The sequence below is a fragment of the Apodemus sylvaticus genome, chromosome 5 (genome assembly GCF_947179515.1).
Source record: "Apodemus sylvaticus chromosome 5, mApoSyl1.1, whole genome shotgun sequence".
NCBI classification, from domain to species: domain Eukaryota; kingdom Metazoa; phylum Chordata; class Mammalia; order Rodentia; family Muridae; genus Apodemus; species Apodemus sylvaticus.
Genome location: NC_067476.1, coordinates 113,895,454 through 114,180,232, shown reverse-complemented (window position 1 = coordinate 114,180,232; position 284,779 = coordinate 113,895,454). Strand labels below are relative to the sequence as shown.

General features: G+C 45.9%; 9 protein-coding genes across 21 annotated transcripts; 4 read left to right on the top strand and 5 right to left on the bottom strand.

Annotated features, from left to right (window-relative positions):
* The first annotated feature begins 58,279 nt into the window (after positions 1-58,279).
* Positions 58,280-110,213, top strand: Rnf24 (ring finger protein 24). The gene is made up of 6 exons (XM_052183678.1): positions 58,280-58,429; positions 99,147-99,296; positions 100,515-100,557; positions 103,599-103,640; positions 104,409-104,488; positions 105,168-110,213. Exons 2-6 carry the CDS (start codon positions 99,154-99,156, stop codon positions 105,304-105,306), a joined length of 447 nt encoding a protein of 148 aa, XP_052039638.1. The 5' UTR covers positions 58,280-58,429; positions 99,147-99,153; the 3' UTR covers positions 105,307-110,213.
* On the bottom strand, positions 109,548-145,650 carry Pank2 (pantothenate kinase 2). Of its 7 annotated transcripts, none has more exons than XM_052183672.1 (7): positions 145,327-145,650; positions 134,122-134,474; positions 128,199-128,452; positions 124,578-124,754; positions 120,633-120,756; positions 114,924-115,049; positions 109,548-112,461 (listed from the first exon to the last, which is right to left on the bottom strand). In XM_052183672.1, exons 1-7 carry the CDS (start codon positions 145,571-145,573, stop codon positions 112,411-112,413), a joined length of 1,332 nt encoding a protein of 443 aa, XP_052039632.1. In that variant the 5' UTR covers positions 145,574-145,650; the 3' UTR covers positions 109,548-112,410. The 7 variants fall into 7 exon arrangements, with proteins under 7 accessions (XP_052039632.1, XP_052039634.1, XP_052039631.1 ...); XM_052183674.1 differs by lacking the exon at positions 145,327-145,650 and adding an exon at positions 137,390-137,483; XM_052183671.1 differs by lacking the exon at positions 124,578-124,754 and having other exon boundaries at positions 145,327-145,645.
* Positions 145,651-155,018: 9,368 nt separating this feature from the next.
* On the bottom strand, positions 155,019-173,948 carry Mavs (mitochondrial antiviral signaling protein). 2 transcript variants are annotated; one of them, XM_052183669.1, is made up of 7 exons: positions 173,875-173,948; positions 169,064-169,242; positions 167,424-167,601; positions 166,275-166,444; positions 165,086-165,239; positions 162,512-162,975; positions 155,019-161,766 (listed from the first exon to the last, which is right to left on the bottom strand). In XM_052183669.1, the coding sequence occupies exons 2-7, from the start codon at positions 169,178-169,180 to the stop codon at positions 161,338-161,340; spliced, it is 1,512 nt and encodes a 503-aa protein (XP_052039629.1). In that variant the 5' UTR covers positions 169,181-169,242; positions 173,875-173,948; the 3' UTR covers positions 155,019-161,337. The 2 variants fall into 2 exon arrangements, with proteins under 2 accessions (XP_052039629.1, XP_052039628.1); XM_052183668.1 differs by lacking the exon at positions 173,875-173,948 and adding an exon at positions 173,641-173,868.
* Positions 173,949-194,719: 20,771 nt separating this feature from the next.
* Ap5s1 (adaptor related protein complex 5 subunit sigma 1) lies at positions 194,720-197,719 on the bottom strand. 3 transcript variants are annotated; one of them, XM_052183666.1, is made up of 3 exons: positions 197,411-197,719; positions 196,617-196,827; positions 194,720-195,776 (listed from the first exon to the last, which is right to left on the bottom strand). In XM_052183666.1, the coding sequence occupies exons 2-3, from the start codon at positions 196,790-196,792 to the stop codon at positions 195,350-195,352; spliced, it is 603 nt and encodes a 200-aa protein (XP_052039626.1). In that variant the 5' UTR covers positions 196,793-196,827; positions 197,411-197,719; the 3' UTR covers positions 194,720-195,349. The 3 variants fall into 3 exon arrangements, with proteins under 3 accessions (XP_052039626.1, XP_052039625.1, XP_052039627.1); XM_052183665.1 differs by having other exon boundaries at positions 197,645-197,717; XM_052183667.1 differs by having other exon boundaries at positions 195,504-195,772; positions 197,645-197,717.
* A 12,880-nt stretch (positions 197,720-210,599) lies between these two features.
* On the bottom strand, positions 210,600-222,391 carry Cdc25b (cell division cycle 25B). Of its 3 annotated transcripts, XM_052183662.1 has the most exons (16): positions 221,974-222,390; positions 221,118-221,239; positions 220,380-220,431; positions 218,188-218,229; positions 218,008-218,044; positions 217,655-217,777; positions 217,441-217,563; positions 216,472-216,609; positions 216,023-216,103; positions 215,761-215,934; positions 215,458-215,550; positions 214,948-215,010; positions 214,688-214,786; positions 214,366-214,499; positions 212,041-212,152; positions 210,600-211,889 (listed from the first exon to the last, which is right to left on the bottom strand). In XM_052183662.1, exons 1-16 carry the CDS (start codon positions 222,171-222,173, stop codon positions 211,749-211,751), a joined length of 1,734 nt encoding a protein of 577 aa, XP_052039622.1. In that variant the 5' UTR covers positions 222,174-222,390; the 3' UTR covers positions 210,600-211,748. The 3 variants fall into 3 exon arrangements, with proteins under 3 accessions (XP_052039622.1, XP_052039623.1, XP_052039624.1); XM_052183663.1 differs by lacking the exon at positions 217,441-217,563 and having other exon boundaries at positions 217,601-217,777; positions 221,974-222,391; XM_052183664.1 differs by lacking the exon at positions 217,441-217,563 and having other exon boundaries at positions 217,610-217,777; positions 221,974-222,391.
* A 7,551-nt stretch (positions 222,392-229,942) lies between these two features.
* Positions 229,943-232,772, top strand: Cenpb (centromere protein B). The gene has a single exon (XM_052183660.1). It carries the CDS (start codon positions 230,177-230,179, stop codon positions 231,983-231,985), a length of 1,809 nt encoding a protein of 602 aa, XP_052039620.1. The 5' UTR covers positions 229,943-230,176; the 3' UTR covers positions 231,986-232,772.
* Positions 232,773-232,862: 90 nt separating this feature from the next.
* Positions 232,863-238,720, top strand: Spef1 (sperm flagellar 1). Its single transcript, XM_052183661.1, has 7 exons — positions 232,863-235,487; positions 236,734-236,845; positions 236,956-237,112; positions 237,315-237,354; positions 237,467-237,521; positions 237,699-237,822; positions 237,947-238,720. Exons 1-7 carry the CDS (start codon positions 235,379-235,381, stop codon positions 238,052-238,054), a joined length of 705 nt encoding a protein of 234 aa, XP_052039621.1. The 5' UTR covers positions 232,863-235,378; the 3' UTR covers positions 238,055-238,720.
* Positions 238,721-247,413: 8,693 nt separating this feature from the next.
* On the top strand, positions 247,414-261,147 carry Adissp (adipose secreted signaling protein). 2 transcript variants are annotated; one of them, XM_052183659.1, is made up of 6 exons: positions 247,414-247,530; positions 253,620-253,736; positions 255,420-255,562; positions 259,117-259,255; positions 260,186-260,308; positions 260,484-261,147. In XM_052183659.1, the coding sequence occupies exons 2-6, from the start codon at positions 253,718-253,720 to the stop codon at positions 260,582-260,584; spliced, it is 525 nt and encodes a 174-aa protein (XP_052039619.1). In that variant the 5' UTR covers positions 247,414-247,530; positions 253,620-253,717; the 3' UTR covers positions 260,585-261,147. The 2 variants fall into 2 exon arrangements, with proteins under 2 accessions (XP_052039619.1, XP_052039618.1); XM_052183658.1 differs by having other exon boundaries at positions 260,183-260,308.
* A 48-nt stretch (positions 261,148-261,195) lies between these two features.
* Positions 261,196-279,159, bottom strand: Hspa12b (heat shock protein family A (Hsp70) member 12B). Its single transcript, XM_052183657.1, has 13 exons — positions 279,029-279,159; positions 272,814-272,873; positions 271,096-271,193; positions 269,952-270,076; positions 268,618-268,804; positions 268,208-268,312; positions 267,813-267,929; positions 266,247-266,421; positions 265,441-265,527; positions 264,586-264,690; positions 264,235-264,493; positions 263,720-263,823; positions 261,196-262,839 (listed from the first exon to the last, which is right to left on the bottom strand). Exons 2-13 carry the CDS (start codon positions 272,854-272,856, stop codon positions 262,196-262,198), a joined length of 2,049 nt encoding a protein of 682 aa, XP_052039617.1. The 5' UTR covers positions 272,857-272,873; positions 279,029-279,159; the 3' UTR covers positions 261,196-262,195.
* Between the last annotated feature and the right edge of the window lie 5,620 nt (positions 279,160-284,779).

Genomic DNA, 284,779 nt, shown 5'->3' with positions numbered 1-284,779 from the left:
ATGTGCTCACTTGTGCCCTCCTGCATACTGGGGCAGTGGTGCTCCCAATTAGTCTGGGAACCTTGAAGAGCCTGGCCATGCACATGTAGCCGTTAAATATGCCTCAGTGTTGGCTACCACCGCTCTCATTGTGCTGTTATCTAATGAGCCTGGAGAGGCCCTGAACATGGGACCAGGAAGGGAGGCGCCTCAGGAAGAGGTGTCTATAACACCCAAGCTGTGGGACACCAAGCACCACCCTGAAGATGTGGATGATGTGGAGGTGGCCCTCCAGGGGACATGGAGTGACCTCCAGCTAGAGCATCTAGATCTGCTCCATATATCTTCAAGAAGGAAGACAATTCCTTCCCCCAATAATGCCAATAGAACCATCTGAAATGGTCCTTCTCACTATAAGACTGAAAAATCTCTAGAGGCACTAGTAGCAAAGGTTCTGGGATGAGCACTAGGCTAGCCCAACTTCAGCAGCTGGTAAACCGCTGATATACTCTGGTCTCTGTGTACCTGGATAGGGAGAACGGCACCTAGGCCTAGATCAAGATGAACTCATCAACCACTGTCAAGCACATGGCCTTTGCCTTCCTCTGATGTGCCCGACACCATCATGATGTGCCCGATCTGCTAGAGGAACCAGTGGTCCTGGCACTAACTGAAAGTGTGGTCAATCTCCAGCAAAGATCTTGCTTGGGCAGCGAGTTCAGCAGAGAGTAATTACTGCATTCCCAAAGAAAGACCCACCCCGAATGTGGGTTGCATCATCCTGTGGGCTGGAGTTACAGACAGATATCACGAGCTGAGCCCCAACATTCACCTCTCGCTCTGCTTCCTGGATGAGACTACAACGTGAGCACGCCGCTCAGCTTCTCACCATCATGCCTTCCCCACCATGATGGACCACACCCCTCTGAACTAAATCCCAAATCTAGTGTTCCTGCTCGACATTGGCTTTTGTCTGGTATCTGGGCATATCCACGATAAAACTGACACGGAGATAGAGAATGTGATACATTGGTGGTTGCCAGAGCTTATGGGTGGTAGAGTAAGAGGAGTGGGCAGGGGGGGGTGGTTTCTTGACAGGTCTAGTGACTGCACAAATGTGAACCGGTGACAAGAAGCACATACTGTATCAATGTCCTGATTTTGAGACTGTACTAAATAATTACCTGAGATGTCACCATTGAAAGACACTGGCAGAGGTTTTGTGGGACCCCTCCTTACCATCCTTGCAACTCTCTGTGAACCTATAATCATTTTAAAATGAACAGCTCTTTAATTCATACAATGGGGGAGGGAAGCTTGTTAGCAGGCCCTGCAGAATGCTTACCTCTCCCAATCCCTGGGAAGGTCTGAGACAGGGCCTTGAGCGGCCCTTCCAGGGGCACTTTAAGAGCAGGGAGCTAAGCTTCCAGAGAGCGAGGCTTCAAGAAGGGGTGGGTAGACTGGGCAGGAGGTGCCATGGGCACAGGGAATGTAGCCTGCACTGGAGCTTAGTGCTCACTCACTGCCACCAGCAAGTTCAATGGCTGAGGTGAGGCACCTGGAAGGCCTCATGACCCAGTTCAGAATACTCTTCTGAGTACTCTTAAATCTTTTATTTTAAGAAAACAAAACAAAAAACGAAGCCCGGCACAGCAACACACACCTATAACCCGAGGACCGTGAGCAGATGAAAAGGAAGGTCATCATTTGTAAATTTTGATTTAGTTTAGATAGGCAGTGGTATCTCTTACCTTTAATCTCAGCACTCTGGAGGCAGAGACATGCAGATCTCTGTGAGTTCAAGGCCAGTCTGGTCTACAAAGCAACTTCTAGGACATCTAAAGCTACTCAGAGAAACACTGTCTTGATACCCCCCCCACCATAATTTATTTTTATTTTATATATATGAGTGTTTTAACTGCATGTATCTCTATATACCATGTACATGCAATACCTACAGAGACCAGAATAGGGCGTCAGATCCACTGGAACTGGAGTTACAGACCGTCATTAGCTGCCCTGTTGAGAATCAAATGAAAAACAAGTGCTCTTAACCAATGGAACTAAAGCTCCAGCTCCAAAGGAAGACCATGATCTTAAAGGTCAGCCTGACCTATGTAGCAAGTTCAAAGCCCATCTTGGCTACACAATAAAACTCCGCCTTTTAAAAGAATAAAACAAGTTGGGCAGTAGTAATACATGCCTTTAGTCCCAGTACTAGGGAGGCAGAGGCAGGTGGATCTCTGTGTTTGAGGCCAGCCAGAAGTACAGAGTAAGTTCTAGAACAACCAGAGCTGTACAGGGAAACCCCATCTTCAAAACAAGCAAAAAGAATACAATTAAATAAGCTATTATATGTGATCTCTGCTGGTGAGAGTGAGGGGACTTAGTTGGTTTTGCGGCTCTGGAATGGAAAAGGAATGAGCATTTGCTTTGGTATGAGGCAAAGAGGGACCAGCACCATGTATAACACACGCTTTAGAGTTGGCAGGAAGTGGCATATAAGCTACAGAGCTTGGGGGGACTGCTTGGGGGAACCCTATGTATATTCCTTCTAGAGACTCAAGAAGCCAGCCTATGTCAGCCCTTGACAAGTCTCTCAACAAACTACTCTGTTGACCCTGAAACTTAGAGGCAACAGCATCCCAAGTGCCACACAGCTATGATACTACATTAAAGTAGGGACATGAATAGCCCTGGCTTCTGAGCGAGAGCTGGAAGATGGAGCACGCAGGGTGTGGGAGAGCATCCCAGAAGGAACAGTGTGGGAGAGCATCTCAGAGCATGCAGGGTGTGGGAGCACGCCCTGGGTTACTGAAATAGACAAAACATCAAATACATTCACGTTATCCAAGAGAGCCTCAGCCTTCTGATTTCTTCGAGCTGGATGGGGTCGTCCGTTTACTCTGATGGGGAGAGGGGCGAGAACTGGGTTTGAGGTGTGCTGGCTAGTCTTGACACATGAACTAGAGCTATCTGAAAAGAGGAAGCCTTAATTTAGAAAATGCGTCCATAAGATCCAGGCATTTTCTTAATTAGTGATTGATGGGGGATGGCCCAGCCCATGGTGGGTGGTGCCATCGCTGGGCTGGTGGTCCTGGGTTCTATAAGAAAACAGGCTGAGTGTGATGATTTGTATATGCTTGGCCCAGGGAGTGGCACTATTAGGAGGTGTGGCCTTGTTGGAGTAGGTATGGTCTTGAAGTAGGTGTGTCACTGTGGGTATGGCCTTTAAGACCCTCAACCTAGCTCCCTGGAAGCCAGTCTACTCCTTCAGATAAAGAGGTAGAACTTCAGCTCCTCCTGGACCACACTTTCCTGGACACTGTCATGCTCCCACCTTGATGATAATGGATTAAACCTCTGAACCTCTAAGCCAGTCCCAATTAAATGTTCTCCTTATAAGAGTTGCCTTGGTCATGGTGTCTGTTCACAGCAGTAAAACCCTAAGACACTGAAGCAAGCCAGTAAGCACCACCCCACCATGGCCTCGACATCACCTCCTGCCTCCAGATTCTTGCCCTACTTGAGTTCCTGTCCTGACTTCCTTTGACAACCCTTTCCTCCCCCAACTTGCGTTTTGGTCATGGTGGTTTTGTCACAGCAACAGAAACCCTAAAACAGGAGGAGCATGTGTTCTGTGTCAGATCTGCTCAGCCCTGAAAAGCAGGGGACTTGTTTTGCAGGTTATGCACTGCACAGATCTGTAACTTTCCAGAATGAGGTCTGCATTAGGCTTTGGAATAACCTTTAGGCAAGGCAGGTCCATGGGAAAGAATCAAGATCCCCAGACACCAAAAGAACAGCTGGGCCTGCTTAAAGGGGACAGAGTCAGAAGACACAGTCAAACAACTGGGCAGCAGGGGTTAAAGTGACAGTTCCTGCAGCCACACTAATAATTACTCAGGAAACTGTTGAGGCCATCTTTCAGTGACCACACAGTGTGCAGCTCCACAGTTTCATGCCTTCCCTGTTTCTTCTTCATAGAAACTCCAGAGTACCTGTCTCCTTACTTCCTACAGGAGCCAAGATCCAGGGCTGGGCACACTGGCACAAAACCACTTTGGTTTGTCCAAATCCACTGGCCCTAAGTCTTACGTTCACTTTTTTGTTGTGGTTTGTTTGTTTGTTTGTTTGTTTGTTTGCTTGCTTGCTTGCTTGCTTGGTTGGTTGGTTTTTTCGAGACAGGGTTTTTCTGTATGGCCCTGGCTGTCCTGGAACTCACTCTGTAGACCAGGCTGGCCTTGAATTCAGAAATCTCCCTGCCTCCTCTGCCTCCCAAGTGCTGGGATTAAAGGCATGTGCCACCACTGCCTAGCCAAAGTTTGCTTTTATAGATTCATTTGTATTGCTCAGCAAGCCCTGGATTCCCTTTTAAAGTTCTTCCTTCCTTCATGTCCCTAGGAAATATGGGCTTTGGTGGTGAGCAAAAGGGCTAAGTGTTAACATTCATTCAGAACCCATTTACTAAGGGGCCCAAACCCCTTTACTGAATCACAGGCTGCTTTCAGGGCTGAAGGATGTGCCTTGCTTCCCTACTCTGTGGGGAAGGAGGGAGACAACACTCCCATTCCATAAAACTCCCAGACTAGAAAGGAGTTGATGTTGTAGGGGAATCCCTAAGGATGTAAATGTTAATCCCAAAGATGGGAGGAGAAAGACCCGTATCATCATGGCCAAATTAATTAAAGCAAACACTTAACTGAAGCAAGTATTTTTATTCACATACATGGGTTGCCTCCCTGTGAGGTGGGGTTCAAGTCAGCATTGACTGTGAAGAAGATAAGGCTTTTATACTTCAGGGGTAGGGTGTTCCAGTTGGGGGTTTAATGGGCAAAATAGGTACGCTTACAGAAGCAGAACACAAATGTGACAAGTTATTCCTAATGGCCTCCTAAAACAAGGTCATTATAACAACAGGCAGTCATAGGTGGTCAAATAACCTTTTGAAACAAAGGTAGAGTTGCAAGATGGCTATAAATAACTTTTGAAACAAAGGCATGATTGTTGTTTCCTGAAACAGGCAGTACAGAACCATTTGTAGGTAAGGTTAGAGGTGGGGCATGGCCCAATCCTTGAGGAACAGAGATTTAATTATAAATATAAATGAACCTAGTTTGTCTTTACTATAAGATAACTTTTAAGCCTAAGATGGAGACAGGCTGGTTCTTCATAGTTAGATCACACTCCTTTGGTAAGTCACTTACTCCAGAAGCCTCGACACTCACTGGAAGAAGACATACCTTCCAGTTTTGCTCCCAAAGCCTGTATCAACCTTGTTTTAGCCCCAGAAGATCATAAAGACGCCCCCCTCCATAATATCAACTTAATTTAGTAAGTTCTACACAATATAAAGCTGCCAAAAAGCTTGCCAAAGCAGTTGTTCCATTTTCTATTTCTATCTACCATATGTAAATGTGATTGCTGTTTTTCTAACTGTAGTCTCACGAAAGACAAATAGCATTTCCTTGACTATCTGGCGTTGGGTATAAGATGCAGGACCCAGGCTGCGAGAAACTTTCATTCTTTCCTGGCTGACTTCTCTCTCCTCTCCCACTCCTCTCATTTTGAAACAGTCTGGCTATGCATCTCAAGATGGCCTTGAACTTCCTCAGTCTCCTAAGTGCTAGGACTGAACTACAGGTATGTGGTATAAATGGCTGACCTCCTCTTCTTTATGCACCACAGCCCTAGCTGGGATAGGCGCGGCTGTTTCTCAGCTGATCTCGTGCAGAGCTGTTTTTGAAAGTCATCCAGAGCTGATGAAGCTCTTTCCTTTCCTGTGCCTGTCTATGTCTTCTCAAGGCACCATCAACACATGTTCATAAATTTGTATTACCAGGGCAACACACACACACACACACACACAATTCATAGGCATCTGCTCCGTCTGCAGATTGCAGGCGATCTTGTGCCACTTAGTATGTCCCAGTTATTTTCATAAGTCCCCAGGTTGTCTCGCTTTAGCTCAGCATAGGTTCTCTCCTAGAAAACCACGGTCTTACAAGACACACAGGGGCAGCACCACACCATGGACCCTGGCAGCCTAGCCTGAACCTCCAATTTACAACCACTTATCCTCCTGAACTTGCCAACCTCAGACCACAGTAAATCCATTTGTCGTACATAAATGGGGATGGGGCTGTGACAGTCTGTAAAGTTGCTGCAAATGCCTTCTCTTTCTCCTGAGACTTACCTGGATTGACAGATGATCCTGGGAGGTTATCCTTCCCCTCTTGTCCCTAACAACTGGTTGATCCAAGGATATACTAAGGACAACAGATCAGTGCTCCTGTCCCACTGCATCAGTGCTCCTGTCCCATTGCATCAGTGCTCCTGTCCTACTGCATCAGTGCTCCTGTCCCATTGCATCAGTGCTCCTGTCCTACTGCATCAGTGCTCCTGTTCCACTGCATCAGTGTTCCTGTCCCATTGTATCAGTGCTACTGTCCCACTGCATCAGTGCTCCTGTTCCACTGCATCAGTGCTCCTGTCCCATTGCATCAGTGCTCCTGTCCTACTGCATCAGTGTTCCTGTCCCACTGCATCAGTGCTCCTGTCCTACTGCATCAGTGTTCCTGTCCCACTGCATCAGTGCTCCTGTCCCACTGCATCAGTGCTCCTGTCCTACTGCATCAGTGCTCCTGTCCCACTGCATCAGTGTTCCTGTCCCACTGCATCAGTGCTCCTGTCCTACTGCATCAGTGCTCCTGTCCCACTGCATCAGTGCTCCTGTCCCACTGCATCAGTGCTCCTGTCCCACTGCATCAGTGCTCCTGTCCCACTGCATTAGTGCTCCTGTCCCACTGCATCAGTGCTCTTGTCCCACTGCATCAGTGCTCCTGTCCCATTGCATCAGTGCTCCTGTCCCACTGCATCAGTGCTCCTGTCCTACTGCATCAGTGCTCCTGTCCCACTGCATCAGTGCTCCTGTCCTACTGCATCAGTGCTCCTGTCCCACTGCATCAGTGCTCCTGTCCCACTGCATCAGTGCTCCTGTCCCACTGCATCAGTGCTCCTGTCCCACTGCATCAGTGCTCCTGTCCCACTGCATCAGTGCTCCTGTCCCACTGCATCAGTGCTCCTGTCCCACTGCATCAGTGCTCCTGTCCCACTGCATCAGTGCTCCTGTCCCACTGCATCAGTGCTCCTGTCCCACTGCATCAGTGTTCCTGTCCCACTGCATCAGTGTTCCTGTCCCACTGTATCAGTGCTACTGTCCCATTGCATCAGTGCTCCTGTCCCACTGCATCAGTGTTCCTGTCCCACTGCATCAGTGTTCCTGCTCTAGTGAGAAAGCCAGAAACAATTTACCCAAGCTACTGAAGCTTAAGCTACTTGCAGGACCCCTTGCATATCCTTGCAATTTCGAAACCACAGGTTGTTTCTTTCTGTTTGTTAGTTTGTTCGAAACAGAATCTTAACTTTGTAGCCTTAGCTAACCTGGAAATCACTTTATAAAACGAGGTGCTCTCCTAGAAAACCACGGTCTTACAAGACACACAGGGGCAGCACCACACCATGGACCCTGGCAGCCTAGCCTGAACCTCCAATTTACAACCACTTATCCTCCTGAACTTGCCAACCTCAGACCACAGTAAATCCATTTGTCGTACATAAATGGGGATGGGGCTGTGATAGAGTCTAAAGTTGCTGCAAATGCCTTCTCTTTCTCCTGAGACTTACCTGGATTGACAGATGATCCTGGGAGGTTATCCTTCCCCTCTTGTCCCTAACAACTGGTTGATCCAAGGATATACTAAGGACAACAGATCAGTGCTCCTGTCCCACTGCATCAGTGTTCCTGTCCCACTGCATCAGTGCTCCTCTCCCAGGAGAGTTCCACCTGCCTCTGCCTCCCAGGTAACTGAGATTAAGGTGTTCACCACATCCACCAGCCTCAGTCACAGTTTTTATTCTGCAGAGAGTTCCCAATCCATATCAACTCAGGCCTCACAGAACCTAACTCTGCCCTTGGAAAACCTGTGGCTCTCTGCATGGGAAGACAGTTTTCCCAGGACACAGGCCTAGTGGCAACAGAAACAGGATGTTGCCTGCATTTGCTGTTTCCCAAGTTCTTTGCCAAGCCTGCATCCTATGACTCTCCCCAAAACTCTGCTAGGTCCACAGGGGTAGGCTCCAGGACCCACCCTTTTGTCTTCAAACCTGCAGCATGCAGCGTTCCTGGCGTCCAACCATCAGCTCCTCCCTTTGCTCTGGCACGTGATTGTGGGATCTTGCCAGGTCAGATGTGCTTGGACAGAGCTATATTTAAATCTGAGAGGTACCTACATGCATGTCATCAGTGGATATTCACACAGAGTCTTAGTAGGACCTGTTTGCCTGTGTCTTCTTTGTTGTCATTTTGGTTTTCGATACAGGGTCTTTCTGTGCAGCGCTGTCTGTCTTGAAACTTGCTCTGTAGACCAGGCTGGCCTTGAACTCAAGAGATCTACCTGCCTCTGCCTCCCAAGTGCTGGGATTAAAGTCTTGCACCACTACTGCCTGACTTCCCGTGTCCTCTTAAATAGCTAACATGGCAGGGCACCATGGGTATAACAGGGCATCTTGTAAGTTGAACTTGTATCAGTTAGCAGAAGTCTATTTAGCGCCCCAGTTATGCAGGCCCGCAGTCAGGGCTGGGAGGTTTGTTTCAGTTGGATCTTCTCATACATATGCAATCAGATGCCAGGGTGGCTGGGACCTGAACCAACTGGCATATCTTATATCTGTCCCAGGCAGGCATTCAGCCTCCAATGAAGCCTGACTATATATACGATGACTGGAAGAATTCCGTGACAGCAAGTAGCACTGACCACAGTCTCTAAGGATCTCAGCACTTACACAACATTGCTTTTACCACATTCAGTGGTGCAAAACAAACAAGTGACAGCCCAAAGATGATGATTAATTGTATATGTCACTGTGGCTGGGTACAGTATACAGGCATTGGGCAAACATTACTTTGTACATTTCCATGATAGCTTTGTTTTAATGAGGTTAGCATTTAAACTAGAAGACTTCAACTAAAGTGTTAGGATTAGCTTCCATGGTGTGCTTGGGCCTTGTCTAATCAATTAGTAACTTAAATAGAACAAAGACTCACCTCTCCCCTAGCAACAGGGAATTCTCCAGGACAATGAAGGCCTTCAGTCAGAACCTGATGCTCTTTCTTAGTCTCCAACCTGCAAATTTTTAGTTTAGTTTGCAAATTTTTGCAATTTTGTGAGTTACTTAAAATAGTTCTCTCATTCACCTTCATATCCTATTGATTCTGTTTCTCCAGAGAACCCTGACTAATGCCCTAGTCCAGATTCAAGGAGTGGAAATAGATTCTATAGCCTCGATGAGATGGATGGCCAAGTTACACTGCAAAAGGCACAGGCATGGGAGGGGCCTAGTCCAAACACCTTTGCTCTTGAGTGAGCCAACACAATCTGGAGAATGGGGTGGGTGTGAGCAGAGTTTGGAACTTGCAACCTTTGGTATCTGACTTTGAGCACTGACACTTCACTGTCCAATCAAGCCCCATTCTCTACTGTGTTCCTAAGCTTCTATGAAAAGGAAAGGACTCTACTCCTGGATTTGGGACTACGGGTCCCTCCTATACCTACCCCCAACCTCCTTAGATTCCTGAGACCTCCAGCATCTTTCACCACTCATCTCAAAACCCCCTGGAGAATTTTAAAAGCTGCACTAATCTGCTGAAAAATATTGCGCATTCTGAAAGGGCTTTAGTTTGATCCCCCATGAATCCCCAAAATAGTTGGAAAATTGGCTGGGACATACTGAGCCTTCCAGAAGTGAGCGGCTCGTGCCTGATTTAGAACACACAGAATCTTCAATGCTGAGTCCTGAAATACCTGCATCCTACTGTACAGTTTGGTCCTGGTCCCAAATAAGCAAGACAGGGGGCACCACTCAGCTCTGCATAGCCCCTGTGTGTCCTCCATGCTTCCTCTGTTCTATTAGCTCTACTTCTGCCAAACACACCCTCCTACAATTGCCTGACCAGTTGGCTTACCTCCAAGATCCCAGCTCTACTTGGGTTCCTGTTTATCCTTCTGCTTGGGTCTGACAGAACCAGTAGACCTTGCACTGGTTCCTTCCCCTTCCCTTCCTGTTGGCCTCTGAGGACCTGCAGTCAATGGATGGTGGTTAGTAGTACAGCAATGACCTGGGGCAAGAGTAGAGTCAACCTATGAGACAGCAAAAGCAGATTCCAGAAAATTCAAGGCAGCAGCCTAAAACATAGTGGGGGACCTGAGACCCACAGACTCCAAGTTTCAGCTCTCTATCTGTCACAAACCCATCCCACATGATTTAGGTCAATTTTGCTTCTCAGTGTGTTGCTGTTAGGTACCTATGAGAAAAATCTAGAAGAGATTCCATAAAAGCCTCCCTATCTTTTTAGTGCCAGATAACTTCCGTGAGCCCCAGCTGCATGAAACTCCAGTTTCTCAAGTCAGCTTGGCAAGGCACTGTCTTCCTCATCTCACCAAACCAGCACTTAGAACCCTATTTGTCTCCTTTGTGTGGACCATAAAGATGCTACCCAGCCCTGTCAGACACAAGCAGCCTATGATCGGGATGCTGCAAGGGCTAGCAGCAGGCGTCTCTCCGAGCCCAGAGCTAGGTGAGAGGCTTGCCTGTCTCTCATTTGTACTCTGGACCCAGATCCCATAAGGAAGCACGAGAGGGCGCTGACAGGGCTTCCCCTCTTGCCCCAGAACAGCAGCCAAGGCCTGAAAAGGACAAGAGATAAGAGGTCCCTGGATTCTAGAATGAGCAGTGAGTGAGTCACTGGCAGCCTGACTCTTCACTTCCTAAAAGTGTGGAGACCTGCTCTTCCACCCGTTCTGCCCGAACAAAGGTCAGAGGTGGGGTGAGGAAGACTGTAATGAAGATGTCACTCGGAATGGCAGGGCTTCCCTTTGGCTTTCTGAAGCTAGGGAAGTCCAAGTTAACTGGGGGACTATTTAATGTGTTTGTTTGGAAATCCCTTGACACCTACCTTAGGCGTCACGTCTGACGTGGTGGTTATCTTTGTCCTGCCCATTCTGTATCTCTGACTCACCCCTTACTCTCCAGAGGATCAGCAGTCTCCATCCCGCCTTCGTGTCTCCTCCCTCGGGCCCCTGTCCACTCCAGGTCTTTCTGCCTGGGAGGATGGTTTTGTGGCAGAGGGCTTGCCTGGCCTGGGCAAAGCACTGGGCTTCATCCCTAGCACCATCTCAAACACTGAGACAGAGTGGTATCCAACTGTAGTCCCAGATAATGTGGGAAGCTGAGGCAGGGGGATTGCTTAGCTGGGTAGTTCAAGACCAGTCTGGGCAACATAGTGAGACTCTGTCTCAAATAACTAAGTCTTTCAAAATCATCTTGGCAAACTAGAGCTCACGGATCAGCTGTGGCTGCCTGTGCTTTTGTGTCATTTGTGAGCTAAAAATGGTTTTTACATTTTATTTTTAGACAAAACAAGACTATGTGACACATATTTGCCAATGCCTGCTATAAAGTCTGTATCACATCTGGCTTAAGGGAATATCCTCCTATACTTCTCAGATACCTTAAGCCTGCACCCAGTATACCACCCTCCCTCCTTATGCCAGTCAGTGACCTAACATTCCAGACCTTACTCCAGATGATGTCCCATCAGCTGAGCCTAAGCCTGTTACCTTTCCCTGCTCAGCCTACACAGCGTACACCAGATCACAGCTTGGTGACCAGTGAGTGACAGAGGGAAGGGCAAAGGAGAGAGACAGCATGGGCCACAGTAGCTATATGTTCCCTGCTTCTAGTAGTTTTCTTTTCCCTTCCCTGCTTCAAAGGATCGGTAACAACAACGTCTACACCATTGCTAACTTCCTTGGCTGCCTTGACTAACTTCAGGCTCTTCATCACCCCTGTGACTGATTTCTTGCGTTTAATTGCCTCTGTTTAAAAGGTTTTTGTTTTCCAGCTAGAACTCTGACTGACACACCATCCTCTCAAGCATCCACACACTCAGAGTTTGCTTAGTACTCTGCTTTTGACATTTTTACTCAAATTACATGTTTTCATGACTTCAGAAGATGATTGGATATCTATGGTGTTCATCAAGGCCAAGGGTTAACAAACTACAATAAACCCAGCTCACTGCCTATTTTGTTTATTTTATTTTATTTTATTTTTTGCCTTTGGAACACAGCCACACCCATTCATTTATATACTCTCTGGCTGCTTTCTGTTTTATTTTCCCAGCAATGACTAGTAGCCATTTTTATTTCCTTGATTGTGTGCGTGTGTGTGTGTGTGTGTGTGTGAATGTGTGTGTGAGTGTGTGTGAGTGTGTGTGTGTAAATGTGTGTGAGTGTGTGAGTATGTGTGAGAGTGTGTGTATGAGTATGCATGTGTGTGTATATGTGAGTGTGTGTGTGTGTGTGTTGCAGATCAAACCCAGGGCATCCACACGCTATCCCTCTCCAGCTGTTTTCAAACTCAAACATGGTGGAAGGAGAGAACCGGTTCGCACAAATTGACCTCTGACCTTCACATATTCACTGTAGCATGCACTTATACGAGTCATGCACACAAGCAACTTTTTAATGTAAATAAAAGATCATTTTTTAAAATGCAGAATCCAAGGCCCCACCCCAGATGTACCCAGTCAGTGTCTACATTTTAACAAGAGCACTAGAAAAATGAGGTGTAGGTCTCTTGAGCCGCGCTGGCTCAGGCTCCAGAGAGCTGCCACCCAGCAGCCCCACCTGCTTTGTTCGTACTGGGGTATCATCCCTTTAAGACAACAGGGCCCAGGCTGTTAGCAGCTGTCCACTTGCCCAGAACCCTGGCAGGTCCTCAACCCAGGAGACAGCTCACTTCCTCCTCCTGGAGCTCCTGGGACTGACTACTCACAACAGAAACATCCGACGTCTCTCTGCTGCCCCCGAAGTAGATTCTTTCCAACACAAGGAAAGATGTGTCTGTCCAGCTCAAGTTTCTTTGGAATTGGTATTTACCTACCCATCCCCAGGGCTTGTGGGTACCTGACACACTGGCCTAAAGACAGAAGTCAGGGAGGGGGAGCTTAACTCCCTTGGAGAAAGAGTTGGGGAAAGCCAGGAGCTTAGCTGTTGCTGCCTCTGTATCCTTGGTCCTTCTGGAAATGTTCCAGGTCACATCTGGAAATCACATCTGGAAGCCATGATGTTGCTGGACTTTTCAGAGCAGCAAAGAGGAAGGGGGTGGGGGCTGTGCTGACGTCAGTACAGACCACCCAGGAGCCTTAGCCAGAGCATTAAGCAGGAAGGCGAATTTTTCCACCATAATCCTGTCCCCACTCCAACTCTGACAGAGCCAGCTACAGCCCAGTACCTGACACTGATGCCATATTGAGCCTTCTTCTACCCTCAGCTATAGGGACTCTGTTGAAGCGGACACATCCTCCCCTGTGGATCCTTCTCTCCCTGACATCAGCCCTGTCCCCAAAGGATCCCTGCTCCTTCCCCATTCTCTCCTAGGTTCCTCCTCTGTGTAGCTAATGTCTCTCAAATTAAAAACCAAACCATAAACTCTTGAATAAATGTGCAGTCCGAAAGATTTACAAGAAGCCTCCCCCATGTGAGCCTCCTCTGCAAGCTCAGAATTCCTACTGTTGTTCTGCAGCAATCAACAAGCTGAAGAAAGAAAGAGCTGAACAAGGAGAGGCTTCCAGCCTGGAGCACCAGGGGCCTCAGGCTCCAAAATCTCACCTGTTTGCCGTTTATCAGAGCCTCACATCTTCCCAGTACTGGCTTCCAAATCACTGAGCCCATCAGACAGGTCTTTTGTCCAGCAGTCACCTGCTGGCATCCCTAGCTCTGTTAATTGTTATAGGCCTTCACCTGACCCAGAGGCTTCAAATTCAGGGGCCTGTTTCCTCCTATCCCTTAAAGCATCCCCCTTCCTCAGCTTCCCCCCCCCCCCACATACACACCTATCAATCTTGGAGTGCAGGCAAATCCCATCCCTCTCTTTCTAGTCACTACTGATCGATCAACTCACAATCAGTCCTCCAATCTCTTGGACTCTTCTAGTCTCCCTTCCACCGACTTCCCTTGAACTTTCGTGATAGATTAATTGCAAAAGTGACCAGTTATTCCCCTCCCTGTGTGTCCCCTCCCTGCATATCCCCTTTGCAATATGACTTTGTATTATCATCTCTCATTAAGGAACATCCTTGATCTGGACTCTTCCTAAGAGTTGCTTTGGCTACTACAACTTGACAGAAATCTGTATGTGATTTTTCTACTTCCCTGAGAAATCTGTGCAGTCACTCCAAAAGTAAGCCCTCAATAGCTTTCTAAAGGATGAAAAATCATGTTACACAAGGACCTCAGTGACCCAGGCAAGGATCAGCCAGATGCCAACCATCTGAACCAGCCCCCAGCCAGTTGCCCATAGAGGTGTGGAGAGCTTACTAAGATTGGATTACCAATATAGATGGAAGAAGCACACAGAAGAGCCATACATCCATGAGAAATAATAGGTAATTAAGGTTTTAAGCCAATAAGTTCCTTAAGGCTGGGGAGGTAGACCAGTTGGTTGTGTGCTTACTGCATGGGGACCTGAATGCCTAAAACTGTACAAATAGCTGGGTGTGGAGGCATATGCTTGTGAGCACAGTGCTGGGAGCTGGAGATAGACAGCAAGTCAGTGGAAGGGAAACTAGAAGAGTCCAAGATAGTCTTGCAAGATAGTCTTGCAAGCCAGCCAGTCTAGGCTAATCAGTGAGTCTGGGGTTCCAGATCCTAGATCAAAAATCAAAGTAAGGCCTGGAGTGGCACAGGCCTTTCATCTCAGCACTCAGAAGGAAGAGGGGGGTTAGATCTCCATGAGTTAAAGCCAACCTGGTCTACATAGCAAGTTCCAAGTCAGTCAAGGCTACACACAGTAAAACTGTCTCAAATAAGCAAATAAAGTAGGTGCAGATACGATGGCTTAACCACTGTAAGAAACATAAAATATGATATTTTCTATCATATACTATGAAATTTGTGTTTAGGACAAGGAATTCAAATATTTTTATACCCCCACTTTGTAAGATTGATGCAAATGTTTTAATCAACACCCAGTAAAACCTTTGTTTACAGAATGGTCTTCTGATGTATTCCTGGAATTTGATGGCCAAGAGCAATGACTTCTTTCTCCTTGGTGGAGTGATTCTTTCCTCCTTCCTTCACTTCCGGTGTGCCAACATATTTTGGACTTGCCAATTAAATTAAGACTATGAGATCAGAGATCCCAGCCAGTGGGGAAAAGACACAGTCACTGCCTGAGTTAGAATAAAATCCGAGTGCACTTCCTGTGTCCATATGTTCGCTTTTCTGACCATACCCTCCTGATCAAGAGTAAAGTTTGCCTGCCTAGACACTTCAGCTGGAATGGTGGTCTCCTTCTTTGTGACCAAAAACTTATCTCTAACACTGTCAAGCCTAAGGATCTAAATTCAATCCCCAGGACCCACATGATAAGAGGAGAGATGGTCCTTTATGTCCACACATGTATATCATAGTGTGTGTGCATCTACAAACACACACACATACACACACACACACACACACACACACAGAGAGAGAGAGAGAGAGAGAGAGAGAGAGAGAGAGAATAAAAAAGGAGGGGGAATCTGTTCCTCCAACATAATACCTGAGATGAACCTCTGGCCCCCACAGGTATGTACACACATGTACCTGTTTATGCAACACACACACACACACATACATTCTCAGATGGTTTGTTTCACAGCAAAAACAAATTAACAAGCCCCTTGCCCCCTCACTGACTGTAAAAGACTTCCCAGAGAAAACCCTGCACTGCAGGTAACAGGTTTTCCTAATGAAAATCATCCCCTCACAGTTTTCTACCAAAACTAGTTTCCACAGCATCCCTTGAATAACTCTGGTGGGAACAAATCCCACCCTTTGTTCATTCAAGTGTCCACAGGCCTGGCCCCTAGCCCTACCCCAACCCCACCCCCCAGTCCCACCCTAAATACAATTTTACTTTCCTTTTCCCATCTCTTAAAACATCCTCCAATTCCAGATCTGTATCACTCTACAGTGGCCTGGGGTGGTGGTTGTGGTTGTTGTGTTTGTTGTTATTGTTGTGTTTGTTGTTACTGTTGTTATTTCAGTTCCTTGGCTGGAAAGCCTCACCCTTATCATCCAGGTACAGAACTCATCCCAGCTCAGGCAGCAGCCCTGCGAGGTGGAGGCTTACTTCTTCCTGGAGGAAGACAAACACAGCGTACACTCTTTGGACACCACCTTAAAAATCTCTGGGTCACAGTGACCCTCCACCTAGAGCTAAGGTGAACTTTTCTGGGCAGGCTCCAACCTGGCTGGGCACTTGCTATCTTAGTCAAGTTTCTATTGCTGTGATTAAACACCATGACCAAAAGCAACTTGAAGAAGAAAGGGTTTATTTCATCTTATAGATTGTCATCGTCCAGGGAAATCAGGAACTCAAGCAGGGCAGGGGTGTAGAGACAGGCGCTGATGCAGAGATCATGGAGGGATGCTGTCTACTACTTGCTCTCAGTGCTTTGTTCAGCCTGCTTTCTTATACTATCCAGGACCTGCTCAGGAAGGCACTGCCCACAGTGGACTGGGCTCTCCCACATTAACCACTAATCAAGAAAATGTCCCACAGGCCAATTATATGGAGGCATTTTCTCAACTGTGGTTCCTTCTTCACTGGTGACTCTAGATTGTGTTAAGTTGACAAAAACCTAGCAAACACATTTCCCAAATGCAAATAGGTAGGATAATCAAGGGGGCATCTGTATCTCTTAAGTATGGGGAACTCAGAGTCTGTGGGTCTCTTTTCATCAATGGGAGCCAGTAGGTAAATGCTTGTTATTCAGAAGAAATTTCTGAACTATTTCAGAAGGCTTCATGGGGAAGGCCATGATGGCATGGAGCCCTGGACACCACAGCGTTATCCAGCTGGGTGACCCATCTTATAGGGGCTTTCTTCTCAGTCCTCTGTCCATCTTTCCTGCTTCCTGGCATCACATTCACAAACAAACTACTTCTTCACAAATCTTTTTCTCAAGCTCTTCTTCAAGAGACCTGGGCCAAGATAACAGTCAAATGTCAGAGAGGTAAAGTCAGTTTGCTCAAGATCACACAGCTTGGACATATTCTGATTATACTAACAGAAAAGGTAAGAACCCATACAGAGTGGTGATCACTTAGGATATGACAGTCATCATTGGTCATTGTGCAGTCATATGACTAAAATGGAGAAAATGATGACACCATTTGTAAGTGGCCAAAGCAGAGAAGTCTGATTAAGTCGCATATGCATAGCCAATGTTTGCTCGGTCAGTTGACCGATGCCTTTCCCATTATGGCTCTGAGAACATAAACAGAATATGCATAAATGAATCAGATTAAACTTTTTAGATTTCTTTATTTTATTTTATGTATAGGAGTGTTATACTTACATGTGTGTATGTGTACCTGGTGCGTGTGCCTGGTACCCACAGAAGTCAGGCATTGGATCCCCTGGAGCTGGAGTTATAGATAGTTGTGCAGGGCCATGTGGGAGCTGGGGACTGGACCTGGGACCACTGGGAGAACAGCCAGTGCTCTTAATCACTGAGTCATCTCTCCAGCCCCATCATATTTTATTTTTTTATGATCCAAGTTATGTACCCAGGCATGGTTGCACACACCTTTAATTACAACACTTGGGTGGCAGAGGCAGCTAGGTCTCTGAGTTCAAGGCCAGCTTGGTCTACGAATTGAATTCCAGGACAACCACATCTATATAAAGAGATCCTGTCTCAAGTAAGAAGGAGGAGGAAAAAAAGAAGAAGGAGGAGGAAGAAAAAAGGAGGAAGAGGAGGAAGAAAAGGAGAAGGAGGAAGGAAGAGGAGAAGAAGAGGAAGAAGTTAGAATATTACAGCCAGGGCTTCAATCCCTTTGCATGTGTTTCTATTTCCTCTGAGGCAACGACCTTTTCTATGGAGTCACACCAGGGATTGTCCTGTATATATGAGCCCGTACTCTAGAAGTGTCTTCTACAACATGTATTTTCCTTTATCATCTTGTCTGGGAGCTTTCTTTTATACCACACGTGGTATCCTAGAATGTGAACAGACCATACGTTACTCACTTTTCCTTTGGTAGACACGTAGGCTGCTGCTAATCTAGTTTCTGCAGTTCTTAACACTGACGCAATCCTGAGTTGACTTTCCAAAGCTCCAAATGACTGACACGGACTTATCTGCACACTTCATCCTCTGCCTGACACAGTTAACTTTGAACTCTAAGTCAAGAGTCAGAACCCAGCCATGGAAGAAGAAGGAGCAAGAGCCATCCCAGCCAGTGGGGAGGAGAGGTCGGGCTCCATGGTGGAACCCTGTCCTGCTCAGTTATTATCAACTCGACACAAGTTAGAGTCACCTGGGAAGAGGAAGCCTCAAGGGAGAAAATGCCTCCATTGGATTGGCCCTTAGGCAAGTCTGTGGGACATTTTCTCAATTAATGATTGATGTAAGAGGATCCAGGTCTCTGTGAGTGTTTCCACTCCTGAGCAGGTGGTCCTGGGTTCTATAAGAAAGCAGTCTGAGCAAGCGATGAGGAGCAAGCCAGCAAGCAGCACCCCTTCATGGCCTCTGCTTCAGCAATGACCATGGAGGAGCCTGCTTTCCTGGTGTTTCATTCTCCTTGTGTGAACTTTAGGCAAAAACAAAGCGAAACTGGCTAGGTAGTAGCATATGCCTTTAATCTTAGCACCCAGGAAGCAGAGGGTATCAGTGAGTTCGAGGCCAGCCTGATTTACACAGCAAGTTCCAGGACAGCCATGACTTTATTGAGTCTGTCAAAAAATACATAAATAAAAAATAAATTTAAAAAAGAGGCGATGATCAGAGGAAGCATTTCCTTTGAAGGGAGAGCTGAAACTAGCAAGGAGGGCAGAAGAGACTCTCTGGGGACGCTGGCATCTGTACGCTGTATATCGGTCTGAATGGAAGCTATGCAAATGCATACATGGGCAAGGGAAAGAAAAATCACTAACCCTACTCATTCACTCATTCAGATGTGAATGTTCTACAATACATAGACTAAGATACAACTTTTTTTTTTTTTTTGGATTTGGTTTTTTCGAGACAGGGTTTCTCTGTATAGCTCTGGCTGTCCTGGAGCTCACTCTGTAGACCAGGCTGGCCTCGAATTCAGAAATCCACCTGCCTCTGCCTCCCAGAGTGCTGGGATTACAGGCGTGCACCACCACTGCCCGGCAAAATACAACCTTTTAAAAAGGTACAATGTGAACAGCTGTCGGGACAAAACAGAGTCAGTGGCTTGCAAAGTTTTCTCTCATTTTCCTTGGAGCATTTTTTTGTCTTGTTGGTCTTCTGCTTTTTAATTGTAATTTGTGTTTTTGGTGTTGTTTTAGCATGTCTTGTCTTTGTTTGTTTTAGTTTTTTTAAAAGAGTGATTTATGTTTTTGGTGTCGCTTTTACATGTCTTGTTTTTGTTAGTTTTAGTTTTTTTTTTTTAGAGAAAGAGAAAGAATGTAAAGGGTAGGGAGGGAGGTGGGAGGCTCTGGAAGGAATTGGAGGAAAAGAAGACATGATCAAAATATACTCTGTAGGGAAATTTTTTTAATTTTTTCAATTAAAAAGAAAAAGATAGCTGTTGGGGTGGATTCTACTGGGGCCACCAAGCAGCTCATAACAGATTCTAAATGCGTAATACTGTGGCGGGTGGGCAGGAGGGAGAGGGACTGTCATCCTTTCTTTTTCTGAACACCTCAAACCCTTCCCATCATTTGGAGGAAGCCAGCAGCACACTGATTTGTCTTCTCTGGTGATGAGGGCTAGGCCCAGAGCCGAGCTCAGCCCTGTCTCAGTCACGCTTCGCAGAGCTCAGAATCTGGCTTCACAGAAAGGCAGGGACAACGAGAACACAACCACAAGGACAGTGGCGCCCATGGCAGCTCACAGGTACTCTCACGCACCCCAGAAGGCACCCTGTAATCAATTAATAAACTCCTCTCCACCTAGGCTAGAGTCAGTGTCTGATCAAGACCAAATGTCCTGTCAGCAAATGCTGTGTTGAAGAGACCAGAGATCTGGGTGGTGTCCTAAGCCATTCCGGTTCATCAGGTTCGAGATAGTGAAGGGAAGTGGTCCCATGACCAGCTCAAGTCACAAGAGAGAGCTATTGAGTAGGGAAGGGCCCTAAAATGGCAGGAAAACTAACCCAGCCAGGGATACTAATTTTAGCTCTGAATGTGGGGGGCTGGGCCTCACCAATTTTGCTATATTGAGAGGTAAGGCAGGGCTAGTCCATGATATGTTTAGCCAAACACACAGAGCTGGATTCTCATAACCTAGAAAGAACATTAGGAAAGAACTGCTTTCAAAGGAGAGGGGGCAGGCAGTGTAGTGCAATCTGGGCTTCAGGCTGTCCTTGACAGGAACAGACTGACCTTCCGACATGAGATACAAGCTGCAGACAGGGCTCAGCAGAACAGCACCGGTCTAGCATGAGCAAGGCCTGGGGATTCGATCCCAGCACTGTGCAAAACACCAAGAAAAAGACAGGAAAGAGTGCGTGTCGCAACACTTTAGAAGTCATGGGTGTATGAGTAAACGTACGGACAGACAGACAGACATCTCCTTATAGAAGAATACCACACGGAAATGGGAGAATTCCCAGCAAGCCTCATCAATAAGGAAAAAGCCAAAATGAAGCTGGCAAAGGTCACAGAATGTCTTTTGTAGAAGCCTTGAGAAAGCTGGAAGATGCTTTCGGTTTTGGGCCAGACTGAGTATCCAGCTAGTGTAAAATAAGAAGGAATGCATTGATTATCTACTACAGTAAAAAAGAAAAGAAAAAGAAAAAAATCGTTTCAAAATAAAGATGCTTGAAATGTCATGAATTTATGATCAGCTAAGCAACCTTTTATTGTCTGTGGTCATTCACGTGTCTATCCGTGGTCAGCTATAAAATGAAGAGGCATCTGCTAAGAGTGCCTGGGCTCTCCAGCATTTTCAGCACCTGCTAGTGCCTGGGCTAATCATGGCCTGAGCTAGGAAACCTGTCTCCAGCTCGCTGAGGTCTCTTAACCTCCCACAGGCTCGTTTGTTCCTATGGCAATGTCTAAGAGACCACGCAAAAGCAGGCGGGGCTCTGAGGACTAACCTAAAAAAGGACCCAACATTACTTCCAGCATTTTCCTCTGGCCAGAGCAAGCTACAGACCAGATCCCACCTCTCATTGGAAACCGGTATAAAAGCTCCCAGGTACAGGGTGTCAGTTCAGACCGGTCAGCGAGTGGGGACCACTTTATATCATCCGACTACATGACACTGATGAACTTGGCATGCCAGACTGTGCCATGCTCTGGGACTTCAAGAACATCATTAAACCACCCACTTGTTTCTTGGAAAACAGCCTATGGCCCAAATCACCAACGAAAACTCCCTCCTTCCCCTGAGACCATGTGAATAGCAAATACTGCTTTGGCTCTTACTACTTCCAACTACCAGCACCCATGAGCCTTTGCCCACACGCGTCCTGTAGACTTGACCTCATTCTGTCCCTCTTAGCCAGGCGTTAACATCCTACCCCAGTAGCCTATTCAGCCTGATAATTGTCACAATACATAAAATGGCCTCAATGACCCATGTGTGAAAGGTTTGCTCCTCACAAGGGTTCCATGATACCAAAACATAACCTTTAAGCACAAAGGCTTAATAATATTTCGGAGTCACGGAGCCCTTGAGGGGGGACTGTGAGACACAGTCTCTTTCTCTTTTCTAACTCCCAGCCACCATGAAGTGAACCTGTAGCCCCTACCACACACTTCTGCCATGATTTTCACCCCCTACCCAAACCCAAGGAAATGGGGACAAGTGACTATCGACTGAAACCCCAAAAAGCCTTTTATCTTTTGAAGCTGATTTAGCCATATTATTTATGAATTTATTTATAAATAAATATTCATTCATTTATTCAGTTTGTTACAGTAACACAGTAAGCCAGCACGCTTGGCTGCTGGTCCTACTGAAGGTCCTAAAGGCTCTTTAAACTTAAGCCACTTACTCTGTAATCTCTCTCTCCAGCCTGCTCCCACCCACAGTGAACCCAGCCCACCGAGCTAATGGTCATCTCCTAAGGGCACTTCCAAGCCAAACCTGTTCTCTGTTCAGTGTTTCAAGTGACCACACCACCACAGAGCCTTTGGGCTGCTCACTTGGAAAAGACCCCCATCCCCAGATCCCCGGCCACCTAAGCTAGAAACACATCTGAAAAGCAGTTTCTTTCTTGGAAATCCTCCTCGCGTCGTACAATGCCTGTCAAGACCCTTTGGTCGGCATGTCTTACATGATCTCTGATCACTTGGTGAGAGCTAGCTGGACTTAGGGCGTGGGGGTGTAAAGCGTGGAGATTGAGTGGCGACAGACCCAGGTCTGTCACCGAGGCTCCAGCAGCAAACCTGCCCAATGTTGGTGAAGCTGGTTTTCCCTCAGCACCCATGGCCTACCGAGCCTTTTCCTGCCCCTGGTTTCCCCCTTGCTCTGTTCTAAAAAGCAAACCTGTACAGTGGGCATGACAATCCACAGGTGGAGAAATGGGTTCTAAGCTGGGAGTGGCTTCCCCGGCATCATTACAGACGGTATAAGAATAGAAATAGGTTTTCAGTCAGGCCCTCTGGACACCAAAACCCCATTCTAAGTCTGAAGAGAAGTCATAAGCAGTTCTCCTATGGGAACAACTCAACTCCCTGTCAGCACTGCCTCACTGTTAAGAAACCTTTGTTGGCTAGGTGGTGGTGCACACTTTTAATCCTAGCACTCAGGAAGCAGAGGCAAGCGGATTTCTGAGTTCGAGGCTAGCCTGGTCTACAGACTGAGTTCCAGGATAGCCAGGGCTACACAGAGAAACCCTGTCACAAAAAAAAAAAAAAAAAAAAAAAAAAAGAAACAAACAAACAAACAAACAAAAAAAAAAAAACAAGAAAGGAAGGAGGAAATTTTGTTAACCAATGCTCTACAGAATTGGTTATCTTCTCCAGTCAGGTGACAGAGAAAACTCTTTTAAGAGTAGCTATTCTCCATTCCACAGTTCCTCTGCTAGGCCTTCTCCCTAACCCCAGCTGTGTCTCAGAGAGGGTTGAAAGCCTCTGGGAAAGCAAAAGATGAAACTCCAACTAGAGCAAGAGAGACTGGGGCACTTCCAAACCTCAAAGTTATGGAAAAACCCCACTGTGGGCTTCCAGGGCAGTGACTCAGCATTCCGCAGGCCTGGCTGCACTGGGGACGCCAGACCACAGCCCTGAGCAGGCAGCCTGCTTGCTGTCAGTTTGGATCTTGCACTCTCCCAGGGGACAGCCCAGGACTTACAGTGCCTTCTCACCTGGCTTCAGAAAGTGGCAATTTCCTATTCCGATGAGTCTTGGGGTGTGTCTTAGTTAGGATTTTACCTCTACGAACAGACACCGTGACCAAGGAAACTCTTATAAAGACATCATTTTATTGAGGTTGGCTTCCAGGCTCAGAGGTTCAAACGATTATCTTCAAGGCAGGAGCATGGCAGCATCCAGGAAGGCATGGTGCAGGAAGAGCTGAGAGTTCTACAACTTCATCTGAAGGCTACTAGGAGAAGACTGGCCTCCAGGTAGCTAGGACGAGGATATTAAAGCCCATGCCCACAGTGACACACCTGCTCCAACAAGGCCACACTTCCTAATAGTGCCACTCCCTAGGCCAAGCATATAAATAATCACAGGGTGGGACTCATAGACCGCTCTGCAGTCTCTCTTTCCAGTAAGTGTAGCCCTCAACTTCCCCCTTCAGAACCAGATAGAGCTGGTAATGTCACTCTTTGTGGGGGAAATGAAGCAGGAGTGAGGGGGTGAGAATCCATAAGAGGCCATGACAGACCCACAAAAGCTTTCCTGAAGATGAGGAGCCCTCCCCTCAGCCAAGAACTCCCTCCTCCAAAAAGGTGCTCATCTTGGCCACCCAGTTATGAGCAGGCTACCTTCCAGGCCAGACAGGGAATCTGTACAGTTGTGCTAGTCAGTCGTGTTGGTCTCAGGAGAATGGGGAGGTGAGGATGGAAGGAGATATAAGGAGAGGATGAAGACTCTCTACCGCTAGAGGAAACCTCCATGGATGGGCTCAACAATCTGCAACCACAGCCCTGGCAGCAACCAAGAAAGGCATGATGGTCAGGAAACGGTGTGAGGCACTGCAGTTACCAATTACACAGGACAAGATCCAGTCACCCTTTCTGCCAAATGAGCAAGAAACTTAGCGTGCAGGTATGCTGGGGTGGTAACTGGGACATCCTGGATTAGGTCACTGTAGTAAGTAAGAACAATGCTCAGACACAGAGGGTCTCTTTGACTGTGTCTGCCATCACTCCTGAATCAAGAAGTCCTTTCAGTTAGGTTAACTTAATGTGTCAACTTGGCGATGTCACATTTCCCAGATATTCGATCAAACAGTGTTCTGGATGGTTCTGTGAGAATTTTTTTTTTAACGATTAATGTTTAATTCGGTAGGGTTTGAGTAAAGTTGACTGCCTTCCTTTATAGTTTGGATATAAAATGCCTTGCCTCCACCCAATGATCATATGTTAAAATCTTGGTTTCCAACTCTTAGATCTAATCACGGAGAAGTACTTCGATCATTAGGGCACAATTAGGAAGTAGTGGGAGCACCTGGAGGTAGGACGTATCTGGAAAAAGTCGGTCATTTTGGACTTGCCTGTCTCTTGTCCCTAACCTTTCCTCTCCATTATTTTTGTTTCCTGTCTGTGGTGAAGAGATAGCAGTTTGCCCCATCACATCCTCTGTGCCATGAGATCTGCTGAGGAGCAAGGGGCCAAGACGACCACAAACTGAGTGTCAGAAACCATGAGCCAAACGGTATCTTCCCTCCTCTCAAGTTGTCTATGTTAAGTATTTTATAAAAAAACAAACAAACCCCTTAAACTTATTAATACACATCCATTGGATGCCATCCTATCAGCTAAAGGTTTAAACAGAACAAGACTGATCTTAGGCAGGAGAAGAGACAGAGACAGACATATGCTGACAGAGACAGAGAGATCTGTGTCCTTTCAAAACTAGTGTTTCAATATATCGGCTGTCTTGCTCCTGCTTCTCTGGAGAACTCTGGTCAATATTGAAGGAAAGCGAGGGTGTAACCTAGGGCTCAACCAGACCAAGGGCTTGTTCCTGTGTACCCCAAAATTATGCTTAAAGGACATGTTAGACCTCCCACTAGGGCTGAGATCTTAAGAATTAGCCTGGCTTCCTTCGAGTCAGCTCCATTGGTCCTGGAGTTGCTTCACTCCAGTGCCTGCTGCCATTTCCACAGCATCAGATCCACCCTCTCCTCACCTTTCTACCCAAAGGGTAGGAACATGGGCTGAGGATGTAAGTTTGCAAAACAAAGAGACCCCCAAAATGGACAGTGATTGTCAGAGCACACAGTTCCTGCACAGTTAGAGTGATTCTGTGGAGATGCTGAGAGCCGGGGCCATCTCAACAGAGATATACAGACCCCAGCAATCTCCCATCAGTTATTATCTGTTATTTACTTTCTTCTGACTCTGAGGGCTCCCAGCCTTCCATCCACCATCAGGACACGATGCATCATCTGCTGCTTTTCACACTAATCTTTTCTTCTTCTTCTTCTTCTTCTTCTTCTTCTTCTTCTTCTTCTTCTTCTTCTTCTTCTTCTTCTTCTTCTTCTTCTTCTTCTTCTTCTTCTTCCTCTTCTCCTCCTCCTCCTCCTCTTCCTCTTCCTTCTTCTTCGACAGGGTTTCTTTACATAGCCCTGGCTGTTGTGGAATTAGCTCTGTCTCTCCAGGCTGGTCTCAGATTCACAGAGATCCACCTGGCTCTGTCTCCTGAGTGCTTGGATTAAAGTCATGCACCACCACACTGCCAGCTTTCACACCACTCTTGAGTTGGCACATCCATGTTAGAGATGACAAAATAAGAGCATAGAGCACTCGGGCATTTCTACAGCACATAGAGCACTGGAGTGAAGTTAGAATCACTTGATTATGTGAAACCCTGTCCAAGGAGAGCACTGTAGAGGAGTGTCCTAAGGAACTCATGGGACCATTTATTTCTAGCCCTATCCATGTCATTCAGGCGCTGGGCCTCCAACTCAGTAGAATCCTTATGAAAGCTTACCTATTCTTACACATCAAGATCCAATGATTGGCAAAAGGAAAGCAAGCTGTAGAAATCTGTTGATTTGTGTGTGTGTGTGTGTGTGTGTGTGTGTGTGTGTGTGTGTGTAGTATGTTGGTAAGTATGTTGGTATATGGTATGTATGTGTGTTGTCTCTTCCCCCACAACATTAAGCTGGCTGGCAACCCCCAACTCTTCGATGGGCTACCTCCGGCCTTTGTTCCTGGGACAATAAGGCGCCTCACCTCGACTACCAACACTGCCCCAAGGCGGTTTCACCTGACACCCAACAGAGACCTCGCCAGTCTGAGGGCAGGCGACCCGCTGAGATCTGGAGCCAAAGAAGACTCAGCCCTGCCTTTGATGTGACCGGCTTCTGGGAGGGGTGGCTGATTCCCCCAAGACTATATAACATGTCATGAAAATATAAAAGTCAGTCTTGACCGGATTATCGCCTTGACTCACATCTCTCTCGCCTTAACCTCAAAATTCTCTTTCAGGCAACCCAGTTCACATGTAGCCGCAGGCGGTTACAGTGTGTGTACTGGCTAGTTTTGTGTGTCAACTTGACACAGGCTGGAGTTATCACAGAGAAAGGAGCTTCAGTTGGGGAAGTGCCTCCATGAGATCCAGCTGTGGGGCATTTTCTCAATTAGTGATCAAGTGGTGAGGGCCCCTTGTGGGTGGTTCCACCTTTGGGCTGGTGTTCTTGGGTTCTATAAGAGAGCAGGCTGAGCAAGCCAGGGGAAGCAAGCCAGTAAGGAACATCCCTCCATGGCCTCTGCATCAGCTCCTGCTTCCTGATCTGCTTGAGTTCCAGTCCTGACTTCCTTTAGTGATGAACTGCAACGTGGAAGTGTAAGCTCAATAAACCCTTTCCTCCCCAACTTGCCTCTTGGTCATGATGTTTGTGCAGGAATAGAAACCCTGACTAAGACAGTGTGTGTATTATGGGGTATGTGTGTATAGTATATATGTGTGTGTGTTATGTAGTGTGTGTGTGTGTTAGGTAGAATGTGAGTGACATGTATATGTGGTATATGGTGTGTGTATATGTTATGTGATTGCTGTGTGTGTATATATGTGTGTGTGTGTGGTATATGGTGTGTGTGTATGTTATGTGATTACTCTGTGTGTGTGGTTTATGATGTGTTGTGTATGTTATGTGATTGTGTGTGTGTATTTGGTATATAGTGTGTGTGTAGTACATGGTATATGTAGTACATGGTGGTGTGTGTGTGTGTGTGTGTGTGTATGTGTGTGTGTTATGTGGTGTGTGTGGGTAAGTACAGTTTTGTGCATGTTTGTGGCCAGGTCCTTAGATGCCTTCCACAACAGCTTTCCTCCTTCCTTGAGAAAAGGCCTTGAGACAAAACCACTCAATGAACCACAAGCTCGCAGTGTTGGCCAGTCTGGCCAGCGAGCTCTCTGGATCTGGCTTTTTCCTCATCCCAGCACTGGGGTTACAGGCACGTCCAGCTGTGACTAACTTTTTATATGAGGATCTGAACTCAGCTCCTTGAGTTTGGCAGAATCTTACCTACCAGGTCACCTCCTGGCTCCAAACACTTCCGCTTGCCCCTTTTACTGCCTTCCTTGGACTATTAGCCTAGTTCATCTTCTTTTGAATGTCGTGCAAATAGATTTACAGGTGTAGCCATTCATGTTTTGGCTCATATCAACAATTGTCTTTTTATTGCTGAGTGCTAGTCTATGTGTGAATAAAAATCCAGCTGAAAATGGACTTGTTGATGGACCTTTGACTTGTGTTCAGTTCGGGACTGTAAAAAATGAAGCTACTAAGAAAGTTCTGTTGCATACTTTTGTGGGGACCAAAAATGTTGTTGTTGTTGTTGCGGTTGTTATAATCCTAATAGTGGAATTACTGAGTCATGGACAAAACATCATGGTGTAACTTGTGTTCCCAAAAGAAATCCTACAGTCTCAATCCCATCAAATTAAGAGTAGCCATTGTGGTGGGTCTTAATCCAATATGACCCCCTTCCTTCTCAAAGGGAAATTTGGGCATGTCTACACACAAAGATCCACAGGAAGAGAGTCACCCAGGCAAATGCTACATGATGGCACAGGAAGAGGCTGGAGTGACACAGCTGCCAGCTGACCAGTGCTGAGGATTGCCGGTGGCATGAGCCGCTCAGGAAGGGGCCTGCGATGGACTCCCTCTCAGAGCCCGGGAGAGAGCAGCAGCCACCAATACTGCAGTATTGGACTTTGAGGCTCCAGGGTGGACAAAGGTGAATATCTGTGACTGACAATCACTATTCTTCACAGCCCTACGAAACCAAAATGCTGTGATATCTGCAGCTTGCCTCGATGCCAAGTAAGATATTCCTGAGGGAAGTCGAAGGATTTGACTCTGGAAGTTGGTGACCACATCCCCACACTGTTCTTCTCAGGACAACTGTTGGTCAGGTCATTTCCCGGCATATCCCCCTAAACCATCACTTCTGGCCTAAGATGGTAATGAAGGCTTAGGGAGGACTAGCAGCCAGTCCAAGGTCACACAGCTGGCAAGGGGTGAGGCAGACTGAACACAGACACTGACATTCTAAACAAATGAACCCCAAAGAGCATCCCCACCTGACAGCACTTAGTCAGACTGCTCCAGACACCTCTTTGGAGCTCCTTCCGTAGTGACTCACCTTGTTTCTGTTCCTGCTATGAGTCAGAAGCCAGACTTTAAGCTTTCTAAAGGACCATATACCCAATAACCTGATGACACCCAAATGACACATGGGGAATTCCTGTCTATCCTTTCATAACATTTTTAAATCCATGTGTTTACACTTGTGCACTCGTGCCTGCGTGTATGTGTGCATATGAGGATGGAGGCAAAGATCAACCTCGAGGACTGATCCTAAGGACTCACCCACCTTGGTTCTTTAAAAGGGTCTCTCACTGGGCCCTGGAGCTCACCTGCTGGACAAGAGTGGCTGGCTAGCTAGTTACAGGGATCCCTGTACCTTCCTCCCAGTGCTCGAATTATGAGCACACCACACACCTAGCTTTTCACATGGGTAATGGGGCCAAAATTTAGGTCATTTGTTTTTGAGATAGGATCTTACTGCATAGCTCTGGATGTTCTAAAACTAGTTATGTAGAACAGACCAGCCTCAAACCCATAGAGATCTGCTTGCTTCTGTTTTCCCTGTGCTGGAACTAAAGACTTCCCCAGTTGTCTGAGCTATCTCCTCGCCCTAATCACATCATTCATAAGGAAGTGAGCCCATCTTCTTCCAGGCCTTTGGCTCAGGCCAAAGAGAGGCTCCACCATCTCTCCTAATCCAAGAGAGCCCTGGCCACCTGTTTTGGCCTCTGCACATTTTCAAATAAAAGGGAAAGCAACAGTAAGGGGTGGGATAGAGACAAACCAGAAGGACAGCAATAGTCACCTCACTGTCAATAAATTGGGTTTAAACAAAACTCACAGAAAACAGGAAATTTGTCTCCTCTGCCCTGGGACACCTGACCCAGACAGCAAGGCTGTCACCCTATCGATGGTGAGATTGTATCCCTCCGAAACTAGCACACCGCTTTAACAATCTCACTGGCTTTTAGGGTAAGCATTTCTCGTTTTTCTCTAATTCTGTCAGACTGACCCTGTTCCCATCGATGTTTTTTTCTTTCCTCCCTACATCCTATAGAAATGTTTCTAATGTGGCAGCCCTGGGGCTGGGAGACAGAGTGAGGGATGCCTCACGCCTGCCTCTTGGGGTTCTCAAGACTCTTCCAGTGCACTTGGCACCCTGGGCCAAGGGCACAGTCTCTCTCTCTCTCTCTCTCTCTCTCTCTCTCTCTCTCTCTCTCTCTCTCTCTCTGTCTCCTTTCCATCCCCTTCCTTCCTTCTCCTCTTTGTTGTTCTCAACCACAGGCCTTCCTGCACACTGTGCTGACATGAAGCTTCTCCCAGAGTCGTTCCATCTGCTTCCAAGATGCTGTGTTTGTTTCTCCCCCAGCAACTCACTCTGATAACCCACTTCTTACCTATTGCAAACGACATCTCCTGAAAACAAATATATATCTTCCCCCTTTTTCTTTTTATGACTTTTAAAGGGGAAAGGGTGAGCTTAACACATAAGATAAATCCTCTGTCTTCCTGTCACAGTTCATTGTGCTCCTGAACAACAACACAGCGCCTGCTGTATGCCAGGATCTGCCCTAGCACCTGCTGAATGCCATGATCTGCTCTAAGTCCAGATGATACACATTCATTCATCGAATCTCTCCATCAGCCCTAGGAGGTTGGCATTATCACACTGACGTCTTCTCATGGGTTTTCTTCCCCTCCCCCCCTGCCCCCCTGCTCTTACCCTGCTTCACTGTTGGTGGGGACCCTTCCCCAGCCCCACTGACTTGCTCTGCCCATGGAATCTGTGTGGGAGCAATGTGCCCAATGTGCTACTTCTAAGCTTGAGTATTTTGTTATTGTGTTGGTTTTGAGTTGAGGTTTTTTTGTTTGGTTGGTTGGTTGGTTGGTTGGTTGGTTGGGTTGGGTTGGGTTGGGTTGGGTTGGGTTGGGTTGGGTTGCATTTTTTTATATACAGGGTTCTCTGTGTAGCCCTGGCTGCCCTGGAATTCACTCTATAGGGAGTGGCAAGCCAGTAAGTATCATTCTTCCATGGCCTCTGCTTCAGTGCCTGCCTCCAGGGTCCTGCCCTGACTTGTACTTCATGAATTACAAGCTGTAAGCTAAAATCCTTTCCTTCCCAAGTTGCTTATGGTCACAGTGTTTATCACAGCAATAGATGCCAAACCAAGACAGATGTGTCTGATAAATCAACCTTGATTTTTTTTTTTAACCTGGTAAGTGTGTCCACATTCTAACAGGATGAACACTTCAGCTTTTTCCAGTGTTCACCATCACACATGGCTACAATGAGCGTTCTTGTGCTTCCCTCTTCTTGGATATCAAGTTTCTCTAGGGGATATTTTTGAAAGTAGACTTGCTGGATAATAGTACATGCATACCTTCCATTGTGTATTATGACATTGCTTTCTTTTAGGTGCTGGGAATCCAACCCGGACATGATAAACAGGCTTTCTACCATCGAGTTTCTTCACAGAGTTTTATACAAACTTGCATCTGGGTATCAGATTTTTTTATAGTTGTTTTCAAGACAGGGCTTCCCTGTGTAACAGAGCCCTGGCTGTCATGGAACTTGCTTTGTAGACCAGTCTGGCCTCAAATTCACAAACATCCAACGATCCACCTTCCTCTGCCTCCCGAATGCTGGGATTAAAAGCGTGTGCTAACATGCCTAGTTTGGGTATGAGACTTGAAGACAGGTTGTGTGATTAACCAGCAAGGGGTAGAAAATTACCATCAGGGTGTGAGATTATCTGCTAGTTGGTGTCCTTGCTATAGTGAATGATGTCAATGCCTCATAGAAACCCTCCAAGCTGGTGCAGCCCTGGCCCAGGTGCTGGGTGTATTGGTTGCTAATGTTCCCAAACCCTCTCTTTCAGTCCTGCTCCACCCATGAGTCCAGGCTTACAATAAGTCTCTGTTCCTCTTTTTATTTTGTCTTGGGTCCGAAGGGTAGAAAGAAAAAAAATGAAGGCAAAGTCAAGAAGCCACAGTCTCCACCTTGATCCTATTAAACTTATGTGTAAAAGAGAAATTTAGAGGAAGGAAGAAGAGGAAGGAAGGAAAGAAAGATGGACTCTAAGGAAAATTCACCTCAAAGCTTCTCTTTAGGGAAGAAGCGAGAGGGTAGGAGCCAGGCCAGTGTCTCTAAGTGAGAAGAATATTGAATGGCTTGAATGCTCCCCAGCTGGGCAAACTCGCTCTGCTTCCAGCATCCACCTACCCACTTGTTTTTTCATAGCTTTGCCTATTTTTCTCTTGTCTAATTCCCAATTGCTGTCGTACACTTAAACACATGTGGTTAATGTGTCTCTGTGTAAAAGACACTGCCCAATATATAATATCAACTCATCATTTATGGAGTAAGTTAACCCTTAAATCTCATTTATATACACAGCATGTTTGTTAAATAAGACACAAAAGGGAACCAATGAAAATGGCTCAGTGGGAAAAAAGCTTGCCAAACAAGTCTGGTGACCTGAGTTTGGTCCCCAGAACCTACAGGGCAAAGAGAAATGAACTTTAAAAGTTGTCCTCTGCTGCCACATTAATGCCCAAATACATAACCAACCCCCCCCCACGCACACACATACTACTACTACTACTACTACAACTAACAACAACAACAAATTTAATTGTATTAAAATTTAAAAGACGCAAAAGACTTTAAGAGGACTGTTTTCCGATTCGTTCCCAGCCTATCACACACCATACTTGATGCCAAGCGTAAAACCAGATTCACATTTCCTAGGACAAATCTCCTTCCTCTTTCCTCTCTCTTTCCCTCCTGGCTCGGAGCCCTGGCTGGTCCTGTCTCTGCATTGATCACACTGCAGGTCAGCAATGCCCACTCCCTGGTCCGTGCTGAATTCCTTTCTCGCCTTACTTGTGAACACATTCTTGACGACCTTTGAGACCCTTTTCTATGGGGTCTGGGGATGTACCTTAGATGGCAGAGTGCTTGTTTAGCATTCAGAAAGCCCTTTGTTCGATTTCCATTGCCACATAAACTGGGGTGCTAGCATATCCCTGATATCTAGCAATGAATGAGGTGTTGAAGACAGGAGGATCAGAAGTCCAAGGCCAACCGAGGATCCATGAAACCTGGTCTGAAAACAAAAGCCTCATGGATTACATCTGTGCCTTCTTCTGTCCATCTGGGGCTGCTTCTTCAGAAGTAGGGCTACTCTTTCAGGACTTATGTTCTCCCTCATATGGTTTGAATGAGAATATGAGGTTCCTATAGGCTCATATATTTGAATACTTAGTCCCCAGTTGATGGAACTGTTTGAGAAGAATCAGGAGGTGTGGCTTTGGAGGGGTGCGTTACTGGGGCTGGGTCTTGTGGTTTCAAAAGCCCATGCCTTTCCCAAGTTAGCTCTCTTTCCTCTCTGCCTCATACTTGTGAATCAGATACAGGCCCTCATCTACTTCTCTAGGACCAGGCCTGCCTGCCTACTGCCCTGCTTCCTGTCATGGTCACGACTCCCCCTCTGAACGGTAAACAACCCTCTCCAATAGACTCTTTCTTTTCTAGGTTGCCTTGATCATGGTGTCTCTTTACAGCAACAAAAAGTAAGACATCTCACTTCTTGCACCTCCTTCCAAACATATGGTCTCCTCACCCACATGCCTACACTGGATAACCAATGAATTATGTATGTTTCTTCTTCTGTGTATTTCTCTGTTTTGTGTTCTACCTCTGCTATGCCATCATTTCCCTTTTCTCTGGGGGAAAAAGAATGGCCCCTCCAGATGTCCTCATCCAAATCCCTAGAACCTGTAGATCTACTGCCTCTCGTGGCACCATTGTAGAGCTTGGTAACATGACGAGGTTAAGGATCTGGAGAAGAAGTTTATCTTGTAGTATAGGGGTTTATCCCCTGTGTTTGTGGGATTTCCATTAGTGTGATGAAATATAAAAGATAATCAATTTATATTGGAAAATGCTTGTTTTGGTTTATTAGTTTGTTGACTTCAGGCACTGATGACTTGGCCTTGTTTTTTGGAAGGGGGTGTGAATGACACAGTATGCCATTGTGTGGCTTGTGTAATGACACAGTGCACCATCATGTGGCATGTGATTGAGGAAGGCTACTTACTTCATGGCACCAGAAAAGAGAGAGAGACCGGAAAGTCCTAATATCCCCTTTAAGGGGATTTTCCCACATGTTCTAGCCTGGAACTTGTTATGTAGACCAGACTGACTGGCCTTGAACTTAAAGCGATCTGCCTGGCTCTACCTATGATCAAAGTTGTGCACCACAGGCCCACCTTTTAAAGGTTCCACAGGCTGGCAAACAAACCTTTGGAGAAAACGTCACACTGTAGCAAGTCCACACACACACACACACATGCACACACACACACACACACACACACACAGAGAGAGAGACAGAGACAGAGACAGGGAGAGAGAGGGAGAGAGGCAAAAGAATCATGATGACAAATGTGTTTGTATATTTAGGAGAGAGAGGGAAAGAGGAAAGAAAGGAGAGGGAGGTAAGGGAGGACAGATGTGCAGTATTCATGAGATTATAACGAAGAAAGAAAGGAAAGGGGAAAACTATACAATTATATTTTAATTTAAGAGAAAAAAGTAATGACTAAACTTCTGAAATTTGGCGCACATAATAAAAACCCCATAAACCTTCACATTCAAGAGGCTGAACAACTTTCAAAATTACTAAATCCAAAGTAATGGACATCAAGATGTCACAGACAAGGACCAGAACACTGAACATGTAAACATTGTTTTAAAGTAGACACAGAGAAATGATACACCATCCATATGGGAGAAACCACTGGGATTATGGCAAACTCCCCATCATATACTCCAGTCACTGGAGGGAAGTCACATGATATTTTTAAGAAATGAGAGAATTTCAGCCTAGAATTCTATATTCATTGAAACGACTATGGGAATGACAAGGAAATGAGAGCACTCAGATGCGGGCAAGTGTTTCCAGAAATCGCACTCTGAAAGAGCATGTAGGGGCCTCGACCAGCAGTCGGCTCTCTCTTCTCTCTGCCTCACGTCGGGATATAAGCTCTGCTACTACTCCAGCGTCCTGCCTGCCTTTCTGCTGCCATGTTCCTCACCATGATGTCCATGGATTCACCCTCTGGAACTGTGAGCCACCATTGAAGGCATTCACCTCCTCGTTGCCTTGATCATGGCGTGTTGTTACAGAAATCTAATAAAGACATATCCTAAGAACATAAACTGAGGAGTTGGAAAAACTGGATCACTCATACGTCACCTGTGGCAGTGGTACAGCTATTCGAGAAAACAATTGGCAATTTCTTATGAAACTAAACATGCAAATTTTCATGCCAATCAACAATTGAACTCCTGGGCATTTACCCAAGAGAAATTATAAACACATAAAAATCCTATATATAGCTGTTTCTCTTAGAGTACACAGATTATTCTGTTCAAATTGGAAACAAGCCAGATGTCCTTCAGCTGGTAAGTAAATGCTTAAGGAAACAAGGTAACATCCACACAATGGCACCCAACTCAGCAATAAAAAGAAACAAGTCATTGGCTCATGCCATAGTACAGATAAAGCTTCAGAGACATACACTGAGTAAATAAAGCTAGTCAAAGGTTACATACTGGGCGGTTTAATTCATAGGACCCCTTTGAAATGATACAATTATACTCACTAAGAGCCGGTTAGGTGGTTGCCAAGACATTGGGACAGGGAGCTGGGAAGGAAGGAAAAAAGAGTCAAGACAATGGGCAGCGCGTGCACCCCGTGTTCTGTGACTCCACTGGGATGGGATTACATAGACCTGCACCACTCAGAAGCTACAGAGAACTAAGTGCGTGCCCAGGGGATCGTGGAATCAATAACACGTGCTCTGTAGTAGCAGTGCCAGTTTCCCAGCTGTAATGTCATGCTCTATGTTACCATAACTGGGAGAAATTAGATGAAGAATACACAGAATTGCTTTATCTCTTACGACTTCGTGTGAATCTTTCTCACAATTAAAACATTAGTTCAGAGGAACTTCATTAGAAAGAAAGCTAAAGAGTGTAGGTGTGAACGAATGGTTGGAGGGAAAGCTTCTCAGATCAAACATCCATCCATGCCTTTGCATGACTTCCTGGGGGAGACACGGATAAATATTATTCACCCCAGATTGGGTATCAAGGGAAGACCAAAGAAAGTATTGCCTCCACATGCAGCCTGGTGAACCCACCAGTTTACTAGGCTCACTTACGGGGGGACTGTGGGTGAGGATGTATGGGTAATCCCCTTACAGCTGCACACTGAAAAGTCCCACCCATCCTGAATGAGAGCTTCTCAAGGCTGAGTGGATGACATCTTCCCTCCAGGGCAGTTCACCTTTGACCCCACTATACTGTAGCATCCCCTGAGACCATGTGTAACTATGAGAGGGCGGGATGCCTGGAGAGATTGTAATCCTTTACTAAGGCATGGCTGGTCTTCTAAAGGTCTCATGCAGGTTACCCAAACTGTGCTGACTTCAAGATGGTAAGGTGCATGCCATGCCTGAGAGATTTAGTTCCCTGCTTTGCACCACTTCCTCTGCCTCTTCCATGCCCCTCCCCCTATTTTCTGCAATTTTATTGAGCCTTGGAAGGGGCAATATATGGTGTTTTTCTCCCATTTAGGCCATTATATCTCTCATTGGGCCACTATATCATAACGACACCACTTACTGTCAGTATTGTGACCAGTTATGAACCTCTCTTGGTAGTAAACACCATCTATAGCAAAAAGAATTTTCCAAGGCTAGCGAAAGCAACAAGGCTAGCAAAAGCAATAATATATGGTGGATATAAACAAACGTTTAGGAGTCGGTTAGACAAAAACATCACCTCAAAACTCAGAACTGAATACTATAACGAGTAAATTTTAAAGAGGAACAGATAGTCTTAAAGACACGTGCATTCACTAAGCCCATCTGAACATTTACGGAGAAGATCCTGAAAGCAAGTGACCTAGCCAAGCCTGACATCTACTTCAAGATAGTCAAAAATGGAAGCCAAGCCTTACTTGTACTATAGCATTCTTTCCAACAGTACCTAGGACCACTTTCTCTTAGACAAAGTAGTACTTGAAGTCCTGTGCCTCTAAGAATGCCTGATGATGGGGCTAGAAAGGTGAGGGATTACATAGATCCGTTTAGAGCTCTTGTTCCTTTTCCAGAGGATCCAGGTTCAGTTACCAGCATTCACATGGCAGCCCATCATCCATAATTGCCTGTAACTCCAACCCCATCGAACCTGATGCTCTCTTCTGACATCTATGGGCACCTACACTCGCTCACATGCACATATCCACACACAGACATATCCACAAGATTTTAAAATAATAAAAATAAATGTTTTTAAAAGTCTGTTTATGATAATGGTTCAAAAAGAGTAGTCCTCTTGGTAATGAAAATCTTTAGTCTCTGAAGTCTTCCTGGGTCGACCCTCTGTTAGCCTCATGGAAGCTCCCTGTACCTTTCCCCCATGCTGGACACCCCAATTCCTATGTCCTCGGTCTTTCTCTGTTTTTTTGTTTTTGTTTTGTTTTGTTTTTGCTTTGGCAAGTACAACTCTGTTACTTCTAGAAAAGGAAACTGAGTTTGTTTATATTAGAAATCTCCTTTATGCTATTCAATACTTGCTAGTAGTTTTACTAGGTATAGAATTCCAAATTAAAACAATTTCCCTTCAGAACTCTGCAGATATTCTCTAATATTCTTCCAGTGTTGCTAAAAATAGTTCTGAGGCACAATAGCTAGTTAGGAAATAGAACAGCCATGGGAAAGCACCTCCACCCCTAATTCTCCTGGTTCCAATTTTTCCCTTTTCCTCTCTCACTGGCTAATAGCCAGAATTTCTTTTTTGATATTACTTTGAATCCTTTGTACTATAATTCTGTTTTTAAAAGATTTTTCAAAAGTGTATGTGTGTGTGTGAGAGAGAGAGAGAGAGAGAGAGAGAGAGAGAAAGAGAATGTCTATGACAGATGTCTATGACCAGAAGAGGATGTCAGATCTCTTGGAACACATCCCTTGGATCTAGACTGGATCTAGACTCTAGTCTGTGACAGAATAGCAATCAGTTGTCACCAGAGCAATTGTCACCACAGATCCATCACTACCCCAGGAGGGCTTCTTGTTATCTTTTTGTTTGTTTGTTTTTATGTATGACTGGCCAGACCACTTGCAGAGAGCAATGCACTGCCCTCTGTGAGAAACACCGTAAATGAAATGGCTACAGATGCTAACGATCGGGGCCCTAAGTGCGACTTTTGGGGACCTGGACATGTGTTAACGTCTACTTGGTGTTCCACCTTCTAGCCCTTCTCTCTCAGGCTGCAGGCCACCCAACTGTGTGCTGAACACACTCTTCTTGAAGGTCAAAATCCATGAATAAGAAAGCGAAGCACACTACTTTCCCTAACAAATTTAAAATTAGTTGCAAATTAAGACGTTTCAAAGTAGCCAGGCAGTGGTGGCACATGTCTGTAATCCCAGCACTCTGGGTGGCAGAGGCAGGCGGATTTCTGAGTTCGAGGCCAGCCTGGTCTACAGAGTGAGTTCCAGGACAGCCAGGGCTATACAGAGAAACCCTGTCTCAAAACAAACAAACAAACAAATAAAAAAATCAAACAAACAAACAAACAAAAAAGAAGTTTCAAAGTTCCAAAGTAACAAATGTAGTGTCTACTGAGGCACTTCTGTGTTTCTCAATGTTCATATGCGTCTTATCTTCTTGCTTAATTGGTAGATTTGCCCACTTTGCTTTGCTCTGACTTGTCCTGAAAATCTCTCCTGTGGTGGATATCAGGGGTCGAGATGCATCTAAGTCAAGGTCCCCTAAGAGCTTGGATGGGACTCCTCAATACACTGAGAAATGCCACGAGTTTCCAGCTTTTGCCAGATGTCTGGTGGGGAGAAGTCTAGAGCTATTCTGATTCTTGAGAATTGCTATATGACTTAATTTTCTCCATTAAAATCTATGGAATCTTTTTGTGCCAAGGTCTGAAATTTCACAATTTCTATGTCTTAGTTGAGCCTGTTTTATCCATTGACACCTCACCACCTGGTAACTTATATTTCCCACTTTGAGAAAGTTTTCTTGAATTATCTCACTCATCATTACCTTCTCACTCCTTCTGGAAGACTTACTATTTTGGACTATTCCTCCCACACGTGTTTTGCATTTGAGGCCTATGAAGTATCTCCAACTTTGCCTACACATCTTCTATTGACTTTTTCATTTCTGGTACTATGAGCATGAGTGTATGGTTATTATAAAGCTGCTTTTTATTTCCTGTCTTAAAATAGTGTCCAGTTCTTGTTTCATGGTTACAGTTGAACTAAGTTCTTGAAATAAGTCTTGATGTTTTCTAAGTTGCTTCTTTTCTATTTGTTTTAATTTGTTTTCTTGTTACTTGTTCTCTATCTTCTGTGCTACCAGATTTCCTTAGATATCTAGTAATCTAGTAATCTATATTAGATATTATTGATGCCTCCCCATGCCCACCAGCTGTGTGTATCTGGATGCAATCAATGAGATGTTCTCCTTTCTCTAGGAAGTTATCCTTGACCAGAAACTGTTTTCCTTACTTTGTGACCTCTTTCTTGGAAGTCAATGGCCAATGATCTATTAATATCTGTAGGTAAGAAATCAGTTCTCGTACTCCAAGATGAGATCAACTTTGATATAATTTCCATTTCAGAATTCCCTGAGGATCAGACTGAGTCCAAATTTTGGCCAAGGCCGCCTCCTCAGTCTGTTTTCCTTAGGGCTTCTGACAGTGAGGACAGGGAGCTTCTGCTGAGCCCCTGCCCTCTGTGAATCACATGTACAGGGCATCTCATGTGATTCATCTTCACTGTTGCCTTGATTGGCTTTGGAATTATGAGGCTCACTCTCACATGTTTTGGAGGACGCTTCCAAGAAAAATTCAATGAAGAAGGGAAGATTCGCCCTGAAAGTGGACAGCACCATTCCATGGCTGAGTCTTGGGCTGAATAAAAAGTAAAAGGGAAAAAGTCCACTGAGCACTGCCATTCATTTTTTTTGCTACTCCCTGACTGTGGACACAGAGTAACAAGTTAGTTGCCTTCCGCTCCCACCTCATGCCTTCCCTATGTGATAGACTGTATCCTTTCGATTGTGAGCCAAAATGAATTGTTCACCTATTATATTAGTTCTCATTAGGTATTTTCTCACAGAAACAATAATAGCAAGTAATAAAGAAAACTGATTCCAAACACTGTTGTGATTAGTCAGCATATAGTTTATAGGCCTTTTTGACTGATTTGCAGAAGAAAGTTGTAAGAATTTGGAAATAGGAATTGTGGTGATTTAGTAAAGTTGTGGTAATGGGTTCTCTTTTAAGTTCCAGAACCTCATTAGCCCCAGTGAGGTTTCTGGTACCTGACATCCCCCTTATTGAGAGGGCCTTAGGTCCTATTAGACAACTGTTAGTTACCTCCAAGATATGAGTGCCACCACTGCACCTTTAGGGAAGTGTGTGCTGTCTTCAGCAAAAGGGACTTATTTTCAACCTCTGAGAGACAAGAGAGAACCAATGGCAATAGTAATAGCCTATACTGTTTGTGAAGTCAGTTGGGCTACCCTGACAAACAACTTGAACAGAGCCTGCTTGGTATTGGGGTTTTCCGTTGATGGCTCTTTTCTTGCAGTGAACATTGTCAGTCCAAGTGACTTCATGTAGTGTGGGTACATAAAATTTATGTATAGTATTATACTAAGTAAATTAATACACAATAATATAATTTCTTGAAGCTATCGAGCATCATTGGTGTTGTGTGTCCCTCCTCCTTTCCTCTCCCACTTTATTCTTCTCCTCTGGCTCCCCTCCCTGTTTTTCTGTTTCACAATTCACATTACCTGTATCCTGCTATTACCTTCTCCTCTAAACACTATGGCCCTATCTTACCTTCCTGTTTTGTAGTTACTCCATGTCGTATATTTGCATCTCAAAATCTCCAGGAACCACAGATGAGAGAGAGAGAGAGAGAGAGAGAGAGAGAGAGAGATAATGTGGCATGTGGCATTATTTGTCCTTTTGGGTTATGTCAGTTAATATAACCTTTTTACCTGGACGTTTTGTGATTTCATTTTTCTTTAGAGGTGGATAGTATTCAATTGTGTGTGTACCCCATTTTCATTGTCCATTCAGAGGCTGAAGGACATTCAGGTTTTTTTCCATTTCCTCACTATTGTGAAGAGAGCAGTAATGAACACGGCTGAGCGAGTATCTGTGGAGTGTGATGTCAAGTTCCTTGGGCATTTGCCAAGGAGAATAACTAGGTCATACGGTAGATTTGTTTTTTAACTTTTTGTGCATTCTCCATATTGGTTTCCAGAGTCACTGTACCGGTTTGAAATTCTACCATCGGTGAACCAGGGCTCACTTTCTCCAAGCCCCGCCCCTCGGGCATTTGTTGTCAGCTGTTTTGTTTATCTTGGTCTCTCTGACTGGAGTGTGATAAAAACCTCAAATTTGTTTTACTTTGCATATCCCTAATTGCTAAGGATAATGAACACTTTCTGATGTCTTTCTTAGCCATTTTTATTCTTCTATTAAGAATTCTGTGTTTAGATTCACAACCCCTCCCTTTTAATTGGATCACTTGTTTTCTTGTTTTTTTAATTCTTTATATATTCTGGATAGCAATCTTCTGTCATATATAGATGATATATACATACATATAGAGAGATATAGATATGGATATATAGATGTAGACGTATATAGATAGAATCTGGCAAAGATTCTTATGGGTATCTTATTCATTCAACTGATTGTCTCCTTAGCTGTTCAGAAGCCTTTTAGTTTTATGAGGTTCTGTGTAGTTTGAATGAGAAGGATCCTTAAAGGTTCATATATTTGAGTACTTGTTTTCCACTTGGTAAAAGAATTTGGAACGGGGTATGCCCTTGTTGGAGGAGGAGTGGACTCTAAAGCTTCAGAAGCCCATGCTCTTTCCAGCTAAAGTTTGGTAGGAAAGTGCTTTTTACAATATCAATTCTACTCAACCATGGTGTTTTTTGTTTTTTGTTTTACATTTTGGTTTCTTCAATGTCTTTCTTCAGAGATTTGAACTAACTGCATTCTAAAACTTATCCTTGTACTTATAGATAAATGTAGCTCTTATTCCTCATTAAAGAAGCTCTTCGCTTTACCACAAACAGAGACCATTACAGAAAACCACAAGAGGTCATAATGCCGAGATTAATAAATACTGTGGAGCCCAAACCCAATGGATAGTCCTACAGTGAGTACAACTCTGGCATCTAAGGTTCAGAGAACATCATGGAAGAGAGGACAGAAAGATTTTAAGAGTCAGAGGACGAGGCAGTCTTCTGGGAGATTGTATTTTCTATAACTGACAGGATTTTCCTTTGAGATACCTTAACAATACAGTGGCCTAAAGAAGACATGAACTATGATGATATCTATAGACATGCTAATGTTGAAGGGGGAAGCATCTTGGAATCCCATCCCTAGGTAAAGACTATAGTCAACCAATGAATGCTGAGAGAGGGAGAAGCAACCTCTCTATGGGATGAGGCTCCTAACTGGTAATCACAAAGTGGTCAGACCTGAAGTCATATACACACAAACAACACTAAACTGATTAATTTATGTATTTATGTCTCTGTGTGTGTGTTAACAATAATCAAAAAGAGACCATTAATTTGGGAGGGAGTGAGGGATCAGACAAAGTGAAGGAAGAGGGAAGTAGTGTAATTGTATTTTAATTTGAAATTTTAATTAAAAATGAGTTTAGACTTATTAACTAGAAAAGCTGCAGCATACTCTGAGGCAGGAGAGCAGAGGGCAGAGAGAAAGACACAGTGAGGCCTTGGCTCAGGAGGTTACAGAAGGAACTTGAGATCCTATTGGGATCTGGACTAGAGACCATTCATGCTACATTGTGGCGAAAAATCTGGTTGCATTCTGCCCTGTCCTGAAAACAGGAGTAAGCGTGAGTTAAAAAGTAATGGACTAAGCTATTTTTAAAAAATGGATGTATGTTTTGTCTGCATGTATGTCTGTGCAGCCCATGTGTGCCTGGTGTCCTCAGAAGTCCTGGAACTGGAATTATAAATGGTTGTGAGCTGCCATGTGGGTGCTGGGAATTGAACCCTGGTCCTTTGAGAGATATCCCTGTGCTCTTAACCACTAAGCTATCTAATTCCAGCCCCTGAATTAAGTTATTCGGCAGGGGAAATCTTAAGAGAACAAACATTCAGGCTATTTGAGAAGCCAAATGCATGGTTATTGGTCCATGCACTTATTCACAGTACACAGTGAAGACTGAAAGCAGAAAGATGGAGGCAAGGAGAAGACGTGCAGTTTAGAAGGGAAAGGAGTGTGAGCCAGTCTGAAGTTGATGGCAAGGTGGGTAAATGACAGGGGGACAACATGCACACAACCCCCCAACACCCAATGACTGGGCTTGGACGTGCCAAGTGGGTAAACATGCCCTTTCACTCCCACATAGGACCACTCCTGGAAACCTAATGGGGGCAAACATACATTTAAATGACTGGGTTCAGAAATGCCAAGGGGGCCAATATGCCCATTTATCCCTGCCCCCATACCAGGTTTGGAAATGGCATGGGACCTCCCTATGTACCTCCCTATGTCTTTGCTTGGAAATAGCATGGAGGCAAGCATTCCACCACCACACACACATGACCAATTTTAAAATGGCGTGGGGGACAAAATGCCCAAACTGTCCCCCACATGGCAAGTGTTCCAACATGCCTACACCTCCCTGCCCCATATGATCATGTTTGGAATTGGCACAGGGGACAAAATGCCCACACACTCTGTCTCCACAAAACTGAGTTCACAAATAGCATAGGAGCCAACAGAACCATAACCTTCCCCAATATGACCATGCTCAAAAATGGCATGTGGGCCAACATGCATATCCACCCCTAATATGACTAAGCTCAGAAATGGGGTCTACCTGAGCATATACTTTCTGTGATAGTCTTATGTCAACTTGACTCAGGCTAGAGTCATCAGAAAGGAGGGAACCTTGAGAAAATGTGGGTGGGTGCTGTCTCTGGGTTTGTGGTCCTAGGTGGTACAAGAAAGCAGGCTGAGCAAGCCATGATGAGAAGACCAGTAAGTGGCACTTCTCCTCTTCACTCCTGCCCTCTTTGACCTCCTGTCCTGACTCCCTTCAGTGATGGACTACAGTGTAGAACTGTGAGCCAAACAAGCCCTTTCCTTTCAAAGTTGCTTTTGATCATGGTGTTTCATCATCAACAGGAACTCTAAGGCACTTCTTTATGTGATCAGGCTTGGGAATGGTCTGGGGAACAGCATCCTCATATACCTCTGCAAAAATGAGCTCAGAAATGGCATACAGGCCAATGTGTGTATATTAGTTAAGATTCTCCGGAGGAACTGAACTTAGAGTGGCTTACAGGCTATGATACGGCTACTCCAGCAATGGCTATCGACCAACAGAAGGTGCAAGAATCTAGTAGTTGTTCAGCCTATGAGGCTAGATGTCTCAGCTGGTCTTCAGTGTACACTGGAATCTCAAAGAGGTAATGTCAATGAAGGAATGAACTTGCCAGCAAGAATAAGGGCAAATAGGCAAAGAGAAGAATCTTCTGTCTTCCATGTCCTTTTTATATAGGTTGCCAGCAGAAGGTGTGGTCTAGATTACAGATGGGTCTTCCCTCCCCCCAAAAATCTGGATTAAAGATGGATCTACCTGCTTTAACTGGTTTAATTTAATGAAATTGACAACCAAGACTAGCCATCTCATGTAACGTTCCTCATGTCTAGGCTCATAAATGACATGTGGACTAATACCCTTCAACATGAAAAGGCCTGGGAATGCTCTAGGGTCAACATGTCCATATACCCTCCCAAACGACTAGGTTCAGATATGACATAGGAGCCAATGTGCCCATACAACCCTCCCATATGACCATACTTGGAAATGGCATGGGGTGATGGACAGAAGGGCTCAGAAATAGCATGGTGACTAACATGTCCATATACTCCTGATGTGATCAGGCTCTGATGGGGCCAAAATGTCCATAACTGTCCTTCTCCCATATGATTGGGCTCAGAATTCAAATGGGCCACCATTCACTTAAAATCCCCAATATAACTAGGCTTGGAAATGCCCATTTACTCTCATAGGACTGGGTTTGGAAATGGACTGTATTTCATTTAACTGAGTCAAAATAAGTCCTTCCATTAACGTGGCACTTGGAAAGCATTTTATTACATCAATCAGAAAAGTAATATAACCATCTTTGGCAGACTCCTCTTGATTAAGAACATAAGTCTGACTGGGCATGTTCTACACACCCACAATCATAGCACTTGGGAGACTGAGACACAATCATAAACTTGAGGCCAGTCGGTCGGGGCTACCTAGTAAGATCCTGCTTAAAAATAAACAGACAGGGCTGGAGTGATGGCTCAGTGGATAAGAGCACTGACTGCTCTTCATAAGGTGCTGAGTTTGGATCCCAGGAACAACATGGTGTCTCACAACCATCCATAACAAGATCTCACTTCCTCTTATGGAGTGTCTGAAGATAGCTACAATATACTTACATATAATAAATAAATAGATCTTTAAAAAATAAAAAAAATTAAAGGAACAGACCAAGACTAGGGATGTAGATCAATGATAGAGTTTGACCCCATGACCCCAGCTCCACTAAAAAAGTAAAAGTGAAGAAAGGAAGGAGAGAGGAATGGAAGGAAAGAAGACAGGACAGGGGTGGGTAAAATCTTGAAAAGTTTTTTAAAAGTCTTGAAAAACAAGAGTTAAGTTCCTCAGTTTTGAACATCAAGGAGAAGACAGTGGTTACTTTGGGGGGGGGAGGGGAGTGGTTATTTATTGAGATCTCTATTATTTATATCATTAGTCCTTTAAAAATCTTTTATTCATTCTTTGATAATTCTATACATATATACAGTGCATTTTGATCATATCATTAGTTTTTAATTAGCTGATCAGAATTCCTAGAGAGGAGAGGTGGAGGGTCTATGCTGGTGACTTGGGAAGCAATGAGGAACTATTCCCTATTTCATATCTCTGTTCTCAACAGAGTACCTTCCTCCTAAACTGTGCTTGGTGCACAGGAAACTTCATCCTTTCCAGGGACTAAACATCCAGCTTTCTGCTCTGGGCTGGAAGGTAGAACAGCAGGAGTGGGGAAGGGTCTGCAGAGTTAGGTGGAGGACATGTCAACTGTATTAGTGTCTGTTCTACTGCTGTGATAAAACACCATGATCAAGGCAACTGAAAGGAAATTTCATTTTGGCTCATGATTTCAGAGGGACAAGAGTCCATCCTAGCAGGGACGTGTGCTTAACAAGCAGCAGGCATTGAAGCTGGAGCAAGGTGCTGAAAGCGCACTCCTTTCATGGTCAGCACAACGCAGAGACTGGGCTGTAACTCTTGTAACTCTCAAAATCCACCTCTAGTGACCTACTTCCGTCAACAAAGCCACATCTTTTAAGCCTCCCAAATAGTGCCACCAATCAGGGACCAAATGTTCAAATGCTAGAGACTAAGGCAGAGGGGTGGGGCATCTCATTCAAACTACCACGGTAAGTAATACTTCAACTGTTTCACAAAAACCTCTTTTGGGGGGTGGGGGATTTGTTTGTTTGTTTGTTTGTTTCCGAAACAGGGTTTCTCTGTGTAGCCCTGGCTGTAATTCACTCTGTAGACTAGGCAGGCCTCGAACTCAGAAATCTGCCTGCCTCTCCCTCCAGAGTGCTGGGATTACAGGCATGCGCCACCACTGCCTGGCCACAAACACCCAGTTCTCCTGATTTCAGTTTGCTCAATTCCAAAGGCATCTAAAACTTAATTCAAATCGTCTCTCCCCATCTCACCCCTTTTTCCATGCAAATGAGGCTGTTCTTAATTTTCCTTGGGTCTCGGCTTTCTTCCAGTCCCTAAATCAGTCATCATCCATTCCTGTGTCCTAGCCTCTAAAATGCTTTGCAACTGTCCCTTCTGTTTTCTCTGTCCTCTTGAACTCATGTTCCCCTCCACTTCCAATCCCAACCCCATTCTAGTAGTCTATGTGAGACCAAGGAGGGAGCAAAAAGTAGATGCCTGGACTAATTTTATCACCTTAATCTGGGATATGGGGGAGGGGACAAAACTCTAGTGCTATTTCAAAGATGTATATGCTCAGGATTTCCCTTCCTGTGAGCTCTTGGGATGACAAGCAGGCAAGTAAGAAATACCTAGTACAAAAACCTAAGACCTGAGATGAGACCTGTGTCTTCCTAGAGATCTTGTTCCCTTACAGTCTTCTCTTGAGCATTGTATAAGCCAACTCCTGAAAAGAGAGAGCTACCTTTCAATTTTGATCATGTACAGTGGAAGAGCTAACACCCAGGGATGATGGACACCTGCCTAGAGGAATGTTGCAAAGGCTGGAGCATGGTCAGATAGCTATCTGCTCTCTTCCTGTTTCCCCTTTCCCTTGCTTTGGAATGAGCTGTTGGTGACTGGGAGCTATGTCAGTAGGTTAGACAGACTGAATTGGAGGAAGAAGAAACCTACCTTAGTTCCTTTTCCTTAAGTAAGCTTTAGGTTGATAGGTGGTTATCTCAAGGGAGAGATGGAAGTCAATTGAGGCTAGAGTCAGCCTCATCATCATCCAGGAAAAGGATGCTGAGGGCTGAGCCACAAAGTTGCCTAGTAAGTTCCCAGAAGGATTGAGCCCCAGTTGGGCTCAGCTGTAACTGGACCACGAACGTATTCTTTCTTTACTGTCTTCATTTCCTTCTCTCCTGGTTTCTTCATGCCTATATCCTGAGATCATTTCCCAAACAAATCTTCTGCATCTATGTCCCCATTTCAGGGTCAGTTCTTTGGAGAATCCACAAGAAGACAAGTATTTGTTTCAAAGTTGAATCTAAACAGTTTGTGTCACTCCTGGAAGATTGTCTCATTGGTTTTCTGCATCTGTAGCTGGTTTGGACTAGGAAGCTCCCAAATATGACCATGACCATATTATGCTTCAGGAATTCTGAGTTCTTTTTATATGATTGGGCCTGTTCGTATACCAAGAAAGCAAGGCAGCTTGTTGATGGTTGGAAAAACAGACTCCTTGTCTCTTTTCTCCTCTATTGCTCTGAAGGTCTTCCATTTGAACTCAACCCAAGAACCAAGTAGGAAGAAAAGGCCATGAAAGTTGGGTGGAAAAATCAGGGAAGAATAAATTGGTAGTGGTGGTGGTGGTGGTGGTGGTAGTGGTGGTGCACAACCTTGCCCAAAAATATCATGCGCATGTGTGCCTAGGATTCCTCCCCATTGTAAATGCTTCCGTCATATACACATACCTTACTCTGAGAGAAGCAATTACTTTCTAGATACAAGAGTCATAACCAGCAAGAGGTCCACATGGCCTTCAAGGGGAAAAGTACCCTCAGGAGGGATTTTTTTTTTTTCTGAATTCTTAGAATGCAAAGACTTGGGGAATCCAGAAAGATACTACCTGGCTCTCACTGAAATGATGGGCTTATTCAGCTGTTCCAGCCTAAGAGGTTAAAGCATTGCATAACTGACCCTTAAAGGGATCATTAAGATCTCCGAATAATTAAGTAGTCAAGTGACTGTAAGAAAGACATTTTTCTAGTGATTATATTAGTTATTTTTCTGTTGCTCTAGTAAAACACCATGACTAGGCAATTGATAGAAGGAAGTGTGTATTCAGGTGTACAGCTCCAGAGGGCTGAGAGTCCACTGACTGGGAGGTGTAACAGTGGGAGAAGGGAGCTGAGAGATCATCTCGTTTACTGCAAGCACAAAGCAGAGAGTGCAAACTGGAAACGAGGTGAGACTTTACACTCTAAACACATACCAGTGACCTACTACCTCTATCAATAACCTCTCCAAACTGCTGTATTAGCTACTAAGACTCCATCTAGCTTGGGAACTTCAGGAGACATAGTCAAACCAGAACAAGGCAATAGAAATCACCGCAGACCTACACAGTGAAGTCTTCTCTATCTCTCCCCTGTTCATCACGTAGACCAAGAAATCCAGATAGCCTAGATAAGTGGGGACACTTGGGAATGGTAGGTAAAGTAAATAGGTCCTACATATCAGTAAGCAAATAGTTACTTACAAATGGGTAAGTAACTCTCTAATTAGACATTCCAGAAGACCAAAATCTTGAATTCTCTTCCAAGATAAAAGACAGTTCTTTTCTTCAGACAAAAAAGTACAATCCTAACCTATGTTGTGGAAACTGTGAGGTTGCCCTGTCTCAGAGAGACTTTCTCTCTAACCTCATGTGGTGGTTGGAATATGCTTGGCCCAGGGGGTGGCACTATTAGGAGGTGTGGCCTTGTTGGAATAAGAATACCACTGAGGGGGTGGGCTTTGAGACTCTCCTCCTAGCTGCCTAGAGGACAGTCTCCTTCTGCCTGCCTCGGGATCAAGATGTAGAACTCTTAGCTCTTTCTCTAACACTATGTCTGCCTGAAAGCTGCCAGGTTTCCCACCATGATGATACTGGGCTGAACCTCTGAAACTGTTAAACGATGTTCTTTATAAAAGTTGCCTTGGTCATGTGTCTCTTCACAGCAACAGAAATCCTAATTAAGGACGAAGTTGGTACCAGGGAATAGGACATTGCAGTGATAGGCCTGACCATGTTTTTGTTTGGAGGAATGTGGATTTGGAGACTTTGGGTTTGGATTTAGGAAGCAGTAGAAGGTTTTAACTGGGGCTTAATGGACCATCCTACTAGGAATATGAAAGACATCAGTGCTGAGGGCAATTTGAACTGTGTAGCCCTTGCTCTAGAGGTTCCAGGGGAGAGGAATTTTAGTATGTTGCTTGGAGATCATTCTTATGATGTTTTGGTGAAGAATGTGGCTGCTCTTTTGCCTTTTTCTGAAGAGTCTGCCTGAGGTTAAGGTGAAGAGATTCACATTAATTGCATTAACAAAGGAAGTCTCAAAAAATTCCAGCATAGACTTTGTCCTCTGGTTTACTCTCACAAAGAACGTTTTGATCAAGTATAGCAAGCTTAGAAAAGAAAAATGCAAAACGTATAGTTCAGGAGACAGGGTCATGAAGATCTCTGAGTTCCAGGTCTGTCTATAAAGCAAGTTCCAGGTCAGCCAAGCTTAGGCAGTGAAGGAGTTGGAAAACAGAAAGCTGGTGATAATGTAAGAGAACAAGGGGGCCATGGTCCAGCCCCAGCAAGCAGCAGTACTCAGCAGCTTTAGCCATGTGGCTCTGGCTTTCGAGTCAAGAATAGAAGGGGTTACTGGGACAATTGATGCTGGTTTAGTGAAGCTAGAATATTACCGGTGATTAAGATGAGACCAGCATCACTGAAGTGAAATCTTCTGAGAAGTATTTGCTGAGATAAAAGCCAGACTTGGTAATGTATGAGTCACCTAGGTGGGTACTGGTTTTGAAGGTATGAAAGGGTCACAGAGAGAAACTGAGGCTTGGCACTGTGAGAGGCCAAGAAAGGCCATTGGTGAAGGTGCAGCCTCAGTTGCAGTTGATAGCCCAAGATTGAAGGGGCCATGCAAAGAATTTGAGGCATGGCACCATGAAGGGGGCCTATGAGAGGCTATTGGTGAAGCCTAGCTGCAGCAAAAGACCTTAGCATATTGGAGATGCCAGTACCATGAGATGACCACCAAGAACAGCAGCAGCAGTGAAGTAGAGTCAAACAGTACCTAGAGTGCTATAGAGGGCAGAGCTGGAGAAGTGATTCAAGCCCTTTGGAGGAACCCAAAAAATCATGTATGTATCCTAGACAGTGGAAAAAGAAGCTATACAGTTGAAGTTGCCTTGGATACCTCAATATATTAGCGATGCCAGAGCCATGGGATACCTGCTGTGAAAAGCTGCTTAACAGGAAGTGGAAACAGCCCAAGAGGAAGAAGTTTTTGCAGTCAACAAAGATGGAGGAAGTTGTAGATATGAAGAGTGCTTTGACATCAGACATGGAGGTACAGCATTTGGAGTTTGCCCAACTGGTTTCCTGTCTTGGTTTGGTTCAGTGTTTCCTCACTATGACATTTTGGAATGGTAATGTATATCCTGTGATATTGGAGGTATTTGGTCTGCTTTTTGATTTTGATTTCACAGTTAAGAGATTGCATGAATCCCAGAGAAGACTTAGAACTTTTGGACTTTTGAAACTGTTATAGACTATGGGGAGTTCTGAAATTGGACTAAATGTATTTTGTATTATGCTATAGCTAGGTATAGCCCCCATAGACTCATGCATTTGAACAAGCCTATGGGGTCTAAGAGAAAAATAACTCAGTCTTCCTCTTTATGGAACCTTTCTGAGCTACCATCAATCATCACCTCTCCAGACAACCACCATATGTCTATTGTAAACCAGTCTAAGGGCTAAGTGTCCTAAGAAAACACTCCTGCTTCTGCAACTGAAACATTCACAGTCCAGTGGGAGAAACAATATGCAACTGAGTAGAGACTTCAAGGTGCTCAATGCCAAAACAGAAATGAGCACAAGTGGAGAGTCTCAAAAAAAAGGGGGGGAAGGGGTGGTTGGTGGTGGTGGTAGTGGTCTTCATCAATGGGTGGAGGCAAAGAGACATCATTTAAAACTAACATGCTATGCCCAGAATGGTGGCACACAGCTGTAATCTCAGCACTGGGGAGCCAGAGGGAGGCAGATCTCTGTGAATTCTAGGCCATCCTAGTCTACATAGCAAATTCTAGGCCAGCTATAGCTGCACAGAAAGACCCAGACTAAAATAGCAACAACAACAACAATAGCAACAATAAAATGTGTTGTTTTAAAATACTTAATTTGAGGAGCAAAAGAGATGTCTCAGTGGTTAAGAGCACTTACTGCTCTAGCAGAAAACTTGGATTTAGTTTCCAGCACCCATATGGTGGCTTACAATCATCTCTAATTCAAGTTCCTGGTAATCTGGAACCCTCTTTATCCCATGGACTCCTGCATGTAAGTAATATACATATGTATACCAAGGCATACATACATCCTTGTAAATTAATCTTTTAAAAATGTTTAAAATAAAAGAATAATTTTAGGGGGCTGGAGAGATGGCCCAGTGATTCACAGCACATACTACTCCTCACAGAATCCAAGTTCGGTTTGCAGTACTCAGATCCCTGTGACTACAGCTCCAGGGATCAAGTGACCTCTTCTGACCTCTGAGGGCATCTGTACTCACAAGCATGCACACACAGATGTTATAGAAAATAGTTACCTGACCAATACTCATGCAAACAAGCCTAATTAAACTCAGTAGGTCCACTGGGCAGTGGTGGTGCATGCCTTTAATCCCAGCACGTGGGAGGCAGAGGCAGGAGGATCTCTGAGTTTGAGGCCAGCTTGGTCTACAGAGTGAGTTCCAGGTCAGCCAGGGCTATACAGAGAAACCCTGTCTTGAAAAAAAAACCAAAAAAACAAAAAACAAAAAAACTCAGTAGGTCCAGAAGGAGAGAAGAAAATGGAAGGGAGACTACTCAGGAAGAAGAATGGGGTCAACAGGAGTACATACAAGACTTAAGTGAGGGATTGGTCATAATACACTGTGTATATGCATACAATTGCTACAGAATACATTAAAAACTAAGGAAAAGATACACACAATCTGGAGAGAGGACTCAGCAGTTAAAAAGTGCTTGCTGCTTTTTCAGAGGACTCCAATTTAATTCCCAATATCCATGTTAGATGACTCAAAACTGCCTATAACTCTGGCTCCAAAGGACCTGATGACGTCTTCTGGCCTCCACAGGCATTTGCCAATACACTTGTACCTTCAAATAAATAAATAATATAATGAAATCTTTGTATTTATTCATAAAGAAGAAGAAGAAAGAAGAAGAGGAGGAGGAGGGGGAGGGGGAAGAGGAGGAGGAGAGGAGGAGGGGGGAGGAGGAAGGAGGAGGAGGGAGGAGGAGGAAAGAGGAGGAGGAAGAAAGAGGAGGAAGGAGGAGGAGGAGGAGGAGGAGGAGGAGGAGGAGGAGGAGGAGGAGGAGGAGAAAATAGTTAATCTTAATCCAGGGTTTCTGCCCTACCTTTCACCATTCAGTTCCTGGGTAAAAGACGCATAAGCTTCATATTTATAATAAGTCTTAATCAGCACTAGAGCTGGGCTATTAGAATCTATTTTTCCATTAATAACCCCAAATTATAACTTGCCATATAGCTCTGTCTGGGCTGCTCTTAACTTCCACTGGCCAGCCCTCAGGGCTATGCTCTCATGACTCACCTAACCCATGGCTGCTTCCTTCTCTCCCACCTTCTCTCTCTCTCCTTGTGGTTCTTCCCAGAGAACCCTAAGCCTGGGAGTCTAAGCCACGCCTAAAACAATTCTTCCCAGCTACAGGCTGTAGGCATTTTTATTTACTAATCAGGGATGACTTGGAGGCAAAGCCACATACAGTCACCTGGGTCTACATGTCGATGATTTTCTCATCTTGTGGGCAACCAGGCCTTGGGAACCAGTGTTTCATGTTACAACACGTAGCTAAGGACCAAACCTCAACACACAGATATACTTTATAATAAAATAAACTATTTTTTAAAAGATTAATTTTGGGTTCACAGCAAAAATGAGAGAGGAAAGTACAAAGATTTTCCTTATACCAAGATTTCTTAAACTTTTCTCATAATCCCTTCTTGCCTAAGATTTTTTTATGCAATCCCATGGAACAGGTACATAATTTGTGCAGATATATAAATGCAACACTTCAACACTATTGATAATAAATCACAACAATTATTTTAAAACAATTCTTTGGCACACATGGAATCTTACCATTTATTAAGGACAAAAGTAAGTTTGCATACTACAGTGATGTGTGTTCTATAAGGAACTGACCTTAAGGGGGCCTTGGAGAAGGCTCAGTGGGTAAAAGTGCATACAAACCTGATCATTTTGACTTGATACCTAGAACCTGTGATTCCTAAAGAGAGACTGATTCCCCAAAGTGCCCCTGACACGCATTCACACACCGCGGTGTATGAATACCCCTCCCCCAACACCACAGACACTGTTAAGAAATAGGAATAAAGTCTGGCCTAATACTTGACTTTACAAGACACAGAACTTCTTCAACATAATCACTGATTCTTCATTTTTTTTTAAATGTATCATTCTTGTGTGCATATGTATTATGGTGTAAGTGTGAGAATGAGAGCGTGCACGTGTCACTGCATTATGTGGTGATAAGAAGACCACATTCATTTGGGAGTCCGTTTTCTTCCTCTGTGGGGTCCCAGGTCAAACCCAGGTCATCAGGCTTGTGCATCAAGCACCTACTGAGCCAATTTGAAGCCTGACGGCTATTTCCATCTTATGATCACCAGTGCTGATGCTGTCCTATTGCATAAATACATAGGACCAAATGATACACGGCACTGTTAATAGCTATAGTTTATGTATGCTTACGGCCATTTCAGGAATTGTTGGATGTTCTGTGTTCAGAAGTAAGACTGCAGTGAAGCTGCATGGGGCCACACCGGTTAGGGATGCCAGAAATAGCCCAGATTCATTATGTGCCAGCTTTTGAGTGGACTTTCGGCTATTGCATATTCAGAAACCTTTGACTGTGGCCAATTTTTTCATGACCCCTCCATTCAGTGTGGATCGCTACCCAGAGTTTGGGAAGTTGTGACTTAAATAGCTTTCCCCCCCTCCCCCACTGCAGTGGGATATTCATCATAGCTGATGACTGGTCCTTGGTATATCATTACCATCTAGAACTTCACTCTTGTTGCCTTCTATTCTACAGGTCTGCACAAATGTGTGACTTGTGCTTGCCCTCACAACAGTGTCTGGCATTCAGGGCATTTCCGGTGCACTAAAAAAAATTCTCTGTGGATTTTTAAAAGGAAACAGGGTTTTTTGGGTTTTGGTGTTTTTTGTTGTTGTTGTTTTGTTTTGGGTTTTGTTTTTTTTTTTTTTTTTGATGTTGTTGTTTTCCTGTGTTATTGAGAAATGTTGCTTTTCTAGTAGAGGGACCATCAGCATCAGTTGTGGAGTGAAACACTACAGTGCTGCTCTAGAGACAGCTGCAAAATAAGGGAGTGCCAGCCTGGGAAGAGCAAATGAAAAAGCCAGACAGCAGAGTGGCTCATCAAGAGAAGGCATTTAAGCATTTAGAGGGGGGCGGGGTAGATTTGCATGAAAATGGATTGCAAAGGCTGCAGCCGCCCAGGGTAAAGGTGAGGAGGTCTGGTTTATACCAAAGTGAAAGGTACCATCAGCCAACCTGGGTCCAAAAGGCCTTCCTTGCTAATAGCTGGGATTAAGAGCGAGGAGGGAGGGGATCACCCCCCAGCATCCTGGTTTAAGGGACAAGGAAGGAAGTGGTCTCATCAGGTTGGTTCAGAATAAGCTTTATTAGCAGAGAAGGCCTCAAGACCATGGAGGGCCATTCTCAGGCTTAAAGCAAGAGAGCATTAGCAGGGACAGGTCGTTATCTCAGAGACTGTACGACCAGACCTAGAAGAGAGAGGGAGAATCTGCCATGGTAAATGCTTGGAAAGGAGCCGCATCGGTAGAGGCAGCTCAACTGGGAAAACCAGAAAACAGAGCTGCCACATCCAACATGACAGGCATCCAGGAAAGAGAGTCTTCAGATCACCCCAAGCAATCGAGAATTTTTTTTACAGTGTATTTTACTTATTCTTCGATGATTTCATACATGTATATAATGTATATTGATCATATCTACCCCTTAATTTCTCCCACCTCCCTTAAACTCCCCAATACATCTCCTTCCCACCTACATGCACCCTCTCCCTCTCCCCCTCCCTTTCTCCCCCTTCTCTCTCCCCCCACTGAGCCTAATTAAGTACTATCCACAAGGGTGTAGGTGTGGTGCCACCCACTGGATCATAGGCGACATACTAGCAGACATATCTCTAAAGAAAATTGAGTTACCCTTCTCCAGCAGCCATCAACTGCCAACAACTACTCAGCTGTGTGTGTGTGTGTGTGTGTGTGAACTTCCCCTCCACCCATGCTGGAAAGGAATGTTCACTGGCCAAATCTCATGCAGGTAAGCACAATTGTAAGCGCATGGTTACAAGTGCCACGATCATATCATATTCAGAAGAAAGCATAGCATTGCACGGCATTCCTTCCCACCACTGGCCTCTGCATTCTTCTTGCCCCTCTTACACGATATTCCCTGAGCCTTGGGGTAATAATAGATGTCCTGTTTAGGACTAAGTGTCCAATAGTCACTTATTCTTAGCTCTTTGACCACGTACGGCTCTCTGCTCACTGCAAACAGAAGGTTCTCTGTCTGATCTTGGGATCAGCACTAATCTGTGGTTACACACATAAATATTTAGGATGCAGCTTGACAACATGGATATTTAGCAGAACAACAGTACTCAGATGCCCCTAGGGCCTGTGACCTCCCAAGCCACTGGCTTTTGACCAGGTTTACCATATCAAGTATGAATTCCTTCCTGTGAGGCAGGCCCCGAGTCCGATCAGAAAGTATTCAGCTAAACCACAACAGTCATATTGCTATATAATGGCACCAGTGGGCAGGTCTCCACTGAGACCTTCAAGCAAGACCATTGTTTCAGTTTGCTTTCTACTGCTGTGATAAAACACCATGACCAGAACAACTTAGGCAGGAAAGGGTTGATTTGGCTGACATTTACAGGAAATAAATAGTCCATTGTTGAGGGAAGTCAGAAAAGAACTCACAGCAGGGATCAGAAGAAGGAAGGAGCTGATACAGAGGCCATGGAGGGGTGCTGCTTACTGGCCTGCTCCCTACAGCTTGCTCAGACTGCTTGCTTAGAGCACGCAGGATCACCTGGCCAGGCGTGATACCACCACAGTGGTTCATGCCCTCTCATGTCAATCAGTCATCAAGAAACTGTCCTACAGACTCACCTACAAGCAATCTAATGGAAGCATCTGCTCATTTGAGGTGTTTCTTGCTAGATAAGCACTAGCTGTGTGGAGATGACATAAAATTCTAGCCAGTAGCCATTGACATCTTTTCCAAGGGACATTCCTGGTGTGTACAGGTTTACGTAGGTGACAGGTGATATGCCCACAGACGGTGGGTCCTCCCAAGCAATCAGTAATCAAGAATATGCCCCACAGATGTGCCCTCAGTGCAGCCTGGTGGAGGTAATTCTTCAATTGGGGTACCTTCTCCACAGACAACTCCAGTTTGTGCCACATTTCATCTCTTGAATGCAGTAAAAGAAAAGCTCACACAATAATCCAAGCCCTCGAGTATCTTCTTCACCCATGTGGCCTGCTGCTCTGTTGCTGTGTGTCCTGAATATTTCCTTCTATTTTTTTATTTTGCTGGTTTTTCCCCCCTCTCTGCTCTGTTTTACTTCAACTAAATTTTCTTGCTAGTTTTACACATTTGTGTGTTCTTTTATTTCAATTCCTTGACCAAGAATATGAAAGCATTGTACCCTCTAACTTCCGGTACTGATCTGCCTTAGCCTATGTGCCAAGGTGACAGAATCAGGTAGGACTTTAAGCTGGCAACACCACAGCAGGGATCCCGAGAGCAAAGGGAGAAGGTGTAGGGAGAGAAGGGGACTGGAAGGGAAGGAGAGGGAGAGGGGAAAGGAGGGGAGAGGAGAAGAGAAGGGAAATAGCTCACAGGTGGCCTGATTTGGGGTAGAGAGGAAGTTGGGTAGACGGTCTGTGATGAAACCTTCACTGAGTCCTTCTTTCTTCCCCTTTCCTAGGAGATGTATGGTTTGCTAAAGCAGGAGGAATGGACAGGTAGGCATTTTCCACAACGAATTAAGCTACGAACTAGTTATAGTTTATGAGGATCTAAGAGTGAGGAGGAGGGGATACCTCCCAGGGAAATGGGACGGTAAGGGAGGCCTGAGGTACAGTACTCACACCCTTTGCTAATAAGTTTTAGCGGTGGCAGCTATGAGAACTCTTGCATGCTTTCACTGATCTGCTAGAACTTAGGTCTTTCGCTTACAAGAAGGGCTCAGTGCTCCCAAATCCTGAGTCAGTTTGTCTGTAGTGTAGAATAGGAGCTGGGGGTCGAGAGTAATGAGTAGATGTAGTTAAATAAAGGACACACTGTTTCTTGAATATATTTCCTTCCACTGTCTGTACAGGCACTGGGTCTGCAGCAGGTAGAATATCTAACTAGGGGTACCTCAGCTTTGAGGACTCTTGGGCCGGATGCTACGAGAAGCGAAGCTTTACTCTTTTAGCTCTTAAGGATGTCCACATACTCGGAAAACACTATACAGCTGAGAAGATAAGAACCTTATAGCTCGACATCAAGAATCAATCCTAGAGAGCAGCCAGTAGCCTAGGCTGAGGAACGCCGCGCCTGCGCACTGCCGACAATGAAGCCGTGTGCCCTCAGCGAGGAGGCGGGACTTGCCCGGGCATCCGGGTCCCACACCCCGCCCCCGCGGCATGAATGAGAGGCGCGGCACCGCCCCTCCCCCGCCGGGCCCGCCCCTCGCCGGGGCCGCATCTAAGTAGTCGCTACCGCCAGCTCAGCGGCTCGGACTCACGGACGCGGCTCGCTATCAGTTAGCCGCACGAAAGCCGACTCCGGGCGTCGCCATCCGCACGCCCGCTGCCCGCCGCCCGGGTGAGTGAGGGGAGGGCCGGGCCTGAGGGCCGCGCGGCGGAGGCTGAAGCGCAGGCTCCGCAGGTCCGTCTCGGGGATGCTGAGGGCAGCGCGCCGGCCTCGCACCCCCTCCGAGACCGGGGGGCCGCGGGGCAGTCCCCACACACTGGCACAAAGGGCGGCGCGGGCTGTCACCCGGAGGTCACCTCGGGCTGGGCCCGGGCGGGGGAGGCGGGATGGAGGAGCCGCTGCCTCTGCGTCGGTGGCAGGGACCGACGCGCTTCTCGGGGGTGCGTTGTGGCAGTGGATTTCTGGTCCCGAGCCACTCCTTCTTTTGTGGTTGTCTCGTGCCTGGTTGTCACACTGTGCAAGGCACACTGAGACCTCTCTGGTTGGCTTATTTATTAATGAAAGTCATCTGGCGGACTCATCATTTGTGGGTGGGGGGCGTGCGTGCACCCACAGGCCAGAGAATTAATGACCCTGCTTTGTTTCCGGAGACCCAAGGAGTGTGTGTCCTGTGAAATGAGACTGTCAGAGATCGTCTTAAAGGGCAGAAAGAAAAGAGGTGTAAAGATAACTTCATCTTTCCCCTTCATCTCTGGTGTTATTTCAGATAACAGGTTTTTTGGTGTTTCGTTGTTTCTGGTTGCAAAACCAGTGGGTCTGTTCATTGAAAGTGTGAGTCTGCATTCTTATGTCTCTGTATATTTAGAACACTTTGCTTTTAGGATTCATGGTGATATATTTACGTATCGGGGGTACGCCAACATCCTGAACATTGTTTTCTGGGCTTGTTCATTGATAATAGGTCTTTGTGCTTGTATACCTATCTATAGGAATACTCCCAATATATCTAGGGCACTGCTTTCCCCCACTCAGGCAGATTATGTTTCTTGCCTTTCTGCTCTAATAAGAGGTGGTCTAGCAGGTTCTTTCCACCTTCTTGTCTCTCCGGTTGTCGCCCTCCCCGCCTCCGCCCCGCACCCCTTAATGCTTTGGCAAAGGATATTACCTAAATATTACCCTGGTATGCACCCTAGCTTTGATGTGAATTTTCGTGTGTTTGGTTGTGCAGCCTAGCCGAACAGATCATCTTACATGACTTATCAGAAAACACCCCTTTTTTTCCTCCATTGTTTGTCTTCATTCCTTCTCGCCCCGCTCCCGGTTCCCCCCTTCTCTGCCTCCAAAGAGGGTAGGAAGCTGGGTTCCACAGGCTTTAACTTGATAGGATGGCCGTCTGTTGTTCACTTAGCCAGTTAAAAAGAGGTAGTTAAGATAGGCAGGTGTGGCCGCAAATGCCGTCACAGTGCTTCGAGGAAGAGGCAGTAGGGTCTCCATGGTTTCAAGGCCAGTCTGATTTACATAGGAATGTCCAGGCCATAACACAGAATGAGACCTTGTCTCAATAAACAACAAACTTTTCCTTGTTATCTTCTTTTAAGCAAGATTATTTGAATTTTAGAAGTTAGTTATTACTCTAATTGGATAATGATATTTTCTTTTCTTTTTTACCCTTCTAATTTTGTAGAGTGAAAAGGCACATTTCTGAAATAGTTTTGTTATGATCTTTTGATTTAAAATAGTGGTGGTAAAAAAAAATCAAGTTTATATATGAATAATTGAGTGGGTTCAGTTTTCTTTAAGATTCTCTTCAAGATTACTTATTTTTTAGTCACATATATTTTCATTCCTAGTAAAATTTCAGAACAAAATGGCATGTGAACCTCCACAGCATCTGTTTATGTATAGACGCTCTGCCAGAAACATTTGCTTTTAATTTGACGGAAAGTTTCCACTGGTTGGATGACAATTCATTATTCTTCATTACGTGTGAGTACACTGTAGCTGTCTTCAGACACTCCAGAAGAGGGAGTCAGATCTCATTACAGATGGTTGCGAGCCACCATGAGGTTGCTGGGATTTGAACTCAGTACCTTTGGAAGATCAGTTATTGCTCGTCACTGCTGAGCATTCTCTGAGCCATCAACAATACATTATTCTTAATGAAACTCTTGTTTATACATCTTTCTTGATGTGGGTCACAACCCAGTATGGGATAGCATAACTGTGGAGTCACAAACATTAGCAATCAAACGTTTGTGAATGTTCAATGATCAGAAATTAAGAGACCAGACACAAAGTACTTGCTTAGTAGCATGCATAGCATCCTGAGTTTGATCCATTGGACGGAATTAACTAGATTTGGTGGCCCATACCTGTAATCCATCTCCCTTTGGGAGGTTGGCTGTATAGTGAGTTTGAGGGCCAGTCTGGGATACAAGAGACCCTGCTGAAATAATACCAATTCACGATCAAACACGTAGTAGACCTGTGATGTGCTGGCATCACTACTGGTGTGGAAACATGGGACTTCCCTGCAGCCTTGCTTCGGTAGGCCTGATACCTCACATGCTGCCATACTACACTCTGCAGGGGAAGGCTGGCTGCCGGAAGAGCCTCAACTCCATTCTAGGCCATGTCTGTTACAATCACAGTGGTTTTGGTTTTGGTTTTTTTCTGAACATAGAAAGTTTTATGATCTTATAGGAACATTAAAAGCTGGCTGTATGGTGGACATCTTTAATCTCTGCACTCAGGAGGCAGAAGCAAGGTGGACCTCTTTGAGTTCCAGGGCAGCTAGAACTACATAATACAGACCTGTCTCAAGCAAACAAAAGTCATAATGGTTTAACAAAGAAAAAACAAGCTTAATATTTTCCCACTGTCATTCCTCTCAGTATGTAAGTGTAGAATTACTGTATCTGGTGCTGAAGAGGCTGCTCAGAGACCATGAGTACATCTGCTCTGGCAAGTACGTTTACATACCAACACAGGCTGCTGGTCCACGCCTTTAATCCCAGCAAAGGCCAGCCTGGTCAACAGATTGAGTTCCAGGACATACAAGGCTACACAGAGAAACCCTGTCTCAAAAAACTAAGCGAAACCTAAACAACAACAACAAAAAAACTTCAAAGAAAGAGAAAAATATGGATCGTTTTGTTTAAATATTTGTCTTTTTCTTTTTTTTTTGAAACCCATCGTACTCACACCTGCCTTTACCAACCAAGTGGTGGGATTAAAGGCATCCACAACCATACCTAGTTTCAAATTTAAAAAAAAAAATCAAATATTCTGGAAGCAGTGGCAGGCAGATAGATTTCTGTGAGTTCAAGGCCATCCTGGAATATATAGTGAATTTCAGGCCAGCCAGGGTTACATACATACTCTAAAAATAAAAGCTGTTTGAGTTGCTAACTTGAATTTCATCCACTGTAGCGGTCTCCAGATACACAAGAAGAGGGCATCAGACCCCATTAAAGATGGTTGTGAGCTACCATGTGGTTGCTGAGATACGAACTCACAACTTCTGGAAGAGCAGTTGGTGCTCTTAACCGCTGAGCCATCTCTCTAACCCTTGAATTTCATCCAAAAAGAAATGTATTATTTGAATTTTGGCTTGGGATTGGGTTTCCAATAACTTCAGACTGTGTCAGTTGTTTTTCTCATTGATCTGATAGAATACCTGACAAAAACAACTTCAGGGAAAGTCTGTTTGGCTGACCACTTGAGGTAACATGGTAGGGAAGTCCGAGGCCGTCTGTAAGGCTGCTGGCTGCACTGTGTCTAGCTGAGAAGCAGAGAGGGACCTGTGCTGATACTCAGTTTTCTTCCCGCTTGTGGGGATACTGCCATTCACATTCAGGCTTTTAAATTATTTTTCAGAATTAATGTTTTCCTGTCTTAGGTGTTTTGGTTGTTTTCTTTGCAAGTTTGTGCATCAAGTGCTTGTCAGAGCCTCAGATCTTCTGGAACTGATGCAGCAGACAGTTGTCAGCTGCCCTGTGGGTGCTGGGAATCGAACCCCAGTGCTTTTAACTGCTGGGCTGTTTTTTCATCCCAGTCCTTCCTCTTCAGTCCAACCTTTATGGGCAGGGAACACCTTTAAAGACATATCCAGAAAGTGTGTTTTCATGATGATTCTACTTCCTATTAAGTTGAAAGTCAACATGAACCATCACAGATCTTAAACATACTTCTTCCGCTGTACTGTGTAAAGCAGCATGTCAGCACTGATGTTATAAAGTCCAAAGGTCAGTCACCTGAAAAGGATGGCGCTCTCCGCAGTGTCACAGCATATCGGTGTCAATATGCAGATCTGCCTTTGTCTTTAGTTAGTGGTAAAAATCGTGTATATGTACCAGAGTTGTTTTAAAATAAAATTCTTCTAAATTTATTATCAGTAAATGTTTGATTTGATTTTAAACTAGTTTTATGTCTATACTCCTGAGGTCACATAAAACATTTCTCAGGTGAAAGGGGATGCAAATGGAAAAATGGCCCTGCCTTGGATGACTAAGATTTTTTTTTAAAGACCTTAAGTTATAAAGGCTGACTTTTATAATTTGATAAGTTTGGGTTTCACAATGTAGAATAAATTATTTTTTTTCCTGAGATAGGGTTTCTCTGTCTAGCCTTGGCTCCTGGAACTCTCTCTCTAGACCAGGCTGGCCTCCAATTTAGAGATCCCACCTGCTTTGCCTCCTGAGTTCTGGGATTAAAGTTGTGTGCTACTACATCTGGCTGAACTTTAATTTTCTTTTGTTTGTTCTTGTTCTTGTTCTTGTTTTTGTTTTTTGTTGTTTTGTTTTGTTTTGTTTTGTTTTTGACAGGACTTCTCAGTATAGCTTTGACTGTCCTGGAAGTAGCTCTGTAGATCAGGCTAGCCTCTGCTTCCTGAGTGTTGGGACTAAAGGCACTTTTAAGTTTTAGATCTGTCTCTGTCTCTCTTCTCTTTCTCCTCTCTCCCTCTCCCCATCCCCTCTTCTCTCTCTCTCTCTCTCTCTCTCTCTCTCTCTCTCTCTCTCTCTCTCTCTCTCTCTCTTTCTCTCTGACAGAAGCCCCTTCCCTGTCTCTCAGCAGTTCTAGAGGCCTGTCCTTAGGTCTCCTGCTTGTGTCTTTCTCACATCGAAGAGCACCCTCCTCCTCCTTTGTCTTGAGTCCTTCACCACTCACAGTTCCTGAATCTGTGCCCTCTCTCCTGCATCATTAGCTTTACACAGGTCTCTCTATGTCAGAATGTAGGCATGCTCTCTCTTTCATCTTTGCATACAGAATGCCAAACTTAATAAACTTGTTTTCCTACCATCAATCCTTCCAGTGTCCCTGAGAGTTAACCTTCTCAAGTGAAAAGCACACACTTCCCGCATGTCTCCTCAAGTAGTGCCTGCCATCCCTGATTGTGGTTGTTGACTCTAGCCCCAATAGAATGACAGAGACAAGAACCTTATCTGCTCTGAAATTCAAGAGCCTACAGGATATACACAGGATATATGCAGAAGGCACAGCCTGCATTTTTAGCCTAGCCAGGTAGCTCTTGCCTTCTAATTTTTCTAAGAAGAAAATCATTTCACTGTTGTTTTATTCTTTATTTTCTTACACTTAAGAGTTAAAAAGTTAAGCCTGATGTGAGAGTACATGCCTTTAAGCCCAGAACTCAGCTGAATATACAAAACAGCTAGGGCTGTTACATAGAGAAATCTGGTCTCATTAAAAAAAAAAAGTTAAAATGTTATGATAATTATATTGATATTTTCCCCTATGACACACTCCATTTCTCGTATGTTAATACTAGCATTCTTGGATGTGGATTCTGGCATCAGAATGGTTAGAACTGAATTCTGTCTCTCTACTTTTTGACATGTGACATGTCAAAGTTTTAGTTTAGTTTTTTTTTTTTTTTTTTTTTTTTGAGATGAGGGGGTCTCACTATGTAACTTCAAGCTTGAGATTCCCCTACCTCATCCCCTAAGGGCCAGGATGACCAGTGTGTTACACCACACCCAGATTGGGGAGTTTCTTCATTTGTGTGATGAAAAGAGCAGCACACACACACACACACATTCTCTCTGTTTGTTGTCCCATGGCCCAAATGGGATGATGGAAAATACTCATTTTGGTACTTGGAATGGAAGTGAGCTCAGTGAAAAATTGTTATACCCTTCTTTAATTTTTACTTCATTTTAACATAATAGTTTAATACTTGAAAATTACACTTCTTTTTGTGTGGGTGGTATACCTATGCCATGGGACATGTGTGGAGGTCAACAGAAATCTATTCTCTATTATCATGTGGGCCCAAGGGATTGAACTTAGGTCATCAGGCTTGGAGGAAAACACCTTTTCCTTCTGAACCATCTCTTTAATATTTTTGTTTAAAATACTTATATCCTTCTCAGATATATTGTTCATAAATATAACCTTTTTTTTTTCCTTTCTCCCCTTTTCCCAGCAACCCTTCAATTTCTTGCCTGTCTGTTCCCTGGATTGCATCATGTGATAGGTTGATAAAATGATCTACAGTTGACAAATGGGTAGCTTATAGCACTTCGTAGCAGTTTGGCCAGTTGACAAATCATTTTGGTCATTTGATAAGATAGTTTAATTTTGACGGCTGGACTGAGATACCCAGCACCCACATGGCAGTTCCAGAAGATCTGGCACCTCACAGATATACTTGCAGGAAAAACACCAGTGCAAGTGTGGGGCTGGAGAGATGGCTCAGCAGTTAAGAGCACTGACTGCTCTTCCAGAGGTCCTGAGTTCAATTCCCAACACCCACATAGTGGCTCACAACCATCTGTAATGGGATCTGATGCCCTCTTCTGGTATGTCTGAAAACAGCTACAATATACTCATATACATTAAATAAATAAATCTTTTAAAAAAAAAGTTTAATGTTGAGCCAGGTAATGTTTATTTGACTTGCTCCCAGATTCCTTTTTCATGTTACTTCATTGTTACTACTTTTGTATTCCTTCTTTTTTTTTTTTTTTTTTTTTTTTGATTTGTTTTTTCGAGACAGGGTTTCTCTGTGTAGCCCTGGCTGTCCTGGAACTCACTCTGTAGACCAGGCTGGCCTCGAACTCAGAAATCCGCCTGCCTCTGCCTCCCAAGTGCTGGGATTACAGGCGTGCGCCACCACCACCCGGCTGTATTCCTTCTTAAAACAGTTTCCCTGTTGTGTCGCCCTGGCTGGCCTGATCTCCCCTTGTGGCCTCCAGCTTGAAAGATCCTATCTCTGCCACCTGTGTGAAAAGACTATAATAACGTGCTAAAACTTTCAGATGTTCAGTGTATCATCAAGCAAATTTACTTATTTCTTTTAGTTACTTGAGACAGTATATTTAATATAACCCTGGCAGGCATTGAACTTGGGAAGGCGACCTTGAACTCGGAATTCTCAGTCTCTACCTTCCCAGGTGCTAGAATTATAAAAAAGTGCCATCATACCTGGCTAATAGCTTCCCCTCCCCCCAAGTAGCTGCAAGATGTTCTCTTTACCTGCTAGCAACCCAGGCAGAATGATAGCAGTTCAACAAACTTTGAGAGCCACATGAAGGATATGGACAGGCTGTAAATGTCCTGCTAGAAAGGACTAGGTCTTAGTAGGCCTAAAGAATTTGTTTTTAATGTGTTAAGTTGTTTTGTTTGTTTTTTAGTTTTTATCATTGTTTGTCTTAATTTTTTACTTTGAAAGTTTACTTAACAACCATGGACCTTTTTAAGCTAAAAGATTTTTTAGTTTTAGAAATGATTTCTTGAATTAATTTGATAGTTACTCTACTTCTTTCTTATCTGGATGCATGATGGGAACTCTTATAATCTTATAATCTGAGTGTCTCAGACCTCAGAATGTAGTGCCGTGTAAATTGTGGGTTTTTAAAAAATGCCAGATGGTTGAAAGGGAATTGTGAGCACACCAGCTAGTGCCATCCTTTGAGAGCCAGCTGGATAGACCCTCTCTGCTTTGGAGCTAAGAACTAGACACTTCGTTCCGTGCCAGCTGGACCATGACTAGCTGGCCAGTGGCCTTATTTTGGGTTGGCCACTCTTGGAAAGCCAGCCTGGGCTTTCCTTCTACCCTAAGGATAGTCACGCCAGAGTTAGTCACTTGCCAGGCCTCCCTCTGTGGTATCTGCTTAGGGACTGAAGCAGGCCTGCAGTATCAAGAAGAAGCCCCTGGGTATTGGAAGCGAACCCTGTGTTATGAACTGCTTTCGGAAAGCTCTGTGCAACCTGCATTTTTATGAATTTAATGCTAAGGATAGAAGAATTGCTTGTCAATAAAAGGGAACACATTTACTTTAGAACTTCCTCTAATTTACTTGTTTTCATTTATTAACATCTCGTAAAATGAAGTTTGCTTGTTATTTCTATCTTTAACTTCTAAATTTGCATCATTAGGATTAGTTTTACATTAATATAAACCAATGGCTTCAATAGAGGGCTAACTATTTATGTCATCTTAAAGTTTGTCTCATTTATTTACTAATGTTGTTCTTTATATCCTTTAACCAATTTGCTGTATTAGTTTGAGGGCAAAGAAGTGTAAGTGTGGCACTACCAGTGCAGCACACATCTTACCAGATGATGCCTACCTTTTGGATCCTAAATATTAATATTCTCATTCAGATTTCACATTCTTTAATGATTGGCTAGTTTTAAAAGAATTGGTGCAAAGTAAATGATGGGAAGGAAGAAGGAGTCAACACTTCAAGCCATTGAGGTCTGGGACTTAAAGGGTGTGGGATGCAGTGGCAGACAGTGTCTAAAACAAGTTTTATCTTGTGGAGGTTTATGGAATGTTGGTGGGGAAACTCCCTTTAACAGAAAAAGAAACCTTTTTCTCACAATAGTCAGTACTGTGTTTTTTTCCCCCCAATTTGGAGGTTAAATGGTTCTGTATTACCCGTTAAATTCATCTAAACAAACCAAAACTCATTATGAACTAACCTACCTTTCTTTTTATTCTTTCTGAAATATGAGCATGTGAAATTATACTTGTGCTTTAAACTTAAAATAGGATTTAGCATTTACAACTTGAACTGAATTATGTACAATGGCTATAATTAGTTTCTTCAATCTTTTTGTTTTTCAATTTTCTCTCTGAAAACAAGCTAAAAAACTTTATTTATTTATTTATCTATTTATCTATTTATTTATTTATTTATGTAGGGTCTCACTATGCAGCCCTGGATTTCCTAGAACTTTCTTTGTAGATGTAGACCAGGCTGACCTTGAACTCAGTGCCTCCCAAGTGCTGGGAAGAAAGGTCTACAAATCTGGTCCAGAAGGAAATTTTTAAGTTTTTTTCTTTAAATCACAAAATACTATCAGTAGCTCCAGATAACTCTATATGGATTACCTAAAATCTTTTACCTGGATTAGGCTGCACTGAAAACATGGTATGTCTGTGGTAGTATAGATACCTCTTACTTCCTCCTTACAGCTGTGCTGGAATCATTCATTGTCTGTGGATGATAAAATCAAAGATCAAAGAAGCAACCTCTTGAGGTTGAGTAGTCAGGCAGGGCTCAGCATCTCCATAGCCCGCTCCTATCAGAGTTCATACAGCCAGCTCCCAGGAGAGGAGGGAGCGGAAGTGCTGAGCACAGGAGGAGGTCAGAGCCCTTTGCAAAGACAAGCTGAAGAGCCTCTGTAGCAGCTAAAGGGACGGAATAGAGAGCAACAACATAGGGAAGGGACCAGAGCATGGTGGTATTCCCTGGATTCACCATAACAAGTGACCAAACAGCTGATGCCTGTGGCAACAGAACTTTACTCCTCACAGTCGTGAAGTCCAGAGAGTAAGAACCAAGGTGACAGTCAGGCTGCTGAGTTCCCCAGGGACTCCAGGAAAAGTCCTCCCTAACTTTTTTAGATTTTTCTCAAAAAAAACAAAAAAACAAACAAAAAAAAAAAACAAAAAAAACCAAAAAAAACACTTGTAAATACATATATAATCTACATAATCTTCAGATTTGATCTCTAAATCTTTAGCTCTTTTTGAAACAGAATTTCGGTGCAGCGCCAGCTGGCCTAGAAATGCTATGTAGACCAGGCACACTGAGGTTCCTTCGTCTGCTTCCCAGTTTCTGGGATTTAAACTACCACAGCCAGCTTCAAATCCTTAATTACATCTGCAAAGACCCTTTGTTTTAAGGTCAGTTTCTGGGACAGGTTGTTTGTTTGTTAGTTTGTTTTTGCCACATTTAACCAGTCTTCCCATGAATGGTTAAATGTGGTATATATACACAATGGAGTACTATTCAGCCATTAGAAACATTGAATTCATGAAATTCTTAGACAAATGGATGGAGCTGGAGAACATCATACTAAGTGAGGTTACCCAGACTCAAAAGATCAATCATGGTATGCACTCACTAATAAGTGGATATTAACCTAGAAAACTGGAATACCCAAAACATAATCCACACATCAAATGAGGTACAAGAAGAATGGAGGAGTGGCCCCTGGTTCTGGAAAGACTCAGTGTAGCAATATAGGGCAAAACCAGAACAGGGAAGTGGGAAGGGGTAGATGGGAGAAAAATGGGGAGGGAAGAGGGCTTATGGGACTTTCAGGGAGTGGGGGGCCAGAAAAGGGGAAATCATTTGAAATGTAAATAAAAATATATCGAATAAAAAAAGAAAAAACAGGAAAAAAAATGCTATCTCAGAAAAGCTACGAAGTGATCAAATATCGACAAAGGATAACCAGCATTCCCTTCTGGAATGCAGCTCTGACCTCTATTTTGTGTGTCTGTTTACAGCTCCAGAATTCTGTTAGAGCAGCGTAATTCTGAGGAGTGTGTGGCACATCCGTAAACAAATGTTTGTATTTTTTTTTAAAGATTTATTTATTTTATGCATGAGTACACTGTAGCTGTCTTTGGACACACCAGAAGAGGGCGTCAGATCTCTTTACAGATGGTTGTGAGCCACCATGTGGTTGCTGGGATTTGAACTCAGGACCTCTGGAAGAGCAGTCAGTGCTCTTAACTGCTGACCCATTTCTCCAGCCCACAAATGTTTGTATTTTGAGCCTCTTCCTCTCTCTCTCTCTCTCTCTCTCTCTCTCTCTCTCTCTCTCTCTCTCTCTCTCTCTCTCTCTCTCTCTCTGTGTGTGTGTGTGTGTGTGTGTGTGTGTAAAACTCCTTGTTCTGTGTTACAAATTTTCAGTAAAAGAATGCATTTCAAGTCCAGGCAGTGGTGGCGCACGCCTTTGATCTCAGCACTTGGGAGGCAGAGGCAGGCGGATTTCTGAGTTCAAGGCCAGCCTGGTCTACAGAGTGAGTTCCAGCACAGCCAGGCTACACAGAGAAACCCTGTCTCGAAAAAAAAAAAAAACAAAACAAAAAACAAAAAACAAAAAAATTAAAAAATAATAAAAAATGAATTTCAAGTATAAAACAATATTTCTGTTCTATAGATGTGTGACTGTTTTATTCAAGAAGAAGTGGATATTTTCCATATAGCAACTTATCCCACTTTAATACACTGAAAAACTAGTAAAATGGGTTTTGCCCATGTGTTCCGTTTATTTTCTTCTGCCTGAGATTAGTATTACTTGATAGATTTAACTGTCTTAACTTTGCTTTTGTTGTTGCTTCTTTTGAGATAGGGCCTGGAACTCACTACATATACCAGACTGGCCTCAAGGCCTGAGCCACCACACCAGCTCAACTATGGTTGCTTCTCTGATTTCTGTTTGCAGCCGGTTTAGATTTTGTTAGGAAGAACTTTAAACATACACAGAAGTAGTCTTTGAGTGCCACCTTAGATTCAGCAGTTACAGCAGTGTTTCAACCACCCTTTCACAGGGATAGCCTTAGGACATTGGAAAACACAGATATTTATTTTATGATTCATAACAGTAGCAAAATTACAGTTTTGAAGTAGCAAAAAGATAATTTTATGGCTGGGGTCAGCACACATGAGGAACTGTTACAGGTCTGAGCATTAGGAAGGCTGAGCATTGCCTCACAGGGCTTGTTTATCACACTTGTTTCTCTTAGCCTTTTCTTCCCCCTTCCTTTGCTGAGATGTTTTAAAGATAAGCCCACATCATTTTGTCACTGCCTGTTTTTCGGCCAGTTCCTCCTCTTTTAGTTTTGTGTTGTGAACTCATCATAAGAACTGGGTCCTGGTCCTGTGACTCCCACCCCCATTTGGGCTTTGTCTGCTTCTTCATCACATGATGCAGTTTTTGCTATTCCCTGTATCATGTTCAACATTGTATCACATCTAGAGGCCTTATGCATCTGTCTAGCCCACTTCTGCAAAAGAGACCAGGGTGATAGTCATAGTATAAGGCATTTCATCTAGGCTGTAATGATGACTTTTCTTAATTTGTTAGCAAGAATTCTTTTTTAAGACTTTTTCTCATCAAAGGACTCCTTAGGATGACCATAAGATACACTCTATATGAGAGGTTGCCACTGTAACTTTATACTGTTGTATTCTTTGGTAAAAACAAGTTTAATTAGAAGGGAAATTGAATTGTTTGAATTGAGGATTTAATCTTTTGTCAGTGATACTACCTTTGTTTTTGAGTATCATATCAAGATATGAATTATTTTAAAATTGACACATATTCTAATATTTCTGGAAGCTAAATGTAGAAATGTATAAAAGTCCTTTTTAATTAATCAATGGAAGGAAAGCATATCAGGTTCAGATAAAAAAGTCCAGACTCCTAAAGTTGATTTGACCCAATCCTTCCTCAGATGGAACTGAATGTCTGTCCATTCCACTCATTCTTCATGGGCTAGTCTTTGGTAAATGATACTAAGCTCCCAAGAAATAATGAATTTAGAATAAAATACAAGATAGATAGATAGATAGATAGATAGATAGATAGATAGATAGATAGATACCACAGATGACATTGGTTTAAAATTTATTTCCTCAGTCATATGAAAAACAGATACTTGCATCTTTTTTTGTAGATGTGCTTATTTCTTAAGCAAGACTTTATTTTTAGAGAATTAAACCTTTGATCTAAAGCTAGTTGGATGACAAAAAGCTCTGCTTCCCTCATATTTTAAAGTATAAAGTTGAAAAGAACTTCACTTGTTGAGTTTTAAGATTTCTCAGAAGTGCTACGAAATAGCCAAATCCTTGAATATTCTTAAAGACTTGGACTCTTGGAGGCCTGCTAGCTTGAGCATAATCTAGTTAATAGTGTTTACCCATTTCAATTTGGTTTAAATTTATTATGTAGAAAGTACTTGAGTAGTCAGAACTGTGAAGCATATATCTTCTCTAAGGATAGAAATAAAAGCTCTAGGATATGCTTTGCATTTTTAATGTTTTATGTTCTTTCTCTCCAAAAACTATTGGGCTTTTTATGTATGTGTCCCTAAAATACTATATTTTCATGAAATTATGAATAGGTTAAAGAAAGTAAAGGTTGCACACTTAAAATAATCTTAAGGCAGAGATTCGTCATTGGCTAATATTTTTATTTAAATGTTTACTTTATCAGTGGTAGCAGAGGCAGGAGGATCTCTAAGTTCTAGGACAGCCAGGGCTACACGGGGAAACCCTGTCTGGAAAAAAAAAATTATACTAAAGAGTTCTTTGATCATTTCTCCTGGTTTTTCTTAACTTTCACATTCCTTTACTAAATGCATTTACTGCTGAGGAAAGCCCCACTAATTTTGTCTTTCTCCGATTTATCTTACTTAATATTTCTTATTTTTATTTATTCCTTGAATAATTTCCTTGTTCTCAGGGAGGTAGCCTTGACTTCAGAGGAACATTATATAGGTTAGGGTTCTTAGCTTAGTAACCATCTCCAGACAGTCTCTAATCACATTGCTTGAGAAGGTCATCACAAGTAATGTGCTAGGACCTTTCCTATGGAGATGCTGTTTGCTTACAAAGGAATAATGCTGTGTGATGTCTCCTGAAACTGGAGCATGCCAGTAAGACTGCAAACAGATGGAGACCTTTACAGAAACCCACACCTGGTCAAAATCCAGAGGACTGATAGTGGGGTGCCTAGCCCCGGGTGGTAAATCTGCAACATTTCTGTGCTCAAGGAAGCTCAGAGGGGCAGAGGGGCAGCAAGCTGGACGGACAGCGTGTGTCCTAGGAATTACAGGGAAGATACACTGCTCATACCTCAACAACATGGCTGCCTAAACAAGAACTGAACAGTGACATCAGTGGTCACGCTCGCTGTCGTGGAAGGGGCCAGTCTCCAATCACTCCCGAGGGAGGGAGTTACTATTGGGATAACACCCCCATCCCAATTGGTTATCCAATACCAAGTGGTCAGCCCTGAAATCGGAAACATTAGAGCAACTCACTAAGTCATACATGTGAGTTTTGTTGTTGTTTTGGTGTGTGTGTGTGTGTGTGTGTGTGTGTGTGTGTGTGTGTGTGTGTGTGAAAGAAAAAGAGGCCATCAGTTTGAAAGGTAGCAAGAGGGGACATGGGAGGGTTGGGTGTAGGCTGAAGAAGGAGGGAGAAATGATGGAATTATATTTTAACTTTTAAAATTGAAAATAGAAAAGACTGTATACAAGAAGAGCTGGAGACTGTCAGCCGTAGAGTGCGTGTTTAGCGTGGAGGAGGCCCTGTTCCATCCCTAGCACAGTAAACAAAACCAGAACCGATTCCCTTGCTTAAGCTCATAAATAAACTCAACATAATGGGCTTTAATCAGGTGAGCTGAGTTTTACAGGTAATCACCATTCTGCACCGTAGTCATAGTGATTTGGAAATTTCATTTTCAGAAAATGAAATTTTTACTTGCCAAGCTCAACAGTTGCTTTAGAATAGCCACTATGTGCAAGTCATTGTATCTAGGCGCTGAGCAGAGGTTCATTGCACAGGTTCAGATAAGACACACTTCCTTTCTGTAGAGTCCCTCTAGGAAATTGTGTCACCACTTCATTGCCTCATGTCCTTGCCCTCTTTTAATACAACCAGATCCCACAAGGTGTGGTCTACCCTCCAGTCACTGTCCTACTATTGTTGCAGTGAGGAGGCCTGTAAAGCCGAGGACCACAACACTTCCCAGTCTTAAACTCTCTGCAGTCCACAAAGCTTGGGCCAGTAAGATGACTTAGCAAGTAAGGGCCACCATACCCCATAACTTTGAATTCAGTCCCCAGAACCTACATAGTAAAAAAGAGACCAAAAAGCTTCCAGTTGTTCTTTGACCAAGATATATACTCTAGTGAGCATGTGCACCCCCCCCCCCCCAGTAAAAAGCTTTTTACATTTTAACTGGGATTAAGACAAAAGCACATTCCTATTTCTGTGTTTTTAAAGAAGCCACAATTCTCACTAATTCCATTTAACATTTTACTTGGGTTTACTATCTTTATTCATGTCTTATTTATCATCTCTTATATGCTAAGTATCATCTAATCTGAATTTATAAATGGATAACTCCTTTATCTGATTCACTAAGCTACAGTTCAAATCAAAATGTATTAGATTTGCAATTGTCACTTTAATATTCTTTTCCTGACAATTTTCATATGATTTGACTGAAAAGTTCCTGTAAAACTTAAAACAGGAACTTCTGTGCCATTCTAATGCTTCCCGTGGGCTACTTCCTATAATGCACTGAGATGAAGCAGAGCTTGCATTTGACTTTTATTAGGCTAACTCCCAACTCTTCAAAATCAAACTATTTTTTTTCATAATAAATTGCAGTGGTATTTTTTGAAAAGTGTAATATAGGGATAGCATATGGCAGTTGAGCACGTTTTGGCCTCAGTTATTAACTGTGGTCTTAGCCTCAGATGGAAGTAATTACAATTAAATCTTCAGACTTACTGAGAATGTAATTTAATTCCTTTAACAAAGTACTGTCCTAATAATTGTTGTTGCTATGCAAGGGCTAGAACATTGGAAGGAGTGAATGCAGAACAGATAGCCTTTGTAGTTACACAGCCAGCCTTGCCTTCCTGGCTGCTGAAATGTGCCTGGTCAGAGGATCTGTTCTAGTGAGTATTAGTGGATGTAAAAAATTGTTCCTACTTCATTTCATACTTTTCCATCTTTTTTGGAGGCTCTATATGTATCATTACTGATAGTTGTTTTAAAGTGTGTTCTTCACCTCTCTTTTGAATAGCTTTATTGATAAATTTACATCTTCATAATTTATTTAAAGTTTCAATTCTAGGCTGGAAAGATGGCCTACCCATTAAGAGCACTTGTTGCTCTTGTTTAGGACCCAGGTTCAGTTTCCAGTACCCACATAGTGACTCACAACCATCTATAACATCAGTTCCAGGGGCTCTGGTGCCTTCTCACTTCTGCAGGCACTGGGTATACATGTGGTACATGAAGGATTTTGAGGTTAGGTGAGGACTTTAGGCAGCAGGATGATGAAGGGGCTTAATAGGGGGAGTATAGGGGGTTAGGTGAGTGTGGCTAGGCGGCGTGGGGGAAGGTGTCCAGGCAGGCCCTTGCCTGGGCACCTCTGTCCCTGAGGGACCACATACACACAGACATGGTATAGAATAGAGTTTATTCAGAGTAGGGGATGGGAGTTAGTGGTTGTTGGGGTTTTGTCTAAGCTCCACCCCACACCTACCTGGCAATGGCCAGGTATGCCCCGCCCCAGAGATCTGGCCCACTATAAGAGGGGCTACTTGCCCCTCCTCTCTCTCTTTGCTCACTGCTCTCCCACATACTCTCACCTCTCTGCCCCTGGGGCTCTTCCCCCCCCCCCTCCACGTGGTCATGGCCGGCCTCCACTCTCTCTCTCTCTCCTCTCTCTCTCTCTCTCTCTACCTCTCTCTCTCTACCACTAACTCCCATCCCCTATTCTGAATAAACTCTATTCTATACCATGTCTGTGTGTGTGTGGTCCCTCAGGGGCAGAGGTGCCCAGGCAAGGGCCCGCCTGGACACCTTCCCCCACGCCGCCTAGCCACACTCACCTAACCCCTATACCCCCCACCTTTAAGCCTCATCATCCTAGTAACCCTGACTCCTTCATTGACTCCTTCAACCCTGACTCCTTCAGTGGTAGAGAGAGAGAGGTAGAGAGAGAGAGAGAGAGAGAGAGAGAGAGAGAGAGAGAGAGAGAGAGTGGAGGCTGGCCATGACCACGTGGAAGGGGGGGGAAGAGCCCCAGGGGCAGAGAGGTGAGAGTATGTGGGAGAGTGGAGAGCAAAGAAAGAGAGGGAGGAGGAGCAAGTAGCCCCTCTTATAGTGGGCCAGATCTCTGGGGCGGGGCATACCTGGCTATTGCCAGGTAGGTGTGGGGTGGAGCTTAGACAAAACCCCAACAGTACACATACATACATATCAGCAAAACACTTGTACATAAAATAAAATCAATAATAAAAATTTAAAACCAAACAAGTTTTTACTGTTTTACACAGCTTCCACATCAGGCAGCTCACAGAAATATGCAGTTCCAGTTCTAGGGCATTAAATCCCTCCTCCTGGCCTCTGTAGGCACCTGCACATATGTGATAGACAAACTCACATAGGCACACACAATCAAATAAATCCTTAAATCTTCATTGGACTTTAGTTTGTTCCTAGAGTTGAATACTTATCATCATATGCTGCGGCGTCAGGGGATTGTCCCAGCCAGGGGTGGGGTGGGGTGGGGTGGGGTGGTGGAGGTGGGGGGGGGGGATTCACATCCTAGGGAAGGGCTTTGGTTTTCAGGAAAGGCACAGGTTTGGCTAGTGACAAACAGAAACAACCACAGAGGCGGCTTGAATCTGAATGTATTTAGGAGCTCTCAAGTAAGATTTTTATACACGAAAAGTCAGTATTACTATTTCAAAAGATGTATCCAATGAAGCAGACACAATTATCATAACCATTTGGCACAAGGAAATGCAAAATCAATCAGGTATAATGTTTCCCATGTAACAGATTTAGAAGATCAATTTACAGATAACATCAATCTTTCTGATTAGAATACCGAGTGACTTGTAGTTAACAGCAAACCTTCAAAGAGAGTTTAAAGTTTCTTATACCCTCTGGGTCTTAATGAGTTTCCGTGAGTAATCCTTATCTAACATTTAGCTTTTACCTTGTAAAAACTTCTTGACTTAATCAATGCTTTCTGTACCATAGTGTCAGAGCCACCCTCATCTACACACGCATAGCCATATAAATTTGCATGTTGTTGGGGGTTGTAATTATGTAAATGACTATGAGGCAAAGTGTTGCGGTCCCTAGAAAAGATTTTGCAGCCAGTGACTCTACTTCAAAGAGCAGATTATCCCCCACCCAGGGCTATTAGGATCACCTTGTGAAAGGAGGAAAAGAGGAAATTGAGAGTAAAACAAACTGCTTTGAGAACTACCGCTCGGAATTATCCTCTAGCTAGAGAGTTCCACAGCCTTTCCCAGGAGACTTCCTACCTTTGGAGTTAAAATGCCTCAGCCTGTGGAACTTTTGTCACACGGAATCTACTGGGGTTGGTGTGGCAATCATAATTTGGGAACATTTTCACTGTCATTGTCCTAAGAGGGCATCTCTTCTGGCCATCACTGTTCCTTACACTCTACACTTCACCAGTCTTCTGTTTCCATTCTCAGTCTTTCGTATAAACAAACGCTGTATGCCCATTTGGGACTAGTTTGCTTGACCTAATGATGATGTCTTCAAGGTTCATTTTGGTTATCTTTTTGAAATATTGAAGTTCTAAGAAGCACAAGACCTATAGGAGGGACAAATAACTTTTGTTAATAGAGAAAACTGACTGGCTCACTCTCAGTCACAACTAATGAGACTTGCTCTCTAGTTCTGTAGGTATAGAGTGAACAGTGGTGTTCTGGTAGAGAATGGGAACAGTTCTTTTGTGCACCTTTGTGTGCATGGACAATGTGTGATTGTATTTTCCATATACTGTAACCAAAACTGTTAATGCCACTGTCATTTTTATTTCATGTTTTTCTCCTCATAACTTTTTTCTGTTCTGCATAATTCAGACGTTATTATATAATTTCTACACTTACAGACTACAGTTGTAGTTATCAAGTAAGTTTTATGAGATGAAAACTTAGATGTTTTAGTTTGAACAACCAACTAGTGTGTATTACAGGTTGAATATCCCTAATCTGAAAATCTAAAATGCTCCAAAAGTTGAGACTTTTGATACAAGTCCTCATGTCACAAAGTAGACTGTAAAAAAAAAAAAATTGTGTGAAATTGGCTTTAGCCACATGTATTCAATACATAAAAACACAAATGACTTTGTTTAGACTTCTATCCCACCCCCAATATTTCACATTACACTACACAGAGGGGGTGGAAAGATTATTCCAGAATATTCCAGAATCTGAAAAAACAAATACAAAGTTTGATACAGTTCTGGTCCTAATCGTTTCATATAAGTGATATTCAACCTGTAGCATAATGAAGTTTTGGAATCTGGATGTAAAGTCAGATAGAAGTAGTTAACTGATCCTTAGTGCTGTGTTTCAATGGAGGTAATTAGTAATTGCATTGCTGATGGCTCCAGACTACTTCAGCTATCACATTAATATCACACGCACACACACACACACACACACACTGTAGCCAGCTATGGAGGTGGTGCAAAGGCAGGTGGATCTCTGTGGGTTTGAGGCTAGCCTGGACTACAGAGCAAGTTCCAGGACAGCTAAGGCTACACAGAGAAACCACTGTAATGTTAAATTTTCTGTGCTCTAATTAGTTATATAATATGGTATCAGAACATATAGCCAGGAGTTATATATGGTCTTAGCAAAAGTGTATTTTCCTGAACTAGAATTGGGATCTGTGATCTGGTTTCTCGAATGTTTGAGAATACAAAATAATTTAAAAATAGTACTGACCTAGATGATAAGTGTATGAGATGGGATCAGCTATCTGTACAGAAAACCTCCTAAAAAATGTTAGGAAAAGATTAAAAATTATTTCTTCATGAATGTAAAGGTTGTCACAGGTCTAGCATGAAGAATCATGGAGTAAGGGACCTTGTACTAAACACCCCTATTTCTTTCTTGCCAGTCCACCTTCAAGTTGTGGGTAACTCCATCCTCTTCCTCTATGTGTTATGCGATGAATAGAACCCAGAACTTGTGCATGCTGGGCAAAGGCTGTGCCAGCAAGCTATATTTCCAGCCCTTGAGTAGACTGGTCATGTCAGGGTACAGAAAGGGATGAAGCAGGAAGTAGAAAACAGTTGTCAGTGTTTCAATTCCCATGATTTCCAGACACCTTCCCGTATATCCATTGCATGTGTCTTAATTAAGATGTGGTCAAGTGCAACTGCAAGGAGAGTTAGGAAGTGTAGACACTTGCCCACCTAGAAATGCTAATTACATGGAAGAAAGGAAGACAGACATGGCAGGAGATGAGGGCAAGCCATCATCCTCCACAGTCTTTTTATTTACATATTTTATGTGTATAGGTGTATTGTGTGTTTTGCCTACATATATATATCGGTGTGCCACATACGTCTTGGTGCCTACAGAGGCCAGAACAAGGGTATTTGGTCCCTTGGAGCTGGAGTTAGAGATGCTTGTGAGCTGCATGTAGGCGCTAGGACTTGAACTTAGGTCTTCTGGAAGGGAAGCCAGTGCTCTTAACTGCTAAGCCATCTCCCCAGCTCAGTGCCACTATCTTATTAATCATAAAAGAGAAAACCAAGGACATTCTTTATTATGCTATCTCTTCCTCTAAAGAATGATTCTATTTCCTCTACTTGATAATGTTTTTCTAAATAGATTGTTCTTTTAGAGGAAAAAAACAAGGCTTAATAAATATTTCTTAAGAATATATCATTACCAGGGCTGGAGAGAGGGCTCAGTGATTAGGAATAAGTACTGTGCTCTTGCAGAGCATTGGAATTCAATTCCCAGCATATGTCATTCAGCTTACAACTGTCTAAAACTCCAGCGCTGGGGATAGGGCCTCCATGGACCCCAGTACTTATATATATGTGTTTGCATACATAGACACAGACAGACAGACACACACACACAATTACAAATAATGAAAGCCGGGCGGTGGTGGCGCACGCCTGTAATCCCAGCACTCTGGGAGGCAGAGGCAGGTGAATTTCTGAGTTTGAGGCCATCCTGGTCTACAGAGTGAGTTCCAGGACAGCCAGGGCTATACAGAGAAACCCTGTCTGGGGGGGGGGAACCCCCCAAAAAAACCCCAAAATAATGAAAATAAATCTTAAAACAAAAAGAATATGTCATTTCCAGATGTGGTGTCTAGCCCCTAGAGTCCCAGCACTTGTGAGACTGAGGAAGAGTAGCAAGTTTGAGGACAATTTGGTCTATATTCTAAATTCCAGGTTAGTCAGAGCTACATGGCAAGACCTGGTCTCAAAGCACAAAAAGAATAAATTGTTCCTTTTTCTGTAATTCAATTATTGTAAAGGGGTAATCTGAAAGACACTTGCTAGAACTGATAGGACTTGTGAGCCAGCCTGTTATAAAGTAAGTTGTGTGAATTTTCCACAGAGCTCAGTAATTCCTAGGGTAAGTAGGGATTAGACCCAACCTAGATACAGTGACCTTACTGAAGACATTTACCTTTAAGGCTGTCAGTCCTAATCTTGTAGTAGGAGGAACTCAGAGTTTTCTAATATAGCCATCTGTAAAACCCAAATAATCATGCTTTATGTGATGGTTATAATACTGATCATGTAAATGTTTTTATTATATAAAGAGAGGAAAATGTTGAGGATTAATGACATTGCAACACTTGTCTCTTTAAAAAGCTATTTAGAGAGATTGTTCATCATTCTGGAATGATTATGACCTCTTCAGGATGCTTTAAAACCTAAACGCAGAATCAGGCTTGCTTAGAAGAAACAAATTTCATCCTTCCCCATTATCCCAGTAACCCGGGCTTTGCCTGAAAATGTCTTAAGCAAACGGTTAGGCTGGGTTTGTGGCTCAGTACAGTGCCTACCCAGCTTATAAGAGACCCAGGGTTCAGTCCTCAGTACCACATACACATATAAAAGCTCAGTACATCTTTTGTAAAAGAACAAAGTGATCCAAGAAGTCAAAATGGAGATATTTGGGTGTAAGAGCCTAGGATTTAATATCTAGAAACTCGCTGTAATTACCACCAAGTGTTAAAGTTCATAAAAAGCAGCCTCATACCTTGGATTTATAGCCATTTAAGGTTTGCTGAGTTAATCAGGAGCCTCTTAGATCGCTGTTTTAGTCCATAGATTTTTTTTTCAACACATTAAGGTTTAAAAACAAGGTTTTAAATTTGTAGCCATCTAGAACTTGTTGGGGGAAAAAGTTCAATAAATGCCTGTTTCTCAAAATTCTATACTCTAAGCCAATCACTTTAGAAGTAAGTCTACTTATGAACCAGAGTGGGCCAGGAAGATGATGTGACTTAATCCAAAATGATTGCTAACTCAGGAAAGTTTACATTTATTTAACCACACTCCCACTCCCACAAAAAAATGATCTTGCATTTGAGACCCAACACTAACTTGATAGCATCATTGGATGCTTGCTGTTTGCCAGACACATCCCCTGGCAGATGGTATAGCTATCATTGTTCTGGGAGTAGGAAGTGGGACTTCCTGTGGCTACTATCCTCCGAGAAGGAGCAGTGAGTTGAAGCATGACCTATGGTGGACCCTTGCTTGAATTCTAAGTACTGCCGAGATGCTTATTCTTACCCTCATTCTGCTGGCCAGTTCCCAAAACATTGGTTTCATACTATTCTTTTTTTGTTTTTGTTTTTGTTTTTGTTTTTGTTTGTTTTTTCGAGACAGGGTTTCTCTGTATAGCCCTGGCTGTCCTGGAACTCACTCTGTAGACCAGGCTGGCCTCGAACTCAGAAATCCGCCTGCCTCTGCCTCTCAGAGTGCTGGGATTACAGGTGTGCACCACCACTGCCCAACTTATACTATTCTTTTCTTTCTTTCTTTTTTTCTTTTTCTTTCTTTCTTTTTTCTTTTCTTTATTTTATTTTTTTGGAGACAGGCTTTCTCTCTGTAGCCCTGGCTGTCCTGGAACTCACTTTGTAGACCAGGCTGGCCTAGAACTCAGAAATCCGCCTGCCTCTGCCTCCCAAGTGCTGGGATTAAAGGCGTGCTCCATCACTGCCTGGCCCATTCTATTCTTAATATGGTTATGATACTATTCTAAATGTAGTTATGGTTTATTAGACTTTATGTTGCTTAGTATGTGCTTTATGTCTTTAGTATTTTTTCTCTTTAATGATTCTTATGCCCTTCATAGATTCTGAAAAACTAGTACCTTTTCTAGGAATTGAGAGCCCACCAGTGGGGCTGGGATTGTAAATCAGTGGCAGAATGAATGCTTAGCATGTTCAAAACCTGGCTTTAATCATCAGAAAGAAGATTTATCAAGAAAGGCCTGAACTTACTGTGGTAGACCCTGGGCCTCAAAAATAAGAGAACCTATTGAGCATCAAAGAGGATCTTACCACTTCTTCTAAAGTAGCTTGAATATGTATGTATTATACATCATAATGGGATATTATATAAAGACTAAACTTTATATAATATAGGGTTCAGAGTTTGAATTAGAATCAACTTAGCTAGGCAGCTTTAATGCTACCAGTAAGAAAAGGAGTCCATATGGAGAGAAAACATAATGCTTTTTAATAACATTTGTATACTTATTTAGTTATTAATAAAATTATCAATTTACTTTGTCAAGAGCCTGAACAAAGTCAAGTCCTTTAATTTAAAAACAAATTAAACCTTTCATGACTGTTCCAATAAACAAAGTTGTATTGATTTCTATCTGGTGACCTGTGGTTTTCCAGGAACTTATGACTAACTGTTGATTTGTTTTATTTTACTGACAGGTATCTTAAGTGCAGTTGACTTATTCAGGTTGTCAAAGTCAGTTCTCTTTACTAGAGAAAGGCTCTCAGGGACCTGTGAGATGGCTCACATGGTAGCAGCTCTTGCTGTGTAAGCTGGCAAAATGACTTCAATTCCTGGAACCCAAGGAAATGTGGAGAGAGCTAACTCCACAGACTTGTCCTCTGAGCTCCACGTGTGCACCGTGGCACCCGCACATCCACCTCCATGTGGATCATTTCCTATAACACACACACTAATATTAAAAGTTAAGTGGTTCTTTCTGTCCTTAGAGTCACTCACTCTGATTTCTCAACCTTTTCTTAGTTATCACATAAGCCTAGCAACTCCCAAGGCTAGTGGTTAGTATTCAGGGCTCTGTTCTGAAATACCATGGTATTTTCAGAATAAGAAGAACCTTAATTAATTTTAATTTAAAAGACATAGTTCTTTGTCATATTTTGAAAGAGATTAAAGAGTTACAACTAAATACAAGGTATGATCCTGGATTAGATCCTAAAGTGGAAAACAGTAATGGAAGAATCAGTAAAGTTTGAATAAAGTCTATCGTTTATTTAATAGGATTGAACCATTCTTGCTTTCCTTTTGTGATGTAAGATTTTATTTAATAGGGGCTAAAGGAAGAGTATGGGAAATCTGTGGAGCTTTCCTGTAAATATAAGATTATAGGAAATCGTGTTTTGGATTTTTTTGTTTTTGTTATTGTTTTGTTTTTTTTCCCCCTCTGAGTCAGGGTGTCTAAATAGCCAAAGATGTTTTGGAACTCACTATGTTGACCAGGCTAGCCTCCAACTCACAAACTCTTCCTCCTGAGTGCTCGGATTTAAAGTATATATCACCATTCCTGGCCTTAGAAAAAAATTAAATCTATATACCTCATTCAAAATTATTAGAAAGTTGTAGTATGGGCCCTTGTTGAGGCCGTTTGAGTGCGATGAGCTGAGGGCATGAGCCTGCCCTGTGCCCACAGGGACCGCTACCCGCTGCTTACCCGCTGCTTCATGTGCGCGTTCGTTGGCTCAGCACTGGCAGTTTCAGGCAAGCTTGCAAAGTCCACAGTGGCAGTAGGATCTTGGGGAAGTGTAAGAGGTTTGTAATCTGGTTGCTGTTTTATTTTGTTTTTCATCTATATATTAGAAAGTATAATAATATTCAAGCTATGGCGAGTATAAAGACTTAAAAGCTTACATATACAAATACTACTCATAAACTGTAAAGCACTATGCAAAGTACTCACAGTGATGATTACAATCTTAAAGAATTGATAAAGATTTGCCAGTTTTATATACATAAAGGATTGCATATGGTTACATAGGCTGGCTCTTTCTGTGTAACCTTTCCAGTCTCAGCTATCACTGGACCTTGTATACTACAATACCCATTTGCCCAGGAAGCTGTACTTACTGGTACAATAGTAGCACAATGGTTATAAGGGCAACCAGCAGCTTTCTGGTTGGTCAGAAGGTCACCTTCCCAGAAGGTATTTCAGGCCTGGTACTATAAACCTGGTGAAAAGTCCATACCTGGTGTGCTAGCTAGTTTTTATGTCAGCTTGACACAGGTTAGAGTCATGTAGAAAGAGAAAACTATCTCAATTGAGAAAATGCCCCCACCTGATTAGCCACTGGGCAGGCCTGTGGATCATTTTCTTGATTAATGATTGGATGTGGATGGGCCTAATCCCAAAGAGGGTGGGGCCACCCCTGGTCAGGTGGTCCTGGATGATATAAGAAAGCAGTTTGAACACTCCATGAGGAGCAAGTCAGTAAGCAGCACCCCTCCATGGCCTGTGCTTGAGTTGCTGCCCTGACTTCCCTTAGTGATGGACTTTTATCTAGAAGTATAAAGTGAAAAAAAAAAAATCCTTTCCTTTCCAAGTTGATTTTGGCCATGGTATTTTATCCTAGAAATAGAAATAGAAATCTTAAGACAGATGGTGAGAAAATAGGCCCTGGGGAGACCCTGTAGTTTTGTTAAGTAGTCATGCTTGTTAGACTTCCTTCTAAATATTTATGTTTACACCCATAGATTTGTGGTGCTTTCACCTTTGGTCAGAGAAGGTTGGTTTGTTTGTTTTGTTTTGGTGTTTGTTTGTTTTTTGGAGTGGGTAGTGGTTAATGCAGAGACTGCCTCAAGTGCTCAGTATAAATAACTGAGTCCTCAGCTGTGTATGAATCAGGGTATAACATAATAAGCACATGCTAACTCCCAGCAACTGTTGTTACCCACACCTCATCAAGCCAAACAAACTCATACTAAAGATTTTCTCTAGAACTGTGTTTATATTCTTTTAACAATGTAGATATATTAAATCAACTAAAAGTACCTTTTGTACTATAGTGTAACAGTCCTACAGATTTTTTTGAAAGTACATTTATTTTGTGCCCTGCCCCTGTATAAGAGCTGATGAACTATCAGTGTAGACTAAGGTCCAGCTCTAGAAAGATATCCACTGGTCTCATTGAATTTGAGAGATGCTAAAAGACATGCACAGGTAATAAGAGTGGGTATTATTGATGTCATTGTTATTTGACTTCCTTTGTTGAGAAAGACATACTGTTTCCTTGAGAACAAAATAGCTTTTTTTTTTTTTTTTTTTTTTTTCTAGACAGGGTTTCTCTGTGTGGTCCTGGCTGTCCTGGAACTCACTCTGAAGACCAGGCTGGCTTCAAACTCAGAAATCTGCCTGCCTCTGCCTCCCAAGTGCTGGGATTACAGGCAATGCGCCACCACGCTGGGCCAAAATAGCTTTTCTAAAATTAAGCAGATAATATACCTAGAATTTATTGTATATCAAGAAAGGGGCTGGCCACTCTCTTTGGACTGCTTATTTTCAGTGCCCTTTTGTAACTGACTGTTAAGTTCACCATGAGAGTCTTTCCCTCCTCTACAATTTGTGTTCTGTGGTGCCTGAGCATTGAAGTGTGGTAGTGGTTGTGGTTGTTGTTGTTAACTATTAACAATTTAAAGAATTCTGTACTTATATGTGGTAGCACTTGCATTTAATCTAAGTACTCAGTAGGCAGAGGAAATCAGATCTCTGTGACTTTGAGATTAGCCTCATCTACATATCTGAGTTCAGACTAGCCAGGTTTACATAAGGAGAACCTGTCTCAAAATTGATGGATGGATGGATGCATGGATGCATGGATGCATGGATGCATGGATGGATAGATAAGAGTTTTACAAATTCTGCACTTAAAGCCATGTGTAAAAGTGTGCACCTCAGCACTTGGGAAGCTGAGGTAGGAAGATTGTGATTTTAAGGCCAGGGATTATGTAGGGCGTCCTGTCTCAAAGAATAAACTAAGCAAACAAAAAAAGAACTTTCACCAAACTAATTGTAAAACCATGAATTAAATAGAATCCAATAATTAACAACTGATAGATTTGTAATATTATAGTATATGCTCTATGTGCCTGAAACAGATCAGAAAATAGGATATTACAAGTTTAAATCCCTCAGCATGACCACAGTGAGGTTTCATAAAGGTATGATGACATTTTTAAAATATTTTAAATAAAAACTGAATTATATAAAAAGATGGGGAGGTGTCTCTATGAAAATGACACAGAACATCTGACACCTTGTCTGGACCGTGGTGGCACCTGCCTTTAATCCCAGCACTCAGGAGCCAGCCCGGAGAATCTGAGTTCAAAGCCAGCCAGGTTGACAGAGCAGTGCCATGACAGCCAGCACTTCACAGAGAAACCCTGTCTTGATAACAAAACAATAACAAAAGAATTAACCTGTGGAATATAGCAGAGTAATAGAAGCATTAGAATAGCAAACATTCAGGCTTCCAATTATGGCACACAAATTAAAGACAGCCACTCAGGCTTGATTACTTGGGCAGGACCAGCTAAGAAGAGAACTGTTCATACACCCAGAGGGATCATGGGACAGAAACAGCGCAACTGCAGAGGGATCCACACCACCATTTACAGAGCGGGAGGGGCTGGCAGTGGTGGCTCACCTTTAATCCCAGCACTTGGGAGGCAGAGTAGTTGGAGGAGGAGGAGGAAGAGGTGAAGTTTGAGGCCAGCCTGGTCTACAGAGTGAGTTCTAGGACAGCCAGGGCTATACAGAGAAATCGTGTCTCGAAAAACAAAAACAGAGCGGGGAGGCTCAAGACTATTAAATCAGTGGCTTAGGTTCTTTAAATTGATTTGTTTTTATTGCATTGATGTTCTCCTTACACATATGTCTCTGTGAGGGTATCAGGTACCCTGGAACTGAAGTTACAGACAGTCGAGTGCCATGTGGGTACTGGAAATTAAACCCAGGTCCTCTGGAAGAGCTCTTAACAGTTGAGCCCTCTCTCCAACCCCATATATATATAAAAGCAGGTTCTTACTGAATATCCCAGGCTGCCTGAAGTCATAGTGAACCACCTGTCTCTGACTACTAAGTACTAGGACAAAACCTTATGTCACTACAGCCAGCTATTTAGAATTTGTGTCTTTAAAAATCAAAGTACAAATAAAGTAATAAAGCCTTACAGCATTCTGCTTTACATTGTTACTGCTATCTTGTGTATGTGGAAGTCAGAGGACAACTTACAGGAGTCTGTTTTCTTTTCTCCCGTGTGGGGGTTCTGAGGATCAAGCTCAGGTCACCAGGCTTGGCAGCAAGCACCCTCACCCACGGAACCATCTTGCCAGCCCTCTGTAACATTCTTTAATAAAAATCATTAGAGTCAAAATAATAAGGTAGTAAATAATAATGAAGTAAAATGGGAAGATCTACATTGAAATAGAGATGAGACGGATAACTAGCATATGGTGTTGCCCTAGGGTTTTGTCCTCCAGTTCTCTAAACAGTGCTGATGGCTAGGAATACGGGGGTGGGCTGAGAGTTACACAAGTGGATGCAGAGAAGGCTCTGCCAGGTGAGGGAGAGTTTGTGGCCAGGCTTTTTTTCCTTTCTTTTCCAGATTTGACACTTGAAGACAGATCACTGAGATAACCATTATCCGTTGGGTGGTCGGTTGACTTTAAATACTAGAGATTGACCCTAGGGCCTTGCCCAGCATTCTACCAGTAAACCATGTTCCCTGGTTCGTTTCTTCCTTTTTGTTTTTGAGACCCAGTCTTACTGCACTGCCTGGGCCCACCTGGGTCTCACAGTGCCCTGCCCCAGACTCTAAGGTGCTGGGTGGCAGGCCTGCATGACCAAGGTAGGCAGCCAGCTTTTTCAGCAGAAAGAATAAATGATAAGAATGCCCTCAAACCAACTCAAACAATATAGATACGGTTCACTAGAGAAATGTTTATAAAATACTAGGCAGTTGTCTTGCTTAGCAGTTTGCACTTGGGGCATAAAAGATTTTTTAACTGAGATCGTATTCCCTGATAGAATAGATATCTGTTTACAGCAAGGAAGTAACACAGAAGATTGTAAAAGCCTGGAGTGCAAAGGGAGATCTGTGAACTCTAAATGGTAGAGACTGGCACATCTGGAAAGAAGTGTGGCTTCAGTGCCACCAGGGACACCAGCTAAGGCTCTGACTCAGCTCCCAGTGCATGTCACCTCTGAAGGCGCCACATTCACAGACAGGGCCTCAGATTTTCACATTTATTTCTTTAGGTAACTCTCATGGGAGAAACAGAAGTATTAGCATATAATCTGAGTGAATTTGGGGTTAGAATAAAGGAAATATTTCTTCTCTACGATAGAGGTGCTTTTTGGAGAGCTTGGTTTTTTAACATTCATTGGTAACGTGGCAGAAAAACATGTTTAGTCATACACATGGAGCCTCTGCTTCATACAGAGCAGGTCCCAACACTGTCTTCCTCAAGCCTTTTACTTGTCTCTAACATGTAAAGATGTAAACAAATTCTGCTCATCGATGATTTTTTTACCTTAAAATACTGTATTTGAAACATACAGTATACTAATTTCAAGATACAAAATAATATATACATTTCCCTGTTGTCTTGGTTAGAGTTTCTATTGCTGTGATAAATATCATGACCAAAAGCAATGTGAGTAGGAAATTATTAGTTCTTACAGCTTACCGTCCATCAGGGCAGGGACCCAAAGGAAGAGCCTACAGGCAGGATGCTGGTGCAGAGGCCTGGGTGGGTGCTGCTTACCGTTTGTTCATGGCTCACTCAGCCTGCTTGCTTGCTTGCTTTTTAAAGATTTATTTATTTATATTGTGCATATGAGTACGCTATAGCTGTCTTCAGAAGAGGACATCAGATTCCATTATAGATGGTTGTGAGCCATCATGTGGTTGCTGGGAATTGAATTCAGGACCTTTGGAAAAGCAGTCAGTGTCCTTATCCACTGAGCCATCTCTCCAGCCTTCTACCTGCTTTCTTATACAACCCAGAACCACCTCCCCAGGGGTGTCCCTGCCCACAATGGCCTGGGCCCTCCTGTTTCAATCATTACTCAAGAAAATGCCCCACAGACTTGTCTGCAGGCTGATATTATAGAAGCATTTTCTTAATTAAGGTTCTCTTCCCAGATATGTCTGCGTTTGTGTCAAGTTGACAAAAACAGCCAGCACATCTGTATTCTGTTTTCTCACAGCAGTTTCGCACTATCAGTTCCTTCCGTCTCTGTGTACCCTCCCGACGTTGTATTCCTTGTATTCTAAGCCATGTCCAGCTGTTCATAGCATGATCTACTCAGGCTAGCATGATCTACTCAGGCCTGTAATTCCAGTACTCAGGTACCTGAAGCAGCAGGACAGCCTGGGTAGGACCCTGTTGCAAAAAATAAAAATAAAACATAAAGCTAGCTTGGTTTACATAGCAAGTTCCAGGTCAGCCAGGGCTATATAGTGGGACCTACCTGGTCTTAAAAACAAAAAGCTAAAACAAAACAAAAAACCCTAAAACCCAAATCTCTCTAAAGGAATAGATTAAGTCTAGTATAACTAAAAAGAACATGCACTGTACATAAAGATTTATCTTGGTCCAGGTTTGCTGCTACCACAGAATCCCACAGACTGGGGAATTTAAAACATTGCTATTAAGAGGAGCTGGTACTGGCTTCACTTGATAAAAATGCTTGCCACACATGTGGACCTGAGTTAGGATTCTTAGAACCTACATAAAAGGCTGAGTATAGCAGATGAAAGCGGGTGTGTGTGTGTGTGTGTGTGTGTGTGTGTGTGTGTGTGTGTGTCTTGGCTAACCATGTGGTGGTCTGAATGAGAACAGCCCCCATAGACTCCTAGGTTTGGTCCCCAGTTGGTCAAACTGTTAGAGAAGGATTAGGATGTGTGGCCTTATCAAAGGACCTGTGTCGCTAGGGTTTCTTTCTTTTTTTTCTTACCTATTTGACTCCTCCCGCCCTCCCTTCCTCTGCCCCCCATCTCTCTCTCTCTCTCTCTCTCTCTCTCTCTCTCTCTCTCTCTCTCTCTCTCTCTCTTGTTCTTTCTTTCTTTCGAGACAGGGTCTCTCTGTGTAGCCTTGGCTACCCTGGAATTCAAAAGCTCACACCATTCCCAGTTAGTCCTCTTTGCCTCATGCTTGTGGATCAGATGTAAGCTCTCAGCTTCTGCTCCAGTGCCATGCCTGCCTGCCTGCTACCATGCTCCCACCATGATGGTCATGGACTCTTACCCTCTGGAACTGTGAGCCCCCAAATCAAATGTTTGTTTTATAAGTTGCCTTGGTGATAGTGCCTTGTCATAGCAATAGAAAAGTAACCAGCACACCATCTCCCTAAATTGGTGAGCTCAGTTTTAGTGAGAGACTGGTCTCAAAAATAAGGTTAAGAGCTAATGGTGGGTGGAGAGAAAGAACTCCACAGATTGTTCTCCGACTTCCACATGTGCACTGATATTCAGTCTCCCTATACACACACACACACACACACAGAGAGAGAGAGAGAGAGAGAGAGACAGAGAGAGACAGAGAGAGACAGAGACAGAGAGAGAGACAGAGACTCCTGGAGCTTGTTGACAACCTTATCTAGCTAAGTCAGTGGGCTCTAGTGAGAGTCTGTTTCATAAGAAAAGGGAGAGAGAACATTTGAGGAAAACACCACACAAACACAGGCACTTACATGTGTACACATATATATCATACACACACAATTATCAGAAATTTACTTCTCACTTTGAGGCTTCTCACAAGGACCTTCCTGCTGCCTTATAATATGGTAGAAATACAAAGAAAAGCCAATAGTCAGAATAGCCAAATCTATCCTGTTATAATTAACCAACCTCATGATAGCCATTTATGAGAGAAGAACACGTGGCTCTGCACCTCTCAAAGGTCTTGCTGATTAATACCATTACAACCAAAATTAAACTTTTGCATAAATTTAGGAGACAAGTATTCAGACTTTAACAAGACCCGTTCTTATGTAAACTATACATTTGATATTCTTTACAGCCCAAAATCACACTTTAAAACCTGGGCTTGACAAATGGCTCAGAGGTTAAGAGCCTCTTCCAGAGGACTCAGGTTCAGTTCCCAGGACCTGCTTCAGATGGGTCTTTAACTCTGTCTTCAGGCTGCCCAGTGCCCTGGCCTCCTCAGACACTCACTTGGTGAGACACTCACTGATGTGCACATGCGCGCATGCAGACAGATGCACCTACACATATTCAAAATAAATCTTTAAAAATAAACATACCTGGAAAAGATTATGTAAGAATAATTTTGAAATATTAAAAAGAAACTACTGCTTCACCCTGGATGAATTACTATTGTGCTTAAATTAATACAAAACACTAGGCTTTATAGACATCATAGTTTTTGCTAATATCACATTCAAGGTGAATTAAACATTTAAATTTCAGGAATAAAACCATGCAAACGAGAAAAGAGAATATAAGTGAGCATTTCTTTAATCAGATATGGGAAAGTCAAAGATAGAAAACATAGATGGATGACAGATTTAGTTGCAGAAGGGGCCAGCCAGACAAGGGCCTAAGGTAGACATGCTTATTGCACAGAAAAGAAAGTCACGATGCCCTCCACTGGCTTGCTTTCTTTTTCCGTTTTTCTTCCCTATCTTTTATTTGAATACAGACAGAAATATTATCTCCTTAGGGAAGAATAGCAACAGAAACACAGGAAGTGACAGGAAGTGGTGAAAACTGTGACTAGTGGGAGCTTACTGACATGCCTTCAGAGGCATAGGCACTCCGTAGACTGTAAACTGCCAAGGCCTCCCACCCAGCTATACAGCAGTGCACAACCTGCAGAATGGCCATGCAGCCCCAAGCAGCTGTGAAGAATGCAGCTTAGTTGTAGAGTGCTTGCCTAGCATGCTCAAGGTCCTCGGTGATACAATATGTTTTTAAAAGTCAGTTCTTCTTGAGCCACTTTGGCTGTTTATATGCTTATAAAATATAATAATTAAATTATAAATTATTCAAATACTCATTAATTTTTAAAGGTCTAAGAATAGCAATTTTTTTTGGGGGGGGGGGTTGGATTTGTTTTTTTCGAGACAGGGTTTCTCTGTATAGCCTTGGCTGTCCTGGAACTCACTCTGTAGACCAGGCTGGCCTCGAACTTCAGAAATCCACCTGCCTCTGCCTCCCAGAGTGCTGGGATTACAGACGTGCACCACTACCACCAGGCTAAGAATAGCAATTTTTTTAATGTTTTGTTTGGTTAGTTGGCTCAAACCTACTTGGTTTTTGTTTTGTTTTGTTTTTCTCTTAATCTATTTTTGTTTTTCCCTTTATTTCTGGTTTATATGATTTATTCTTCTAAAGTTTAATTATCCAATTCATTTCCAGTATTTTTTTTTTGTTCTTTTAAAATTGATAGTATAAAGGAAAGGTTGTAGGATATCTGTTGAGGAGCATCTATCTAGATTTTCAATTTCTGGCTACTGCAGTGAACATTGAGCAAGTGTCTTTGGTAGGATGGAGCATCCTTTAGGTCTATGCCCCAGATGTGGATCTGGAGGTAGATTGGTAGGATGGAGCATCCTTTAGGTCTATGCCCCAGATGTGGAGCTGGAGGTAGATTGGTAGGATGGAGCATCCTTTAGGTCTATGCTCCAGATGTGGATCTGGAGGTAGATTGATTCCCCTCTTCCTGAGGGACCCCCACACTGAATCCCATTGTGCCTGTTCAAGTTTTTCAGGCCCACCAGTAATAGAATGAGTATTTCTTTTATTCCATATCCTTGCCAGCATGAGCTATTATTTGTTTTATTGATCTTAGCCATTCTGACAGGTTAAGATGATATCTCAGAGTTGTTTTGATTTGCATTTCCCTGGTGACTAAGGATGAACATTTGAGTTTCCTCTTTTGAGAATGATGTTCTATTTAGATCTGTATCCCATTTTTAAATTAGTTTGTTTCCTTGATGTCTTTATTTAGCCTTTACCCCCCCTTGAGTTCTTCATATATTTTAGTATTAGTCCTCTGTTGGATGCATAATTAGTACAAATCTTTTCCCATTCTGTAGACTGCTGCCTTGTCCAAATGATAGTGTTCTTTGCTGAGCAGAAGCTTTTCCATTTCATTTATTGTTGATCTGTGCTATTGGTGTTCTATTCAGAAAGTCTTCCTGTGCCATTTCTCTTCTACCTGGTTCAGTGTGTCTGATCTTATGTTGAGGTCTTTGATCCATTTGGAGTTGAATTTTACACATGGTGATAAGTATGGATGTATTTAGATTCTTCTACATACAGCCATCCAGTTCGACCAATACCATTTGTTGAAGTTGCTGCCTTTTCCCCATGGTGTGTCTTTGGCTTTATCAAAAAGCAAGTGTCTGTGGGTGGAAGGATTTACATCTAGGTCTTCAGTTCCATCCCACTGATAAACATGTGCATTTTTGTACCAATACCATGCTGTGTAAACATAACTTTTATTCTCCTGATGTAATTGTCATTTCAGAGGCTGAATAAACTCATCCTTTCTAGTTCTTTCTGAACTCTGGCTAGCTGTTTCAACTCAGCTGTTCTGGCCCAAACTCCTCTCCAAGCTCATTCAATCTGCTTTCTCTCAGCTTCACTTAATTGCTCTGCTCGGCCTCAAACTAACTGTCGATTTGTTCTAATCTTCTGGCTCCTTATTCTGGATTCAGCTGCCTTTGGGGGCCTACACTGAGCTGTGTGAACTCACAAACGAACTCAGTCCTACTGTAATGTGCTCACTGCACTGGCTCCCAACTGATTCAGCTGACTTCTCGCTCCCTGGCATCTCTAAAGTAGACTCTCTTTCCTGTCCTTGTGGGAATCGGGCAGATCCTATTTTGTTAAGTCTTTTCTCTGATTCAGTCACTTTCTCCTTCAATTAGACATTGTTGTTTGGGATTAAAAGTACCAAGGGTGTGACTATATTCCAGCCAGAGTTGCCATGATTACAACTCCTCTACAATATTGTTTTTATTATCGCTCTGTAGTATAATTCGAAGTCAGCAGTTCTTTTATTATTTAGAATTGTTTTATCTGTTCTGTCTGTGTGTACATGTGTGTGTTGTGTTTCCATATGAAGCTAAAATATGTCCTTTCAAGACCTGTGAATGGAATTTTGATGGAGATTGCATTGAATCTGTAGATTGTTTTTCATAGGACAGCCATTTTTACTGTGTTAATCCTACCAGTCTGTGAGCATGGGCGATCTTCTGCTGTCTTCTTCGGTTTCTTTCATCAGTGTTTTAGTTTTTATCATAAAAGTCTTTCACTTGCTTGGTTAAAGTTACCCCAAGATATTTTATATTACTTGAGACTATTATGAGAAGTCTTGTTTTCTTGATTTCTTTCTCTGTCCATTTGTTGCTTGTATATAGGAAGGCTACTGATTGTTTTCAGTTGATTTTGTATCCAGCCTCTTTGCTAAAAGTTTTTTATCAGCTGAAGAAATTTCCCACTGGAGTTTTTAGGGCCACTTATATATAATATATCACCTGAAAATGAAGATACTTTGATAACTTCCTTTCCAGTTTGTATGCTCTAGGTCTCCTTCAGTTAGTTGTCTTACTGCTATGGTTAAGACTTAAAATACTATGTTGAATAGGTATGGAGAGAATGGACATTTTACTCCATTTGTCTTATTTCTGATTTTAGTGGAATTGCTTTGAGTTTCTCCCTATTTAATTTGATGTTGGATATGAACTTGCTATAAATTGCCTTTATTATGTTGAGAAATATTCTTTGTCTCTTCAGGACTTTTATTATGGAGGGATGTTGGATTTTGTCAAAGGCCTTTTCTGCATTTAATGAGATTATCACGTGGTTTTCTCTTTCAGTCTATCTAGTGGATCATATTTATCGATTACATATATTGTGCCATCTCTGCCTCTCTGAAATAAAGCCAACCTAATCATGGTTGATGATCTTTTTTGCTATGTACTTATGTATTTCAAGTATTTTACTGAAGTTTTTTGCATCTATGTTCAAAAGAAAAATTGGTCTGTAGTTTTATTTGTTAGGAACTTATGTAGTTTGGGTATCAGAGTAACTGGCCTCATAAAACAAATTGGGCAAAGTTTCTTCTGTTTCTGTTTGCTGAATAGTTTGAGAAGTATTTGCATTAATTCTTTGAAAATCTGGTAGAATTCTGCACTAAAACCATCTGGCACTAGGTGTTTGGTTGCTTTTGTTTGTTTTTTGTTGTTTGTTTTGGGTTTTGTTTTGTCTTGGTAGACTTTCAATTACTGCTTCTAAATAGAAGTATTAGGTCTGTATGCATACATCAATAAATTATCCATTTTTTTCGACTTTCCAATATGATAGAATACAGGATTTTAAAGTGGGTCCTTAATGATCCTTGAATGTCCTTGGTGTCTGTTATGTCCCCTTTCTCACCTCTAATTTTGTTAATTTGCATGTTCTCCCTCTGCCTTGTAGTTAATTTGGCTAAGAGTTTGTCAGTCTTACTGATGTTCTCAAAGAATCCACTCTTAGTTTCATTAATTCTTTTTTTTTTTTTACTTTTTTTTTATTAGATATATTTTTATTTACATTTCAAATGATTTCCCCTTTTCTAACCCCCCACTCCCCGAAAATCCCATAAGCCCCCTTCTCTCCCCCTGTCCTCCCACCCACCCCTTCCCACTTCCCTGTTCTGGTTTTGCTGAATACTGCTTCACTGAGTCTTTCCAGAACCAGGGGCCACTCCTCCTTTCTTCTTGTACCTCATTTGATGTGTGGATTATGTTTTGGGTATTCCAGTTTTCTAGGTTAATATCCATTTATTAGTGAGTGCATACCATGATTCACCTTTTGCGTCTGGGTTACCTCACTTAGTATGATGTTCTCTAGCTCCATCCATTTGCTTAAGAATTTCATGAATTCATTGTTTCTAATGGCTGAATAGTACTCCATTGTGTAGATATACCACATTTTTTGCATCCACTCTTCTGTTGAGGGATACCTGGGTTCTTTCCAGCATCTGGCAATTATAAATAGGGCTGCTATGAACATAGTAGAGCATGTATCCTTATTACATGGTGGGGAATCCTCTGGGTATATGCCCAGGAGTGGTATAGCAGGATCTTCTGGAAGTGAGGTGCCCAGTTTTCGGAGGAACCGCCAGACTGATTTCCAGAGTGGTTGTACCAATTTGCAACCCCACCAGCAGTGAAGGAGTGTTCCTCTTTCTCCACATCCTCTCCAACACCTGCTGTCTCCTGAATTTTTAATCTTAGCCATTCTGACTGGTATAAGGTGAAATCTCAGGGTTGTTTTGTTAATTTTTTATATTAGTTTTGTTACTGTTTCTATTTTATTGATTTCAGTCCTGAGCTTGATTGTTTCTTGCCATTTACCCCTTTTGGATATGATTTCTTCTTTTAGTTTTAGAAATTTCAGGTGATTTCTTACTAGTCCAAGATCTGCTCAGGTTTTGTTGTTGTTAGTTTTTCTGATTTGTTTGTTTTGAATTTAGTTCTTACAATGTAGGCACCTAGTGCTTTGAACTTCCCTGGTAGAACTACCTTCATTGTGTCCCATAAGTTTGGATATGTTTCATTCATTTGTAGAAAGTCTTTACTTTTCTTCAAAGTTCTGTCTTGATCCATTTTTCTTCTTTTCTTTTCTTCTTCTTTTTTTTTTGGTTTTTTCGAGACAGGGTTTCTCTGTGTATCCCTGGCTGTTCTGGAACTCACTCTGTAGACCAGGCTGGCTTCGGACTCAGAAATTTCCCTGCATCTGCCTCCCAAGTGCTGGGATTAAAGGCGTGCGCCACCACTGCCTGGCTTGATCCATTTTTCATTAAGTAGTGTGTACTGTGTTGTTCAGCTTCCATGGGTCTGTCAGCTTTCTCTTGTTTCTGTTGTTGATATCCAGCGTGAATCCATGGGAGTAATGTAGGATGCAGGGTATGATTTCAGGGTATTATATCTGTGGAGACTTGCTTTATATCTAAGTATGTGGTCAATTTTGGAGAAAACAGTTGCATGAGCTGCTAAGAAGAAAGTGTCTTCTTTTGGATGGAATGTTCATACACTCTTTGGAATGAAGTGTATTCTGTCTGGATGGAATGCTCTATACATTTTTGCTAGGTTCATTTGGTTTATGACATCATTTGGCTGCAGCGTTTCTATGTTTAGTTATTGTCTGGATGACCTGTTAATTGATGAGAATTGAGTATTGAAGTCACCCACTATCACTGTATGAGGATCAATATATGATTTAAGCTGTAGTAATATTTTATGAACTTGGGTGCCCTTGTGTTTGGTCCATAAAAGAATTGCAATGGTCTCGTTGGCTTTTCCTTTGAGTATGTAGTATCTTTCCCAATCTCTTGTGATTACTTTGAAGTCTATTTTGTCTGCTATGAGAATGGCTATACCAGCTTGCTTCTTAGATCCATTTGCTTGGGATATCTTTTTCCATCTTTTTCCTCTGAGGTGATGTCTATCCGTGATGTTAAGGTGTGTTTCTGGGATGCAGCAGAAAGATGGATCCTGTTTTCTAATCCAATCCATCATCCTGTGGTTTTGTTTTTGTTTTTATTTTTTAAATTGGGGAATTAAGGTCATTAATATTGACAGGTATTAAAGAACATTATTTGTTTATTTATTTATGCAATTTTGTTGTCATGGTGTGCCTCTACCTTTGCTTTGCTGGTTTGGGGTTATTTATTCCTTGTGTTTTCTTCAATATGGCTAACCTCTTTAGGTTGAAGTTTTCCTTCTAATATCTTCTGTAAGGCTGGATTTGTAGGTGGATACTGCTTGAATTTGGTTTTATCATAGAATATCTTATTTTCCCATCTATTTTAACTTTTGTTTTTTTGTGAATTTCCAATTATGCACCTCAGTCCCACTCATCTCCCCATCCCTCCATATCCTCCCTCTCTGCCCTTGCAACCTCCCACCAACAAAAAACAAACAAAACCTTGATGTGGAAGGTACAGTGTGTTACACAGTCTACCCTTTTTCCAAAACAGCTTTTCATGCAAACATTCATTGCATTGAATCATTGGTCTGGTTTAGGGCCTCTGGCTTCTGCTACACTATCAGTAATGGATCCTCACTGGGACTCCACTAGGATTGTTGTTGCCCTGTGCCATGGAGATCCTGCAGCTTTGGTTTTGCAGGACCAGCCCCTTCAAATGCTCCAGCCATTCATAGATGGGGTACATGCCGGGGTGGGCCAGCTCCAAGTCCTTGGTCTGGGTGGTAGCTGAGCTGGTCAGACCTCCCCCCAGCTGTCCCACACTCATGCCTTCCGCCCCCATGGCTGGCTCACCTGCACCTGCTCCACCACACCAGCTGTCCAGCACTGCCCAGAGAAGGGGCAGAAACAGCTCATCTGCTTTCATATCCACACCAGGGCCAGCCTCACTGTGCTGCCCAGGTGAGGTAGGTGTGAGCTCATTCTTCTTAAGTGCTGCAGCTCATGCAGGGAGGTGCTACCTCTCCCACAATGCTGAGGTAGGAAGCTCTGCACAGGCCTCTGTAGCAACATGGGCCACGCATGGCCTCAGATGGCATTGTTAGCGTCTCACATCAGGCTGTTCCTTACTACCCTGAGTTCAGCCCCTCTTCACCATGCACACACCATTCTACCTCTCTCTAGCTCCATCTCTCTACTACTCACTCACTCATCTTAAAGGCACCTGGAGTGAATGGGTGACTGGGGTCAGCTCGGTGTGCTCTACCTAGCCAGGCCACCATCTACTGTGACTGACATTTTGCTGGGTATAGTAGCCTAGGACAGTGTCCATGGTCTCGGTCTGTAGAACATTTTTTTATTCTACATCTGGCTTTAAATCCCCATTAAGACATTGTGTTATTCTCAGAGTCTACCTTTATATGTTATTTGGTCTTTTTTCCTTTGTAGTTTTTAAATATTCTTCCCTTGTTCTGTCTGCTTAGTATTTTGATTGTGCTCGGGGGAATTTCTTTCTTTTCTGTGCCTTTGACCTGGGTTGTTGTTTCTTCATCCACTACCTACCTCTGCCTCTGAACACAGGAATTAAAGATGTGTATTACCAGGCCCAACTCTAAGCAGACTGTAACATTTGATGCTATGTAATTACTTAATCTTTCTTGCTCAGGTTATTGTTACTCTATATGTCATGTGCCACAGGAGGGAAGGAGTGCAAGAAGTTCCCTTTATATGGGTTCTAGGTATAGAACTGGCTTGTCAGGCTTGCTATCTTGCCAGTCCATATGAGTTATTTTTATGTTTACCATTATAAGTACTGGTAAGTTAAGAGGTGAATACTGCTACATTAATGGGTGAGTTAAGTTACGTAATCTGAGAAGTTTTAATACATTTTTTTCTTCTTGAACTTAAAGACTTTTTGTGTTGATTAATTTCTGACATTATTTCATGTAGTGCCTTATGAATATAAATTGAAATGCTCTATGTATTGAATGTAATAAAACTGGTAACTATTTGATATGATAAATAAATGAAAGAAAGAAGATAAGAATAATAATACTTTATCTTAGAACAGGTCAGGCATTAAAACCTTCTGCCTCTCGTGTAGAAATAAATAATGCTGTCTTAGTTCTAAAAGGGATTGGTTTGGGTTTATTTTTTACAGTCTTGCTATGTAGCTTTGGCTAACCTCAAGTTCATAGTAATTCTCCTGCCTTATTTACCCAAGGGCAGGGATTACAGACATACACTACGATGACTGTACACACCTAATTCTTTTCCATTCTTTCTTTCTCCCACAGTTCATCCATGAGCTCAGATTTCCCACATTATAACTTCAGGATGCCTAATATTGGATTCCAGAATCTGCCTCTCAACATATACATTGTGGTTTTTGGCACTGCTGTGTTTGTCTTCATCCTTAGTTTACTCTTCTGTTGCTACTTGATTAGGTAATCAATTTTTATTATTTTCAAATATTTCAGAATACTTGAAACACAGTCATTTCTACCATAAGGTCAAAAAAGATTATGTATAAGAATGGGCCTGTTTTCTAAAGCCATGGTAGCTTAGCATTTTAATTGTGGGCTGGTGTTTAGTAACCCACTTTTGTGTAATTTTTCAATCCTATTTGCTGATGAGGTATTTTCCTCTGTAGTAGAAATTGGTCTTCAGTAGTTTTCCCCCAATATTAGCAGTCCATTTTGATACACTTACATCATTATCTCTAAGATTTAATCTACTTTCTTGTTTTGTTTTGTTTTGTTTTGTTTTGTTTTGTTTTGTTTTGAGACAGAGCCTCAATCTTTGCATCCCTTACTGGCCTGGTACTCCCTATATAAACCAGGCAAGCCATGAACTCCTAGAGATCTACCTGCCTCTGCCTCCAGAGGGTTTAGTCTATTGGAAGTTGTTCTGGTAGAAGACATTTTGCACCAGTGTCATCTGAAGTCATCATGAGTCAGAAGACCACGTTTTAAGTCAAGAGCCATGCTTTAAAATGCCTCCTGCCGCTGGTCTTTTGGACTTTAAGTACCTTTCTGATGCAGAAGTGGTTGTGTATTGATGTAATACTTGTCTGTATAACACACTTAACATTCCACACTGTAAGTGTTCAGTATACAGAGACATGGGACAGAAGAGGTCAGCTCACGTGGGGTGGGGTGATAAATTTTGCCAACAAAACATTTCTGTCACTGGATACAAAAAGAACCTCTGTTAAGGATTGTGGATTGGAAGAAAGCAAACACAAGGGGGGCTACACCAAGCGGCCCATGGATCTAAAAGCAGACACAGCTAATCTACGTTTGGCCAATAGGGCCAGTTCTAAGGGTGGACACTGGGAAAGATCATTCCAGAAGCTTCAGGGATCCTTGGAAGAACCTATATCTTGATGTAGATGATAATTATTCCTGCAGATGCATTTTTTACATTTCTGAACTGTGTACTTAGTTTTTGCAATTTATTGATTTTGTGTATTAATTTTTAATTAAGAAGAAAGACAAATTAACTATTGAACTAAGACTTTGCTTAACATGAAAAATCTTTATCTTCATTACAATGTCTGATGTATTGAAGTTCTTGTTTCAATGAGGTTTCTCTAGAACTGACAGTGGGTAATACCACATGGTTCATATCTCAGTATCTCAGTGCTCATTTGTGTCTTTTAGGCTGAGACATCAAGCACACAAAGAATTTTATGCCTACAAACAGGTAAGAAATTTAATTACATGTAGCTTTTGCTGTGCTTTTCAATAAACTTTGAGACTGAGTCCATTTATAGTTTAAACTGGGATTATCTTACTTTGGGTTCATCTTGGCTTTTCCTTTGTCATTTTATACCACAGAATAGAGCAGTTTGATTTTCTAACGTGATCTTTTATTGGTATTATTTGAAGCTATAGAAAATTTAGATGATAGGATAAAATGACAGAATTTCATCCAGTATTTGTCAAAGAAAATGTTGTTATCCAGCCAGGCGGTGGTGGCGCGTGCCTGTAATCCCAGCACTCTGGGAGGCAAGAGGCAGGTGGATTCCTGAGTTTGAGGCCAGCCTGGTCTACAGGACCAGGACAGCCAGGGCTATACAGAGAAATCCTGTCTCAAAAAAACCAAATCCAACTCCCCCCCCCCAAAAAAAAAATGTTGTCATCTGTAACCCTTCAAGTCACCACTGATTTAATGGAGTGCATATCCCACTGTGTGGGGCTCCTCCTTCATGAACAATAGCGACTGGCCAGCCATGTTCCTGTGTTCACTCTCTTGCCCTTACAAGCTTTTCACCCATGTGTTTTGATCACCCCAGCTTGCTTTGTTGGCAGTGGTGTGTTTCGTTGTTTTAAACAAGGTCTGACTATATGCCCAAGGTTGACCTGGGACCTGTTTTGTAGTCCATGCTGGTCTGAACATGAAGCAATTCCCCTGTCATGGCCTTCCAAGTGCTAACAGGCCTGTGCTACCATGCTGATAGACTCTACCTTTTCTTGAAGCAAAATAAAAGTAGTTTAGTCTTCCATGTATCGTCTATTTTGGCCCCAAACATGAAACTGTTGTTATCCTTAGCTTTTTTGAGACAGGAAGACAGGTGGCTTCTTTAACTTTGCATATTTTAGAGTTGTGTATCCTTCTGTTTGACTGTGTGGAAGTGTTTGAACTCATTATGTGCCTGTCCATGACTACTGTGACCTCTCCAGCTCTGCTGTGCGGGTCTGCTGCGTGGGTCTAGCACAGGTGAATGCTGTAGTTTTCTAAATGAAGTGAGTCCTTCTGTCTCAATTCTGTCCTAATCTCGAATATGGACAAGATGTTTGCATATAAGTTAACTATAGAGTAAAACTGGCCATGATGGTCATTTAATAGGTGAAATTCTATTTGAATGTTAAACATCTAGAATTTAGACATTTTCACCAAATTTAACTTGTCTGATTTTCTTCTTTAAGATAAACATAAGTAGGAGCTGAATAGATGGCTCAGTGGTTAAGAATTTATCCATAGGTTTTGAGTTCAATTTCCAGCAACCACATGGTGGCTCACAACCATCTGTAATGGGATCTAATGCCTTTTTCTGGTGTGGCTGAAGACAGCTATAGTGTACTCATATACATGAAATAAAGAAATAAATCTTTAAAAAAATTAAAAAAAAAAATAAACATAAGTCGTCAGGTGATGGTGATGTACACCTTTAAGCCCAGCACTTAGGAAGCAGAGGCAGGCAGATCTCGAAGAGTCTAAAGCCAGTCTGGTCTCCACAGTGAATTCCAGGACAGTCAGAGCAATAGAGACCTTGTCTCTATCCCTCCTCCACAACAAAGAAATCCGATAAAAGTTTTGTGCTAGAGTTGGAAAGATGACTCATGGGTTTAGAGCACGTGGTGCTTTGGCAAAGGACCTGTATTTGAGTCCCAGTGCCCACATGACTAGTTCCAGGGATCTCACAGTCTTTTGTCTCCATAGAGAGCAAGCATGCTCAGGTGCACAAATACACATGCAGGCAAAGGGCCAATGCCCATAAAATCATTTAAAAATTTTACATGTGCAGATGTTTTCCCTGCATGTTTGTCTGTGCACCATGTGTTTGCCTGGTGTCCTCGGGCCTAAAGAAGGCATGAGGGAGTCAGACCCCTGAGACTGGAGTTACAGAGGGTTGTGAACTGCCATGTGGGTGCTGGAAACTGAACCTGGGTCCTCTGGAAAGAAGTCAGTGCTCTGAACAATGGAGATCTCTCCAGCCTCCAAATGTTTTTTAATGATGTGTATCATGAAATTTTTATTTTTTGATGGAATTCTTGCTATGTTACATTCATTTCAGCTGGTGTTTGTTACTATACACCTAAAACAGATTTAGATAAAGATTTTCTGAAGGCATTGGCATATAATAATCAAACTTATAAAAATTCACTTTACATTTTAATCTTGTATGAATTACTAATTCATATCAGCCAATACTGCTTTACTGAATATGATGTTATTGCTTCTACCAAATTTATCTATGTCTTTGCTCTACTCTTAAAAGTATAGCTGGAAGTGAAACTTAGAAGAGTGCTTGCGAGGCATGCGCAAGGACCCAAGTCCAGTCTTCAGCACCACCTACATAGAGCATAGGTACATATCATGATCACAGCCGTGCAAGAGGTCAGAAGTCATTGTTAGCTACATAGTGAGCATAGGTACATACCGTGATCACAGCCATGCAAGAGGTCAGAAGTCATTGTTAGCTACATAGTGAGTTCAAGATTAGCCTGAGCTACAGGAGAACCTATCTTTAAAAAAACAACTGAGTACTCTGGGAGGCAGAGGCAGGCGGATTTCTGAGTTTGAGGCCAGCCTGGTCTACAGAGTGAGCTCCAGGACAGCCAGGCAGGGCTACACAGAGAAACTCTGTTTTCCAAAAAATCAAATCCAAAAAACCAAAAAAAAAACTGAGCTGGTGCTGGCACTTGCCTTTAATCCCAGCATTTCTGTAAGGCCAGCCTGGACATCCAGGACAGAGTAAGTTCTAGGAAAGTCAGGGCTATACAGAGAAAACCCTGTTTTAAAACAACAGCAGCAGCAGCAGCAACAGCAACAGCAACAGCAACAGCAACAACAACAACAACAACATTTTTCAGAATATTTAAAAGAATGTTGCTAATTGTTGCACTCAGAGTCAGACAGATCTTCATGAGTTTAAGGCTAGCCTGATCTACATAGTGATCTATATAACCTGATTCACTATATATTTACATTGGTGTAAGAACATTTTTTTAATCTTACAGGTTATATTAAAAGAAAAAGTAAAAGAACTTAATTTACACGAGGTAAGCTGCTTCTAAATCTTTTGTTTCTTGAGCCATTTTCTAAAACAAGTGGTGTGCTTGAATACCTCATTTTCAGAAGCTGAAAACCATGGGCATCTGCCTCCTCCCCTCTCCCTGCATCTCTAGCGGCTCTGTGACAATATCATAAGGCACATGGTGTATTATCACTTAGTCCTCCTGTCACTGTGACAAAACACTGGATAGCAACTTACAGAAGAGAGGGTTTGTTGTGTTTCACATGTTGGGTATCTGTTCATCACGGTGAAGAAGAGCTGGCAGCGAGCCAGGCTTAGCCATAGATAGCCCTAGGTGGTGAGCTGTTCACACCCCTTAGGAAGCAGAGGCATGGACTGATGCTCTCCAGGTTCCCCGCTCCTCCTCTCTGTTCAGTGTGGACACCTAGCCCACATTGAGGCTGAGGTCTTCCTCCTCAGCTACAGCTCTCTGGAATACCTCCACAGTGGCTGTGTGCCCTGGGATTGATAGTGCGGATTAACCCTTGCATGAAGTCTCAGAGTTCTCAGGAGTTGGTTGTGAGATCTCATTTGTAGCGCAGGCTCTCTATCCTTGAATTCACAACATTCCTGCTTCAGCCTCCCAAGTGCTAACAAGCACAACTCTGCATGGCTGCTTTAAGAATTCATTTACTATTTGGTCCTCTCACTAGCAGCCTGAGGGAGCCAGAGTTCTTGTTGCTTTGCTGGGCTGTAGGAACCCACACCGTGTTTTGTAGTGAACACTGGCCTCATCTGTGACTTTGCCTTTCAGCTCTGTGCTGTGTGTCTTGAAGACTTCAAGCCTCGAGATGAACTGGGGATTTGCCCATGTAAGCATGCCTTCCACAGAAAGTGAGTATTGGTATGGAATTATTTAGTGTAACCAACTTGCTGCGGGCTATGGGGCACTGCCAGCCAAGCTTGATGGCATCACAATTGGTCTGTAGTGCAGAAAATGGACAGCACTCCACAGGATGGGGCACATGCATGTGTACATGACATTAGAAGGGACCAGGGAAGTGGAACATGAATACCACCACAGACTTGGGCAGAGATCCAGCCCATCCTACACCTCTATACAGCTCCTTAGCTGGACTTTCCAACAACCCTTTACATTTCCTGACTGTGTTTTAATCAAACCATTAATTTTAAGTCATAGTAAATAGTGTAGGTATACATGGTGCTGTAGGGCCACCTCCCTTTCTTCTGACACATTCGTATCCCCTCCTGGGAATATTGGTTTCTTTTATTTAAAACTTTTGTTTTTCCTGCTTTTCTTCATCGGCATACTTTAGAAAAAGTCAAGAAGTCATGTGTGACCCGGAGTATAAAGTATTGACTGTGATGCCTTCACATTAGCCTGTAGGAGATAGAATGCTTTGGCTTGTCAGGGTGATGTGGATTCCAGGGCTGAGGGTTCCGCCCCAGACTCCACACTGGCTGTGTGTAACTAACAGTCTCAGCAGTGAGCTCAGGCAGGGGCTGCTGGAGTCCAGAGCTGATGTCCCCGCTTGGCTGTCTTGTCCTGCAGGTGCCTTGTTAAGTGGCTGGAAGTCCGGAAGGTGTGTCCCCTGTGCAACATGCCGGTGCTGCAGCTGGCCCAGCTGCACAGTAAGCAGGACCGTGGCCCCCCTCAGGAGCCCCTCCCGGGGGCAGAGAATATTGTATAGCTCACTGCAAGGACCAGACTGTTGCTGGACACATCAGTATGGAGCCAGAAGGAACACAAGCAGACTCCGTTTTGGCTGCTCTCTGCCTGGGGCACCCACTGTCACTTCCTTTGCCTCATAAAGAACTCTCGAGCCAGGCAAGCTGAAACCCTAGGCATCTGGATCTTGTGACAACCAAAGCACCCTGATATCACCCTATGCCAAAAGGAGTGGATGAACCTGCAGGTTTGGTGTCAGAAGTTTCCTGAGCATCTCCTGTGTCTCCCAGGCACCTCCACATCAAGCAAAAGGGAAGATAAGCACAGGTGTTAGAGACCAGAACTGTGAATGGGGCTTTGATGCCACCCCCACCTGTGGACCCATAAGCTGCTGTGCAGACTTGACAGCCTGTTGTTGCCACATGTCCTCTTGGCACCCCGAGTCAAGTGAAGCCAGTTGTTCCATCAGCTGAAGCACAACTGGCTGCCAGGATTTGGTAAGGCAGCCCTGCAAGGCTTTTTGGGTTCTGTTCTTTTAACCAGGTCATCTTGGAACCTGAAGACTTTGGAAACAACAGCAGCAGAACCCCTGCCACATGTGCCAGTTCATACTTGCTGTCAAATCTTCCAAGTTGAAGCTATTGGAAACACTTGGAAAGGCCTGGTCAAGAGCCATTTCTCTTCTGTTTGCCCTCCTAGTCATCAGTAAGACCCAGCAGGAGCTTAACCCTGAACCTCCACTGTCCTTGTGTAACCCAGGGGCCAGGGTACTGCTCAAGAACACAGTGTAGTAGGATTCCATTACAGCTGCTGGCCTCTGCCCGCTGGCTAAGGAGTCTCTGGCCCTCAGATGGCTCCAAAGAGCAAAGCCAGTCCTCACCCACCAGGATGGCCAGGGCAGACACTCTGGCTTCTCTCCTCCTCTCCTTGGCTCTTTTTCTACATAAGAAAAATGTCTTACTGCATTTTAAAACATGTATCCCAAATAAGCTCGCTGTAATTCGGAAGCCAGTGAGCCACTTGGAGTTGTAAATAGTGTGGGGAAGCTCCTGCATGGCCGGCCTTCGGTTGGCGTGGCCCTCGGTTCTGTGACTTGAGAGCCCGAACAGAAGGTGTTTTATAGGGAAATGCATGTTGCTCTTTGGCTCTTCCTGTCCACCTGTTCCAGCGATAACTGCCTCCAGTGGGCTTCGTCAGCACTGTGAGCTCGCTGTGTAAAGCACAGACTATCCTCACACAGCTCGCTCTGCTCCCCCTCCCCTTGTCACAGCAGTGCCACTGCAATGTCACCTGCTCTGCTCAGCTTCATCCCACAGGAAGTCCACTCAGGCATGGATGTGGAGGGCTTTGCTCCCCTGCTCTTGGATTCTACCAAATCTTAGAATGAGTGGGGACCTGCCCTTTGCCTCCAGTAGCTGGGATCAGTTGAGGATGAAAATTTCTATTCGTCTAGAAAGTGCAATGGGAGCCAAGTTGTGGCAGTATACATCTGCAGTCCCAGCTAAGACAGGCAGGGTCACAGGTTTGAGACCAGACTTGGCTTCATAGTGAGATCCTCTTGCAAAAGGGGACGGCAGGGGTGGGAATAGGGGCTCTTGGCAGAGTCCATTTGGAAAATTACAAATCCAGTTGGAAATAAGCTGTTCCCAGTGTGCTGTTTGTGACAGGCCAGCTGGATTCCTGTACAGGGCAAGGGAGTGTAAAACTTTTTCTTTGAGCGCCTTAGCCTGACTGATCCCAATAATTCATACCTATGTCCCTGTTTGTAGTACCAGAGTCAAATGCCCACACTCCGTTTACAGTGAAATGTTTTCAAGTGACCAATGCCAGAAGTAGGCTTCTCCTGGCTTAATTTTATTATAGGCTAGCATCTAGCATTTCATATTGCATAACTGGATACAATAAGGAAATCCCCCCTTAAAGATTTCCATATGATTGATACTTTAAATTATTGCTACTCACAGCTTTCATAGAATCTTGGCCTTTAGCTTTAGCTGCAGCTTTTCCCATCCTTGGGCTCAACTGCTCAAAAGCCAGCATCACCAAAGCCTCGTATTTCTAGAGGCAAAATTGCTCATCAGATTTTCAGATAAGTTGAAGTGGTTGGTATGCAACTTGAATAGTCAGGAGTATAGGAAGAATCGTGGGTGCTTTGCTCTGCTCCCCCTGAATGAGGTCCCCTAACCTTTTCTGCTCAGACACTCTTACTGTGATTTCTTCCTAAAGGGCATTCCTTGGGCTGGAAGCTGCAGCTGCAAAGTGTGTTTCTCATCTCCCTTGTCCACTGCTCCTACTTCTGGTTCCTGCCAGCCACAGCGACCCACTATTTGCTCCTGATGTCTGGGTCCCTGACCAGTGCTCCCTATGTATCTTCAGCATTGGCCGAGTCATACTCAGGCCCAAACGTGCAATGAGATCACCCTTTCCACATCACTTCCTAAGTTTCTGGTAACCTTTTTGTGTGGGGTGTGTGAGGGTTTGGGACTCAGACCACTGGACTCTCATTAAGTGTCTTTAAGTAGCTGGAGGATGGGGTGTCACTTGTGGGCTGTAGTGTTAGAAATGGAACAAAACCTAACTACCCTACCTGGGTCACTAACATACAAGAAATTGACATCTGCAGCTTTTCTTTGCCAAGTATAATTTAGTTTGGTCTATTCCTGATCATTAAGGATCTTTTAACATGTACTTGCCTAACCAGGAAGTAGAACAAAACAGCCAAGTAGGGACAGGTAGCCTCTGGGTGAGATCTGTGCTGAGGAACAAGGGGCCTCCCACCATTGCCAAATACTATTCTTGACAAGACTTGACAAAAAGATCTTTCCCATGGCGTTGTTCCAAAGCATGCTCTCTCTAACTTAGACCAGCCAGTCTAAGCTGTGCTGAATATCTACAGCACTTACTTTCTGGGAGTTTGAAATATCTATAGAAGTTCTTGAGAGCTCTATGCAGAAGTGCTTGGACTAGTTTAAATTGGCCGCTTGTTCTTTTCTGCAGGTCAACCTCTCAGACCCTCCTTCCCTTAGCCCCCACCTAGGAATTGTAGCAAGGTTCCTAGATATCTGCCAGTCCAGTCTGGTAGGCATGGGCATGGGGGTGCAGGAGCTGCTGACAGCACCTATCTTCCTGGTCAAACTCAGGAACTTCTGAACTATGGGACTTCCCCTGGCTACACCACAATCACTTTTTGAGACAGATTCTATATACTCCTGGTTATCCTGAAATTGTATAGACCAGGCTGGCCTCAAAATCAGAAATCCAGCACCTTCTGCCTCTGCTGTTATTAAAGGCAGAGGACCATGTCTAGCCTCCACATTGAAATCTTGACTTGCTCAGTCTTCCTTGAATAAGTAATCCTTCACAAAATTCACACATCACAATAGTTGCCTTCCTTGCAAAACTATCCCATGATCACTGGATTCCTTTTTGTTTCTTTAGTCTCTTTTTATGGGACTGTGTTGGGGTGGGGGGTTATTTATACAGAAAGCCAACCCAGAAGTGCATCGTGTATGAAAGGTCAGTCTGAAGTAGAGGTTTTTGTATTTACATTCCGTTTTAAATGGCTTCCTTCACAGATCCATCCTGTACCCCTAAAACAGGAGAGCTGCTTTCCCTACCCTGTCCAGGATGACAAAGCTTCCCCCAGCCCTAAACAATCTCTCTAGGTGCCAGGACCAGCAGCAGCCACCTTCCTCCTCCTGAGTTGGTGCCAGTATTTTTGGAGGCAGGAAAGCATGTATTAAGGTAAAGGTTTCCTAAGTCCCCAGGACTAACAGTCATTAAGTGTCTGCAAATGAGACAGAAAGCAGCAAATACTCCCTACAGAATTCTCCCACCCAACTTTCATTTTTGCCCTCTCCCCTTCTAAGGTAAAAATTAAAGCTGTCTACTACAGGCAGCCAGTGAGGGAGAAGGCAGACCTGTGCCTTGCTCTCCAGTATCCACCACCCAAGGCCTTCCCCACTCACCTGCTTCCCTGCAGCCCAAGCAGCTCACCCAGGATAAACATTGACAAGTGGAGACCCACCCCTTTGGCACTTCATGGAATATCTAGCCTGGTTAATCTTCCCCTGCAGCTGTTAAGAACCTCCAGAGGGGCTGGAGAGATGGTTCAGTGGCTAAGACACTGGCTACTCCTGCAATGACCCAGGTTCAGTTCATTAGAACCCACCTTGTGGCTCACAGCTTCAATCTGTAACTTCAGTTCCAGATTTGGCATCTGAGTGTACCCTGTTCAAACATGTACATGCAAGGAAACACTCATACACATAAAAATAAATTTTTATTTTTTAAAAATTATTTAAAAATGGGGCCATCAAAGTATTTAACTTAAATCTTTGAGGTAGGGACCTAAAATGCCAGGTAAAGGTTTTTTAAACAAGACTGGGTTCACTAAATTGAACACCTGTCAGCTTTCAGGTTCAGCTTTAGAATCCAAATTATTTCAAGATGCTTTTATTCCAGTTAGTTCCAAATTCTTAGTTCCTTTGTTCATAGGATCAGGGAACGCTACCCCTGCTGTTTCAAAGACCAGATGTAGCTCAGATCATGACCTCACCAGTGTTAGGGGACTTGTGTGGTTGAAACCTCACTGTCCATGCCTCTCTTAGGCTGTGGTGGAGGCTGTGACGGCTTAGAGCCATTGCCTCTAGGTCTGCTGACCTGTGCAGGAAAGTGGAGGAGTGGCACTTTAGTCTTGTAGTTTAGCCCCATGGGGCTCATTTACTAGATACAACTCCCTCAAAAAGGTTTATGAAATGCTGAGCCTCAGGTTTCATAGACGTGTTTGTACACTAAGAATTCTGCAGCAGAATATTTTTAAACATTGGTTTTTGTAAGCTATATTTTTGTATATTTAATTGCTATTTTAAAACTTTAATGCATTTTTTGCTAATCACTTGTTTAAAAATAAAACATGCATGTAATCGACCCAAACATGTGTAAATAAAGAGCAGATTTGAAATACTTTGAATTATGTACCTGTTACCTTTTGTACTAGTGGGCCTGATAATGTCCTCCCACATGTGGCACGCTGATGGGAGAAAAGACATCAGGCCTGAGACAAGCTGCCAGACCCCACCATGCACTCCATTTGTGACCACCAGCATTGTGCTTGATGTATATATAGCTTTGATGTATATGGCTTTGTCCTTTGACAGTGCAACACTCCCAGAACTTGCCCTAACCCTAACACCAGGCGGTGAGCAGCTCTGAACTGCTCAGCTTCAGCCCATGGCTTCACCAAGGCACATATAATCCTGGAGCTACCTCTGAGCAACCTTGTAACCCATCTATCTAGTACCCACTTATAACAGTTTGCTCTTGGACTCCCAGATCCCTATACCCCAGGTGGTTATTCCTGTAATCTGTTCCTTCACTGCCCATCTGTCTTTCTTATGCTCTGGGGTTCATTAATTCCTCCCATAAATACATACATCCTCTGCTTTGGGTCTGTGACCCAAATGACCCCTCTTTACATTGGCCATCCTCCTCCCATCTTAGTTCAAGCTACTTTGTGCACCAGAACCACAAACCTCCCTTCCTGAGTGGGAGGAATCAAGTGGTGCTTTAGGCTATCAAAACAATGACCTGGATTGGACAGCTGAGAAAAGACAAGATGGTTCTAACAAACACTGGAAGTGGTTCCCAGTTCAGAAGTGGCTGTGAGGTGCAATGTGTGTATTTCTGCAAATAGTACTGAAATCAACAGGAAGACAGCTTGGAGAAACAGTTGAACTTGAGAGTGGAACTGTCACAGGGAAACAGGTAAGAACTGGGTAAGATGAGGTTCTGAAACAACCCTTTGTATTTACAGAGTTTACTAGTGGTGCACACCTATAATACTAGCACTTCATAGGTGAAGGCAACTGGATCAGCAGTTCAAAGGCCAGCCTCAGCTATACAGTATTATTGTTGAGTTTAAGGTTAGCCTTCATGACCGAGACACTATTTAAAAGAAATAGAACCCATGTCTGGAAAGACCCTGGGCTGTGCACAACTGACGAAAGAAGAAATAGACAGTGATGGGGTGGGGTGCAGAACAGTACCATGCATCCTATTGTGATCCTGAGGCTTGCTCTTATAACACTGTGGGAGCTTCAATGTAGGAAGACAGAACCATGAATACAAAGCACTGGTCACAACTGTCAAATAGCAAGGTATATACAACACAGCTCAGGTGCTTGGCAAGCAGCCCCCAGATCAGAGAAATTCATAGGAGTCACCTGAGGGATGGCAGGGAGGGGCACAGCCCTACCACAGATGGAGAAACTTTCTGGTACAAGTGGTATGTGGAGACAGTTTTGAGGATCTCTCTCAGGAGGCAAAGTAGGCAGTAGTAGGGAAGGACTACCATCCTTGCAACATCCTGTGTACTATTCTATGTGAGACCCTAGCACAATGGAACCTTTAGTCGTAATGGGCCAAAAAGTAGGAATTGGAAACCATCAAGCAGGCTAATCAGCCAAAACCAACCCTGAGTTCCCATGGTCCAAACCAACAAGAGCCTTCTGTTGCCCCAGAGCTGGCACCAGAACCCTCACCCTGCCAACCCCCAGACAGAGCTTGAGGTTTCCATTCCAGCTCCAAGGCTCCTGTGGACAGGCCCACCCTTGCCTTCAGCGATAATGCAGGTCACCTCTTAACATCAGGTACAGAACAAACCTGCCAAATTTTCAGAAGCTTGAAATAAACCATTTTCAGTATGTTAACAGGCTAAACATGACCCAGCGTGCAAAGGAAGATGACCTCCAAGGCATACTGATGAAACTGGTTAGATCCTCACATTTCAACAGGACAAGCAGTCAGCTGCTGGCAGGAGTCCAGAGAGCTCCATGTATACCCAGTGGGTAATGAGAGATTCCAAAGCACCTCAGGGGTTAATAGTGTTGCCCTGAAGAACGCCTCATAAACAGCAAATCTTCACGATGCCTGGGGGTGGGAGAATATGATCCTTACTGAATGCTAAGTAAAACAAAATTTTAAGAATTTATCTTGATGTCTTAGAAAAATACATTTGTTTCTTGCTCTGATTTGAGTAGTACACGATCATAAAACTTGAGTCTCTTAAAAAAAAAAAATTCCACAGATGTCCCTGTGGCAAGTTTCAGGAAGTCCTCTGGGTAAGTCAGGGTATCTTCAACAGCTCAAGGAGTGCGCCAACGGCTCCAAAATAACCCTGAAAATTGACATACCACAAGTAAGATTTTTTAAAAATTATTTTTAAATATGTATGGGGAGGGGTAGTATGCATACAGGAGCCAGAGGCATCAGATCTCCTGGGGCTCCAGTTCTTAGGCAGCTGTGAACCACCCACAGACAACCAAACTTCAGTCTTCTGCAAGGGCACTGTGTGCTGTCAGCCACTGAGCCACTCCTCCAACCCAGTAAGGTCATTAACTCCCACAATTATGATTACTATGTTAAATAGAGCGAGCACGGCCCTTTAACACCTGACCCATTTGTTTCCCAAGCACAGAGAGAATGTCCAGGCTAGAAAAGCCTGAGAACTCTCTTGCAGGGAAGGGCTGGATATCGCAGATGCCCAACAATAAGAGCAGGTACCACAGCAGCTGAGGGAAGAAAGGCCTGGCCAAGATCTTGTTCTGCTTAGTTTATCAATTTGACACAGACTAGAGTCAGATCAAGGAGAGGAACCTCGGTTGAGAAATACCAATTAGACTACCTATAGGTAAATCTATTTGGCATTTTCTTGATTAGTGATGTGGGAGGATCCAGCCCACTGTCAGGGCCCTGCCCCTGGGTAAGTGGTTCTGGATTCTATAAGAAAGGCTGACAAGCCATGAAGAACAAGCCAGTAAGTTCTCCGTGCCTTCCAGTTTCCCACCCAAGTTTGAGTTCCTGCCTTGCCTTCCCTTAATGGACAGTGGCCAGGAAGGGATAAGTAACCCAAATAAACCTTTCTTCCTCAAGCGACTTATGGTTATGGTCTTTATCACAGCAATAAAACCCTAACAATGACAGATAGTGGCTGTCCTGTCAGGGACCTATACATTTCCAAAAGCCACTGACTGAAGGTGAGAAGAGACACTTAAGTTTAATCGCCTGAATGGTCTGGAAGGAAGGGGGAAGTGGGAAAGGTCCAAACGTACCCATAGAGGGGTAAGGATGGAAGGTGAGTTCAACTGCTTGGTCTACAGAGTTCCAGGCTAGCCAGCTACAGAGTGAAATTCAGCTTGAAAAAAACAAAGCAGGGGTGGGAGTGGGGGGGGTCGGGTAGAGATACACGCCTTACTGACTCCAACAGTAAAGAGTGGCCTCTAACAGGAATCAGAAACCAAACAAGGATAAAAAATGTTAAATGAGACAAAACCCTCACCAAAGAAAGAGAATAACAGGAGCCAGAAGACTCATACAAAGGACTGACTAATCAGTCTCCCAGCGGGATGTCAGAAATTAAAGTACTACAAGAAAGAACAACTAGGTTGGGCTGTGGCAGCCCATCAAGCTGGAATATAGAGCCAGGGTTTGATTCCCCAGGACCACCCCAAACAACAACTAGAACAGGAAAATACCCATGTCCTTGGAGGTGGATTCTAAGGAACACACTAAATATAACTAAAAAGGTTCCAGTCCCTCTATTTCTCAGTTACAAAAAAATTATATGCAAAATGTAGGAGTCACATCTTAAGTAAAGGGACAGACAATGCAATGCTCAGAAACCCATCACACAAACCCGAGGGCATTCTCAGCTCTAAGTGAAAAAGCTTCTAAGTACCTCCCTATGTCTGAGGTTTACAAGAAAAACACACCCAAGTTATATTAGACCAAAACCCAGAACCTACTAGTAAAAAAAAAAAAAAAAAAAAAAAAAAGCTACAGTGGGCTGGCTATTCACCACCTTGGAAAGGATTAAGTAACAAAGGAGAGGCTGGAGACAAAGGCATGCCACACCTCCAAACTCAACCAACCACCTGCCTTGCCTTGAGGGCGGACAAGTTCAGTACTCAGGATGAATAGCGAGGGCAGAGCACCACGAAAGGGAAAAGCCTTACGCAAAGGAGCCAAGAAGAAATGGTCCAAGCTAAGCAGAAGGAAAAAATGAGCAACCAAGGAAAACAACAGAACAGAATCCATAAAGATGTGACTACAGGCTGAGTTCCCTTTATCCAAACTGCTTGGGACCAGAAGTGGTTCTGGTTGGGATATTCTAATGTATCTGCAGAGACTAAGTGGTGTACCACATCTAATCCAAAAATCTCGGCATTCAAGTATCAAATTTACTGCCCACGATGTTTAATCTGGATAGATGGAGAGGAAGGTGAGATGCTATTCTAAGAAATGATTTCCCACAATTAACCCTGAAAAAGGTTCAACCTAGTCCAGGGAAGCAGAGATTAGGGAGAGTGTAGAAAGTTAAAAGCAGCTTGATCTATATAGTAAGTTCCAGTACAACCATGGCTATACAGCAAGGCCCTGCTTCAAACAACAACAAAACTGCTTAAACTAGCTCAACACTCGCCTCAGTCCATTGGTAAGAAATAGGTTTCAGAAACAACAATAAAAGCCCAAGACCACTTCATAGTTACTGTGAGAACAGAGGACTCACTGCAGCCCAGGTCAGTCCTTTGATTCTGTACCCTTGTGTTTGCAGGACAGTATCAGAAACAAGTCACTCACCTCGTGCTCTGAAAACAGTGCTTTCAGCTGCCCCTTGGACCAGTAATCCAGTGCATACGCTAGAAGCCGCATGGCAATCGTGTTGACTCTCAGGAAATTGCCGACAAATACGACCTGGTTAATGTTCTGAGCACAGAAAAGCGACAGTTAGTTCAAACCTTGATTTGTTTCCCCATCAAGCTAAACCCAGCAGCATCATGCAATTTTCAGCAGCAACTTAACTGATGGATCAAAATCAATCCAGTTGGTTCAGGTCTAATGAGATTTGATATTTAGACATTGCTGGGCCCACTGCAAGCTTGCCCCAAAGAATCCACAGAATGATTAGTAAAAACAGTTGTGTTAAATATGATAAACAGTAACATTACTATAAGGAAAACTTAACAGTAAGCTAAGAAAAAAATAGAACTGATGATTAACTTTGTCAACCTATTAGATTTAGATATCCTGGGGCATTAGTGAGTGAGGCACAACTTCAGGTTTATCTGTGAAGGTACTTACAGAGAGGTTTAAATCGGTGGGTAGGGGTACTCGGAGGAAAACAAAGCCAGCTGAGCACCAACATTCACCATGCTCTCTCTCATTCCTGGTCCATCCATGTGTGCTCAGGAGCCTCACAGTCACACGGCCACAAGCACAAGCAATTCCCATCACTAGTTCAAATAAATACTTCTTCCCCTAAACTGCCCTTGCCAGAAATGTGCCAACAAGAACAGGAATACAGAAAGTCTGAGTAATACCTCAGTAAGCAACAGTGCTTGTTCTGCAAGCATGAAAGAGGGCATGAGTCAAATCCCAGCACCTACATGAGAAGCTAGACGGGCCGCACATGCCCAGACCCCAGCATCAGGGTCCAAGACAGGTAGATCCTGAGAGCTTGGATTCTTTCAAGACAGTAAGATGCAGAAAGATAAAGATATGCAGTTTCCTGCTCTGGCCACATGAGCATGGGTATGTAGAATTTGCTGCACATTCACATGTATAAAAGAGACACAGGCACTCAGAAAAGAGAGGAGAATGGGGTAAGAGAGTAAGAAGAGGGAGATCTTTTTCTAGAGAAAAGAAAATAGAAAAGCAACACAGAAAATTGGTACCAATGGGCCAGTGAAATGGAGAATCAGGTAAAAAAAAAATGCTTACCTAAACCCTAAAGGCCCAGAACCAACATAAAGGTGGCAGGCCAGAACCAATTTCACAAGTTGCCCTTTAACATCTGAAAGCATGACATGAAACACGTATACTCCCACCCCAATTAACAACAATAACAACACTTTAAAAGAAACTGGTATCAGGAAGTGAGGCCATCACTGTGCTAACATTCACTGACTGGTGCACCAAGGCCATCACTGTGCCAACACTGACTGACTGGTCCACCGAGGCCATCACTGTGCCAACATTCATTGACTGGTACACAGGCTTCTGGGCTGCTGGAAGGGCACAGGGAGCTCTGGAACATGAAGCACCATCCAAAAAACATGAAAAATGGGCAATTTGAAAGAAAGGAGCATGAATCCTGTTAAAGTGACTCTGTTAGAGAGATTAGTGCACTACAGAGAAACCAGGGATAGTGCATCAAGACAAGAAAGACACTGAGGTTAAGAGCACACTGTCAAAAGCTCCAGGGCGTAACAATGGAATCTTATTTGAGAAATTCTCATCTTAAAAAAACAAACAAAAAAACTACCCAAACAAATTAGTGGCATCTTGCTCCAAAAGTGCTGACAGTGCTTCCCTAGGTTCAGATACCCAGAGGCCTCTGTCACTGTTATAAATGAAGCACAGCGACATCTGGAGCTGAAGGAAAGAGGCAGCATGTTACTCTCTTGCAGGCATCACCTCAGAGTTGGGTTGGTAAGATAGCTAGCTCAATAGTAAAGTGTTTATCATCAGGCCTGATAAGCCATGTTTGATTCCACATAGTAAGAGGATGGAACCAATTCCCAAAAGCTGTCCTGACTTAATACAACCTCTGGCATACAAGCACAAACACATACTGTTGGCATTTCTTTTTGTTTGTTTGTTTGTTTGTTTGTTTTTTGGGGGTGTTTTTTTGATTTGGTTTTTTGGAGACAGGGTTTCTCTGTGTAGTCCTGGCTGTCCTGCAACTCACTCTGTAGACCAGGCTGGCCTCGAACTCAGAAATCCGCCTGCCTCTGCCTTCCAGAGTGCTGGGATTACAGGTGTGTGCCATCACTGCCCGGCACTGTTGGCATTTCATCTAGGCTCTGCCCCAAGGTTACCTGGCAATAGCCATGTATGCCTGACTCACAATAAAAGGGGATGCTGGCCCCCTCTTCACTCCCTTGCTCTCTCCTCCTCTTGCTCCTGCTCACTTACCCTCTTCCCTGACTCTCCCCATTCCCCTTCTCCCTCTCCCCACATGCTCATGGCCGGTCTCTCTTCCTCTATACTACCCCCACCCCCACACCCCCACCCCTTTCTCTGTCTCTACTACTCCCTCAACTCCCCTCCCCATGTCCTAAATAAACTCTATTCTATACTATACCATCTGAGGCTGGCACCTCAGCATGGGCCCACAGAGGCACCCCCTTCCTCCACATCATACCATGCCTCCACCCTTTCTTTTCTTTTTTATAAAACAAAACACCACAACACACACCCATTAAATCAGTATGTAATGTTTTTAAAGGATGCAAGAGTGATGGAGTCACCAAGGCTCTAGAAAGTTAATGGGGCCAAGCAATTGGGGACAGGGTTGACTGGAAAGTCTAAGTAGCAATATAGACTTGAAAAGATGGGAGATGCCAGGAATGTGGGTTGTTTGCCAAGGAAAACTACAGACTTCATGTGAAGTCAGCTGGAGAGAGAAACTACTACTGCCACCAACAATAGCTAAGAGAACTATGAAAGCCTGCTGTAGCCTACACGATGCCGTCATGAGCCCAGTCTGTAATTTCCTTGCTATGCTCCTGTTTCTCTTTATGGACTAGAATTGTTTACCCTGCCTCATTATACTGGGAGTTGTACTTTGGGTTTTGATTTTTATAGAACCTCATCATTATTCAATTATGGAAGTCTCAGAACAAACTTTGTTTTACTTTGTTTTCTTAAAACATATTCTTATTATGTAGTCCCAGCTAGCCTGGAACTCACATTGTAGACCAGGCTAATCTGGAATTCAGAGATTTGCCTACCTCTGCCACCCGAGTGCTAGGATTAAAGGCATGGTTCTCTATGTCCAGCTACAGAACCAAGCTGTCTTACTCAAGTAAATAATGCTCTACCTGTGCAAGCAACTCCAATTAAATGCAGTGGACCACAAAACAACACAATGACAACAAAAACCAAAAACATCAAAGTAAGTGGGAGCTTTGGGGTAGAAGAAGGTTCGGTGAAAGACAAAACTAGCTGCTGAGGAGCACATGTAATGTGGCAGACAGACTGTGGACACTCAGACATGTATTCTGATGATGACAAGAAAATAAGACATTAGGGGTAAGAAGTGGAGTGTTAAAGTGAGGTATTTGGGTGCCAAGTTGACAAGGGGTAAGTCTGAGGGGCAACACTGATTGTCAGCATAACTGGAGTAGGAAGCACCTAGAGCATTAGCGTGGCAGACCATTGGCTGTGTCCAGAAGGGCATTCTCAGAGAAATAATTAAGAAGACTTGCCTTGAATGTGGTAATACCATCCTACACTTACAAAAGGCAAAGAGACATGCCAGCTGAGAGTCAGCACTTATCTGTTCCCTAGCACAGTCAGACATAAAGAGTCAGCCTGCCACTCTGCCACAAGTTACTCCACCACCACGCCTTCCCTACCATGATAGAATATACTGTCAGCCAAAATAAATCCTGCTCCTAAGCTACTTTTGTCAGGGATTTGGTCACAGCAAGAAGAAAAATAACTAACCCAAAACAGGATATAACACAAAAAACAAATTTTGTAAGGTATTTGACAGTTAAAAACAATTCAGCGTCATCTGTGAACCAAGAAAGCAAAATTTTACAGCTGTTTAACAAAGTCTGCCTGAAATTGCACCCACAACATCAGTAAAGCTGTCTAGTCATCAGTGCTAAAGATGCTGCTCTAAAAGGGTTTTGCATACCCCTGTGCAAAACCCCTCAGCAATCTACTGGGATTAAGCACAATCACGATGTAGGATCACAAGGTTTGCTCCCAAGAAGGCCCCATACCAAGAAGAATAGAACAGTCAAAGAACAGGTTCATACTTTAAATACTTACCACTATCCCTACTTCCAAGAAACCAAATGCCCAGCTCTATTTCAATTATGACAAAATAATCTGGTCAAATATACAGTCATGACCTAGGAAGATAGCTTAATCAGTAAAGTGCTTGCCATGCAGACATGAGGTGCTGAGTTGAATTCCCCCATCCATCTAGGAAAGCGGCAGCAGTGGCACACTTAATCCTAGTACTAGTGAGCGAGGCAGGCAGAGCCCAGGGACTCACTGGATAGTCACCCAGCCTAATCAACAAGTTTCAACCAGTGAGAGACCTTGTCTCAAAAACTAAGGTGAGCCAGACTCTGTGGCATACATCTTTAATCCCAGCAATAGGGAAGCAGAGACAGCAAGATCTCTAGGAGTTTGAGGCCAACATGATCTCCTTAGCCAATTTAAAAAAAAAAAAAAAAAAAAAAAAAAGGCTGGCAGTGGTAATACACCTGTAATCCTAGCCCTTGGGAGACAGAAGCAGGTAAATCTGAGTTTGAGACCAGCCTAGTATACAAAGAAAGGTCCAGGACATCCAGGGCTACACAGAGAAAACCTGTCTAAACCAAAACCAAAACTAAAACAAACAAGGTAGACAGACCCTGAGGAACACCCTAGGTTGTCCTCTCACCTCCACACCTGCACATGCACACACATGCACTCACATACACAAAACGTAGCCACAAACCATGTATTTCAGTTAAAAGCATAAAATGTGTGCACAACAACTAAAATTTTAGATCTTTAAACACAGGAATGAGAACATATAATAAAAGTGATGATATTCAAATGAATATGGAATTTTAAAATCTAGTGTTTAGTAACTTCTAAATTAAAATTTAAACAAATCCTTTTAGGTCTTGAGGTCTCCTTTTAAGGTACATGCCTATATTATTGAGAGAGAATTGTAAACCAAAGTGTATACATAGGGACAAGCCATAAAGCTGCACCAACTGGATCCTAGATCCTCCTTCCCTAAGGGCAGCCCATTCTTGGTTCTTTCATAGCCCTGTACAATGCTGCTTGACCTGAATGCTACAAGGCAGCACTGTAAAGAAGCTGAAAGCACGAAGACAGCTCTGCTGAGGTGGAGAAGAACCAAGGTGGGCCTTCCTCTGACCGCTCAGTCTTCTCCCAGCTCCAGTGGCTTCCTGTGGCTTCCTTTCCACACCTCAACAGCACCCACTAAACACAGCATCTAGTCACCATTGTGACCCATCATTCAGCCCATCTGCAGCTCAATTCTGGCCTTCTTCCTGCCCCTCTAGATTCTCCTCAAAGAAACCATTCACCTCTTTGCAGCAGTGCTTATCTTCAGGAAGAGACAAGGAGTATGGTAGGGGACGGGAGGACAATCATTGAAGAGGAATCTGAAGACTGTAACATTCACATTTAAAGTCTACCTCATATAACTGCATCTGGGCACATTTTAAGAAGACAGACACTGTAAGGCTGGGGTAGGAAAGTCAGCGTTACCCTTAGAGATAACAGAACAATCTCATGTGCCCTTACTTCATTAAGAGCACACATTCTTGCTATGGAGCCAATGTTGTTGGTGATGGTGATCAAAGTTGCTCTGGCAAGGTCCTCCTTACTGGCAGCCTCTCTCTTCTCCTTGCTCATCATGTTTCCAAAACTGTGGTGGAGGAAAAACATTTCACTGCTGAAACAAAGGCAACACAGTCCAGGAGAACTTCAATGGTACTTTACTATGATAAAATGACTTTACAGCAAGTTTTTCTACACTGAACTACAGAATGATGGGAGCATCCACTGAAAAGAACTCAGTTTAAATAAAAAAGGCCACAAAGTACTCTAAATGAGCAGGTAACATTTCCTGTCACGTACTAAAATTCAACTTTGGTACCAGATAGTTCCCTAACCAAGCAGCATCTAGTACATCCTCCGAAAGGCAACACTGCCTGGTCTGCCTGCCGTGTGCCAGCAGAGAGTCCCAGGAAGACATCTCTTATTGGCAGGCCATCCCTACTATGCGACTGTTTGACTCAGATAGTCACAGTTGCATCTATCATAGAAAACTCATTCAATCAGCACACAAAGTACAAAACAGCTGAGGCCCACAGTGGCTACTAAATTCTAGGGTGCCCTAGAAAGTAAATAAAAGACTTCAAATTTCTTGACCAGCAGAAGGGCTACAATAGAAACTGTGACCCAAACCCAAGGACAAGGATAAGGAAGAGGTGACTAGTGATCAAATGCTGACACTAAAACATAACCTATTATTGTATTTATCCAGTGGCTCTCTCTAATCAAGTAAGTACTTCCACATGAATGTCTTTTCTATTATTTAAAACCAAGTACTCAGCTGTGCATGGTGGCACACACCTTTAATTGGCACTTAGATTTCTGAGAGTCCAAGAAGAGCCTGTTCTAATAGCAAGTTACAGGCCAGACAGGGCTACGTCGTAAGACCTTGACTCAAAAACAGAACAAAACAAAAAACACATGTGCTCTCACACAAAAATACAAAGATTACATATCTAGGGGAGCTAGAAACATGGCTCAGTATAAGAGTGCTGACTGCGACGGGCGGGCGGTGGTGGCGCACGCCTGTAATCCAGGCACTCTGGGAGGCAGAGGCAGACGGATTTCTGAGTTCAAGGCCAGCCTGGTCTACAGAGTGAGTTCCGGGACAGCCAGGGCTACACAGAGAAACCCTGTCTCCAAAAAACCAAATCCAAGGAAAAAAAAAAAGTGCTGACTGCTCTTCCAGAGGGCCCTTTCAATTCCCAGAACCCACAAGTCAGCTCCTAAGTGTAAGTATGTAATTTCAGCCCCAGGAAATCTGATACCCTCTTCTGGTCTCCATGAGTACCTGGCGTGCACATGTTGCACAGATATAAATTGAGGCAAAACACCCATACATATAAAAGTAACTATTTTTACAAACTACATACCTAAATAAAAAATATAGACAGTCCCAAGCTAAGCATGGTAGCACAGGCCAGCATCTCAGCACCTGACAGACCAAGACAGACCTGAGCTTCACAAGGAAACCCTGACTCAAAAACAGCAAGAGGAAGACAGAGAAAAGGACTTCCATTTTTTATAGAATTAAAGAGAATAGGCATATTCTTTTTTTGTTTGTTTGTTTTTGTTTTTTTTTTTTCAAGACACTACTTCTCTGTGTAGCCCAGGCTGTCCTGGAACTCACTCTGTAGACCAGGCTGGCCTCAAACTCAGAAAGCTGCCTGCCTCTGCCTCTGCCTCCCAAGTGCTGGGATTAAAGGCATGTGCCACCACTACCCGGCCAAAGGCATATACTTAACAAAAGAAACATAATGCTTGTGTACTAAAATTTTTTGCAGTTTAAAGACAACCACCAGTTAAAGAAATAGAAAGAAGTCCATCTTCCTGAACCAAAGATTTGACAGTGTTAAGTTGGTAATACTCGGGTCTACAGAGATGGCTGAGCAGCTAAGAGTACTTGCTCTTGTAGAAGACCCAGGTTCTATTCCAAACACCCAAATGAGGTCTCATAACTGTGTTTCCAGATTTATATCCTCTTCTGACCTCACTGCCATCAGGCACACACTGGGTACACATACAAACATCCAAGAAAAACATAAAATTTTAAAATATTTAAAAATAAAAGTTGGAACTACTCAAACTGGTCACCAGATTCAACAAAATCCCTATTAAAATCCTAGCTATCTTCTTTACAGACACTACCAAGTTGATACTAAAATTCATATAGAAAGTCAAAGAATTCAAAGCAGCCAAAATAACTGTGGAAAGGAAGAACAAGTTAGAGAGCTTGTGACCTATGTGTCTGCTGCTTTCCCCTTAAACACTTAGTGCAAGACTGCAGTAAACAAGGGGACAGCACACTGGTCTAAAGACAAATACAGAACAGAAAAAAAACCGAGAAACAAGAACTCAACTGAAACATCTAGAGTCAACTGATTGCTGACAAAGGGCTCAAAAGACTAAGGAAAGAACAGTCTTTAGCAGAAAAACAAAACTCAAGATCACAATTAGGGCCTGGAGGCACACCCCAGTTATTTCCAACAGTCAGAAGCTGATACAGGAAGATTACAAGTTCAAGGTCACTCAAGCCTCTGTAGAAGAGAGACAAAGACTTCACCAATGGAAAGAAAAGCAAAGACTCAGAAGTAGAGATAAATGAAAAATTCAGAAAACAGATTAGAGAAATTAGGAGAAAACTTAAAGGAGCTACAGTGGAGTGACTGCCTTTGTATCCTTATTGTGGGAGCCCTCGAATCTCAGCGACCATTAGGATGAATTCTTCTTGTCTGACTTCTGCCACTTTCCAAGCAATTGCTGTTGGGATTCCCAGGGTTGTCTTTTTCCTTACTCTTTGCTACTATGTCAGCTTCTAACTGCAGTGTCAATAATACAGTTTTAAGCATTTGCATGGGAAAAATGAAGTTACTAAAGCAGTTTATAAATAGGGGTGGGGCTGGGAGTTCCTAAACAAAAGACAGAGACAGAATAAGAATGTCTTAAGTTGCTGGGGCTGTAAAATGATGTGGTCACATTGGAAAGTAGTCTATTAGTTCTTCAAAAGATAACATAAAATCATCATGCAGCACAGCAATTTCATTCCTAGATAGAGATCAAGAGAATTAAAGCAGGACACACACACATCTTTAATTACATGACTCTGGAAGTAGAGGCAGACGGATCTTAAGTTCGAGGTCAGCCTGTTCAAGAGTGAGTTCCAGGATAGTTAGAGGGGAAACAAAACAAAAACAAACAAAAAATAAATTAAAACCATGTCCAGATAAAGACAGGTCTTCAGCACTATTAATAACAGCCAGAAAAAATTAGAAACACCCAATGCTTATTAACTACGAAATGCATAAAATATGGTATATTAACCACTCAACAACAAAAAGAAATAATTCTGTAAATATTATGCTAAGAGAGATGAAGCTGGTCATAACAGATCATACTATGATCCCATATATATGAGAAATGTTCAGAGTAAGCAAATCCATAGAAACAGCAGCTCTGGGAAGGATGAGGGCTGAAATGGAAAAAGAGTGACAGCTAAGGGCTGTAAAGTTTCTTTCTAAAATGATAAAAAACATTCTGAAATTGAATTACAGTAGTAGTTGCAAAATTCTGCAAATATTACACATTTTTAAAAAGGTAAGTGCTTGTGTTTACCAGACTTGCCTCTAATTAACTATGAAGCCAAGAATGATCTGAAACTCCTGATCCTCCTGCCTCTGCTTGGATCCTACATTAGAGGCTTGTACCATGCCATCTCCACAGTGCCAGGGAGCATGCACAGGCTTCACACACACTAGCATGTAGTCTACTAACTGAACTACATCTTCAGATACAAATTAAATGCTTTCAACAAATAACTTTATAAATTACATTTCAATGAAACTGTTTAAAATAAAACATATACTTAATAGGATTTTGGTCCTGTATTTCTTACTACATTACATACTCCCTTACCTGGAAGCCACAGCCCAGCCTGGCAAGCCAAACCTCTCATAGTCTCCTCCATAAATGTCTCGAACTAATTTGTCCACTTTGGTGCTATCTCCACGAGATGCCATCTCAAGAGCTTCTTCAAAAGTACTACAGCCAGTAAGAAGACAGCAGAGACCAAAGAAAGTTCCTCCTCCAAGACTATGATTAAAAGCAAACAATGTAGTATTTTTAAAACACAGGAATGGAAATGTTAGACTTATAAACCCCCAAACATATTTATGTATTAGTCTATTCTTGCCTCAATTAAACTATGAGTGATACCAATAAGGTAATTTTGAAAGATAAATGCAAGTGCCTCATAAACACAAAAAGCATATATTCATGTGAGCCAACAGTAGAAAAATATATATAGTCCATCTCCCTGTATGTGTCCCCATTGTGGTCTATTCCTGGTGAGTATGAAAGCCTCAGGTACACATAAAGCCAACATACGCAGTGGTCATGATAGCACCTTTCTGTATTCAAGTGCAGAATGACCTCTGAAGTCATTCAAGCACCTGTCATTCTAACCCGCAAGACATATCTGTTGCTTTCCCAAACTAGTCTCATTTGTTGGCTTGTACTCATTAGGTAAATGGTTATTCAAATCCTCAGTTCCTTTGTTTTCTCAAGTAACCTCTAAACATTAACCAAAACATCCATTCTTGTTCATCTACTCTTCCCTTTTTAAATCATTTTTCTAGTTATCAGTACCTCAACTTCTAGATCCAAACTGTCTTAGTTACATTTCTATTGTTATGATAAGACATCATGACCAAGACAACCTATAGAAGAAAAGAATTTATCTGGGGCATTACAGTTTCAGTGTTCAGAGCCCATGACCATCATAGTAGGGAGCAAGGCAACAAGCAGCCATCGCACTGGAGCAGTAGCTGAAACCTCTTGAGACACAACATGAAGCAGAGAACACTTTAACTGGGAATTGCTTGAGCTCTTGAAATCTCAAAGTCCATCCCTAGTGACATACCTCCTCCAACAAGGCCACCCTTCTTTTTTTTTTGGATTTGGTTTTTTCGAGACAGGGTTTCTCTGTGTAGCCCTGGCTGTCCTGGAACTCACTCGGTAGACCAGGCTGGCCTCGAACTCAGAAATTCGCCTGCCTCTGCCTCCCAGAGTGCTGGGATTACAGGCCCGCTAAGGCCACCCTTCTTAACCCTCCCCAAACATTTCAACCACCTGGGAACCAAGCATTCAAATATATAAGCCTATGGAAAGACACTCTCACTCAAACCACATTTCCACTCCCTGGCTTCCACAGGCTTGTAGCCATATCATAGGCAAAATGTATTTGTTCTTCAAAAGTTCCCATAGTATTTCGGTTTCAACGCTGTTTCAAAATCTACCCAAGTCTCTTCTGAGACTCAAGGCAATCTTGTAACAGTAATTCCATGTAAAAGCAAAGGCAAAACATGTACTTCCAACACACATTAGTATAGAATGTACACATTAGCTTTCCAAATGAAGGAAATGGGCTCTTTGGCAGGGATCCATGCCTCTGGCATCTCTAACGTTAATCTTGGTTTCCTAGGCAATCCAAGCTTCACCTTCACCTTCACAACTTCACGTAACAGTCACCTCAGGGGCAGGCAGGGACTCCCTGCCACATGCCTGGCCTTGGTGGTTTTCCTTAACCACAGAGGAAGACTCTACAACCCTTTTACTCATATATCCATCTTGGCTCTAAAGCCAGAACCATATGGGTAACTGCCAAGCTGGGCTGCTAGTGTGGGAAGAGGCCCAGACCCCTTCTTGAATTATATCTGCAGCAGCTTTTCTTGTTGTTGATTAAGAGTAGAAAATTTCTGAGGCATTTCCTTCTAATCAGCTGAAAGCTTAGCTGGGCAGCATCACCTTATCTTTCAACATAAGCTTTGGTTCCAACATTAAATCTCCTGGTACTATTTTTCCATTTCAAACTATACGTTTTATATTTCTTTTTGTCCCAACTGTTCTTTTGCACTGTAGATCTATGTTAACAGTTACCACTAACAAACACATGACACAGTCAGTATAAGGCTGTCTTAAAATCTCAGTCAAAAAAAAAAATTAATACATTATTTTTCAATTTTCCTTCAGGCAACTTTTTAGGACAAGGGTAAAAAGAAGCTACATTTAAAATATCATCAACAATAATCTCTACCCAGTTGCTTATATTTTCTCCATTAAAATATCTTTTTGTTTTTGATTTTTGGTTTTTTGGTTGTTATTATTTGTTGTTCTTGTTTATTTGAAACAGGGTCTCCATCAGCAATTCTCAACCTGAGGGTTGTGACCCCTTTGGGGGTCAAATGACACTTTCACTGGAGCTGTCTAAGACCATGAGAAAACATAGATGCACTGTTACATTATGATTCACAACAGTAGTAGCAAAATTAGTTAAGAAGTAGCAACAAAAATAATTTTATAATGGGGGTCACCGCAACCTTAAGAATTGTATTAGCAACCTTAGGAATTGTATTAGAGTCCCAGCATTAGGAAGATTAAAAACTACTGCTCTATACAGTCCTGGCTGCCTGGAACTCATTTTGTAATCCATGCTGGCCTTGAATTCAGAGATCCTCCCCAATGCTGGGATTAAAGACATGTGCCACACCATACTTGACCCCCTCCTCTAAAACTGCTTGAGCTGGGCATCCATAGTCAACATTTGTTCTCAGCACTGCTGTCTTCCAAGCTCCTACTAGGATGACCCTATTCAGCCCTGCTTACAGCCTTTAACCACTTTCCTAATCCAAAATCCACATATTACTCCAAACAATAGCACAGTGAAGTCAAGTACAGCAATAGCCCACTCCCTGGTACCAACTTCTGTCTACTGCTGTGGTAAGACAGCAAAACCAAGACAACTTATAGTAGAGTTTATTGGGGGCTTATACTTAAGAGTTCATGACCATCATGGTGGGAACATGACCTTAGGCATGATAGTAGTACTTGACAGGTCTGGCACTTGAACAGTAGCTAAGAACTCACATCTTAGACACAACCATGAGGAGAGAAAACTAACTGGGAATGGCTTGGGCTTTTGAAACCTCAAAGCTCACCCCAGTAACAGATCTCCAATAAGGCCACATTTCCTAATCTTCCCCAAACATTTCCACCACCTGGGGACCAAGTATTAAAATATGTGAGTCTATGAAGAACATTCTCAATTAAACTACCACACAGCATCCCAGGACCATCCCTTGCCATATGGCCATGTCCCGGACACCTTATACCATCCTGTTATGAATGAATGCATGCACATGCTAAAGCATATATGCAATAGGTTTCAAAGGAAGCACTTTCTCTTGCTTTCTCTTCCAAAGGGCTACTTGGTTAACAGCTACTCTATATATGCACACCACAAACGATGGATGCAATGAGTCTGTTAAGGCAACATTTAATGAAATAATAATAAAAACCCTAAGCAAAAGAGATGAAAAGAGGTCAATAATATCAGAATGTTTAAAGAGAAGCAACATGTGCTTGCATAGTTTCAAAACTTTAAATCTTTCACATAATTTTAATGAATGCTGTTGTGATACCTAACAACTCAGTAACCTATTATATCAAGTACAGACAGTAACTATATGAAGGATTTACCTGGTGCCTGTGACCCTCTTATAATTATCTTTGGAATACACTGCTAAGATGCTAACCCCTGAGCCGATGTTCACCAGAAGCAGAGGGTATGGATTTTTCAAATCAAATGGTAACTTCTGACATTTTTCAGAATCAGCAGGATTTTCAAAATAATAGCACTGTGACCGTCCATTGAATCCAACTGAGTCAATGTATAAAATTCCTTTTATTAAGCAATCTAGTTCATCCAGTTTTCGAAGCTGAAGGTCACCTATCTGTAATAAAATAAAAATGTAATCAGACTTTCTAATAAACCAACATTTTTTTCCTGAAACAAAGTATCACTGTAGCCTAAGCCTCAAATTCTTTTGCCCCCACTTACTAAGTGGTGGGACTATAGATGTGAGCCACTACATCTGGCAACCAACTGAAAAAAAAATTAATTCCATTTTAAAAGACATCTCTACACTGAAGGAACCATAAAAGTGCACCCACAGATGTGTAACATTTGTATACACTTTGTAGAGCAGATCTGGGGACAAGGAAAAGGAGGATGGAACACCCAGACAGACTCTGGTTCCTACAGACACAAATAGTCTACATACAAACCACTATAACTATGAAATGAGCAGCAGAAAACAGGACCTCTGCTGACAGGGACAGTAGAGCAGGATGCAGTGGAGGCCATGGCTTATCAGAGTACCTAGCAACAAAGACAGAATCCGTAAAGACTGGCATGCTGGATGGAAATATAGTTCAGTTGGTAAGATTTCTGCCACCCAGGCAAGAGGAACTGAGTTCCATTTCTACACTCATAAAAAGCTGGGTGTGCCCAGGTGGTGTGGCAGAGGCAGGCAGATCTCTGAGTGCAAGGCCACCCTGGTCTACATAATTTATAAGTTCCAGGACAGCCAGGGCTAACCAAGAAACTGTCTCAAAAAAACCAAACAAACAAACAAAAAACTAGGTGTGGCAGCATATACCAGTAATCCCCTAGTGCAGGGGGAAATCCCTGGGGCTCCCTGGCTAGACGTCCTAGCCTAATCAAGGAGCCTGTGTGCACAGCTCCTTAAGATCAATACCAAGTTGACCTCTGGACTTCATGTAAATAAGCACACACTCAGGGCATGTATACACATACATACATATATATATACATACACCACACACACACACAAAACCTACCTTCAAAAAGACCATCTAAAGCTATCAAGCAGTATCAAAGAAACCACATTTTACTACTTAATAACCTGAAAAGAAACTGAAGATGACATCTTGGGTTCAGTTAAACAAACAAACAAACAAAAAAAACAGAAATAACCTACCTTTTGTTAAAGACTACAAAGTATCCAAGAAAAGTAGGATTTAAAGTCAAGCCCTGTGACGCATACCTGTAATCCAATCCCTATACTCAGGAGAGAGGAAGCTTGGGAGTTCAAGGTCAGACTCAACTACATGAGATTTCAAGCTCAAAAGAAATGAAAGGCAAGATTTCTTACTATCTAACTGGTTATGGTTACAGCTCTTTGGAAGAGCAAAGCTTAGTATGATCAAATTTAAAACCTTTCATCAACTTAATTCCTTTCAAATAATAGGGAAATGTTAATTATTCATATTATGTGGGAAATACAGCAATCCTACCAGAGCAGGAAAAATGTCAGGACATATTTAGATGAATCAGAAACTACAACTGGATCTATTTTATAACCATGTTTATATGTATATATACATGCATAGCTACTTAAGATACAGAAAGTTCTTATAGTAACTCTGAAGAATGGTTAATTATTTTGAAAGTTAAGTAGAACATGCTACAATGTTACAAAAGTGGTGGTACCTCACAGCCACCGAAGAACCCAATTCTGTTAAAAACCTCGCTCCTCTTTATGCAACACCATTCAATTATGTTTATACTCAGTTCTTCCAGTCTATTGTGAGCAACAAAAGTTAGTAACTTCAGGTGAATTCTTAATTAATTTCCAATCAGAAATATTAAGTTCTCTTCCAACCAAACCCCCTCTTTAGATGATGACACCTGTGGCTCTACCTGACCATTTTCCTTCAGTCAAAGTAATCCAAGGCAATGGATCAGCATTTTCACTTCCACATTAAATACCACTTCACACTGGTAGACTAATATTAGAACCCAAGCAGTTTTGACACTGAAAGTCAAACCAATTTGTCTTTCCCAGAATTTGTTATTCTGAAACACGTAGCTGTTTGGCTAATTTGTGGTTTCTTTTTTCTCCCACCCTTCTCCAGCCTCCTTTTCCACACTTTCAATGAACCCCCTAACACCAGACAAAAGAGAAAAAAGGATAGAGGGGAAGACAATGCTATTGTTAAACTACTTCCTGCTGATTAGGGGCTTCCAGTTCCTTGGAGGAAGTTTAGTCTTCACTGTCAGAATATCTAATTTCTTCGAGGAGGACTATTCAACACACTGCAACTAACAATGCCACCTCTCAATGCCACAGCATTTATATACCTTCTCAAATGTCACACAATCAGAGAAACTATCTGCAGCTGGCAAAATCACAGTTAGCTGCTGTGGATAATCTGAGCAGCCCCATAGCCCACACCTGGGATTAAAACAAAAACATATCTGTGTTTTTTAAAGAAACTAAAATCTTCACTACAGAAACATCCTACTGAGCTACCACTATTCCTAATAAGTATTGGCAGATCTGTCACACCTAAGGATTCATCTGAAAATATTCTACTAATTCAGATTACTCAGAATGTAAATTCAGTACCAAAAAGCAAATTCAGGGCCAGGAAAACCTGCGGCAGTCATGATTGCACACACCTTTAACTCTAGTACTCAGGAGAGAAATGCAGGTGGATCTCTGTGTGAGTTTGGAGAGCTAGTTCCAGGCCAGCTAGAGCTACACAGTGAAACTCTGTCTCATAGTGAACTGTCTCAAAAAAAGAAAGAAATTTCTGACTCACATTATAAAAGAAACCCAATTTTAAAAAAATATTATAGATTATTAACTATTTTCACTACTAATATATTTGTTACATTTCATTTCACATGCTTTGTCTGTATATATTGTGTGTGACTTACGTGCACATGTGGAGCTTGAAAGTCAACATCAAAGTTTTCTCAATAGCTCTCCACCTCATCTTTTGAGTCAAGGTCTCTTACTGAACCTAGCACTTGCTGACTGCCTAGAATGGCTGGCCGGCTGGCCATCTCTGCTCTCTGCACCAAGGCCACAGGCACACTCTCAGCTTTCTAATGTGGGTGCTAAGGATTCAACTCAGCCTTCATGCTCGAGTGGCAGGCACTTTCCCCACGGGTCACTTTCCCCACACCCTTCCTTCCATGTAGTTTTCCTCACACTTTAAGAACATGAACAGAAGGAACCCACCTGCCTAAGAACACACTCTTAATATACAAAGTCCAGTTTGCACGCTTTCCTTGGATTCTCACACAACTGAAGCTTGTTAATGGTCTGAATGATTTTTGAATATGCTGCAATGGCGCCTCTACAGTGTTTTGGAACCAGAAGTTTTTGCCTCCTACCTATCAGTTATGATTACTGGGAGACTGTCTCAAAGGAGAACTTACTCTTCCATGCCTCACCTGAATTCCAAAACCAGTAATCAAGAAAAACTCAAGAAAGAGTATAAAACCGTATGAGCTAATTCATGTCTCTTCTATGCTAGGATTACAACAGCCATTCCCAGGGTGAAGTGGGAGGGTGGTGGGGAGGTGGAACATCAGAAAAGAACAAGGCCTATGACGTTACACACAGGGGAAAGGAATGAGACATAACGACAGTGTTGGGAATTCTGCATACTAACCGGTTAGTTGTTCTTAAATTGTTCTTTAGTCCTCTCAACAGCCATTGCTAACTTTTATGTGTAACTTAACATCCTCTTAGACTGTCAGGTAAACCTTTTGAATGTGTTAACAGACCACTAACTTAAACTTATGAATGTCATTAGATGGGCTGGAGAGATGGCTCAGTGGCTAAGAGCACTGACTCTTCTCCCTGAAGTCCTGAATTCAATTCCCAGCAACCACATGATGGCTCTCACAACCATCTATAATGGGAATCTGATGCTCTCTTCTGGTATGTCTGAAGACAGCTACAGCGTACTCATACACATAAAATAAATAAATAATCCATTAAAAAGGAATGTCATTAGACAACATCTGAAACCTCCAGTGCCTGGCGACCTAGCATCTCCCCCAGTGCATTTGCAAGGCACTGCCTTATGGCTTCCCTTTGTTCTTTAACCTCATCCACAAAGAGATGTCACTAATGTCATTCAAAGCAGCCCAAATTTGTGTTGCCAAGCCTGACTGCTCATATTGATTCAGAATAAATTTAATTCCTGTAAAGTCAAAGCTGTGCTTTGTGTTGACAAAGTCAGAGGGAGAACCTCCTTCAGTCAAATCTTCTTGTGAGAAGTGGGTACTGAGGACACTGTTCTACATGCATTGCACCCTGAAAGCTAGGCCAGGAGCCTGGCAAATTCACTTGTTAGTTCTTGCGCCTTTACCACATCAATCCTCAAAAGACCAAGTCTCAAGACTTTGTAGTTCACAGGAGAAAAGTAAAGCCTAATGCCCAGTGTTATACTGGCCTTAGGAGCTTGGATATGGTTGAGAAATTTGGTTGGCAAGAACAGCACAAGTTGGGACTACATTTGCCTAGTTTAAGTAAAACAGAACCGCTGCTATCCGCTTTAATGCCTGAAAAGAACCACTTTAAAATTTTTATTCTATTTTTAATTATGTTAAATTTTAATTTTAAAATTTAATTTTTATACTATTTTATGTGTATGTGGTTTTGCCTGCATGTATGTATTTACCATGTGTATTTAACTGGATCCCCTGGACCTGTACTTACATATGGTTGTTAAGTCACCATGTGGGTGGGTTCTAGGAATCAAACCTGGGTACTCTACAGAAGCCCAAGCTCTTCACCACCTAGCCATCACTCCTGCCCTACTGCTTCTCAAACAAACAAACCTTTACCCAGACATGCTGGAAAATAACTGAGGTGACAGAAGAGAAACTATGTGGTACACAGATTTGAAACAGTTTTGCACCTAGATAGTGTGTGGCACATGTGGAAATCAGAGGACAACCTGAGGTGTCATCTACTTTCTCCCAATTCTTCACTAGCCTGGAATTCCTCATGTAAGCTGGAGAAACTTCCCACTGAGTCCCGGTGATCCACTTGTCTCTGCCTCCCTCTGTGCTGAGATGCCACCACCCTGCTGTTTGTTTCTGAGATGGTCTATGTATCCCTGACAAATCTGCAAGTGAGATGTGCCAGCCTCTAACTCCTGAGTCCTGCTGAGATGAAAGATGTGTACCACTACAGCCAACTTAATTTATTATTTGTCTCTATGTGTGTGTACTGCCCAAGACGACCACAAGTAGGCATCATATATCGTAGCACTGAAGCACAGGCAGTTATGAGCTGTTCTGACACAGGTACTGGGAACTGAACTCAGGACCTTACTGAGCTTCCTCTCTGGCCCATACCATCCATTTTATGTACGTTCTAAGGAATGAACTCAGGTCCCCCAAACACTTACCAACTGAACCATCTCCCCAGACCAGGACTAAAATTTTAAAATTTTGTTTTTAACTCCTTAATGAGATGGGATGATGTTACCCCTTGTTGGCTCTTGTCCCCTACTCGTATACACCTTTGTGCTTATCCCATACTCAAAAGTTTTCATACTAAAGAAATGTTAAAATGCTATGTTGATATATACCAATATACCAGGTAAGAAGTACAGTACCCAACAATCACTACACGATCAACTCCTGACTCCACTAATTTAAATATGTTCATTTCCCTAAGAATATTCAAGCTCCATTAGAAATGGAAAAGATTCTACCACTTGTAATCAGCATAATTTTAAACAATCAAATTTCCATAAATTGTATATAAGCTAAAAAAATGCATACTGTGAGAAAATCCTGCTCAAATTTGTATGATCCACCTCCAGTGGCACAAAAGACAGTGTGGAGACTTGAGAAGTTTTTATCTCTGCCCATTTGAATAAAAGCAGGCATGTCATGAGTGGGAAAGCGTATAAAGTGCAGATTGCCTTTGCGTCCACACAGAGTCAGGTCCTTCAGCTCAAGGTGCACGTCCCGAATTCCTGTGGATCCATAAGCCACATTGGAGGTCAGGTACTTCCGAATGCTTTTCAGACTCTCCACTTCCTCCTTTTCTTCTTCAGCAGTGATGTCTTTAGGTTCAAAATAAACCAGCTTGACCAAGGTTCCTCCAATATCCAAGCCAAACCATGGGAAAACTAAATGGGAAAGGAAAAAATGTTAAAATACCTTTTTCTAAAACTAAAGTTTATATTGACTAGCAACTTATTCCATATACTGTAGTTTCTAAGGGATAAAATTTTAACTAAAATGTTTTGAGGAAAAAAATGTAAATCAAAAGTACCAGCCGGGCGTGGTGGCGCACGCCTGTAATCCCAGCACTTGGGAGACAGAGGCAGGTGGATTTCTGAGTTCGAGGCCAGCCTAGTCTACAGAGTGAGTTCCAGGACAGCCAGGACTACACAGAGAAACCCTGTCTCGAAAAACCAACAAAAAAAAAACAAAAAAAAAAACAAAGTATTAGCCAAAGTAACTCTTCTGTACATGCCCAAACTATATTATAAATACTTAAAAGCTAACAAATTAAGTTTCAACCCTGAAAAGCAAAAACTGTAAATGAAAATCTTCACCCCACCTCCAGCTCAGAGGAGGGAATGTAAGGACTCACTTTGAAGAACAAGGAAGCTTCAGCCCTACCTACCTCCAGAGTCAATTCCTCGCAGAACCTACCATGGGCTTCGTGTACAGCTTAGTGGTAGAGTACTAGTCCACTATACATCAGGCCCTAGGCTCTGGGAAGACAAAGGAAAACACTTGCAGCTTAAAAATAAAAGGCTTCAATGGACTTCAAGTCCAAGCTACCTGCTGCCCAAAAAGAATTTCAAAAGTAAACAAATAGGGAGCTAGAGAGAGCACCTACTTGGCAGATCGAGACCGCATTTAACTACAGTTCCAAGGGATCTGATACCCTCTTCTAGGCACACACATGGTACAAACCATATGCATAAAATGAGTTAAATTAAAAAATAGCTTCAGAAACATAAATATGGACATATATATGCCTTCCCAACCCCAAATCAACAAATGACTAATAAAAGCTTAAGTTTACTGATATTCTTTCCTAAAAAAATTTGGAAAGTGCACACAGGCATACAGGTACACGTACATGTACGTACACGTACACACACACACACACACACAATCTAGTAGGTGGCTGTCCAGAACCATCAAAAGGAATGCTAATAAAACAGAAAGCCGCTGTGAGGTGGGAAAGCACACATGGTTGCTCTACCCAACAGCCATTGAGTGTGGCTGCCCAGAGCAAGCAGCCACAAGGACATGGCCAGAAAATAGATTTGGAGGAACGCAACTGGCCACTGATTTCTCTCTATCAAGAGTACTTCTCAGCCAGGTGGCGGGTGGTGGTGCTCGCCTTTAATCCCAGCACTTGGAAGGCAGAGGCAGGCAGATTTCTGAGTTCGAGGCCAGCCTGGTCTACAGAGTGAGTTCCAGGACAGCCAGGACTACACAGAGAAACCCTGTTGGGGGGGGAGGAGAGAGAGAGAGAGAGAGAGAGAGAGAGAGAGAGAGAGAGAGAGAGAGAGAGAGAGAGAGAGAGAAACTTTTCACCCTCACAGAAGCAAAGACTCTCTTCCCTGAGTACATGGATCAGAGGCAGAGTCAAGGCAGCATGCACTTGGCTGCTGCCACCCAAAAGGACAGCCTCCCCACTACTCTCCATCCCATGGCCTAGAACAGAATCTACATCCACTGACAGATCAACAGCAATTCTCACCCAAGGATGAATTACAAAAAAGGAAAACAAGTACCACAAAAAATAATAAAGTATCTGAAGAAAGGTTTCCAAGAATAATGAACTGCAAACATCTTCAGACACAATGCGATCTCATCCATGAAAAATCAAAAACTAAACTCTATTAGAATTAATGTACGATTAAAACTGTATACAGAACCAGAGACTTGTAAGTTTGTGCAAAACTGATGAACAGGGACTGGAGAGATGGTTCAGTAGAAAGGAATAGATACTGTTCTTGTAAAGGACCAGAGTTCAGTTCTTACAATCGCAGTTGTGGCTCACAACTGCCTGCCTTTAACTACAACAGCTCCAGGTGATCCGACACTCTTCTGGTCTCTCCTGGCATCTACACTCACAATGTACATACTGACACACAAATATCTATGACACATAATTTTAAAAGAAAATAAATTTAAAACAAAACCAAAACTGACCCTGCAATGGTAGCCCATGCCTTCTTTTTTTGGCTGATTTGTTTTGTTTTATTTTTGTTTTGTGAGACAGGGTTTCTCTATATAGCCCTTGCTGTCCTTGAACTTGCTGGCTTTGAACTCAGAAATCCACCTGCCTCTGCCTCCCAAGCGCTGGGATTAAAGGCGTGCACCACCACGGCCCGGTAGGCCCATGCCTTCTTTAATTCTATCACTCAGGAGGAAAAGGCAGATGGGTCTCTGAATTTGAGGCCAGTCTAGTTTGATCTACAGATTGAGTTCTAGGGCAACCAGGGCTACACAGAGAAACCCTGTCTTAAGGGAAAACAAAACTGATGGCTAAGTTTGTTCCTATTTATGGAGGTATGGGGGGGGGGTTTCAAAACTTGTCATCACAAAAAAATAAAAGTATTTTTAAAAAATTTTTATAAAAGCACAAAATTGTCTATGAAACTAAAAAACAATCTGAGTGAAAGAAGCCTTGCAGAAAGGCTACATACTCTAGGAAGCCAAACTAATCATGTCTGCCACTAAGAGTGAAAGCCAACTCTGTGATCACACTGATAGTAGAAGGACTTCACAAGAACAGATCAGTGTGATCCAAATCTAAACTTTAAGGGGCAGCGGGGATGTGTCTTACAGCTATATACTCTAAGACCAACATACATTTAACTGAAAACTGGGAGTGCAGACACACAAAATAGAAATCAAAACTGAGAAATCCCTCCTAGAATGTCTCCCAAGTATGAAAAAAAAAAAGGGTAGAAATTGAGGTAAAACCAAAAGCCCAATGCCTTATCTTCCACAAGCTCTAGAATTTCCTGGTACAGAGTAGAAACACTTAGGAAAACTTAAAAAATCTTACAGAAGCCAGATATGGTGTGATGCACACTTAGTCCCAGCACAGGCAGATCTCTGAGTTCCAAGCCATCCAGTGCTCCAGTGAGACCTTGTCTCAAAAAAATGAAACAGAAAAGAAACCATACGAAAATTTCAGAAAACCCTAAGAACCACCTACTTCTTAAGAATAGAAATAAATTACACAAAGGTAAACAGTACTCTTCATTAGCAACAATTGTGTTAGAAGGCAAAGACTCATAAACGTCAAAGAAATAAGGGGAAACATTTAAAAAGTGTTATCTAGTCAAGCAGCTTTCAAGAAGAAATCTAAGAGAGACTTCACATACAAGGACTGCCACTCAGAGAGAGTCTCTGAATCATGAGAGGCATAGCAGCAGAATTTTACAAGGGCTCTAAGAAAATATTTATCCATAAGCTATAAGTAGAGAAATAAATGCATGCTGACTTTAAGACCTAAAATACTTCCACCATTTCAACAAAGGACAGCAAGGAGGAAAGGAGTAGGAAGTGAATGCAGCAGCACGTCTGTCTTGTAGGGAAGGAAAGAAGACAAGACAGCAGCTGGAGACAAGAACAGAAAAGGGTCACTTTAAAACAAAACATGCAGTGGTAGTGCATGACAAAACATGCAGTGGTAGTACATGGCTGCAATCCTAGCACTCAGGAAGCAATAGCAGATCACTACAAGTTCTAGACCAGCATGGTTATATATGGAGCTCCAGGCCAGCTAGGACTTCATAATAGACCTCATGTTGGCTGATCGATAGATGGATGCATGCAGCCCCAGAAGAGAAAAGGAACATAAGATTTCAAATAACTAGATACAGGGAATAGCTGTTTGGGGTTGGGGTGGAGCCAACCCAGGGACTCACATACCATAATGTGTATGCCCCAACACTTAAATGCATCCCCAGCCCTAAAAAATTTTGCAGTCTTTCACCACAGAAAAACTATGCTTGAATAGATATGCTAACGTTAATGATTTAAACATATAATAGATATAAGTCAAAACACCACACAGTTCCCCATGAACAGGTGTATTTTTTTTTAAAGATTTATTAATTTAATGTATGTGAGTGCACTATTGCTCTCTTCAGACATACCAGAAGAGGGCACCAAATCTCATTATAGATGGTAGTGAGCCACCATGTGGTTGCTGGGAAATGAACACAGGACCTCTGGAAGAGCAATCAGTGCTCTTAACCACTGAACCATCTCTCCAGCCCACCATGTAATATCTCAATAAAAATCTTAGCGTTTAACTAAGTCTATTTTTCCATCTGGAAAATGAAAGGGAGATGGCGCAGTGAATAATGACTACTATGTTCTGCAAGCATGAGTCCCTAAAATCCATAAAAATCAACAAGGCTCAGCACAGCTGTGCATGCATGTAACCTTGACATTAGAGAATGGAGACCAGTGGACACCAAGAATTCATTGGCTAGCCATCCTTCCTGACAGGGTATATGGTGAGCTTTCCATTAGTTAGAGACCCTAACTCACAGCACAGCAATAGAAGAAGAAGATACCTTTTATCATGCTTTATACTATGTGTATACTTAGATGTGCACACACTAGAATACTCACTTGCATGCAACACAAATACACACACACCCCTACCTCACTGGATGAGACCTAGATAAAATACCCGGAGGAGGGGGAGAGGGTACAGTGTTTAACAAACAATCACTGTAGCTATGCCACTATTATTAACATCTTGCTGCCATCATTTTTTTTTAATCTATTTAAAGTAATGATAAATCTGCCAAGTATTTTCCAGGCAAGAACTCTACCAACTGAGTTATACCTTCACCCCCATATTCCCCCCTTTTTTAAAAAGACAGAATCTCATATTCTCATATATCCCAAACTAGTCTTGAATTTACTGTGTAGTCAAAAATGACTTCAACTTCCTATCCTCCTACATCATCCTCCTTGGTGGTGGGATTATAGCAGGTGACACCACATTTGGTTTACACAACACTGGAATTCAAACCTAGGGATTCCAGCATGCTACAGCCCCAGTCTTCATAATTTATTTTCTTTTTTAAATGTTATTTATTCTCTTGTACCACAGCATGTGTGTGACACATACCCCCTCCTCAATCACAGAACAACTTTCCAGGAGTAGGTTCTCTCCTTCCACTGTAAGACAGAAATTTATTTATTCCACAAATAAGCAGGAACTCGGTTTCTCCTTCTGGCTGATTCTCCTGTCTCTGCCTCCCATCTCATTGTAAAAAGGCTTGGAGTAGAGACGGGTTATGGAGATCAAACTAAGGTGGTCAGGTTTGTATGGTATTGTATTGCACTGTCCTCTGAATCAAAGAGTCATCACTTGTTCCACTTGCAAAAAATAATCCACAACTGGGCTCACTGACTGCTAATATTCCCTCACAGAAAGAGGGTTGGGAGGGTCACTGGACCCTCACCTGAGTACCCACAGCCACTCCTCCCAGTCATCTGTATGCAATGCTGCTGTAACTGATGATTGCTTCTAGGGGAGGGGCCTTAAGGAAGCCATCATTCATGCTAAGCCCAGACTTTGCAATGTGGCTGCTTTAGGCTGTAAGTAACCCTAATCAACTCACTGGTTCAGTGTGAACTTCTGTGGGACTGAACTTTACAGTTTGTCACCAGAACCTTGGAAGAAGAGGAGGATAGAGGTTGCCTTCTCTACTGAAGGCAAAATTCCTACATGTTAAGTGCTTTTACCCACTAAACCATCTTCCTGGCAATTCCCAAAATTTTAACATCCGTCTTTATTTGGTATTTTCATCCTATGATATATAACAACCACCTGATTTAAAAGCTTTAAAGAATGTCTAGGCCAGTAAAATGGTAGGTAAAAGCACTTGCCACTAAGCCTGAAAACTGAGTTCAATTCCTGAGACCCACAAAGTAGGAGAGAATCAACTCCTAAAAATGTGTCATCTGACTTCCATACAAGCACCACAACACATGCGTGCCCAAACACATACAACATTAATGCTTTTTTTCAGAATTTAGTATAGCTTTTTTTTCAGATTTGATTATAGTAGACAAGTGTTTTGCTTGAATATATGTATGTGTACCTCATGTATGCCTGGTGTCCTAAGAGGTCGAAAGACAGGTCCTCTTGGACTAGAGTTACAGACAGTTGTGAACCACCATGTGGGTGCTGGGAACTCAGACCCTCTAACAAAAGCAACAAACTCTCTTGACTGTTCAACAAATTCTCCAGCTCAAATTAACATCATTTTAAAATACTTTACATTCCTTTTTTTTAAAAAAGATTTATTTTATGTACATGGGTACCCCATTGCTCTCTTCAGACACACCAGAAGAGGGTATCAGATCCCATTACAGATGATTGTGAGCCACCATGTGGTTGCTGGGGGGAATTGAACTCAGGAACTCTGGAAGAGCAGTCGGCGCCCTTAAACGCTGAGCCATCTCTCCAACCCAATACTTTACATTTCTTACCCACGCCCCTCCTCTCTCTTCTAATACAGAAATCTAGGATGGTATCACTCTGGAAACCACACCGCTCAAGTAACGTGTAGTAGAACATTACTATAAGCCAGGATCACAAGTTACAAAACAAATTAGCTCCTACTAGTTTCAACTGCCTGAACATGGTGGCAACATGCCTCTGATCAGGAGGCAGGCAGACAGATCTCCGTGACTTCAAAGCAAGCCAATCTACATAATGAGTTCCAGTTCAGCCACAGCTATGTACAGAAACTCTGTCTCAAAAAAAAAGTAAGAAAAGGAAAGGAAAGAAGAGAAGTATAAAGACAATAAAAGAAGTGTTTCTAACCAATAAAGATGAAGAATTATTAGTTATCAGTGGATTCTCTCAGAGCTATGACTAAAGTACACTCTTGAAAGGGTTCAACAGTCAACAACTAGATCCAGCAGGGAATCCTTGGGTAGTACAGATCAAATGGCGTTTTAAAAAAAAAAAAAGCCACTATCTTGTTTGAAACCTGGAGTGGTGGCTTTGTTTGTAATCTTAGCATTCAGAAAGTTGAAGTGGGAGAATCATGAGTTCAAGACCAGCCTGAGCGACACTTGAGACCATCTCTCCAATAAAAACCAAAACTGTTTCTTCAGCACATTCATTATCTAGAATACAGTTCTTTCATGATTTGTCATACAATCAGAGAAAGCAAAGAAAAGGAATATGGCCAATATCAGACATATTAGAAAAAAATAAATCAGAAGTTGGCAGGACAGATAAGTGGGTACAAATGCCTGCTTCCAAACATGACCACCTGAGATCAAGTCCCACAAGTAGAAGAGAACTAATTCCCACAGGTTGTCCTCTGAACTCTCCATATGTACCCTCACATACACATAAGTACATACACAACAAAATAAGTGTATATACAAATAAGTAACTAAATGTCTGTGGTTTGTTTAAACTTGGCAGGAAGGGAGGGAGGGAGGCAGGCAGGCAGGCAGGCAGGGATGTAGTTCAATGTGTAGAATGCTTGCCTAGGTTCAAGCCCCAGCACCAAACAAAGCAGACACTGTGACAAAAAAGATCTATAATCCCAGCCTTCAAGAGGTGAAGAGGATCAGAAGTTCAAGGACATCCTTAACCATAAAATCTGAAGATCACCTTAGGAAATACAAAACACAATCTCAAAAAATAAATTCACAAACTCAAGCTTTGTTTACTTAGTATTTTCAAAACAGTTCTGAGACCACAGTAATATAACACTTCCAAAATTTTCAGAATTATCTGAAAATTATTGGATCTGAATGACTTATTTGTAAGGCAGCTTTTTTTGTATTGATTTGCTTTTTGTTGTTTCTTTTTTGTTTTCTGAAACTGTTTTTCTATGTAGCCCTGGCTAAGGCAGCTGTCTTCAACACCTCTCAAGATTTATATTCCTTCTCCTCTTTTCTTAGTCTGCTTGTTCCTCCCTCCCACCTCTTCCCCTCTCTTTCTCTGTTAGGGATTTTTTTGGAGACAAGGTTTCTCTGTTTAACAACCCTGGCTGTTGCCCGGACACCTGTAATCCCAGTACTCTGGGAGGCAGAGGCAAGAGGATTTCTGAGTTTGAGGCCAGCCTGGTCTACAGAGTGAGCTCCAGGACAGCCAGGGCTATACAGAGAAAATCTGTCTCAAAAAAACAAAAACAAAAACAGAAAAACAACCCTGGCTGTTGTGGAACTCCCTTTGTAGACTGGGCTGGCCTTTGAACACAGATAACTACCTGCCTTTGACTCCTGAGTGCTAGGATTAAAGGCCTGCAACTGGCCAGATTCTTTTTGGTTTTTGAGACAGTGTTTCTCTGTGTAGCCCTGGCTGTCCTGAAACTCCCTCCATAGACCAAGCTGGTCATGAACTTGGGAATCTGCCTGCCAGTACTTCTGGCTTGCTGGGATTAAAGGCATGGGCCACCACCTCACCTCTCCAATTCTTCCCCACTCCCCTTTGGTTTTTCAAGACAGGGTTTCTCAATATAGCCCTTGCTGTCCTGGAACTCACTCTGTAGACAAGGCTGGCCTTGAAATCAGAAATCCAATCGCCTGCCTCTGCCTCCCAAGCACTGGGATTAAAGGAGTGTGCCACCACTGCCCGGCACACCTCTCCAGTTCTTAATCCAACTACTAAATTGGGCCCAGCAATTTGTGGTCTAACTCTCCATGCATGTGAAAATGTGCAAGTGCAACCTAATGTTCATTTGTGTGCATGGGTGTAGCTTCTCAGGTGCCCCCCACTTTTTGAGCTAGTGTGCTTCACTGGCTTGGAACGTTGCCAAGTAGGCTAGACTTACTAGCCAGTGACTATCTAGGGATCTGTCTGCTCTCCCATGTAGCCATCACAGGCACAAGCCACTGTACCCCTAACTTTTTTTACCTGGGTTCTGAAGCAACTAATTTACTCACCAAGCCATCTCCCCAGCCCTGTAGGTCATTTTTACAGTCAGTACTTGATAGTCACAACTTTTCCCAAGACAACCTTGAATACACACATACAAAAAAATCATGTTTGTTTAGTCTAAAGCAATGGAGGAGGGGGAAAAAGTAAGAACAAGTCAATAAAACAGTAGATTGGAGAAAAAGCACAAAGGCTAAAATTCCTCAACTGCATTTATATTCCACCAGAGTAGCTACTTGTCACTGGGCACCATTTTTCTAGTCAGTGAAACTATCACTAAATAATTACCATAGGAGCTCATCAGGCTAAACTGTGCTAGACTCACACACAAGTAATCCAAAACAACACTGCAAATTGGGTGACATAACACTGCAAATTGGGTGACATAATCATCTACAAATGGCTAATTGTCACATTGAACCTCTAAAATTGATGCTCATGTTAATGTAATACAAACCCACAAAGGAACTTCAGGGTTTTTTGTTGCTTAAAAATCAGGTGCTTTATGTGCAGGCCTACAACCTCAGCACTTGGGAGGTAGACAAGAGGATAAGGGGTTCAAGGCCATCCTGGTGTATGAGATTGTCTCAAAACAAAAACAAAACTCAGGTTCTTAGATCGAAAATATTATATACAGCTCAGAGACAGAACATTTACTGCATGTACAAAGCCCTGTGTTCCAACCCACGACTGAAGTAAGCGTGAAAGAGGAGCTGGGTAGTATATACCCAGCACTAAGGGGGCTGAAGGAGGACTGCCCTGGGAATGAGGCTAACTTGGGCAATTCATCAGTGTCAGTTTGACTGCCCTCAAACCTGACAATCTGAGCTCCGTCTCCAGGACTGGGGAAAGTTGTCCTCTGACCTACACCAATACGCAGCCACACAAGATAAATAAGTAAATGTAATAAAAAAAAAATTTAATCAAGTAAATGACTCTACAACAGAGTAGTTTGAAAATCTGTTTTCCTTTTTTCTTTTAAGACAGAGTCTTAAAACTCCATATCCCTCTGCCTCCACCTCCCAAGTGGCTGGCTGGTATTATCAAATCTCTTGCAAGTCGAGAAAAGAATATATACACATATAATGATGGTGGCACATGCCTTTAATCCCAGCACTTGAGAAGCAGAGGCAGGAGGATTTCTGAGTTCGAGGCCAGCCTGGTCTACAGAGTGAGTTCCTGGACAGCCAGGGCTATACAAAGAAACCCTATCTCGAAAAAACAACAATAATAATAATACATATATTCCCAAACTTTCCATGGCAAAACAAGAGCTACATCCATCGCTTAAATCATCGATAAAGCAACTGTTGGGGGTGGGCACAGACTATCCAACAGACCTCACACATCAGGCAACTTTCCATTAACTCTCATAGTCAGCACTCAGCATTTACCTTCCTCATATAGTAATCTGATATCCAAGTCTTAACCACATGTAAAACACAGCTATGCTGTAAAGTATACAGTAGCAGGACAATTGACACTTTCAACAGTAGTAATGGCTGCTAGACAACAGCCCTAAAGGCCTTAAAGGGGAGAAAATACACAAGGCAAGAAACACAAATTGGTAATAAAATGAGAAACCGAATCTCTGAAAAGAGTAACTCCCTAGGCTTAAGAATAACTGAGGATCAGGTCGATTCCCCTCCAAAGAAAAGGCCTTACTACACAGAATGCTACGGCTGAAACCAGAATTCCCGTGAACTAACGGAAGGGAAATGGGGGAAAAAAATAATAATAAAGACCTCTGGGTGCGCGATGACCTGAATTCTTTCGGGAAGAAAAGCGAGCAAAGCTTAGAAGTGCTCCGAGCCCAGAGTCGAATTTTAGGCCTGCTGCGCTTCGGGGGCATTTTCTAGTAATCTCCAAATCGCCATATAAAAGATCTAAAGTGTGAGCGCGATCGGGGACTCAAAGGGTCTTGGGAAAGGAGGAACTCTCTCAAAAAAGGGGGAGTCTCAGGAAAAGAACGCCCCAGGGGACTGGGAGGAAGTGGCCGGGAGCCCACGCATGGGGCACCGCCGGCGCGCGAACAACAACGACGGCCGTGCCGGGGCACTTACGCGGCCGCCTCTTCCGGAGGCCCTCGGCGCGCGGGCGGGCGGCCGAGGTGGAGCCACCGAGGGAGCCGGGCCGCTCCCGTCTCACGCTCTCCGCCGCCCCGGACCCCGTCGGCGCCGCGCTACTCGCCCGGCGCCTAGGCGGTTCCCGTCTCCGCGCTTCGGAGTCCGCAGACTCCCCGGCCGCGGCTGAGGTGGCGGCAGCCCTGCCCTGGCGCTCCATAGGCGCGCCAAACCGGCCCGCTCCCATCCGCAACAGCCGCCGCTGTCGCCCGAGCCAGCCCCCCAGCGCCGCCTCGCCGCCTCCGCGCAGCCCGCTGGAGCGCAGGCGCACGCCGGCTGCCGCCTCTTCCGTTGCGCCAACGTGCAGCGAGCCAATCCGAGCAGGCAAGGGGCGGGCGCCAGGGCTCTTGTCCAATAGGCTCCCAGACTCGACCGTGCCCCTATCCAATGACAGGCACTCAGGACGGGTGAACAGAGCAGGCGGGATCAGCGCTGGCAGGGAGCGATGGCGGAGGGACCCAAAGGATTTGGGTGAGGGGCGCCCTCTCTTGCGCATCCACGAGAACGGTGGCCGAGCTGCTCCCCTTCTCCCTAGAACTCTAGGAAGTCTAGAGTCTAATATCTCCAAGCTGTTCATGAATCGCTACTTCCTCCCGCCCAGTAGAGCCCCCGAAACTACCAGAAGTGTTAGCAGAAGGAAGGACTCTGAGCTGCGACTAACCTTATTAACCTTTGTCCCTATATCTGGTTCTATAGCTGCTGTAGGGGCCGCACTACATTCCGCACAGTATAGGCACCGTCTCTTCCTTTGTGCTAAGATTTCATTCCCAGCAACAGAATGAAAAGACTGAGGCTGGTCTCCATGGCAACTGGCGGGAGGAGGTGGATTCTAAATCCTTCACCTACCCCTACCCCCTGTCTGAAGAAGGCAGTATGAAGGCCTGGAAGTTGGGGCTTTTTGTTTTTAATGTGTTTGAGCATTTTTCATGCATGTATGTCTGTGACACAGATGCGTGCCTGATGCTCGCTGAGGGCTGAAGAAACCGAGGGATTCCCCCATCTGGATCCCAGGAACCTAACCCAGTCTTCTGCAAGAACAGCAAATGTTCTTCATCACTGAACCATAGCTCCAGACCCCTGGGTTGGCTTTTTATAGAAGATGGATTTTTGTCCTTCCCAACATCCTCAGGTTGCCCTGACCCTGGATATCCCAGCCAGCTGTACCCCTGAAACCGTCCCTCAATTTTAAGTGACTGAGGCTTTCTCACAATTTCCCAAGTACCTTTCTTGGGAGGAGATAATGTCCCTAAATGGCAGACTGGAGCCAAGCATGGTGGTCCGTGCCTGTACTTGTAGCACTTAGGAGGCTCACAAGTTTATGCTACCTTGGGCTATGTAGGAAGACCCTATCCCAAGAAGAAAATGGACAGTACAGATTGCGTTTTCAATAGATTTCTGAAAACCCGGCCCCAGCTTTTTCAAACCATGCCCGGATTTGTTTCTTAAATATAATCCTCACCCTTCATATTCTTTATATTGTGAACTTGCTGGCACTATATGGTATCAAATTTAATCACAAGTGGGACATTTATAATCTTAAATCAGAAATGCAAATTGTTGCCACATACCTCCAATCAACCCCAAAACTATGCAGATAAAGAGACAGGCAGATCTCTGTGAGTTTGAAGCCAGCCTGGGCCACATAGTGAGAACCTGTTTCAAAAAAGAAAAATGCAAAAGAGATAACATAAGAGTCTATATTAAGTTCAGAGGCTGGGGACTAACTCAGTGGTACTTGCCTAATATTTCCAAGGCCCTGAATTCTATCCTTAGCACTGCAATTACTAAATTGAACTATAGGGCTGGGCTTAGTGGTGCATACCTGGAATCCTCGCACTTGGGAGGTGGAGGCAGGAGGATCAGGAGACCAAGTCAGGCTGTCTCCCTTATGTAGTCTGAGGCCAGCAGGGGCTACTACATAAGACCCAGTTTCAAAGCCTATTTTTTTCAATATTAATGTAAAATATAAGAAGTGAAGATGTTACTTTGGAGAAAAGGAAGGAGGGGAAAGAGATCTAGGAGATGGGGAACTTTATTATGGGGTCTGGGCCTGGGCCTGTGCCCACATGGCGATCAGAAGATGTTTTATGTGGAGTTCTCTCCATCTCTTATGTCCCAGGAAAAACCTCAGGTTGTCAGGTTTTCAAGTACTTTGCCCAATGGGCTGTCTCAGAGCCCCAGAAACTGGTAGTGTTTTTTTGGTTTTTTGGATTTGGTGTTTTTGAGACAGGGTTTCTCTGTATAGCCCTCCCTGTCCTGGAACTCACTCTGTAGACCAGGCTGGCCTCGAACTCAGAAATCCATCTGCCTCTGCCTCCCAGAGTGCTGGGATTACAGGCGTGCGCCACCACGGCCCGGCTAGGTAGTGTTTCTTGATCTGAATGGTTACATGTATTCTCTCTGTAATATGTCATTAAGGTGTTCATTTATGATTTGAGCAATAGGCTGTGTTAACATTTTAAAAAGAGGGGGCTGGAGAGATGGCTCAGCGGTTAAGAGCACTGACTGCTTTTCTGAAGGTCCTGAGTTCAAATCCCAGCAACCACATGGTGGCTCACAACCATCTGTAATGAGATCTGCTGCCCTCTTCTGGGTGTCCAAAGACAGCTTTAGTGTACTGTCAGTGTTCAGAATAAATAAATCTTTAAAAAAATAATTTTTTTTAAAGAAGTTAAATATTAGCATCATAATAGCAAACTTATAAAGATTGCTATTTACCTTTAAAAAGTGAGATTAAAAAATTCGAGATGAAAATAGCAAGTGAGAAGTGCCCCTTCTCTGGGGCTAAGATAGGGTTTTCAGAGAAAGCATTATTGTAGGTTTTACCACTTTTGGTCTCCCTCAGTTTTCTGGTGGACAAGTCAGAACAAGCAGCACAGGGGACTTCACAAGCACTTCAGAGGAACTGACCAAATCCTAAAAGGAACAAGTTGCTAAGCTAGAATCACTTCTGTGCTGAAATACCATATTAGTTGTTTATTGCTATGTTAAAGAAAAAATTTAAACAAATTATTAGTGATTCTTCATTGCTCTGAGTAAGGAAATTAGGAGTGACTTAGCTGTCACTCCTAAAATCCTTAGCCTTAGGATTTTATTTTTATTTATTTTTGGACAGGGTTTCTCTGTGTAGTCCTGGCTGTCCTAGAACTTGCACTATAGACCAGGCTGGCCTCTAACTCACAGAGCTCCACCCTGTTCTGTTTCCTGCATGCTGGGATTAAAGACATGGGACACTACTTGGCTACCTTTAGGGTCTTTTAAAGGGTACAGTTGGGCTAGAGAGGTGGCTTAATGGTTAAGAAAGCCTGTTGATCTCCTAACTATCCATAACTCTAATTCCAGAGGATGGAACACTCTTCTGACATGCAGAATAAGGCACACCCATGGTAAACAGACAGACATGCAGGCAAAACACTCATACACATAAATACTTGAAGAAAAAAGAAGTACTGTAAAGGAAGATATAACAGGGTGGAGGATTGTGCCTGGATATGATGGGACAGGCAGGGTAGTGGCGGCAATTAGCAGGAAGCCTCAGATCAAAATGTGGGCTTCTTTAGGGGTTCTCTAAGTGTCCTCACAATATAGCAGCTGATGTTCTCCAGAGCCTGTTCTGTGAGAAAGCAGGCAGAGGTAACAGTGTCTTCTATGACACAGGCTGGGAGGCATCCTCCCCTATATATGACAGTGTCCTATTACTAATCAGGTCAACTACATTCACTATGCCCTGGGCTTCCTAGTCACTTCTCATCTCTCTTCTAAGAGAGTAAAATCTCTTGAGTTTCCAGTTTTTCTTGCATCTAAATGAGAGCATCACTGGAGAGTAAAAGATGATATTGTCTTTGTTACTGTTCGTTAGACCCAAAGTAGCATCTTTCAAAACAGCCATGCTGAGGACAGTGTCTGTCCTGGCTGGACACAAGCTATAGTCACCAGAGAGGAAGGAGCCTCCGTCGAGAAATGCCCTCATGAGATCCATCTGTAAGGCATTCTCTCAACTAGTGATCCATAGTGGAGTGCCCTGCCCATGCTGGGTGAACAGCAGTGTGGAAGGATAAGCTGAATAAACCCTTTCCTCCCCAACTTGCATTTTGGTCATGGTGTTTAGTTTCAGCAATAGAAACTAATTAAGACAAGTAGGTACCAGTGTAGTGGGCTATTACTGTGACAGACCTGACCATGTTTTTGGAATACTGGAAGGACTTTGGAACTTTGGGCTAGCGACTGAGTGTTAAGGGCTCAGTGGGATGCTCTTTAGGAGCTTGGACGAGGAGAAGATCATGAGCAATCCAGAGGATGGAGGCCCGGCTTGTGACGTTTCAAAGGGAAAGTTAAGGACTGACAGAGCTGTTTGCTACTTTGAATTGAGTATCATTCTCGTCAGCTGGGGCTAAAGAGCCAGCCATGATTAACAAGAGACCAGCACCATTGAAGTGAAACCTTTGCATTACTGGGATCATTTATGCTGGTAGGCCAGAGCTAAGAAATTAGCAGTGATTAAGAAAAGACCAGCATCACTTTTGGGAAGTGCTTCCTAATAGCACAGAGAAGAAGCTTGTTCCATAGGTGGCCAAGATTGCACCTGGTGCTGGCAGCTGGACTTGGTAACGTGTAAGAGTTGCTCAGGTGGTACTTGTTTTCAAGGCACAAAAGAAGAGCTGCTGAGGCTTGGCACTGTGAGAGGCCAGGGAAGACCATTGGTGAAGGTGCAGCCTCAGTGGCAGCTGCAGACCCAGAATGGAATGGGTCATGCAGTGACGCTGAGGCTTGGCACCATGAAGAGAGTCCAGGAGAGGCTGCTGGAGAAAGGAGAAAGTATAGCTCAGTTGCTACAGAAGACTCCAGCATTTTGGATGGCAGTACCACAGGATGACCACCAAGAACAGCACCAGCAGTAGACTGGAGCCAGCAGAGCCTAGCAGACAAGCTGTGTGTACTGCAAACGCCTGAGCTGAAGAAATGATCCAAGCCTTTTGGAGGAACCCAGTAGATAGTGAATGAATGCCAGACATTGGATGGCTAGAGTTTGATTTTGGATTTATTTGTGACAGTACCCTGATTTTTCCCTCTTGAAGTAAGAACATATTTCGTTTTTAATTTTTTTAAATTTATTTATTTTACTGGAGCCCATGACTAAGAGACTTTGAACTTTAAAAGACTTTAGATTTTAGAAGAAATTGGCTACTTTAAAGGGACTGAAATGTTAATGTGTTTGAATCTGTAAAGAATGTGAGACTTTTAAAGTTATATATGTTTATGTTAGTCCTGGTCTACCTAACAAGTATAGGCAAACACACTTTAGAAGCGACAATGGCAGAAATGCTGCCACGAATGGCCACAGACTAAGAATCCTAAATGCATCATTGTAACAACCATTGCCACAGACCACCCTAGCCAGGTATGGGGGTTCCTGGGATGAGGGTTCTCCAGGTCCAGGTGCGTAAGGATTCAGCGGTGACAAACATCAACAAACACAGAGGCAGTTTGAATCTGAGTGTATTTTGCAGCTCTCAAGCAGGGGATTTTATATATTAAAAAAACCAAACATTACAACTCTTAAGAGACTGTATCCAGTGAAACAATCACAAATAATAACAAAAATCATTTGGCACAGTAAAGCACAGAAATCATCCAAGCATTACAACTCTGAAACTGTGTTCAGTGGATCACAAACAGAACAGGTAACGACACCATTAAAAATATAACAATTCTAAAAGAATATATTCAATAGGGCGGTCACTTAAGGCTAGTGGCATATTCCCAGGAACAGGTTAATAAATCTTTATGGTCAGTGCTCTTAATGGCTGAACTAACTTTCCAACCCCTATGATTAATTATTGCTTAACATCTAATGCCTGATTTTTTATAAATCTTCAAAGCATAATTTAAACTATTTTATTTTTAATTAAGGCTTTCTTTACCGTATATCAAAACCCACATCCGATGACACATGTGTAGCCATATGAAATTTTATTTGGGAAAGTTCTTATCATAATAATTTTGTAAATAATTTGAAAAGTAGCCAGGTGGTGGTGGTGCATGCCTGTAATCCCAGCACTCTGGGAGGCAGAAGCAGGCAGATTTCTGAGTTCGAGGCCAGCCTGGTCTACAGAGTGAGTTCCAGGACAGGGAGGGCTATACAGAGAAACCCTGTCTCAAAAAAACCAAATCAAAAAAAATAAATAAATAAATAAGAAAGAAAAAAGAAAAAAGAAAAAGAAAGAAAAGCAAAGCATTGATTTCCCTGGAGATAAGGTCATGTTAGTGACCCGTCTCAAGGGGTGGTTTCGTACCCATTATTCTTGCTTAAGATCATTGTCTGGGCTACCAGGAACCTGTAGGTAAGAAAAGGAATGAAAGAAAACAAAACAGAAAAATTGCCATGAGAACTACAGCTCAATATGTTTTCTCCGGCCAAGAGTTCCACAACCAGTTCCAGGAAACCTCCTCCTTTTGAAGTCTAATGCCTCAGTCTGTGGAACTTGTCACACAGATTCTACTGGGGTCAGTGTGGCAAACCATGAAAGAAAAAGATGAGGCCACTGAGATGTCTGAGTTGGAGAATGTGTGGTTTGAATGAGAAGGCTCTGATGTTTGGGGAGGCCTAGGAGGGATGGCCTTGTTGGAGGAGGTGTGTCACTGAGGGTGGGCTTTGAGGTTTCAGAAGATCCCCAACGTGTGCTCTGTTTCCTGCTTGCAGTGTTTAAGCTGTGACTCTCAGCTGTTCACGATGCCAAGTCCATCCTCATGCACTCCAACCCTTTGAAACCATGGGTCCGATTAAATGCACTCCCATTGATAGGAGTTCAACTTCATTGCCTGACTTAATTGGTTCACAAGCACAAAAGGAAAGAGGGAGGTTCAGGAAATGCAGGCCCTTATTGGGCTTTTGGGTGATAATCTCAGGTCATGAGGAAATTAAGTCTGACTAGACCATAGCTCTAAGCCATTAAGAATTGCTTAGCCCCAGACTAACTAACTGTTCTGCTCCACCTACAAAAAGAACGTGCCAGGTAAACAACCCACTCTGCTCCTAGTCCCACAAAAATAGCTGTAGCTTCTGTGTGTGTGTGTGTCCCAGCCCCTCTCATGCACTCAATTTTCATCCCAGAGGAGTGGGGGTTAACTGGGGCCCCACGCTGTTAAAATAAAGCAAACTCAGCCTGTTGAGATCAAATCTGTCTGCTTCTCTGCCTCACATTTTTTATACTAATTACTCTTTTTTAAAGAGACTCCAGAAGAGGGTGTCAGATTTTGTTACAGATGGTTGTGAGCTACCATGTGGTTGCTGGGATTTGAACTCAGGACCTTTGGAAGAACAGCAGTCAGTGCTCTTCACCGCTGAGCCATCTCTCCAGCCCTTTTTTTTTTTTTTTTTTTTTTTAGCAGAGACAAGGTTTTGTTATATAGCCTTGGCTGTCCTAGAACTCACTGGGTAAACTAGACTGACCTCAAACTCAGATATCTGCCTGCCTCTGCTTCCCAAATGCTGAGATCCCACTACTAACTACTTTTGATTGAAAGAAAAACCTTTTCACACTGGGGATCAAACACAGAGCTAGATAAGCATTGTGGCATTGTGTGAAACTTCCTGGAAAACACATGTCTACTCACCCCAGACAGGAAAATCATGACAGGACAAAGTCCAACTGGGTGAACCACTGAGTTTGTAATGAAATTACTTACAGGAATATGGATAGAATTGCAGATTAGAGATGACTAAAATGAAGCACCATCATTTGAAAGCCTACCTCAACACTAATGACTGATGACTTGCAAAAGCTACATCCCTGGAGGACACACTTGGCAGAAACTCAGCAGATGCAAGAATCTCTTGGCTGCTCAGATGGCTGCTGTTTATTGCTTCCATAAACGTGGCACAGGGTCCTAGGAAACCTTGTAAACTTCAGCTTTCTCAGACAAATAAAGATTATTTACTTCCTGAGTTTCATGAAATTTTCCCTCCTCCTTGGGGGAAAAACTGAGCTCAGAGTAGACTGCCACAGGACTCTCAGTTGCATCAGCAGTCTGTCTGGGCTTTCTGTTTTACTGTGGTCTGGTCTGTGTGTTGGGGATGGGGCTGTTATTCACTATAATTAAAAACAGACAACCTCAGGCTTGCCTGAGTTGTGGCTCATGCATGTAAGGCAACACTGTCTAGGGCAGGGCAGGAACACTGACTGCTGCGGGTGCTTGCTTCAAGGTTATCCTGGGAAACCAAATGAGTTGCAGGCTAACCTGTTGAAAAAAAGAAAGGGATTGGGAGGATGGAGAGGCATTTCAGAGGCAGTTTAAAGAGATGAGATGGAAGACAAATAAATAGCAGTGTCTGACCTTCAGCTGACAGTCAAGTGTGCTTATTGAAATGCACAGCCAGGGGGCAGACTACTGAAGGAGGTGGAACAGTCTGTCAGAGGGAAAAGAGGACTTTGACTTTAAGGGGTGTGTGTGGGGGGTGGGGGATGACTATAGCCGTTAGCCTTCTAGAGTTGCTTACCCAAGGCAAAACAGGCTGGCTCAGCAGATAACCCAGCAAAGTCCAAGATCCAGCAAGATTATCTGTAATCTCACAAATGCTGTTTTAAAGGGAAAACACTTCACCATTCCAAACCCTAAAGGGGTGAGAGTGTAGATTCTTTCTTAGCTGTTTCCTGCTGAGGAGAGCTGTTGTTAGAGTTAGCTTAAGGTTACTGAAGAGGAGGCCCTCTGGGGTTTTGCAAAGTGTTATAGCACTGTACGCATCTGACTTGGTTAGAGTAGGACTGAAAGCTTGTCCAGGAAGCTGGAGAGGAGGGGAGGAGTACAAGCCAGAGAGACAGTGAGACCATGAAAGGAAATGAGTCTAGAGGTGATTTAGGGTGCCGGGCACTAGTGCCATTGCCAAGAGTGCTGCACCAGAAGGAGCTAGCACAAGCATCAGGGAGCTACAGAGCAGTGAAGGAAGCAAACAGGAGAAAACAGAGGACAACGTAAGAATTGATCTGGCCTGGGATGACAGGGATGAAGGTCCCTTGTAGCAGAGCCCTCCCCTCTGCAGCACTGCAGATGGATCAGGAACAACTGGAGCAAAGGGACTGCGGTCGGGTGAGAGCCATTGGGAGAGCTTAGAGGAACAGTTGGCTTGGGTGTAGGGGGAAGTTCTGTAAGGAAAGTGGTTAAAAGACAGGGCAAAACAAACATGGGAAAATAAGGAGGAAGGAAGTGATCAAGGGGTGGGGAGCCGCAGTGGAGGGGTACCCAAAGCCCCTCCATAATAAAAGGAGAAGTATTGTCTCAGGAGCCACGGCCAAGTTCTCAGCACAGAGGAGATATATTTGACCCATAGGGACAGAGGGCAGGGAATAAGAGACAGAGACAGGAGATAGAAGATGAAGGAGAAGGGGGTAGGAACAAGGGAGGGGAGGGGTATTGTCCCAGAGGACAAGGACTGCCTCTAGGTAGAGAGGAGACAGATACGGCCCATAGGGAAATGGTAATTTATAAAGGTAAGAGAGAAAACCCCATGTTAGGATGAAGTGCTTAATTTTTAATTTGGTCATGTTAATTGTAGCTGTCCAGTGGCTAGAGGACATCAAGGTTCACCTGAAAATGAAAATTGTAGGGGGTAAGAAAAGAACAAAGCCAAGACAAGGTTTTGATCAAGGCTCGAAGTTTAATAACAAGCATTGTATTGAAAAGAACCACAAAACCCATCCCCTGCTTCAGCAGGAGTATGTTACAGAATAGGGTCAGTGTGGCAGCCAAAACAGCTAAGTTCCTATGGGAATTTACAACTACAGCCAAGATAGACATCTCTATCCAGGTCGATAAGACCTGTCGTGACAAATGTTCAAGGTCTGCTTAGCCTGCTCAAGGCTAGAAAGGTTACAGTTAATTAGGTGAGCCAAAGGGGCTTTGGGTTGCTGGATTTCACTACTTTGATAGATGGACCTTAATAGCCTCGGGAGGAAGAAAGAAGCGGCCAAAAAAAGGAATAGACCTTGGTGGCTATCTTTAGGAAAATAATCTAGCAGGGCAGAGGGCATTGGAGAGACCAGAAAGGTCTGACAGAGCTATGCTCCACCCCTGAGCTGGCCAGAGTCCCTTCACATAGGAAGAGGTTTGTAGTTAACTTTTGTCTGGTCCCTGTGTGATTGGGACCAGCCAGTCATTCTTCAGTGACAGGGTCCTGATGGGGAGGTGCCAGACGATGAGAAAGATAGGATAAAAGCCAAGGCTGGCAGGTCTTGCACAGACCTTTTCTTTTTGAGAAGGATGAGAGAACTAAAATCAGGGTTTCTTCTCTATGTAGCTTTGGCTGTCCTGGAACTCCCTCTGTAGACCAGGCTAGCTTTGAACTTCTCTGCCTTTGTGTCCTCAGTGCAAGACATGTACCACACCTAGTATATTAAGAAGTATACCAGTCAGGTGGTGGTGGCGCATGCCTTTAATCCCAGCACTTGGGAGGCAGAGGCAGGTGAATTTCTGAGTTCAAGGCCAGCCTGGTTTACAGAGTGAACTCACTCTATACCAACCGAGTGTGGGATGCACACCTTTTGATCCTGGCACTTAGGAGGTAAAGACAGGCAGATCTCTGGGTTCAAGGCTATCCTAGTCTACATAGTCAGTTCAGGACAGCCAGGGATAGAGAGATCCTGTTTCAATAAAACAAATTAAATTATAGCATCTTATATACTATATGTGGTAGGAGTGGGAATGTGGTCAGCAGAGAGCTAAGTCAGACAATATTGCTAAAGAGAATATAGGATACTTCAGACACAGCTGCCTTAGAACAGATAACAGCTCAAGGGGAGGAGTCAGGTTCCCACAACCGCAAGTCCTCCAAGACACAGGCTCCAGCATCAGACTATCCCTGCCAATTCTGTCATCAGGGCCTCTGAGAAAGTCGTGGGTTAGGCTGGCTCTGCACACCTGTGTGTTTGGACCCATCTCAAATCTGTTAGGATTTATTTATTGGTGCAGAAGCAGCATTGTTGGAGGAGAGTACAGACTACATCCTTACCAGCAGTCACATCTAGTTGTGGAATATGGCAGCAGCCAAAGTACCAAGTTGTTCTAAAGGATGTTAAACTGATCTTTGATTTCTGGTGAGGCAGGTTAGTGGATGCACAGAAGGTTCCATCCTGGCTGTTTTAGTTCTGAGTCTCAATACAAAAAGAGAAGTGAAAGGGATGGCCCATTAGCCCGCTTCAGAGGTCACCCAAACTGCTCCCTGGGGCTTGCCCCTCCCTGACCCCATCTCTGTTTAACTGTTTCAAGCTGACAAAAGGTCAACAAGTGGGGTAGAAAGGTGCCTCAGAGGAGGGTCTATCCAAAGGGCCACAATAAAACATAACATGAATAATTTTTTATTACAGTGTATTTGTGCATGTGTGCTTGTGCATGTGTGCTTGTGCATGCGTACCACTGTGTGTATGTATCACAGTGCACTTGTGAAGACCAACAATTGGCTCCTTCCTGCTAGCATATGAGTCCTGGGCATCAGACTCAGGTCACTGGGTTTGGTAGCAAGTGGCCTTTACCTACTGAGCCATCTCACTGGCCTTCGGCCTCTTTATGAGTGAGTGGGTTCCATTCAGAAGTGTGGAGTCACCATGGTCGCGTCTCATCCCAAAGGTCTACATCCTACTACCATGACCTTGGTAATGGGTTTCAATCTTTGAATTTGAAGGGAGGAAATATGCCTTCAAATCATAATATGGGCTTATTTTCTCCCCAAATCTATGAGTGCCAGTTTTATGTTTTTAATCAACATTTGATCTTAAGCTCTTGTAAGCTCCGCCATATTTAGCTATTATATTACTTTTCTCATCAACACGATAAAATGTCTCACACAACAGCAACTTAATAAGGTGGGTTTATCGTGGCTCACAGGCTGAGTGAGAGGACAGCCCATAGTGGCAGGAAGGTAAATCATGGCAGCAAGCCCTTCTGGAAACATCCTCCCAGTCACACCCAGAAGCATGTTTCCCATGTGATTCTGAATCCAATCAAACTGACAATGAAGATTAAGCATCACAGTTGTGTAAATGTCTTCCTTTGAGGTGGGCCCTTGCTCCTAGACCTGCAGCAGGGCTCATGCTTCCGCGCCCTGCACACCAGGATTAAGAGCATGGTGCACCACCATGCCTAGCTTAGTTACCATGCCTTTAATCCCAGCATTCCAGAGGCAGAAACAGGCAGATCTCTGTGAGTTTGAAGTCACCTTGGTCTACATAGTGAGTCTCAGAACAGCCAGGGTTATGTAGAGAGACCCTGTCTTAAAATATCAAACAAAAACAAAAACCCCAGTAATATGAAACCTTATTGCCATATATCACATATATGATTCTCAGCTCACTGAGTGCACCCTTGAACATGGCCTTCCTAAGCCTTCCCCTTGAACATGGCCTTTAATGAATAATAAATGTTGATTTAATAAAAATCAATGGAGTTGTTTGTTTGTTTTTTAAGATTTATTTACTATATGTGAGTACACAGTCTCTGTCTTCAGACACACCTGAAGAGGGCATCAGATCTCAGTACAGATGGTTGTGAGCCACCATGTGGTTGATGGGAATTAAACTCAGGACCTCTGGAAGAGCAGCAGACAGTGCTCTTAAGCACTGAGCCATCTCTCCAACCCTATCAATGGAGTTCTTAAGGAGTGGATTAAAGGTTCATATCCCCCACCCCATCACACCCAGCCTGAGGGTTCTGACTTTGGGCACATACACAATGGTTATAATCACATGATTGTGTCATCCCTGAGACTGTACTAATTATAGAGTGTTACTTTACTATTAGAGCAGATGATAGATCTTGACATATTGGGCAGGCATATTTTAGTGTAAAAAAATTCACTTTACATGTTGTCCTGGCCAACAAACTTTCCTTCGGCAAGGGCAGGATGAGTGTCACCACTCGCCTGTATAATAGTGCATCTATGGACAATATGGACTGTAGAATCTGAGTGATCCTATTCCTAGGATATAATGAGTCAGGTTATTTGAATCTTGCCTGCATGGGAATTTCTGCCTGCTAGAAGAGGTTGCCAGGCCTGAGGTGGCATGCTAAGACACTGTCCCTGATGGAGCACACCCATGATGGGGGTCTCTCATCTCTGACAAAGAGCCCCATAAATGGGGGCATCTAGCAAGGGAAAGGAAGTGAAAGAGTGGCACTGTACTGCATTCAATCACAGCAGGGCCCACTGGGACTTGCCTGGGATAGAGCAGTCAGAGTTCTTGGGCTTCTGGGAATTCTTCACCAGAGAAAGAAGGTGGGCAGGGCTCTCTCGCCTGTGGGTCCGTGCATGGATGTCTGGGAAGCACTGCTTTCTCCCAACAACAGTGATCATCCTGAAGGAAGTTCTGTTTTCTTAGGTCCGTAAGTATGCGTACCCACATGCCTTCTGTGGGTACAGATGCTCCTCCCATCTCCTGGGTTCTGGTTCCCCTTGTCCAGACCTGTTCCAGCTCTCCCTTCTACACAGCTATGAATCTCACTGCAGTTGAAAGCAACACATAAACATTGGACTCCTGGGACCTGACACTGCCAAAGTCTTCCTGAAGGTGGCATCTAATAGGCCAGCTGAGATAAAGGTGTCATTGAATGCTGGCCTGGTCATCACAATTTACAAAGTACAGGGAAGGCCTTTGATATTTCCTACACATTCTTTTTCTTTTTTTCTTTTTTTTAGACAGGGTTTCTCTGTATAGCCCTAGCTGTCCTGGAACTCACTCTGTAGACCAGGCTGGCCTCGAACTCAGAAATCCACCTGCCTCTGCCCCCCAAGTGCTGGGAATACAGGCGTGTACCACTACGCCCAGCTTTTCCTACACATTCTTGACCTAAAAAATGCTAAGTGATCAGTGCTTGAAATCTCGCCATCTGGGTGACCTCTGTAGGGCTACATATTATATTATTGAAATTAGTCTTTCAAAGCTACACTAGAATGGTAACACACTAAAGCTAGTACCCATGTACAACTGTTCACTAGCATGAACAGCATAGCATGGCACTGGAAGAGGGCACAAACACCAGGGTTCTTTAGAAACAAAGGTGATAAAAGTTGTGTAGACAATTTGGGGACAGGTTACACCTAGATTCATGGCACGGGTTGAAGTGTGCCTTTAAGTTCAGAAAGTATGGGTCATCAGGACATGAAGGGAAGACTGTAATTGCAACCCCCATCCCTGATTTCTCTAAGGTTTGTGTTCACAAGAGAGCCCAGAGATGGAGTTGGCTTCATAATTACCCCTTGTCCAGTGAAGGGTACCTTAAGAGAACCCATGAGGACAGCCTCACTATACATCATTGCATTTCATTTTCTGGAGACTGGCTGGCCTGGAACTTGCTGTGTAGACCAAGCTGGTCTTGAACTCACTCAGAAATCTGCCTGACTCTGCCTCCTGCGTGCTGGGATTAAAGGCATGAGCTATCACACCCAGCCTAAACCTAACTGTATTTCTGCTGTAGGAGTAACTAGTCTTTCTGCCCATGGAGGAGGGGAGAATGTGTTAGCACCTATTTCTCACTGAGGTTTGTACATCCAAAAGCCCCAGTGCCTTTTCATTTAAAAGTGGTGCCCCACGCCTTTGATCCTACTAATTGAAAGAGACAGGTAGATCTCTGAGTTTGTGGCCAGCCTGGTCTACAGAGTGAATTCTAGGACAGAGAAACGGTCTAGGGTAGGGTGGTGATAACATGTATCCATCCTTTAAGAAATTTGGAACTCACAAGATTTTCACAGATAAATTCTTTTAATTACCCTGATAAAACTAGAATTTATTAGCATAAATGTATGTGTATTACCCATTTCACAGGTGGGAATATATTAGCATATATATGTATATATATGTATACACACACACACACATACATATATACACACATACACACACACAAACTCACGTCATCTTACAGGTAAGAAAAGTGAGGCACACACAGAGGTGAGGTCTACATATGCCTAGGGAGGAGACAGACATGAGGGAGGTAAAGTCTGCTCTCTCAAAGCCTGCCATGCACTCTGCCTCTCACTCACCTCAGCTCAGCCAGCCTGGGCAGGAGGGCCGAGAGCTTGTACTCACACCCTCTGGGACAGGCACTAGGCAAACATCTGTATCCTTCAGTCTCGGAGGAGCCCAGTAAAAGGAAAAGCTACCCTCTGTCCACTGAGCAAGACTAGAGAAGCTAAACAGCTGCTAAAGGCCAGAGAAAGGGTGGATGTGACACAAGCCAGCTTGAGCTCTGTCCACCAGGTATCTCATCGTCCAGTATAGGAAGCCAAAGAGAATGGAGACCAGGAGGGGGAGACGTGAAGAGGGGATAAGGAGGCTGGAGAAGGGCTCCCAGGGGCTTCCTCAGGCCTGGCAGCTGCTTCTGGCTTCCTTGGAGTCCACAGACAACCTCAGACCCACCTTAGGGTGGCTGGCTGTGGAGAGGGACCAAAGGGCAGAGTACTCAGAGCTCCCCAGAGACCGCCACTCTGCTGCCCCCAGGCTCTACTGCCAAGGCCTTAGGCCAGGCTGCTGGTGGAAGGCATAAGATACTATGGGCACAGTCATCAATATACCTATGTGTGTGTTTCAGGAGACCTGGGCGAGATAAGGGCCATTATCAACAGTGTGACACCTCCTCATCTTCAGGCTTACGCCAATAGTGATGAGGCTGTGGGGATACCTCCTTAGGAGCACACAGCACGAACGCTTACACTGCCATGTGGGCGGGTCTGAAGCAATGGAGGTAATACAGTGCCCCCAAAAGCTGAAGACCAGAAGACGACATGAACCAGGATAGAAACAATGCCTCTTCCCCACCCAACAGTGACGGCGTCTTGGTGCAGCTACCCACCTGGACAGCTCAGTGGACCTCGCCATATTTAAGTTTCTCTGACTCAGCCTCTACCAGCCCAAGCCTAGAGAACATGCTGGGCAGAACTGAGCAAGTGAGCGGCATACAGCTGAGGCTTCATTGGGTCAGGCGCCTACTACGGTACAGCATCACTGCCAGGAATGCAGCCACGAGTGCACTGGTGGCCCCAAGCCACTTAGCCCAGGCCACTGAGCCGGCACAAAGCTCTTCCTGCTCTTCTGGCTGCTGGGTGCCTTGTGCCTCAGGGCTTCCTAACAGATCAGCACTGGGGCCTTCATCCACCTGGATTCTAAAGGATGAATACTCATTCTCCTCTGGACCATGGTTGGGTTCTGAGCTCAAGGAGCTGCTAGGGCTGATGGCAAGTTCCACAGAGCAGGCTGAGAATGGCTCGTTGTCCCCCTGGGACATCAGCACACCTGGCTTACTCATCTCTAGCCCAGAGCGCAGGCTTCTGGAACTGCTATCTGGTCCGGCCAGTTTGCCTCCAGTGGTGACTATGGTTGCTGGAGCCTCCAGGGTCTCCTGGAAACATAAGAAGAAGGGTCCAGGTAACAGGGAGCTAAACCAGGGTGTGGTGAGGGCTTGAGCTAGTATCCCACAACAGCTGTCCCCAACAGACTACCCTCTCTTGGGGACTCAGCACATTAGTGGTGAGACACAGCTGAATAGGAGGTGACCAGGATGCTGTTGTACTCTGTCCAGGGCAGCCCTCTTCTTCCCACCGAACTGCTGTGAGCTCCACTGCAAGGGAGCCCTTGCTGTGCTGTGACTCATCTTGTACCACCCGGGCCTGAGAGCCACAGCGCAGGCACAAGATCCCAAGGTTTATGAACTTGGTTCCCTTAGGCAGACAGTCTTGGGGAACGTGGCTAGAAGGGTCACTAGGTTGGAAGAGCGGCTCCAATCAGGATGCTTGAGACCACTGTCACATGAACAGAGCACTAGGACACAGGAGCCACCATGTTCACTCCTGACTATGAAATGGCACTGCTGAACTTCACTGGGGGCTCTGAGCTCCAAATGAGTTAATATATGTCAGTGGGGCAGTCCCATGCCCCACCCTGCTAAAGGTCCATACTTAGAAGTGTTCCTGACTATCATTCCTCTTAGAAAACAAGGGACAAGGGCTGGGGAGGACTGCTTCCCTTCTGTCCCAACACTGTGAAGAAACAGATGAGGGACAGCATAGAAAGTAAAAGAGTCTGAGGGCAGAGGATCAGCTGTCTTGGCAAAGTCACCTGAGTCACCATTAGGAACAAGGACTCACCTTAGCTTGCTTGCTGTTCCTCTCAGGTGGTATTGTGTTGTCAGGTGCTTTGGCCACACTAGCCGGCACTTTGGATGGCACTGTGCCAGCATACACTGAGTTGATGGGTAATTTTGATGGAGCTCCATCAGTGAGCACAGTAGATGTCATTGCAGCACTGGACTTTGAACTGATGGGCAGCTTGGAAGACATGGTATTTCCTGGCAATCTGACAGAAGGCACTGAGCTGGCAGTCGCAGAATCAGTGTGTGTAGCGCTGAGACGGGTGGCAGCCTTGGCCTGGTCACCTGCCGCCTTTGCAAAAGCTGATCCAGTGGAAGAGGAGGACAAGGAGGTATCAGCAGAGAGAACTGATACTGTGGCCCCAGACAAGAGGTTTGTCCTCAGGGCAGTACGTGGAAGGGGCTGGAAGGAAACAGTCGGAGACACAGGTCCATAGGTTGCTATGGGAACGGAGTCAGCATCTACAGGTGGGGAGACAAACGCAGAAACAAACCCAAAGGGTATTTTTAACTTAAGGGCTAGAAAAAGGTCTCAGTGTCCTTGGTCACATGGTCCCTTCCACATCCTGCATCCCAATCTCCCATGGAGAAGACCCTTGCTCCTCAGCTGTTATCTTGTAACCCCAGTCTGTCCTATCACTAAAGTAAAATGGGCTCCACCTTCATCCAGACCTGGAAGCTTAAAACTTGTTATAATTATTCTTTTTCCTTCCACCCTGGACACTTGCCTCCTCTAGCTTGTCCTGGGGCATGAGCATGAATGTCCGGAGACATTCCTCTTACCACTTACTGTCCCCCACTACCTTTTACAGGAGCAATCTTGAATCAGGAGAAGCAACAGCAGGATGGCTCAATAGAACCGCTAACACCAGTCAACTGACCCACAGGCACATACATGCCCCTAGTAGTCCCAGAAAGGGAGCTTGATCTGGGGAATCAGGAAGCAGGAGATATAACAGTGCATAAAGCTGATGACATCAGACTCTTCACAGAACTCTGAGGATACACTTGCCATGGCTGACAAAGGTTAGAAGTGATGTCTAATGTCTCCCCCTAAACATGACAGAAAATCTCCTGGAACCTGTGCTCGAAACATGCTACAGTAAAGTGCTATTTGTGAAAGAAGTTGGGAGCATTAGGACGATTCCATCTAAACTTCAACTGTTCACATGGCAATCCTAGGGCACTAAGGGCTGACCTAGCACCAGTAACAAACAGAACAGTTTGGAAAGTAGAGGTGAGCCACTCCAGCCTGGAAGTCAGGTGGATAGACTATAGTCCTTTTGTTGTTGTTGTTGTTGTTTTTGGTTTTGTTTTCTGTTTTTTTGTTTTTTGTTTTTTGGATTTGTTTTTTTCGAGACAGGGTTTCTCTGTGTAGCCCTGGCTGACCTGGAGCTCACTCTGTAGATCAGGCTGGCCTCGAACTCAGAAATCCTCCTGTCTCTGCCTCCCAGAATGCTGGGATTACAGGCGTGTGCCACCACCGCCTGGCTCTATAGTCCTAAGGGGGACACCAGGTTCTGAACCGACTGACTCATCTGGGGTTGAAATACTTAGTGATTTTCTGGAGTCTTGGCTACTTTCTATTGCTGTGACAATACCATGACCAAGAAAACTTATATAAGAAATCACATAATTTGGGGATCACAGTTCCAGAGGGTAAGAGCCCATGACCATCATGGTAGGAGCATGGTAGCAGACAAGCAGGCATGGCACTGGAGTAGTAGCTGAGAACTTACATCTGATCCACAAGCATGAGGCAGAAGAGGAGAGAGGGAGGGCAAGTGAGAGAGTGAGGGAGCTAACTGGGGATGTCATGGGCTTTTGAACCTCCAAGCCCACCTCTTTGACAAGACTACACCCCCTAGTTCTTTCTAAACAGTTCTACCAACTGTGAACCAAGTATACAGATGTAGAAGCCTATGGGAGCCATTCTCATTCAAACCGCCACGGCTGGGAACTAGAAGAGCAGTGTTTAAGAGCTCCCTCATCAGCTACTCCTATGCTATCCTTCCTGTCTTCAGGTCCTGGACAATCACTACCTTTTACCTGAGTGTAGAAATAGCCCTAGCTCTTTCTCATATGCAGCAATGTACAAAAATACATACTCTCCAATGTGATTTTACCACAATCTGGTAAAAATCTCAGAATCTGGGCTGGCCTTATAACTGTTTTCACCACAGACAGAGCAGAATAATAGGCCAGTTTTGCACTTATGCTCAGAGCTCTGCCTCTCTTACCCAGAGCCTTGCCCAGCTGCTGTGAGTTGGGTTTTTGTGCTAGAGGAAGAGAGAATGAAGAGGTACCGGTCAATGGATAGTAGTAGAACATATGTACATGTCAGTGAGTACCAGAGAGAAATTCAGCAAGCTCAGAAGACCTACCCAGCTGAACCATGTGCTAAGAAATAACTGCATTTGAAGCTGCTGCTGCCACTACTACACACACCGTGCACACGCTCTTTGACGTGAATTCCTTTTATTTCTACCCTGCCTCCTGTCTGAGGAAGGCCGTGTGGTAACTGTCATTGGACAGGCCCAAGAGACCCTGTAATTGCACATTCTGTGCGTACTTGCTGCGTGGGTGCCACCCAGTGCTGGTCCTTGCTCGTGATGCTCTCTGGAGGGCTGAGGGCTGAGAGCTTGCAGGTTAGGAGAGGGTATCAAAGAGCCACCAGACATCCTCGGAACGGCCCTGAAGTTGGCCTGTGGAAGTTGCTCTGAATTCTGAAATAGAGGAAATGAGATAAAGCAGTTGCTTCTCCCAGGAGCTGACAAAGGGCGGCAGACATGTGTGGGATGTCTCTCACAGGCCTCAGCTCCTCTTCTAGAACCAGGATGCTCGGAAACCTTTGCCTTGCTCTGGCTACAGGCAACCTTCACATATGAGGGTGTAGCTCATTGATAGTATACTTGCCTAATAGAAGTCTTCTGTCCAAGCACCTATTTGGTTTTGTTGCTGCTGTTTTGCTTTGTTTTTAAATAGGATCTTACGCATTTCACCCTAGCCTTGAACTTACTAAGGATGACTATGAACTTTGGATTCACCTGCCTCTACCTCTTGATCATCAGGCTTATAGGTATGTGACAACATGCCCAGTTTATATGGTGCTCGATACTGAACTCAGGGATGTGTGTATGCCAGATAAGCACTGCACCAACTGAAAGCTACATCCCCAGCCTCCCAGGATGACTTCAAGTGCTTTAAAAATAAACAAAACAAAGAAACCAACAAAGCAGGCACTGTCCAAGTTCCCTACCCATGTGTCTGTGTCTGACTCTGTAATGACTGCCCTTTCTTCAGCAGTCTGCACAGACCCTATGGCTTCAGACCCACAGTCTGAGTCTAGAGTTTCTTCTATAGCTATGGCTAACTCATTCCATCTCAGTAGAACTAGTTATCTTCCCACTACCTGACTCTACAGTTGAAAATTAAGAGCTCTGTCATCACCCACCCATGACTTCCTGAGCCCTCGTATCACCTCCCTCACATTCAAATCTGGTTACCCTCTAGTCTTTTTTACCCAGCTCAACACGTCACATGACCATCACAAAGACCTCAAAACTTCTGATGACAGAGTGCTAAGGGGGCCACGGGTCTGGCTAGCAGTTAAGTAGCTAGTTAGGGAACCCCAGCATTCTTAGCAGAAATAAGGCATGATTTTTAGGAGGTAGGAAGGGGCTTCTGGAAGGCTGGGTGGGCAGAAGTGGGCAGACAGGCACACAAGAGCAGGCAGCTTAAAACAGACTGTGAGGACCTACCTCTACTGGGGACTCTGGTGGCTGGGTGTCCTGGACAGGTCTGGGGTAACTTGGTGTCTCTAGGAAGCCACTGTCAAGGCTGTTGTGGCCTGGTGCAAATGCAGAAGGTCCAGAAACTGTGGCAGGAATGGCTGGTGACTGCAGTGGGTCTAGGGAGCGGAGTGAGGTCCCTAAAGTACAAAGATATAATGATGTCCAGAAAGAATCAGAGGGACCTTAGTAATAGAAGAGGCCTGGATGCTTGGGGGCATCTAGTCTCCCTTCAGTAACTCCATGACCTGATGTGAGATGGATTCGTTAGACATGATAAGCATCACTGGGGAGGGAACAGTGGGGAAAGAACCAGGGAAGACAGGAAAGGTGGCAACAAGGACTGGGGAGGGGGGGGGCACGGGGCTCTCACCACCCTGTTATGCTCACTGTCCGCTGTCCCAAGGCTTTCTCCTCACAGCTGTCATGACCCCTGCCGCAGCCCATCTCTGACCCTACCACAGCCATTTCTTATTTGAGAGAGCACAAACAAAGAGACCAACATGGAAAGAAGGGAGGAAAAGAGAAACAAAAGCAAACATGGTGTGTTCAAGATTGGCTTGGATTGTCTCCCCAGATCTTCTCTTCAGGCCCAAATACTAAAGCCCTCTCTGGTCACATGACTTGGCAGTGACATTGAGAAGAATTAAGGGGCAACCAGACAGTTATCATTAGAAACCAGGATGTTCTCAGAGCGACCTTGGGGCAGGGAAGAGAGATGGAGAGTAGGGAAAGGGACTGGGTGTAGACTCTGTGCTCCACACTCTGCAGGTGGAGAGGGAAGGAATGAGGACAGGTAGGGAGACAAACACCAGAGCCACAGACACGATGGCAGGTGCCTTGTGCTGGGCATGGGGAAGATGTGGGATCCCAGCTAAGTGCAGCCACACATCAAGGATGTGGCCATTTGCCCCACTGTGACAGACTCAAAAATTAAGGAATATGGCCAAAGGGACACATAGCTAGTGAGTGGCTCAGCTGGCTCTAAACCCAGGTATATCCTACAATGGAGAGTGATGGAGACAGAAAGGCAGGAGGTCCACAGGTAAAGGAGGAGGGGGAATCACAGGCCAGTGGAACAGGCAATGGCCAGGAAGAAGGCTAGGGCAGAATGCTCACCAGGAGGCAGGTAGCTCTGATAAACGCGAGTCACTTGCTCAGCCAGCCCAGGCAGCTCACAGATCCTCAGTGCCCGGATAAAGACCTCCACCCAGCCAAGCCGGCGCTGGAGCTTATTGAAGAGTTCCCAGAGTGTGTCCTGGTTCCCTAGTTGCCTGTAGGAAGCCCGCAGTCGGTCCTGGAAGACAGCACAGCCAACCTAGTCAGGCCTTTTCTCTACTCAGAAGAAAGCTACTACAAAGGAGACACCAAAAAAGCCACAGGAAGCAGGCAGCTGTCTGGAACGGAGTGAGAAGCAGGACAAGGCCACGAGGGTAGCCCAAGTATGGTATGAGGAGCACTGAACAACAATAAAAGGAGCTGCCAGGAACAGGCTATGGCCACGTCAAGGTTTGCGAGGCATTGTCCCATTAAATGCTACGGCCATCCCTAGTTTACAGATGAGGAGACAGAGGCTGAGCAGAAGCAAAGCAGCACTGGGGAGGGAGCAAAGCTTGACTCTGACAGCCCCTAAAGCAAGGAGAAGAGGCCCAGGCTCAATGCTCTGAAAGGGGCGGAGAAGAAAAGGAAGGAGAGCCAAGGACAGGAGGCAGGGCAGGTGCGCATTCTGGGGATGGTCTAGAAAGATGGCAGCAGCTATAGTGCTGCTTACTTGCTGGAATCCCACTTGAAAATGATCAGTTTGTAATCCTAATACCAGAGAGGCTGAGGTATGAGGGTTACAAGTTTGAGATTAGACTGGGCTACATAATGAGACCTTGTCTGAAAGCGGAGGGAGGGAAGGAGGGAGAAGGGAGGAGGGAAGGAGGGAGAGAGGGATGGAGAGAGGGAGGAAGGAAGGAAGGATGAGAGGGAGGGAGGGAGGAAGGAACTGGAGGGGAGGAGGAAGAAAAGAGGAAGACCTAGAAGAAGATTAAGAGGAAGAAGAGGAGAAAAGCAAGTGACAACCCACAGGAAATACCCATCAGCAGCTAGATGACTAGGTGCCCCAGAGAATGTCCAACATAGGGTGAGGCTGGCATGCTCTCCTAATTGCCCAGCCCAGCCCTGTGCTGTAACAGTATCTGCACCAGAGACCACACAAGAAAGCATAGTAGTCCTGAGACACCTAGAACAGAAGGCCCCAAGAGCACCCACACAGAGGTAGCTCTGGGATCATGGGAACCCATCCCATCCAAGAAGAACCGAAATATAAACCCAGTTTTGCCACTCCACTGGCTGCTGAGTATCAGGCCTGCAGCACATCCTGTGTGTGGCAAGACACTGACGGCTCCGAGTCCTCAGATCTGACATTGCAGACTCCATGCAAAGATAAGGTCTTAGGAGAGAATGAATCAAAACCAAGCAGGACCCAGGACAAACAAAGAGAAGGTTCTGGAAAATAGGGAGCCAGAGCCTGGAAACCTGTTGATCTCCTGCCGTGTTCTTGAGTGCAACACAAAAAGGAAAGGAATTCAGCAAAGTCAGAAAAACCAACTTGAAGACGCTAAAATAAAAGTCAGAAAAGCAAGGCAAACAGTAGCCTCAGAGGAGAGGAAGGAGGAGCTGGCCCTGACTTGGAGAAAGGCTAGGCCAGGCTGAAACTGCACTGTACAGCCCTGTGCCCAGTACACTGACCAGCTGTGACTTCCCTCGCTCACCTGGTCACTGGCTGTGAGGCAGGACAGGTAAGGCAGGATCTCCAGAACATCAACACAGCAAAACTTGCTGTGGTTGTCACGGATATACTTATAGGTCTTGTCCTCAGCAAATGTCATGGCTGCTCAGCTTCTACAGTGACTCCAACCCTGGAAGGGTGGGACGGACTGAGAGGGATGGACTAGAAAGAAAGATGGACAGGAGAACACGTTGGTGGTGCTGTTGGAGAAGAATTCTTTCTGTTTCTAGAATCTTGCCTTTTTTATTTTAACTTTTGCTTCTTCCTCTTAAGATTTCTCTTATTAATTTTAAAACTTATGTATATGAGTGTGGATATGTGCATGAGTGGGAGTGCCTGGGGAGGCCAGAAGAGGGCACTGGAACCTCTGGCTGGAGTAACAGGCAGTTGTAAGCTGCCAGATGTAGGTGCTGGGATCAGAACTCTGGTCCTCCCGGAACAACAGCACACACTAACTGCTGAGCCAATCCTAATCTTTTGCTCCTTTAATCAACCTGTATTATTATTGACTGTATCCAGAGGCTTTCACGTTCTCTTTAAAAGTGAACTGATGAGCAGAGAGCTGGCAATCTAGAATCCACTTCTGCCTGTTGGGCTTAATTATTGTTACAAAGGGTTTGTAGCTTCCTCTAACACGGGACATATCGCATGTGTCCTTAGCTGCTAAGGTTGTGAAACTTACTAGATCCCCTCCTACCACTAAGGCAGGACAGTATGAGTTACCTACAAATGTTGCTTCTTTGGGATATACTGAAAGCAAACAAACAAGGGCTGCCCATATGATAATAGTAGGATAATTCTACCATAAAGATGGAGAAAACGCTTGCCATGAGGGGACTGGCCAGCTACTAGAAGAGTAAAGAACTAAGGTCTCTCAGATATATTTGGTCTTTGCCATATATACACACACATATGCTCTCACAGAAGGAAACTGAGTTCTACCACATTTATGTCACTTTGTGATGCAGGCCTTTTCCATACAATGGCTCAGAGTGAGGCTGGAGCACTGATGTAATGGGTTAACGGGAAAGAGGCTGGAGCGCTGGTGTAATGGGTTAACGGGAAAGAGGCTGGAGCACTGGTGTAATGGGTTAACGGGAAAGAGCACTAGAGGAGAGGTGGCATAGAGCAGTGGCTCTCAGCTCTCCTGTTGCTGAGACCCTTTAATACAGGGGTCTCATAACATTATTTTGTTGCTACTTCATAATGGCAATTTTGCTGTTATGAATCAGAACATAATTATCTGTTTTCTGATGTTCTTAGGTGACCCCTGTAAAAAAACTGTTTGACTCCAGAGGGGTCACAAGAACCACTCGTCCAGAGGCTTTAGTGGAAAAGAGCACTTGGTTACTCGCTGCCTTTTCCAGGGGACCCAAGTTTGGTTCCCAGCACCACATCTGGTGTCTTGAAACTGCCTGTAATTCCAGCTCTAGGGGATCTGACACGCTTGTAGCCTGCACACACTTGGTATATACTCACACAGACATGCACATAAATTAAAAAAAATTTTTTTTAATGATTTAGAGAGCTTGTACAGGATCATTCAGAGATACAAGCTTAATATTTTTAAAAATATTTTTTTTAATTATTTTGTGTATGAGTGTTCTGACTGCCTGTATGTTTACACACCACTTATGAGCTTGGTGCCCATGGAGGCCAGAGGTGGCATCACATGCCACCTGGAACTAGAGTTACAGATAGCTGTGAGCTGTCATGTGGGTGCTGAGAATCAGACCTAGGTCCTGTGGGAAAGCAGTCAGTACTTTTTTTTTCAATTTATTCATTTATTTTATATACGATTATGCTGCAGCTGTCTTCAGAGACACCAAAAGAGGGCATTGAATCTCATTATATTATAGATGGTTGTGAGCCACCATGTGGTTGCTGGGAATTGAACTCAGAACCTCTGGAAGAGCAGTCAGTGCTCTTAACCATTGAGCCATCTCTCCAGCCCGCAGTCAGTACTGTTAACACTGACTGATCCATCTCTCTAGTCCCAAGATTTATTATTTATATTTTATGTGCTATTATTTATATTTTATGAGTATTTTGCCTGCATATGTCTGTGTACCATGTTCCTACAGAGGCCAGCAGAGGGCACCCACAGATGGTTGTGAGCTGCCACGTGGGTACTGAAACTCAAACTTGGGTCCTCTCCAGAAAGTAGGCAGTGCTCCTACTCACTAAGCCTTCTTTCCAGGCCCTCTAAGCTATATTTTTAAAAATTCGCCACTTCTATATGTTCACCCATTTATTATTGTATGTATATGATGGATGGGTGAATGTGTGCACACACGTCACAGAACACACGAAAGTCAGAGGACAACTTTCATGATTTGGTTCTCCCCCTCCACCTTGGGTTCCAGGGATTGAACTCAGGTCATCAGGCTTGCACAGCGTGCACTTTTACCTACTGAGCCATCCTACCATTTAAACAATGACAGTGCCTTCAATGCAAGCATTCCTTATGAAGCACCGCCATCTGCAATCACGTGTTCTGTTTGTCTCTTAGCTGTCCTCCACCTCGGGAGAAGAAAGACAAGGCACGCCACATCCAATTTATGTACCACTGGAGTGGAACACGGACCAGACCCATTAGCACAAACCTAGATGACAAATCCAGGAAGTAATTCTGATCATGAAGAAAGCAAAAGGAGGCATCGAGACCGAACTCCAGGAGGAAATTCCCTGCTTAAACAGGGGCGATCTAGGAAAGTCCCAGTCGATAACGTCTCACTGGATGATTTCCCACTGTGAAAAGACTGAGTCTTGGGCAGAAGGCAAAGCAGATGCTTAAGTTTTAAAATGGGATGGAATTTGGAGTGAAGAGAAACTAGGTGAGTGAAGTGGTTTAGAGGTGAGGGGAGGGAGGAAGGGAGGTCGAGGTCAAAAGGCCACCAGCATGTATGTGCTGTGGGAAGGACTTTGAGTTTTACTTGGTGTGATACTAGGAATCGCTGGAGAGGCAGGGCTCTGATTTGCACTGCAGAACTTTCTGGAGGTTCCAAAGACTTTGGGAAGCTCAGGATGGAAGGAGGGTGACAAGTCACAGCCATGTGAGAGGATGAGGATGGGTGTGGCTGGGATGGCACCAGAGGTGGGGATGAGCAGCCACATTCCTGGTGCCTTGTGGATGTGGGAGGTGGGGTGGGGATCAAACATTGCTTCTTGGGAGGTGGGGCAAGGAAGGTGCCACTTACTGCACTAGGGAAGGCAGTGACGAGCCACGGAAAGACGGCCCTTCAGAGCTCCATTTTGACAAGTTCAACAAGTTGTTGGTTTCCAAGGGTATTGTTCAGGAGAGAAGATGGAAGGGGTGGTAGAAGAGGGAACCAAGTGCCCATCGTGGAGTATGAGGCCTCTGGGAGAGCACAGAGTACCCCTGGGTGCTGCGGTGCAGGCCCCTGCCACGTGGGAGTCTAGGTGCCAGCTCTGCCTAGTGACCTCAGCCCATGCTAGCACTGGCACAGTTAACCACCAAATGCTACATTCCTATGAAGAGCTGTGGACGGCGGGTCAGAAGATCAAGGAGGTAAGATTGAGGTCTGTTGAGCCTTTAGGGGATGAAAAATGAGACCTCTGTAGTGGCCAGCTTGGTGGAACCCTTCCTCCTCCTTTCCCAGGTCACCTAGAAAGACGTGATGAGGGAGTCTTCTAGAGGGTTTCCTGCAGTCCAACCACAACGCTGAATGCAGATTAGGGGCGGGGAGTGGCATGTGGCCCCACTAAAGGCAGAGGAAGCTCACATTTATTCATTTCTTGAAGAGAAGTTCTGTAAACAGAAGCAGCCTGAGGTTCTTTTACTTAAATCCTTGACACAATCACGAGAGGAAGAGATACCAAGCTACACGGCTGACCTGCAGTGTGGAATTTGTCCCCAGATTTGTGGCCGTGGACTAATAGCATAGAGGTCCCCGCAGCAGGAAAGCCACAAGGCCCATCTTTACGCCAAGGTCACTGCCTGGGGAAGGGACTACAGGGTGAGAAGATGCAGCATTTAGGCTCTTTGAAGACATAAAAGTCTCTCAGATACAGCTGGCATCAATGCTGCCCTCGCCGACATTCACCTGAGTCCTGAGATCAAGGTTCAATGCCCTTCAAGTTTTTGAAGCTTCCCAGTATCCAAAGAACACTTTTTTTTTTTTTTTGCTTTCTTTTGTTTCCATCCTTTTTCTCAAACTTCTTTCTTATACCAGAAAGGGAGGTGGCAGGAGTGTCCTGGACATAGATAGCAAAGCTTCCGACCTGACTCCCAGTTTCTGTCCGGGTCACAGAAATAAATATCCACACTCCCGAGGGACAAGTCTCCTGGCCTCAGACTAGATTCCTGGCAGGACTCAGATCTCCAAGTGCAGGGAGGCTGTTTTGAACAGATGTCACTGCCTACAATTGTCCAGATCCAGGATCAGGCCACAGCCAGGACTGGCAGGCCTACTCCCCGGCGTGGCTGCCACAGGTCGTTGCTCGCAGCCAGGCCTCGAGTGGCCAGGGCCTGGGAGAGGCAGGGGGCACTCCGAGGTTCTTTCTGTCTAGCCTGGGCAAACGCTCTGCATCACCTACCTGCTTGCTAAAGGTACCGGATGCAGCTCAAGGAACTGCCATGGTCGCGAATCCGTGTGTGGAGGACTGCATTCTCCCCCTAATCCCGTTCAGGAGCCTCTTCGACCCCGTGCGCCCAGGCTCCGGGCGCTCCTGAGGACTCCCAGGCGCACTAGGCTCTGGCCAAGGTCCCCTCCCTGAAGAGCCTCAGTGAGCACAGAGACCTGAGGACCCACGCCCAGGCTGCGAACTTACCAAGAAGTAATCAGACTAGGCAACAGGTTGACCGCGTTCGACTGTGCAGAGCCCTTCCAGACGAGGGGGGGGCGGGACGGGGCGGGGCCATCCACGCGGCCATTGGTCAGGCGTGGAGCTAGGGAGGGGCGGGGCCGGAAACGCGGCCATGGGCCTGGCGGGGCCTTGCCATGATGGGATCGGAAGTACGCTATTGGCTGGACTGGAAGGCCTGGGCGGAGCTGGACCGCGCCGGTCTCCCGGCCTTTGGATGAATCCGGAGGTTCCCGAGCGGCTGGTCTAGTGGCTAGTGTCCCGCAGGCCTTGCTTGGAGGCTCTTCTGATTTCCGGCAGGTGCATTAAGAAGATTGTTTCTTCCTGCTTGGTCTAGAACACTTTCCAGGGGAAGCCCAGAAAACTGGTGTTCTTAAATTCCTTCCCCTGTTTCTCAAGCAAAGCAGCTCTTCTAGCCAAGTGCTGGAGGAGAGAGGGTCTTCTTGTGATCCACTCCTATGTCTCCAGTGCTCCATAAACGTGGGGTGTCATGCAAAATGTCATTGGGGTGTGGGTGCCTAGCCAGGTGACCCCAGCTGTGCTGGCAGGAACAGGATGCAACAAAAGATTGCACCTATCTGGGGATCTGCACCAAGTTACAACCCCCTATTGCTCCAATACCAGGGTAACCCGACACCTCTGACCTCCACTGGCTTACAGAGGACAAAGGAAAGTAAGCTTTTCGCTTCCAGTCAGTTGTTTCAAGAACAAGTGAAAACCAATGTACTTAAAAAGAAATCACACCTAGGATGGTAGAAATGTCTTATAACTGGATGTAGGTGGCGAGTACACATCATTAGCGTATGTAAAAATATATTAACTGGGGATGGTGAGATGGCTCAGCAGGTAAGGGCACTTTTTGCCAAGCCAGAAATCTGGGTTTGGTACCAGTAATCTGCATGACGAAGGAGAATGAACTCCCCAAAGCATTGGCATTTATCACCCGACCCCCAATAAATGTAAAACATGAAAAAAATTTAAAAATGCATCAATGACATACTTAATGATATAATTTCTTACCTAACACAGTTTTAAAGAGAAGCTTAAGGATTCAGTAGAGACTACCAAGGTTAGAGCTGCCACCAAACAGAATTAGTTGTGTGACAAAGATGCTGGAACTCTTTGAACGAGATTAGATTTTATTGCTGTTTGTCTTAGGGTTCCTGTTGCTATGAAGAGACATTATGAGTATGACAACTCTTAGAAAACATTTCACTGGAGCTGTCTTACAGTCCAGGCAGACATGCTGCTGAGGAGGGGCTGCGAATTCTACCTCTCACCCTCCTCAGCAGCAAGGAGGAGTGAGCCACGGAGCCTAGGTTGAGCTTCTGAAACCTCAGAGCTCACCTCTGGGGACACATTTTCTCCATCAAGGCCATACCAACTCCAATAAGGTCACATCTCCTAATAATGCCACTCCCTATGAGCCAATGGGGGCCTTTTTCATTCAAACCACACTGTTCTTGGTAGTTGTGCAGAAGGTTTATAACCTTCTGCATATGCAAATCACACCTAAGTTTCATTCTCTGGGACAGACATAGTAGAACTTCACAGAGCTGTCTTCTGATCTCCACAACTGCCTGTCCCTACAAAACAAATTTGAAAGTATAAAAAAACAATTCTAAAGTGAGTTTTAGTGACTTAGTCTTGTTGCGAACAAGGGCCTCTAATTTAATTCTTGCAAGAACAGCACCAGGCCTGTGAGGACCAGCTTCTAAAAGTAGTTATAAGTAGCCAAAGGGCATTGTAACAGTCCAGTTTCCTGGTCTGCATGGTTCCCAATTACCCGTCAAAAGCTCTTTTTAAAAAATCTAGACAAGGGGGGCTGGAGAGATGGCTCAGTGGGTAAGAGCACAGACTGCTCTTCCGAAGGTCATGAGTTCAAATCCTAGCACCCACATGGTGGTTCACAACCATCTGAAAAGAGATCTGATGCCCTCTTCTGGTGTCTGAAGACAGTTACAGTGTAATCACATGTAATAAATAAATCTTAAAAAGAAAATTACTGACTGGGCAGTGGTGGCGCATGTCTTTAATCCCAGCACTTGGGAGGCAGAGGCAGGTAGATTTCTGAGTTCAAAACTCATGATGGGGAGCTAAAGCAATGGCTCAGTTGTTAAGAGTACTGACTATTCTTCTAGAAAATGTAAGTTCAATCTCCAGACTCTACACAATGGGTCATAACTGTTTGTGACTCCAGTACCAGGGGATTGAATACACTCTTTTGCCCTCTGTGGGCACCAGGCACACAGTAGTATACATATAATATTCATGCAGGTACCTACCTATACTCATAAAATAAAAATAAAACAAATCAATTCTTTTATTCTGTGGGGAGGTGTCTTAATCAGGGTTTCTATTCCTGCACAAACATCATGACCAAGAAGCAAGTTGGGGAGGAAAGGGTTTATTGAGCTTACACTTCCATGTTGCAGTTCATCACTAAAGGAAGTCAGGACTGGAACTCAAGCAGGTCAGGAAGCAGGAGCTGATGCAGAGGCCATGGAGGGATGTTTCTTACTGGCTTGCTTCCCCTGGCTTGCTCAGCTTGCTCTCTTATAGAACCCAAGAATACATCCCAGAGATGGTATCACCCACAAGGGACCCTCCCCCCCATCACTAATTGAGAAAATGCCTCACAGTTGGATCTCATGGAGGCACTTCCCCAACTGAAACTCCTTTCTCTGTGATAACTCCAGCCTGTGTCAAGTTGACACTCAAAACCAGACAGTACAATTGACCCCTTGTCAACTTGACACACAAACACATCACTATTAAGCCTCAACCCGTACTTTCTTATTCATCTCCAAGATCTAAATTACTTTAAAAGTCCCACAGTCTTTGCATATTAAAAGTTCAATCACTTTAAAATGTCCAATATCTTTAAAATTCAAAATCTTTTAAAAATTCAAAGTCTCTAACTGTGGGCTCCACTAAAATACTTTCTTCCTTCAAGAGGGAAACATATCAGGGCATAGTCACAACAAAAAGCAAAACTCAAAATTCCAGTGGTTCAATGTCTGGGATCCAACTCACGATCTTCCGGGCTCCTCCAAGGGCGTGTCACTTCTCCAGCTCTGCCCTTTGTAGCACACAGCTTGTCTTCTAGGCTCCAGTTGCCTGTACTCCACTGCTGCTGCTGTTCTTGGTGGTCCTTGCATGGTACTGGCATCTCCAAAATGCTGCTATCTTCCACTGTAATTAGGCTTCACCAATAGCCTCTCATAGGCTCTCTTCACGGTGACAAGCCTCTGCTCCTATGCATGACTCCTTCAAGTCCTGGGCCATCAATTGCAACTGAGGCTGCACCTTCACCAATGGCCTTCCGTGGCCTCTCACTGTACCAAGAGCCTCAGTTGCTCTTTGTGACCCCTTCATGCCTTCAAAACCAGTACCATCTGGGTGACTCTTACACAGTACCAAGTCCAGCCACAGCACAAAATGCAACTGTGGCTACCTCTGGAACACACTCTCTGTGCTCTCAGAAAACACTTCCAAGAAAATTTCATCTCAGTGATGCTGGTCTCTTTTTAATCACCATTAATTTCTTAGCTCCAGCTAACCAGCATCAATAGTCCCAGTAACACTTTAATGGTTTAGTGGTTCTGGTATCTTGTTACTCACAGCTGATTCTTCAGCCCCAGCTAACCAAAACCACAGAATCTTCACAATCAAAACACGGCCACTATAAGAGTCTTTAATCTTCCCTCTGTAATTTCACAAGCCAGGCCTCCATCTTTTGCACTGTTCTTAACATTGTCTTCCAAGCTCCTACGGAACTTTCCACTGAGCTCTTAATATTCTAATGGCTTTTCCAGCTCAAAGTTGCAAAGTCCCTCCGCAGTTCTCCCCCAAACATGGTCAAGTTGTCACAGGAATACCCCACTTCTGGTACCAATTTGTCTTAGTCAGGGTTTCTATTCCTGCACAAACATCATGACCAAGAAGCAAGTTGGGGAGAAAAGGGTTTATTGAGTTTACACTTCCATGTTGCAGTTCATCCCTAAAGGAAGACAGGCCTGGAACTCAAGCAGGTCAGGAAGCAGGAGCTGATGCAGAGGCCATGGAGAGATGTTTCTTACTGGCTTGCTTCCCCTGGCTTGCTCAGCCTGCTTGCTCTCTTACAGAACCCAAGAATATAGCCCAGAGATGGTACCACCCACAAGGGGCCCTCCCCCCTGATCACTAATTGAGAAAATGCCCCACAGTTGGATCTTATGGAGGCACTTCCCCAACTGAAGCTCCTTTCTCTGTGATAACTCCAGCCTGTGTCAAGTTGACACTCAAAACCAGCCAGTACAGGAGGGAAACTAAACACAATCATATCTTATATCACAGAGACTACTAGAGGATCTTAAGTATTACAATGTTAGACAGCCTTTCAAAACCAAATATTCCTCTCTGGTGGCTTTTTCTTCTTCCTAAATGCAAGTGATAACCACACTGGGGGAGAAAAGTTTTTTTGTCTCTTGCCAATTCCCATTCCCAGTAAACAGTGCAGCATGAAATGGTAACTCATCCAAGCAAATCTATGTATGTTCCGGACAGGACGAGTCTCTAGGTCCAGCCTGTCTTCCCTGGTCTCAGCAGTGGGTGTCCTGTCCCACCTGCAGCACCATATTTTGTCCCCCCCCCCCCTTCCCTTGACACTCCTGGAAAAGTGACCAGGTGCTGTCTTCTTCAGTTTTTGCGGGGGGGGGGGGGGGGAGAGGGGTGCCTTTTGAATTACAGTGTTAACAGGTCAGGATTTGGGGCTATTTTCTTGCTTTCAAGGCAGTTTACTATCCAAGGTGGCTGGAAGCTCTGTCATCTGGACCAACTGTCGCAAGAATGAAACATCCTATGATTCTCAGACTTTTATTAAAAGAAATAAAAATCAACCCCCCAGACCCTATGATGCAATGAGAGAACTGAGCCCTAATAGTTGTCCTCTGACCTCCACATGCATGCTATAGCAATGTGCACGTATGTGCACAGACATAATGCAGGCAAAACACCCATATCTATAAAAAAAACCTGTAAATTTTTTAAAGAAAGTAACACAAAAAGAAAGGAACTAATAAGTAAATAATGTATAAAGAGTAGATAAAAATAATGTAAAAAGAGTGTGAGTCACAAACGTGTGGCAGACAGGACTGAAATCAGTCTGTGTGTAGTGATAAAGGTTATAAAGTTCCTTATGGTCAAGATTCCATGCACTTACTGCTCTTGCAGAACACTGGGATTTGGTTCCCAGCACCTACAGGGCAGCTCGAGGGGATCTGATGCCCATTTTGGGTCTCCTCTGGGCCCTGGCATGTAAGTGATACGCAAAGAAATATTCAAGCAAACACTCATGCATTTTTTTAAAAATATATTTTCCTAACATTGTTTCAGTAAGTATGGTGAAAGTTGTTCCCTGCTGTCCATCAACAAGATTCGGTATGTAGCTGTACATTTTCAGACCCTGCCTCCTTCAATAGCTAGTCAAAATTCTCTCTTCTAAGCTTCAAATGGTTATGCAACCAAAATGTTGGCTCACCTCTTCTGGACCAGATCCTGAGATATGCTCTACTCTGGAATGGGGCAAATTGTCTATGGGATTTTTCTAATCAACAAAACTAGCTGTTACTTGTACCAATAGCTCCTTTCTTTCTAGTTTAATTTTGCCTTGCATCTTGGGTCCTTTTTATTTAACTTTCTGGTATAATTGATAATATCTAGACTCTGGGACCTAAAACCTCAAGTGATTCTGACCAGAGATGCCAAACCTTGACCACCATGACCACCTTCTTCTATAGAGTGCTCCCGGATCAGCCCTTCCCAGAGGAACCTCAGGCCTCAGGTACCTATCATAATGACACTCTTACTGAGAAGTAGCCAGAAAAGCTGTTACCTCTATTTCATGAAGGGTTTCAGGGGCCCAGTTTCTGCAGGAGAGAATGTTATGCAGGAGGTTCTTGGAGGGAATGACCAATTGGCCTCCAATGATAGGACATAAAGAACACTGTGGGGTTGGAGAGATGGCTCAGTGGTTAAGAGCACTGACTGCTTTTCTGAAGGTCCTGAGTTCAAATCCCAGCAACCACATGGTGGCTCACAACCATCTGTAATGAGATTTGGTGCCCTCTTCTGGGGTGTCTGAAGACAGCAACAGTGTACTTACATATAATAAATAAATAAATCAAAGAATGAGAGAGAGAGAGAGAGAGAGAGAGAGAGAGAGAGAGAGAGAGAGAACACTGTGAGAGCCTGTTCAGGGCTCTGAAGCACAGTGTAACATAATGGCGTTGACCTGGTGGTAAGGATAAAGATGATAGCTGAGACTGACTCTGGATGGAGCACCCTAGGACCCCAAACAGATAAGGGACAATGAATGACAGTGGTCCGGGCTAACTAGATCAGATTAAAGCCACTTCAACACTTCCTCCAAAGTGTATGCAGAGTGCGCTGTTACCCTTGTCTTCAGCAAGCTTTTGAACTTTAAGAGTGCTTGTATTTCTGTGCATATCCTTACCCATCTAGTTATAACACAGTGAATTCTGGGTAAAATTGCTTTCTGAGGAAAGAATGCCCACCCAGGGGAGGCACGAAGAGGGGACAACACAGAAGAGTATAAGCCCCCTCCCTGCCTGACAGGGTCTCCCTGCTGCTGGGCTAGCCCACTCTTTAGCAAAAGGGTGTCTCATGCTTCCTTTGCTTCTAATTAGTCTCGAATGTTTGTATACTACTGTGTCATATCTGAACTCTTGTCTTTGGGGTGCATAGGAACCAAGGCTGCTGCTGGGAATCCAGCCAGAGGAACCTGAGACCTTCCCATAACAACGCTACTTAAGGGTAGGGGCACACACTCTACCACTAAGACACGCCTAGCTCCTAGCCTCTTGAACTATTGTTCTGCCTATTTCTCTGTCTCTCTCTGTCTCTGTTTGTCTGTCTGCTGTCTCTCTCTCTCTCTCTCTCTCTCTCTCTCTCTCTCTCTCTGTGTGTGTGTGTGTGTGTGTGAAATAGAAATGTTTAATGAAGAAACCCCCCAACATAGAGTGCAGGAGCCTTCCTATGCTGGCTAGTTTTATGTCAACTTGACACAAGCTAGAGTCATCTGAATGGAAGGGCTCTACATTGAGAAAATACCTCTATAAGATCTGATTGTAGGGCCAGGCAGTGGTAATCCCAGCACTCTGGGAGGCAGAGGCAGGCAGATTTCTGAGTTTGAGGCCAGCCTGATCTACAGAGCGAGTTCCAGGACAGCCAGGGCTACACAGAGAAACCCTGTCTCAAAAACAAAAACAAAAACAAAAACAACAAAAAACCAACTTCTGAAGATCTAATTGTAGGGCATTTTCTTAATTAGCAACTGATAGGGGAAGGCCCAGCCCATTGTGGATGGTGCCACCCCTAGGGTGGTGGTCCTAGGTTTTATTACAAAGCAATCTGAGCAAACCATGGGGAGCAAGCCAGTAAGCAGCATCTCCTCATGGCCTCTACATTAGCTCCTGCCTCTAGGTTCCTGCCCTGTTTGAGTTCCTGTCCTAACTTCCTTTGATGATAAACAGTGCTGGAGAAGTGTAAGCCAAATAAACCCTTTCTTCCTCAAGTTGCTTTTAGTCATAGTGGTTTATCACCCCAATACCCTCCTCTAACCACCATAGGCACTATGACATGTGTGCAGGCAGGCAAAACACTCAGAGACATATTATTTTAAAAAAATCTAAAAAGGAAAGAAAAATGTAGAAAAAGAAAGTAGATTAAGATATCTTTTATACCTGGATATAGTAGCCTATACCTATAATCCCAGCACTTGAGAGTCTGAGGCAGAAACATCTTGCGTTCACCGTTAGCTGTCTAATGAAATCCCATCCCTACAAAAAGGAGATGAAGGAGAGAATTGTTAAAATCCACAGCACTCTAATGCTGTCAACTTTTCCTTAGGAGACATGAACAGGTCACCAAGAATAGACCAAAGAAATCATTACCACCAAACTCCAGTGTCATGAACCAGTGGACTTCCTAGTCACTTACAGAGCACAGGTAATGAGTTACTTATAGGTGACCTCAAAACAGCTGCAGCACCACAAAAAGCCAACCCAGCATAATGAGCTCATGGAAGCTGCATTGTGGAGCCCCCTTTCAGTCACCCCTACACTTGTCAGTGGGGGAGGGTAGGAGGGGATCGATGACTGCAGTCCCAGGGGAGGGTGCATCGCCCCCATCTCCCATACCTACAACTAGGTCCATTGTTATTAACAGAAGAGACCTGGCTACTTCTGTTCTGTTCTGCTCAGTGGGCTGCAGCGTGAATGGGTGAATGTAAGCCAAGAAGCCAATCATATTATGTGAAGAAACTTTCCCTGGTCGTGCCTCTCCAGGGTTCCAACTTCCCACTGTACTGCTGGACCGTACATGCCCTCAGTCCCCTTGCTACCTGTTGGTCTAGAGCCCTTCCCCCAGGGTCAGGTGTTCAGTTCAGGAATTAGAAGTCACGGGATATTTCATGCATGAGAAGGTTTGGCTGTTTGAAGCATAATTTACCTTCAGTGAGTCATACCAATCTTCATGTAAGTGTGTGTGTGTGTGTGCCACAAATACATGCCACAGCACATGTGAGGAACTCAGAGGATGACCTCAGGCGTCAGCTTCACCTTTGACCTTGTTTGGTGGTGGGTGCTCTCTCTCTCTCTCTCTCTCTCTCTCTCTCTCTCTCTCTCTCTCTCTCTCTCTCTCTCTCTCTCTCTCTCTCCTTTCTCCTTGCTGCTGTATATGCTCCAGGCTAGCTGACTTGCAGGCTTCTGGGGATTCTCCGGTTTCTGTCTCCTGTCTCGCCTCCTATCTTGCTGTCGGTATGCAGGATAACAGACACACACTGCCACAGTTGGCTTTTACATGAGCTCTGGAGATTTTAACTCATGTTTTCCCAGCCCCTAGCACTTGATTTTCATCCAAATAAATACCTTTGTAGCAGCACTCAGATAAAAATCTAACGCTCAAGAGGCAAGGACAGAGCCAGGCAGTGGTGGCGCACACCTTTGATCCCAGAGGCAGGCAGATTTCTGAGTTTGAGGCCATCCTGGTCTACAAAGTGAGTTCCAGGACAGCCAGGGGCTACATGTAGAAACCCTGTGGGGGGGTGGGGGGGGGAAGAGGCAAGGACAGGCAGATCTCTGTGAGTTTGCAGCCTCCCTGGTCTACAGAGTGAGTTCACCACAGCCAGGGCTACACAGAGAAACCCTGTCTCAAAATCTGCCCCTTCAAAAAATCTAGAATGCTCCATATTCTAGACAGTTCTCCCTAACACTTTAAAAAAGGAGGGGAAGTCTTCAAATAGCCCAGACTGGCCTCAGACTTAACATTTATGAACTGGCTGTGTAACAGAGGATGACCTTGAACTTCTTTTCTCTTGTAAATTCCTTTTTGTTTATTTGTTTGTTTTTTGTTTTTTTGGATTTTGTTTTTTTTTTTTTCTTCGAGACAGGGTTTCTCTGTGTAGCCCTGACTATCCTGGAACTCACTCTGTAGACCAGGCTGGCCTTGAACTCAGAAATCTGCCTGCCTCTGCCTCCCACCTCTGCAGGGATTATAGGTGTGTGCCACCACCGCCCGGCTTTAGTAAATTCTTCATTTATGAAAAATGAGTGTGCGTGTGTGTGTGTGTGTGTGTGTGTGTGCATGTAGGAATACTTGCCCATGCTCTGTGTGTATGTGGAGATTATAAGCTAGGACACAGTAAAGAAACCACAGAAATGACCACTCCTCCATGGTTGAGCAGGTTTTTATTGTAAATATAAGAGAGAGCATGCACTCACAAACACCTGGAAGAGTCCAGAGCAGAGAGAGAAAGAAACAGAGGGGCCATGGCTGGGGCCATCTCTTAGGAGCAGAGAAAACAGCAGGGAGAAGCAAGGGGAGAGAACAGTGGGGAGGGGATGGCCTTGACATGATAAGAGAAGGGGAGTGAGCTGTAATCTGGAACAGCCTGGGAGCTGGCATAGTGGGGTAGGAGGGGTGGTGAGCAGAACCAGAGGCTAGCATGGGGCTTTTGATGTTCAATAACAGGTCAATGTCACTAGGGCCTGGAGGAGCCTGGAGGAGCCTGGAGGGGCCTGGAGGGGCCTGAAGGTTAGCTTTGGGCTTTGGTATTTAACCACAGGTATATGTCAAGGGAACCCATCCTTTCTAACAGGCAGAAACCCATTTCACAGACTTCAGAGGAATGCTAACTGTAGGCTTTGATCCATCTGCCAACAATCCTTCTATAGGCTAGCTTGAGCTGAGCCTAGACCATCAATGGGACAGAGTCAGTAGGCTTGCCATGTTTTGGAGTTTTTTCCTTTGGACCTGACAGAGACCAGAGGACAACCTGGAGGAGGTCTCTCCTTCCAGCCTGTGGGTCCAAGGGATCAATCGCAGGTTCTCAGGCTTGACAGCAAGGGCCTTCACCAGCTGAGCCATCCTGTGACCCCGCCTTGAACTTCTGATCTTCCTACTTCCATAGTGCGCTGGCCCTCTTCAGCTCCTAACTCCCTGCCGCCCACTCTTTTTTCCTGGTTCTATCACAGTGAAGGAATGGAATGTCTAATTTCCCTCTAGCGTTTGAACTCTCTCAGACTCCAGCCAATGAATGGAGTTATTTTAGGAAGTTCTGGAAACTTTCGCTATGGAACCTAGCTGGAAGAAGAGGGTCACTGGAAGGTGAGCGTTTGAAGGCTGTACCTGATCCTTTTGGGTTATTTCAACCAGGAATGATGAGGAGTGGAGCTTTCCTCAAAAAGATGAGGCAAAGGTGAGACCACACCCAGCTTGTTCCGAGTATGCTGGGCTCCAAACTCAGGTCCTCAGGAGTTCTCTGTGAGTGAGTGCTTTAAACCACGGAGCCGAGCCTTCTGTTTTTACTGGACCATTGGGGCTCTCTCAGGTTTGGGTGGACAGGAATAAAGCTGTGAGGAACATTTACAAGAAGTCTTTCTGTGGGATTATGTGCTCATTTCCTTTGAGTAGACGGAGGTCATGCTGCATTTAGCTTTATCAGCAGTTTCCAGAGTTCTCCAAAGAGGCTGCATCACAGCTCCCAGCAGCAGAGTGGTGGGAGCGCCAGTCACTTCAGTCTGGTTCACTTCCTCACCAACACTTGAAATGGGTTTTTCCGGTTGATGAGTTTAATGCACAAATTTAGTGGGCTGTGGAATTGTGAGAGTCACGGCATTGCCATTTGAATGGATTCGAGAGCACATTGTTGCAGTGATACACACTTGAAACGCTGAGGCAGGGAAACCATAGATTTGATTTAGGAGTCTGACCTTTTCTCAAAAATATTATCAAGGCTGGACAGTGGGGGTACCTGCCTTTAATCCCAGGACTCAGAAGGCAGAGGCAAGTAGATCTCTTGTGAGTTCAAGGCCAGACTCATCTACAGAGTGAGTTCCAGGACAGCCAAAACTACACAGAGAAACATCATGTCTCAAAAAAAAAAAACCAATAAAAAAAAAAAGAAAGGAAAAGAAAGAGAGAAGAAACTTCCCCTGGAATAATATAAAAATAAAATAATAACAAAAACTCATAAAACCTTGTTTCAAAGTGCAGATGGCTCCTCTCAAAGCCGTCCCCAGTCACATGGCTTTGAGAAGCCTCTTTAACACTGAGGAAAAGAGGCATGAATGCTGGGGACTGGTTTTTGACTGTAGTGACACTGTGTCCTGTTATCAAGTGACAGTAGGAAGCTTGCCTCTGTCCCTTGAATAGCTCATGTGGTATCTAATTATTAACTCACTTCATATTTACAGTTGTAGCTGCCAAGAAGTCTGGGAGGTGGTGTGGCGCATCACCCTGGAAGAAGGCAGAGGAGCTGGCTAGCTCAGTTGCACCTCTTACTTCTTTCACTGTTGTTTGTGTTGGCGATGTGGGGCTGGCCTTCCTGCAGCAGCTCTGAAGTTACTTGGTGTGATGTGGTGTGATGCTATTCCTGGGGAGACATGGACGTTAGTTCATACCTACTCACCTCAGCTAAGGAGTCTATGATTGTCTAAACTTAAGACTCTAAAGTAAGGATCCTACTTAAGTCCAACTTGATGAGCCAGTGAGTTTTATTGGGGTTACTTACAGAAAGGAACTCAAGGGCAGCTACATCACCAAAGTTCTCCCAGCATGGGTGACAGTTCAGGAAAGCTGGGAACATGGAGCATACTGCATAGCCTTCCGGCAGCTCAGAAGCCTACAGAGCATCCCTACTAGGCAGTTCACAAGGTCTAAATCTCTTCTAGGCAGGTCAGTTTATAAGCAGTCCTTACTGCTTATGTATTCTTAGGGACGAAGGGGCCTAGTGAGCCTAGTCAGTTTCAGGGACTTCCTGAAAACATTGAGTTGTTTATTTGTTTAACAGAGCACTTTCATCTTGTCTTAGAATATCCTGTGCATTTAATTTTTTAAAAATTTTTTGAGCATGAGTGTTTTGCCTGCATGTATGTCTATGAACTGTGTGCCTGCCCGGTATGTAAGGAGGCCAGAAAGAGGTTTTGAGTCCTTTGGAACTGGAATTACAGCCAGCTGTAATTGTCTGGAATTGACTGGAATTGTCAGCTGCTATGTGGGTTCTGGGAATTGAACCTGGGTCCTTTAAAGAATAGCCAGTGCTCCTAAACTTTGAGCCATCTTTCCAGCCCCAACATCTTGTGTCTTCTCTTTCTCTCCCTCCCTCCCAGCTTCCCCCCTCCCTCCCTCTCTCTCTCTCTCTCTCTCTCTCTCTCTCTCTTTCTTCTTCTTCTTCTTCTTCTTCTTCTTCTTCTTCTTCTTCTTCTTCTTCTTCTTCTTCTTCTTCTTCTTCTTCTTCTTCTTCTTCTTCTTCTTCTTTCATATATTACATTCTGAGCACAGTTTCCTCTCCCTCCTCTCCTTCCAGTCCCTTCCCCATACCTCCCCTCTCCACTCTTCCTCCATTTCCCTTCAGAAAAGGGCAGGCCTCCTGGGGATATCAGCCAAACTTAGCATAAGATACCATAAGACTAGGTATATACCATCCATCGTGCTGGATGAGGCAACCCAGTACAAGGAAAATAGTCCAAAAAGCAGGCAAAAAGTGTCAGAGATACCCCCCCCCACACACAGAGACACCCCCCCCCCCCCCACACACACACACTGTTAGAGTCCCACAAGAACAACCATATCTATAGAGGATCAAGGTCAGACCTGCACAGGCTCCCAGATTGTAGCCTCAGTCTCTGTGAGCCCCAATGAGCCCTGATTACCTAATTCTGTGGGCTGTGTTCTTGTGATGGCCTTGACGCTCTGCCTCCTACAGTCCTTCCTCCCTCTGCTGAGGAATCCTCGAGCTCTGCCTAACACTTGGCTAAACATCCTGTCTTGATAAGCTTCGAACAGTGAATGTTTTATCTCAAAGAGATTGTTACATGATACTTGGGCTCACCTATACCTTTGAGGTCAGTTGCCTCTTCTATTAGGAACATAATGATAGTCACAGATGGACTCAGCTGGAATGGCTCTCTTAATTTTTTTTTTCTTTTTTTTTCGAGACAGGGTTTCTCTGTATAGCCCTTGGCTGTCCTGGAACTCACTCTGTAGACCAGGCTGGCCTCGAACTCAGAAATCCACCTGCCTCTGCCTCCCAAGTGCTGGGATTAAAGGCGTGCGCCACCACCGCCCGGCTGGCTCTCTTAATTTTTAATTAATTTATTTATGTATATATTAATATATATTTGTTGTATGTACTGGCTAGTTTTGTGCGTCAACTTGACACAGGCTGGAGTTATCACAGAGAAAGGAGCTTCCGTTGGGGAAGTGCCTCCATGAGATCCAGTTGTGGGGCATTTTCTCAATTAGTGATCAAGTGGGGAGGGCCCCTTGTGGGTGATACCACCTTTGGGCTGGTGCTCTTGGGTTCTATAAGAGAGCAGGCTGAGTAAGCCAGGGGACGCAAGCCAGTAAGGAACATCTCTCCATGGCCTCTGCATCAGTTCCTGCTTCCTGACCTGCTTGAGTTCCAGTCCTGCCTTCCTTTAGTGATGAACTGCAATGCGGAAGTGTAAGCTCCATAAACCCTTTCCTCCCAAACTTGCTTCTTGGTCATGATGTTTGTGTAGGAATAGAAACCCTGACTAAGACATTGTATATAACTTATTTATTATTGTGGGAAGGGTACATGCATGCATGCATGCCTATGTGTGTGTGAGAGAGACAGTGTGTGCGTGTGTGTGTGTGTGTGTGTGTGTGTGTGTGTGTGTGTGTGTGTGTGAGAGAGAGAGAGAGAGTCTGAAGGGCAGAGGAAACTGTATACAGTTTTCTCCTTTTATCTTTACGTGGGTTAAAGGGATTGAATCTAGGTCCTGAGGATCTTGCAGCCTTATCTGCTGAGCCATCCCACCAGCCCAGTGTTGGCTCTATTCACGTACATAACTTCTCACCTCCTTCAGGCTGAGCAAGGCATTCTTCATGACAGTAACCCATGAGACGTTGACTCTAAATGGGCAGAGTATCATTTCTGCCACCTTGTACTAGGCTGAATGGAGTCAAGAGGCCAGTCTAGACTAAGGACAGATCCCCTTCACCCTCTCAAGGGGTGATGTTGGACCACCCTGGTGTGATAAAGTATGGGGTGAAAAGGTACAGGAATCTCTAAGAAATGGCTTGAAAACCTTGAGTCTTTAGGGGTTTGTTTGGTTTGGTTTGGTTTTTCAAAACAGGGTTTCTCTGCATATCCTAGCCTGGCCTCAGACTCAAAGAGATCCACTTGCCTCTGGGATTAAAGGTATCCACCACTGCCTGTTTGTTTGTTTGTTTGTTTTGAGACAGAATTTTGCTGTGTAGTTGTATTAGACTGGCCTTGTATTCAGAGACCTGCCTACTTCTGCCTCCCAAGTACTAGGATTGAAGGTATGTGCCATCCCACTAATATCTTTGGAGTTTATTTGTAAAATTACTTACTTAATTAAAATTCCTGCATTTGACTTTTATATCTTTTGTTCTGTGGCATGCCCTTGGTTGGTTAGCCTTGTTTTCCAAATTTTCTAGTTAATTTTTAAGAAAAGAATAACACATGAAGCCTAGCATAGTGGTGCACACCTTTAATCCCAGCACTTGAGAGGCAGAGGCAGGTGGATCTCTGTGAGTTCAAGGCCAGCCTGATCTACATAGTGAGCTCCAGGACAGCCAGGGCTACACAGAGAAACCCTGTCTCAAAAGTGATGATGATGATGATGATGATGATGATGAGGAGGAGGAGGAGGAGGAGGAGGAGGAGGAGGAGGAGGAGGAGTCAGGTTGTGTCAGGAAGGAAGGACAGGAAGTTTTAGTCTGAAGGAAACTTCAATTTCTCAAACTCCAAAAGGCAGTTCCAATATCCAGAAATGTGCTCAACCTGCACTGTAGGTGGATTCCTGTCTCAAGGGAAAAGACTGAAGCACTGAGGCAGGAAGGTGTGGCTCAGTGGTGGGCCCTGATTCAACCCCAGCATCACTGAGAGGGTGTGGGGAAATAACACCATAAAGAGCCCTTGAGAAAGTTCTATACACACCTATTGACACTGGATGCCCGTGGGGACCGCTTGTAGAAGGGCCTCCAGTGCCCCGAGCACAAGGGTCTTTTACATGCAAGTTTTCTGCTGTACTGATCCTGTGAAGTGTGGGTGGGTCACCTTGTTTGAACCAATGTTTTCTGGAGCTATCTGGAAAACTGCATAGGCCAGAGTGATGCCTTTAAATTTACAGAAAGATAGCAAAAGCGGCTGTTGTGTTATAATAGAATTTATCAGCTAAGGTATATGCACGATGTCTGGGTAGACTCTACCACTACATGTGTGGTAAGGGCCTTCGCAGAACCATGAAAAGACAACATGGCTTAATCAGTATCACGGCAGACATGACATCCCTGCTACCTCAGTGTCATAATGTCACGGCAATGTGTCCCTCTCATGTAGCCTTAGTGTCACAGCCCTATAGCCATGGCATATCCAGTGAAATGTCTGCTACTACATAAGGGGACAAAGGGCTAACTGCATAGGCAAAGCCCCGCTGTGCTCAGGGTTCAGCCTTTAGATGTGAGTTGGCTGAATCAGCACCAGCAGGACGAAAGCTGCCTCTTGGCAGAAACCTCAGTGTCCTGTCTCTTGACTGGAGAATTCCATTTCTATTGCTGACTAAGTCTCAGATTCTGAAAGAACATCAATATTTGTGGCTGCCCAGTCTCCATCCCCCTTATGACAGAGACCTGAATTAACGTTGAAGCCCACAGTGTCTGTGCAGACTATACCACTACAGGTGTGCTAAGGCACCCTGAAATCTGGAGACCAGTTACCCCAGTGCCTAAAGAGACCCCAGGTCTGTTTCCCAGGGCACACCCTTCAGCGAGAGTAGCCCAATGCTGCATCCTCACATAGAGAAGCCTCTGTTTCATTTGCCCTCACAGTGACTGGTCACAAAGCTGCCGGCATCAAACAAGAATGAGTCAAGTGCCCATCTCAATTAGAGAACTGTGGAAAGCACAACACATTTGCCTACCCAACTTTGCAGAGCCTCCTGAATTCTCTTTGGGCGCCCCAGAAAGCTGGTGGGTTCCAGGTGCAACCCTGACCATGCCCGTCCCACTGTGCTTTGCCTTCTGTCTTCAGTCTCTTAGGCTGTGTGGCTCTTTAGGTTTACTGCCTTGCTCTCTTTCTCAGAGAACAGATCAAACCCTTCAAAACATTTTCTTCTGACTTGTCTGAGGTTTCCTGTTCTTCCTTTCCCTTCCCTCCCTTCTCCGCTCCTTCTCCCCCTCTCCTCCCTTCCCTCCCCCCACCTCTTTCTCTTTCTTTCATGGCTAAATTCAACTCAGTTTCTCTTAAATGCTCTGAGCCCTATTTATGCGGTCCTTTTTGAGCCGGTCCTAACAGGAGCTGAGGATGGCCTGGCACTTACTTTGTATCCTGGCTGGGCCTGAAGGACTTGCTCTTCCTGCCTCAGCTCCCTCCCCCCTCCCCCATTGCTGTTTCAGGAGAGCACTCTTGACCTTGAAACCAGTTGGGCAGTTTAACCATGTCTGTCAGTCGTGTTACTAAGGAAATTCACTTTGATTCCTTGGCCAGAGGGTACCTAACACTCCAACCTGTAGGGGTCCTGAACCCCACTTTTTTGTTGTTTTGCTTTTTCAAGACAGGGTTTCTCTGTGTAGCCCTGGCTGTCCTGAAACTTGCTCTGTAAACTAGGCTGGCCTTGAACTCAGAGATCTGCCTGCCTCTGCCTCCTGAGTGCTGGGGTCAAAGGTGCTCGGCTCTGATCCCAACTTTCAATGACTAAGTGACTAGGCAAAGGTGCTGTGATCCTGTTCCCCATTGTCCTTTTGGTATCTAGTTTGGCATTTCCAGATGGCTTGAAGTCTTTGCAAAGACTGTTTATGTCTAAGTATGCCTGGTCGTAAAGGCTTTATGTAGCCCTTTAAAGCAGTGAGCGTCTTTCTTCTCTGTATATTTACTAATTTACTATTTCTGTGCCTAGGAAACTGCTGGTCTGCTCTTCTGTCTTTACTGCCGACTACCGGCTCTGCTTGGCCCCTCTGAGGCTGAGTTTGCTCTGCCTGCCAGCACTTTGTTCCCATCACACAGACATCCCAGGACGACCAACATGAAATGGAGGACTGCCTAAGGCTTTAATACCTTTTGGAGTCCATCAAGAGCCCAGGCAGTGCCCAGATGCCCCCTCTCTCCAACCTCAGGTGGAATCTTTGCTGCTCCATTCATGGCCCTTTAAGCTGGCAAGGACAGGCTGAAATTACTCTGACCTTGCCACAGTAAATCAGGTGACTGTGTGACTGTCCCTGAGAGGGAGGAGCTCTGGCCACTCTTTTCACCTGCCTCCCCTCAGGACGGAAATCGTGAGTATGTAGTAATGGCCCGTCTAGCCTCATCTAGAGCACGAAGTGGGAGGAAACTTGCTCTCCTAGGACCACTACCCTCGAGCTTGTTTCTGAATCCCAAGAGAAAGGCAACTCCCTTCTCTGGGCTAGGAGTGCAGCTCAGTACACCACCTGCCAAGCATAAATAAGGCTCTGGGTTGGTTCCAGTACTCAAGGGGAAAGGGTTGGCACACGGTAAGATTTCAGAGTTCTCAGCCCCAAGGATTTCCTAGAAACTACCTATCACACAGCATAGAATGTCTGCTGCAAATGGTAATGTTCTAGAAATAGAAACTGTCACCAGGTTCTTCCCTTGTGCTCTGCTCTGTTCCTTATACCCTCTCCTGAATTAATTTGAAAGAGACATGCAGTGCATAGTGTAGATGGATGATTACAGACTGTGGTACAGAAGACAGTTTGATAAACGGAACCATCCTCACTCAAGGGAGAGAGCACACAATGACCAAAGGGGTACTGCTTGGGCTGATATTACAAGACAGACTTTTTACTGGTTCTTAAGTGTCTAGGGCATAAGGAGAGGTCCATCCTTAGTGTCCACCAAGCCCATGGATACCTATGTAGCTACATCACAGAAAAGACACTGTGCCTGTACTTAATTGTTCTTTATTATTTTGAGATCAGGTCTTGCTATGTAGACAGGCTACTTAGCAGCACACCTCCAACCACATCAAGTTTTCTACAGGACTCTGGATTGACTTCAGGGCCTGACCTTCCATCCCAGCCTTTAAATGACAACTTCTTAAATTAAGAAATTATTTGTGTGATGTGTGTGTCAGAGGACAATCTTGGGAGTCCATCCTGCCATCTACTTTGAAACATGGCCTTTTCTATGTTCTTTGCCACCATGTACATCAAGTGAGCTGGTCCACAGTGTCATCCTGCTTCTGCCTAACCACAGCAGCACTGGAATTTCAGATGCAGGCTACTGAGCCAGGCTTTACATGGTCCTGGGAATTCAAATTCAGGTACTCATGCGTTACTACAGGTGTTTCCACCCATCCTAAGTGTGATACTGAGAGAGGTAACAGACCTTTCAGAGGTAGTTGTGGCAATCGAAGTATCTGAATCCAGAGTTCATTGCAGCTGGACACTTACAGATGCCAATGCAGAGACAAGAAATGAATCTTGGGGCTGGACAGGTGGCTCAGCAGTAAGGAGCACTTTCTGGGTTTGGTTACCAGGGCCCACATCTGCAACTCCAGTTCCAGGGGTTCAGGCAGTCTCTTCTGACCTCTGGAGGCATTATACCTGCACAGGGAAACACACACATACACACACACACACACACACACACACACACACACACACACACACGAAACACTCATTCAAACACATAAACTTAAACTTTAGAAAGGGGGCATCCTGCAGAGAGGCTCACTCTGAAATAACAGGACTGTCAGCCTCCAAGGGTCTTCCTCTTACCTTTAACAGGGTGATTATCTGGGAAGGGGAAACAAAAGCAATTGATCACCCTAAAGTTCAGTCACCTACACAAAGGCTAACCTGAAACATTTGCATTCATCCTGATACATCAAGATTGAGGGTTAGCTCAGAACAAACTAGTACCCGGATATAAGTGTATTTTCCTTCCAAAGATGTACAAACATGCTCTTAAAGCATAGACTATGGATATAGAGCATCCAGAGCTGTTAGCTACTACTAGTGCTTCCTATGAGGCCATGGCTGGTTCCTGTCTGTCCTCAGCTTCCTGTGTGGCTCTCTTTTCTTCTCCCTCATCCTCTTCCTGCCTATGTTCCTACCACTGAATTTCTATCCACCATGAGGACATCACCAGAGCCAAGCTGATGCCAGTAACACACTTGAGTCTTAAAACCTGGAAATAAATAAACCTCTTTTCTTTAATTTCATTATAACCTTGGGTATTTCATTATACAGTTGATAAGTGACAAGTACAAGGATTCTATAATAATCAATTATGAGATTTTTGGGGGACTTGATTATTCTGTATGATCCTATCCCCCTAAATGTTCACAACAGTCTGCTGTAACCAAATGCTTGTTTCTCTGTGACTCAGCATCAATGGAAATAGCGTGTGTTACACGCTTAAGAGAGCAAAGCGGAAAGAAGTCACATGTTCTGAAACTGCCGTGAGACCAGCAAAGCCATAGAAGCAGAAATGTAGAACAAATGATGTCTCGGAGACACGAATGTTCCATGAGATCTTGCGGTGCCAGGGGCCCTGAGCACAGCGCTGCAGACACTGCTATGCAATCTGACTCCACGTGGGGGGGTAGATGACTTGGGACTCAGGTAAGCCTCATTTTGCAGCCTGCAGGCAGTCTCCTTGGCTAAGAACAACTGTGCCTTCCTTATAGAACTGTTCTGTGGCTCCTTACTTGTCGTCAACAAGAGATCTATCTTCCAGAAGTAGCTTTTCTTTTCTGCAGCTTTCTGCTACCTACCATACTTAGGGTGGGGAGAGATTAGCGATAGGTGGCAGGCTGGGGAGATCCACCTACTCTGCAACTGGAGTAGCCGAACGGAACAAGGAACACCACAGCTACCAAATGACCTAGGCTGAGAAAATATTTCTGAAATCAAAAAGGGCTTCAGTTTACTTTGGAAGAAATACATCATGTACTGGTGAGATGGCTGTCAGCTGAGGAGAGAGCCTGCCAGGAATGGGTGACGGCCTGGCCTTGGTCCTCAGGTCCCACAGTGGAAGAACAGAACTGCCTCTGAAAGGTGTCCTCCAAAACTGTAGGCCTTAGCCTCTGCTTCTCAGGAAATACCCACACTAACCTCCTACCTGTGCCACATACCACAGCAAAAGCGCCACCATCCAGAAGCACAAACAAGTGGGAGGAGGAGAAGGAAGCTTTTTAGAAGGGGACTTGATTATTCTGAGCCAGCAGCAGGGAGGAGCTCGGGCCACCCAGGCACATGCTCACTCACAACAGGTCACACAAAGAGGACAAAATCAGACTGCCATTGTTTTTAATTCAAAATAAGGCATCACCTGGGCCAGAAGCCTGACACCTGCCAGGCAGCAGACAAGGAAAGCTGTTTTCTCTCAGCTCTCCTGTCAGACACAGGCTTAGCACACAAGGAGCCGCAGAATCCTCCTGCTCTGAACTGTGGTGGAGCTGGATCCAGAACGGGCCTTGCTGACAAAATCCTTACTGATGAGCTAAGGTAGGGACCGGCCCAGCTCCCCAACCTTGACGTGGGTCCCAGAGACTCCTTCCGTGCTGAGGCTATAGAGTACTGAGAAGGTGAGCTTGGCAGGCACTCCACTGCTCCAGTACTGACAGCTGGAAGGGCTGAAAGTGGAGTCAGGGACTAGCATGGTGGACACTGCAGTCTAAGAGGCCTCAGGGCAGCGCCAGGCTCAGGATGCTCTACAATTCCAGTGGCCTGAGATCAGGCATAGCCAGCCTTCTATCCAGGTCCCTTCCTGCGGGCTTGTTCAGTCCATGTGCCCTGAGTGTGGCAACATATCAGAGCAGGGAGCAGGCTGGGCAAGAGGCAGATGCCAAACTCCACCTAGCAGTATGCAATCTTTACCCTCACTCTTTGTCATTTCAAGAAGCCTCATTCTGGTGAGGGGTCAGCGGGGCCAAGCAGCACTGAATTCCTTCTCCAGATCCTGGACAAACTGGTCATTGAGGAAAAGCAGCTGCCCATGTGGCAGGAAGCGGGTGAGGATTCCCTCAATACGGTCAGTCCGCAACAAGAAGTTGGTACTTGGTGTCAGCAGCCGCAGGTGGTCGAGAAGGAGGCGGGCCAAGAGTCGGAGCGTGCGCTCGGCCAGCACCAGGTTCTCATAGGTATCCAACACCAGGGCGAACCCTAAGGAAAGCACGCCCAGCCACAGCACTGTCCGAGGCTCCTGGAAAGGGTCCCCGGCCGCCAGGTGGAAGGCTCCATGAGGGGCCTCGTGCAGGGACACAGGCTCAGCGGAGAACTGAGGCTGCAGCTCTGTGGAGGGACATCCAGACGCTTGCTGCTGCAGCCTACACAGTGACTCCACCTGTCTGGAAGAGAAGTCAGGTCTGGCAAGCTGGGAAGCCTGGTAAGACCAACAAGGCAACTACCCCACCCCCCACACCTCTGTCAACATCACAACTTCCAATGTATCTGGGAGCTGCTAATAGCTCCTATCTTGGGTAAGGAAACTTAGGCTCAGAATACTTAAGTCATTTGCCCAGGGGCACAAAGCCAGGCTGGGAAGTAAGGTCTTGTCTCATCTGCCTCAGAGAAGCCTCCTCAACAGAGGCAAGTAAGTAATGAGAACACAGTCCTCCTCCAACAGGGGCCCGTCTGACCTCTCCAAGTCAAAGGTGCCTTCCATGCAACTGCCAAGGCTGCCTCTGCTGCTTCCTCAACCATCTTCTAGACTGGGCCATTCACAAACTGGCTTTAAAGCCAGTTGTTTACCCAGGAATCCGGATGCACGCCTATGATCTCCATTGCAAAGCATGTTTCATCTGCACAGGAGCCTGCCTGACTACACTCTAATCTCAGTTTTATACTACTTTTTAGTTGCATAATCTTGAGTTGGTTAAGTGCCTTAAACACTCTGTATTTTAGTTTACTCTTCTGTAAAGTGAAGATGATAACCACAGCCACCTCAAAAGACTGTAAAGATTTTAAAAAAATACATACAATTCCCAGAACATATTCACAGTACAGTCATTACTAACCACCACAATAATAACATTATTTCTTTGGTTCCTTTTCATAGTTATAAACAATGGTGGACAACTGGGGGAAACACTCAGATTTTTTGGTCTTCCTGCTTGCCTGTCCTACTCCAGTGTCCCTCATTATTACCTCTGTGTTTGATGAAGCTTGGGGCTGGGCTATGTGATTACCTGGCCACCGCCAAAATCTGCTCCTTGCGTAAGAGCCTGTCTCTTTCTGCACCATGTGACCGAGGATCGTCGGGTGATTTCTCAGCACCAAAGACACAGGAGTAGAGCACTCGGCAAAGGCCCGTATCTTCCAAATTCGGGGCCCTCAAAGTGTGGATGAGGAAAGCGTGGACCATAGCTCCAGGGTGGGTGCGCCAGAGAAGCCACAGACCTAAACAGGGAAAGTGAAACCCCTGCTAAGGAGGCACCCTCATAAGGGGCGTGGCCTGGGAGTGTGTCCAGAGATTGTGTGGCTAGACAATTGATCACCGTCTAGAACCGCCTAGCCTCTAAATAATGTAAGGCCTGGTCTGCATCGCAGAACAAGGGCCGTCCACGGCTGGACATATCTCGTATGTCACTAAACCTACTTCTGCAAAACTTTCAGGGAATCTCCAAAAGCATCAGGGTCATGAGAGTGCAGGAAAAACTGAGAACTAAAAGAAATGAGAGCCCACAGCTGAATGCAATGCCTGCTCCTGTAACAAAAATAACCCAGTCTCTATACTGGGCACCATTAAGACAACTTTTAAGTATGGAGTGTGAGACGGAAGTCTTCATCAGTGCCACTTTGGTTTTGTATGCAGGTACATGTCTTTGTTTTAGGAAACACAAAAGGAAATACCTCTAAGTGCCATATCTGTAACTGACTATCAGCTGGCAGAAGGTACAGGGCGAGCGGGGCAAACTTTATCCAAAGGGGTCTACCTAGATAACCGAAATCATTTCAAAAAGAAAGACATGGTGGCACATACCTGAAATCCCAACCCTCGGGAGGCGGAGGCAAGAGAATCAGGAATTCAAGTCAGCCACAGAGACAGAGAGGGCCTGATCGCTCAGGGCAACGTGAGAATGGCGGCCCCGGGGTCTCAAGGCTGAGGAAATACAGTGTTTAGCTACGGCTAAGTTTAAACAGACCAAGAATTCAAAGATTCCCCAACAGGAAATTTGGTAAACCCGCTTCAGAAAGGGAACCTAGATTCGCAGACCTTGACCTCTGGTCACCCTTCGGCCGCCAGCAGATCGCGTCATTACTCTAGGTCACTAAGTCTCCCCTCCCGCTGTCGGTCCTAGGTGCGTCACTGCCTCGCGCGGGTAGCAGCGGCGCGCTGAACTCTGGGGGTTGTAGTGCGGAGGCTGCCCTGGGCCTGTGGTCCCGCCGTGGCCCTCCACTTCGAGGACGCACACGCTTCTCACTAGCTGATCCCCCCCCCTCGGCTGCGGGGGTGCCCTGGAGGGTTCATGGCTACCGCAAACTTCTTTGGAGGCGCTGGAAAGCCCTTGACCAGCAGCGACCTGGCCGCTGCGAGAGCGACCGCCAGGGGGCGCTGAAGGCCCCCCCGGCGGCGTGCGCGGAACTTTCCACAGAAGCCTCTGCTTGGCTGTCTCCAAACTAAGCTCTGTGCTGTAGTAATGACCGAATTGCAGGAGCAGAGGTCTGCCTGCTGAAACGCAGTTACGAGTTTACCTCTGGATGTGACGACTTTGGAAGGAGATACTAACATGTAGGCAGTTGTGAAGATTCTGAATTGGTGGTTCCTTCAGTGGGTTAAGGCTAGTAGTCTTGGATTTGACATAGGATTCCAATTCCTGTCCCAGTTTTGTCATAGCTATGTATCCCTGACAGGTCCATCAACGTTGTTAGGCCCTAGTGTGCTCCATAGGGTGACAGCTGGAACAAGTGTTTAAGGATATTTCCCCTTCTGTAGCCTCTATTAGACTCCTTGCAAGAAGCCATAAAAGGTACTTATAATTTAAGAAACCTAAAACTAAAGTTTGAGCCAAGTGTGGGGCTACACACTTTTAATCTGAGCACTCAGGAGGTAGAGGTAGGCAGATCTCTGTGAGTTCAAGGCTAGCCTGGGCTACCAAGTGAGTCCAGGACTGCCAGGGCTATAACACAGAGAAAGTCTGTCTGGGAAAAAAAAAAAACAAACAAACCTGAACCAAAACAAACAAAAATGTAACATTTGAACCAAGTGGTAGCAGGCACCAGCATTAGATTGAAGATTCAATCTGGAGACGTGGCCCAAGAGGTATTTGGAGCAAAGATGCACACACACTCCTTTAACTCTGAAACGCATGGGAATGCCTTCGGCTTTCAAACTATATGCCAATGATCTGTGCTTCACAGTCCCCACCAGGGGTGTTCCCTCAGATTAGAATCCCCGCTTCCCCTTCTTTTACCTTTCTAAACTTTTGTCTATCATGGGGTGGGGTGCATCTCCACCATGGTTCCTGTTTTCACTCCTGAAGGCCAGGAGTAAGGCAGGTCTACAGTTGCTTGAATAGTGTCTGAGGACAAAAAGAAAGATCCGAGTGGCCCAGGCAGGGGTTCCAAAGAAAGATCCCCATGAAGAACTGCATCCGGAATCCTTTAGGCGGTAAGAACTAGGGCAGTTTGCAGGGGATAGGTACTGTATATGCTGTGGGTGTTTTTTGATCTCAGACGCAACACATAAGTATGCAGACGAAAGAATGGATCCAGACAGTGTGGGGCCTCAATCAGAGAGCTAAGGAGTGATGTTTGCTCCATTCCTGGCAGTAGTTCCTGGTCCCTGGTTCCTATCACTCTGGGCCAGGCCTCATGTCTGCCAGCAGACTGTAGCAAAGAACTGGCAGAGAGGTCTGTGGCAGCTGGGGTGGGGGGATGGCACTTGGCATTGGGAACATGATATCTGTTCAGATAGTCCATATCAAGTCCCAAAACACTGGAAACTAACCTCATGTAGGGTGTGGGGAGAAGAAAGCACTGAGCCAGTACCCTGGAGGACAGTGGAGGACCCAGGCGCAGGAGGAACAACAGAAGCCTTTCCTGGCCGGTGCTGGGGCAGGCAGCCCTTCAGGACTCAGCTGGTGTGGGTGTGCCCTGGGAGATCCTTTCCCTGTAGCCACCGGCCTCTTCTGACCTTTGCTTCAGAGAGTCTGTTGGGTCCCCTGGAAACATGCATGCATGCCAACTCAGACATGGTCAAAAGCAGCCAGCCTAAGAGTGTCTGCTTCATGTTAGCAATGTGCTTGGCCATCTAGCAAACCCACTACAAATAACAATTTACTTTGAATTCTTTTTCTTCCTTTTTTCTTCCCCCCCTTTCTTTTTTTTTTTTTTTTTCTCTTTTTGAGATCCTCAGAGATTTATCTGCCTCTGTCTTGAATTGTGGTTTTAAAGTGAGTTAAGAGCTAGGAACTGCACCTTCAATCATAGCCCTGGGAAGGCAGAGGCAGGAGAATCTCTGTGAGTACATAGGTCCTTCTCAAAAAAATAAATAAGACAAGCAGTGGTGGCAAACACACTTGAGAGGCAGAGGCAGGTAGATCTCTGTGAGTTTGAAGCCAGCCTGGTCTACAGAGAGAGTTCCAGAATGATCAAAGCTACACAGAGAAACCCTGCCTCAAAACAAACAAACAAGAATAAGAAATAAAAATTAGAATTAAAAAAATAAAAATAAATAAACAATAAGCTAAGATTGTAATAGAATCCATTCCCGGCATTAGAAAAATACAAGGCTTGAGTTATGATTTATGATATGGAAAGAAACTTGGGCATAGTCTCTAATTTGGCAGATGACTAAGTTACACATCACAGTGCTAAATGGAAAGTATTTGGATACTGAGCTCCGCTTCCCACAGCATGTGCATGGAGAGAAGAGAGGAGGGGAGACTCTGAACAAGATGGTGAAGGGCATGATCTGAGAGAACAGACACGCTGCTGCCATCACAAGAATGCTTCCCCTGGGAGACACAAACAAATGTTTACTGTTTCTGTGTAGAGCGTGGCAACAATGGAAGATTCCACCAGGGCCTGACTTGGGGAAAGAATGAGTTCTACCAGGCTATTTATTAGCCAGGGGCTGTTGGCTAGTCTCGTAGGCAGTCTGTAGGTGAGCAGTCTCAGGCTGTACACATCCAGAGGAAGCCAGAGTTGCTAGTCTTTGCACACTCTGTTCAATTATTAATAAACATGTATACATTGACTCCTTGGGAAAGGTTTGCCAATCCTCTTGTGCCTGGCCCATATGGGCAATGGCTTTGCTAATTTCTTATGAGTCCATTGGCCTTGGAGTCCTTGACAAAATATGCATTCGATCAGGATGTCACTGGCTCAGAGCTTCCTCCACTCCCTACAGGAATGCCAACAGTCAACAAGCCCCATCTGGGGGTCTCCTAAGAAGAGTTGCAGCTGTTCTGTTGAAGATGAAGGCCCTTATATTTTGAGGAGAGCATTCTACAAGTACAAATGCTTGTAATTACAGCACTTGGAGGTGAAGTCAAGAAGATTACGAGTTCAAGGTCAGCCTCAGCTACGTAATAATGAGGCCATCCTGAGCTACACAAGACACTGTCTGAAATGGGAGTCAGGAGGAAGAGGGAAGCCTCCTATCCATTCCTGAGCTGATCATCATCGTCTGGGTCCTTCTAGCAGGTTCTCTGTGGGCAAGTGCAGTAGCTGCAGCTGGTGGGCGTTAAGAAAAAGGAGCAACAGATTCACCTATGAGAAGAATCCAAGCACTGGCGGAGCCTACAGTAACAATCTGTATCGACTGCATAGAGGAGGTAATATCTACCATCTGAGTTGTAGCAAATAGTGGGAAGAAAGCCAGTTCTCCTAGATTCAGACTCTCAAAGCCTTCCTGCTTTATTTCAAGGACCAGAGTCCCATGAAAAATTCCTCCCTGGTACTGGGGCACTGAAGAAGCCACTTAAGATAGGGTTCAAAAGAGCTGTAGTTTTACACAGATGTGATGCACAGGCATGCATGAAGGCAAAACACCCATGTACGTAAAAGTAAATAGTTTTTAAGCTGTCAGGTAGTGGAACTTACAGTGTCATCCTCTGACCTTTTGCAACCCTCAGCCATCGATCTGTGGCCACTGAGGGGGAAAGACTTAGTTGTAGGCAGTACATGGGAAGCAGCCTGGGGCCTGCAAGTGCTTGGTCACACCACATGCTGACCACATACGCATATGTGATAAAACCACTTCAGGGTTCCCGCACATGGGGCCAAAAGTGCCCCTAACTGATGAAGTATGGGAAGTGGGCAGAGGGGAGCCTAGCACCTAGTAGGGCCTCAGAAATACACAGGCAGATGAGGAAGACATTTCTTAACCCTGGTATGCCAGCTACTGATAGCAGCTCAGTAGATTAGGGATGGTATGGGGGTAGGACAGGGCAGTCGCTGGGTTCTAGGGCCTTCCCTGAGGACAAGACAGGGTCATCTGAGGAGGCTATGTCCATGTGCTACATATTGGTTGTGTGGGCTTCATATCAGCCTATCACCTGAGCCAGGGATGGGAACACAATAGGTTTAGGTGTGTGTGTAACAGGCAGAGGCGCGGAGAAGGAGCAGAATGTAAAAAGGCACTACCACAAAACCAGAGGAACTTGAAAAGAACACAGGAGCTGGGCGGTGGTGGCGCACACCTGTAATCCCAGCACTCTGGGAGGCAGAGGCAGGCGGATTTCTGAGTTCGAGGCCAGCCTGGTCTACAGAGTGAGTTCCAGGACACCCAGGGCTACACAGAGAAACCCTGTCTCGAAAAACTCGAAAAAACCAAATTCAAAAAACCAAAAGAAAGAAAGAAAGAAAGAAAGAAAGAAAGAAAGAAAGAAAGAAAGAAAGAAAGAAAGAAAGAAAGAAAGAAAGAAAGAAAGACAGGACTACAGCCACCCTCTCAGCAGAGATTATGGAGGCCGAGAGCTACATGCCACACTTTGCCTTTCCTCTTGGATTGTAGAGGACCCCATTACTCCATATACCCCGGCCTTGCGCTTCAGTGGTCCTCCGAGTTAAGGGCTGCTGCACCCCCAACGCTGGCCCCTTCTTCCCACTACCACCCTGGCTCCCACTCTCTAGTCGCAGGCAGCTTGTTGCATGAAACAGCTACTGCTGACATGCATAGGAAAGAGGATCTCATTCCTGAACTGCTCCAACCGCATCTAGAGATGCTGGTGGGCAGCCAGGCTTGGTATGCTGTGTTGCTTCTCTCTGACATTTCTACCAATCCCCAGGTTCAGGCTATACAGCTGCAGTGGATGGCTCCCTTCCAAAGACAGTCCCATCTGTCTTTGACAGCCAGAACCACCTCTCGTTGGCGATCTTTACAGAACCTCTGAAGGGATCTCAGCCTATCCCTATCTGCATCTGGACGTAGGAAGGGCTCTTCAGCAGAATCTGCCAGCCTCAGGCAGGGGATTTTTCTTTACTGGCTTCCAGATAAGGGCTAGCGGAAGGATGGATTGTGTGATTCTGTCTTTCTTTCTAGAATTGGTGTGGGCTGAATTTGGGCTGATTACAGTTGCCCTAAGAAAAGAAGGCAAAACTCCGGCATAGTTTGAACCTCGCCGAGCCCCACCTCCCTGTGCACGCCCTTATGCTGGGAGGCTCCCTTGGATCACAGAGGCTGCTTTTTCTCCATTCTCTTTCTCCTCAAAGCCCAGCTTCTGTGTGCCACCAAGGCTGGAGCAGAATAGCCACCGCTTGCACACCAAAGCTGGCCTTCACCCCGGTACTGTCACCCAGGGGCTTGTTCAGGTGAACTAAGGAGAAGGAAGCCTTAGGTTGGCCTCCTTAGCTACGTGATTTTACGCTCATCCTTCTCACCCCTGATCTAGTCTTCACCCCCACACTGTTCTTAGTAGCAATAGCCAGAGGGACTCTGGGTGGCACTTGCTGTAGGGAGACCTTGCTGTGTGCTTCTTGTATATCTGCTCAGTCGAGCCAATCCTTAGGCCTTTGAAAGGGCTTTATTTTAATTTTATTCTGTGTATGGGTATTTTGCTTGCATGTATGTCTGTGCATCACTTGTGTGCTTGGTGCCCACAAAGGCTAGAAGAGGGCATCAGATCCCCTGGAACTGGACACACACACAGAAGACTGTGAACCATCATGTGAGGGCTGGGAATCGAATCCAGGTTTGGAAGAACAGCTAGTGCTTTTAACTACTGAGTCATCTCTCCAACCCCAGGGACTTCCTTAGCCCCATTTTTCAGATAAGGAAATAGAGGCCCAAGGAAATGACTTAATTATCCCAATGTCTATGTCACTGGATGTATGTGCCAGTAGATTTTTACCTTGTCTCTTTACACTCCTTGAATTTCTCCTCTACTATTCCTTAGTAGCTACCCCATATGCTGGTTTAGCTCCCTTCCCTTAGATCTGTGTAAGGCCTAACACCTTCAGTTACCCCACCACTTCCCGGCCAGCCAGCCAGCCATAGGAACTACCTTTTTGCCCAGAATTGGATGTTTTTCCTCACCAGCTCAGGAGCCTCCCTCAAGCCTTCCCTTCCGGAGAAGTGGTCCTGGCCCAGGCCCAGGAAGACAAAGATGTGTGTGATTTGTCCTTTCAAACAGCCCTGCTTCCTGTTGGGCTGCAAGCCGGGAAATCTGCACGAGGCAGTCTTAGTTCAGCCATGTGAGCTCCCTCTCCCTCCCCCTCCCCCACACCTACTAACTCCAAACCTGGCAGCTGCAGCCACCCCCCCCCCCCCGCGCCCCACCCCTGGGTGTGCGTCAGTGTGGGCTGAGGGTGGGGCTCCTTGGCATCCGTACAACTTGTGTGTGGAGAGGGTAGGCATGCTTCCTCCCCCACACAGGTACTGTAGCTGCTTGCCCCTTTGACCGTGCAGGATCTCATGCCAGGAGATCCCTTGCAGCAACTTCACCATGACTCGGGTGCCCTCTGATTGTTTCCAGATTTCATGTGCCTGTGGACTTCCCTGTCCAAACCTCTTTCAGGACCAACAGGTTTTATGTTTGATTTTTGGTTGGCTGGTTTTTGCAGGGGTTGGGGTGTGGTGGGGAGGGATTGAATTTCTTTTTTTTATTAGTTCTCTCTTTTGAGACAGGGTCTGTCTTGCTATGGACTGCTGAAACTCATTCTTGTAGAACAGACCGCCTTAAACTCGCAGCCATCCTCGTTCTGAGGATTATAGGTGTGCCGCTGGACACAGGGTACCAACAGCTACACTACATTGCCTGTGAAAAGTGGGGTGTCGTGTGTTCAATTCCAGGGGTGGCAAACTCTAAGAAGTGCCTTTTAGAGGCATGAGGACTATTGTCATTAGAAGAATTCAACCTAGAGTCAACAAACAGCTAATCCAAAGAATCTCAGGTGCCCAAAGGACCTCATGCAGGGAAGTGGACCTTAGATTAACATTACCTCACCATGTGACATCCAAGAGTCAGAAACTAGGGGCTGGGTCTCCATTACTTAAACGCCTGTCTAGGCTAGACTTTGGTCTGTGGGCTCAGCTCTGACAGCTACCTGAACTTTTTGCTAAACAGGAATAACAATTCATTCAGACAAATATTATAATTTGTCCAACCCTTTTTTTTTTTGGTGTCTGTGTGTGTGTGTGTGTGTGTGTGTGTGTACTCCTAGGCTTGTGTTCACAGGTGCAGACCAGAGGTAGATGCCCAATGCCTTCCGCTATTGCTTTTGCCTCACTTTTCTGGAGGACCAGGAGGACCTTGATTTGAATTTGGCTGCTTTTAGCGATTGACCTCAATTATTAGCTTAATGAAATTCAGAATCATCTAAAAACAGGCCTCTGGGCATCATGCCTGTAGGAGGTTATTTTGATTTGCTTAACTGAGGTGGGAAGAGTTGGCTACTGGGAGTGAGTGGCACTATTCCCTAAGCTTGGGTCCTGCAAAGCAAGCTGAGTTCTAGCATCTGTTGCTCTTTCTCCTGACTTCAGATGCCAAAATCCTAGCACTGGGGAAGTGGGACAGGAGACCATAAGATCTTCAGAGCTCGCTGGGTCAGCCAGTTTAGCCAAGTCAGGGAGTCCTGTCTCAAAAAATAAAGTTGGGATTATGGAAGACTCACCTGACTTCATACTGACATTGACCTTTGATCTTTAGCCTTTCAAACACACACACAAATCCTAGATGGATGTAGTGGCACATATTTCCAGATATTCAGGAGGCTGAGACTAAATAGATGATCACTTAAACTTAGTGGGCAACATGGTGAGACCTTACTTTTTTTTTTTTAAGATTTATTTATTATATGTAAGTACACTGTAGCTGTCTTCAGACACTCCAGAAGAGGACATCAGATCTCATTATAGATGGTTGTGAGCCTCCATGTGGTTGCTGGGATTTGACCTCAGGACCTTCAGAAGAGCAGTCAGTGCTCTTAACCGCTGAGCCAACTCTCCAGCCCAAGCCCTTACTTTTTTAAAGACAGGTTTCATCATACCCGTAGCCCAGGGACTGCTCTTAAAATCATAGCAATTTTGCCTCAGCCCCCTAACCCAAACCCACAGGAATAAGGTGGGACAGAGGTGTCAAGTGGGAAGACCAGGGATGAGAAGTAAAGAAGACAGAAGCTAGGACCAGGGGGTCTTGCATAAGCTGATGACTTATGCCAAGCAAGTTTATTAAGAAGTACCTCTTACCAACTATTTGCAGAGGCGGTAGTGGCAGTGTTGGTGGGAATGGCCAAAGTCAGCAAAGAGCCAATCAGACAATGCTGGCAAAGAGAACAAGGGATGCCTCAGACCCAGCTGCCTTACGACTGATAACAGCAGCCCATGAAGAAGAGTCAGGTCCCCAGAAATTGCAACCTTGATTCCTGAAGAGGCACTGGCTCCAGCCCTAGACCAGTCTTGCTAAGTCCACTCCAGGACAAGGACACCGAACTCAAACTTCCTTTGTTCTTTTATTAGGGCCTCTGAGAAAATCTTGAGTTAGTCTGGCTTTTCACAGCCTCTAAAATGTTGGGGTTACAGCTAAGTCCCTATGCTAAGATGAGGCCTCCATCTTTTTTTTTTTTTTTTTTTCAGTTTTTTGGATTTTGGTTTTTTCGAGACAGGGTTTCTCTGTATAGCCCTAGCTGTCCTGGAACTCACTCTGTAGACCAGGCTGGCCTAGAATTCAGAAATCCACCTGCCTCTGCCTCCCAGAGTGCTGGGATTACAGGTGTGCGCCACCACTGCCTGGCTTGAGGCCTCCATCTTAACCAAACAGAAAAAGAAGATGCACTGAACCCTGTGGCAAAATCCTATAATCGCAGCTGCTTGGAAGGCTAAAACAAAGTTACCCTCAACTACATAGTGAGTTCAAGACCAACCTGAGCTTCAGAAGGCTCTGTCTCAACAGCAAAACCATGAAAGCAAAGAACTGAAAAGAAAAAGAGCGTGGAGGTGTCACTCCCGGTAGGCAGTGCTTGCGGAGCAGGTGTGAACTCCATACACAGCTCTGCAAAAACTATAAGTAAATAAAGCAGAAGAACAGAACTGAGTGCTACATACTCATGTTATAGACTCGGTATTAAAAACCACCCACTTTACTAGTGAGACAACACAACATCAAAATCATTAGGCCAAATGAAAGAACTATAAACAAAAGAGGACCAACTACAGAATTTATAAGATGTTCATGAGAGACTAAACCAAAGTGCTAAAATAGGGATCAAAATAATGGCTACCTATGAGTTGGGATGACTTGGACCAGCAACAAAGCCCTTTATATTCTCTACTTAAAAAAACACACAGCCTGGTGGTGGTGGCACATGCCTTTAGTCCCAGCAGGACTCAGGAAATAGAAGCAGGCAGATCTCTTAAGTTCAAGTCTAGTCTTCAGTGTGAGTTCCAGGACAGGCAGGGCTACACAGAGAGAAAAAAAATCCAACAACAAAAAAGAAGACACACGCTAGGGATGTAGTTCAGTGGTAGAGAGCCTGCCTTGCTGGTTCAAACCCAGAACTACAAAACCACAATACCATCTTTTTAAAACACTGTCATTGACTCAGGCCTGGTGGTCTTAACCAGTTAATCCCCTAACCCCAATACTCAGGAGGCAGAGGCAGGTGGATCTCTGTGAGCTGGAGGCCAGTCTGACCTACACAATGAGCACCAGTCCATTCAGGATTGCACAGTGAGGCCCTGTCTTTTAAAAAAAAAAGTCATTGAAAGAGCCATAGAGTAAGAAGTTCAGCCAGGCCACAGCAAAGAGTTCTTGTGCTTCCACCCTACTAAGAAGAGTTGGCATCACAGCGATGGCTGCTCCAGGCATCCAGATGGAACTCCAGACTGCCCTGGTCCCAGCAAAACTATTATAACTGGCTGGCACTCCAGGAGTTTAAAAACCTTACTTCCTGTCCCATGTTTTCACTTTAAGAGGAACACAGCAACCTGAGGAAGTGAAGGCAAGTGCCCCTGCTCTCACCTCAGCTTCCCAAGGCAGGGTGCATCCTGGGGAAGGCAGAAGCCAAGAGACAAACCCATGACTGCTTAGGATCCCTGTCTTCCTTGGCATGGATGACGATGATAATAAGGCTTGTCTTGGGGAGGACTTCTGTCTCCAATCTTTACCAGTGCTCTCTGCATTCCCTGCGCCTCTCAGCTCTTGGGTAAAATATGCTGCATGTCTCTTGATGAAGGCTGAGAAGACAGAATATCTAAGGGTGTTTGTAGCATACAAAGTACTCCAAGACTACTGTTGTGACTATGGCTTAAGTGGGGATCCATACGACCAGGGTGTTGTGTGACAGTTTCCATCTTGCTCAGAAACTCCTTAAGCAGGAAAGGAACAACTCAAAATAGCTCCAGGAAGTCTCTGAAACTAAGCAGATTCACTAGGCCCCTCCCTGACAGTTTCAAAAAAAGGCTGAGTCGGGGTGTGGGGGGTGTGGGGGGGGAGTAGGAGGTGTACACATTTAGTCCCAGTTGATCTCTTGGAGTTCGAGGCCAGCCTGATTTACAATGCTAATGCCAGGACAGCCAAGGTCACACAAAGAAACTCTGTCTGGAAAAACCAAAATGAAAGAAATAAATAAGTTGTGCTTTCCACTTAGAAAAAGTGATACTGAGCTGAGAAAAAAAGAAAAGAAAGAAAGAAGGAAAGAAAGAAAGATTCTGAGAGGATAAAAACTGCAAAGAAGACTGAGACAAGAGCTGCCTGGAAGAAATGTATACCAACAGAGGCCCCTGGAAAGGCTACACTCCAGCTGTGTGCCAGCTGTGCGGTGAGCTCCAGGTTCCCTACCTTTTGTCAACTGTTACCCATGCTGGCTGGGCCTTGGTGATGCCATTGTCTTTGAGTCATTTCTGTTCCTGTAAGTAATCCCAGTAAAATTCATTGGGTCACTAAGTTGGACCTGTGGGTTTGCTATCTGGGGTGAGTAGACATGGCCACTTTTATGTCAACCTGACACAAGCTAAAGTCATCTGAAAGGAGATAACCACAACTGAGAAAATGTCTCAGATCCAGCTGAAGGGTATTGTCTTAATTAGTGATCAATGGCGGAGAGCCCAGCCCATTGTGGATGGTCCTAGGTTCTACAAGAAAGCAGGCTGGGCAAGCCATGGGCAGTAAGTCAGTAAGCAGAACCCCTCCATACTCCACAGCCTCTGAGTCATCTCCTGCCTCCAGGTTCTCTCCCTGTTTGAGTTCCTGTCCTGACTTCCTTTGATGATGAACAGTGCTGTGGAAGTGTAAGTCAAATAAACTCCTTTGCTCCCCAAAGTGCTTTGGCCACGGTGTTTTGTTGTAGCAAGAGAAACTGTAAGCAGGACAAGTGTATTTCCTCTCCCCAGGAAAAGCTTTGTCACACAACATGGGACATCACGAGGTTGCATGAGGCCTGGGTTTGATAGGCTCCATCCTATCTGGGGACAATATAGACAGATAACAGTGGAAGCAGGGCGCCTGGCCTAGCTGGCAGCCTGATGCTCTCAAAGGTGTGGGGTGACTGATGTGTCCTGGGTAGGACGGAACATCCCTCTGTCTGCTGTGTCCTCAGGGCAGGTAAGTGCCTTCTCAGAGCCTCCAGTTGCTTTTCCGTGACACCAGCCGGTCTGGGCTCAGAGTTTCCTGTCCCTCACCTATTTTCTTATATAGATATGCAGTATATGTCTTTCTGAGATGAGTTCCTTACCCAGATAGATGCTGTTTAGGGGGGAACTCTCCCTCCATCCACAAAGCTCAGGGCCTAGACCATTAATGCCACATCCCGGCATAGCCCATTTCCTGTGCCGTTTAGGGCACTCTAGACCAAGGGTAACTACAAAATGGGGCAGATAATCACTGCTTTATCTACTTCAGAAAAAAAATGATAGAAAATGAGACTCGTACCCAAAGTGTATGCACCCTGTATCAATACCTCCTACCACTGAGCCATCACCCAGCCTGGCCGCACTGTCACTCAAAAGGGCCTACAATGACAGAGCTCACACTTAGGGGCATTTGCACTGGTTTTCAAAAAAAAAAAAGGATTCCTAGCACTGGACAAGCTGGGACACACCTTTATTCTAGCTCAGGACACAGAGGTAGACTGATCTCTAGGAGTTTGAGGCTAGCCTGGTCACTTCACATAAGTTCTAGGCTAGCCAGGACTCCATAAAAAGACCCAGTTTCATTATTATTATTATTTTTTTGGATTGGCTGTTTTCTTCTCTTCTGAGGAGACACATCTGGGGAAGACCTAAGTTTTGATGACTACAGCATAATCCTTGCAGTTTAACCTGCAAGACAGTGGAAATCACTGGCAATTCCTTGAGGTGTGATGAGGTCACTCTTAACACTCTTAATGCAAGAGCAGGCTTGGGAAAGGGTAAGCTCAGAAGAGCTTGGGAGGGGGGAGGAGAGGGAGAGGGAGAAGGAGAGGAAGGGGGAGGGGGAGGGGGAAAACTCTAACCGGAGAGTCATGCACGAGCCTCACCAGCTAGGAGCAGAGGTGCATGATTACAACCCCAACATCCAGGAGGTCAAGACAGCAGCCACAAGTCTGATACCAATCTGAGCTACATCGGGAGAGGACCCTTTCCTCCATTTCAAAAAAACCAGAGAGAGCACGAAAGACTTCATAAGAGAACATGAGGTATAAGGCTCCTCCCCCAGAACCTCTTTCCACCTCCACTGGACTGTCCCCCCCACCCCATTCTACCATCAAGTCTGCTGTGGTCTTATCAGCGGCTCCACATAACAAACAGATTATTTCAACTTGCTCAGTGCTTTATTGAACCAAGGCCCCAATAGAGGACTCACTGGGGCCTTCTGGCATGACCTTTTCATATGCAGATTCTGAACCCAGAGGTTGCTTTTTTTCCCCCCATGACAATGTTTCTTTAATATTTCCAAATGCTAAGTGTAAAAACTTTGTTCATATGCACACATACACTCCTGCCATAGACCATCATGCTTACCAAAATACTTCCATCCAGTTTGTATGCATACATGTGTGTACAAGGCACTGTGCATCCATACACCATCCAACAAAGGGCCTAGATTTAAGTCACTAGTACAACAACACAGAAAACCACGCATACAAGAGGTCTTCTGGACCAGATAATGGAAAGGAGGACAGGGAAGGACAGACAGGGGTCAAAAAGGGAAGCTCAGTGACTGGTCCATCGCCCAGCAGCAAGTGCTGACCAGTGAGGCTCTGGGGTCCACAGAGTGAGGATTCAGGCCTTTGCTCTAGCCCTGAGGGCCTTAAAGGAGAAGATCCCTTTCTGGGCTTACAGAAGCCAGGCCTAAGGAGTTAGGTAAATGATATTTGAATCTCTAGCCCCAAACTGTACAAGGAAGGCTCCGCAGCTGTCAGTGTGTCCTGAACCACGCTAAGTCAGATAGATGAAAATTCAAGCTACAGAGAAGACTACAACAGAAGAGTAAGGACTTGTGCTTCCAATGGAGGTTTCTATGCAGAGGCCAGGAGAGGAGAGCAGACACAACCCCGTGCAGAAGAAATGTAGCGTCCTGCATCCAGGCCACCCAAGAAGCCACTGTGCTCACTCTAAAGGGCTGAGGCTCTCCCCAGAAACGGGGAAGATAAAGAGTTAATACAAACAAGGAAAGAAGGCTATAAAAGGGCTCCCTACTGAATGCAACTGACTTCCCCTCAGCTGGTATCCACCCTCAGGTTCAGCTCTTTAAGATGGGACCAGTACCAAGATACAGAAAGTTAGTGGAGTGAGACAGAAAACTGAGGACAGGGACAGGCATATGTGACACCACACCATCCCCCCAATCCCCAATAGCACCTGAGGCCTCTAGCAGGTGAGTGGCCTCATCGGCCCATGGGACCCACTGGCTCCCAAGCCTCATGAGGTAAGGATGGCAGCAGGACTGAGGCTGGCCTCACTGGTCTTGCAGCCTGCTACAGAGTTCCCTCCGGCTCCGCTCCCCAGCCCAGCTGCGTGTCTTGAGGCGGAAGTTCCTCAGTTCTTCCCTGAAAGCCTCGTGGTTCATGGGTCGGTAGTCCTGGGGCTCACAAAAGTTCTAGAGGACAAGACGATGAGGAGAGCCCATCAGTATGGGAGAAAGAGTGAGTTCTGGGCTGGGGTAGGGGTATGGATAGGGCCTATGGCCTAGTTGGACCCTGTCCCTATAGTCCATGCCAGGAAAACTGTGGCCACCCCACCCACCGTACCGGATGCTGTGGGAAGAACTCCTTGTAGCCGCCTTTGAGGATGTACATCTCGGGGTAGTACAGGCTGGGGTAGTCATTAGCTGCACGGTCCCGTTCCCTGATGAAGCGGCACCTGGAGCAGCGTGGGAGGGGGTCAGGGCAGGCCACAGGTCAGAAAGAGACCACATCCTGTACACACTGCCTTAAAAACCTCTAAGTGCACAGGCTTCTCAGAACGGGAATGTCACCTACTAGGCAAGCCCAGCTAGTAGGTAGAAGACACTGGGGTTCTAGAAGGCAGAGGTAAGCCAGGAGTAGCCACTGTCTCTTCTAGACAGGGTTTCCTCTGTGGAGTCCTGGCTGTCCTGGATCTCACTCTGTAGGCCAGACTGGCCTTGAACTCAGAAATCCTCCTGCCTCTGCCTCCCAAGTGCTGGGATTACAGGCGTGCGCCACCACTTCCCAGCTTGGAAGGCTGTTTCACAACCTCAGTACAGCACTCTATGGCATGTCCCAGGAAAGAGGAAGCAAGAGTGGTGACAGGTTGACACAGTCCAGGTCCACTCAGAGCCTGGCCTGGTAGTGGTACAAACCTGTGATCCTAGCTATATCGAATTCTGAGGCAGAGGGATTATAGGGTTAAGACCTGCCTGAGCTATAAAAAAGAACTTAAGGCCAGCTTGAAATTTAGGAAGACCTGTCTCAAAATAAAAGGTTGGGGTGGGAGGTCACTGAGTGGGTAAGAGTACCTGCTGAGTAAACATGAGGATCTGAGTTCAAATCCCCAGCACAACAAAAAGCTTGTAACCCCAGCATTGGTGGAAGTGGGTAAAACCAGAAGTATTGTTTGGAGTTAGGCTGATAGCCTCAGGCCCAAGTGCAGTGAGAATCCCTGTCTCAAGGGAATTAGGTGGGGAGTATGCAGAAGGATGTGTAAGGCCCTCCTCTGGCTCTCTACATGCATGTACTTATATGAACCATGTATATACACATCCATATATACCACACACAAAGGCACACGCACACATACAAATTTTTTAAGGACCAAGGGCTGAAGTGAAGTCTTAGTAGTTAAGAATACTTGTTGCTCTTGCAAAGAATCTAGGGTCAGCTCCCAGCAGCAATATGCTAGCTCACAATCATATATGGCACCAGCTCTAGGGAATCCAACACCCTCTTCTGACATCTGTAGGCACCAAGCATGCATGCATATGGAGTACACTCATACATACAGACAAAGTGTTTTCATATAAACTTTTTTTTCAAGACAGGGTTTCTCAGTGTAGCCCTGGTTGTCCTGGAACTCACTCTATAGATCAGGCTAGCCTGAAACACAGAGATCAGCCTGCCTCTGTCTCCTAAATGCTGAGATTAGAGGTGTGCATCACTACCACCACTGCCTGGATCAAAATAAACTTCTTTAAGACAGGAGGTGGGAGAGAGCAGTGAGATGGGTCAGCAGGTAAAGGCACTTGCTGAATAACCCCGGCAACCTGAACTCAATTCCTGAAATTCCTATAAACTTGGTAGAAGAGAACTAATTCTTTAAAGTCATCCTTTGACATACCATAATTAAAAATCAATCCAGCTATCCATCATCCATCCATCAATCAATAACGTGGTGAGAGGGGCTGGGGATAACCCTCACTGGTAGAGTGCTTACCTAATATATGTGAAAGACCTAGTTCAGTCACTAGTACAGCAACATAGAAAAAAACCCACACATACTCCAGAGTCTCCTGGACCAGATGTGGTAAGGACTCAAGAGAGGACAAGAAGGGAGGACCAGAAGGATGGAAAAGTGAAGCTCTGTGACAGGTCCATTGGCCAGCAGGAACCAGATGAGAGAGCTGGAACCCCAGAGCAGAGGGCAGTGCAGGAGGGATGAGGCCCCTTTAGAGAGAATGGGAAAGAGATTCCGGTCCACTGAGACAGATGCTAACAGCTGGCAGGTGGAGCTGGCGGCCACCCTGGATCAGGAGGCAGAGGAATAACCAGAAAAGATCATGAATGCAGGGACAGAGGAAGGCAACAGACCCCAGTGGTTGCCAGCACAGGAACTGGATACCAAATGCTTGAGTGGCACTGAGAGTGTGCCTTGAATAGTGTCCTCAGATGTTAAGGACACTACTAGACTTGGCACCAATTTTCGTGGGGGTGCAGCAATGGATGAAAGATGGTCTGATGATGTGGATGGAAAGAAGACAATGGTAAGACGTGTTGAGTTCTAAACTACCATAGGCAGCAAGGTGCTCTAGCACTCAGAACCAGGCAAAGAAAGCCTAGGGCGGGCACCGGCTGACTGCTGACCTCTGACCCCAAGGGCGGGGCAGAGCTAGGACTCACATTCGTGGTCCACGCTCAGATGAGAATTCACAGTGGAAAATGAGGATGATCCTCTTGTCCAGGCTACAAGGCATGATGGGACGCTGCAGCAGAAAGGTCTCGGCATCCCGTTCCAGGGGCAAGTTCACAGCATTCTGTCAGAGGATCTGGGGTCAGGCCATAGCCTGCACCATGCCCCTTCTTGTTTAGTTCCCAGGTAAGTAACCCCACCTCCTGCCGGGTAGAATCACCCCCATGGGAAATTCACCATGGAAGGTTATTATTCCTCTTCTTGGCAAGGAATCTGAATGGAGGGATGTGGCCTTACCAGCACCCATCTCACCTTGATATGCCCGCCTTCATACTCATAGGGGTATCTGCAGTCCACAATTACAAATTTCTCCACGATGTTGCTGAACTTGCCTGTCAACAGGGCCACCATCTGTAGGAGGCCATCAGAGTTGGTGCCAGCACGTGAGGCTGGTAGCCAAGGCTTTCCCTTTCTCTTCTGATGATCTGCACATGCAGACCATCCCCAGGGGAAGACAAGAGGCAAAAAAGATGGTCCCCAATGCACCTGGAGAGTGGCTCAACCCTGCTTACAGTTTCTGGTGAGATGTACTTGAGGTCTTGGTGTTTGCCATCCACAGTCTGCAGGAGGAAGGCCTGAAGGGGAGCATGAGTCAGAGTCAGGGGAAGGAAACGCAGCAAGGGGTGACGGCTGGAAGAACAGAGGCAACACCTGTTTTGACCTTCAGATTCAGCTCTGAGTGGAACCTCTGGGGGCCTATACCCAGGAAAATAACCTTCTGAGGGTAAAAGAGAAAGGAAAAGCCCTAGACCTTCTTGCTTCCTACTCTTGGGTTTGAAGGTCAGGGGCTGAGACAGGAGATTACGTACCAGAGATTCATTTGGAAATGTTTCTCAAGGCTGAGATATGGCAGATGCCTGGACAGATTTGAGATGGCATCAAAAGGGGAGCCAGAGGGAAGAGTTTGCATGAGAACAAGCAAGATACAGGAGGGGAAGAGGGGTCCTCTGGGGAGAGATGTCTCCTGCACTAGGGGTCCAGAGCAGAGGAAGCAGAAGCCTCCTGCAGTCCGAGAAGGCTACCTTAGAGTAATCTCCAATCAATCCACGGTGGTCACTATCCAGGATGCTCTCAATATCGTGACACAGGGACTTTGAACGGAAGACACGGGCTTTCTGGAAAGCAAGGTAGACAGAGGCCAGCATCAGAGAAGAGACTGCCTCTCAGTGTTATTTGGTTGAGACCTTCTTTCCTTGCCACCTAAACAGCTACCTGCCCACTACCCACTGCTACACATTTGGCCAAGGGAATACAGCCAGAGTCTTCAGCCCAAACCCATCCCCAGGTGAACAGGGACAGCCCAGCGCCTGGAGGAAGGAACTAACAGGTTCTTCAAGCTCCTGCTCTTCCAGGGGTGTCACACTTTTCCTGCGCTTGCTCTGGACAGGCACATCCCTGTCCTGGGGCCGCTCTAGCCTCTTGAGGATGGGCCGGATGACACTGCAAGGCATGGATGGAGAACGGAAGAGCCGCTGGCACTTGCTGAACATGATGAGATCCTGGCAAGAGTAACATGGCAGGAGTCAGAGCGCCTGGTCCCTCCAGGCCACATCCCCTAAGCTCCAAGGGGGCACTACTGGGCCTCACCTGTTCCTCATCCTTATCCAGCTTTTTGACCAGTGGGGCATTAACGAGGTTCTCCATGCCTGCGGGGACCATAGCATCATCCTGAGGTCAAAGCAGTAAGGACAGAATCACAAACACAGTATGGAGGAAACCGTGGAGAGTCTTCTCTTGCTTACTTACCCAGAAACATGAGGCTGTTCCCAGCCCTGCTGACTACAGCACCCTCCTCCACCCCAAAGAGTTGCGTGGATACCAGCTGCCGCCCCTGGGACTTGCCCTGGGCCAGGAGAAGTACCTTTTTCATGCCCAGCCTCCACTCCTCTGTAGCACCAGCCCACCTGATCTTCTGATTGGTCAATATCAGTTCCCACAAATTCTTCTGACATTGGGGTGAGGTGGTAGTCTTGCTGATAGTCTGGACTATCCAAGCGGGGAGGGGGGGAGGGGCCTTGTGGACCAAGGCTGTTTACCTTTAAGTCACTCTCCAGGATGTCCACAAATCCGTCGTCATCTTCCTCGGAAGCCCTTTCAACAGGAGTCAAGGAAGAGGAAGGCTGTGCCACAGGGTTTAGTTCCTCTGCTTCCATCTTCCACTGAGTGGTGAGACACTGTCCAAAGGACAACAAGCACAGAACATTCAGTTGGGGACCTGTCACTCCTTCTGATTATGAGTCTCCAGTTCCTGGGGGGCTGGTGGGTGGGGAAGGAGTCTAGACCACCACCCTTTTCTCCTCCTACTGTCTCTTTAAAAATTTTTTAGTTTTTATTTATGTATATTTTTTAATTTTTTATATCATATAACCATGTAAACATATATTTATATATAAATAATATATTTTAATAGCTTTTATATTTAAAAATATATTATTTATTTGATTTTTAATTTTTAAATATATTATTTAATATATTATTTAACATATTGTTATATTTATTATTAATAATATATTTAATATATTATTTAATACATTTAATAAATTTAAAATGTAAAATATTTAAAATTTTTAAAATATATTATTTATTTGATTTTTTTTTTCAAGACAGGGTTTCTCTGTATAGCCTTAGCTGTCCTAGAACTCACTCTGTAGGTCAGGCTGGCCTTGAACTCAAAAATTCCCTTGCTTCTGCCTCCCAAGTGAAGGGATTAAAGGTGTATACCACCACACCCAGATTTTTTTTAATTTTTAACTTTATTTTATGTGTATGGATATTTTGCCTGTACATATGTCTGTGTACCATTTGCAAACAGTGCCCATAGAAGCCAGAACAGGGTATTAAGTCCTCTGGGTCTGGTATTATAGAGGGTTGTAAGGTGGGTTGGGTGCTGGGAATCGAACCAGGTCCTCTGGAAGAGCAGCCAGTGCTTATAACCACTGAGTGTCTGTCTCTCCAGCCACCACCTCTCTCCAGAGCTGTTTCTTGCCCTTCTTACCCCTATGTACCATTAGGTCAGGGGCTGAGCTGGGCCTCTGGGTAAAGGCCTCTCTGCGGGTGGCCCATTCTGCCAAAGCTTGGGCAGGGCTGGAATGAGGGAGCTTCTGTGGCATCTTGAAGATATATCCATCCTGTGGGCAAGATTGGAGAGGAAATATCAGGATCTACCCAGTGTACCCTTCTCTCCCTGGAGCTCCTCCATCTTGGTCTCCAGAAGCGCACATTCTCTTTGTCCTCCCCAGGACTCCCGGTGGCTCTGCAGCCTGCTTCGGTGTTCTTCCAGCTGTCCAGTGCTCGGGAGTTGGTGATGTTCTGTAGCACAGGGCTGTATTCCAGCAGCTTCACCTAGGGAACCATTCAGGGCAGTAATTACTAAAGGTTGCATTCCGGGTATCACCCAGGGATGCTACCTTCTGCTACCCTGCTCCGACTCCCCAGACCACCAGATGAAACCCTGCCTCCCCCAACCGGTCCAGGAATGCCTGGCTATTTCAAACACCTCTCCCAGGTGCCCCCACAATGTCCATGCCAGGCAGGATGCCTAAGCTCCCTGTCAGGCCTTAGAGGACACTCACCGGTAAGGACCGGAAGCGTTTTATGGTAAACTGCTCACTGAAAGAAAACAAAAAAAGACCAGTTCAGAGCTGTGAAATTGGGGGCCAGTGACTTTAATGCAGAAAAGATTTCCTCGCACCCAGGGCATCTACATCGCACGAGACAGCAGGAGGTGGTTAGGGAAGAATGGAAAGACTCACTTTTGAATGACCCGACTGGCTCCCTGAATGGCCTGTTCAAACCTAGGAGAGAGCAGAAATGATCCATTTCCCCTGTAGCCCAACACCTACCCCAAGCCTCAGGCCCAAGCCAGCCCCATCTGCAAAGGACCAGCAATAAGGACAAGGACAAGGGCTTGTGGTCAGGCTGGCGGAGGAGGGAGGGGAGAATAGAAAATGGCCACTGTTGGTGGGACCAGGGACCAAGGATGAAGGGTTTGAGGCAGCCTGGGATTGTAGGGGCTGCCTTGAATGAAAAGCAGGCCCAGAGAAAGGCAGTGATGGAGACAGCTGGGGCAGGTCACAGGGTCATTAAGACATCACCAAGGCAACAGTCTCGCCTGCCTGCACACAGTAGCACAGGCTTTCCACCTGTATGCAAATTACATTAGTGGGGCCATATGGCCACCATGAAAGGCACTGATCCATCCCATGACAACAGGATGAAGGTGCCCTGTAATGTAGGTGACCTGGGGGTAGACGCCAGCAATGCTGGGTTTCCCTTTGTGCTGGAAAAACTGGCCTGGCTCCCTCAGGCCAGGGGCTGCTCTGGGGTTGTTCTGAATCAGCCCGGCAGACCCTTTAAGGGCAAGTATACCAGATTACCTTCTCCCCTCCCTCCTATGGAATCTTCTAAGACCCAACCTCTGTTCCACCCTTTCCTTCTGTCTTAGAAGAGGCCAGCCAGCAAGGAATTCCAACAGATGCTCCATTTGAGGCTGAGCCATCAGCTTCTACATATAAGCCCAGCTGGAGCACCTGTTCTGTGGAGTTTACACTTACACACACTTACACACACATACACACACACACACACACACACACAGTCCAGCTTCTTTCTGAGAAACTATAAATAGTCAAAAGTAAGTGCAGACTAGAGAGGCACTTAGTGCCCAAGTGGCCCTCAGAGAGGCTTGTGCCTTAGGGGTGAGGGATCTATCTGCGTTGTCGGTAAAAAAACCAACCTATACTCCTCCCATCCCCACCCAACTCTCGGTTTCCTGTTTGTGAATAAACCCTGAGACCAGCACAGTCCGATCAAAGGCATCAGGAGGAAAGAGTAACGGCCACCCCGCACCAAAAGCTCTGGCTGGCAGTGCCCAGCTGTCCCTCCTAATGACTGACAGCTACTCCAGCAGCTGGATGGGAACAGGTGTGCTCTAGAAGGCTCTATTGTGCCACAGCCAAGGAAGCGGTGCCTGCTCAGAGCAAAGACCAGCTTTCTCTCTCCATTCTCTATCACAGAGGGTCTGGTCAAGGGTTGGCCAAGAGTGTCGAGTGTCACTAAAATCTGGGGGCCGCTAATGAGCCAAGCCAGGCCAGCCAGTCCGCAAACATGATTTTTGTTTGGCCTAGGTTTTGAGATATGATCTCACTGTGTTGGCCTTGAGTTGCCTATCTTTCTGTCTGAGCTTCCTGAGTGCTAGCATTACAGATATGGGCCACCACGCCCAGCAGGAAAGTTGGAAAAAAAGTTCACATGTACAAAGAATGTGTACAGGAGAAAAAAATGGGGATACGAGGGACGTTGTTTTTCCAAAAGACAGTGATAGCTGGAGCTAATGTTCCTATGACCTCTGGTCCTGAGCCCATGCTCATCTGGCTTCTATGACATCAGGCCCTTCTCTGAATAGGGAGCCAGTTCTCAAGGCTTAGGAAGAAACCAACCGCTCACAATGGGGATCCTGAGGAACCTGCCCATTATTTGGTTTCCCTGTAAGAAAGCAGGATACCAGGGGCTGAAGTGCGATGAGTGACTAGGAACATTTGTTATTCTTGCAGAGACCTGAGTTCAGTACCCAGCACCCACATATGGCAACTCACAACAACCTGAATTCTAGCTTCAAGGGTTCCAAAGCCCTCTCTGACCTCTGTAGGACCACATGCTTCCGGGCACATATCCCCGTGTAGAGAAACATAGAACACATAATTAAAAAAAAATTTGGGGGGGGGGTTCGAGACAGGGCTTCTCTGTGTAGCCCTGGCTATCCTGGAACTCACTTTGTAGACCAGGCTGGTCTCAAACTCAGAAATCCGCCTACCTCTGCCTCCCAAGTGCTGGGATTAAAGGCATGTGCCACCACTGCCTGGCTAAAAATAAATCTTAAAGAAAGATCAGTCCCCAAGGGCAGGTGCCTCATCCTCAGGGGTGGGACCCCCCCTTCTCTACTCACATGCGTTCTGCCATCTGTGGGTCCACGGGGCTGGGGGAGTCCATGCAGAGACCTGGGGGGACAGAGCACCTTGGCTTGCAACTAGCAGCCTTTCCTGCTTACTTTTTCCCCAAGAAAGGAAAAAGAAACCTCTTTCTATTTAAGATCAAGGCATACTTTAATGGAACAAAACCTACTAATGATCCCTAAGCATGGGACTTTGCCCCCCAAAGGACACAGGGCTACATTCTCTATTTACTATGGAAAAGGTATCTACACTTTTGTTTTTGTCCTTTTTTTTTTTTAAAGTACAATGCTTCCTAAACATTTTTTCTTAAGCTGGTTTAAAACAACTTGGAAAAAATAATGGTTTTCTAAGGAGAAAAGCCACAGCTTAAGAGAATGTTTCACAAGGACAGGCTCTTGGTACTGAGTGCCTTCTGGGTGGAGCTGTAGTTTAGTGGCTTTGCCGCTAGGTTTTGAATAGGTAAGATATCATCTCCTACCAAGAACCATCCTTTCTCAGGCTCCTGGTTTAGGTTGGGTGTGGTAAGACCCACAAGATGTTTTTTTGTTTTTGTTTTTTTTTTTCATAGTTTTTGAAGGCAAGGTGGGAGAAGATTCTGGGCCCATCAGGCTGTGGAAAGGATGGTGATCTGATAGGCAGAGAATTTAGAAGGCCCAGGAAGTTCCCTGATCTCTTCTGGTGGTGTATGTGTGTGGGACCCCCTACCCTCCACTAGGGACCCTGGACCTTACCTGCATCAGAAGATTCTGAGGACTCAGATGACAGGGAGCATTCAGAGGTGCGCCTGGACAGGGATAGGTCTTCCAGCCTGTTCTGGAACGACAAGCTTCCTACTCGAGTTTTTGGGGTCTCACTAGGAAAGGAGAAGAGGAGCAGAAAAGGGAATGAATGTTGGATTTGGAAGCTGGTGGGTCCGTGCTCCCATGTATCCTCTAACCATGCAGGGCCCATTATCACTGAGAAATGGTTCTAAGACTAGCTTGTAGCTCAGGTCAAAGCTTTTCCTTCCACTGAGGCCCTAGAGGGTCTTCTCTGAGTTGACTGGTTCAGGAAAAACCCTCCAAAGCGCTTGGAAAAGTGAGGAGGATGGGCAGGAGACAGCCCAGAAGCTCTGTAGACCCTTTTCCTGCTCTTCACACCCTCACCTATCCAGCAATTTCTTGGAGGCAACGGCTAAGCAAGACCTGGCCCTCTATTGCAGCTGGACCACCCAGCTGGGACCCCACAGGTACTGGGAAGGAGGTGGCCAGTCTTTTGTCAGTTTAAGCCTTAGGGGAGTTTGGGAGATATTGAGTGCTTTCAAAGAGCAGGGCACAGTCTTTTAAGACCCACTTCTATGCCAACCTCATGATCCTCTGCCTAAGGTTAGTGTACAGGAGGTAGAGTACACTCGGTGAGGTAAAGGACCCTTAGACGGTCATCTGGAGGGTGTAAGTCGCATAGCTTCTGACTCAGCACACTCGTCCCATGTCACTGAAACAAGGCTAAAGGTGTTGGTGTTCTGCACGCCTAGGCTCTGGTGCCTAGTCTCTCCTGGTCTGGGCCTCCCATTCCACCACCACACCCAGTTCCCTTGGGGCATCCTACCTGCCGAGCCCAGCCAGGTTGTGCATGGTCTGGGTAAGAGTGGCAACTGGAGAGGAGGAAGCCGTACGCTCCGGAGACCCCAGGAAGCCATCAGACCCAAACCCGAAGCCCGAGAGGTGGCGCGGCCGCTGAATGCCACCCAGCACGCGGGCAGGACTGAGAGCTGAGCCCGGCGCAGACTTCTGCGGGGGTACCTCCATCGTGGCGGGGAGGGCAAGGCTAGCTAGAGGGCCCCAAGCACAGCGGCCAGCAGATGCCGACCCAGCTGGCTCGGCTCCGAGAGTGAGCCTGGGGTGAGGGGAAGGAGGGGGGGAAGGGAGGGAGGAAGAGCAATGGGTCTGGGAGTGAGGAGAGGGATGTGGGGAGGAAGGGAGGGGAGGACGCGGAGCTGGGCAGCTGCCACCTCCACCTCCTTATATATTCGAAAAATAACAGCGGCAGCGCCGCCAGACGCCACCAATGGGGGCGCCGGTTCCGGGAGGGCGGGACCAAGGGCGGGGCTCTCGTGGCTGGGGCTGAGGCTGGACCAGCTACTTCTGCCCGCCAGGCTCCTTAGGGTGACTCAGGGAGTTGGGTTAACCCGGCATTCCACACACACCGCCACTCTCTCTTTTACACGAGAATCCTGGCCTCCAGGTTATTGCCTCCTGGGACAGGGTTTGGAGGTGGGAGTAGCCACCCCCTTGGGTGGCCTCGGAAGGAGCCCTCGACGTTTGCCACCATGCACGGTCACCAGTAAGGGACGGTGCTGCGACGCTCTGCTTGAGCCCAGAACGTTTGCCAAGTATGCTGTGAGCACTGCGTCCCCTTTCCAGTTTACAGAGCCGAGCGTTGAAAAGTTCCTTAACTCGTTGTTGAGTGGCGGAGACACAGACGCTCCCTCAGGGACCCCTCTGATCTGATCACGCAGCTTCCCTGTCAAGGCCCCTGGGCTGCACAGAGCAGCTGCAGTCATTCGCTGGCGGCGCTTTGCGCTTTGCGAGGCACAGGGGAACTGCTGGGTTGTGGGGCTCCAGAGTTTAGACGTGACCCCCACTGAGCCCAATAGTCTCCTGTAACCCCGGAGAATTAAACGCTTAGATTTAGGCAATGATTTCTGCAGCAGGCAGTTGGGAGACCACGAGAGAACCCAGTAAGGGAAGAATCTCACACCCATTTATGGCTTGGCTAATACGGGGTTAATAGCACCAAATTTAGTGTTTCTTTGAAGGCGAAAGAGACTGAATTTGCTATTAGTTTACAATGAGCGTTTTCTAATGATCTAATCACCTCGCAGCTGAGTCTGTTTTCCTGGAATGAGCTGGGAAGGACCTAGTTGGCAGTTGAGAACTTTTTCCAGTTCTGCAGTGAAGGTGTGGCTTCTGGGATGACCCTGGGTGCAGTACAGGATCTAGGAGCCGAGAGTGGCTTTGCACACCTGCCTTGGCTGTTTTAACCACCACCCTAAGGCCACCAGGTAGGAATGGCAAAAAGGGTACGAAGGGTAGGGATGGGTCTAAGAGGCTCAGCTGTGTGTGGAGGAGGACACTAGCCACACCTGAGTGGAGTGACGGAAGCAGGAGCCACGGCCGCCCTCTCAACATTGTGCCCAGCTTCTGTGGTATGTTAGGAACTTATATACTGCTATTGGGGAGCCATTTCTTATTCCTGTCATAGGTCAAGCTCCAGAACTACAGCCCTTAGTGCCAGGGCCGGGAGAGAAATGTGTCCCCACACGGCCTTCCGTTCCAAAGAACTGGAATAAAATCTGAGGATTGTATTTTCAAAATCAACACAGTCGGTTTCCCCTTACCCTGCATCCCAGCACACACACCCTTCTGGGTGAGGAGGAGCCGTGCTGTGTTGATTTTTGAAGATCACTTGAATCTCATGAGGTCCCCCAACTGAAGGTGCTCCTTGTCCCAGTGGAGGAGAGAGTTCTCCCCATGGCACCGGATACCCACTCACACCCTTCTGAAGCTCATAAAGACATACTCTACTAAAACAACAATAACAACAAAAACTAGTCCCTAGAGATCAGTTAAAAGATTTGCTCTTTTTGAGACTAGGGAGAAAAGTGTTATATTATGTAGACCTGGCTGGCTTCTGGCTCGGCATATAGAGCAAGCTGGCTTCAAATTTATGGTGACCAGGCTGTTTTTGATTCCTGGGTGTTGGGATTACAGGTATGAAGTGCCACTACTGGCATGTTAAACTCTTCCGCTGCAACCTGCAGAGTTTTATGTGTCTGTGTGCTCTGCCTGTCTGTGCACCATTTGCCTGCCTGGTGCCTGTGCAGGACAGGTGAGGACATCAGATCCCCTGAACAGATGGCTGTGAGCTGTCACGTGGGTGCTGGGGATCAAACCTGGTCCTCTAGGAGAGCAGGCAGTGTTATTAACCTCAGAGCCATCTCTCCAGGGCCTTTGTAGAAACTTTGCTTCCCCGACTGGTCCCCCAACACACACCTTTTTTTCATAGTTGTTGTATGTTAAATTTATGAGCCAACAAAAACTCAAAGGACAATGTATGACAGGAAAGGCGGCCCCGCCCCTAAATCTTCAGAAACAGCATTGTGAGAAATTTCTTGTATTGTCTCCTGAAGAGGATTCATATTTAGCCAAAGGAAACATGGTGGCAGACATGGATGACAGCCACAAACAGAACTGAAGATTTCCTAGTAGCCACATTCAAAAAGCAAAAGGGAAGTTGGCTCTGTCTTGTACTCTGTAAACTCACAGAGGAGGAGTGAGGAATGAGGATCTTTGACAGTTCGAGGCCAGCCTGGGCTGCAGAGGGAAACCCTTTCTCAAACAAACAACCCCAAACTACTACCAACAAAAAATAAAAAGGGCCTGAGGTGTGTCTCAGTGGTAGACCATTTATTTGCCTAGCATGTGCAAAGGCCTGGTTCCTGGCATCTATTTGTAACACAGCAAAAATATACATAAATACAGTAAAGATAGTAAGTTTTATTTATTTTTATTTTTATTTATTTATTTATTTATTTTGGATTTGTTTTTTTTTTTCGAGACAGGGTTTCTCTGTATAGCCCTGGCTATCCTGGAACTCACTCTGTAGACCAGGCTGGCCTTGAACTCAGAAATCTGCCTGCCTCTGCGTCCCAGAGTGCTGGGATTACAAGCATGCGCCACCACCGCCCGGCTGTAAGTTTTATTTTCATATTTTAATTTTAGTATTGTCTTTAATCTAATATATTAAAAATATTATTGTGCTGGTTAGGTTTTTTTTGTCAACTTGACATAAACTAGAGTCTTCTGTAGAGAGGAAACTGAAGAACCAGCCCTAGACAAGCCTAAGGTTCCATCTTACACTTAACCACCATCTTGTAGTAAAGACGAATGAGGTTTATTCCTGTTTATGATTACACCTGTTTCTCACGCACTGGGCTCTGCCCCACCTGTAGCCTTGACTACAAATGGTTCTGTCCTGCTGTTCCAGGGATGGCAATCATGTCCTCGTTTCAAAAAGTTATTTATAACTCTCTTGCAACCCTACCTTTGTTTCAAAAGGCTACTTGACCACCTATGATTACCTTGATATGACTGCCTGTTGTTAAAACTACCTTGTTGTGCCCACCTTGTAACCATGATTTGTTTTAGGAGGCCATTAGAAATAACTTGTGTTTCTCTTATGCTCCTGTAACCTCATCTATGCTGCCACCAAATCCCTCATTTGGAAACGCCCTATCCCTGAGCTATAAAGGCCTTGTCTTCTTCACATCCAATGCTGACCTCTCGAACCCCACAAAGGGGCAGGCAGCCTTTGTGCAGAGTGAAAAAGCTTACTTTAATTAAGTGCTTGCTTTAATTAATTTGGCCATGATTTAATTTGGTCTTTCTCCTCCAATCGTTAGGGTTAACAGACACCTCAATTAAGGATATGCCTCCAACAGACTGGCCTGTAGGAAAGTCTGTGGGGCTTTTTCTTGATTAATGATTGATGTGGGAGGGCCCAGCCTACTGTGGGTGACTCTTAGGCAGGGGGTCCTGGGTTGTATGTGTAGAGGATGGAGAGGCATCTCAGTAGTTAAAGAGCAATTGAACTCTTCCATAAGACGCAGGGTTGGTTCCCAACATACACAGGGCAGCTCACAACTGTATGTCACGCTCATTCTGGGGGATCCAATGCCCTTTTCTGACCTCTACAGACAACTAGGCTTGGTGCACAGACATATATGTGATCAAAGCATTCATACATATGGTGGTTTGAATAGGAATGACACTTGTAAGCTGGGTGGTGGTGGCGCACACCTTTAATACCAGCACTTGGGAGGCAGAGGCAGGCGAATTTCTGAGTTCGAGGCCAGCCTGGTCTACAAAGTGAGTTCCAGGACAGCCAGGACTACACAGAGAAACCCTGTCTCGAAAAACCAAAAAGAAAAAAAAATAAAATAATGGAATCACACCTGTAAGCTGGCTTATATATCTGAATGCTTAGGAATAGCACTATTTATTGGAGTAGATGTGGCCATTGCTAAAAGACATGTGTCATTGGGGGGTGAGGCCCAGGGGCTCTCTCTCTTGCTGCTGTCTGTAGAACTCTCAGCTATTTCTCCTGCACAGCCCTATGCTCCCCACCCTAACAGGGAACTAAACCTCTGAAAGAGCAAGCAAGTCCCCGAGATCATGGTGTCTTTTCACAGCATAAGGACATTGACTAAGACATTACATATAAAATACATAAGTCTAAGCAAGCAAACAAAGAATATTTGCCACTTGGGAGGCTAAGACTGGAGAATAACAAGGGGGGGGGGTACCCTGGGCTATTTACTGAGTCTCTAACTCAAAAACCAAAACCAAAGCCGGGGTGGTGGCACCAGACTTCAATTCTAGCACTCAGCTCTGTGAATTCATACCACCCTTTTCTACATAGAGTTCCAGGACAGCCAGGGCTACATAGTGAGACCTTGTCTCAAAAACAAATAAACAAATAAACAAAACCCAAACCAAACCAAACTACACAAAACCAACAACCAAACCCAGATTGTCTTAGAAGAATGCGTTTGTCTTTGCTTTTCTGAGTCGGGGTCTCTCTGTAGTCCTTAGTGTCCTGGAACTTGCCCCGTAGACTAGACAGGCTTCAGTAATTGGTCTCCTGAGTGCTGGGATGAAAGATACGTACCACTCCACCCTGTTTAGAGAAGAATGCTTTTTATATCTTGGGTAGGAAAGGCCTCTGTGTGAGATACAAAACCAGAAGCAATATAGCAAAGGGCAGCCAGGCTTCCTACTTGGAGATTACAAGTAGTCTCATAAACTTGGAGAAATAAGCAGTCTCTGAAGCCGGGTGGTGGCGGCGCATGCCTGTAATCCCAGCACTCTGGGAGGCAGATTTCTGAGTTCGAGGCCAGCCTGGTCTACAGAGTGAATTCCAGGACAGCCAGGGCTATAAAGAAAACCCTGTCTCGAAAAAACCAAATCCAAAAAAAAAACCAAAACCAAAAAAAAAAAAAAAAAAAAGTAGTCTCTGAAACATTTTCTAAGCTAAGAGATACGTGGCAACTTAAGGGAAACTTTTATAATACACCTATCAAAGATTTTTTATATTCAGAGCACATGTAGGGTTTTTATTTTGTTTTGTTTTTTTGAGATAGGGTTTCTTTGTATAGTTCTAGAATTCCTGGAACTCTGTGTAGACCAGGTTGGTCTTGAACTCACAGAGATTCACCTGCTTCTGTCTCCCAAGTGCTGAGATTAAAGGTCTGTGCCACCATTATTTGGCTAAAGTGGAGTTCTGAAAGGTCAGGAAAATCTGGCTGGGGGTAGAGCACATGGTTGGCAAGCATGAGGCCCTAAATTCGATCCTCACAGCACATGTAGAAGGGAAAAGACCAGCACAAGAAATGTGGACAAAGGCGGAGGATCTCAGGATCCAATGCACATGGAAAGAGGAATGTGTGTCCCAAGAGCAGAGTCACACTCTCTCCTCTGGCCTTGCAGAACGCAACACAACACTGACCTGATTTCTGTCTTTATCAGTTCCTCTGAAGTGTGTTGTTGGTCATTTCTGGAGCCCTTAACCCAGAAGCTCCCAGGGCACCAGCCTTGACCTCTGTGTTTCTTGACCTACAGCTTCGTGTGCCCCGGCTCCTCAGCCTGTCACCCTGGACGCTCTTTCAAGACTTTTTTTTTTTTTTGATTTGGTTTTTTCGAGACAGGGTTTCTCTGTATAGCCCTGGCTGTCCTGGAACTCACTCTGTAGACCAGGCTGGCCTCGAACTCAGAGATCCGCCTGCCTCTGCCTCCCAGAGTGTTGGGACTGCAGGTATGTGCCACCACCACCCAGCTCATTCACTCCTAAATAGCATGTCTTGATTGAAACCCTCACCAGAGGGCTCGGGGATCTATGCAGAAAAGGAGGTAAAATGATGTTTAAGAGGCAGAGGTGAGAGATGATTCCACAGAAGCAGCGACTTCCACACACAACGGGACCGATACACATCTGAACTCGCAGAGACTATAGCAGTATGCACAGGGCCTGCACAGGTTCAAGACCCAAACCAAGATGCTATCTGCAACTGATACCCGCTGGCAAAGGGACAACCAGTTTTTCCCCCACGTAATGCCACTGAGTATATCAACCACACTCAAGGGCAGATCCCATGCCCAGGTGTAGTTGGTCAACACAAAATGAACTCAATGGTATTTTTGTAGACTTTTTGGGCATATTTTTTTTTTGTCTTACTGGCCTTTTGTTTGTTTTGAGTTTTGATTTTGTAGAGCTCTCCCTCCCTCTCTCTCTCTCTCTCTCTCTCTCTCTCTCTCTGTGTGTGTGTGTGTGTGTGTGGTGTGTGTGGTGTGTGTGTGTATCTTGAGTTGTCTGGTGTGGTGGTACATGCTTTAGTCCCAACACTGGGTAGGCAAAAGCAGGTGAATTTCCATGAGTTTGAGACCAAACTGCCAAACTGATCTATACAGAGTTCCAGGTCAGCTGAGGCTATGTAATGAGACTCTGCTGAAACAAAACACAAAACAAAAAAAACGGGCAAGCAAAACACTACAATGTGCACACTGCCTTAAGGGGGTTCATCATTTTCATGTGTTTGGTGCTGCAGGAGGAGGTTTTAAGATTTATTTGTACAGATGTATATACATACATACATATACAAAACTATTTCTGTAGTTTTAGATATGGCTACTCGCATGAGGAAAATCCCAATAATACCCAGATGTTGATAGTGTTTATGGATTTGAATTACTAGATTCTGTTTATTTTTGTTTTTCAAGAAAGTGTTATTCTGTATAACAAACAGCCCTGGAGATCAGGCTGGGTTCGAACTCCACCTGCCTCTGTCTCCCTCATGCTGGGATTAAGGCATGCGTCACCACAAAAATTGCTAGAATTTTTAAAATGCCATTAGCACCATGGAATGGATTCAAATGCTATGTTGTCTTTGCAATAACCTAACTGTGTAACCATAGATTGGCTTTTTCACATTTGGAACAATATACACCATTAAAGTTCATGTTAGGTGTCTGAGGAAAAGGCGCAGCACTTAAGTGCACTGGCTGCTCTCATGAAGTTTGGATCCCAGCACCCAAGTTGCAACTCATAATTACCTGCAAGCCCACTCCTGTCTGACGCCCTCTTCTGGTCCGCTTGGGCATTTGCATGCAGGAGCGCCTACACACGGGCAGACACCCTCACGCATAAAGACAATTATTTAAAAAGAAGCCTACTGACAGTAGCCTTTACACGTAGCAGAAAATCCTTAATCGCTTGACGCCAGCCAATTAAAACGCAGCCTAAGCAGCCTGACGCCAGCTAGCCGCCTCTGGAGGAAAGAGAAGAAGCGAGAGCACCAAACGTCCCTGTGCATCTGTCCAGGAGCCTGAGTGCGTTTTGTCTCCTCCGATGACCTTTCCCGCGCGTGGCCGAGGCGCAGGGTCCGGGCCTCAGCGCCCCCGGCGGCAGGTCCGGGCAGCGGCGCGGGGTCGGGGAGGCGGCGCCCAGCGTCCCCACGCTTCCCGCGAGATCCCGCGCGCGCTCCGCCCCGCGCCGCGCCGCGCTCCCCGCTGGGCACGTCCTGCTGCCCGCGCCTCCCGCGCCGCTCGCCACCGCCCGCCGCCGCCCCTCGAGCCGCTTTGTCTCGGGCGGGGCGCGCGGAGAGGCTGCCAGGTGCCCCCCCGCCGCGGGCCCGGGCCCCCCGCCCCGGGGCGGCGACGGCGGTGCCGGGCCCCGGGGCGGAGGGCGCGCCGGGATGGGCCCCAAGCGGCGGCAGCTGACGTTCCGGGAGAAGTCGCGGATCATCCAGGAGGTGGAGGAGAACCCGGACCTACGCAAGGGCGAGATCGCGCGGCGTTTTAACATCCCGCCGTCCACGCTGAGCACCATCCTGAAGAACAAGCGCGCCATCCTGGCGTCGGAGCGCAAGTACGGAGTGGCCTCCACCTGCCGCAAGACCAACAAGCTGTCCCCTTACGACAAGCTGGAGGGGCTTCTCATAGCTTGGTTCCAGCAGATCCGCGCCGCCGGGCTGCCGGTCAAGGGCATCATCCTGAAAGAGAAGGCGCTGCGGATAGCGGAGGAGCTGGGCATGGATGACTTCACTGCTTCCAACGGCTGGCTGGATCGCTTCCGCAGGCGCCACGGTGTAGTGGCCTGCAGCGGCGTGACCCGTTCCCGGTCGCGAAGCTCTGCCCCTCGGGCCCCAGCGGCACCTGCCGGCCCAGCCACGATGCCCTCCGAGGGCAGTGGTGGGAGCACACCCGGCTGGCGCGCGCGGGAGGAGCAGCCGCCTTCGGTGGCTGAGGGCTACGCCTCGCAGGACGTGTTCAGCGCCACCGAGACCAGCCTGTGGTACGACTTTCTGTCGGACCAGGCCTCAGGGCTCTGGGGAGGTGATGGACCGGCGCGCCAGGCCACCCAGCGCCTTAGCGTTTTGCTTTGCGCCAACGCTGATGGCAGCGAAAAGCTTCCCCCACTGGTCGCAGGCAAGTCTGCCAAGCCCCGTGCGGGCCAAGGTGGTCTGCCCTGCGACTACACTGCCAACTCGAAGGGTGGAGTCACCACCCAGGCGCTGGCTAAGTACTTGAAAGCGCTGGACACTCGAATGGCTGCAGAATCTCGTCGGGTCCTTCTGCTGGCCGGCCGTCTGGCTGCCCAGTCCCTGGACACCTCGGGCCTGCGGCACGTGCAGCTGGCCTTCTTCCCTCCCGGCACCGTGCATCCTTTGGAGCGAGGAGTGGTCCAGCAGGTGAAGGGCCACTACCGCCAAGCTATGTTGCTCAAGGCCATGGCAGCCCTCGAGGGCCAGGAGCCCTCAGGCTTGCAACTGGGCCTAGTGGAGGCCCTGCACTTTGTGGCTGCGGCTTGGCAGGCAGTGGAGCCTTCGGACATAGCAACTTGCTTTCGAGAGGCCGGTTTCGGAGGTGGCCTTAATGCCACTATCACCACTTCCTTCAAGAGTGAGGGAGAGGAAGAGGAGGAGGAAGAGGAGGAGGAGGAGGAAGAAGAGGAGGGTGAAGGGGAGGAGGAGGAAGAGGAAGAAGAAGGGGAGGAGGAAGAAGGAGGGGAAGGAGTGGAGGTAGGAGAGGAAGAGGAAGAGGTAGAAGAGGAAGGGGGCGTTGATGATAGTGATGATGAGGAGGAGGAGGAAGAAAGCTCCTCGGAGGGTTTAGAGGCTGAAGATTGGGCCCAGGGAGTAGTGGAGGCCAGCGGTGGTTTTGGGGGTTATAGTGTCCAGGAAGAGGCTCAGTACCCCACCCTCCATTTCCTGGAAGGAGGAGAGGACTCTGACTCAGACAGTGATGAAGAGGAGGAAGATGAAGAGGAGGATGAGGAAGATGAAGATGATGAGGATGATGATGAGGATGGTGATGAGGTCCCTGTACCCAGCTTTGGGGAGGCCATGGCTTACTTCGCCATGGTCAAGAGGTACCTGACCTCCTTTCCCATTGATGACCGAGTGCAGAGTCACATCCTTCATCTGGAACATGATCTGGTCCATGTGACTAGGAAGAACCATGCCAGGCAGGCGGGAGTTCGGGGTCTCGGACATCAAAGCTGAGCTGCTGGACATAGCCGTACCCCAGCCCAGATGGGCAGCATCTGCTCAAAGCAGAGACCTCTGGGCAGCTGCTGGAGATGGCTGGCGACGCCCAGGGCTTTCAGTAATGCTTTGCCAGGCTCCAGGCTCCGAGACAGGCCCAGGGACTGAGGTCCGCCTCACTGCTATTTGCCTCTTTCTCAGAATCCTCTTTCCTCCCCATTAGTCCCTGGGCTCAGGGCACTGGATGGGTGGGGAGCTGTCCGGTGCTACCACACCATGCCATCAGTGGGCTAGATCACAGCAGCAGCCAGGATTGGATCCTGGAAGCTCTTGGCCAGAGAGTGCCTCTCTCCCTGCCACCCAACCAGGTCTTCGGCGGGGGGGATCCCAAAGCCATTCTGGAAAGGGCTCCAGAGGAAGGTCTAGCCTAGGCCCCCACAAAACTAGCAACCCTCCTCCTGCATCTCTAGGCTGCCTAAAGAAGCACAGTGTAACTTAGGGCGGGCTCCTGAGCCCGCCTCTGCCTGCTTTCCACCTCCCCGAATCCCTTTCTCTGGCCCAGTCTTTGGCCCTTGGTTTTCTTTCCAGATTGGAGGTTTCCAAGAGGCCTTCCAGGGAAGTGACGACAGGCACCTCCAATCTGGATAGCTGCAGGTCTTCGTGCCACACCCTCTGCAGGCCCCCATCCTGGGCAGAGGGCCTGGGGCTGGGCTGAATGTCCAGCCATCCAGGTGCTTCTTCCCCAGCTTCAATTCAATAAATCTGTCCACTCCCCTTTTGTGGGAGTGACTGTTTTAACAGCCAAGGATGCATCCTTCATGGTCTGGGCTTGCGTCTATCTTGGGGGACACATCCTTTCCAGATTCCCCTTGGTTCTTGCTGTAGCAGGACATGGAAGCAAAGTTTGAGCAGGCGGACATGGCTGGGATGACTGGCAGATGGTGACCCCGACACCTAAATGTTTCAGAAATCCGGGGAAGGAGGGTAGTACATCTTTGGATAGACCTGAGGAACTTTGTTAGTGAGAAGCTAGTGGGGCAGGAGATGGGGAGCCAGCAGTCTCTCGGGGAAGATCAGTCAAGATGCACCTGATGACCCAGCCCACCAAAGCTAGTGACAGTCAGCCGGAATGAGAACTGCATTGGGACGGGACGGCTACCAGCCTGGAGTTGGAGGTGCGTACAAGGCACCCTTGTTTTACCCTAAGAGGGAGTTCTTCAGGCTTTTCAAGTTATTGACATTTTCAAGCCTGTTAGCCACGGCACAGCGACAGAAGGTGAAGTTACTGGGAAACAGATTGCAGCTCCATGAACCGGAGCTCACCGTGCAAGGCCACTTCCCCCACTCCAGTCCAAAGGTGAAGGCATGCCCTTCTTTCCGTGCCCAGCACCTCCCCTCATGGCTCTTCCTGTCTGAGGCCTTCAGGTTCCAGTCAAGGAAAAGCCTGAGCAGGATAGGTAGCTCTCAATACCAAACCGGTTTTCCCACCTTGACTAGGGCTGGCACATTACCTCTGGTAAATTCCCAATCCCAACATACCCCAGCCACCAAGTTCTCCCTCCCCTGGAATGTAAAGGGGTGGGATGGCTACGTCGCCCTTTGTGCCTTGTTTGTCTTAGGTGCTTGCCGGAAAGGGTTGAGTCTTCTGCATTTCTGACACTAGGGGATTACCTCCCTTGAAAATTAGTTTTGTTTCTTTTTTTTTTTTTATCGCAAATTTTGTTTTTCTTTGTTTTAAGGTAGGGAGGAACCAGGGCCTCTAGCAATCTAGGCAAGTGTCTCACTGCTGAGCCACACTTCCCCTTGAAAGTTTTGAAACAAAGTCAAGCAAAGCAGTTGAGATTCCATACGTTATCATCCCTTCCTCTAGTTGGAAGTCTGGAGGAGAGGACCAGTAAGTCTAGTCTACCCAGTGGGCTTGCTCTGGAGTACGCAGGAGGCAGTGTGCCTTTTCTCTAGATGCCCCTGGCTAATTCAGGACCTTTATCCCAAGTTCCAAGTCAAATCTCTTTGATCTGTCTCCGGCCAACAAGAATGTCTCTTACCGGACTCTGATTTAACGCACGCTGTGCTAGGTGTCAATCACTCACTCAGGTGCCCTTATGAAGTAACCAAAGCCATGACAAGCAGAGGCAGAGAGGGTCAGTGATGTGCCCAGTGCCACATCCATTAGCCTGTTGGAAGCAAGCTTTCTCCCCAGGCAGGCTCTAGAGATACCCTTTAGTCCCTTGTATTCCTTCCCTAAGAAGGGACCTGTGTTCCTAACCCTCCTGGTTGCAGAAATCAATTTCCAATCCAAACTAACCTTTAGAGGGAGACAAAGGGCATGAAGTGTCTGTAGAAGCTCTTGGCTTTCAGTGTACAGCTGACTTACAGTGCCCTCGAACCCATACAAATTCAAGATACTTATACTTTTTTTCTCCTATTTTTAAATTACTTTCCAAGCACACCTTTGGAACAAGTAGATGAAAACTGTTTTCATTCTACAAAGGAAATGGGGTTAAGGAATTAAGTGACCTTCCCTAAGAAAACAGAGGATCTGCTCTCCCTGGGAGTCTGGGTTACATACTAAAAGCTCCAGTAGAACACGTTGCTGGGATGAGGAAATGGAAGTGACCCTAGGTCTACAGAGCCCCGGGGAGGGAGCTACTGGGGAAGCACTATTAAACAGTTTATCGGGGCAGGAGAGATGGTTTAGTGGTTAGGAGTGCTGCCTGTGCCTCCAGAGGATCCAGGTTTGGCTCTTAGCACCCACACGGTGGCTCACAACCATCTGTAAAACCAGTTCCAGGGGGATCCAACCCCTGTCCTTGGTGTGCACCAGGCACACACATGGTACACATAGATAAATACAGGTAAAACACTCATACACATAAAAATAATAATTTCAAAATAGACAACTTATCACACAATCATGATATGTATCAGCTTAGTGCGCTGCCCACCCTACCTCCCACCCCGACAGTGACTTGTGTGGTGATGCTGCCATGCGGCTTCCTTTAGAGCTGATAAATGACGTGGAAAGGGAATGGGTTTGGGGGACATAGTAGATTTTCGCAAAGCCCAGAATGGGTCAGTGATTTTTCATCAGGTGGTGTGGGCAGATAAATGATGCCTTCTTGGGGAGAAAGGAAGATATAAGTACAGCTAAGTGCCCTTTCAGAGTCTGGGCCCAGGGGAAGGTAACATGGAAAAACTACAACTCCCAGAAGTCTCTGTTTCCAGGCAAGTAGCGACGGTTGCTATGGTTTCGGAAAACAATATGGCTGCTCCCAGATGGGATTTGAATCTGTGAGGAATAGGGACCCAAACGTATATCTGAACGCTCGCAGTTGCGAGAGGAGGCATTTGAAGGGTCCTGGGGCTGGCTCTGGGCTCTGTCTGGAACGTTGAGGCCTTGCTCTGGATCCAATGGAAAGCAGCGTGGATGAGGAGGCTCTGCACCAGCTGTACCTCTGGGTAGACAACATCCCTCTGTCCCGACCCAAGAGAAACCTCTCCCGGGACTTCAGTGACGGAGGTGTGCATTGTTGTGTGTCTTAAAATATTGTCTTTGTGTATGTTTAATGGGTTTGTGTATATGCTATTGTTGTTATGTGTGTATATAAAAAGGGGCCGGGTGGGATCCGTAGTTTGGGATTTTGATTGTGGAAGTGTGCAGTTTCATGTTTCTTCTATTCGTGTGTGAACAATGTATGTTCATTCTATCATGTGTGCATGGAGTGTATCTGTGTGTCTCCCTTTAGGGGCTTTAAAAACTAAGCCGTGTGTCTGGGTATGTATTTGTGAACCTATGTTTGTACACATTGCTGTGTTCTGCGGTCTGACTTGTAATTTTTGTTGTTTTGTGATATAGTCTTGAACTCCCGACTCTCCACCTCTACTACATTCCTACATTTACCTCCCAAGTTCTGAGATTATTGACATTGTGCCACTACTCCTGTTGTTTGTTTTTAGTGTGGTGCTAGGGAGTCAAACCCAGAGCGAGCTTGCTACCAATGGGGCTAAATCTCTAGCCTGTGTTCTTTTGTATTGATATGTTCTGTCCTGCATGGATATGAATTTTTTGTGTGGTTGTGTGTTTGTTTTTTAGGAAAAGCTCCTGATTTTAAGAAATTCCTAGTTTTGTAGGCAGGATGCCCTTCATTTCTATGTGTATGATCAGGAGGCTATGTGTATGAGTCTTCTATATGTGTGTTCTATGTGTACTCTTAAGTGTATGTGGCATTGATTTGTGGTGTGCATCGATACAGTCAGCCCTACATGCATCTGTAGACGGACATTTTTGAGACACATAGTTGCTGTGCAGCCCAGAACTCGCTATCTTCCTGCATCTTGTGTGATGGGTTTGCAGGCGTGAGCTACTGTGCTGCTTAAGTGGCCCTGGGGATTTAGTGCAGTGCTTTGTGCATGCTCTTTGACCATGCTACCAACTAGGCTATAGCTCCATTCCTGCAAGAGGTCTTTCTGCTTGTGTTAATCTGTGATTCCTCTGAGACATGTTCGTGTGTGTGTGTGTGTGTGTGTGTGTTCATGTGAATTCCTAGGATAAGTCTACAGACTCCTATGGGCCCTCTTGAAGACCCTCAGTTTTCCTGTGATCTGAGACTGAGGAATATGCTGAGAAATGGAGGATCTTGAACTGATTATTGATCTGGCTTTCTTTGTCTCCTTTCCGTGAACCTTCCCTTTTCTGTATCTCTACCCCTTCTTCCTTGACTCCATGTTCCTGCCTTTCGTATCTGTTCCCAACCCTATTCCCTCAGTCCTGGTTGCAGAGCTTATCAAGTTTTACTTCCCCAAGATGGTGGAGATGCACAATTATGTCCCTGCCAATTCTATCCAGCAGAAGCTCAGCAACTGGGGTCACCTGAACAGGTAGTAGAATCCCTGGGTGCAGAAGTGACTTTGCAGAATGCAGTGGACTACGTCCACTTCTTTCCCATTTCCCCGGTCCCCAGTCCACCTATCTCATATTCACTCTCTAGAAAGGTACTGAACAAGCTGAACTTCTCTGTCCCTGACGATGTGATGCGGAAGATTGCGCAGTGCTCTCCGGGGGTAGTGGAGCTAGTGCTCATTCCACTGAGGCAGCGCTTGGAGGAGCGCCAGAAGCGCCAGAAGCTGGGTGTTGGCTCCTTACAGGTGGGGTGCTGAGCTTGGTTATTGGGGGAGGGGGTATGGGAGGATTCTCCCAGACAGTGGAGAGCCCTGCTGTGGTGATAAATAGGAAGACAGGGTGTCTAGCTAAAAGAACCTGGCCTATGGGGTTGTGGAAAGGAAACGGGGCTTCTTGGATGGAGATAGATGGTCCCAGGCTCACAGGAGACCACATCTGTTCTTTCAGGAGCTGGCTCCTCAGGATAGCAGTGGCTACATGGATATGGGTAAGATGGTGTTCCCCTTCTCTCAGGAACAGCTTCCCCCGAGTTCCTTTAATCAATTTTAGGGTCATTCCAGGACTCCAGCAAGGTCACTTCTCCACTTGCTTTGTGTTAGGTTTGTCCCAGAAGGTTCGAGGAGACGGTGCCCCAGCCTTGGGAGAACAGCTCAGGTAAAGCTGAGAGTTGGACCTCACCAGGCCTAACTTCCCCACACAGACTAGGGGCAGTGCCTTGGGGATTGGGGGCTGCGGTGGGGAAATGGGAAGAGGGAAGGCCTGGCTACGGGCATTAGAAGGAATAGGTGGGGTCTGACGTCCAGGCCTCTGCTAAGCTGCTACCTACTGCAGAGAGGGCCGTCCGCTGGCTTCCCGACCCCCTGGGTATAATCAGGCGCTGCAGGGTGATCCGAGCTTCGTCCTCCAGATCGCTGAAAAGGAGCAGGAGTTGTTGGCCTCTCAAGAGACAGTACAGGTAGGTGAGGAGAGGGCACTGAGGTCTAAGGGGCAGCTCGAAGCCTGCAGGGACAAAACATTAGCGGGACAAAGCACTGGCAGAGCAACAGGCCTTCAGGCTTGATGCGTTTGTGGCCATCCAGGTCCTTCAGATGAAGGTGAAGCGTCTGGAACACCTGCTCCAACTTAAGAACGTGCGCATCGATGACCTTTCCCGGCGGCTCCAGCAGGCCGAGCGCAAGCAGCGGTGAGCGGTGCCAGGGCAGCGCGGCGCTTCCCAGTACCCGCCAGCGCCCAGTCGCCGCGACCCACCCACTCACCTGCAGATTCAGGGCTGGGAGGGCGGAGCGAGCTGCTCACGCGCGCCTCCTGCAGTTACGGCGGCGCTCGGCTGCGGAGGGTTCGGGCGAACGTGGGGGTGCTCAAAACCGAGGCCGGGGACTGATCCTCCTCCTTACACTCCATCTGGGCCAGGAAAAGGGACCACTTTCCACAGCCCAGAAAACCTGTACGAACACACCGCATGACCTCCCAAGTCGTGTCCACTTTGAAGCTCCCAGCGCTGGGCCTGGAGAGGCGGTCCTCTGGCTCGTTTCACTCCCCTAGAACCGGTTCCTTTCTCAGCATAGAAGACAGCTTCATCTCTATCCATTCTAAATCTCCATGGCCTCCGACACGCGAGAAATTATCCCCGGAAGCTGAGGAATTCTCTTGCCCCTCCTGGATGCTGACCTGGGACCCGTCTCAGAGCTGGAAATCACAGCAGCTGAAGAGGAAGGGATAAAGTGTTGAAGTAGAGTGAGGGAGGCCTCCAGCTCTCCTGGAGCATTATAAGGAGTGCCTGGGGAAGACAGGGCAGAGTTGTGTCCATTAAAGGTGGTGGTGTGCGTTCTTTCCTGTGCCTGCCTTCTCTTTCAGCCTGTGTGGATCCCCAAAGGCAGTGCGTTCCTGACTTGTCCTTTATCCCTTTCTCCTAGCTGTCCTTTTACAGACCCTGTGGGCCCAGGATGGGTCTCATGTTATGGTTCCCACTGCTTATTAGATTGATGACACTGCCAATGGGAAGATTTTGTGAAGTGTGACAGCCTGCTTCTAGCACTGGGTAACCTGCCTCGTCCCCATCCAGTATCCTCCAACCTTGTCCAAACCCAAGCTGCGATTTTCACCAATTGTGGCCCTTCATGTTCTCAACCTTGCCCATGGACTCTCTTATATTAGCTTTCCGTACGACTCTCAACCCCATCCACTCACTGGTCTCAACTTATGGATGGTTGGCTATATGTCACTTGAAACCCTAACTAAGACACCTGACCATGGTATGAGCCTCACTGAAATGATTTGCTGACTGACAATAATGCTAAACATTTGTAAATCCCAAGGTCTGGCAATTCCATTCATAGGCATATTGCATGGGAGAAACTCTTGTGCCCTGAGTTCTGGGAGACACACTACAACAATCATACAGAATTGAAGCAAAGGGCTGGTGAGACGGCTTTGCCATTAAGAGCATCTGCTGTTCTTACAGAGCAGCCAGGTTCCGTGCCCAGCACCCACGTGACGGCTCACAACTGTGGATCACCCCAATTCCAGGGGAACTTGTATTTGGTTATCTATTACTATGTAACAATTTACACGGATGTAAAGGCTTAAAACAACACATGATGGGTTTTGTTTTGTTTTGTTGAGGGTCAAGTCTGAGCACAGCTCAGCTGGATGGTAGACTTCCCTGATCCGGGACCCTTACAAGGCTAAGGCCAACATATCAGCTAGAACTGTGACAACGGGGGAAGGAGGCACACGCTGTTGCTAACGAGCCAGTCCCTTGTGGGTTACTGGGCTTTGGTGTTTTGATGATTATTGGCTTATGACTGCTCTGTTTCTTCAGAATATGGCCACTTCCAGTGGAGTAGCTTCTAGTGACAGTTTTGACATTTTTGACTCTTTAAAAAACAGAAATATTAGTAAGAGTGTATACTACTATTGTAAGGACTAGAATTCAGTTCTCAGCACACACCATGGGCAATCCATAGCTGCCTGTAACTCCAGTTCCAGGGCATCTTCCACCTCTGGCTTCTGAGGGCACCAGCACATATGTTGTTACACACATACACATAATTAAAAATAATAACATTAAATATTTTATATGAGTGTAGCAAAAAGGAAATTACAGTTGAGATGCCAAACCTGCTCCAACTTAAAGAAAAAGAAAAAAAAAAAAAAAAGAAGACGGAAAAAAAAGCCTGAGAATTTGATCTGTAGCTAAACCCAAGTACCAGGAAGAACCCTCATCCTTGTGTCCTTGGCCACAGTTACGCCCTAGCTACTTCCTAGCAACAGTTAATCAAAGATTAGTCTGTTTCGGATTTACTTTAGACCATTTGTGATTGTATATGGTCTTGCTTCAGAGCACCCACCTGTTGGCTTACAACAGACATCCAACTAGATGCTTGCCAGAATGGACACCCAGTTTTCTATAAAACATTGTCCCAATGAGAGTTCAGGGCTGCTTCATCAAACCCTCCTGTGGGTTGGCAGTGACTAAGCCCAAATTGGAATCTGTCTTAAAGGGGACTGTGTTTCAGTTGGAAGAATATTACCCTAATGTGATTACATCAGAGTTGACTCCTCGCTGGTCTTTAGGGTTCACGAATGCTTCCTGGAACAACACAGTCTTATCTAATGCAATCATTTAAGTGACATCCCAACACATTTGCTGTATCCTGCTTATTAAAAGCATGTCACTGGGTCCAGTCTGAACTTAGGGAAGCATCATACCAAGGCATCAACACCAAGAGGAATTGTTGGAACAATTTTTCCTTTTGTGGTAACGAAAGAACAAAATCAAGGACAGCAGTTGTTCCCTTTGAGAGAAGACTGAAGAGAGATAAAATAAGTTCAGTTTGTTTATGTTACTATGTTCAATCTTTAGTAACATAAACAAGGTATGGTGGCCAACACCTCTAATCTCAGCAGTTGAGAGGCAGGGGCAAGAGGATTAGAAATATAGGAAATCCATAGCCAGCCTGGGATACATAAGACCTTGTCTCAAAAAAGAAAAGTGTCATTGGTTAAGGATGCTCTCCATTGCTATAAGGAGACACCATGACCAACGCAACTTTCAAGGAAAAGCATTTAATTGGGTGTTTCCTTACAGTTCCAGAGGGTGAGTCCATGATCATTATGGCAGAGATCTTGGCAGCAGGAAGGCATGGTGCTGGAACAGTAGCTGAAAGCTCATATAATCTGCCAGTTACAGGAAGAGAGAGCAAGACTGAGTTTGGCAATGATTTTCAAAATCTCAAAGCTGACCCCCAAAGACACACCTCCTCCAACAAGGCCACACCCATTCTAGCAAAGCCACACCCCGCAATCCTTCCCAAATAGTCCTTTTAACTGGGGACCAAACAAAAATTTAACAGCAAATTAAAATATTTGGGCTGGTGAAATAGCTCATCAGGTAAAGGCACCTGCCACCAAGCCGAATGACTTGGTGAATCCCTGGGACCACACAGTAGAAGGGAGAAGTGATTGCTACAGGTTGTCCTCTGAATTCATGAATTCTGATTTCCTTTGGCTTATTCATCCCATAATTCACCAGTTGTTTAAAGAGGAGTGAAAACAGGCTCACAACCTTGTAGAAGAGAAAGCATATTAACAGCTATGTTCTTAATGTTTTGGATAGATTAAGCCTAACAATGATCTTTTTTTTTAAAAAAATAAACCACAGACATGCAAAGTAAAAACAAAGAGCAGGCCTTTAGTCCCAGCACATGGGATGCAGAGGCAGGTGGATGAAGCCATCTTGGTCTACAGAGTGAGTTCCAGGACAGCCAAAGCTACACAGAGAGACCCTGTCTCGAAAAACCAAAACCTCAAAGCAAAGCAAAGCAAAGCAAACAACACCACAAACAAAACAAAAACAAAATGAAAATAAAGACAAAAAATGAAAAATCTGCTTGAACTTCCTTCTAGAATGTTTTTATTTTTTGAGACAGAGTCAAGGCTTCAACTCAAAACACTATTTCAGCCTCCTGAGTGCTGGGACACCAGCACGCACCAACCACATCTATAATCCTAGCACAGAGTTTATAGTAGATTTTGTGTGCTAAGGAGGATTTGTTGTTGTCTTAATGTTTCTTTTTTACACACAGGGCCATGCTTCACATCCTATGTTCTGACCCTCTTGTAGATACAAAGTGACTTATTTTATGAATCAACTTACCTGGACCACAGGGCATCTAGTTGCTTAGTCAGCCTTGTTCTCAGTACTCTGTGAGAATGTTCTGGGATATCAGTAGCAGAGTAAAGCAGATTGTCCTACCTTCTGCGGGCAGGCCTGCCTCACCCAATCATTGGAAGGACTGAGTAGAAAACAAAGACTAATTGTCCTTAGGTATGAGAGAATTCTTACCACGTGATGGCTTTCAAACTGGCACCTCAGGCTCATTCCCCTTGACTTCAAGCTCAAACAGAAACATTGGCTCTTGTTGAGTCTTAAGCCTGAGCCTAATGGCCTTTGGACCAGAGCTGCCCCATTGGCTCTTAGTTTCCAAGCCTCAGAATTTGCATTGGAGCTGAAGGATGCATTTTCCTTCCCAGACTCTATCAAGTCACAATGCTGACTATGGGAGGCACCAGCCACCGTAACTGTGTGAGCCGACTCCCTAAACTGAAGCAATTACCCAAGCTCTTTCTTTTGGTTCTGCTCTTGTGCTGCCTTCAACCAGTTCTGCTTTTCTGGAGAACCCCGATGGATACAAGTTTCTTCCATGTTGCTATAAAAAATGTCTTCTCCTTTAGTCACATAAAATTCTATTGTTTAATCTGTCCTATACTTGTTTCCTATTTTTGTTATTAATAATAGTAATGCAACGGTGATTAGGCTTATGCCTAATAACAGTATTGCATAAGGAGTTATTTGGATATATCTTTTAATTGGAGTTGCTAGGTTAAAGAGTGTCATATTCTGGGTGTGGTGGCATATGCCTGTAATCGTAGCACACTGGAGACTGAGGCATAAAGATCTCTACAAATTTGAGGCATGCCTGGTCTATAAATCAAGCTCCATGCCAGGAGCTGCCTGAAGTGGGTGCTGGGTCCTCTGGAAGAGTAGCACGTGCCCTTAACCACTGAACCATCTCACCAGCCATCATGGGACATTTCTTACAGGGATTTACATACAGGTAATTTTTGGAGCTGATTAAACAGTCTCTGTAAGGCTTCTCTGCCTCTTTGATATACTAGGGAATGAGCACAGGGCCTTATCCATACTACGCAAGCATTCACCCCCTGAGTTATATTCCCATACTCAATCACTTTTTAAAAAACTTTTCAGATAAGTTCCCACTAAATTGTCCAGTCTGGCCTTAAACTCACTCTGCAGCCCCGGGAGACCTACAGCTTTTGAACCTTGTGCCTTAGCCTCTCACACAGGCCAAATGGCACCGGGCCCCAGTAAAGTTAATGTTTTTATATCTAATGCTGGAGTTTAAAGTCCAACGATGAGGATCTGGGAAGGGGAGATGGACATTAAGGAGCACAGTGAGTGCAAGAGCAAAAGCCCCTGGACAAAGAGAACTCAGTGGCAGCTCTTTCTGCAGAAGCAGCAGGCCGCCTTGGTCAGCTAACCCAGGAGTCGGAGACTTGAAGAAACATCAGGAAAACACAGAGTCCTTGTAGGCATATCTGCTACTCTATGTCAGTGAGGTAAGTTAGCAGATCAACAAAGTGTGTGGGTGACAGATCTCTTCCTTGGAGCGTGTAAATGTCAAATTCTGTATTGCTGCTATTTTTCTTCCAATCTTTAAGTCTCATGCAAAAATGTCTGTGGTGGCCCATCCTTATTCAAAACATATGTGAAGGAAAATTTGAAAATTGCACTTCATACTAGCCAAGCAGCACTTTACAAAGCTACAACAAGCTATGTACCAGCAAATCCTAGATATATATTTAAGAGAAATACATACATGTATTTATCAAAAGAAACACACTAAAATCCAAAAGTAGATGATATTTTTGTATCTAGTATCTTTTGCTCAATATTCTTTAAGAATCATCCATATTTTTTGCATGTGTTCAGTTTGCCCTTTGTCTCTAATATCATTGTATAAATATAATTAGCTTACTTATTTTATTGTTGATACATATTTGATTTATTCCCGTTTGGGCCTGACTCAGTTAGTTTTACTGCTGTGAACAGACACTATGACCAAGACAACTCTTATAAGGACAACATTTAATTGGGACTGACTTACAGGCTCAGAGCTACAGTCCATTGTTATTAAGGCAGGAGCATGGTAGCATCTAGTCAGGCATGGTGCAGGAGGAGCTGAGAGTTCTACATCTTCATCTGAAGGCCACTAGGACAAGACTGGCTTCCAGGCAGCTAGGATGAGGGTCTTAAAGTCCATGCCCACAGTGACACACCTACTCCAATAGGGCCACACCTGCAAATAGTGCCATTCCCTGGGCCAAGGATATTCAAACCACCACAGGGCCTATTACAAATGCTTACACACACACACACACGGAACCATGTATATATGTGCCCACGGGCAAGAGAAATAATGGAATATTTTTAGCTTCTATCAAAAATATTTGTATTTATGTATATGTGTGTGCACATGGGCTTGCCTGTATGTGTACCATGTGTGTACAAAATCCAAGGATACCAGAAGAAAGCATCAGATCTCCTGAAATTACAGGCAGTTGTGACTGGGTGTTGGGAAGCAAATCCTAGTTTGTTGGTTTGTTTCTGAAAACAGGATTTCTCTGTGTAATCGCTCTGGCTGTTCTTGTAGACCAGGCTGGCCTCTAACTCACAGAGATCCACCTGTCTCTGACTACCAAGTTCTGAGATTAAAGGTGTATGCCACTACCACCAGTGAGCCTGGTCATTTTGTTTTGTTTTGTTTTTAGGACTTAGTTATTTCATGTATGTGAGTATACCATCGCCGTCTTCAGAAATGCCAGAAGAGGGCATTAGATCCCATTACAGATGGCTGTGAGCCACCAGGTGGTTGCTGGAAATTGAACTCAAGACCTCTGGAAGAGCAGTCAGTGCTCTTAACTGCTGAGCCATGTCTCCAGCCCATCAAATCCTGGTCTTAAGAGCAGCAAACGCTCTTAACTGCTGAGCATCTTTCCAGCCTCCAAGCATCTATCAACTTTATTACATATTATTAGTTTTCCAAGGAGGTTTATTATAGTTTAATCTTTTAATTTAATAAAGTTCGGAATACTCTGGAGCCGGAAGTGGAGTTTTCCTAACCTGAAGTTGCTCATTCCTTCTCTTTTTTTTTTTTTTAAAGATTTATTTATTTATTATATGTAAGTACACTGTAGCTGTCTTCAGACACCAGAAGAGGGTGTCAGGTCTTTTTACAGATGGTTGTAAGCCACTATGTGGGTGCTGGGATTTGAACTCATGACCTTCAGAAAAGCAGTCGGTGCTCTTACCCACTGAGCCATCTCTCCAGCCCCTCATTCCTTCTCTTATACTGTCCTCAACTCTATAGAGCCTGGTGTTTAGCTTTGGATAATAAGGACTTGGGCACAGGAAGCTTCTTATAGGCCTGGGTATGTCTGATGTTGCCATCCCCTCTCGGTGCAAGGCCCACTGAGAACAATTAAACAGCCCTATAACTTTTCTCTTGGTGTTCTGTTGGCACTCGAAGCCTTACTTTCTCCAGGAAGCTTTCCAGAACCATTTGTGGCCTTTCCTGGAGACATGCAGCAATGCTCTAGTACAGGCAGCTCCATATCACAGGTTTTCCTAGGCGCCCAAGATGCTCAGAGTCTAGGATCCTGAGGAGTGTGGGCAAGATCAGGAAACCACAGTTCTTTCTGTGTGGCCTCACAGTAAGCGGTGGGTGTCTTGCTTTGGGAGCAGCCTCGCACCGTAATTTGCCTATCTTACATATTCAGAAAATCCGTTAAAAGGAATTGACAAATAGAAAATTGCCTCAGACAGAAACCGTGAGCAATTACTCTGTGTTTAATAGAGTTCACCAAGAGATGGGTTGCAAGTGAAAAGCAGCAAGAGAGAAAAGAAATCCTGAAACTGAAAGTCAACACACACCTAGGCAGTAAACAAACATGAGAAATAGAGATCAGAGGGGACTATGGTAGGCCAGGCGGTGGTGGCGCACACCTGTAATCCCAGCACTCTGGGAGGCAGAGGCAGGAGGATTTCTGAGTTCGAGGCCAGCCTGGTCTACAGAGTGAGTTCCAGGACAGCCAGGGCTATACAGAGAAACCCTGTCTCGAAAAAACCAAAATCCAAAGAAAGAAAGAAAGAAAGGAAGGAAGAAAGAAAGAAAGAAAGAGGGGACTATGGTAAACTGATGCTTCAAAGAGGCAGAGGCCAATCCCCCAAAGCCTTTGGTTCCTGTTTGGAATGTAAATGTATGTGTTGTTAGATCTGATATTTCAAAAGAAGGCTGGAAATGAGAATCCTTTGTGAAGAAGTAGGAAGAGAGGCAAGAAGATGGGAAGAAAATTATTTATAATAGACTCAGGAGGCTATTCATCTGCAGGCTACTTTTGCCTGGCATGGTGGCCTTCAGGATACTTTGAACCCCACAGTCTGCAGAATTGGAAAAGAACAGATATGAACACACGATACGGCTTATGGAAAGGTGGGAGTAGGGGAGGACTGAGTAGGCTGGGATTAGAATGAAAAGTTCTCAATGTCCGCGCTGGAGGACAGAATTTTCTTAACAGTAGGGAGCGCACGTACCAGCCAAAACACTGATAAAAGTTTGAAAAGCCCTGCTGAAGACAGCAGGGAAGCACTGGGCCCTCCGCAGTAAGGCTATGAAAACAATAGCTCAGAAAGACTGATTTGTTATCAGCGTGCGAACAGAAGATCCGAGTCAGGTTAAGGGTCCTAAGGACACACAAGAGTTGGCCCTTGAGGACTCTTAAAGGCAGCGACCACATTCTATCAGAAAAACAAGCAAGCTCTTAGCAGTCCAAGGCCTGTCTCCGCTAGTTAAGTGGAAAGGATCGGGAACCTGTGTGTTCTGGGCTGCTCCTAGTCAGAGTATATAAGGGTAGAGATAGTCACACAGGTGGGCCTGTGGCAAAAATCCAAAACCTTTAGCGAATGCTCTATGAAGACGCCCACACCCTGTCGGGTGGGTCGAGTCGCATCTTGCTGCCATGGCGACCGCCTCCTTGGAGACCAAGAGCAGAAGCTCCTGTCCCCGGGGGCGCCCGCGTACGCTCCCTTCCCCCCTTCCCACGCCGCGTGCCTTTGTTCTTATGATTATCTGGAATAGGGAATGGGTGGGAAAGGAAGAAACCCATATTCAGTGGAGTAGGAAAGATGACTGCTTAGCTCCTAGACAAAACTGCCGCGGCTCCGAAGAAGCTTCATGGGGAGGTCGCTCTGGTCGGCTTCCAGCAGCGGTTCCCACATAGCTCCCAGCCCGCTTCACTGCCCGAGCTCGTGCTGCCGGGGTGACGTCGACTCGTGGGGCTCGGCCTCCGCGCGCACGTGATACGGAATCTCGTCGTTAATTGGTGGATCTCAGAGACAGGGCATTGGTCTGAAGTGCCCTAGCCCCGCCCCTCCACGCCCCTCAAGCCAATGAAGGAGGAGAGGGCGTGGCGCGAGGCTGCTGCGGCGCGGGGCTCTTCCTCGCGCTCTGGAGCCCGCTCTGCCGCTGCCGCCGCCTCCGCGGTCGTTCCTGCCCGCCTGGCCGCGGGGCTCGCCTGCAAGGTGAGATGGGCCCTCCCGGCTCCGTCTTGTGCACCAGAGACGGCTCCTGGATCTGAGCTCCTCGGTTGTGCTGGAGCTGGAGGCTTTGCTTTCTAGCCGGGGGAACTCTGCAGAAGCGGGATGGGGTGGGGGATGTGGGGTCCTGGGTACAAGTGACGGTTAGCCGGCAGGGTACAAGTGACACCTGAGAGTGGGGGCGTAAATGTGGCTGACGTCCTGTACCCACCTGATCCTCATGGCTCTATGTGACCTTGGAAGAGTAGCCTCTGAGCCTCTGGTGCCCGGGCACGATCATGAGGAGGATGTTGATGTTGGGAGTGTCGGCTCCGGAGACTCCTGCGTCAGCCTGGCGAGCTCAGAGAGCCCAGGACATTATCTTAGATGGACAGAGCCGCGGCCTTGCTCTTGATGTGGGATACGTCTGAGGCCCGTTCTGCTGCTCTTGTCCCCTGAGAAAACAATAATAGTGAGGTGGGGAGTGCCACACCCACAGCGATGGCGGTAGGAAAGGCCAGAGGGGCCAAAGCCAGAGCCTCCCCAGTGTCTCACAGAAATGGTTTGATTTAGGTTCTGGACCAGTGCTCCTGTTAGTGAACAGGGCTCGGTTGGACAGCTTGAGTCTTCTTTAATCTTGGTGGTGGGATGTAAAAATAGGGCAATGCCCTGCATGAAGGAGCGCACCAGGGTGGGGTGGGGTGGGGTAGGGTGGGTGGGCGGTGGGTAGGAGGGAGCTCTGAAGCAGCTGTCACCCGTGTCTCAGCTTCTTGGGTGAAAGAGTCAATCTAGAGGCCAGACGAATCCAAGCCCCCTCCTTTGGCTGATGTCAGGGGGAATGTGGGAAGTGAATGCTTGACAGAGGAGAACCACACATGTTGGTAGACAGGAGGGGCTAACACCCTTTCCACAGGTCAACCTTTCCCTCCACTGTTTGAGAGAGTAAACACCCATACCGTCCTGGCATCATTGGCCTTGGGAAGGGGGCTCCGGAGATAGGTCAAGGCTGAGTAGATAGACGATTGCTTCCACATGTGACCTCTGTGTGGCACTCCCTATCTTAGACTTCAGTGGGTGCTCTTTGAGCTTTAAGGGGAGGTGGACAAGTGCTTCTGCTGGGCTGAGTGACTGAGCTGTGACTGGGTCCCTGGATGGGTGTAGGGGAGGTGGTAGGAAGAACTGAAGGTTGTTTTCTGCTCTGACATAGAAAAAGGCTTCTATTAGCTTGGGAATGTGGTTGAAGCATGATTGAGAGAGGAGATGCTAAAAGGTTTGGGGCTATGTTCCCAGCCACACAGTACAGCTCAAGCTGAAATCGGCTTCGTGATACCTTGGGGCTTAAAGGCTGCCTCTGGGAAGAGGTGGATAATCAGATGGGAGAGTGTCACAATTCAAGAGTTCCAAGAGCATCTGGAAGCCCAAGAAGCCCTTAGAGTTCCCCATCCTACAGCTGTCTAGGATCTCACCCGATAAATATATATATTGATTTTTACTTACTAATTATTCAGTTATTGTCTTCAATAGCCCAAACAGTCCTTACAATCACTATGTAGCTAAGGATGACCTTGAACTCCTGATCCTCCTGCCTCTACTAACTAAGTTTGCCTGCTGCCATATCCAGTTTTCTCTCCTCTCACTCCTGATTTTTTGACAGCCATCTAAGGACAGGGGCATCTTCTTTGCCAGATGAGGGGCCTAATGTAGAAAAGGCTCCGCAGCAGCCTCCTCCACAGTCTTCCTGGAGCTTGGGTGTCCTGGAATGAAGAAAGGAAGAAGGGAAGGGCAGAGGCCTCCTTAATCTCTTAGCTAGTTTCTGAGAAGCTGAACTCCCCGAGGGCTCCTCCAAGAATGACCGGAAGTTCTTTTTTTCTGGTGCGTTTCTTGCAGTGAAATTGCCTTTGCTCTGGGATCCAAGCCCTTGAAGCTTTGTTTTTGTGATGGTTACAAATTGAGGGGGGAGAGTAGAGGGTGTGGGCATTTTCACAGAGTTCTAGGTACAGCTGCACCAGGCCCTGAGAAGAGCAGGCCACTGCTTACTCTACTGGAGAAGTGAAATGGCTCCTCCTCACAGACAGCAGGGTATAGTCTGAATTTGATTGGCTGCTGCCCCCCCCCCCACTGGAGGGGAGGGGTCTGTGTGTTTTAGGTGACAGTGGGAATTTGGCTAGCACAGGTGCTGGCTGGAAGCATGGCCAGGCTAGAGGTGCTAAGGTGGCCTAGCAGTTCCCTGTGGACAGGACAACAGCGGGAGAGGCCCAGTGGCCTCTTTTCCTGCTTCTAATGAGGAATTTGTGTGGATGAGTGTAGCTCCCGTGGGGCGCCACTGGCAGGTTGTCTGTTGTGAAAGGAGGTTTGGTCTTTTCAGGCTCTCGTGGGCCCCTGCAGTTACTTGCTTTGCTGTACCACTCTTACGGTTCCAGGAAGTTCCTGCACGGTGGCTCTCCTTCAGATTCTGGCCTCTGCAGGAAATGGAGGCCTTGCTTTGAGCTGCCTATTCACCTTGGGATGGCCATGGCAGGAACTAACACCGACTGTCGTAACCCTCCAGAGAGAGAGTGGAAGGAAACCTCAGTTGGGAGGAGGTTTCCAGAGCGAGAGTTGGCTAAGAGATGAGGGTAAAAAGTTCCGGAGAGTCACCAGCCCCGAGCACACCATATCTAGCCCAGTTGGGCTTACCTCAGGATGTCATTCATCAATTCAAGCAACAAATGTAAACTGAATTCCTTGTCCTCTCCAGTGCTCTGATCTGATGGACGCTGGGGACATTTGGCAAAGCCATAGTCACTGCCCTTAATGACAGGAAAGATTAAAATAAGTTATTACAAAGTGAGAGAGGACCTGGCGAGGCTGTCCCTGCGATTGGGGTGGCGTGTGAGCTGCTTTCCTAAAAAGATGCTGGAGCTGAGCTGAGCTTAGGTGGAGATGGGCATCGGGGGACTTCTGGCTGAAGGCCTGGACAAAGGCAGACTGGGGCTACTTCAGGTCAGATGGTTTTGCTAAAAGGGCTCATGGGAGTCTTTGCCCACCAGCCACTTGTCATCCACATCTCTTAAGAAGTGTCTAGAGATATGGAAAACCTTACAGACACTGGGCTGTGGCTGTCCCCGTGGCTATAGCAGCGTGAAGATGACCAGTCTACCTGGTCACTTGTCACAGCCTGGAACCCACCACTTAGGAAGTGGCTGGAACGTTTTCTCAGGCTCAGATCCTTGGAGACAAGCTGGCCATGACCAGATGTGAGCAGGGCGGAGCTTGCTGTTCTTCATTCCAAGGCTGGTGAACGAGCTTCTCTAAGGGTGCTGATGGTGCAGGTTCCAGTTCTGGCTGCTTCTGCATCCCAGAGTCTGGAGTCTTGGAATTCCATACATCTCTCCAGGCTTCTTTCTACCAGGGCTACCATGGGACCCAAGCTCTGAACACCCTAAGCACCGTCAGGGACTAGGTAGACTTGTCTGGCAACAGGCAGTAGGGAAGAAAGAAAGTCCCAGGGGTTCCTGATCAGTACTCAGGGGACCCTGAGTTCATGTCCATGTCCAACCACTGACTATAAATGCTACCCCGTAGCTTCTCTTCATTCTCTGAATTATGCAAGATCACGCCTGGGTCACTCATCTCTAAACACTTCAGTGTGCTTCTCTGAAAAACACGGGCATGCATATATAGTACAATTCCATTAGTTCACTGAATAAAAGCAGTTTTTCAGACTGGCTTCAAACGCTATGTAGCCGAGGAGGTCAGAAGGGCTTCAGTCCCCTGGTTTTAAGCCACTGTGTGAATGCTGGCAGCTGAACCTGGGTTCTCGCTAAGAGCAACAAGTGTTCTTCACCATTGTTCCAGCCCTTAATATGTTTAAATTAAATTAATTTACACAGTGCTGTGGCATTGCCATATGTTTAGTGGGCACTCTATGTTGAGTTTCTAGCTCCAGGTTTCTAAATATTTGTCTATCTCTTTCTCTCTTAATAGTGTCTCACTCTATAGACCAGACTGGCCTCAGACTCAGAGATCCACCTGCCTCTGCATTCCAAGTTCTAAGATTGAAGCCATGCCAACACATTCAGCTCCCAAATGTCCACCGTCCCAGATTTGTCTCATTTTTAATTGTATGTATGTGACTTCTGGAGGGGTGGTATGCTTATAAGTATAGGTGCCAGGAGAGGCCAGAAGAGGCTATTAGATCCCCTGAGGTTGGAGTAACTTACTGGCAGTTGCGAGCTATCTGACATGGGTTCTAGGACTGACTCCTGTCCTCTGCAAGAGCAGTACATGTAACCGATGAGCTATCCAGCCCTTCAAATGTGTTGTTTTAATAGAGTTTAAACCCCTCCCACCATTTCTTGTAGTTGATGAGGTGAAAGGCTCTGCTTTCTTGTGGGATTTGTCTGCCTTCTTGGTGTCTTATGTGAGTGTTATCTAAAGCAAGTTGGTAGAACTGTGCAGGCCACGTCACAACTATTCAAAGTAGTATTGTTTCCGTACAAAGCTGTCACAAATGGCACACAAATGAATAAGAGTTGTGACCCAATGAACCTTTATTTGCAAACAAACAATCAGGCCGTGGCCCCATTCTGTATCTAGAGCACACTCCCACATCCCTTTCGTTTAGAAACAGGTCAGTTGTCCTGCGGCTTAGCTCGCCTTCTGGATGGTCTCATTGCGTGCAGACAGTTATTTAATTTGTTCCGTGGTCCTATGTGTTTGGTTAAGTTGGGTATAGAGCTCAGTTAGCATCTTATCAGTCATCGTTTGTCAGAGATGCTGTGACTTCATGCAGGCTGTCTCACTTCAGGGACATGGCTGTGTTGTCCCACGGTGAGTGAGAGGGGGTATTACTTCACCCCATTGCAATCTGTGACATTCTCCCTTTGGGTCCCCAGATCATCTGTCAGTGCCACTTGGGCATCTCTAGTGGGTCAGCAGCATCCCGAGAGTCCTTGCTTCTGGCGTTTGTTTCTTTAGGAGTGCAGAATGACTTGGCATTTGATCCTTTGTTACGAGCAGGAAGTTGCCCATAAACATGGCAGTTCATGTCCGAGCTCTGGGCTGAGTTATTTCCCTGTAATTGCCCTGTTCGTAGCAGACCGTGGGGCATTGCTGCCTCGGTGGTGCATGGGGCTAGGGTTTGCTTTGCTTCTTCCCACCGTTTCTGTAACCTGTACTCCTGCTGGTTTTCTGTATTCCATCTCTTCCATCAGGTGCCCTCACTATTTTTTTTTTTTTTTTTTGATGCTTAAATGGGCTCTGCCATACCCATCAGCAGCCTCCTAAGAATGCCTCATGGTTGTTCTTGTTGATTTTGTTGCATGTATACATGTGTGTGCATACACTTGCACTTGCACATGCACTAGCCAGTATATGTATGAAGGTCAGAAGAGAGGTTCATGAATTGTTTCTCTTCTGCCATGTGGCTCCCCCAGATTAAATTCAGGTCATCAGGCTTAGCAGCAAGTGCCTTTACCCGCTGATCCATCTCCACTTCTTACAGTTACTTTTGCACTGAGGCAGCCCTTGGGTTGCTGAGCCAGAGGCCTCTGTGACTCAGGTTAGGGTCTAAACAGCAGGCTTAGATGGGGTGGGGGGGCACCTCCTCCACAGGACTCTGTATGTGGCCCCGACTGACTGTCAGAATATGATTATGAAATCTTATGAGGTCGTCTCTTATTCTTACCCACTTGTAACCATACCGTTTGTTGACTGACCTGTATCTATTTGAACTGGGTGTATGACCTGAAAAATATAGTCCTTGGGCCTGCTCTTTGGGGTCAGTAATACCAGAAATAGCTTCTAAAAATTGCCAGTAAGGAAAGCCTCCTCTCTTTCTAAGCTGCCTTTCCTGTCAGTCTTGGGTAGCTGGACATATGAGTCCTATGTTGGCACTTTGGCAACTGAAGCTAGCTCGATGAGCCTTAGGTCAGTAGGGTATCAGGCAGGGCTGTGCTGAGGGGTGTGTGTGTGTGTGTGTTTGTAACTAGAAGGGTCAGACAGATGCCCCCGTGTCTTCTGAAAGAAATAAGGGTTTTCCAAAGGGAGTCCCCCTCCCCAGTCCCCACCAGCCATGGGTTTTGACTTCTACTTCCTTATTCTCCACCCTTCAGGTTCCTGCTGCTGTCTCTGGAGCATGGCAGGCTGCTGAGCTTGAGTGGCCCTGTCAAGTAGGAGCTGTGTGTCTTGCCCAGTGGCGGGGAGGGTGTCCATGGCTGCAGCCAACAGAGGTAAGTGCTGTAAATCTGTAAGTTTGTGTTAGCTCTTGGAGTGGCCCATGGTGGATGGGGTATTGTTACGTATTGGGCTTGTTTTAGCCCTGAATATGATACGTCTCAGTGTTCAGAAATGCCAGTGCTTGTGCTGGGTCCAGGCTCACCCAAGCCCCAGCAGGGAGTGTGGCTTGTCCTTGGCTCACCTTTCTATGGAAGTGTATGCTTTTGTGTTCGTCTGTGTCAGTCCCTCTGTCCCACTGGTAACAGTGTTAAAGGACATGAGGGCTGGGCTGGTTGAATATCAGACACCTGGGCCAGGACCTCAACATGAATCTGGAAGACTTTAGGTAAAGGAAACTGGGTAAGATTTGAGAATCAGGTTGAAGGGGGCTTACCAGGGACTTACCAGGGACTGTGGCTGTACATGCTTGGCAGGGCTTCTGCTGAGTATCCAAGAACCTAGGCCAGTGCCAGTCTAGATTCTCCCACAGAAATGACTCTGGCTTAGACTCTCGGGAGGCCTTAGCCTCGCTGGAGGTCACAGAGGGCTGGGGTCATGCCTTTGGTTTCCCATAGGTTGAATGTTTCCTATAGGCTCTTGGCTGTCTTCCAGCCATGTAGTATGTTTTAATCCCTGCCCTTTCTGGCCTTAGAACTCACAGTACATCACAGTGATAGCTAATAACCCTCACAGACCCTCATCCACACTAGTAGAGGAGGCGGTCTGGGTAGACTGGAGTGCGCCTCACCCTCTTCAGTGCCCGTGCCCGTGCCCATTGATGTTGCCTCTCACTCAAACCTCTTCTAGGAGGCCAAGTGGTTCTTTGTTTTTTTTTTTTTTTCTCAAAAGTGTGGTTTTTTAACAGGCTTCATTGTAAGTAGATTCATTAGAGTCCATTCTTATCACTGTGCCCCAGGTTGGTTGGTTGGAGTTATCAGGAGTCACAGGCTGGGCCTATCTCATGCACTAACCAACCAGGAAGGGAAGGCATCATTGGAGATGGTTCAGCAGTCCTCTTGTAGAGGACCTGGGTTAACTTTTCAGTACTCAGAGCAGGCAGCCCAGAGCCACCTGTAAATCCAGTTCCTTTGAGTCTGTTACCTTCGTTGTTCTGTCCCCTCCCCGATGCCCCCAGACAGAGTTTTACTATATGGTACCATCTGGCCTTGACCTCACAGAGATTCACCTGCCTCTGCCTCCCAAGCTAGAATTAAAAGTGTGTTCCATTATGCCTAGCAGATCCGATGCTTTCTTGTTTGACACATTATTCACATAAACTCAGACAGACAACACAGACACACAAATACATGAATAAATAAATAAAATCTTAAAAACAAATAGATGGCAGGGATGGAGAGCTTGGCGCTATAGACAGTCCTACTCTACACTGAATGATGGCAGAGAAGGTGCTAGCCTCTTTCCCTCCAAGCGAGGGGTCCTAGCAGCTACTCTGTGAGTCCTTCTCACATGTATGCTGGGAAGGGCACATCTGTGGGAAGACTACACAGGTAGGTATCTGTGTGTGTGTGTGTGGGGGGGGGTGCTCAAGCCTCAAGGTTAACAGTGTCTATTGTTACTGGTCAGTGTGTGCTGGGTGATGTCAGGAGCAGTCTGAGCATGGAGAGGAAACAAGGAGATGTGGTGTCCTGTGGTGAGGGAATCTGGCAGCCCCTGGAGCCTTCTCCTCCTCTTTCTAGGCAGTAAGCCCAGAGTCCGAAGTATCCGCTTTGCAGCAGGCCATGATGCAGAAGGCTCCCAGAGTCACGTCCACTTTGATGAAAAGCTGCACGACTCGGTGGTCATGGTTACTCAGGAGAGCGACAACAGCTTCCTAGTTAAGGTAAGCGAGCTCCTCCCTATCACGAGCCTCACTCCTCTTTCCTCTTTCCCAGCTTCTAGAAGCTGTCCTATCCATCTCACCCTTCTCCAGCTGGGGTCTCAGGTACATCCTTGCCTCTCCCTGAGCCTTGGTTTCTTCATCTGTAAAATGGGAGATAAGGAACTCAGTAAGTGATTTAACCAAATGCCATAGACAAGGGCCTTAGAAGGCTGCCTGGAGGCTGTGGTCATGGGCCTGGATCAGGCCTAGGCATGCTGTCCTGGTGTTGTGGCCTTGGGCAGTTTGTCCCCCATTTCTCTCCTCCCTCCTTTTGTTCCTTTTTTGACTCCATATGTTTCTTCATTTATTTGTTTTGTTGTAGCATGCATGCCACAGCTACACATGGAGGTCAGAGGACAACTTGCATGTGTCTGGTCTCTCTTGCACTGTGTGGGTTCCAGGGATCAAACTCTGGTCATCAGGCTTGGCTGCAAAGTCTTAACTTGCTGAACCATCTCACCCGCCATCTCTTCATACCCCGTATTAATTATACTTCACACACCTAGCAGCATGTCAACCGCTTGGATGTTGTTAGGTTCCATACGCACTTAGAAGGGACAGGAAGGAATGTGTGGAGAGTATAGGTTAGGGAAAAAAGGGATTGAGACCTTCAGATTGGTCAGTGAGGCAGGGTCCCAGAGTTGAGCAGAATGCCCTGCCGCCCTTCTCACAAGAGCCCCAGGTTTGTATTCTTTTCTGTTCAACTCTAAAGTCTTCATTCTCTCTCCTGCAGCTGATGGCTCCCAGGGAAATAAAATCAAGGCACTCCAAATTTGACAGGAAAGTTAAAGGTAGTCACAGGCACATGGCCTAGAGTGACTGTGGCGAATATGTTAGTGTAATTTTTTTCAAAACTTTGTTTCCAAAAGCTAGTATTGTTGGTAGTAGGATTTTTTCATTTGTTTGTTTGTTTGTATTTGTGTTTTTGTTGTTGTTGTTGTTGAGATGGTTTTTCTGTGTAGCTCTGACTGGTCTGGAACTTACTCTGTAGACCAGGCTGGCCTGGAACCTCAGAGGGATGCACCTGCCCCTGCCTCCTGAATGCCAGGGTACAAGGTGTGTGCCACTGCACCCAGTTGGCATGGTTCTTGCTTGCTTCTGTTTGCAAACTGTTTCCTGCCTGCTAGGAAATAATTTTCAATGAGATTTCACCCCCATCTGGTATTTGGCATATGTCCTGGCTGCTTCTGTGTTCTGGTTGTTTCCATTCGTTTTATAACTTAGGGTGCTGATGAGCATCGTCCTCCACATCTCTGAGTGTTTCCCAAGTGCCACAGCTGGACCCCAGGTCACAGTATTGCAGGTACAGCCAGAAGGTCTTTACAGTTTACTCTGTGTGTGTGCCATACTGCATGTACCATAGTGCGCATGCGGAATCAGTCGGACTGACCTCACGTCCAAAGCCTGTGTGCAGCAAGTGCCTTAATCCACTGAGTCATCTTACCAGCCCCTCGAAAGCCTTTTTTTAAAAAAGGTTTTCCTTCCTATCTATCTATCTATCTATCTATCTATCTATCTATCTATCTATCTATCTATCAACACAGGATTTCTCTGTATATCCCTGGCCATCCTAGAACTCTCTCTGTACACCAGGCTGGCCTCGGACTCAGAGATCTGCCTGTCTCTGCCTCCAAAGTTCTGGTATTAAAGGCATGTGCCACCACTGCCTGGCCTTCTTATATTTATCTATTTTGGGGGGAGGTGTACCATGGCATACATATATGTTAGTTGAGGACAACTTGCAAGAGTCAGTCCACCACTTCTACTGTGTAGGTTCTGGGGACCAGATTTGGGTTGTCAGGTCAGTGATGAGCACCTTTCATCCACTGTGCCAGCTCATTAGACCTGATAATTCTCTGAGGGCCACCGACATGGCTTAGCAGGTAAAGGTACTTGCCTAGCCTAGTTAAAGTTTGGTCCCAGAACCTACTTGGTGGAAGGACAGAGCCTGCAAATTATCTTCTGACCTCCACAGCACTATAGCATGTGTTAAGCCTACCCTCTTACCAATAAATGAAAAAGAAATCCAAATTTTTAAAAAATGTGTTGTTTTGCTTTTTTGGGACAGGGTCTCATGTACTCCAAGCTGTCCTTGAACTGGCTGTGTAGCCAAGGATGACCTTGGACTTCTGATCCTTCTGCCCCTACCTCCTGAGTGCTGGGATTACAGGTATGCCCCACCAGGCCTGTTTTGATTTTGTGATGGGGATCAAACCCGGGGCCACGTGTGCTAGACAGGCACTCTATGAACTGAGCTGCATCCCCAGCTCTTTGTTTTGAGAGTGTAGTAGGGATGGCCTAAGACTCCCTGGGTAGCTCACCCTGCTCTTAAACCTGTAGCAGTCCTACTGCCTCGGTCTCTGTGCTGGGAGTAGATGAGAGCTACCCTCCTGTCTCAGAAAGCTTACAGAAGCATTTCAGTTTATGACCCTTCACACCAAGAAGTTCCCAAGGCCCCTGTCCCACAGGGACAGCATTGGTTGCCAAGCAGCATGTGTGGACAACATAAACCGTTTGGACCCTGAGCAGAGGTCACTGATGACCTGGCACTGTGAGTGTGCAGGCAGGCACACATCCATAACCATGTGTCGGCAGACAGGATCCCAGGTTTCGTGGTTGACATTCGGCTTTTGACTTTCCCTGGGCTCCCACAGCTGGTTTAGTGGGTTTTTGTTGGTTGTTGTTATTTGTCAGTTAATTTGGTTGGTTGGTTCTTGGGATTCACACATGTTGAATACATAGTCTACCACTGAGCCATTACCCAAACTCTAGTGTCCAGTTCTCCAGTTCTGTTTTCTCTCCCATCCCATGCTCTCTATCAAGTAATGAAGTCACCGGCATTTCTTCCTGGGCTGCTTGATCTGGACAGGTGCTGTTGTGAAGCTTCCCCTCCTGGCTGTGGCTGGTTTCTTACTGAGTACTACACAGGACAGGAGTGACTGGGAGGTCTAGGAAGGACTTTTCTATAATTTACAATATGACCTCTAGGCAGTCACTTCCTGACTTCCATATTCTTATCTATAAAACTGATGCCTATGGGGTCTCTGAGACAGACGCTGGGCATGACCCTTCGCAACAAAAAGTTCCCAAGGCCCCTATCCCACAGGGACAGCATTGGTAGCCAGGCAGTGTATCTGGACACCAGAAGTGGCTTGGGCCATGAGCCTTAAAGGGAAGGAATTGCTAAAAGGCCTGGAACAGTTGGAGAGTAACAAGTGTTGGGCTCCCAGGGAAGCAGATGCTGGGGCCCACCAGGAACCCAGGGGGCATACTCTGGGCCTGCCAGGAACCCAGGGGGCATACCCTGGGCCCGCCAGGAACCCAGGGGGCATACCCTGGGCCCGCCAGGAACCCAGGGGGCATACCCTGGGCCCGCCAGGAACCCAGGGGGCATACCCTGGGCCCGCCAGGAACCCAGGGGGCATACCCTGGGCCCGCCAGGAACCCAGGGGGCATACCCTGATGCCCTAGGAGCAGCCGCAGTGAAGATGCCTCTCCCTTCTCCCTTGCTGCAGGTTGGCTTCCTGAAGATCCTGCACAGGTATGAGATTACCTTCACTCTGCCTCCAGTGCGCAGACTGAGCAAGGACATCCGTGAGGCCCCTGTCCATAGCTTGCACCTCAAGCTTCTCAGTGTCACACCTATCCCTGAAGGTAGGTCCCCTCCAGGGCAGATAGGGCCTGCTCTCCTTACCTGTGAGGGCCTGCTGTGAGTAGGAGTGAGACCGTGTATTTCTTTGCCCTTTTCCTAGCTAGGGTGATGAGGCTGCTCAGTAGAAGTCAGGGGCATGGCACCTCCTTGAGCTTCCCAGACAGGAGCATGGCACTTCCAGCCCCAGGCCTCCATTTTTGGATAGAGAAATCCGTTCATTAACATACACTGCAGGCTTGCATACCTGTTCACTGTCTGATGGTACCTTCAGTGGCGAGGTCCCAGAGATGGGAGCCACTGAGGAACTGCCTTGGGCCTCCAGCCTTTCCTCTCATCTTCCTGGATAAAAAGGCAGGACAGGTAGGAACTTTGGGTGGCTAATGTCTAGAACCCACTAGTTCCCTCCAGGCCTTGGGTTCTAGGCTGCTTCGCCAGCTAGCTTCTGGTGCTGTGGTACTCCTGATCACAGTTTGACAGAGACTAGGTGTCATTTTCAAGGGCATGATGCTGAGTCCCAGGTTCAGTTCCATGTCCCCACTACTGCTTCCTAACCACGCACCCTTCAGTGGAAGGCCTCTTGCCACCTCATCTGTTCAATGCCCACTCTGACAGCCTCTCTTTGATCTCCATCACCTTCTTCCTGCCGTCTTGTGTGACACTAGTGGGACCTTAGAAGGATGAATTGGACCCTGTCTTCCACCTTTAGAGCCACGCTGAGTTCTCAGACCAGAGGCATGTTGGTCTTATTTGAAAGGATGGAGAGTTTCTTAGAAAGTCTTGCACCAGCTCTGTGGGGTGGGTCTCTGAAGGGACCATCTGGGCCTCTTTCTGGAAGAGACTCAGAGTTACTGGGTGGGGACTGTGAGTGCTGGGAACAGTAGAGAGGAGCTATGGGAGGTACCGATTGCCTGTCCATCCCTGTCCTCTAGCAGGTTACAGCATCAAGTGTGAGTACTCGGCACACAAAGAAGGTGTCCTCAAAGAGGAGATGCTCCTGGCCTGCGAGGGTGACATAGGCACCTGTGTGCGTGTGACGGTGCAAGCGCGGGTCATGGGTGAGTTAGAGTTAGGGCAGGTCTGGTTGGGGAAGGGAGACCGACTTCAAGAGATTCTTGAAGCTGGCAGGGTCTTTCCCCGAATCCCCAGCTAATGCCAGGGAGAGGTCCCTGTGGAGTAACCTCGTGTGGTGCCAGCACAGCCAGCACGCTCTAACTTGTGCCTACCTTGCAGACCGGCACCACGGTACACCCATGCTGCTGGATGGTGTCAAGTGTGTGGGCGCCGAGCTGGAGTATGACTCGGAACAGAGCGACTGGCACGGCTTCGACTGAGGCCTGGGGCCGTGCCCGCCCGCCCGCCCACCCGCCCGCCCGCCTGAGCCCCTGAGCCTTAAACTCCACCTGCTCCCCGACATGCTGCGTGATGGTGTGGCTCCCTCACCTCTCCCCTGGCGGCCATGGCAGGGCTAGACCCTGCCCATGCCCCCCGCTCTGCCTTCATTCCTACCACCACCCTGCCTCTCCAGTCTCCTTCCCCACTTCCTCCTCTCCCATGTGCCTGAGTCTCCTGACCGAAGAAATGGGTTGAGCCCCAAGGAGGCTATCTGAGAGGAGGGACCTGGGGTGGGATTTACCTCTTCACCCCAAGCCACAGGGGCTCTAGCTAGGGATTGGGAGAGGACCGAGTGGCTGTCTGTGTGACACTGGTGCCCCATTGCTGCTGCTATTGGTGTCTCCCTGCCCCACCTCTGCTGCCCACCTCTTCCTTCCCCACTGCTGTCCGTGCGGCGAGGAGGTACAGTTCCTAGCTCCTGCCCCTCAGGTCTATGGTACTTGGTTTTTAAATGACTGGTTGGGATAGAGACCTCAATAAATAAAAACTCCAGTAGATTTCAGAGGTCAGAGGGGGCTTTTTGTTCTGTGGGGTTGGAAGATTACCCTATCCTTCCTAGATGGGCCTACATGATCACAAGGAAGGTTCTGCACCATATTGTGGCACCTGCACCATGAGGACATGGATGTCTTTGGGTCTTGGGACTAGTTTCTTGAGTGGGGAGGAGTCTAGAATGTAAAGCAGTCCCCAGGAACTCAGGGATGCTGGACATGGAGAGAGCCACAACTCCTGGCCACGTCCCTTTGATCTGTGCAGCGGACAACTGTCTTCTAGTATTCATACACTGCTTCTACTTATGGGGTCCCTACTCTGGTGCTTCTGGAAGGCTGTTCTTTTCCTTACCTTGCAAACTTTATTTTCACCGTAGGGTAAGTTCTCAGGCAGGGAAAGCTGTCTTATGCCATGGTTGGCAGGAAGTGTCTGACATTTCACATTTGGATGAACTGATTGGTCAGATTTCCTAATAGTATAGTATACTGATATGTGGCAGTGTCCTCCTGTGGCTGGGCTGGGGCAAATGGGTCATTTATAGCTTTCCTGTAGGTCCTTTGAGCATGCTGTGTCCACATCTCCAAACTGCTTTCACTGTGGCAGTGCAGCCACAATTAACAGTCACACGTCCTGAAAGGTGCCATCACACCTGTCCCTCTAGCATGGGCCTAACACTGCCCCCCCACCCCACCCCCACCCCGAATGAGATTGCTCTCTTGGGCTTCCTGTGGCGTGAACTCAACAGTTAGCGAACTCTAACCCTTCAGTGCCAGTTCAGCCCCTCAGCAGCTTCGCCTAACGTCAAGTTCAGGCCAGTGTTTAGTCTCTGTTGCAGTCTGTCTTCGTGGTCACACTCGCCAAGCCAGGCTCACCCTCTAAGCAAACTTCTTAGAAATCTCTTAGACCACCTCGCCTCTTGGGGTAAGGGGAATTCTTGTGTTCCAGTCAGCAGATCATGGCACAGCCCTAAAGCGAGTTTCCGCGAGTTCTTACCCCGAAAAAGGGGCGCTGCTGTAAAAACTAGAATGTTCTTGTGTCCCCCACCGAAGCGTGCACCCTCAGTTGGAAAGAAAATCGATGGCTGCCCGCACAGAGCGATTGGTGCTGACATCCACGGCAGTGACCTTAATCTCAGTATCGCCAAACTGCATGGCAGCACGGATCTCTCGGCGATTAGGGGAAGTGCCTGTGCAGCCTTCAGGCTCAAGCTCCAGGCTGAGTGCACCACACTTGCGCACTCCAGGGTCAGTGATGAAGCGCGCATCCTCCGCAGCACAGCAGTACAGATTGATGAGCACACGCCGCTGGCCCGGGCGTGCAGGACAGTAGCTGCGCCTCACCTCCTCTCCTAGGGCCACCGACTGCTCTGCTGCTACGAAGCGCTCAAAGACATCCGTGCACCAGCGGCGCCCATCCCGAACCAGCAATTTCTCCGGTGGGTGGTGGCCAGGCACAAAACGATTGAGCACGCCCACACCGTAAGTGAGCGGGGAGCGGCGCACTCGCACCACCCCAGGTGCCTGGCCGAAGAGCACTGCTCCCTTGAGGATGGTGAGGCCCACGTCGTGAGGGACTACAACGCGCAGGCCACGAGTGCCCAGCGCTTCCTGCACCGCATGCTGCAGCACCGCAGACTCCGCAAAGCCGCCCACCAGGAATAGCAACTTCACACCCTGCACCTCAGGCTTAGCCAGCAGCGTCTCTGCAAGGCAGGGACAGGGATGGAGTTCAGGAAGAGAGGGAAGGAGACAGTCACTAAGACCCACCATTTCACCATTTCTGCTGCCCCCACTAGTTCTCTGGTTTGGTTTGGGTTTTCAAGACAGGGTTTCTTTGTGTAACAGAGCCCGGGGTGTCCTAGAACTCGATTTGTAGGCCTGGCTGTCCTCAAACTCAGAGATCTGCCTGCCTCTGCCTCTGAGAGCTGGTATCAAAGACATGTGCCACCACGCCCTGACCCTACCATATTCTTTTTCTTTTTTTTCTTTTTTTTTCTTTCTTTCTTTCTTTTTTTTTTTGGAGACAGGGTGGCAGGGTTTCTCTGTGTAGCCCTGGCTGTCCTGGAACTCACTCTGTAGACCAGGCTGGCCTTGAACTCAGAAATCTGCCTGCCCTGCCTCCCAGGTGCTGGGATTAAAGGCGTGCATCATACACCCCCCCACCCCCCATCCCCGGCTCCCACGGATATTCTTAAAGCATATAAAAACCAGGTATTAAATAGAAAGCTCTTTCAATGAAGGTTTCTGGCACTCCTCGGTGGTCCTGACAGCCCCCAACATCCTACTCCTTTGCTATGTCTTCATCCTGTGAAGAGCTAAGAATTAGGAATGTATTCACACTATTCAGGACAGTGTCCACTCTACACACTATCAGCTCATTTAATCCCATTTACAAAGCGGGGAAATGGTGGGAGGCCTCCTTTAACACAGCAGGACTAATCGACATATGTTGTTTGCTCCAGATACCATAGATGATTCTGGGTTTCGTCCTAGGGTAAGGTGTAGTATGGTGGTTTGCAGGCATAAATGAGAATTTTTTTTCTGAACCTGAAGTGGGTGATGAATGGGGCTCTGTGCACTCACCTATGTGTTGGATGATCCCGCTGACTGTGGGGTGAAACAGCTCATTCATAGCCTCACAGGACATCCGGAGCATCCCCTGGGAGGACCACTTCACGAAGTTCACACTGTGGGTGGTGAAGGAGACGCAGCTGTTTGCTGCCGCCGCCTCTAGAGAGGGGTCCTTGTTTCCGACCCATACCGCCATGGGAATGCCCAGCAGGAAGTGCAGATGTGATTGTTCACATGCTGTATAAAGGTGGACACTTGCTCTTATTCTCTGTCCCACTCTGCTGTCTGCTTGGCTCATGTGACTCATGTGAGATGGCAGAACAACTTACCCTTAAGAATAGAGGAGTCCAGAACATTGAGTAATGGGGCTGGGACAGGGAGAAGATAAAATTTCAGCCTCCATCCCTTATGACACCACTTTGGGCTGCTAACTCCTGACTGCTGGGGCCCCGGGGCCCACGACTCTCCCTTTCAAGAGCAGGCCACATTAGCAAACGCTGCCTGAGCCTTCTTGGCCCTGGGCCCACCTGCTCCTGCGCAGGGCGGTCTCCACATTGTGGCCTCGTTGCTTGCGGTAGAAGTCAATGAAAGAGAAGGGGAGCGAAATGTTGAGCGCCCCCGCACGGTGTGGGCCTGCCGTCCGTTTGCGGGCCTCGAAGGCAATGGTTAGATCCACCCAAGCTGCTGGCCGTTGCCTTTTGAATTTGGCGATGAAGTCCTCCCCGAATATGCGACAGAGCAGCTGCTCAAAGGCCAAGTCCACGCCTACTGCGCCGTAAGGGCCGCCTGCAGCAGGGTAGGAGATGGTGTGTCATTACCATATCTGCCACCAGGGGACCTGTGCGAGCGGGGTGGAGGGTGCTTGCTGGTCTACTTGCCAGAAGCCTTGTAGAGCTCCTTCAGGGTTCCATGAGGCTGCTCCAGCTGGTGTACCGTCAGGTCCACAGTGCCACCCCCGCAGTCTGCCACCATGTAGCGGTCCCCTGCGCCGGCCAATACAGGGAAACATTAAGGGCCTGACCTGCAGAATCAACTCACCTGGGCCCGTCGGGGCTCACAGAGACTGACCTACGAACCAGGGAGCATGCATGGGGCTAGACCTTCTGCACAAAAGTAACAGTTGTATATAGCTTGATTTTCATGTGGGACTGAACAGGGGAGCTGATGCCTGCCTTTAGGGCCCTTTCCCCCTACTGGGCTGCCTTGTCTAGCCTCAAAAGGAGAAGATGCACCTAGTCTTACTGCAACTGGATATGCCGAGGCTGGTTGATATCCATGGGGGGGGGGGGCTCCTCTTTTCTGAAGAGAAAGAGGATAAGTGGATGGGGGGATGGGAGGGAGGACACTGGGAGGAGAGGAGAGAGTTTCAGTAGGGATGTAAAGTAATTTTAAAAAGTTAAGGGCCTGTCTCTCACCTTTAGTCTTACACCGCCTCCTCCCTAGCTTCCAACCCTGCTCCCGGTTCCAAGCTCAGCTTTGGGGGACAGAGTGGAAGGGAGAGGGATGAAGGGCTTCATCTTAAGCCACCAAATAAGGATGCAGAGTGTGCAAGGGATGATGTGAGGGCTGAACACGGAACCGAATCTTCTGAAGGAATGAGTGAGGGGTGCAGCTGTGTGGAGGATGGGGTCCAGCGGACTGAGGGAAGAGGTAAGCTTCACGGGTGTGCCCTTGCCGCACCCCAGAGGCTCTCTGCATGGCCTGAGGGGTTCCTTCACACCCTGCTGCCTCACCTTCTTGCATCTCTGCCCACAGTTCTCCCACACCAGACTCCACCAGGAAGGTTCGGCTGTGGCGAGACCTACGCAGCTGCTCCCGGGCTGAGGTTGGGTACAGCAAGAGAGTGAGGTTAGAAGCTACCGGTCTCAACCCTTGCCCTCACCAAGGCTGTCCAGAGCACAGCAACAAGGATGACTCCAAACACCAGACACTAGAAGCAGCTAGAAGCATTTCTGGACACAGGACATTTCCATGACCCAGAGAGAGTAAGCCCAAGAGACCTTGAAGAATCTAGGTGGTAGGTATCGCCAGCTGTCCCAGGGAAGTTCAGGGCTTGGGGCCTCTCCCTGCCAGGGATGTCACATTTAGGAGGAAAACCAAAACTGACTATAGTTGTCCTTGACCTCAGTGCCTGGTGCGAGAGCTTTGGCTGCTGAGGGGCAGGGTAGGGCAGGGCTGACATGTGGGGTAACAGTTGAGAGAGTGGCTGTTTAAAGAAAATCCTTTGAAGAGGAAGCTGGGACCCAGCCTGCCCCCTTGTTAGTGTCCATAGAGCACCTGCAGACTCTTGTTTCCCTGGTCAAAAGTGGGATTGTCCTTAACCTGGGGTTCTGGAGCTAGGGTTATGGTCCCCCCACCCCCCCTCCCCCCGCCCCAACTCTACCAGGGATATTCCTGCCTCTGATTGGGTTCCCTCAGGATGGTGACTCTCACTTCTTCCTCCCACATGTAACCAACTCTCCAGTTTCCTTGACTCTCTGACCTTCCAAGGGCACTTGCCATCAAACTCAGCACTGGGCAGCCACCCTGGGCAGCTCACCGTGTCGGAAGCTGGAGTCAATGGACCGCCGCTCGCCCAGGCGCCCACCACCTGCCGTCCGGCTACTCAGGTCCATGAGCTGGTGCAGGCGAAGTTTTCGACAGTAGACAGAGGCAGCCTCGGGCTCCAGGGCAATGAGTAGTTTTTCTGCATCCTCTCGAGACACCAGGCCAGCCTGGGGATAGGCCAGTACCATAGCCTGTCATATAAGATGGCACTCTGGGGCCTGCCTGCTCTCACCTCTCCCCTATCACACACCATCCATGCTAAGCCTGTCAGGTCCCTTCATGTCACACACAGCCGAAGCTGCCTCACAACCAGCATGAGGTCAGGCTAGGGAAGGCCCAGTCAGCGAGTCAGGCTACAGAGCAGCACAAGGTATGGCAGCAGCTTTCCCATTTGAGGTGCAGAGCTGGCTAGCCAAGTGCTGGCTGCGGTGTTACTGGAGAAATTCGAGCATGGGTGGGTGGGTGGCTGGGTGCGGTAGACTGGAGGGGACAGTGGGACACTGCTGGGCTCACCAGGCTGCTGTCAGATATTGGTCATAGGTTGTCCCACTCCCAGGAGAACTTTGTTCCCAGAGAATCTGCTATCTCAGGAAGGAAACAGTGAAATTCCAGGCACCGTGACAGGCTAGTGGGGTAGGGGAGAAGCACTCCAGATCTGTCATTTCCTGCAGCAGGACAAAGGCTCTCTCCAGAGAGTTTAGACTCTGTGGAATTCCATGCATTCTGAGCAGGTTAGGAAGAGGGAGATAGGTGGGAGTGGAGGCTTCTTGCCCAGGGCTAGCCCTTTCAGAGCTGGCACAGGAGCAGTGTGGAGAGAGCAGGGCAGGTAAGTGGGCAGCCACGTTTGTTCTGTCTGGGGACACCTGGACCCCGCAGAGAGGCTCTCTGTGCCTAAGGTCACTCCCTTCTTGGGACAAGCGTAGCCACCCAGTCCTGTCATCTGGCGCCCAGCTACAGGCATATTGGTATCTCCAAGAAGGCCCAAGGTAGGCTTGAGATAACCTTTTAGATCTCCTAGGGGTTTGTCCCTCAAGGCCTCAGGGGCAGAGCCAAGCAACCCAACTTGCTCTGTGAGACCTCTGTCCCCACTGTGGAGGGTAGTGTCCGAACCCCACCTTCTCTGTGGTAGGAAGGCAGCACACATTTGGCCTCACTGTGGCCAATTCAGCACCACAGTTGTCTATCTGTGGCATCCTGTGGAACGGCTGGAGCTAGACTCCAGCAAGCCCTTGCTCAGAACTACCTGGTCTTGATCCTCCGTCTTCGACAGACTAGATGCACAATGCTCCCCATCTTAGCCTCTGCATCTCGGGAACTTGACACTATCTATGATGGCCTATACCTCTTGTCCAGCTGCTCTGGTTTTTGCAGGTCACCCACCCCACCCCACTTCCTGGGGACAATAGCTCTCCAAAATACTAGCAAGGGAATGGTGAATATCTGAATATCTTCACACAATGATTCTGTGGTCCTCTGGGAGGCAGGGTAGATGAGGTGTGGGCTACACCCAAGGTCAGTTGGGTAGGGGTGGGGCACAGTTCCGCCTGCAAGTCCTCACCAGGTAGGCAGCCTCTCTCATGAACTGTTTAGCTGGCTGTTTCCAGATGGCAGGCACGGTCAGCACCCAGCGCACAGCGTCCTTCCCAAGCATACACTCGCTCTGCTCTCTCAGCTCCTGCAAGGGGCGGGGGGGGGGGTGCGGGGGAGTGAGGGCCTGAATCACTGTCCGATCTCCCTGGGAGATGGAAGGACTAATCAAACCAGCTTGGGAGTGAGAAGTCTGACCTTCACCTGGGCCCAAGTCCAAGTTCTAAGAGACAGGACAGGAAATTGGAGATGGGCTGTGACCTGGAGGTGACCACTCATCTGGACACGGTGGGATGAGGGGAGAGGAAGGGAGTAGGGGGCTAGGGTGTCCCCACCCCAGTCAGCGGGTTGGGAAGAGCAACACACCTGCAGGGCATGCTCCTTGAAGAAACGGAGGGCATGAGCAAACACCTCCAGAGCCAGCATCTTCTTTCCATTTACCGCCTCAAGCTGGGTCTTCAAGGTAAGATCCTGGTAAGACACAGGGCCATTCTGCAGGAGGCCAAAGGTGTCCTGTTTCCTGATGACTTCCTCCCAATAGTCACCCGTGTCCCTTGCTTCTCCTCTTCTGACGGTCTTCCCTTACCTCTGCTCTAGTTCCACCACTTGCTCCCCTGACCCATCCTCATGAAACGCACAGTGGGAGCCTTGCCCTCTGTCCTATCTCTACCTCACCCTCTGGCCCCATCAAGCCATTCCGCTGGCCTGTCAGCTCTGCCCTGCTCTCCACTGACTGACTGTTCCTTCTCGAGCAGGAGCCGGCCACACAGGCTCACAGTGGCACTGTGGATCTTCATCTTAAACTTCTCAAAGTAGAGCCAGTCACGAGCTTCCTCGGGGTCTAGGTCGTGGTAGTAGTCACGGGCAGTGTAGCCAAAACTGTGAAAGATGCCTTCCGGGGTCAGCAGCAGGCAGGTGGGGGTCTTCTGGTGGGCCACACCTGGGTCCCCTCCCTCCCATTTCCTGTGAAGACAAAGGCAGTCAGGGAGCCAGAGGCAACCTCCTTCCACTTGGGTGCTGGCCCTGGGGCCAGCTGTGTGACCAAGAGCAGAACAAAGCTTCCCTCCCCCACTACATGTTTTTCCATCTGTAAAATGAAAATAATGGAAGTGGGAGTGCAACTGTAATCCCAGCATGCAGAAGGTTGAGGAGGGATGATGCCAGCCCAATCTACAGAGTGACACCATCTCTCAAAAACTCCGCCCCCCAACACACACACACACCCTCCGCCAGAATAATAGTAGTACACATCGCTTAGGGTCTCATGAAAACCAAAAGGTACCAATTCACATCCCTCTATAAAGCTATCCCTGGAATCCCAAGTATCCAAGGGGCCCTGAGACACCTGTGGGCAGGGTGCCATTGGGCCTCTCCTCCATATTGTGAGCAACAAGCTGTTCAGTAGCCTGTGTCTGGCCTCCTGATGTGTTTCTCTGGGACCCAAGCAGAAGCCATCTCTAGGCCAGTCACTGTGTAGTTCTCAAGGTTGTTTTCCAAGGTCAAATCACTTCAGGGTCTTTCACGATTCCTTCGTTTCCTCCCTCCCTCCCTTCCTCCCCTCCTTTCTATGCCCTGGGCTGGGCATGGTGGCACCTATAACCCTGTCACTGGGAGGAAGGGGTGAGGAGTGGGATCAGTGGGGCTCCAGAGCTCCAGAGCCAGCTAGTCTAGTCAATAGGTGAGCTCGGGGTCTGGTGAGAGGCCCTGTGTCAATAAAACAAGGAACAGAATGACAAAGATGCCTGTTAGCCTCTGGCCTTAATATGTATGTGCATGTGCACACTATACATATATACACACAATTAAACCTACATCCCTAAAGTAAAGTCCTTGGTTGGGGATATAGTCCAAGACCACTTGTGTAACATGTGGCCCTGGGTTTGATGTCCAGCCCTGCAAATAAAAATTAAATCTATGAAACCCAACATTTCTGTAGTGGGTGGGAGTGCTCCAAACAAGGCTAAAGCTCAGACTCGAGGTCCATTCTTTAGCCTTTTGGCCAGTGAGGAGCAAAGGGCTCTGATAAGGAAGGCCCTGTCCCTAAGAGCAGGCCTATACCAGAGTTGGAAGTCCCTTCTTCAGCCCAGGCTCCCAGCCCAGCTGCCCTCACCTCATCATGTGGATGGCCTCAGGGTCACTAGCAAAGCTGAAGGCATAGCCACTGGATGTGGTTCCAAAGTCGATGGCCACAACCACAGAGAAGGAAGCCTGCTGTGGAGCTCGGGCCTCTGGCTTCTGCAAGTCCAAGACCTAAAGTCAGGCAATAGCTAACAAGAATGCCTCCCCCTCACTGCCTGTGGCCCAAAGCACCTTTGTCCCGGTCCCGCAGGCCCTCCTTCCTGGCTTTGCAGCCCACCTCCAGGCTGAGACCTGGCTGTGTGCTACCAGCTCTGATGGGCCAAGGCCTACCAGGTAGCCATGGCAGTCGGGGGTTGAAATGGCTGCTCTCTAGCTTCCAGTTCACCTGACTTCTGCCCAGACGCGCTCGGCCCACCTCCATCTCAGCCGTTTTCACAGCCTGCAACTAGCCTTGCCCTGCTGGGAGTGATTAGCTCTTCTGGGCTGCTTTCTAATATACAGATGTGCATCTTTGACCTCCTGCTTTTGTGACACAAACTGGAAGAAAGGAGGGGCCTCGTCCCTGTATTTCTCCCAGGCTTGGTCTGAGCTCCCTGAAAATGAGAGGGACCCCAAGCCATATAGGGGAGGTGACCCAGGAAGGCTGTGGAGAGAGAGGCTTTGTCTTAGAAACTTCAGTTGTGCAGTTTCTAAATATTTTTCACACTATGCATCTCTTTGAGATGGAATTTAGAGTCTGTTAGGCCTCTGGTTGGCAGAAGCAGTGCTCTGAGGACCTAGAAAAGTCACATGTTTGTCTAAACAGGTCAGCCACAGTGGCTCCTGGGAGTCATCCTGCTACAAAGAGCAGTCGGAGTGAGTTGCCTGGAGCTTCTGTTTTCAGTAGAATTGTTGCACCTATAGCTGGAGGCCATGGGGGGACCACAATCACTAGACCAGTCAGTCAAGTGACCCCTGGCAGAGGTCCTGTGATGACCCAGGTATGTATGTGAGGCCCCGTAGGAGGTGCCTGGGCACAGCTGCAGTGTGTGTGGATGCCAGAGGAACAGGGTCAGGGAAGCTCCTTTCCTCGTTACTTTTCTCCAGTCTTGTTCCTGCCGCAGCTCTGCCAGGCAGCACCATCCTCCCTGTACCACCCAGACCATCTACCACCGAAATTCCCCATCATGGCTTACTGGAGACTGTGAAGGCGTGAGGGGAGCGATACCACAGCTTTCCTGGGTCCTTGGGGAGCCGGGAGGGCTGGGCACTGGGGATCTATCTGGGCTAGAGCCTGTAGGAGAGAGAGGTCAAGTCACCCCAGAGCAACCTGGGAAGCAGGAGCCCAAGTCGGGGGTGGGGCGGGGGTGGGGTGGGGTGGGGGAAGGGCTCTGTTCTCACTGAGCCTGGCTGAGGCCAAGGACCACTCACTAAGGAAGGAAGACTGGAGGGGAAAGGAAGGACAGACATGACACAGGGTAGGGTCTCAGTGCCTGCCTGGATCAGCCAGAAGCAGCCATCTCCCTGGATGCTGACTTGTGTATCTATCACCTGGGCATAGCCTCCCAGTCCCCCTTTAAGCCCAAGAAGAACAGGAGAGGCAAGGAAGCATTTTGTAGTGAAAGACAGGTCTAGATATGAGCAGGCAGGAGGATGGGCAGATGGGCTCCTGTGGCAGACTGGAGGGGACTACAGATGCTGTGCCATAGGGCATTCGGCCCAGAAGCAGGCTGTTGCTTTCTGCTATTAAGTTGGGCCACATGGTTCTAATCAGGACTTAAGGGAGTTTCTTCGTGTCCCAAAGGCACAGACAGGACCAGAAGGGGAAGGCAGCATCCACCCCCAGCCCAGCTCTGTTTGGTGATGTCCACAGCACCAGGGGTTTTGACTACCTGTCCCAGCACACATGCATACATGCACATTAGCATCGGGGGCAGAAGGGTTCCTGAGATGGTCCTGAAGGGCCAGGCCTGGGCTAGACTCTAGGGACTAGGAGGCAGAGCAGTCTCTGGGAGGGTCTGGTTTGAATTAGACACTTGTGGGACGGAAAGGCCAGCCTAGCTGGACACCTGTCTACCAAGTCACTATCACACTAAGGTTTGTTAAGGGTCATGGGAGGGAGTGGCACCGAGACCCGGATATCAATGGATGGAGCTAGGAAGGCTGGCAACAGAAGTGGTAGGGTCTGGCATGAAGACCCGTGTCAGTGGGTCTAATAGGCTGTATCCTGGGCCAGGACAGGCTGTGCTCCCTCAGCCCAACCAAGTGATCCCTGACAGTGGTCCTGTGATAGCCCAGGCATGTACGTGTGGGTCTGTACAAAGCACCCGGCACAGCTTCAGTTCCTCTGGGGACCCAGGGCAGACTAGGCCCTCCCTGCTGTCAGCTCTAATGTAAGAGGCAGCTGCTGGGGTTTGAGCTGGGAAGGGAGGCAGGAAGGAAGGGCCCGGCCCACCAGGTCTTTGTGAATGGACTTCCTGAGGAGTGTCCCTCCTGCCTGCTGGCCTCCCACCCTGCGGAGAGCACAAAGCCTATGTTCAGATGAGAAACGATATATAGGGTTCAGAGCTCACAGGCTCACCTGCAGACACTCAAATCACACAGGCGCTGTGCACATGGATCCACGTGCACACTCACAAAGGGTCCCATGCACACACATGAAAAAAAGCATATGCAAGGCCTTTTCATACAGACAAGAGGATGCACAGGCACTCCCACACAGGGGTCTCAGATACTTTGTATACACAGGTCACCCCTACACACACGTGTGTGTGCACACACACACACAAACACAGAGTGGGATTTATAGAATGACTCTCAGGAACCTCTGCTGAGAGAGGCAATGGGGCAGTAGCTAGTAGTCTCCATTCAGAGGCAAGTGGGGTGGTAGGCGGATGAGCAGAAGGGGTCTTACTGATGTACAGCCCTGGCAGGCCCATTTCCGGGACAGTCAACATCCTTGCAGTTTCTGTAGCTGTGGACAAGAACAAACAAACAGAATGAGGCTTACTTCTCCACCCGCTCTCTGAATGCTATTCCTGCTATTTCTTTATTCTGTTCCAGAGTCATTTGACACTAATCCCCAACATGCTATTTCTCCTCTAAACTCTTGAGTGTGTCTCTCTCAGAGATAAAGGTGTCATCATCACATTTTGAAAAGCACCCTAACAATTCTGTTATCATATCTAACCAAATTTCTTTATATTGTTTAAAGCTCAGTCTCCATAGGCCAGGCTTGCTCAAAAGTGATATTTGCTCTGTAGGAACTGCGTGTGTGTGTGTGTGTGTGTGTGTGTGTACACTTGTACACACGCATGGTGGCTCAAGCCTCTACTCTCAGTGCTTGGAAGGTAGACACAAAAGGGTCAGGAATTCAAGATTCACCTTGGCTACATATCAAGCTGAAGGGTAGTCTAGGATACATGACACCTGTCTCAAGAAAACCAATACATAAATATCAGCTAAATATTTGATATTGAGGATGTAAAGCATCTTCAACATTTGTCAAAGTTGACTGATATTTTGATTTTGATCAAGCTAAGTAAGCTGCTTCACATAACTACACAATACAATATGACAGAAGTAGTTTTAATTCTATTTCAGAAACTGCAGGAAATTCTGTTCTAATCTCAAGCCAAAATTCATTCATCTATTTATTTTTAATGAAACAACTCAGCAACTCAATCAGTGATCTTTAAAATGAGACATTGTCATGGCTGGAGAGATGGCCCAATGGGTAAAAGCTGCTCTCTCAGAGGAGCAGGGGTCACTTCCAGCACCCACACAGCAGTTCACAACTGTCTGCAATTCTAGGTCCGGGGGAATCCGAAGCCCCTTTCTGGCATCTGGGGGCACCAGGCACGAAAATGGTGTACAGACATGCACATGCAGGCCAAGCATCCGTACATGAGGTAAAAAGTCATAAAAATCAAACATCCTTTAAAAAACAAAAACAACAAAAGAAACCCAACAAATTTTTTTCTAACTTAATACAATCCAGTGATATTTATCCTAAGGAAAGGTGGTAGGAGAATGTTAAAAGTCTTTGTTTTCTGTAATTAAACCAGCATGTTTCTGTAAGGAGTCACGTGAGAGCTACATAATTTTGTATGTAAAAACACTGTTACTCCTGCCACAGACCAGCATCAAATCTGAACTGAGGTGTTTCTGTCAGCTTCCACTAAACTCGTGGTGAATGGGCGGGCACGGTGTGAAGAGAGTGGTGTCTTCAGAGCCAAGGCTGCTGTGGGCCAGCACTGCCAGAGACAATCAGATTTATTCAGATTTTGATTTTTGAAGTAAATTTTGGTCATTGAACATTCTGAAAACTTATTGCTACCAGATTTTCCTTTTATCTGTTTAGTCAGGTATCCTCAGAATGGGATCACTAGCTATGGCTTAGGAAACTGTGATCTGTGCCTGTTCTGGGGATTCAGGTGATCATGATCAGACAAGAATCAGAAAGTAACTTTGGGAATGCTGAGCATAGCATGGATGTGAGGATGATGAAACTGTGGGAGAGAACTGGGCTGCACCCTCCTTTAGACTGGGTTTTATGTGACAGGCAACAGGAAATCTTTGAGGTTTAGAAGTTGCAGGGTCAGATGGAGCATGACCACATTTGCAGTTTGTTCTCTGGCTGCCTGAGAACAGTGTGGAGGTAGGAAATCAGCCTGGTCGCCATAGGTCTCCAGGCTACAGATGATGGTGGATGTGCACCTCAGAGTGGAGACATTTCGGGGGCAGTGGTTTGAATCGGCAGAGCTAATCAGACCTGCTAAGTGAGCCATAGGAGAAAACTTGTGTGCTGTAAGCTGGGGGGTGGAGGGGAGGATAGAGAAGACCCATGGCAGGCCCGGCTGACAGCAGAAAGGGGCAGGGTGTGGATACAGTTTCAAACTGAGGTGAAAAACCAAGCAATCAGATATGCAGTCTGGAGATGGGGAGAAGTCTGTGAGTTCAAGGTGTACATTAGAGAGGCATTGTCATGGGAGTCTGGAAGGAAGAGGGGTGGGAGGGAAGGGGGAGAAAGGTCACCAGGAGGCTGGGCCGGTGGAAGTAGGCTGACCAAGGACTGTGACGGACCCAGCAAGAGAAGAGGGTGGGGCTACATGAAAGAAACAGGCTGGAGAGATGGCTCAACAGTTAAGAGGATTTGTTGTTCTTACAGAGGACCTGGGTTCTGTTCCCAGCGCCTATATGGTGGCTCTCATCCATCTACAACTCCAGCTACAGGGATCCAGCCCTCTTCTGACTTCTGTGGGCATCAGGCACACATGTGGTGCACAGGCAAAATACTCACACAAATTAAATAAACAAGTAAAAAATTTAATGAAGTCCTTAGGATAGCAAACCCCTGCCCTACTGGGCCAAGACAGATAATCCCAGATAAAGCTGAGTGAGTGACCAGGCAGGCTCGGCCGAGGGGGGCGAGTGACCAGGCAGGCCCGGCCGAGGGGGGGTGGATATGACTGCCTGGACGGAAGCAAGGCAGGTTGGGTGTTCATGTGTTCTCATTTTAAAACAAATTTCTAAATTTCTAATTATTATTTTAGAGGGGAGAAGTTGATTATGGGCCACACGTGTCTGTGGTCACATGGGATGTCAGGGGACAACTTCTGGGAGTCCCTTCTCCCCTTCAACTTTTCCATGAATTCCAGGGATCAACTCAAGTAAAACTGCAGGTTTGCATGTGAGTGCTTTTACCTCATGAGCCAGCTTGCTTGTCCGAGTTGATTTACTGGCCTAAGGTTATTTATTTATTATTTATTATAAATATAATTATTATAAACCATGGTTATATCTTGGTTTCTAACATGGAGTTATTTGAGCTTGAATTTGTTAGGTTCTAGGGCCCAAGCTCTACACAAGTACCTGCAACTCATCACTAGTTTGTTACTCAGTGTGACCTCAGGTCCCACAGCACTGGCGTCACTGTCCTTCCTATCCAGGGGCTTGTGGTAATGCAGACTCCATTGTTATCCTGCTGAGTCAAAACATATCTCTCCCTCTTTCTCTCCCCTTCCCTCTTTTCTTTTCTTTTCTTTTCTTTTCTTTTCTTTTCTTTTCTTTCCTTCTTTCTTTCTTTCCTTCTTTCTTTCTTTCTTTCTTTCTTTCTTTCTTTCTTTCTTTCTCTCTCTCTCTCTCTCTCTCTCTCTCTCTCTCTCTCTCTCTCTTTCTTTCTTTCTTTCTTTCTTTTTTTCTGAGACAGGGTTTTTCTCTATAGCTCTGGCTGCCGTGGAATTTGCTCTGTAGACCAGGCTGGCCTCAAACTTAGAGATCTGTCCACCTCTACCACCCAAGTGCTAGGATTAAAGGCATGGGTCACCACTGCCAACCAGAACCTATATTTTAATGAGATTCCTAGGGTAATTCAGACTCTCCTTATCATTTAACTAATGGTCAAGTGTTCTCCGTGCTCGGTGGCCTACAAAGTGTGGGCGACTGCTCTTACCTATGAGCCTGGCTACCCCTTTAAAGAAAGGTGGAGGCCACTCTCTGTAGCCGATCAGGAAGTTTTGCTAAGAGAACACAGGCAGACACAGAGTCCGGCAGCGGCACACCCATGCACACCAGGATCCTCCCTTGCACACACCATCTGAACACACCCAGCCCCATCAATGGAAAGACAGCCAGATTCTTGTAGACTCTTGTCTATACAGGGTACACCCGTGTGGTCATCACCATGGAGATTTCTAGATTCTCGGAGATGCACAGTTGGCTGCACCAGGGGTCAGAATTAGGGAAGGATGCAGGCTGGATGTGGCTATGGGATGATGCTGAGAAAAAGCAGAGCTGATAGAGGGGACCCATAAGAGCCCCGGGAGTCAGGACAGAGCCCAGCTCAGGGTAAGAGGGGTACTCTACAGCTGGGTACCACCAACTCTCCAGAGCTGACATTGTAAATTAGTTGTACATCCACTTACAAAGTGATTTTAGCTCAAAAGCAGCCACGCTAGGAATATTTACACTGAAGAAATTGATAAAAACCACAAACCAGGCTTTCCTCTTTCTTGAGAACTGACTGTATTTACTGGTGTGTCATGGCATCAAAGCCCACCACAACGTGTATTGAGCATTTGTCATAGATTTGAATTAGGTGCTGAGAACCACTTGGATGGATGGATGGATGGGTGGATGGATGATGGATTGATTTTCTGGGCCACGCTTATTGGCTGGTGGAAAATAACCTTGAAATTCCAAGAGAAAAAGACTTGAGTTGTTCATCTAAGGCTTAATTCCATGTAACGAGTAGATGCCTATGCCTCCCATTATGTCACCTGACATGAGTGTGTCACCTTTCTGTACCTCAGTATAATGGGTGACATTGGGCTTGAGAGGACCAAGTCCCAAGTATGACAGGTGCAGGGACAGGCAGGAAGCTGGGCATGTGTGGACAGTGCCCTTTGCTTTTCTATGTGGACTAGTACTGGGTCTTCCTAGGAATTTTATTGTCCCTACCCTGACTTCTTTTTGACAGAGGTAGGAACTGAAGCAAATTGTGACAGTTTCCACAGATCCCTAAGAGGTGGTGGTAAAGGGCCTAGCTGTGCAAGGACACACATGTGCCCTGTGTGTCCTCAAGGCTTTCCCACTGTGCCATGCATGTGTCCCAAAAACCACCTGAAGAGAATGCTGACTAAACAGCTTGGAACAACTTAGCTCCCAACAGCTAGGCCAGTATACAGAGCTGGAGGCAGATGGAGACAGACCTCCATCCCTGGGACTTTCTAATTTCACCGTGCCAACATCTGAGTTTGAGAGTCACTGAGTAGAATAAGTTGGTTTACAGAAAGTCACCCCATTTCCCAGTGGAAAATACATGCCAAATTCAGACCCAGCCATTTAACCCTGCCTATGGCCGGCTCTTAACTCTTGGCCTCATGACTCCTACTCTTTAGATTCACCCTGACCTATATATATCCCTGATTGCTGTCCTACAGACATGGTCTGTCACTCACTGGGGACTAGGACTGGGTGTGGCCAAGTGAGAACTTAGAGACTTCTCCAGATATCACGATAGCCTACAATTCTTTTACCTGATGGACACAGTTCTCCAAGGGTCTCTTCTTGCGTGGGGGTGATTAGGCTGTGCACCTGTGGTCTCCAGAACTCTGCAGGTATGTAGTATTGCTGGGCTTCCTGTTTCTATATGATGCCCATGGGAACAAGAACCCACTCAGATCTTCTCAGGACCCTGGGGGACCCTGGCTGTCTTGCTTACCACCCTGCCAGTGCTTTATTGCAACAGGGCTGTCAGCAGGCTACAGTCAGCTGGGGCCACAGGATCAGATCAGAACTGGCACCCAAAGAGCTGTCCCGCCCTATGAGGAGATGACTTCAAGGAAAGGGGACCAGGAAAAGGCTGTGGAGTGAGGAGGCCACTCCCTCCCGTGATGGCTAGGGGTGATGGAAACGGCCACGATGGCCCCTCTCTGCCTCAGCTTTGCCTCCCACACCTGCACCACCCCTCTGGTACTCACCCAGGGAATAATTAGTGCACAAACTCTGTTCCACCAGCACCTAATGCTCGCTCCTCCATGACCACTGTCTCCAACGAAAATTTTTACTCTCCATGGCTCCGTCTATCTGTTCGTGACAGTCTGGATAAGGATTCCTTCCTTGTCTTTTCTCCACCGACAGACTTACTCCACAGATAACTCCTCTAACCTTATAGAAGCTCAGACCCCACCCTAGCCTCTCTGAGAGAAACCTGAGGTCTCTGGAGTATTGACATCCTGATCATCCTGACATCCTTGGATCTTAGTGACTCCGGTCTCGTGAGGCAATTCCTGACACAAATACATCCAACCCCTAGTCTCACTTCTGGCCTAGGCAACAGGTCCCCACAACTGGTTATGTGAGCAGGCCCCAGTCCACAGCGATTCTCCTGCCAGGCCCCACCCCACCTCCCCTGCATGCGGTTGTTCAGACCAAAACTCCAGTGGGGTTCCATAGCCCCAGGTAGGAGCCAGAGCTCAGTTGCCTCCCCCTGTCCCAGCCAGCGGGCCCGCCTCCTCGAGGAACTAGCAGATCTGCTCCCACCCAGCCCATGGGCTCACAGACCCCCGTCCCAGGCTGCAGCCTCTGCAACTCTCTGGGAAGCCCAGAGGTCTTTCCCCAGCTCACCTTCGCCCCTCGGACAGCTCCGCCGGGTCTTGCCGCCTGGGTGTCAGCTCAGAGTCCCGGAGCAGAGCCTACAGTGGCCCTCGACGTGCGCCAGGCCCGTCTCCACACCCTCCCCCAGGCCGGATGGCCTCTCTCGCCGCCCAGATGTGCGAGCCGGGGCGGGGCCTGCCTGCGCGGGGCTCAGCCGAGGGGGCCCAGCCCGAGCCCCTCCCAGTTCCCTCATAACACAACAGCACTGCTGGCCAGCAGTGCCTCCCCTGCTCTGAGGGCAGGACAGGGGGGTGGGATGGTGAGATGGGAGAAGGCAGAGGGGGAGGAGCAGGGTGTGTGGAGAATTCCAGACCCTCAAAAACCTTTTGCTGCTCGCACTTCCCCAGCTGCCCACCCTGGTGCTGGGCCTTGGCATCTGCTGCCCATATTCTAGTCTCCTACTCAGGGTGACCCTGTTCCAGGTCTTTGCAGTCTCCTCAACTCCCAGTTGGGTGAAGGCAGAAGCTAGGTGTCCAGGCTGGGACCTCCGGCCTGGCTGGAGACCACCCATTTTTGCCTCAGCAGTGAGAAGTCCTCAACCTTTGAAATGAGGCTCACAGCCTTCTTCTCATCACAAGGACCTCCTGGAGGCCAGGTCCTAGCCTATGGGGTGACAGGAGACTTGTAGGGGAAGCCCTGATTGCCAGGTGCTTGCTGGGGCCCTGTCCCAAGCTGGAGCTGACTTACCTTGTCCTGTACTCTCAGGATCTATCAAGTCCTCTGTCCCGACAAAGGCTCCAGCTGCTTCCAGACCCAGCTGCTTCCTCTAGACCCAGCAGCTGACAAGGAGTTGCCAGACCCTTTTCTCTCCTGGTCTGCCTAGAACATTTCCCTATGCCCAGAGAAAATGTCCCCTTCCCTAGGGCTTGCTGTCCACACTGTCACATCTGCTGTCCCTGAGGGCTTTTTGACTAAGGTCAAGGCTGGAGGGTATGTCTGTCACAGCAAGGTGTCCAGCCAGCAGTTTCCCCTCCCTGACTGAGGACAGATGCACCCATGCAGTATGTGAATGACACTGTATATCTTCTCTGTGTATAATTGTCTATTAGGGTATGTGTGACAAGATTATTTTAAAAATTAATAAATTTATTAACTTTATATCCCAGTTGCAGCTCCCCCACAACCACTCTCCCAACCCTGTCTTCTCTGAGATGGATGAGGGCCCCGGGGTGTGCCTAGTTGTTCCTTGACAAGACTTTTTGCAGAGGATTACATGGGCTTGCCCTCCTCAAGGGTCCAACTCTCCAACACATCTGCACCTTGATTTGTGGTCTCACCATCCATTTCACCCTGGGCCACAGCTACAGGTCCCGAGCTCACGTGAGGAACTCAGGGCACTCGCTGCATGTGACTCCACCTCAACACTGGGTCCAGCTTCACTCATCCTCGGTCACTGCCCCACATTTGCAAAGCTTCACTAACCCTGACCCTAACCCTAACCCTACACTAACCATAACCATAGCCATAACCCCTAACCCTAACCCTACCCTAACCCTAACCCTAACCATAATCCCTAACCCTACCCTAACCTTAACCCTAACCCTACCCTAACCCTAACCCTAACCATAATCCTTAACCCTAACCATAACCCTAACCCTAACCCTAACCATAATCCTTAACCCTAACCATAACCCTAACCCTAGCCCTACCCTAACCCTAACCATCTACACAGAGACAGACGATGATTCACAAGAATCCTTGATCCATGTTAGAAGTTTGCTTCTGTCACCATGGAAAGTGTGGGCCCAATGGACATTGAAGAAGGACTGCTGAGTGCCTGCCCTTCTCCGTGATGGCCCTCCTTCCCCCTCCTGCTCTCTCCTAGTGCCACTGTGGCCTATCTACTGTTCTCAGGGCTTTCTGGCTCCGCTGGTCACCTCTGAGTGTGCCCTCTGCTTTTCAGGCCATTTTTAGTCTTTCTTTAGCCCTTTCCTGAGCCTCCGCTCACGGCCTCCCCTTCCAGCAGAAGCCTTCTCGTCCAGGCACACCCTTCTAGTTCCTAATGTGAGTTCCTAATGGTGAGTTTTCAAACTCAGAAACCCTGCCCATCATGCCTTGAATCTAGCTCTCTTCATGGCTCTGCCAAACCCACAGGAGATCCCATAATTCAAAGCATGTACTACCTGTGGTCAGTGTTCCTAATTGTCCTTCCCAGGCCCAGCCTCGACACCTCTCATGCCCCTCAGGCACAGACCTGAGCTTCTGAACATTTGCTCCAATTGGGCTAGGCCTGGCTATGACCTCCTTACCACCATCCCTCTCTTCTTCAGGCCTTTAGAAGAAACTAGGCCCTTGTATTTCACTTCGGATGCTGTGTTTGCTTAGGATGCTCCTAGCCCCAGGTACCATCACATAGGTATTTATGAAGAACCTGTGAGTTTGGAAGGCAGAGCAGAGCTCCTCACTCCTGGCACCCATGACATGGCAGAGAAGCAGGCAGCTTTAGGGTAGAAGGTCACATCAATATTTAAGACATGCTATTTTGCTATCTAAGCCCATCGATGCTAAGGACTAATAGAACTTTGCGTGCGTGCGCGCGCGCGCGCGCGCACACACACACACACACACACACACAGGCATGCATGCCCACAGGAAAGGGAAAGAAAAGGAGAGAAGGAAGGGGAAGGGAGGAGAGGGAAAGGGGAGAACCAGGGAAGGGGAGGGGAGGGGAGGAGAGGGGAGGAGAGGGGAGGGGAGGGGAGGAGAGGGGAGGGGAGGGAAGGGGAGGGGAAGGGAGGGGAGGGGAGGGAAGGGGAGGGGAGGGAAGGGGAGGGGAGGGGAGGGGAGGGAAGGGGAGGGGAGGGGAGGGGAGGGAAGGGGAGGGGAGGGGAGGGAAGGGGAGGGGAGGGGAGGGGAGGGAAGGCTGTTTTATCCGTGGAGCCTGTTCTCTGGGCTTGAAAGTGTGCTGTACCTAGCTAGGGACCTTGGATGCTCCTTTCCGTTCACTGAGTAGCCAAGAAAGCTACAACTGACAAAAGGGGGACAGCCAGGTACAGACCCCGCAGGCTGTGCCCCTTTGAGCCCCAGTCTTCAGTGAGCCACGGGATGGGTTAATGACCGGGCACAGTGCTGTTTCCCAGTTCAAAAACCAGGCTGTCCAACTGGTGGCCCATCCCTCCTGCTGTCTGATCCTGGACACAGGCAGTGAGCGACTCCTCGACAGAGTCAACCTTGTTCCTCTCTACTAGATTCTTGAGATGTGAGCTTCCTTCCAGGAATTACTCTGCCTGCTGGGCCGCCCAGATGGACTTCCTCTCTGTGGCCTGCAGTCTCAGGTCTTAGAGACCCAGCTCCTCCCAGCTGCGTAGGGGTCTGGTGATCAGGGCCTCCTCGGTGACTCCCTAGTTGATGCCTTCTTCTTCATAAACAGAAAAACAGGGTTCCATTTCCCTACAGCAGCCAGCTTGTTAGGATAGGCCTCCCTTACTTCCAGACTCTTTCCTGGGGCTCCCACTTGCAGCCTTTCCTATCAGGGCTCCCATGCAGACAACAGAAGCCTGGAGGAGGGCTGTTTTGTTTTGTTTTAAAGATTTAGTTACTTTATGTATATGAGTACACTGTGCTGTCTTCAGACACACCAGAAGAGGTCATTGGATCCCATGACAGATGGTTGTGAGCCACTGCGTGGTTGCTGGGAAGAAAAGCCACTGCTCTTAACTACAGAACCATCCCTCCAGACCCGTGGGGGGCGGGGTATGGGGGCGGGGCGAACCCTGAAGGATGATTAAGAGTGGACCCTATGGAGAAAGCTGAGCACATAGGGCATGGAGAATGGAGGCAACTGGAAGGAAGATCAGTATACTTGGCAGCCAGCAATCCCACCAGTGTGGTCACTCTACCATGCAAACTGCAGGCATTATGGTCTCTGCCCAGGACTCTAAACTCCACTTGTTCTGCACTGATGACTTACTTGCTCTAGAGTTATTTTCTTTCTTACTTAATTCCTTCCTTCCTTCCTTCCTTGCTTCCTTCCTTCCTTCCTTCCTTTCTGTTTATTTATGTGTGTTTTACCCCCTAGAAAAAGAACCCTAGGAGTTTTCTCTTTTGTTTCATCTTGCTTCTTCATGCTCCGTGATACTGGTGAAGGCTGTCAGAATGGTGAAGCCAGATGGGGTGGGAGCAGACCATTTCGCTGTCTTCCTAGGTCTTTGAGCTGCACATCCAGTCTAGGGCTGATCCTGCTGTGCTTGTTTAACCTGCCCGAGAAGCTCACAAAGAGCTCAAGGAAAAGGCCATTAAGAAGTTTGTCATTCGGAACATTGTAGAAGCCGCTGCTGTCAGGGACGTATCTGAAGTGAGCGTCATGGACGCCTACGTGCTTCCCAAGCTCTATGTCAGTCAAGCTGCATCACTGCGTGAGCTGTGCCTTCCATAGCAAGGTCGTCAGGAATCGATCCCGTGAAGCCGGGAAGAACCGGACACCCCCACCCTGATTCAGACCTGCTGGCGCTGCACCACAGCCTCCACCAAAGCCCATGTAAAGAGGTGGTTTCATAAGGGCAGAAGGAAAGATGCCTTGAAAAATAAAATGGAAGTTACACTTAAAAAAAAATGAATATCCATCCACCATAAATGTTGAATGCAACATTTATGGATATTGGATAAGAGACAATGTTTGTAATACTGTTCGTTATCTAGTCATTTGGGGTCAGTTGGAGTCAGAGACATAATCACTTGTGAAATTCTTTTTAAATTTTTTGTAAACTTTTCCTCATTCTTTCGCCATGTGATAATTGCTGTGCTGTTCAACAAAAAAAGAAAGAAAGAAAGAAAGAAAGAAAGAAAGAAAGAAAGAAAGAAAGAAAGAGAAAGAAAGAAAACCCTTTGTTAGGGATAGACACAGTCACACAACTGACAGACACACACACACACACACACACAGGCGCAGATTCACAAGACAGTTTTCAGACAGGCAGTAAGTCAGACTCATACAATATTCAGAGGACAAAAACCAGAAAGCATCAAGTAGAGAGCTATTCACTCTTGGTTTAACGACTCCCCAGGGGAAGTATAAACTAGTACAGCCAGTCTGGAGGTTCTCAAAAGGCTAGAACCAGATTTGTCATAGGACCCAGATGCTCCATTCCTGGGCATACACCCAAGGAATTTTGTATTTACTATAGGGATATTAGCACATCTGTATCCATTGCTATTCTGCTCACAATAGCTAGCCCTGCTATGTAGACCAGGCTGGCCTCAAACTCCGCTTCCCAAGTACTGGGATTAAAGGTGTGTGCCACCACCCCAGCTTATATTTTTAATTTTTAATTTTTGCTAAACTTAGGGAAGAATTCAGGGCCTTGTGATTACCAAGCAACAAGTACTCTACCACTGAGCTAAAACTCCTATTGTTTGTATATTTTTAGCCTAACAAAGTTGGCCATGTAACAGATCTTTCTTTCTTTCTTTCTTTCTTTCTTTCTTTCTTTCTTTCTTTCTTTCTTTCTTTCTTTCTTTTTTTCTTTCTTTCTGTCCATCTGCCTGTCTGCTTTATTTCTTTTTATTTCTGTGCTCAGCCTTAGCAAATTAATTTTTTGGGTGGGGCATTTGGAACAAAGTCTGGTTATGCAGCCCTGCTGACTTGAATCAGGGCTTCTTGTCTCCATCTCTCGAGTACCACGATGGGCTTACTTGTTTGTTTGTTTATCATTGGGAGTGAACATAGGGTTTTGTGCATGGTAAACATGAACTCTACCACCAAGATACATGTAGAGGTGTGTG

What these genes read in the sequence shown, in the direction of transcription:
- Hspa12b (XM_052183657.1), bottom strand. Translation starts at nt 272,856, where the DNA reads ATGTTGACTGTCCCGGAAATGGGCCTGCCAGGGCTGTACATCA. An exon ending in CCTGCCAGGGCTGTACATCA is followed by an intron (nt 271,194 to 272,813) that starts GTAAGACCCCTT and finishes TCTCTCCTACAG; the next exon opens with GCTCTAGCCCAGATAGATCC. An exon ending in TGAGAGAGGCTGCCTACCTG is followed by an intron (nt 266,422 to 267,812) that starts GTGAGGACTTGC and finishes GCCTATCCCCAG; the next exon opens with GCTGGCCTGGTGTCTCGAGA.
- Ap5s1 (XM_052183665.1), bottom strand. Translation starts at nt 197,687, where the DNA reads ATGACGCGATCTGCTGGCGGCCGAAGGGTGACCAGAGGTCAAG. An exon ending in AAGGGTGACCAGAGGTCAAG is followed by an intron (nt 196,828 to 197,644) that starts GTCTGCGAATCT and finishes TTCCCTGTTTAG; the next exon opens with GTCTGTGGCTTCTCTGGCGC. An exon ending in CAGATTTTGGCGGTGGCCAG is followed by an intron (nt 195,777 to 196,616) that starts GTAATCACATAG and finishes CTTCTCTTCCAG; the next exon opens with ACAGGTGGAGTCACTGTGTA.
- Adissp (XM_052183658.1), top strand. An exon ending in TGTCACACCTATCCCTGAAG is followed by an intron (nt 259,256 to 260,182) that starts GTAGGTCCCCTC and finishes CCTGTCCTCTAG; the next exon opens with CAGGTTACAGCATCAAGTGT. An exon ending in GGTGCAAGCGCGGGTCATGG is followed by an intron (nt 260,309 to 260,483) that starts GTGAGTTAGAGT and finishes CCTACCTTGCAG; the next exon opens with ACCGGCACCACGGTACACCC.
- Rnf24 (XM_052183678.1), top strand. Translation starts at nt 99,154, where the DNA reads ATGAGCTCAGATTTCCCACATTATAACTTCAGGATGCCTAATATTGGA. An exon ending in AATTTTATGCCTACAAACAG is followed by an intron (nt 100,558 to 103,598) that starts GTAAGAAATTTA and finishes TTAATCTTACAG; the next exon opens with GTTATATTAAAAGAAAAAGT. An exon ending in AAGAACTTAATTTACACGAG is followed by an intron (nt 103,641 to 104,408) that starts GTAAGCTGCTTC and finishes TTTGCCTTTCAG; the next exon opens with CTCTGTGCTGTGTGTCTTGA.
- Spef1 (XM_052183661.1), top strand. Translation starts at nt 235,379, where the DNA reads ATGGAAAGCAGCGTGGATGAGGAGGCTCTGCACCAGCTGTACCTCTGG. An exon ending in AACTGGGGTCACCTGAACAG is followed by an intron (nt 236,846 to 236,955) that starts GTAGTAGAATCC and finishes TTCACTCTCTAG; the next exon opens with AAAGGTACTGAACAAGCTGA. An exon ending in TGGGTGTTGGCTCCTTACAG is followed by an intron (nt 237,113 to 237,314) that starts GTGGGGTGCTGA and finishes CTGTTCTTTCAG; the next exon opens with GAGCTGGCTCCTCAGGATAG.
- Pank2 (XM_052183672.1), bottom strand. Translation starts at nt 145,573, where the DNA reads ATGGGAGCGGGCCGGTTTGGCGCGCCTATGGAGCGCCAGGGCAGGGCT. An exon ending in TTGAGCAGGATTTTCTCACA is followed by an intron (nt 128,453 to 134,121) that starts GTATGCATTTTT and finishes ATTTTATTACAG; the next exon opens with ATAGGTGACCTTCAGCTTCG. An exon ending in GGCTGGGCTGTGGCTTCCAG is followed by an intron (nt 120,757 to 124,577) that starts GTAAGGGAGTAT and finishes CCTCCACCACAG; the next exon opens with TTTTGGAAACATGATGAGCA.
- Cenpb (XM_052183660.1), top strand. Translation starts at nt 230,177, where the DNA reads ATGGGCCCCAAGCGGCGGCAGCTGACGTTCCGGGAGAAGTCGCGGATC.
- Cdc25b (XM_052183662.1), bottom strand. Translation starts at nt 222,173, where the DNA reads ATGGAGGTACCCCCGCAGAAGTCTGCGCCGGGCTCAGCTCTCAGTCCT. An exon ending in GCCAGTCGGGTCATTCAAAA is followed by an intron (nt 218,045 to 218,187) that starts GTGAGTCTTTCC and finishes GTTTTCTTTCAG; the next exon opens with TGAGCAGTTTACCATAAAAC. An exon ending in GCTCAGCCCCTGACCTAATG is followed by an intron (nt 216,610 to 217,440) that starts GTACATAGGGGT and finishes TCCTTTGGACAG; the next exon opens with TGTCTCACCACTCAGTGGAA.
- Mavs (XM_052183669.1), bottom strand. Translation starts at nt 169,180, where the DNA reads ATGACATTTGCTGAGGACAAGACCTATAAGTATATCCGTGACAACCAC. An exon ending in CACCAGAGTCCCCAGTAGAG is followed by an intron (nt 165,240 to 166,274) that starts GTAGGTCCTCAC and finishes CCTCTATTTCAG; the next exon opens with AATTCAGAGCAACTTCCACA. An exon ending in GGGTGGCACCCACGCAGCAA is followed by an intron (nt 162,976 to 165,085) that starts GTACGCACAGAA and finishes CCCCACCTGTAG; the next exon opens with ATGCTGACTCCGTTCCCATA.